The sequence below is a fragment of the Mirounga angustirostris genome, unplaced genomic scaffold, assembly GCF_029215605.1.
Source record: "Mirounga angustirostris isolate CCGP_5_RB_7025 unplaced genomic scaffold, mMirAng1.0.hap1 SCAF_13, whole genome shotgun sequence".
Classification (NCBI taxonomy): Eukaryota; Metazoa; Chordata; class Mammalia; order Carnivora; family Phocidae; genus Mirounga; species Mirounga angustirostris.
Window position 1 is genome coordinate 5,230,949 of NW_026991721.1, and position 206,350 is coordinate 5,437,298.

The 206,350-nt window shown below is 58.3% G+C and overlaps 19 protein-coding genes and 1 long non-coding RNA gene across 62 annotated transcripts in view; 10 read left to right on the top strand and 10 right to left on the bottom strand.

Moving 5' to 3' along the window:
- Nucleotides 1-624, top strand: part of CABP2 (calcium binding protein 2) — a 5,379-nt gene extending 4,755 nt beyond the window's left edge. Inside the window, exon 7 of the mRNA XM_064576551.1 lies at nucleotides 279-624. Within this exon, the coding sequence (XP_064432621.1) occupies nucleotides 279-304 (26 nt within the window). The 3' untranslated portion in view covers nucleotides 305-624. The remainder of the gene's footprint in view (nucleotides 1-278) is intronic.
- Nucleotides 625-6,558: 5,934 nt separating this feature from the next.
- CDK2AP2 (cyclin dependent kinase 2 associated protein 2) lies at nucleotides 6,559-8,321 on the top strand. 2 transcript variants are annotated; one of them, XM_045893158.3, is made up of 4 exons: nucleotides 6,559-6,813; nucleotides 7,118-7,218; nucleotides 7,299-7,431; nucleotides 7,799-8,321. In XM_045893158.3, exons 1-4 carry the CDS (start codon nucleotides 6,732-6,734, stop codon nucleotides 7,864-7,866), a joined length of 384 nt encoding a protein of 127 aa, XP_045749114.1. In that variant the 5' UTR covers nucleotides 6,559-6,731; the 3' UTR covers nucleotides 7,867-8,321. The 2 variants fall into 2 exon arrangements, with proteins under 2 accessions (XP_045749114.1, XP_045749115.1); XM_045893159.3 differs by lacking the exon at nucleotides 6,559-6,813 and adding an exon at nucleotides 6,814-6,955.
- Nucleotides 8,322-9,524: 1,203 nt separating this feature from the next.
- On the top strand, nucleotides 9,525-22,652 carry PITPNM1 (phosphatidylinositol transfer protein membrane associated 1). Its single transcript, XM_045893161.3, has 24 exons — nucleotides 9,525-9,664; nucleotides 10,627-10,745; nucleotides 12,158-12,372; nucleotides 12,460-12,581; nucleotides 12,794-13,018; nucleotides 14,495-14,821; nucleotides 14,899-14,994; nucleotides 15,077-15,184; nucleotides 15,884-15,945; nucleotides 16,048-16,298; nucleotides 16,615-16,804; nucleotides 16,891-16,998; nucleotides 17,246-17,403; nucleotides 17,490-17,695; nucleotides 18,126-18,296; nucleotides 18,971-19,135; nucleotides 19,353-19,501; nucleotides 19,613-19,723; nucleotides 20,112-20,228; nucleotides 20,380-20,528; nucleotides 20,620-20,769; nucleotides 20,845-21,028; nucleotides 21,352-21,480; nucleotides 22,126-22,652. The coding sequence occupies exons 2-24, from the start codon at nucleotides 10,668-10,670 to the stop codon at nucleotides 22,387-22,389; spliced, it is 3,735 nt and encodes a 1,244-aa protein (XP_045749117.1). The 5' UTR covers nucleotides 9,525-9,664; nucleotides 10,627-10,667; the 3' UTR covers nucleotides 22,390-22,652.
- Nucleotides 22,653-23,285: 633 nt separating this feature from the next.
- Nucleotides 23,286-28,721, bottom strand: AIP (aryl hydrocarbon receptor interacting protein). Of its 2 annotated transcripts, none has more exons than XM_045893163.3 (6): nucleotides 28,473-28,721; nucleotides 25,652-25,831; nucleotides 24,659-24,847; nucleotides 24,067-24,243; nucleotides 23,836-23,969; nucleotides 23,286-23,601 (listed from the first exon to the last, which is right to left on the bottom strand). In XM_045893163.3, the coding sequence occupies exons 1-6, from the start codon at nucleotides 28,569-28,571 to the stop codon at nucleotides 23,529-23,531; spliced, it is 852 nt and encodes a 283-aa protein (XP_045749119.1). In that variant the 5' UTR covers nucleotides 28,572-28,721; the 3' UTR covers nucleotides 23,286-23,528. The 2 variants fall into 2 exon arrangements, with proteins under 2 accessions (XP_045749119.1, XP_045749118.1); XM_045893162.2 differs by having other exon boundaries at nucleotides 23,828-23,969; nucleotides 28,473-28,719.
- An 8,362-nt stretch (nucleotides 28,722-37,083) lies between these two features.
- On the top strand, nucleotides 37,084-42,008 carry TMEM134 (transmembrane protein 134). Of its 3 annotated transcripts, XM_045893164.3 has the most exons (7): nucleotides 37,088-37,354; nucleotides 38,166-38,230; nucleotides 38,725-38,814; nucleotides 38,967-39,043; nucleotides 41,263-41,307; nucleotides 41,519-41,572; nucleotides 41,646-42,008. In XM_045893164.3, the coding sequence occupies exons 1-7, from the start codon at nucleotides 37,181-37,183 to the stop codon at nucleotides 41,726-41,728; spliced, it is 588 nt and encodes a 195-aa protein (XP_045749120.1). In that variant the 5' UTR covers nucleotides 37,088-37,180; the 3' UTR covers nucleotides 41,729-42,008. The 3 variants fall into 3 exon arrangements, with proteins under 3 accessions (XP_045749123.1, XP_045749122.1, XP_045749120.1); XM_045893167.3 differs by lacking the exon at nucleotides 38,166-38,230 and having other exon boundaries at nucleotides 37,084-37,354; XM_045893166.3 differs by lacking the exon at nucleotides 41,263-41,307 and having other exon boundaries at nucleotides 37,087-37,354.
- A 1,259-nt stretch (nucleotides 42,009-43,267) lies between these two features.
- CABP4 (calcium binding protein 4) lies at nucleotides 43,268-51,384 on the bottom strand. Its single transcript, XM_045893168.3, has 6 exons — nucleotides 50,075-51,384; nucleotides 49,659-49,689; nucleotides 49,432-49,575; nucleotides 48,276-48,385; nucleotides 47,779-47,926; nucleotides 43,268-47,668 (listed from the first exon to the last, which is right to left on the bottom strand). Exons 1-6 carry the CDS (start codon nucleotides 50,447-50,449, stop codon nucleotides 47,640-47,642), a joined length of 837 nt encoding a protein of 278 aa, XP_045749124.1. The 5' UTR covers nucleotides 50,450-51,384; the 3' UTR covers nucleotides 43,268-47,639.
- Nucleotides 51,042-54,918, top strand: GPR152 (G protein-coupled receptor 152). Its single transcript, XM_045895220.2, has 4 exons — nucleotides 51,042-51,117; nucleotides 51,268-51,379; nucleotides 52,309-52,393; nucleotides 52,500-54,918. Exons 1-4 carry the CDS (start codon nucleotides 51,042-51,044, stop codon nucleotides 53,889-53,891), a joined length of 1,665 nt encoding a protein of 554 aa, XP_045751176.2. The 3' UTR covers nucleotides 53,892-54,918.
- Nucleotides 54,919-58,334: 3,416 nt separating this feature from the next.
- Nucleotides 58,335-63,625, top strand: CORO1B (coronin 1B). Of its 2 annotated transcripts, none has more exons than XM_045893169.2 (11): nucleotides 58,335-58,491; nucleotides 59,266-59,468; nucleotides 59,707-59,829; nucleotides 59,909-60,038; nucleotides 60,213-60,394; nucleotides 60,482-60,601; nucleotides 61,232-61,336; nucleotides 61,418-61,563; nucleotides 61,821-61,878; nucleotides 62,737-63,015; nucleotides 63,163-63,625. In XM_045893169.2, exons 2-11 carry the CDS (start codon nucleotides 59,268-59,270, stop codon nucleotides 63,286-63,288), a joined length of 1,470 nt encoding a protein of 489 aa, XP_045749125.1. In that variant the 5' UTR covers nucleotides 58,335-58,491; nucleotides 59,266-59,267; the 3' UTR covers nucleotides 63,289-63,625. The 2 variants fall into 2 exon arrangements, with proteins under 2 accessions (XP_045749125.1, XP_054367787.1); XM_054511812.2 differs by lacking the exon at nucleotides 58,335-58,491 and adding an exon at nucleotides 58,848-59,051.
- A 144-nt stretch (nucleotides 63,626-63,769) lies between these two features.
- On the top strand, nucleotides 63,770-66,282 carry PTPRCAP (protein tyrosine phosphatase receptor type C associated protein). Its single transcript, XM_045893170.3, has 2 exons — nucleotides 63,770-64,128; nucleotides 65,374-66,282. The coding sequence occupies exons 1-2, from the start codon at nucleotides 64,126-64,128 to the stop codon at nucleotides 65,992-65,994; spliced, it is 624 nt and encodes a 207-aa protein (XP_045749126.1). The 5' UTR covers nucleotides 63,770-64,125; the 3' UTR covers nucleotides 65,995-66,282.
- A 37-nt stretch (nucleotides 66,283-66,319) lies between these two features.
- On the bottom strand, nucleotides 66,320-71,932 carry RPS6KB2 (ribosomal protein S6 kinase B2). 12 transcript variants are annotated; one of them, XM_054511813.2, is made up of 15 exons: nucleotides 71,778-71,931; nucleotides 71,411-71,451; nucleotides 71,193-71,313; nucleotides 70,842-70,910; nucleotides 70,199-70,346; nucleotides 69,100-69,157; nucleotides 68,896-68,996; nucleotides 68,672-68,762; nucleotides 68,497-68,587; nucleotides 68,256-68,363; nucleotides 67,613-67,675; nucleotides 67,394-67,471; nucleotides 67,197-67,301; nucleotides 66,972-67,084; nucleotides 66,320-66,743 (listed from the first exon to the last, which is right to left on the bottom strand). In XM_054511813.2, the coding sequence occupies exons 1-15, from the start codon at nucleotides 71,847-71,849 to the stop codon at nucleotides 66,554-66,556; spliced, it is 1,449 nt and encodes a 482-aa protein (XP_054367788.1). In that variant the 5' UTR covers nucleotides 71,850-71,931; the 3' UTR covers nucleotides 66,320-66,553. The 12 variants fall into 12 exon arrangements, 9 of the variants coding, with proteins under 9 accessions (XP_054367788.1, XP_045749127.1, XP_045749130.1 ...); XM_045893171.2 differs by having other exon boundaries at nucleotides 67,197-67,304; XM_045893174.3 differs by lacking the exon at nucleotides 71,411-71,451 and having other exon boundaries at nucleotides 67,197-67,304; nucleotides 71,778-71,917.
- Nucleotides 71,933-73,049: 1,117 nt separating this feature from the next.
- Nucleotides 73,050-82,665, bottom strand: CARNS1 (carnosine synthase 1). 4 transcript variants are annotated; one of them, XM_045893176.3, is made up of 10 exons: nucleotides 82,523-82,665; nucleotides 82,128-82,153; nucleotides 80,503-80,776; nucleotides 79,599-79,688; nucleotides 78,852-79,339; nucleotides 78,478-78,652; nucleotides 78,301-78,386; nucleotides 77,362-77,593; nucleotides 76,971-77,251; nucleotides 73,050-75,247 (listed from the first exon to the last, which is right to left on the bottom strand). In XM_045893176.3, exons 2-10 carry the CDS (start codon nucleotides 82,128-82,130, stop codon nucleotides 74,021-74,023), a joined length of 2,856 nt encoding a protein of 951 aa, XP_045749132.2. In that variant the 5' UTR covers nucleotides 82,131-82,153; nucleotides 82,523-82,665; the 3' UTR covers nucleotides 73,050-74,020. The 4 variants fall into 4 exon arrangements, with proteins under 4 accessions (XP_045749132.2, XP_045749135.2, XP_045749133.2 ...); XM_045893179.3 differs by lacking the exon at nucleotides 80,503-80,776; XM_045893177.3 differs by lacking the exon at nucleotides 79,599-79,688.
- Nucleotides 82,666-84,121: 1,456 nt separating this feature from the next.
- Nucleotides 84,122-94,527, bottom strand: TBC1D10C (TBC1 domain family member 10C). 3 transcript variants are annotated; one of them, XM_064576091.1, is made up of 11 exons: nucleotides 94,131-94,527; nucleotides 93,745-93,990; nucleotides 93,050-93,228; nucleotides 92,252-92,351; nucleotides 91,929-92,036; nucleotides 91,736-91,842; nucleotides 91,419-91,533; nucleotides 90,805-90,870; nucleotides 90,492-90,681; nucleotides 88,584-88,738; nucleotides 84,122-88,280 (listed from the first exon to the last, which is right to left on the bottom strand). In XM_064576091.1, exons 3-11 carry the CDS (start codon nucleotides 93,199-93,201, stop codon nucleotides 87,933-87,935), a joined length of 1,341 nt encoding a protein of 446 aa, XP_064432161.1. In that variant the 5' UTR covers nucleotides 93,202-93,228; nucleotides 93,745-93,990; nucleotides 94,131-94,527; the 3' UTR covers nucleotides 84,122-87,932. The 3 variants fall into 3 exon arrangements, with proteins under 3 accessions (XP_064432161.1, XP_045749136.2, XP_064432160.1); XM_045893180.2 differs by lacking the exons at nucleotides 93,745-93,990; nucleotides 94,131-94,527 and having other exon boundaries at nucleotides 93,050-93,487; XM_064576090.1 differs by lacking the exons at nucleotides 93,050-93,228; nucleotides 93,745-93,990; nucleotides 94,131-94,527 and having other exon boundaries at nucleotides 92,252-93,035.
- Nucleotides 94,528-94,682: 155 nt separating this feature from the next.
- Nucleotides 94,683-98,004, top strand: PPP1CA (protein phosphatase 1 catalytic subunit alpha). The gene is made up of 7 exons (XM_045893184.3): nucleotides 94,683-94,840; nucleotides 95,352-95,483; nucleotides 95,642-95,872; nucleotides 96,467-96,571; nucleotides 97,037-97,260; nucleotides 97,344-97,478; nucleotides 97,553-98,004. The coding sequence occupies exons 1-7, from the start codon at nucleotides 94,786-94,788 to the stop codon at nucleotides 97,661-97,663; spliced, it is 993 nt and encodes a 330-aa protein (XP_045749140.1). The 5' UTR covers nucleotides 94,683-94,785; the 3' UTR covers nucleotides 97,664-98,004.
- Nucleotides 97,781-103,770, bottom strand: RAD9A (RAD9 checkpoint clamp component A). Of its 7 annotated transcripts, none has more exons than XM_054511816.2 (11): nucleotides 103,591-103,767; nucleotides 103,432-103,502; nucleotides 102,849-102,977; nucleotides 102,293-102,407; nucleotides 102,105-102,204; nucleotides 100,392-100,504; nucleotides 100,184-100,318; nucleotides 100,042-100,102; nucleotides 99,809-99,946; nucleotides 98,849-99,053; nucleotides 97,781-98,762 (listed from the first exon to the last, which is right to left on the bottom strand). In XM_054511816.2, the coding sequence occupies exons 1-11, from the start codon at nucleotides 103,622-103,624 to the stop codon at nucleotides 98,667-98,669; spliced, it is 1,197 nt and encodes a 398-aa protein (XP_054367791.1). In that variant the 5' UTR covers nucleotides 103,625-103,767; the 3' UTR covers nucleotides 97,781-98,666. The 7 variants fall into 7 exon arrangements, with proteins under 7 accessions (XP_054367791.1, XP_045749138.1, XP_064432162.1 ...); XM_045893182.3 differs by having other exon boundaries at nucleotides 100,038-100,102; nucleotides 100,184-100,293; nucleotides 103,591-103,764; XM_064576092.1 differs by lacking the exon at nucleotides 102,105-102,204 and having other exon boundaries at nucleotides 102,293-102,504; nucleotides 103,591-103,770.
- Nucleotides 103,771-115,271: 11,501 nt separating this feature from the next.
- CLCF1 (cardiotrophin like cytokine factor 1) lies at nucleotides 115,272-128,495 on the top strand. The gene is made up of 3 exons (XM_045893185.3): nucleotides 115,272-115,804; nucleotides 122,085-122,251; nucleotides 124,104-128,495. The coding sequence occupies exons 1-3, from the start codon at nucleotides 115,789-115,791 to the stop codon at nucleotides 124,596-124,598; spliced, it is 678 nt and encodes a 225-aa protein (XP_045749141.1). The 5' UTR covers nucleotides 115,272-115,788; the 3' UTR covers nucleotides 124,599-128,495.
- Nucleotides 128,496-132,941: 4,446 nt separating this feature from the next.
- On the top strand, nucleotides 132,942-134,738 carry POLD4 (DNA polymerase delta 4, accessory subunit). Of its 2 annotated transcripts, none has more exons than XM_045893186.3 (4): nucleotides 132,942-133,261; nucleotides 133,514-133,603; nucleotides 133,723-133,879; nucleotides 134,237-134,738. In XM_045893186.3, exons 1-4 carry the CDS (start codon nucleotides 133,165-133,167, stop codon nucleotides 134,259-134,261), a joined length of 369 nt encoding a protein of 122 aa, XP_045749142.1. In that variant the 5' UTR covers nucleotides 132,942-133,164; the 3' UTR covers nucleotides 134,262-134,738. The 2 variants fall into 2 exon arrangements, with proteins under 2 accessions (XP_045749142.1, XP_045749144.1); XM_045893188.3 differs by having other exon boundaries at nucleotides 132,949-133,261; nucleotides 133,768-133,879.
- Nucleotides 134,739-148,152: 13,414 nt separating this feature from the next.
- LOC135362277 (uncharacterized) lies at nucleotides 148,153-153,226 on the bottom strand. The gene is made up of 2 exons (XR_010406774.1): nucleotides 152,795-153,226; nucleotides 148,153-150,201 (listed from the first exon to the last, which is right to left on the bottom strand). It is a non-coding gene; the product is annotated as an uncharacterized LOC135362277 (long non-coding RNA).
- Nucleotides 153,227-156,312: 3,086 nt separating this feature from the next.
- SSH3 (slingshot protein phosphatase 3) lies at nucleotides 156,313-164,275 on the bottom strand. Of its 5 annotated transcripts, none has more exons than XM_045893190.3 (14): nucleotides 164,031-164,275; nucleotides 163,509-163,546; nucleotides 162,698-162,929; nucleotides 161,666-161,799; nucleotides 161,512-161,583; nucleotides 161,098-161,163; nucleotides 160,810-160,998; nucleotides 160,634-160,727; nucleotides 160,096-160,224; nucleotides 159,967-160,013; nucleotides 159,130-159,276; nucleotides 158,732-158,932; nucleotides 158,362-158,635; nucleotides 156,313-157,288 (listed from the first exon to the last, which is right to left on the bottom strand). In XM_045893190.3, exons 1-14 carry the CDS (start codon nucleotides 164,094-164,096, stop codon nucleotides 157,025-157,027), a joined length of 1,953 nt encoding a protein of 650 aa, XP_045749146.1. In that variant the 5' UTR covers nucleotides 164,097-164,275; the 3' UTR covers nucleotides 156,313-157,024. The 5 variants fall into 5 exon arrangements, with proteins under 5 accessions (XP_045749146.1, XP_045749145.1, XP_045749147.1 ...); XM_045893189.3 differs by having other exon boundaries at nucleotides 163,509-163,549; nucleotides 164,031-164,242; XM_064576105.1 differs by having other exon boundaries at nucleotides 157,218-157,354; nucleotides 163,509-163,549.
- A 929-nt stretch (nucleotides 164,276-165,204) lies between these two features.
- On the bottom strand, nucleotides 165,205-174,814 carry ANKRD13D (ankyrin repeat domain 13D). Of its 10 annotated transcripts, none has more exons than XM_064576096.1 (15): nucleotides 174,533-174,814; nucleotides 173,845-173,980; nucleotides 173,624-173,748; nucleotides 172,868-172,913; nucleotides 172,638-172,781; nucleotides 172,186-172,375; nucleotides 168,447-168,522; nucleotides 167,963-168,054; nucleotides 167,677-167,755; nucleotides 167,460-167,590; nucleotides 166,553-166,710; nucleotides 166,338-166,454; nucleotides 166,095-166,258; nucleotides 165,922-166,013; nucleotides 165,205-165,559 (listed from the first exon to the last, which is right to left on the bottom strand). In XM_064576096.1, the coding sequence occupies exons 1-15, from the start codon at nucleotides 174,620-174,622 to the stop codon at nucleotides 165,361-165,363; spliced, it is 1,839 nt and encodes a 612-aa protein (XP_064432166.1). In that variant the 5' UTR covers nucleotides 174,623-174,814; the 3' UTR covers nucleotides 165,205-165,360. The 10 variants fall into 10 exon arrangements, with proteins under 10 accessions (XP_064432166.1, XP_064432170.1, XP_064432164.1 ...); XM_064576100.1 differs by having other exon boundaries at nucleotides 165,205-165,574; nucleotides 173,607-173,765; nucleotides 174,533-174,812; XM_064576094.1 differs by having other exon boundaries at nucleotides 165,205-165,574; nucleotides 174,533-174,811.
- Nucleotides 174,815-177,548: 2,734 nt separating this feature from the next.
- Nucleotides 177,549-196,624, bottom strand: GRK2 (G protein-coupled receptor kinase 2). Of its 2 annotated transcripts, none has more exons than XM_054511819.2 (21): nucleotides 196,292-196,624; nucleotides 186,329-186,405; nucleotides 184,533-184,606; nucleotides 184,319-184,420; nucleotides 184,122-184,196; nucleotides 183,934-183,995; nucleotides 183,106-183,157; nucleotides 182,710-182,801; nucleotides 182,230-182,329; nucleotides 182,057-182,135; nucleotides 181,837-181,967; nucleotides 181,481-181,575; nucleotides 181,299-181,406; nucleotides 181,033-181,099; nucleotides 180,659-180,759; nucleotides 180,042-180,108; nucleotides 179,866-179,961; nucleotides 179,501-179,663; nucleotides 179,205-179,341; nucleotides 179,002-179,112; nucleotides 177,549-178,894 (listed from the first exon to the last, which is right to left on the bottom strand). In XM_054511819.2, exons 1-21 carry the CDS (start codon nucleotides 196,402-196,404, stop codon nucleotides 178,730-178,732), a joined length of 2,067 nt encoding a protein of 688 aa, XP_054367794.1. In that variant the 5' UTR covers nucleotides 196,405-196,624; the 3' UTR covers nucleotides 177,549-178,729. The 2 variants fall into 2 exon arrangements, with proteins under 2 accessions (XP_054367794.1, XP_045749151.1); XM_045893195.3 differs by having other exon boundaries at nucleotides 179,002-179,115; nucleotides 196,292-196,623.
- Nucleotides 196,625-206,350: the final 9,726 nt, after the last annotated feature.

Sequence of the window (206,350 nt, forward strand, 5' to 3'; positions counted from 1 at the left end):
GTCATGATCCCAGGGTCCTGGGATCGAGTCCCACATCGGGCTCCCGGCTCGGCGGGGAGCCTGCTTCTCCCTCTGACCCTCTCCTCTCTCATGCTGTTTCTCTCTCGCTCGCTCTCTAATAAATAAATAAATAAAATCTTTAAAAAAAAAAAAAAAAGAAGACTCCCTTGCAGGCCCCGCCCTGGACCGCACTCCCTCCCACCTCAAGGCCAGTATATTGGTCTCACAGCGATTGGGCTCCAGAGAGCAGACCTGCAACCTTGGCTTTGTCCTGGCAGAGTTTGTGCGAATGATGTCTCGCTGAGCCTGCACAGAAGCTGGAGGCAGCAGACAGGACTTGGGACCACAGCCAGGAAGCCCCCTGCCTCCAAATGACCCTCCCCCTCTCCTTCCTACCCTGCCTGTGTGTAACACCCCGGCCTGCCCTCACCCCCACTGCTTCACCAAGCCCCCATGCCCATCCCTGTCTCTCTAACAATAAAGTATCTTGGGGCCTGGGGAGATGGCTTTTACCTCTCACTTTTGTACCCTGGAGGACCCAGTCTTTGGCCCCCAAAAGTTAGGTCCTGGGCTGTAAGACCCCTCGACTGTGAATTCCAGGTGGACAAGGGCCTTTTCTGGATCCTGGGCCCATCCCAGAGCAAGTGTCAAGAAACGCCACCTGCGGGGCACCTGGGTGGCTCAGTCGTTAAGCGTCTGCCTTCGGCTCGGGTCGTGATCCCAGGGTCCTGGGATGGAGCCCCGCATCGGGCTCCCTGCTCAGCGGGCAGCCCGCTTCTCCCTCTCCCACTCCCCCTGCTTGTGTTCCCTCTCTCGCTGTGTCTCTCTCTGTCAAATAAATAAAATCTTTAAAAAAAAAAAAAAAAAGAAACGCCACCTGCTTCTCCCAGAGCTGGGATGCACTCGGCCCCTCATCCTATAAAAAAGGCTCCTGCCAGGCCCAGGGTGACACATGCCCTGGCATGTCTGCCAGATTCTTCTTCCCCAAGTGTGACTTGCGTTGCGTCACACTCTTCCTGTTCAGGAGGGTCGTGACCCCCCCCCCCCATTGTCCCCAGGTTAATCCGGCCCCTGCTCCCGGCACCAGAAGGCTCTGGGAGGATGAGGGCTGGCATAGAGTCACACACAATTAGGACGAAGCGGAGGTGGGACTCACCCCCTGGCTCCAGTGCACGAGAGAGGGTGCCTCGGAGTCAGGGAGGCCCCGGGCCTCAGGCTCTCCTAGCTGCAGCAAACACCTGCTCTGCAGAGCGCTGCGTGACCCGCTGCTGTGCCTGCCCACCGGGAGGGAGGGGAGCCCTGACCTCCTGGTCAAGAAGGGGCGGGAGCTTTCAGCGCCCCTGCCTGGGCTTCACCATTCCCGCTGCCAAAAAGATGGCCTTGGGACGGAGAAGGCGGGCGGTTACTGGTGTCCCGGACAGCCCAGAGCCTGGACACCGAGGTGCCAGGGTTGGCTGCAGCAGCCTCAGCACCACTCACTCGCCCGGCAGATCCCAATTAATCCTAATACTCAATTACGGGATCTCTCTCTGGGAGCTGTGGTCCACCCTCGCTCCCACCACCCTCCGCCGGCCGGCCCAGATGGCACTGCTGCCTGAGATGTCTGTCCCCTCCGCAGGGGCTGGGGGTAGTATGGAAGTGTGTCGCAGGAAGACCAGAATCCCACTGCCCCATGGCTCCCAGCCTGGCAGGCTCTGCGGTTGGGGCAGGGGCGGGAGGCGACGATGGGATGGTCTTAATTGGCTGCCGTGTATCTGCTGGCACCAAACGTGCCCTTCTACCCCAAAAAGGCTGCTGGCCCGGAAGGTCCCAACAAGGTAACTGCTGGAGCTGGGAGCAGGGCCAGGAAGGAACAGTGAGTAGGCAGAGACTGTGCCAAGTTAAGAGCCCCTTCTCTGCTTAAAGGGGGCACCTGCCACCCAACCCCAGCAACTGTTGCCAGATGAAGCAGGCCGGAGCTCTGAGATCTTCTGATTTTCCAAAAGAAGCTGGAAAGTCAGATTTACGTTAAGTCCCCTTTAAATAGTTTGACTACTGATGATAGCATTCAATAAGGTGTATAAACCTTAAGTGTACAGCTCATGAGTTTTACATGTGTGTGCGCTCAGGTAACCGTCACCCACATCATGGTATCGCATCCACTTCTGTTATTTAGAACAGTTCTAGGCTTACAGAATTATCCTGAAGATAGTACAGGGAGTTCCTGTATACAGTCCACCTCGGTCAGCTTCTCCTGTGTTAGTCAAGGTTCTCCAGAGAAACAGAACCAACAGGAGATACGTGTGTGTGTGTGTGTGTGTGTAAAGATATTTATTGCAAGGAACTGGCTCAGGTGATTATGGGTGCTGAGCAGTCCCAAGATTTGCAATCAGGGGTGCCTGGGTGGCTCAGTCGTTAAGCGTCTGCCTTCGGCTCAGGTCATGATCCCAGGGTCCTGGGATCGAGCCCCGCATCGGGCTCCCTGCTCTGCGGGAAGCCTGCTTCTCCCTCTCCCACTCCCCCTGCTTGTGCTCCCTCTCTCGCTGTGTCTCTCTCTGTCAAATAAATAAATAAAATCTTTAAAAAAAAAAAAAAAAGAGATTTGCAATCAGCAAGCTGGAGACCCAGGAGAACTGGAGGTTCGGTTCCAGTCTGAGCCCGACAGCCTGAGAACCAGAAAAGTTGATGGTGTAAGTTCTAGTCTGCGGGCAGAGGACTGATGTCCTAGCTCAACAGTCGGGCAGGTGAAGTTCCCTCTTACTCAGCCTTTTTGTGCCATTCGGGTCTTCAACTGATTGGATAAGGCCCACCCACCACGGGAAGGGCCATATCTTCACTCTGCCAATTCAATAGATGATAATTGCACCCGGAGACACCCTCACAGACACACCCAAAATCATGTTTGACTAACTATCTGGACACTTGTGACCCAGGCAAGTTGACACTTAAAATTACCATCACACACTATTAATATCTCACATTAGAATGGTACATTTGTCACAGTTAATGAACTAAAACTGACACACTGTTATTAACTAAAGCCCATATTTTATGCAGATTTCATCATTTTTTCCCTGATTATCCTTTTGCTCTTCCAGAATACCATCCAGGACACCACATTACATTAGGCATCATGTCTTCTCAGACTCCTCTTGGTTGTGATAGTTTCTCAGACTTCCCTTGTTTCCTTATGATCTTGACAGTTTAAGTACGACTCCTCAGGTATTTTATAGAACATCCCTAAATTGGGATTTGTCTGATGTTTCTCTCATTAGTCTGGGGTTAATGGGTTGGCAGGAGGATGACCACAGAGGTCAAGTGCCCTTCTCAAGCCATCCAATTAAGGGTGCAGACTATCAACATGACATCACTATTGATGTGGACCTTGATCACCCAGCGTGAGGTAGTGTGTGTGTCACATTTCTACACTATAAAATTACTTTTTCTTTCTCCCATTATGTACTCCACTCTCTGGAAGAAAGTCACTATGTACAGCCCACACTGAAGGGGTAGGGGTTATAATCTACCTTATTAAGGGCAGAGTATCTACACAAACTACTTGGAATTATTCTATATAGATTTGTCTCTTCTCTCCCTTTATTTATTCAAATATATATATATATATTTGGGCTCATAGGTATTTATTTTGTACAAGTTATAATCCAACACTTTAAATTTTCAAATGGCTCCAGCTTTGGCCACTGAGAGGCCTTTCAGCTGGCTCCTGTGTCCCTTTGGCATATACCCATCATGGTGGCATTTGGGGTTTTGGGGGTTTTTGTTTTTTGTATTTTTAGCATTTTCTTACGTTTTGGTACTATAAGATGCTATAGGATTATCTTGTGTATTTCCTGCCCCAGTCTTAGAATTAGCCATTTCTCCAAGGAACTCTGGTTCATTTTATTGGAGAATGCCATTAGAAACCAAGACCTGGGTGCTAGGTTGCTTCTAGGCCCTCTCAGCAGATAGAGGAGATATGTATGTACGCTAATCTGTGTATATACAATTTTTAAATATTTCTCTATGCAACTGACTGTATCTATATTGAGCTAAACAAGGGTTCATATTGGGGCACCTGGGTGGCTCAGTTGGTTAAGCGACTGCCTTTGGCTCAGGTCATGATCCTGGAGTTCTGGGATCGAGTCCCACATCGGGCTCCCTGCTCGGCAGGGAGTCTGCTTCTCCCTCTGACCCTCCCCCCTCTCATGCTCTCTCTCTCATGCTCTCTCTCTCTCAAAAAAATAAATAAAATCTTTAAAAATAAATAAATAAACAAGGGTTCATATTGATGTCTCCAATTCCAACCCATTATCACATGGATCAGGCTAGCCTCCTCCCCTTGCTTACCCGTCACTTCTCATTCCAACAACGAGAACTCCTCCATCCTAATTGACTTAATTTTCAATTCTGGCATATGTGTGCAGTGGTTTCAGAATTGTTAACCCATAGGCCAGGGAAACCACTTCACCAACTAGAGTACATGCTTACTTGCAGTTCCTTCGCATTCATTCTTACAGACTCCACTCATTTCCAGATTAGCACCTTATTCTCCCACCCCTTCAGTGAAGCTGTCTCATTCATTTATGATACAGCTAGATTCTTTTGTCACATTCTGCGTTCCCTCCTGGGGTCCCCTGACCTCCTCAATGATTTCTTTAATTTTGCATACATTAAAGTTTACTCTTTATGACAAATGCTTAATAGCTTGTATTCACCATTACAGTATCATACAAAATAGTTCCACTGTCGTAAAAAAAAAAAAAAATCCCGTTTTACCCATTTAATTCTATCCCTCCCACCCCTGGCAACCAGTAATTTGTTTACCTTATGTATACGTCTGTCTTTTCTGGACTGTCAGGCTTTTCAGACTGGCTTCTTTCACTTAGTAAAATGCCTATCTGTGTCTTTTCATGGCTAGATGATTTCCTTCCATCGCTGAATAAATAGTCCATTTTGTGGATATATCACAGTTTACTTGTTCATTCACCAATTGAATGCCACCTCCTCTGGGAAGACTCCTGTGATGTCCCCAAGCAGGCTCCTTCCTCTAAGTTCCAATGCATCCTCTACCAGTCTCCACACTGTCTTACCGTACAGTGTGTCTTTGCTTTCCTGTCTGTCTCTCCTTGAGACTAGGAGCTCCCTGAGGACAGAAGCCATGGCCAGTTTATTTCCATATCATCAGTGTTCGGCACAAGGCCTGGGATGGAGGATGGAGTCAGAAAATGTCTGTTGGGACACCTGGGTGGCTCAGTCGGTGAAGCGTCTGCCTTTGGCTCAGGTCATGATCTCAGGGTCCTGGGATCAAGCCTCCCATCGGGCTCCCTGATGCTCAGCGGGGAGTCTGCTTCTCCCTTTCCCTCTGCTCCTCCCACCTGCTCGTGCTCTCGCTCTGTCTCTCTCAAATAAATAAAATAAAATCTTTAAAAAAAGAGAGAGAGAAAAAAAGAAAATGTCTGTTGGATGAATGAATGAATGTCCTGGAGATGAGGAAAATCTACAGACCTGGGGCATGAAGGGTACACAAGGCCAGTGAAGTTTTGAGGAGAAGTAGCCCGGCAGAAAGGGTTACCGTTTGGAGGAGAGTCTAAGATCTAGGGTTGTGAGGAATGAGATTTGAGGGGAGGGGTCTGGATGGAGAAATGGACAGTAAAGAGGACAATGAAACAAGCTCCTTATGAATATTCATTTATCCACACAACAACCCTGCAAGATAGTTATTATTAACGTCCGCATCTTAAAGATGGGGAAACCCAAGCATATTGAGGTGAGTAACTTGCCCAAGAGGAAATCGCTGATGGGGGCGGTATGAGATCCGAACCATCAGCCTAACTCCAGTCGGTGCTCTCACCCAAGATCAGTCTGGCACAGGGCCCGGGGTGCGGTGAGTATTCAACGGAGGTGAGCGTTCCTGCTGTTGTCAGTATGAGGCACAGGTTCGGAGTCTTGGGGGACAGGTTGAGGGGTCTTTGAGGTCGCCATCGGATCTAACATCAGCCTGGACCGGAGGACGAGGCAAATTGGTAGAGGCGCGGTGGTAGCGTTGGTGAGGGATCCGTTGCCATAGGAACAAACGAAGGCTTTAGGAGGGCGCATGCGCAGACCGGGGAAAGGTTGTTGAACCGGTGAAAGGTGACGTAAAAGCGCACGGGGTGAGACGCAGGGCTCCGAACGTCAAAGCCCTGCGTCCTCCGGCACTCAGAGCGGTGGAAAGGCGCGCTCGGTGGTGGCGGCGGCAGCGATAGCAGGCCCAGCTGGACCGACACCAGGCAGTGCGAAGCTGACGTGCAAAGCAGCGCGAGCGAAGCGTGAGGGCGACGCCCGCGCCGGGAAGACCCCTCCGCGCGAACCGCGGCCGAGCAGACCCGGGTCCCGGCTTCCGAGGCCCCGCCTCTCGGGCCTTGGGACTAATCGGATTGAGAGCGCGCCGGCCCGGACCGCGAACTCGCCAATTGCGTAAGGCGTCAGCTACCGCCCAATCCGGAGCAGACAGGTGCGAGGTCCGAAAGGCGGAGACCAATCAGCAGCGGTTGCGGCCTGTTGGGGTCGGTCTCGGCCAATGAGGAGGCCCGAGTGACGTCCTGGCGCACCAATCGGGAGTGAGAGAGCATTGGTGCTCGCCCGCCCTTCCGGCCTGAGCTCTATTTACCAGGGGCGTGCGGCCGGTTTACCAATCAGAGCGCGGCTGAGCGGCCAAGCAGCCAACCCCGGAGGAGCGGCCGGCCGGCGTCCGCCGCACCCAAGAGTTGGGGATGTCCTACAAACCCATCGCCCCCGCCCCTAGCAGCACCCCCGGCTCCAGCACCCCTGGGCCCGGTACCCCGGTACCTACAGGTGAGGATCCAGCTCTACCCCTGCTCGTCTGCCCGGGTGGTCGAGGTCTCGAAGAGAAGACGGCCTGAGTTCTGCAACATTGGGCCTGCCGCCTACCCTCGCTGAGCCTCAGTTTGCTGGCCTGTGAAGTGGGCGTGGTCATGTAAGGGCTAGTTGGTGGAGCGCAGGGGGAGGGATTTGCCCCTGAAGTTGAGCGCCTGGAAGCATCCCTTCGGAGGGAATCGGGCGAATCCGGTCGGGGGTTTGGAACGCTGGGAGGAGGCGTCCCGGCCCCGCGCTGACCTCTTACTCGCGCATGTTGCAGCCGGAAGTGTCCCATCGCCATCAGGCTCGGTGCCGGGAGCCGCTGCCCCTTTCAGACCCCTGTTTAACGACTTTGGACCGCCCTCCATGGGCTATGTGCAGGTGAGTGGGGATTGCCTATGGATGGGGACTGGAGGTCCCTTCGGGGCCTGAACTCATTGTCCTGTCCTTTTTTGACATAGGCAATGAAGCCACCCGGAGCCCAGGGTTCTCAGAGCACCTACACGGACCTGCTATCGGTCATAGAGGAGATGGGCAAAGAGATCCGGCCTACCTATGCTGGCAGCAAGAGCGCCATGGAGCGCCTGAAGAGAGGTAAGTGAGGCCTCCACCCTCCCTGTTCAGGAGACTAACACTGGACAGTCCTTCCTTAGGAAAGGAAGGACATCTGGAGGCCACTTGAGCCAAGCCTAGACAAGGGCCGGTGTCACTATCCAGAGAGGTGTTTTGAATTGAATTGAAATTGAGCTCGTTTTCGGGGAAGGAGCCAGGGCATTTGTCTTTCAACGGGACAAATGTGAGGATTAGCCAAGCCGCTAATCTCGTTAGGCCCCTCATTAGATTATAGTCCTGGTCCCTTTCACTGAAAGGAAAGGGGGTGCGGAGGGAGGGGTCTTCCTGTGGAGGGCAGGGGTGGGACTGTGGAGGGCCGCTGTATGTTACTTGCCCATCCCCACCTCAGGCATCATCCATGCCCGGGCCCTAGTCAGAGAATGCCTGGCAGAGACAGAGCGGAACGCCCGCACGTAACAGGACGCAACTCCGCCACCGAGTCTGGACCTTTCCTGGCCACTGCAGAGCACCTGCTTCTCCCTGGCCTTCACCCCGAGTTGCACTTCCCAACCTGGGCTTCCTGTCCTGTGTCCTTTGGTGGGTGCCCTCCAGGAACCAGGGGGGCTCTCACTTCAGTCGACAGCACTGACTGGGACTCTTTCAAGAGTTAGTAGCGAGGTCGCTGTGAGTCCCACCCATGACCTGCCAACAGTGTTGATCCAACTGGAGCTTGCTCCTTTCTGTGGCCCCCACCACTCAGCACTTACCCAGGACTTTTCACCACTTTTCCCAGACTCCTCCCCTAGCAGGGCCTCCGAAGGCCTGTCACCTCCCTGCCTTGTCTCCTGGGCCATAGCGACTCTTTTTTCAGTGTCTTTTGCTAAGTATGCCCTTTTTGTATAAATAAAAGATAATTTGGAGTTGTTCTCTCACCTCTGAGTGTGGTACTTCTGCTAAGCCAGGAAGAAATTGGGAAAGACGAGACTCAGGGAGGGGAAAGGGGCGGTGCAGTGGTGGGAGAGAGGGCCACTGAGCCTGACCTTGCCTGGCCCCTGCTGTCCATTGGCTTGGGTGGGGACCCTGCCCTTCTCCAGCCCTCAGCCCTCCCAGTTGTAAGTAGTGGAAAGGGTTGAGCTCCAGTAGCTGAGAGCCCTACCCTCCTACACGTGGTGCCACCAGGGGGCAGCGCAAGGCCTTAACAGCTTCCCCAGCGGGAGGGCACTGTGGCCCGCCTGGGCCTAGAGGGTTCTCTGGAGAGGCAGTCATGCCTGGCAGGGTGGAAATGTCAGATCATGTAAGCCAGGCCCTCACATGCCTTCATGCCCTAACATCTTAAACTCCAAGTCAGCCCTGGGAGGCTCTGAATACATACTGACTCCTCAGAAGAGAGGGGGCACTGCTTCGTTCTCCCCAGCAGATGGGAAACAGAGCCAAGGGGAGAGGAGTGGCTTCCAACAGGGGTGAGACCCAGCCCCATGCTGCCATCCACTGTCCCAGCACCTTCTAGCTGGCTGGGTGTGGTCCCATGAGCCCAGCCCTCAGGTGTCTCAGCCTTTGCCCAGGGTCTGGTTGGCCAGACTTGTGGACCCGGAAGGCATCAGTGGGGAAAGCCGTGGGGCCCCACTCAGGGGCTAGACCAAGGTTTCAGAGTGACTACAGCCCTCTGCCTGTAGCTGAATGACCCTAGAGGCCTGGGGCACTGGAACCCCGGCCCCTCAGAAGAGGCAAGCCTTAAACCACTGCTTCTCGCCAGACTTTGCGGGCTGAGGCATTTCCCCTACCCCGGGTCCCAGGTTCGAGGGCTGGGGAGAATGGGGATGGGGTCCTGCCTTATTTCCAGGGCACCCAGAAGGGCTGGGCTAGGGTGGAGATAGGAACCACGAGTGCTTAGGGGATCCCAAGGAACATAGAAGGAGTAAAAAGCGCTAGCATTTGGAGAACTGCCTCTTCCCCGGCCGGCTTGGGGAAGGAAGGCAGGGGCCGCCCTCCTCTGCCGCGGGCGGGGCTGCCGGGACCCCGCGGGAGTGGGGAGGGCCAACCGGGCCCAGGAAAGGGGCGGGGCGGCCGCAGTGACGCGGCCGGCGGCGGGGAGGGACGGCAGGGGCGCCGGCGGGCGGACCCGGAGGAAGGTCGGGGCCATGGGCCCGCGCTGCGCCTCCAGAGGGTCCGGCCACTGCTGGAACCCGAGGCTGGGGCCGGGGGCGCTCCGGGCTCCGACCAACGGCCCGTCCGCCCCCGCCCGTACCGGGTGAGGGGTGCCCGCCCTAACCTAGAGGTGAGCCGGGACGTTGGCGGGCGGGCCAAGAGCGCGGCGGGGGACGGGGACGCCGGGGAGCAAAGGGAAGTGGGGACAATGGGGCCTCTAGCCTGTTCGCTGGGTGCGAGGTGGGGAGGTGGGAGGGGTGCCTGCGGCGGAACCGGGGCGCAGGTGGGCGGAGCGGGTCTCCCAGGGTGGGGGCCCGTGGGGTACCCAGTGGAGCCACTCTTGCCTCAGCCCGAAGAGGGGTCAACCCCGGGAAGGATGATGGGGTGGCAGCATAAACGAGTGCCGGGGGTCCAGGAGGGATGCTGAGGAGGGGAAGTCGAGGACCGGGCTGCGGGCCAGAATAGGGAAGGCAGGTCTGGGGGCCGGAGGGGTTAGTTATGTGGTCCTGGAAGGTAGGTTCGGGTGCGGGGGGTGGGGAACACTGACAGACGCTCAGAGGAGGAGCGCACGGATCTGCTCTGCGGAGAGCCACCCCGGGGGACAAGGTTCTAAGCGGATGTCTGGGAGTGGGGGACACGCGACCCCACCGAGTATGGGAAACGGGGTGCAGGGGGCGGGACCCGAGGGGCTGGTTGCGGAAGGCGGGCCAGGAAGGGGGGGACCGGGGCTTCTGGGGGCGCGGCCCCGCGGGATTTTGAGGGGGCTTGGGACGTGGCCGCGGCTGGAGAGGCGAAGGTGGCCCGTTAGCCCGCCGGCCCGCGCCCGCCGCTCCGGGGGGCCCGCGTCAGCGCGCGGTTGCCATGGCGACAGGCGGGCGGGGGACAGGGGCTGCGCGGAAAAGAGGTCAGCGCTCAGCCTCGCTGCGGCTCGCGGCCCCCGGCGGCGCTGGCGGCGGCGCTGGGCTCGCCTCTGCCTCCCCGGTGGCGGGCCCAGGCATGGGGTCGGGCGGCGCGAGTCCTCCGGCCCGCGCGCAGGGCTCGGGGCCGCGCGCCGCCGCCCCGCACTGACTGCCGCGCGGTGCCCTGCGCCAGGCGGAGCGGAGGCCGCGCGCGGCCGGCAGAGCACCTTCAGGATGCTCATCAAGGAGTACCACATTCTGCTGCCCATGAGCCTGGATGAGTACCAGGTGGCCCAGCTCTACATGATCCAGGTGAGGGCGGTGGGAAGCAGGAGACCAAGCGGGCCACACTTCATGATGGGGTAATGGCAGGAGCGCGCAGGCCGCACCTGGGACAAGGGGCTGGGCCCAGCTCAACCCCCATCAGCCCAGCTCTGAGCCTAGGGGAGGACAGAGAAGTACCGCTTCCAATGCGGGGGGTCGGGGAGGGGTGGCTGTGGGAAAAGGGGCAGAAGGGCCTAGCGGTGCCTCCCCATCCCCCAAGTGACTGGCCCCTGGTTGACGCACAGCCCACTTCTGATCTCCTTTAATCCTCCTTAGAATCCTAACCCCTTGCGGGAGGGAAAGGAGTGCATGAGGAGGCAAGAGCGAGAGGCAGGGAGCCAGGAGGGGTGCTAGGTGGTAGAGAAGACTGGAAGGGGGTCCCCAGAGGGTGCATGATCCTGACAACCCCAGGTGGTCAGGGAGATGGGAATGAGGATCAGACCCCAAAACTGTGACAGACAGGGGCAGGCAGAGACCCAAGAGGGTGAGGCAGGGGTCTGGGCTTGGGAAGGTTGCAGCAAGGCAGGCTCTCAAGGCAGGAAAACTGTTCAGGGCCAGGGAGGCCTGTGTTCCCCAGAAATGAGGGTTAGGGTCTGAAGAGACAGGAGGGCCAGGATCTGGCCTCAGGGGGTTGAGTGAGCCAAGTTCAGGCTCCAGAGCTATAAAAGGGCAGGAACTTTGCTCTCAAGCTACAAGGGGTGTGGCAGGAGCTGGTATTGGGGTCCCAGAGAGGGAGGGGACTGGGGTCAGGTTCTCAGAGAGGTGTGGGCCCCTTTCACTGTCCTCAATTCTTCCAGCCCACCCTCCCAGGCCTCTTTGCTGCCCCTGGAGCACATGCGGCACACTCCTACCTCAGGAGCTTGTATTGACATCCCCTCCGCCTTGAATAGTTCCCCCCAGCCCCATGTGCACTCCACATCTACCCTCCCCCACTTCAAGTCATATTCACACTGTGGTCCTGTCATCTTCCCAGTGAGGCTTTCCCTGATCATCCTGTCATAATTGTACACTTTCTTCTTCCCATAACACTTAGCACTTCTAACATACCATGTCATTTGCTTCTCTTAAGTCCCTCCCTCCCCTGGAACCGAAGTCCCAAGGGCAGGCAGGGGTCTTTGCTTTGTTCATCAACAGGAGGTCCCAATGAATATAATCCCAATATGCCTGGAATAGAGCGGACAATAAGTACGTGAATGAGTGCTGGGTTGCGAGCCCTATGGAGGACTGGACAGCAGCTGTGATCCTGATCCCAGGGAGCTGCAGGGGACCCGGGTCGGGTTTCAGGGGGGTGGAAAGGCTGGGGCTAGGGCTTCAGCACTGTGCAGGGGCCAGGCTGAGCTGGGGACCCCAGGAGCTCAGCTGGGGCTGAGCTGCCCTTTCTGCTCTGCCCCGGGGTGCAGAAAAAGAGCCGGGAGGAGTCGAGTGGTGAGGGCAGTGGTGTGGAGATCCTGGCCAACCGGCCCTACGCGGACGGGCCCGGTGGCAGCGGGCAGTACACACACAAGGTGTACCACGTGGGCTCCCACATCCCAGGCTGGTTCCGGGCACTGCTGCCCAAGGCTGCCCTGCAGGTGGAAGAGGAATCCTGGAATGCCTATCCTTACACCCGAACACGGTGAGTGCGGGGCGGCGGGCCTGGGGCGACAAGAAGAACAGCCCTGGTGGGCACAGCAATGATCCTCACCCCTGACCTGTGCCCCAGGTACACCTGCCCCTTTGTGGAGAAATTCTCCATTGAAATAGAGACGTATTACCTGCCTGATGGGGGGCAGCAGTCGAACGTCTTCAACCTGAGTGGAGCTGAGAGGAGACAGCGCATCCTGGGTGAGGCCCAGGGCCAGTGAGGGGACCCCAGAGCCCCTCTCAGGCCACCTGCCACCTCAGTGGGCAGCCTCTGACAAGTCACGGGTTCTCTCCTGGCCTCGACTTCCTGGCCGTGGAAGGCTGCCCTCCCAATCCCAAAGCAGGGAAGGGGTGGCCAGGGGGTAGGGGACTGGTGTGGTTCAGTGCCACTGGACCCCCCCCCCCCCCCGTAGACACCATCGACATCGTGCGGGATGCAGTGGCCCCAGGAGAATACAAAGCAGAAGAGGACCCCCGGCTGTACCGCTCAGCCAAGACTGGCCGAGGACCGCTGGCTGATGACTGGGCGCGCACAGCGGCCCAAACAGGGCCCCTCATGTGTGCCTATAAGCTGTGCAAGGTCGAGTTCCGCTACTGGGGCATGCAGGCCAAGATCGAGCAGTTCATCCATGATGTCGGTGAGCACCCCGCCACAGGAGGTTCCCTTGACCCAGCATGCACCAGGCACCCTGTGTTTGAGCCAGGGATGCTCCCAGGCTACTGGGGACGCAGAATAAAGCCATCATTTCCATTCGATATGGCACTGAGGCAGAGGGGAGCAGCCCAGCCCAGCTGGGGGCCAGGGGGGCCTAGCCTTGAGGCATAGGTAAGAGTCAGGAGGGCAAGAAGCTGGGGACATGATCTCTGAGGTCCAGAGGGCTCTGACATTCAGAGATGCTGCTTTTCATCCGTTAAGCTTCCAGGATTCTCCAACGTTCTGTGGATCAAGGGAGACTTAGAAACACTCAAAAGGATCAGCAGCCCGCACCAGCAACACACTAAGAAGTCCAGCCTAAGGCTGGGACTCTGCCATCATTCTGTTGGGGTCCCTCCTGCTCCCAGCTCCCATGGCCCCATGCTCTGGCCCCGGTATCCAGGAGTCCTGTTTCTAACCCCACAGCACCTGCAGCTCAGCCCCACCCCATCCCCTAGCTCTGAGGGTGGGCCACCTGCTGGTAGAACAGTCCTCAGATGGGGGCGTGCAGAGGCCTGGGCTCCATGGGACCTCCAGTGAGCCACTTCCCATCTCTGCACCTTAGTTTTCCCTTCTGTGAATGGGCAGGAGGCTGGGCCAGGTATTAAGAACTAATACTGACTGAGCATTCACAACATGTAAGGTGCTTGGCTAATCACTTTTCCTGTAAGGTTTCCTTTAACCCCCATGACACCCCTGCAAGGTAAGAACCGCTATTCCCACTTTACAGACCAGATGAGGAAATTTAGCTTAAAGAATAATATAGGCTCCTTGTCTTACATTTGTAAAAATACCAGAAAGCACAAATAAGAAAATGAAATCACCCACATATAACTGCTGGTAAGATTCTGATATATTTCCTTCCAGAAGTTTGTAATTATAATCCAACTATTATTAGCTTATTTCCTAGATACTGAAGTTTCTAACTTTATTCCTCTGCTTCAGATGAAAATATCCCAGAATGGGTATCATCTTTCGCTACAAACTTCATTAAGTGCCAACACTTCCATTGACTATTAACACCTTCATTAACTATCAACAATTTCATTAACTGTTAATGCCTAACTGTTAACTCCTCTGAAGAAGTCAGCAAGAAGCTAGTGAGAAAGACAGCAAGAAGCCTTGGTCCCAGCTTCCCAGGGTGTCAGCGTTGGGTTTGTGCTCAGAGTTGGGGTGCCCAGAGGGATAAAAGAGGCAGGGATGGAGGGAGGGAGGTGGGGCAGGAAGACAAATGCCCCAGTTTCTATTCCCAACTCCCGGACGGCACTTGCCCTGCCCTACTTTATGGCTCCGGGTGGGTGGTGTGCCCAGGGGAGCCATCACCCAATGTAGAGGGCTGGGCCTGTGGCTGCCCAGTGGCAGTGGTAGGGAAACTCGGACTGGGGGTGGGGGCATGGTTCTGATGCCTGGGCACCTACAGGTCTGCGTCGGGTGATGCTACGGGCCCACCGCCAGGCCTGGTGCTGGCAGGATGAATGGACAGAGCTCAGCATGGCTGACATCCGGGCGCTGGAGGAAGAGACTGCCCGCATGTTGGCACAGCGCATGGCCAAGTGCAACTCGGGCAGTGAGGGGCCGGAGGCCCAGGCCCCCGGGAAGCCTAGTGTTGAGGCCCGGGCCGCGGCCAGCCATGCTGGCACCCCCGACGGGCCTGAGGCACCCTCCGGCCCCGACGCCTCGCCAGATGCCAGTTTCGGCAAGCAGTGGTCCTCCTCCTCCCGTTCCTCCTACTCATCCCAGCATGGAGGTGAGGCTGGGGCACAGGGGAGGGAGGGAGCCGCCCTCAGGCTGGACGCCCAGGCTGAGGTGGGTGTGGCCCTGCAGGGGGCGTGTCTCCCCAGAGCTTGTCTGAGTGGCGCATGCAGAACATCGCCCGAGACTCAGAGAACAGCTCCGAGGAGGAGTTCTTTGATGCCCACGGTCAGCACCACAGCCCTGCTGGGGGTGGAGGTGTCCCTGAGCAGCTCCCACTGCCCCATGATACAGCCCCTCGTCCTTTCAGAAGGCTTCTCGGACAGTGACGAGGTCTTCCCCAAGGAGATGACCAAGTGGAACTCCAATGACTTCATTGATGCCTTTGCCTCCCCTGTGGAGGCCGAGGGGACACCAGGTAAAGATTGCCAGCCACCAGCACCCTATATGCAGTCGACGCTCCGAGAAACACTCAGTCCTAAGCTTAATGGGGTCCTAAATCGAATGTCAATCCGGGGAGGGTGCTCATTAAATACACAGATGAATGGTGAGTGGATAAGGGATGGATAGATGGATGGGATTAGACTGTATTCCAAGTTCAGACATAGCCCAAAACATGAAGGAATTAATTTGGAGTCCAGGAAGGCTTCACATGGGAGGTGGTGTCTAAGCCGCATTTGGAAGGATTGGACTAGCTCTGTCCAACAGAACTTTCTGTGATGATGGAAATGTTCTAGCCACTAGCTACGTGTGGTTTCTAAGCACTCGAAATGTGGCTAGTGCGACTGAGGAGCTGAATTTTGTATTGTATTGCATTTTAATTTATTTCAGTTTAAATAGGCACACGTGGCTGGTGGCTACCGTATTGGACAGGGAGGATTAGAAGGAATTTTCCGGGCAAACAGGCATTGTAGGGAGAGGCGTCCCTGACAGCAGCAGGACCAGCATGTGCAAAGGCCCAGAAACGTGAAATGACCCAGGAGAGCCTGATGAGGGAGGACAGAGGAAGATGGGGGGTTGCTCGGGCAGACAGCAAAGCAGGGGTATCTGAAGTACCCGATGAGGGGATCCCCACAGGCCCCTCAGCCTCCTTCACTGGCTTCACCCTGCCCTACAGACCCTGGAACCGAGGCCACCAAAGACATTGGGGATGGGGCCCGAGCACCCAGGGACTCCGAGGTGAGTACGGTCAGCCAGCGCACGTCTGCAGTTCTGCCCCCCCCCGCCCCCGCCAGGCAGGCTACTGCTCTTGACACCCCTGGTACCCACTGTGCCCCACAGGGCCCAGACGGAGCCGGGGAGCTGGGGGCCGAGGCATGCGCAGTCCACGCTCTCTTCCTCATCCTGCACAGCGGCAACATCCTGGACTCAGGCCCCGGAGATGCCAACTCCAAGCAGGCGGACGTGCAGACCCTGAGCCTGGCCTTTGAGACTGTCACACGAATCCACTTCCCCGAGGCCTTGGGCCACGTGGCACTGCGTCTGGTGCCCTGCCCACCTATCTGCGCTGCTGCCTATGCCCTTGTCTCCAAGTACTGGTCAGGGGTGGATGGGTGGGGGGACATACAGGGTCTTCAAGGTGCAGATAGCACGGGGCTCCAGGGACCAGAGAGGCCCCATGAGGGAAGGGGGAGGAAGGAGGTCAGGAAGCCAGACACCTGGGCCGGTCACCCACCCAACTGGACTCCAGTTTCTAGTCAGTGGCTCCATGCCAAAGGCCCCTTGGGTGCTGATGCTCCCCACAAAGGCCCCACGGTGCTAGGACTTGCCAACAGGCCAAGGGGACTCGGAGGGGGCAGTGGAGGGGCTGGAGGCCCTCCCACCCACCCGCCACACCTCCTCCTACAGCCTGAGCCCCTACAGCCACGACGGTGATGGCCTGTCCCGCTCCCAGGACCACATTCCCCTGGCTGCCCTGCCACTGCTGGCCACCTCATCCTCCCGGTACCAGGGCGCGGTGGCCACTGTCATCGCTCGCACCAACCAGGCCTATGCTGCCTTCCTGCGCTCCCCTGAGGGTGCTGGCTTCTGCGGGCAGGTCAGGGGGTAGGGCTGTCCCGGGGAGTCCTCCAGCTGCCTGCCTCTGCCGGAGCCCCTCCTGATGGCGCCACTCTCCCGGCTCAGGTGGTGCTGATCGGGGACGGCGTCGGCGGGATCCTGGGCTTTGACGCGCTCTGCCACGGTGCTGGTGCGGGCTCGGGGAGCCGGGGCAGCAGCCGCCGAGGGAGCATGGTCAGTGTGGCCGAACCCTGCCGCCTCAGGAGGGGGGGTGTCTCTCCAGCTCTAGGGCTCTGGCCCCTGCAATAGGACTTCTCTTCGGGCAGCTCCCCAGCTGCCTTGTGTGGTCCCCTCTTGGACTCCGCCCGAGGTCTTTCCTGGAGTCCCTGCCCAGCCCCCAAGCCTCTCTCCTCACTTCCAAATAAGTAGAAATCGAATCGTCTCCAATCCTAAGGATATTTCTGTCCCCTGTTTTGTCTAGAACAATGAGCTGCTGTCCCCGGAGGTCGGCCCAGTGCGGGACCCCCTGGCAGATGGGGTGGAGGGGCTGGGCCGGGCCAGCCCAGAACCCTCAGTCCTGCCTGCCCAGCGCACCCCCAGCGACATGACCAGTCCTGAGCCCGAGGGTGCTCAGAACAGGTGACACTTCTACCCCATAACCCATGCCCTGGGCTTGTGTTGGGCTGTGGAGGAAGCAGCACTGAACACCCCTCTGCCCCCCACAGCCTGCAGGCAGCCCCCCCAACCACCTCCTCTGGGGAGCCCAGGTGGGCAAGCACAGCCTCCTGCCCACCTGCTGCCACTTCTGAGGCTCCTGATGGCCCCACCAGCGCTGCCCGCCTTGACTTCAAGGTCTCCGGCTTCTTCCTCTTTGGCTCCCCGCTGGGCCTGGTGCTGGCTTTGCGCAAAACCGTGATGCCCGCCTTGGAGGGTGAGCCCTCGGGGTGGGGGTGGGAGCCACACCTTTGCCTTCATCTGCTCCTCCCTAGCTCTTTTGTCCCCCATGAGATGCTGGCTTTATTGCCATACCCCACTGTACAAAGATGCTGGCTAGAGAAGGGGAACCTGAGGCCCAGAAAGAAGGGACTTGCCAAGGCCAAGTTTCCCTTCTCCGCTTGAGAAGGGGTCTGAAAGGCAGGGGAAATACTTCATCCTGAATCACATCAACAGATGAAGGGTCTGATCTCTTCTTAGCCGAGACACCTGTCTCACTTTCTCGGGACCCTGGTGACCTCCCGGGGACTGCAGTTTGGGAAGTGCTGGCTCAGGGTCACGCAGCCCGTCAGGTGCTGCTTCCCACACCCCCTGCCTCCCAGCATGCCCAGCTGAACCTCCTCCTTCCTTTATCTTCTGGGTTCCAGTGGCCCAGATGCGCCCAGCCTGTGAACAGATCTACAACCTCTTCCATGCGGCCGACCCCTGCGCCTCCCGCCTTGAGCCCCTGCTGGCCCCCAAGTTCCAAGCTATCGCCCCACTGGCCGTGCCCCGCTACCAGAAGTTCCCCCTGGGAGATGGCTCATCCCTGCTGTTGGGTATGCTCCCAACCAAGATAAAGGGGAGAAGGAGGAGGGCAGCAACAGGGAGGGATGGGAATGGGCTCCCCGCACCCAAGAAGATGTGAGCTGGTTCCTACATCCTTGATGACCTCTTATGTCACCAGTCCCAAGACCACGGAGCCCTATCCTAGCCCTTTGTGAGGTCTGGATCCCCAAGACCCTCTGACATTCTCTGCCAAGGAGTGGGGGCCAGTAGTGATGGCTGGGCTGGAGAAAGGAGCCAGCGGCACTGGGGTGCTGGTGTCTGGGAATAGCTACAATGTGGGGGGCTGCTGTATCTGCATGTAGGGGTGCACAGCATATCCATACGCACTTGTGTTCATGTCTCGGTGTGGGGCATGTACCCGTATGCATGCAAGTGGGTACCCATTTGGCCCCGTGAGAGGAGTGGGCCTGTGTTGGAGGGGTGGTAGCAGGCATTCTGGCAGGGACATAGTGGGCTGTCAGCGTGAGCTAGGAGGAGAGAATGCCCCCTACTCTTCCTTTGCATCCAAATTGGGGCACTTCAGCCTCAGCCAAGACCTGACCAGGGAGGGCTGGCAGGGGAGATGGTGGAGATGCAGGGACCAAGCTGTCCTGGAAGCCCTGGGTGGGAAGACAGGAGGGCAGCCTGGCTCAGACCGCTGCTCAGGTTGCCCCACCTCCCCCAGCTGACACTCTGCAGACACACTCAGGCCTCTTTCTGGAAGAGCTGGAGATGTTGGTGCCCTCAACACCCACCTCTGCCAGCGGTGCCTTCTGGAAGGGCAATGAGTTAGGCACCGATCCACCGACCCAGCCAGCTGGCCCCAGCACCACCAGTGAGGTGGTTAAGAGTAAGTCACCCAGCCACCCAGCCTGGGGAGGGGACACTTATTCTACCTCCCTTGCCCCCAGCGTTTGCTCTGGAACCAGAGGGCCCCAGCACCCAACCTCGGACTTGGCAAAGGGCAGGCTTGGCAGAAAGGAGGGAGGAAAGAGCACCCAGGGGCCAGACACGTGGGCACGGGGTGGGAGGCCACCCGTGACTCACTGCCCAACGTGGCCGTGCAGTCCTGGAGCGCTGGTGGGGGACCAAGCGGATTGACTACTCGCTCTACTGCCCCGAGGCGCTCACCGCCTTCCCCACCGTCACGCTGCCCCACCTCTTCCACGCCAGCTACTGGGAGTCGGCTGATGTGGTGGCCTTCATCTTGCGCCAGGTGGGCCAGGGGATACGGGGTGGGAGATGTGAACCGGACGAGGGATGGGGAGCCCCGGGCCAGGGGAGGCGCAGCCCCAGGCTCCCCGTTCACGTGGCCTCACGTGCACAGGTGATCGAGAAGGAGCAGCCACAGCTGACGGAATGCGAGGAGCCGTCCATCTACAGCCCGGCCTTCCCCAGAGAGAAGTGGCAGCGCAAACGCACGCAAGTCAAGATCCGGGTATGTGCCCTGCCCCTCGCGCCCTCAGGAGCAAGACCCTGCCCTCTCTCCCCAGCATCCCCGCCCAGCTCCTTCCCAGGATCTTCCCCGGTGCCGCCCCCGCCCCCTACAGTCCCTGCCCCGCCTCCTCGAGCCTCGGCCCCGCCCCTGGGAACCAGGAATCTCCTCCCCTTCCACCGCTGATTCGGACGTCGGATCCTCGCTCTCCGCACGGATCCTCATCCCCTGAATCCCGTCCTGTCACGGCTCCATCCCCTGGGAGCGGCAGTTTACACGCACCCCCGACCTCAGGTCGGGTCGGAAAAGCCCCCACCATTGGGCCTTGCCCTGTCTGGGCGCGGGTCCCACCCCCGCCGGGCTGCGCGCTCACGCCGTCTCCTCCCGCCAGAACGTCACTTCCAACCACCGGGCAAGCGACACGGTCGTGTGCGAGGGCCGCCCCCAGGTGCTGAATGGGCGCTTCATGTACGGGCCCCTGGACGTGGTCACGCTCACTGGAGAGAAGGTCAGGACACGGCGGCCTTGGCCGTCACGCCCACGGGGAACTCTCGGTCCCTCCACCCCCGACGACAGCCCGCCCAGACCCTCCTCCGCTCCGGGTCCGGGGGTGCGCGGGGCTCCGGCCCATGGGCCCTCTCGCCCGCTCTCCCCACCAGGTGGACGTCTACATCATGACGCAGCCGCTGTCGGGCAAGTGGATCCACTTCGGCACTGAGGTCACCAACAGCTCCGGCCGCCTCACTTTCCCGGTGCCCCTCGAGCGCGCGCTGGGCATCGGCGTCTACCCGGTGCGCATGGTGGTCAGGTGAGCGCCGGGCGGGCCGGGCTTCCGCGGGCCGGGGCTCTGCCGGGGGCCTCCCTCGCCCTGTGCCGCTCACGCCGTCCGTGGGCCGCAGGGGCGACCACACGTACGCCGAGTGCTGCCTGACCGTGGTGGCCCGCGGCACCGAGGCCGTGGTCTTCAGCATCGACGGCTCCTTCACCGCCAGCGTCTCCATCATGGGCAGCGACCCGAAGGTGCGCGCCGGCGCCGTGGACGTGGTCAGGTAGGAGCGGCGCCACCCCCGCTTGGTGATGGCCGCACCCCCGGTGATGGAGCTGACCGCCGTCCCACCCCGCAGGCACTGGCAGGACGCCGGCTACCTGATCGTGTACGTGACGGGCCGGCCCGATATGCAGAAGCACCGCGTGGTGGCCTGGCTGTCGCAGCACAACTTTCCTCACGGCGTCGTCTCCTTCTGCGATGGCCTCACCCACGACCCACTGCGCCAGAAGGCGATGTTTCTGCAGAGCCTGGTGCAGGAGGTGCGGCTGCGGAGGGTCCCGCTCCGCCCCCTCCCGGGGCAGTAGGACCCTCGGAGGCCCACCTGGTCCCACCCTCCCGCCCCGGGACCCTAGCTGGCTGGAGAGGCCCCTATGGCTCGGCCCCCTACTGGCCCGAGAGGCCTCTAGTCCTCCTGACCAACTCCCGCTCGCGTCGTGGCCCGGTGACGTGAGCCCTGTGGCCCCGCCTCCGCCCGACGAGCCCCGCCCTCGAAACCTTCTGACCTGGGATGCCGAGCGGACCCACCCCGGTCTCGCCCCCGCCCCCCGCCCCTAGGATGGCTGACTGGCCCCTCCCGCCACAGGTAGAACTGAACATCGTGGCTGGCTATGGGTCCCCTAAAGACGTGGCCGTCTATGCGGCGCTGGGCCTGCCCCCGAGCCAGACCTACATCGTGGGCCGTGCGGTGCGGAAGCTGCAAGCTCAGTGCCAGGTGAGGGCCGAGTGAAGGCGGGGATTGGGAGCTGGCCAGGGAGCCCGAGCCTAGGTCTGAGGCCATGAGAACCACCTGTGTAAAGAAGCACCTGAGGGGATGGCTGTAAAACGGCCAGCTGGCCTCAGGGGACTGGGTTCCTCCTAGGATAGGGTCATGAACAGCTTGGAGCTCCTGGGCAGGCCAGGATTGATAACCGAGGCGGGGGTGTGCTCAGGACCTTGAGTGCTTGGTCCACTCTGGCTTGGCCCTGGGCATGGACCTTGAGCTTTCGGAGCCCCAATTTCCTGTCTGTAGAACAGAAATGATGACCTGGCACCAACCTCCACAGCTCTCATGAACATCACACAACACGCACGGGGCTGGGAACAAAGCAAGTGCTCACTGAATGTTAGTTGCTGTTCTTTCCCGCCAAGACCTCAGGAAACTGAAGCCCAGAGAGGCGCAGAGCGAGGACTAAAGCCAGGGTGCTCTGGCTCCCAGTCTGGGGTTCCTATCTGCTGAGAGAAGGCTGCGGGTCAGGCTGTGCCAGGCCTATAGCGCTGCCAGCACTGGGCGAGCCTGGGGGCGTCGGGGGGGCAGGCGAGGGCTGCATGTGGGCCCGAGACCAGCCGTGCCCTCATCCCTGCCCACCTCTGCCCACAGTTCCTGTCAGATGGCTACGTGGCCCACCTGGGCCAACTGGAGGCAGCCTCCCACCCTCATGCCCCCTCAGGACCCTCCAGGGCCGCCCTGGCCAAGAGCAGCTACGGCGGGGCCGCCCCTGTGGACTTCCTGCGCAAGCAGAGCCAGCTGCTTCGCTCCAGGGGCCCCAGTCAGGTGGAGCGCGAGGGCCCAGGGACACCGGCCACCACCCTGGCCAGAGGCAAGGCCCGCAGCATCAGCCTCAAGCTGGACAGCGAAGAGTGAGGCCCACACTGTGGCTGGCCCTGAGTTATTTATTCATGTACGCGAGGGGCCCAAGTGGCACAGGCAGGCGGGCTGGGGGCCCAGGCCTGTGGCCCCCCAACCCCACACCCTGCATCTTTGTCTGCCCCTTGGTGTTACTTCCCTTTCATGTCAGGGGCACCTAGCCTCGGTGAGGGGAGGAGGGAGCGGCAAGGGCCCAGAGGCTTTTCCAGTGTGTGTAAATCTATGAAAATAAACCACGTGTAACCCACCTGACTGCCCACGTGCCTGGCACCACAGCGCAACCAAGCCCAGTTTCCAGTTTGATGGGGACACTGAAGGGCTGAGAGGGCCCAGGACGCACCCAGGGTCATAGCATGGGTTAGAGGCAAGGCCAGAATGGGGGCCGGGGCCTCGGAGGTCTCATGGAGGGCTCTTTCCTCCCTTCTACCCGAGGCTGCCTCCTGAATAGTCATCCCACGCCACCGCACCCTCCCCACCTGGGTCAGCCCTTCAGTTCGCAGGGGCCTAGGGCCATAAGACCACGGGACCAGAGGCTGGAGGGGAGAGCTACACTGGGGGGCCCATCTCACTCAGACCACGGGACCAGAGGCTGGAGGGGAGAGCTACACTGGGGGGCCCATCTCACAGCCCTCCTGGCTGTGCCTTTGTCTCCCCCTGAAGACTGAAGGCCCCCAGGCACCTCGGCCCTGGCCAGCAAAAAAAACACTTCCTTTGTGACAGAGATCCTCCTCCTCACCTCTGTTGGGCACACTGAGGCCCAGAGAGGTCTTGGAGCTGGTAAATGGGAAGCTGGGATTAGAACCCCAAACCTTTGCCTCCCAAAACCTCCCGAGTACCAGAAATTCGAGGTGATAACCCTGGCTCCCCCAATGGATCAGCTCGGCAGGCCCAGGGAGAGATAAATACGGCCTTTATATACAGAGAGGCGGGACGTAGCAGGGGCAGGGGTCCTGGCGGCGGCAGCAGTGGGCGAGGCAGGGCAGGCAGGGTGGGCAGGGCCCTATCAGTGGGAGAAGATGCCCCGGAAGCGAGCCTTGTCCTCTTCATCCTTCTGCCGGATCCGTGCCTCCAGGGCCTGCAGCTCACGGCTCACGATGGGCGTCAGGGCGGGGTCCAGCTCCAGCACCTTGGCAAAGTCAGCCTGGGCCTCCTGGGCATTCCACACGGCCGCGTGCGCCTTGCCCCGCTTGAAGTAGGCCTTGACATTGTCTGCAGGGGCACCAGCGGGCAGCAGGCGTGCAAAGGCATGAGGGTTGGGGTGGGGGGCAGGACAAGCCAGCTGCCCGGCCTGACTTTCTGGCACCGTGGTTCCCCTCCTGGGTCAGAGCCCTCCCAACCCGAGGATGCCAACCACACCCTGCCGAACCCCGTCACTGGCAGCGCAGAGCCCACGGCCCTGCCCGGGTGGGGGACGTGCGCTGGGGCCCGTGCTCACCGTCGTACTTGTTGAGGATGGAGGAGCAGTGGTCCAGCACCTCGTAGTACTCCTGTGCCACCAGCTTGCACTGGCAGTAATTGAGCAGCAGCGGGGTGATCTGCTGATCCAGCTGGATCCAGTCAGGGGACCCGGGTTGCTCCTGGGGGCACGGGCACAGGGCGAGGGCAGAAGGTGCTGAGAGCCGGGTCCCTTGGCTCCCACCTCACCGCCCCCACCCACAGCCCCTGGGGCCGCACCTTCATCTGCAGGTTCTTGAGGCAGGCGATGGCGTCGTAGTACTTGGCGGCGGCCTCCTTCACGTGGCCCTCACGGTACAGCTTGTTGCCCTCCTGGTGGATGACCGGCACTGCCTTGGCCTTCTCCTCGTCTGTCATGGCCCAGGGGTCCTGCTGGTACGTGCCGGGGTTCTCCACCTGCCAGAGCGCGGGCCGTGTCAGGGGGTGAGGCCCGGGGGTCGGGGGGACCACGGCTTCTCCGCGGCAGGCCTGCCTGGCCTCTGGGCCTCGGACGCCAGGAGCAGAACCACTTGTTCACTCACTGACCACTCGACAACCGTTGAAGTCGTACCTCCTACCTGCCCAGCTTCCAGGAACAGAGCCGTGAACAAGATGGTGAAAAGCCCCACCCTCACGGAGACTTCTGGAGGCAGTGGGCTCCCCCCTTCCCAGGCAGGGGGAGACCCAGGGGGACTGCCGGGGTCCCACCAGGCGTTCTTGTACCCGCCCTGTCCCGACCCCCCCAACAGTCCATCCACCGAGCCCACAGCCCCGGGCAGGGAGGCAGGGCCAGTTCCTGCCGTGAGGCCCCTGGGGCTTGGTGGCCCCTCACCTTAAGCATCTCAATGTCGAAGATGAGAGGCTGGGGGTCCTGCTGCAGGGCGTCCAGGTCGGCATGGCCCAGGGAACTGTGCTCGTGCATCTGGGCGATACCACAGCAGTGCCGCTGGCCCTCCAGAGGGTCCTTGCCCGCTGCGATGTTGCGCAAACTCTTGGCCACCAGCGGATACAGGACCACATGCTGCAGAAAGGCGGGTGGGCACCAGGGGCTCTGTCAGCATGGGCTGCCTGGTCACCAGGCCCAAGAGGCCCAGCCCCTGGCCCCATCACCATCTGAGAAAGGACACTGAAGCCCAGAGGGGGCAGCAACTGGCTCAGGCCCCAGTCCGTTAAAACGCAGGAGGGCTTCTCCCTCAGGAGTCCTCTGGCGTCCCAGCCTTCTGTTCTGGCGAAGTCCCCAGCTCCTGCCACACTCCCTGGCCACCAAACCAAGCACCCCTCCCACGCCCAACACAAACACACACTCCCACTGTCAACCCATCTCCCCTGCGCTTACAAGCTCAGTGAGACTCTTGCCTCTTCCTCCTCCCGGAGGTGTAGCCCACAAGCTGGACTTCTCACTGTACTGGGGTCCCTCCCTCCACATTCTGTTCTCAGCGTCTCTTCCTTCTCTCCTGCCCCAGCCCCACCCCATTCAGGGCCTGTCTCAGGTCTGGGCCCAAGATAGAAACTCAAAGCCCTTGGCTGAGACCTCCAGGCATAGAGGACCTAGCCTTTGACCTTTCACTAGGAACAGCTGCTGAGATGGTGGGACCCAGACTAACCCCCAACCCCGTACAACCAGCTCTGCTCACTGCCCTTACTACCTATATGGGGGCAGTCTGGCTAATGAAGAGGAGAAGGCAGAAGAGGCCAGGACCCCAGTGTCCTATTGTTGTGGCTCCCTGGAGGGAGTTGGCGGTGGCCTAGCTAGGGCACAGGCCCTGGGATGGGGAATAGGGAACGGCGGGACAGACACTACAGGCAGGTGCGGGTCGCCAGGTACCTTGACATCACAGCAGAACTGGGCGATCTCCCCCTCACGCATGGTGCACACGATGGTCTCCCACACAGGCAGCTTGAACTTCTTGCCAATGATGAGCTCCATGGGCTTGCCACGCACCCGGCTGTCGTCCAGCACGGCGCCCTCCTTGTTGCTGTGCAGAGTCCGATAGTGGAACGTGGCCTGCAGGCCACATGTGGGATAAGGCAAGGGCACAAGCCCTCACCAGGCCCCCAAGGACAAGCCCAGCTCCCAGCCTGCATATAGCACGGGGTACAGGACTCGCCCAAGGGTCACTACCTGACCTCTACCCCACCACCCAGGGGAAGAAACTAAGTCACACGGTTTGGGGGTGGACAGGCTGGGATGGGATCCCAAGCACTCTGGCACCAAATGTTCTTTCAATAAATATTTTTATTTTTTTTTAAAGATTTTTTTTTTTTATTTGTTCAGGGGCGCCTGGGTGGCTCAGTCGTTAAGCGTCTGCCTTCGGCTCAGGTCATGATCCCAGGGTCCTGGGATCGAGCCCCGCATCGGGCTCTCTGATCAGCAGGAAGCCTGCTTCTCCCTCTCCCACTCCTCCTGCTTGTGTTCCCTCTCTCACTGTTGTTTCTGTCAAATAAATAAATAAAATCTTAAAAAAAAAAAAAAAGGGCTACAGATCAGAAAACAAAATGCAGCAGAGGAAGACTGGGCGGATTTATACACGGGAGGCGGGCACTGTCTGAGAAGGCAACATTTAAGCAGAGATCTGAAGAGAGGAAGAGAGAAAGCACGCCAGACCAGATGCTGGGGTAGGACACTTGTGTGAACCTTCTAGGCCAAAAGAACAGCAGGTCGATCGTGTGGTGTGTTCAAGAAGCATCAAGGCCAGTGTGGCAGAAGCAGAGTGAATGAGGGGAGGGGTGCACTGTGGGGTCACCGGAGTCAAGGGGACAGATCCTGCAGGGCCTGGAGGATGTGGTGAGGACGTCGTGTTTTTACTCGGAGGAGGGACAGGATCTGACTTGGGTTCCACAGCTGCCAAGATGAGAGAATAGAATGCCGGGGGGTGGGGGGTGGCAGATGCAGGAAGGTGAGTTAGGCGGTGAGTGCAGTAGGTCAGGGCAGACAACAGAGGCCTGGACCAGAGTGGTAACGGGAGAAACCATGAGAAGTGGTCAGATCCTGGGTGCATTCTCAAGATGTGAGCGAACAGGAGGGGCCATGGAGACTGGGAGGGTTTTGGCCTGAGCAACCAGAAGGCCGAAGGTGCCCTTCACTGAGATGGGGAAAGCCTGGGTGCAGCAGGTTAAGTTTGAGTTGCCAACCAGCCATCCAAGTGGTGACGGTGAGTTGGGAGCTGGATATCAGGTTTAAGGAAGAGGCGTAGCCAGAAATACACCTGTGGGAGTAGTCCAGGCATGGAGGGCTTTTTAGGGATGAGCCTGGGGAGATCATCTGCGGGTGAGTGCAGAGAGAGGAGATCTGAAGACTGAAGCCTTGGCAGGATATAGGTAGAGAAGCCCACGTTCTTGCCCACCACACCAGGCTGCACCCCTGAACTCCGTTTCCAAGTCAGCACACTGGAAGCACTCATAGTATCCATCCCACGTTGTGGGAATGGAAGGAAATAAACCTGTGTGGTACTTAGCACAGGGCTCACTGTGAGCACTCAGTCTACGCTGGGGATTGTTACTGGGGATTGCCTGTCCTGTTTTGTGGTGCCACTGTTCACATATCTTCACTATCTTTACAATGTCTCTCCTTCTGGTGTCTGTTCCGTCCAGGATCTCCCTTGCCAGGGCCTTCTTCAAGGCCATCAACCCCCCCAGCGCATCGGGGTATGCAACCACACCCACACCTCCTCTCTCCACTCCGGAAGGAGCCCTCTTAATATAACTGATCACCAGGACGACGCAGCTTCCCTCGCTCTCAGGGCACTCACACTGGGCCAGCCTCGGATCTTTACCTGCCCAACCTGGGCCTAGTGCGGCTGGAGGACAATGTGCTCATTCACAGCCACTCTCACTTTCGGTGTCCCAGTCTAGGCCAGGATCTTTGGTCATTCATTCAATATGCATGTTCTGTGTGACTGCTCTGCTGGGCCCAGGGGCTGCCCCTGAGAAGCTCCTGACTCTACAGACAAGTGGCAACCGGGAAAGGCCCTCCAGGAGGAGGGAACTGCATGAGCAGAAGCAGGGAAGCCTGGAGACATAGGGGGAGGGGCCTGGAGAGGCATGGATATACAAAGGAGGAAGGCAGTAGGCTCTTTAATTTCCTAGCCCTTATCTGTCCTGAGCAACATCACCTAGCAGTCCTAAAAAACTCTGCCGAAGAGTTCCAGTCTGGCAGACCTGACCTCTGGACATATTCAATAGGTTTGTGTGCTCTGGGGCCTCATTTTTCCCATCTAAACAACGGGAGCTGGTCTAAGTGTTTTCAGAAGGCCCTCCGATCTATAAAAGAACTGGAACCTTGCAACCCGGAGGCCCAGGGCCTCCTCCTCAGTCCCGGGCACCTCCCAGGTCCCAGGTCTCCTGCTCCGGGTCTCCCAGCGCCCGGTCTGCTCAAGGACTGAAGCCAAACCCCTGCAACCTTCTTAGGATGACTGACTGGCTCCCCGACCAATGCGGCCACACGGCCAAGCCACGGGGCGAGGCAGACATATCCAAATTCACCCCCTACTTAAAACCAAACCAACCAGCGTCGAGCTCGGCATGTGAGCAGTAGGGTCACCGACCGCTGCTATCTGGGCATGCGCAACCTCTCGCCTAAGGCCTCCTCCCGCCTCGCATGCGCACCGCGCCGCAGAAGGGTTCAGGGGAGGGGGCTGCGCACGAACCTTGGTTCCATCCTGAAAGTCAGGGAGCTCTCCTCGGCCCTCCTGTATCACGCGCTTTTGGATCCCGTCCTCCCGGAGTCTTGCGACGATATCCGCCATCCTTCTTCCCCGGTGCTCTCTTTCGGTAACTTCCGGACTCCTTCGGCAGCTTCCGGACCTGCTTCGGCAACTTCTAGAGCTTCGGCAACTTCCGAGATGGCGCCATTTTGGCTGAGGGCAGACGCCAAAAAGGGACTAAACGTAGAGACGGACTGTGATTGGTTCTCTGCGCAGCGGCCGAGCGCGCGCGTCTCGCCAGGGGCGGGTCTGACCGGGGAGGGCCCGGGGCGTGTCGGAGAGGCGGGGCCGGGGCCTGCCGGGCGGGAGTGGGCGGGGCGTCCCCAGCAATCGTGTCCTTGAATGGATTTGGACGGGCCCTCCCGCGTGGTTGTGTGCCCCCCCCCAGCCCGTTTAAAGTTGTAGTACTGTGACAGCATTACAGGGCTCGGAGAGTGCGGGGGACTCCATCCGTAACGCCGCCCCCTGAAGCTACTGTTACTGTGTATCCCTTGCTGGCCTTTAATTTTCTTTTTACGTATGTAGCGCAACAGTGACTTTTGCGTCCTGGATTTTTCTCTTTAAAAAAAAGCACCCCAGGGCGCCTGGGTGGCTCAGTCGTTAAGCGTCTGCCTTCGGCTCAGGTCATGATCCCAGGGTCCTGGGATCGAGTCCCACATCGGGCTCCCTGCTCGGCAGGAAGCCCTCTTCTCCCTCTCCCACTCCCCCTGCTTGTGTTCCTGCTCTCGCTATCAATCTGTCAAATAAATAAATAAAATCTTTAAAAAAAAAAAAAAAAGCACCCCAAATAAGTGAAAAATAAAAAATAAAACCAGGAGTAAGAGGCAGGGGAAGGAGAGTTTCAGTATTCCTGCGAGTACAGTAATCTACCAAGAAGGGACCGAGAGAGCCCCTGATGGGGTCAGGAGTGGGTGAGAGTAGCCCCCTGACTCCACAGTGTCAGGCACATAGTAGGTGCATAATAAATATTAGGAAATGCATGACTGATAGAAGTGAGGTACTTTGGGGACTAAAACAAGGTTTTTCTTGGCCTCTGGAAACTAGCTGTGAACAATAGTGGTGAGAGCCTTCCCCCAATTTAAAGGATTCCTGCCCCAGGAAGGGGAATGTCTTGAGCCTGGGTGGCGTCTTCGTCCTACCCCCCTAAGTGGGAAGGGTTATTGTCCCTCCCCTCTGACCCAGGTGCTAAGTGCTTCAGACATTCACACTGGTTCATTGCCCACAAGAAGTCCCCTGAGAGAGGTGGGACCTCAGAGGTGAGAGGGAAATGTGCTTTGTTTGGTTGGTTTTTGCTTTCGCTTTATACCAACACCGGAAGTTTCACAGCCAAGCTCTGTCAAATTCTGAAGCAGTTTTGAAGCCTGTATCTTATACAGATTGTTCCAGAAAATGGAAAAAGAGGAGAGCTGACCAATATATTTTATGAGGCTAGCTTAATCTTGATTCCCGCACCAGATAAGTATACCAAAAGACAAGAAAGGTGTAGGCCCGTTTTACTGATACTCAGAGATATGAAAAATACTAAATGAACTATTAAGCTAGCTGAAACCACTAGAGTGCACAAAAATGCATCAATAATGCTAAGTGAATGTCACTCACAAAAAGACAAGTACTGGGCGCCTGGTTGGCTCAGTTGGTTAAGCAACTGCCTTCGGCTCGGGTCATGATCCTGGAGTCCCTGGATCGAGTCCCACATCGGGCTCCCTGCTCGGCAGGGAGTCTGCTTCTCCCTCTGACCCTCCCCCCTCTCATGCTCTCTCTCTTTCATTCTCTCTCTCAAATAAATAAATAAAATCTTTAAAAAAAAAAAAAAAGACAAGTACTATGTAATTCCATTTATATGAGGTACCTAGAGTAGTCAAATTCATAGAGGCAAAGTTGAATGGTGGTTGGTGGGGGAGAGGCAAATGAAGATTTGTTGTTTAATGAGTATAGCATTTCAGTTTTACAATATGAAAAAGTCCTAGAGATTGGTTGTATAACAATGTGAAGATACTTAACAACTACTGAACTGTGCACTTAAAAATGTTTAAGATAGGGGCGCCTGGGTGGCTCAGTTGGTTAAGCGACTGCCTTCGGCTCGGGTCATGATCCTGGAGTCCTAGGATCGAGTCCCGCATCGGGCTCCCTGCTCAGCAGGGGGTCTGCTTCTCCCTCTGCCCTCTTCCTTCTCGTGCTGTCTCTCATTCTCTCTCTCTCTCTCAAATAAATAAATAAAATCTTTAAAAAAAAAATGTTTAAGATAGTAAGGGGCACCTGGGTGGCTCAGTTGTTAAGCATCTGCCTTTGGCTCAAGTCATGATCCCAGGGTCCTGGGATCGAGCCCCGCATCCAGCTCCCTGGTCAGCCCAATGCTCAGCCAGGAAGCCTGCTTCTCCCTCTCCCACTCCCCCTGCTTGTGTTCCCTCTCTTGCTGTCTCTCTCTCTCTGTCAAATAAATAAATAAATAAAATCTTTAAAAAAAAAGTTTAAGATAGTAAATTTTATGTGTATTTTCTGACAAAAATTAAATTTTTTAAAGATTTATTTATTTATTTGAAAGAAAGAGAGAGAGAGAGAGCACAAGCAAGGGGGAAGAACAGAGGGAGACGAAGAAACAGACTCCCTGCTGAGCAGGGAGCTGACACAGGGCTCCATGCCAGGACCCTGAGATCACGACCTGAGCCAAAACCAAGAGTCAGACACTTAACCAACTGAACCATCCAAGTTCCCCTCTCCAATAAATACATAAATGAAATCTTTTAAAAATAATAATAAATAAAATAAAATTTTGATATTTTGTTCATCATGTATTTTTGCCTTAAATTTTATTTTTAAAAATAGTACATTAAAGTATTATTGATCTTGCTTGGTCTTTTGATGGCCCCTTAAATTTTTCACCTTCACCCTGACCCTCCAAAATCCCAGCACTAGTAAGAAGACGAATTCCAGGGCAGTTTGGCTCCAGAGTCAGTGAACTACCTTGTTGCAACACTTTTCTGTATCGTAAAACTGTCAGGCCTGGAGAATATGATGTTGGAGAATATCTTTGTGATCTTGGGGTGAGGAAACACTTCAAACAAAACTCAAAGAGCACAACCTGATGGACTTGAACCTATAAAACTGAGGATCTTTTTTTTTTTCTTTCAATGAATCTTCGTGTGTAAAGTAGAAGCAAAACAAAATGAATTTATTGACCAATTTATTTTTCAGAAACAAACTGAAATTTTCATTTTATAGCAGGGGCAAACAAAACAAAACCAAACCCAAAATACCTCTGTCACATTCCAGTGATTTGACTAATGACCCAAGTATATGGTGAGAGATGATGTGTAAAGAAACGCAGCGTCTCTGAAAGCAGTAAACAAATCTGGGGGAGTTTGTTTCAAATGTTAGTGTGTGTCTGCTGGTGGACCCAGTGGCCACAAGCTCTCCCCTTTTGCCTTCTTAGCCTGAACTAAGCAGTCTGTAAACTCTGATCCTTTCTTTTTTCTTTCTTTCTTTCTTTCTTTCTTTCTTTCTTTCTTTCTTTCTTTCTTTCTTTCTTTCTTTCTTTCTTGTAAATTCACAAAACTTTGGAAGGAAACACAATAAATTTTTGCTTTCAAATGGTTTGATCTACCTCTTTGTCTTTGAAGTGTATGTCTAATTCCTTGTGAGAGAATCCTGGGCCCTCTAGCCCCTCTTCCACAAAACAAACCAGGCAGTGTTCAGCAGCTACCTTTATTTGGACCAGACACACCACTCAGGCAATACTGCCAACAATCAGACCAACGTGACTTGTGAGCAAAACAGACAAAAAGAGGAAATCAAACAGGAACAGTTTCCATTTTCCATGTGTGTTCCCAAGTTTTTGTTTGTTTTTTGAGTTGGCCTTGAGTATGAATTTAGAGGAAGCTAAGGAATACCAAGTACTATACCACGAAGAGATCCTAGATTTACACAACAGATGTGTCATGTCCAGCTGCCCCTTGGCTTCGACAGAGAAAAAGCCCAGAAAGATGAGGAAACTATTAGGAAGGGTGAAATTCTCTCTCAGGAAGCACACTTCCAGATCAGGTTGGAGATACCAGGACTCAAGGTAAAGGGACTTATGTCAGGTGTCCTGTAAAAACATAGAAGACTGGGCACCTGGGTAGCTCAGTCAGTTGAGTCTGCCTTCGGCTCAGGTCATGATCCCAGGGTCCCGGGATGGAGCCCGGCATCGGGCTCCCTGCTCAGCGGGGAGTCTGCTTCTCCCTCTCCCTCTGCCCCTTCCCCTGCTTGTGTTCTCTCCCTTTCTCTCTTTCTCTCTCTCAAATAAATAAATAAAATCTTTAAGAAAATGAAAATAGGGCGCCTGGGTGGCTCAGTTGGTTAAGCGTCTGCCTTCGGCCCAGGTCATGATCCCAGGGTTCTGGGATCGAGTCCCACATCGGGTTCCCTGCTCGGCGGGAGGCCTCCTTCTCCCTCTCCCACTCCCCCTGCTTGTGTTCCTGCTCTCGCTGTCTCTGTCAAATAAATAAATAAAATCTTTAAAAAAAAAAAGAAAGAAAATGAAAATAAATAAAAATAAAATTTAAAGAAAAACAGAAGACTAAGGTTCGGAACGAGAATAAATAAGGAGTGTTAAAAAAAAAATCTCTTCTGGGCTGACCCGTTCAAGACAGAAACAAAACACATTGCAGTTTAACCCATTTCTGACTGAAAGTCATACCAGGGCTGACCCTTGAGGAAAAGTAAGTTTAAACCTCTTACAGGGGCGCCTGGCTGGCTCAGTTGATAGAGCATGGGACCCCTTGATCTCAGGGTGGCAAATCCGACCCTCACATTGGGTATAGAGATTACTTAAAAATAAACTCTTTAGGGATGCCTGGGTGGCTCAGTTGGTTAAGCGGCTGCCTTCGGCCCAGGTCATGATCCCAGGATCCTGGGATGGAGCCCGCATCAGGCTCCCTGCTCAGCGGGAAGGCTGCTTCTCCCTCTCCCACTCGCCCTGCTTGTGTTCCGTCTCTCTCTGTGTCTCTCTGTCAAATAAATGAATAAAATCTTAAAAAAAAAAAACTTTAAAAAAAAAGAAAGAAAACGTGATATCGTTGTGTTTGTTTTTTTTAAAGATTTTATTTATTTATTTGACAGAGAGAGGCAGTGAGAGAGGGAACACAAGCAGGGGGAGTGGGAGAGGGAGAAGCAGGCTTCCCACGGAGCAGGGAGCCCGATGCAGGGCTTGATCCCAGGACCCTGGTATCATGACTTGAGCCCAAGGCAGACGCTTAACGACTGAGCCACCCAGGCGCCCCCGTGATATCGTTTTTAATGAATGTTAAAGAGGCACAATTTTGAGTTTAAAAGTGGCCTGAAAAATCCCACTCTTCCTTTCACCGATTAGTGATATGCTGTTGAAAATCACGAGTCAAGGGTTCAGTCGCATGTATACTGCGGGTCAAATGACTCATGAACATGCCAAACAGACCACGTTCCTTGGAAGCCTGTGCAGTTTCTGGTCTGGTCCTGCTCGCGATGGAACTCGGGCACACAGTGAGGTATTGGGCACCACTCCCCAACAACCTCACCCACAGCCCTCTGTCCATCCTCCAGTGACATGTCCTTAGGAGGTGAGGGTTCCCTGTGCCTCCTGCCAGTGCCCCCCTCCCCTGGGCTGCCCCTGCTGTGTTTCAAAGCGCCCGAAGACATGGATTCCGAGCGGTTTTCCTCACACTGGGTCCAACAGGAAACCGCCCTGCGGGCATCTCCACCCTGGGCCAGCGGTTACTTCTCTTTCTCTCTTCTTTTTCTTCCTTTTCTTTCCTTCTCACACTTGTAGGAGGAGCTCTGCAACACAAAAAGCAGAAACATACGAATGAGAAAGTAGGAAGCAGAGACACACAGAAGGGTTAGATGTTCACGGAAAGTCGTAGGTCCTTGTCCTTTGAAACAACCGGCTGCAGAGAAGGCCTCAAATAGAAATGTGGAGAGAGCCGGAATTCGAGTTGTCATGGTGTGAGCTGAGTAGAAGGGGGGGCAGATCCCCTTGCAGCCTCATTTGGAGAAGCCTCATTTGGAGAAGGCATGTGTGGCAATGAGAAAGAAAGCAGAAGCTGGCAAAACAGGCAGGACTTCAAGCACGCTGGGTGGTCCCATAGCAGAAAGTCTTTGAACTCCTCAGGAATCCTCTGCAGCAGGTTTCTCAGGTGAGCCCAGGGAGAGTTCTTGGGGCACCCCCCTGCAGGTCAAAGAGGAAGAGTGCTGGGCATGGGAGAGGAGGTAGAGGCCCATCCCAGTAGCCACTCCTGGGCAGCGCTGGTACTGAGAGCCCCCATCATCCGCTGGTTGGGGCCCAGCAGAAGCCAAAGCTGCACTCACCGAGAATGCCCAGGAGTGACGTGGGCCTCAGCCTGCGCTGCACCGCAGGACTCCGAGCATTGTTAACTAAGGGAAGTTTAGCCAAAGTAAGGAGACAGAGCCAGGGAAGAGATCTGCACATCTCCAAGGCATGGGTACTTGGCCACGTAGAGACGTGCAGATCAGCAGAAAGAAGGCTAGAAGCCCAACAGAAAAAAATAGACAAAGGATATGAACAGACAGTTCGCAGAAGAGGGAACCACCATGACTGCCAAGCCCACGAAGAGCTATTCAAATTCCCCAGTTGTCAGAGGACCCAGATGGAAATTAGGAACCACTTTAGATTCATCAGATTAGTAAGCATTTGAAAGCTGGAATACCAAGTGCTAAGACAAAACCGGAACCCTCATGGTGAGTGTGACAGTTCATCCAGCCACCCGGGAGAGCATCTTGGGTGCTTTGTGAAGTCAAGGGTGCATGTACCTATAGCCTGGCAGTCCTACTTCAAGAATTCTCCCACCACCCATAAGGAGGTAGCATGAAGGTGTTCCTGGCACTGATGTGACGGGGGCATCAAGGCCCAGCTAAGTGTGCATCGCTGAAGGGTGTGGCGGGTAATAAACGTGCTTGCTGAATGCTGAACATGGTACGCTATATGCGACTGGTAGAAGCAACGAATGAGACGCATATGGAAACCATGAGTGTTGAGTGTAAAAAATGCAAAAATGTAAACAACAGAATGAGTTTTATACACGACACCATGTTTGCAGATTGCAAACATCCACATAGGAGCCAAGCCACGTGTAGTAGAGAACCGGGCAGGGTGCAAGGAAGCTGACTGCACACACTGACAGCCCCGGTTCTTCGTGGTGACGTGTCATAAACTGAAAAGTAGGACTGATTCGACTCTGTCTGTGAGGTCATACAATGAAACGTGGTGGGTACAGGATGAGCACCCCGGGAGCTAGGTGAGCTTGGGTCCCCAATTCTACCACCCGTAAGCATTTGGGATTTTGGCAAAGCATTCGTTCATTCATTTCATCCACAAATATTTAAGAAGCCTCTACTCAGTGCCAAACACTGTTCTATGCACTGTGGACACAGTGGAGAATAAAACCGTGTAAAATAAGTGAAGTTCAGGTAAGTGCTGTGTAATGTGAAACTGACTTTAGATTGCATAGTCAGGGATGGCACCCGTGAAAGGTGACATTTGAACAGGGACACAGATGATAAAGACCCAGTTGTGAAAGAGCAAGGTTAAGTGCTTTCCAGGTATAGAGAACAGCATGTGCAAAGGTCCTAAGGCGAGAATAGTTTGGCCTGTGTTGCAGAGTGGGTGAAAGAGGGGCAGAGGAAGCTTGATGAGATTGGATAAGTAGACAAGGACCAGAGCATTCACAGCTTTGTGGGCCTTAGTCAAAAAGAGCTCAGATATCATTCCAACCACAATGGAAAACCAAGGGACGGTTTTATACAGAGTGACTTAGCCTCATACTCAAAATTTTTTTAATTAAAAAAAAAATTTTTTTTTTTTTTTACTTAATAACACACAGAGAGGGGCACCTGGGTGGCTCAGTCCTTAGGTGGCCAATTCTTGGTTTCTGCTCAGGTCATGATCTCGGGGTCCTGTGATCAGGCAACCTGGGACTCCTCGCTCAGGGGCATCTGCTTGTGGATTCTCTCTCTCTCTCTCTCCCTCTGCCCCGCTCCCTGCTCTCGCCCTCACGCTCTCTCTAATAAATAAATAAATCTTTAAAAAAAAATAACACACAGAGAAAAAGATCAGATATATTTTAAAAGATCACTTTGCTGAGTAGACACTGGGTTGGAGGAGTAGAAGCCACATAAGCTTTCTGAGCCTCAGTTTCCACATCCGCGGTGGTGAGAATACCCATCCCGTGCAGATCAGCGGTGAGTCAGGGTGGGGACACAGTCTGGTCCCAGGAGTCTCCTTGGCACTCGAGGCGCGGGCTGGGACGCGGAAGGCCCCATCTCGGGCCTGGGAGGCTGGCGCCCTAGCTACCCCTCCAAGCCCCTGACACAGACCCGGGAATTGCCTAGGCAATCCCGCTGTGGCTCACGAAGGCTGCCGCTGGGAGGCGCCGCGGCTCCTGTGTAGTCCCCAAAGGCGGCCCCGCCCGCTGGTCCGCTCGGCGCTCGGCAGCTCGGGCCTGCTGCGGGCGAGCAGGGGCGGGGCCGTTACGTGAGGGCGGGGCCTCGGCCGGGGCGCCGGACAGTCGCGCTCCCAAGATACGGCCCGGGGCGGGGCCTGCGTGCGGGGGCGGGACCGCGGCGCTAGGGGCAGCGGGCACGGATGGCGGCGGCGAGGGGCACCTGAGCGGGCCGGGGCCATGAGCGCCAGCCGGCCCCAGTTCAGCATCGATGACGCCTTCGAGCTGTCCCTGGAGGACGCGGGCCCGGGGCCCGAATTCAGCGGGGTCGCCCGCTTCGGGCCGCTGCACTTCGAGCGCCGGGCCCGGTTCGAGGTGGCCGACGAGGACAAGCAGTCCCGGCTGCGCTACCAGGTGAACGGCCCGGCCCACCTCAACCCCAGCCCGAGTCCGGGCGGGCCTCCAGGCCGGACCCTGGAGAACCCCAACTCAAGGGAAAATCTGTCTAGAGGCCCCAGCCTACGTGGCCACTGATCCGGGGCCCTGCCCAGACCCTCTCAGCTCTGATTTTGGTCCCCAGCCACCACTGGAGAGCCCAGAACCGGAACCCGGGAGCAAGTCTCCTAGCCCCAGTTGGAAATCCCACCCGGCGTCCCCACCCATCCTGGGTACCGACCTAACCCCCACCCCCCACCCCATCCCCCTGGGCTGGAGAGCTCTCTGTACCTGATCCAGACCTCCCACTAAACTAGAAAGCTCCATTCTCCCTAGAGGACTTCCACCAACTCTAGGATTCTTTTTTTTTTTTGGAGACGTGTACCAGATTCCTGTGCCCCAAACCTGGAAACCATGGGCTTCTGCCCTTCCTTGGTACCCCAAATCCAGAACCTCCATACTGGGCCCCTGAAATGCCATTCCGAAAGGTCCACCCTGACTCCCAAACTTGGGAGAACTCCTGGCCCTGAGACCCATGCGAGGAGCCCTCAACCAGCCCCTGTGGTTCCTGCCACCCCCTAACCCCCGAAGCCCCCAGCACCCACCTCCTACCTGGGTTTCGGTTTCTGTGAATCATCAAACCTGTTTTGCGGGAGGGTGGAGGGCCAGGTGAGCAGCTGTCAGGCGGCCAGGCAAACAGCTGTGTGGGCTTGCTCTCCTCCTCTCCCTGAGAGGGGAGTAGGAAGGGCCTGGGCCCAATAACCCCTCTGAGCCCTGTGTTCTGGAATAGAACCTGGAGAACGATGAGGACGGAGCCCAGGCCTCTCCGGAGCCGGATGGGGGAGTCAGCAACAGGTCAGGGCCAGGTGGGGACCCATCCTGTACCTCTAGCCCTATGCTTCTGGCTCCTGTCCCCCAGGTCCCTGGCCAGTCTTCCACCTCACAACAGTCAGCTCTTTCACATCCTGTCCTACAAGGATTCCTAGCCTGATCCCCACTCCCCTCATGGGTTCCCCTGTCCTGCAGCGTCACCCTACCCCAGGGCCAGGCACACTTACCCACCCCTACCAGGCTCTTTATCCTGAAGAAACCCCCCAGCCTGGTCTGGCCCCTACCTCCCCACAGGTCACCTGTCCTGCAGGAATCCCTAGCTTGAATCCTCAGCCTTTCTCCACCCTCAGTCCTGCAGAGACCCCCCAGCCCTTGAATTCCTTGTCACCCTGTCCCCTCTCAGTGCCCTCATCCCGCAGGAACACCCAGCCCTAGTCCCTGCACCATCCCCCACCACGTCATCATGACCCCCCCTTCCTTGCTTCCTCTGCCTCTCACTGGGCCCACCTGGCCTGTAGGGATTCCAGCCGAACGTCCATCCGCAGCTCCCAGTGGTCCTTCAGCACCATCAGCAATAGCACCCAGCGCTCCTACCATGCCTGCTGCAGGTGAGACCCTGCCCTGCTTAAGCCCCCTGTGCTCTGTGCCCCAGAACAGGCGGCCTGGGCTTTCTCCCTCAGTCCTCTGGGTGGGGAAGGGTAACAGGAGGGAGTTGGGCTCCTGTCACCTCTCACACCCATCCTGCTGTCCCGCCACCCAGCTGGACTCAACACCCTTTGATCCAGAAGAACCGCCGGGTAGTGCTGGCCTCCTTCCTGCTCCTGCTGCTGGGGCTGGGTGAGTGCCCTGAGGGTCCCCTGCCTACTCCCAGGAGGGGTCTGGTGTCCCTTTGTGCCGGCTCAGCATCCCCCTTGGCACACTGAGCCTCCCTGCATCCTGAGCAGGCAGCTGGCTGCCATCACCCCACGCCCATTTTACAGGTGAAGAAACTGAGGCCTTGGGAGGAGTGGGCCCAGTCTCCTGGTCACACAGCCAGGAAATTACACGTAATTGAAAATGGAACTTGGTTCGGTGCTCCAAACTTTTCTTTCTTCTTTCTTCTTCTTTTTTTTTTTCCCCCTAAGCCCATGTAATCCATCAGGGAGCAGAAGAGTAACAGCTCCACCATTTATTCTGTGTCTACTTCGAGCCAGGTGCAGGGGAGGCTTATTTTCCTGCCTTACGGAGGTCACACAGCAAGAGGGAGGCAGGGCCATGACCCAGAACCTGTGTAGGGACAGGTGCTCAGAGATATCCCTGCCAGCCCTACCCCCAGAGCACCTGTCATTTCCCCTTCTCTGGAGTCTGAGCGCAGATGAGGACCTCTCCCCGCCCCGCGCTGTGCACATCCATTGCCCAGATGGGGAAAGTGAAGCCCAGAGCAGGCAGATCTCGCAGCCAGATGTTTTTGGACTCATTCTATGGGGCTGAGGCCTCAGGATCCCCAGAAAGGACAGGGTTGGGATCAAGAGGGACCCATAAGGACAGCCCGGCTGTGGCAGCTGCTCTCCCTGCTCCGGGATGATCAGAGACCCCTGGCCAGAAAGCTGAGCAGCAGCCCTGCCTCAGCTCTGGGTGTCTGTGTGCAGGGGTGCATGGGGGAAAGGGGCCATCGCTTGTCCAGCAGCCACTACAAGCTGGGCACTGGTCACACTGGCCACCTGCCTTACCCCCTTTCATTCTCTCAGTACCCGTGAGGCCAAGCATTATTACCATCCTGGTTCAGAAGTAAGGACAGAGCCTCGGGCAGGTAAAGGGACTTGCTCAGACCTCAGCTGGGAAGTAGCTGAGCTGGGATTTAAACCCACATCAAGGACAGTACCAGGCCTGGAGGCCGCCGTAGACCTATAAAAGGCCTTTGGAGGAAGACGCCTCCTCTGAGTGGGCAGGGCCCCCAGCCCTAATCCAAGGTGGCAGGTAGTGTATCAGCCCCAATCCGTACCCTTTTTGGGGTGCTCTGTGCAGGGCACAAATCCCATAGCAGTCCATGGTGGCCCCTCAAGCCTCTGTGCTATATGGCCCCCCTTGCTGCAGAGCCCGGGTCCCCCACCTCCCCCCCAATCCCATCTTGTAACTGGGGACCCAGGACTCTCTCTGGGTCTGAAAAGTTGATCCAGCCATGACTTCCCCAACACTCGCTGTCCTCAGCCAAAGTCCACATCCCTCACCGGGTCTCCAGGCCCTGCCAAACACCTCAAGCCTGGGCTCTTGCCTCTCCACTCTTGCCAAAAGTTGGAAGCTCCTAGAAAGCCCCAAGTTCCCTCCAGACGCTGGGCCTTTGCCATGCTGCTCCCTCTGTCTGGAGCACTCCTCTCCTTTTCTGCCCACATGATGCCCACAGCAAAGCCTCGAGTCAGATCACCTCCTCCTTCTGAATGCAGCTCTCTGTGCCTCAGTTTCATCTTCTGTGAAATGGGGATGATCATACCTGTTTCATTCAGTCACATTGATAATAAAGCAGTGCAGGTAACAAGCTCAGCCGGGTGCCTGGCAGCACCTGCTAAGTGGTAACTAAATGTTACCTGCTCTGGGTACTGCTACCCCTGCTCAGTTTCATCGCCACTGCCTCCAAGAAGCCCCTCCCTGATGCCCCAGGCTCCCATGCTGCCTGATCTGGCCTTTCCACAGCCTGATCACCGAGGTTGTAGCTTGGAGGTTCTTGTTGGTTGTGCCACTAGAGAGCAGGGACCTCATTTGCCTTTCCCTGTGGGATTCTCAGTACCAGGCACACAGCAGGTGTTCTGTAAATATTTGTTGATTGACTGAAAGGCCACATCAAGGAGCAGAGACAAATCTGGTTTCGGATTATTTCCCAGGGCCTGCCGGGTGCCCTGCTCTGAAAACACAGAGCTTGCTGAGCTTCCCAGGAAGGGTCTCTGGCTAGGGAACCTTCAGCTCAGGTGGGGGACTCTTCCTAGGGCCTAAGCCTTGCTGGGGGTTGTGGGTGGAGGTCCCCGCCCTGCCCCCAGCGCCTGCCCCCTCCTCGCCCTCACCCTCGCGGCTCCATCTGTGTGCAGTGCTGATCCTGATCGCCGTGGGACTGGAGGTGGCCCCCTCGCCAGGTGAGCGTCCCCTCCTACCTCCGCTGGCAGCGGGGGTCCCCTCAAGGGAAGAACTCGGGGGCCCGCGAGCCCCCAGCCTCCTCGGAAGTTTGCTTCCACCCTCCTAGCAGGAAACGGTCCCTTCTACCGGGGACAGTGAGACTAGCCCAGGCAGGGACCCCTGAGCCCCGCCCCGTGCCCCCCATCCTTGACTCGGCCCCTCCTCCTGCAGGTGTCTCCAGCGCCATCTTCTTCGTGCCCGGCTTCCTGTTGTTGGTTCCCGGAGGTGCGAAAGGGCTGCGGGGCGGGGCGGGGCGGGGCGGGGCGGGGCCTCGGCGCTGACCGGCCCCGCCCCGCAGTCTACCACGTGATCTTCATCTACTGCGCGGTCAAGGGCCACCGGGGCTTCCAGTTCTTTTACCTGCCCTACTTCGAGAAGTGAGCCGCGCGGGCGGCCGGGAACCAGCCTCGTCTCCAAGCGGCCCCAGGGGGTGTTCCTCGGGTCCGCCCCGCTCTGGTTCCCTCATCTCCAGGGAAGAACTCCGGGACCCGGGAGCCCCCAACCCCCTCGGAAGTTTGCTCAGGAAGTTTGCCCAATACCCAGGCCTGGAAAAGTCGCCCCTGGCCTGTTCTGTGCCTTAACTTATTCTCGGGCCCTGGGGCTGCTGGGTGGGTGGTGTTTTGTGCTAATAAAAGAATGTACTTCATTCCAGAAGAGACCACTGATCTTTCTTTCCCACCAGCCCTGCCCAGCCCACCAACCTGGCCACAGCCCCCCTCCCGCAAAAACTGAGGAAAGGGCTGCTGGAGCTGAGGGGCTCCAGGACCACCCATTTTCTCATTGTACCTGTGACAGTCCTGATGCTCCTAAGACTTGCTCCTGCGCTTTTGGGGCAGAGCTGGGCTTGGGACTCTGTCCTGCAAGCCTTTTGGAGGTCCTTCCAGCCTCCCATCTCCCTCAGCCCTTAGCAGAGTTGGCCCTGCCCATTCTCTACCTGGAGGCCCTGGCCAAGGGCACTCAGATGACGCAGGCCTGGGGCCTGGAGGCTGGTATCCTGGTTGCAGCCTGGCTCTGGGGCCCTGGACTGCCACAGCCAGCTCTGAATGTGGGCCATGACGAGGCTGCAGCCCAGCCCTCTCCGCCCACTGGCCTACTTCCCAAGTCCTGGGATTGGGAGAAGTAGGGGCAAAGACTAATGGGAAACAGGGCCCATATCACAGAACCTCAATGATCGAAGACTCTTAGAACCACAGAACATTGGAAACACACCATCTCAGACTTTGGGAAAACCCAAGCATCTCAGAATCTTGAGAGCCAGGAAATAGAATCTTCGAGAACCCTGAAATCTATAATCCTAATAGCTACCATTTATCAAGCTCTTAGAAGGCAGCAGGTCCTGTGCTAAGCACTTAACACAGGTGATTTCTGGTAATTACCACCTTTGCCCTATTTTACAGATGACGAAACCAAGGTCCAGAGAGACTGATTCACGTAAGGGCAGAGTTAGGAACATAACCCAAGGCTTCCCTGACACCTGGGTGGGGGAGGGAGAGGAGACGATACAGAGCACGGGTGTCCCCAGCTGACCACCCAAGGGGCTGGCTGAAGGACTATGGGCTGAGGTAGATCCTGTTCATATACTTAGATGTTTACAGTACACCATGAGTGCGGTTGAGAAGAGATGCGCCCTGGCCCCCACTGTGCCTGCAGCAGCCAAAACAATATCTATAGGTTTCTGTGACTTTGTTGAAAGAATTAACCCCCAGACCTGCTCTCCTGGCCCACCCAGACTTCCCACCCTCAGCCCCTCAGCCCCCAGTCAAGGCACTTTTAAGGGCACCAGTTGGATGCAGGAATTCCTAAATCCGTGGTTCTCAAACTAGCTCTGGTAAAGGGCCAGTTTTCATTTCTAATCCATCATGGACCAGTACTCTGGCAAGATAAAATAAAACCTGGGAAAGTGAAATAAAAAAAGACAGATAGAATATAAGCCCACAATCTGTATTACCAGACTAATCAGACATAAAATTACATTTCAATGAATATAATCAGAACAAACACAGGGAAAAAGGAAAATTATGGAAACCATTCATTGTGAGCAAATAGGCGATTAATACAGAGTTGCTACTATGCTCATAACTTTTTGTCGTTCCACGATCTTAACTAAACAGGAAGTTATTGCGGAGGTTGTGAGTCTCCGTATTATAAGACTACAGCAGGTGTCAGCAAGTGAGAGTCCACAGACACAATATGGTCCCCAAGCTAAAAGTGGTTTTTACATTTTAGTAATGGTTGGGGGGGAAAGTAAAAGAATAATACAATTTCATGACACATAAAAGTTGATAAAATTCAAAGTTCAGTGTCAGTGAATCAAGCTTAGTCAATTAATTACTAAATTTCCAGCCCAGCCACACCTATGGGTTTCTGTGTTGGCCATGGCTGCTTGGGGATACAGAGCTGAGCAGTCATGACAGAAACCATATGGTCCTCCAAGCCTAAAATCTACAGTCTGGCCTCTTACAGAAAAAGTTGACCAATCCCTGGTCTATGTGAACACATTGACAGAACACTGAATCACATTTAAAGTTTCAACATGACCAATGTGCTTGATTTTTTTTTTTTATAGATTTTATTTATTTATTTGAGAGAGAATGAGATAGAGAGCATGAGAGGGGGAAGGGTCAGAGGGAGAAGCAGACTCCCTGCCGAGCAGGGAGCCCGATGCGGGACTCGATCCCGGGACTCCAGGATCATGACCTGAGCTGAAGGCAGTCGCTTAACCAACTGAGCCACCCAGGCGCCCCAATGTGCTTGATTTTTGCTGGTTAATTTATGTAATCCAAACTGGATTGACACTAACACTATCCTCAGGGAATAATGAATATCTAAACTCTAAATGTAACTTCTTTCTTCATTGAAAAATACATCGAGGGGCGCCTGGATGGCTCAGTTGGTTGAGCGACTGCCTTCAGCTCAGATCATGATCCTGGAGTCCAGGGATCGAGCCCCGCATCGGGCTCCCTGCTCAGCGGGGAGTCTGCTTCTCCCTCGGACCCTCCCCCCTCTCGTGCTCTCTCTCTCACTCTCTCTCTCTCAAATAAATAATTTTTTAAAAAAAGAAAAAAGAAAAATATATCGTTAGTTGTGTCCAGACGAGGAACATTAGATTTCCTCAGTGAATTGTGATTCATTTTATCCCTAATGCTTTTTGCCTCGTAGCCCATTTCTGTCTGCTAAGCCTGTATTTATATGAGCTTCCTTTGGTTCATTTTCTCCTAGTAAATCTGTTTTCCAAGTCATCACTTTCAGCCTTTCGATTCTTGTTATGCTCTTAGATCCTGCACTCAGCTGTGGGGAAGAGCCTAGTATCTGCCCTTTGGTGTCTGCTCTCTGCCCTTACAGTAGAAGGACCTCTGGTCTTTAGCTGGGCATGTGGCCGCCCCAAATAAAGACCGCATTTCCCAGCATCCTTTGCAGCTACGTGTACCAGGTGAGGAGCCCTACCTAATGGGGTATGAGTGGTTCACATCCTTTGTCCGCCTTTGTCCTTTGTTCCTTCCTCCAAACCTGCCACCTGGAAAATGAACAAACTTGGGCATACCCCAGGAATGGCAGGGTGGCTAACAGGAGCTTGGGTCCCTGAAGACCATACAGCTGGATTTCACTTAATAAACTTCTGTCCTTTTAAAGCATTGTTATTTGGGATCTCTGTCAGTTACAGGAAAACCAGTCTCATACTGGAACTTTCCTCTGGTATGAGACACTTTAACCAAAAACTTAATCTACTCATAATTATTGGAATTCTTATTTTTTAAGGATTGTCCCTACCTTCTGTTTTTGTGTGTGTGTCTTTTTTTTAAAGTAGGCTCCATGCCCAGCGTGGAGCCCAACTCGGGGCTTGAACTCCTCATGACCCTGAGATTAAAACCTGAGCTGAGATCAAGAGTTGGATGCTCAACTGGCTGAGCTGCTGAGCACCCCTTCCTACCTTCTGTTTTAATGTTTTCATGGACTTTGTTTTTCTTTACCTTTTTTCCCTCTTCTGTAGCCTTCTACTGGTTCAATCGAGAATTCTTCAATTTTGGGGCACCTGGGTGGCTCAGTCGGTTAAGCGTCTGCCTTGGCCCAGGTCATGATCACAGGGTCCTGGGATCAATCCCCGCGTCGGGCTCCCTGCTCAGCAGGAAGCCTGCTTCTCCCTCTCCCTCTGCCTGCCACTCTGCTCTCTCTCTCTGTTAAATAAATAAATAAAATTTAAAAAAAAAAAGAATTCTTCACTTTCCCTCTATGGATTTGACTCTTGAACAAAGCATTCTATCTCTCTTTCTATACATTAATGATTACCTTTAAATGGTTAACAAATTCTAAAGCTGATCAGTGAATCTATCCTCCTCTAGGAAAGACGAGAAAAAGATTTCAGCATGTCTAAAGTATCCCCTCCCATCTTCCGTTTTATTTCGTCTATTATTTTAGTCCCTTTATTTTTAAAATCCTCCAAATTAACTTTTTTTTTTTTTTTACAGTTAATGCTTCTTTAGATCCACCAATATGTTTACTGATCGCTTTCCTGACCATAATTTAGTACATACTCTGCCTTCGTTCTGGTCTGAACTTCCTTCTTACTGAAGCCATCCCTTCAACGAGAGCATGTGGGTGGGAAACTCTTCCCAGCCTTTGTTTCCTGAAAAAAGTAGGTGTTTTTGCCTTCATTCCTGAATAATGATTCAGTGAGGTATAGGCTTCTTGGTTGACAATCATTTCTCCTCTGCATGATGAACAGTTTATTTCATTGTCTTCTGACATTTACTGTAGCCAACGAAAAGTCTTCGCAGAGCCTAATTGCTGTTCCTGGATAAGTCATCTGACTTTTGTCTCAAGTTGATTGTTTATAGGGTTTTCCTTTTGTGTTCTGCAGTTCCACCAGAATGCATCTAGATATGCATTTGTTTTTATTTCTCCTTCTCAGGCTCTAGTGGGTACCTTTGATCTGGGTGCTTGTCTTTGTGGAAGCCTTTATGGAAAAGTTTCAGCTATCATGTCTTTGAGTATTGCCTCCTGCCCACTCTGTGTAATTTCTCCTTCGGAGGCTCCTAATGACTTTTAACCACTCTGTAATATTATCCCTCGGTGCTACCTTATGGGTGATTTCTCAGATGTAGCTTCCAGTTCATTAATCTTCTCTTGAATTGTGTCTAATCTGCTGTTTAACTTATCCCTTGATTTTTTTTTTTTTCATTCCAATGGCTATATCCTTTATTTTTAGAAGTTCTATTGGGTCTTTCTTTTTAATCTTCCTGTTCTGTTTCAGACTATCCTGCTACTGCATATTGGCCTCTCTCCCTTCTTTTATCTCATTTTTGTTTGCATTTACTTTATGGTCCCTTTCAGATTGTCCTATTATATTCTGGGGTGCTGATTCTCCTGTTTGTTGCATCTGCCTAGTCCCCCCCATGGTGACTTGTTTTCTTACGTGATTTGTAATTTTTTATCATGAGTTCATCTTCAGAAGTGACAGGGTTGTTTGTTTAAGTCCATTGCGTCCTGGGTTGAAGACTGCCCTTCCAGTAGTTTCTCCCTATTTCTTCAGCCTTCCTGCCTAATGTGCAAGCCTGAGTTTCAGGTTCCTTAGGGCAGCTTTTTCCACTCAAGGCCCTGGACACCTGTACCCTTGCCATTTCCTCAGGCCAGTAGGTGGAAATATATTTTGATCCCCTTTTCAAGACCAGGGTAGCCCTTTGAGACCCTGGAAGGTACTCGGGCTCATGTTCTGTTCCTCAGCCTCTCACAGGTCTTCTGTCACTCATAAGTGTCAGAGCCCAGGCTCCCGAACCTCTCCATGGCTGAGGCCCCCATGGTGTCCCCTCTCTCCCCCCACCCAGCTCCGAGTTCTTGCTTTGTCTTTAGTACCGGGGGTTATCCCTGGCCTTCTTTCAAGTTAAGCTTTTTTTTTCTTTTTAACATTTTTACACAAGTAGTGGGAGGCACCCAGCCACCCTCCCCATTCGCCATGTTACCAGAATCCCCCCAACTCTGTCCCCCTGTCTTTGAATGCTATAGCGCCAGGGAGCTTGCTACCTCCCAAGGGTCTGGAGAGATCCAAATCTTGCTCATACTGGAGAATGTTAGGCCACTGGATGCAGGTTTCCTCCAGGCAGCTCAGGTGGGAGGAAGGTGAGGATATAGGTGGGTGGGTGACATCACAAGGCAACTCTCCAGCCAGATGTTGTCAAGGTTCTGAAGAAGCCTGGGAGCTGCTGGGTCTCTTCCATTCGGGGGCTTCGTGGGGAGGGTGTACAGCATGAACCCTGCTGTCCTGGGGCCAGAGGGGCAACACATTCTCCCTTCTGGAACCTCAGTGGGTGAGAAGCATCATCACAAACTCTGGAGGAAAGAAGGGGCTGGGCTTGGGCCAGTCCTGGTCAGGAATCGCAGGAAATGCTGGGCTCCCCCTGGGCGCTGGAGGGGTGGGGTTGTCTGGGAAGGAGACTCACCATCAAAGTCTACGGTGCCATCCCCATTGAGGTCCACGTCTCGGAGCATCTCGTCCAGCTCAGGACCCACCAGTGGCTCCCCCAGCAGAGCCGGGGCTGCCTGTCGCAGCTCTGCCACTGTGATCCGTCCATCTCTGTCCCTGTCAAACTAGGGTCCAGCAGGGCTCAGCCCCTCCCACCCAAAGCTGGCTCTGCCTGGACATGTCTTCATCTTGCCACATCCTGTGCCTAGATGCTCCCACCTCCGCCCATCCAAACCCTCCACCTCCTCCCAGGCCGAGACACAGGCTCCCCCTGCTCCAGGAAGTCTCCTTGGGTGGATCCCACAGCTGAGAGTGAGCTGGACCCCCTCCAACCCCTCCCTGGCCCTAGCCCCACCATTTGCAGGGCTGTGGGCCTCCAGAGGTTGAGGCCCCCGTCTCTCTGGCCTGGATGGGAGACCAGCAAGTCTGCTGTCCAGCCACCCACCCAGCACCCGACTCGACCACTCTCCACACCTCTCGGAAGGCGATGCGCAGCTCCCGCACCCCCAACATGTGCGCCGTCTCCTCCCTCAGCTTTGGGCTCATCAATTCCACAAACTCCTCGAAGTCCACGCGGCCACCCACTGTGGACCCAGGCAGAGCATCACAATGGAGAGGGCTGGGCCCGAGGAGGGACGTCACAAGTGTCACAAGCACCAGCCCCTCCCCAGCTCTGCATCCAAGCCCTTGGGGAGAGGGGGGAGGAGGCGGGAGCCCCGTTCTCCATGGGGATGACGGGGCAAGGTGCTTGGGTGCTCTCAGTGAAGCACCGAAGTGTGGGGGAAGGAGACCAAGGTTTGGAACCAGGCAGCCCCAGGTTCAAACTCTGTCTCTGCTGCCAAAGGGGCATGGCCTTGGGTGACTCATGAACCCTCCTTCCTCATCCTGGGGCGAGGATGAGAGGACCCACTCTTGCGTGCCATTGGGGTTGCAGTTCATGGCTCTTATGTGCTGGGACCCCATTGGCAGCAATAAATACCCTTTAAGGAACATGCCCATGTAGTTCCTTGATTCTAATTGTAAAAAGCACCAAGAGCCAAGTAGCAGGTTTGGGGGAAAGAAAAGAAGCATCGCACTTAATGTTCACATCAATTGTAAGAAACCATAGAAAAAGCAAAGGCAGGTGGCCTGGAATGAAGGGAATCTGATATTTGACAAATTAGCTAATGATAATCACAAGTGCCTGTCCATCCGACACTTAACCACAAGGAAAGGCCAGGGTTTGGTCACACTAGGCCTCACTGAACCTCCGGAGGTTCTTTTCAGGGGCCTCGGGAGTCAGAGAGACAGAGACAGAGAGCCAGCTGCCTAGTACCAGCAGGGAGCATTTTACCACATGTACCACAGGACAGAGGGGGTCCTCAGCTGAGCCCCAAGGGTCTCTTGGATCACTGGTACGTTTCACGACCCCTGCATCTGCCAAGGCTAATGTCAGACGGTCAAAATGCCCTAGAAACCGTCGCACACTCCCACCATCACCCCCGCGGACTCCCAGAGCCACCTCCCGCCACCCCCTCGTCGTCCCCCAAACCATGAGACTCAGAGAGGCCCAGGGCTGCCCAGCCTCGGCACAAAGCCAGGTGACTCGTGCCCCACCCCGCCCTGGGGTGGTGGGGGGTCAGCCACTGACTCCGCATCTTGACGTGCTGGGAAACCTCGATGAGCTCCATCTCGGTGGGCATGTAGCCCAGAGTCCGCATGCAGGCGCCCAGGTCCCGGTAGCCGATGTATCCATCACAGTCAGTGTCAAACTCCTGGAAGGCGGCCTGCAGCTCTGCAGGGGAGGGACGTCAGGCCCAGGCAGTCCGGCTCAGGGATACCTCCCACCTGCCACTGCCACCTGCAAGGGCCACTCACCATCCAGCTCCTCAGGGCCCAGCTCGCGGTCCTGCAGAGGCACAGTCCAGCATGTCCCTGGGGCCCATCCTTCCTCCTCCAGCCCTGGGCCACAGCGGCCTGGGCAGGGCCAGTCCCACCAGGGCAGGAGAAGGCAGCTGAAGTCCCATAGGCCCCCAGAGAAGAGATGACCACCCCCCCTTCCCGCTCCTGGGGCCCAGAGCTCTCACAGAATGCTGGGTTTGAAGTCTAGCCCTGCCCACTCCCCAACCCTTCCCCCAAACCGCAGAAACCCTGCCCCTACAACTCAGGCTCCTGGGTCTGGAGCAGAGGTGGCAGGAGGCCCGAGTACCAGGGACAGGGTGGGCTAAGTCCAAGGGCACAGGTGTGATCCCCACTCCACCCCCACCCCCGTCCCCTGCCCAGGCCCCCCTGACCTTCCCGAAGATGCGATTGAGTAGGGGCCCGTAGGTCTTCTGAGCAGCATCGTGCTGGGGGATGGGGCGATGCCGGTGGGACTGGCGACGGGAGGCTGGCTCAGAGGCTGCAGGACCTGTCTCCCCCTGTCCTTCTCCAGTCCCAGAGGGGTTCTTGCTGCTCCCTGGGGCCTCGGGGCCTGGGATGGAGGTCTGTTCCTGAGAACCGCCAGCACCCTTCCGTGACCCTCGGAGCCCCCTCTCCTTCTTGCTCCTCTTCCTGGTCAAGGGGAGGCCCTCAGCACCACTCCTGGAAGGCCCGACCCCCACAGGAGGCTTCTGAGGGCCAGGGGCCTGGTCTGGGCCATGCTGCCCCCTCGCCTGGTCTGTGGCCATGTGGGGAGGGACAACGGGGCTCAGAGATGCAGTTCCAGGGAGCACCCTTGGTTCTCAGGAACCATAAAGCTGCTTATGCACCCCTACGGTGAGAGCTGATGGCCTGGGATGAGACTTGAGGGGGATTAGGGTAAGTGAGGCAGGCAGCCCAGGCCCTAATCCCAGCCGTCTGCCTGGGGGCAGAGCCAGATGCGTGAAGAGAACTGTCCTCAGCCACAGCGGTGCCAGGACACGGGGTCACAAGGAGCATCGGACTCTGGCTCTGCCACTCATGAGCTGGGAGGCCCAGCAATTTCACCTCTCAGTCGCCTTATCTATAAAACGGGGACCATATTGCTGAAGAGTCGGGAACTCTTTGTTCTCGACTCCAGTCCCCAACTCCAGTTGCATGACGTGGGCGGACTTAGCTAAGAGAGGACAAGGGAAGTCATGTCAGGAGGCAGAGTGTGGGCAAAAGCTGGGAGGTGGGAAAGGATAGGACGAGTTGCCCACTGCAGCCCCTCAGGGGGGTACATCGTGGCCGGAGTGGAGGGTGTGTGAAATTGAGGAAGCGAGGCCAGATCGCAGAGGCCTTGATGCCAGAGTGAGGGACATGGGGGAGATATCAGAGGAGGTGGACCATGGGCTGGGGGGGGACCCAGAGCCTGCCCGGAGGCAGCAGGGCCAGGGTGAGAAAGTTTTAGCCATCTGGCTCTGTCAGGGATGGGGTGGCCTGGCTGGTCACTCGGCTCTGCTAAGCCGGGGTTAGGGTTTCCCAGCGAGCAGCCCCATGAATGATTGATGTCTTCTCAGCTTGGGTTTCAGGCCCGCCGCCTTAGCGCCGCTGGGCACCGTGCAGCAGGCCCCGCCGGCGTGGGGCCCCACGGATGGCGGGACCACTGTGCAGGCAGGCACGCCCTACTCTTTCCACCAGCAGCCCGCACCGCACAGGTAAGCCAGGCCTCACCTGTTGGGGCTCAGGGGAGCCCAGGGCTCTGATCCAGTAGAGGCTGGAGCTTGCAGAGCAGGGTCTGCCTGAGGAAGAGCCCTAGGGGAGAGGAGAGCCGAGGGACTGGAGTCGCGGGCCACAGCCACAGGCAGGAGCCAGCCTTTGGGGGGCATCTACTTCCTCCCCTGACTCAGCGCTGCCACCAGCTCTCTCTCCACCCTCGGAGGGAAACTCCCTCGGCCCGTGAGGGAAGGTGGGGGCGGAGAGGGAGCGGCATCAGGCCTCTGGGTCCCAGCCACCCTATCCTCATCACGCTGCTGAGCCCCCGACTCCTTCCCTGTCTGGTGGCCTCAGAGGACCGCTTTCTGCCTGAGCTGTGAGAATGTGGACAGGGCCACAGGTGGGAGTCGAGGATGATGAAGAGGCTCGAGCTGCTTCCAAGACAGGTCCTGGCCTGAGTTGCAGACCTCCCCCTGAATTCATGAACCGCACTTGCTGGGGGGACGGGCCTTCTCTGGCCCAGGCTCCTGGGACTGCTACGAGCCCATGGGGCCCTGAGCCGCCCCCCACTGGGAATCTTAAAACCCTCGAACCCCAGGATACCAGATGGGAAGGGGCCTGCAGCAATGTGACCAAGCAGTTTGCACAAACTGTCCTCCCTGGAGCCCCAGGGGTGCTCCCCCTCCTCTAATCTGAGCACTCCCTTCTAGTTCATTGGGAGCTCCACTGTAATATTTCATTTGAAGAAAACATTCATCAGCTTTTAAAATATGTTTGAAAGCCAAGTCTACTTGGGCACGCTGGGATTCCGTGTGGCAAACTGATTAGGTCTGAGGTCCAGGCCTGGTGCCTCTGTCCTGCCTCTGACCTTGGGCAAGTCACCGATCCTCTGAACCTTCCCCTCCTCACCTGTAAAACGGATTGTATGAAGACTAGGTGCCGTCATCTACTTAAAGGCTCTGGCAGAGGCTAACTACCCCAAAGGTGATGACGATGGCTCAGAGAGGGACAGTGACGTGCCTGGAGAGAACACAGCACCCTCTCTCTCATACTCAGTCCCTCATGATTTCATTGGTTCATCAGGCCCCCGCTCTGCAGCCGACAGCACACTGGGGACCTCAGAAGGACACTGCGATGGAAGCTGACCTGGGTGCCGCTGGCCTCGGGCCCCGCACAGAGCTGGACGATGAAGACTACTATCCCCAGGGCATCTGGGACACGGTCTTCCTGGTGGCCCTGCTGCTCCTGGGGCTGCCGGCCAACGGGCTCATGGCGTGGCTGGCTGGCTCGCAGGCTCGGCAGGGAGCGGGCACGCGGCTTGCCCTGCTCCTGCTCAGCCTGGCCCTCTCGGATTTTTTGTTCCTGGCGGCAGCGGCCTTCCAGATCCTGGAGATCCAGCGCGGAGGGCACTGGCCGCTGGGGACGGCGGCCTGCCGCTTGTACTACTTCCTGTGGGCCGTGTCCTACTCCTCTGGCCTCTTCCTGCTGGCGGCCCTCAGCCTGGACCGCTGCCTGCTGGCACTGTGCCCACGCTGGTACCCGGGGCACCGCCCGGCCCGCCTGCCCCTCTGGGTCTGCGCCGGGGTCTGGGTGCTGGCCACGCTCTTCAGTGTGCCCTGGCTGGTCTTCCCGGAGGCCGCCGTCTGGGGGTATGACCTGGTCATCTGCCTGGACTTCTGGGACAGCGAGGAGCTGCCGCTGCGGATGCTCGAGATCCTGGGGGGATTCCTGCCTTTCCTCCTGCTGCTCGTCTGCCACGTGCTCACCCAGGCTGCCGCCTGCAAGACCTGCTGCCGCCACCAGCCGAGGCCCACGGCCAGCCGTGGCTTTGCTCGTGTGGCCAAGACCATTTTGTCAGCCTACGTGGTCTTGCGGCTGCCTTACCACCTGGCACAGCTGCTGTACCTGGCCTTCCTGTGGGACATCTACCCGGGCTACCTGCTCTGGGAAGCCCTGGTCTACTCCGACTACCTGGTCCTGCTCAACAGCTGCCTCAGTCCCTTCCTCTGCCTCCTGGCCAGTGCCGACCTCCAGGCCCTGCTGCGCACCGTGATCTCCTCCTTCGCGGCAGCTCTCTGCGAAGAATGGCCCGCCAGCTTCACACCGGCCGAGCCACAGACCCAAGTGGATTCTGGGGGTCAGACTTTGCCAGGGCCTATGGCAGGGGCCCAACCCCAGGTGACCTCCACGGCCCAGCCACAGGCAGACCCCACAGCACAGCCACAGTTGGATTCTGTGGCGCCCCCACATTCAGATTTTGTGGTCCAGCCTCAGCTGAACTCCTCAGCTCAGCCACAGGTGAACCATGAGGCCCAGCCACAAGTGAGCCCTAAGGCCCAGACCCCCCGACCCGCTGCCGGCTCAGCCCCCAGTCCCTGTGATGAAGTCTCTTCTGCTCCATCCACAGATCCCACCCCAGAAGCCCCTGCGAACGCAGCTGTGCCTGCTGTCTCTGAGGGAGAGAACCCCAGCAGTGTCCCCCCAGAGGAGGCCCCTGGAACAGGCCCCATGTGAGGTTCCAGGAAAGTCCAGGCCCATCAGGGCAGTGGAAGAGCTTGAAGGAGACAGACTAACCAGCCAGCCGGAGAGGAGGGGAGCCGCAGAGGAAGTCATCATGGAAAACCCCACCCAGTCCCCTGGGCCCGGCAGGAGGACTTTGGGGAAGTGAAAATGAAGCACCAAAAAGTCCCCAGCAGTTTGTCATGAGCGTCTTGTCCCTACCCAGGTCCCACTCCGGTTTTCCACGCTTGCCCCCTACACCCAGTGGTCCAGCAGTCAGAGCTGACGCTCTCCTGCTGGGCTCTGCCCCTAGGCAGCCTGGACCCCACCGACCCTAGTCTACCCCTAGCCTCAGTCCTGCAGGAGAAAACCAGCAGGGGTGACTTCCCAGGGCTTGAGCTGACCTCCCTTTGATCCTTCCCTCCGCCCTCTTCTCCCTCACCCTCTAACTCAGCACGAGGATGCCAACGGAGGAAGTCCCTGCAGAGAAGGCAGGCATTCAAGAGCCAGCAGGAACCTGGGGCCCTAGGAGCCCACACAGGCTGGCCTGGCCCCCTGCCCCCAGCAGGTCGCGAGACCGCGGTGGCGGCGGGCCTCCATCAGCAAGGCAGTGGGAGCGGGAGAGGAGGCCAGAGCTACCAAGCCCGGATTCCACTCAGGCGCTGGTGACTCCGGAAAAGCCGCTTCACCCTCTGAGCGGCTGTTGCATCCGCCATAGGGAGGGTTCAGTCAGAAAGCGTGTGAGGCACTCGGCTAGAGCCTGGCACACAGTAGGGCCTCAGTAAACAGAAGTGCTTCCCTCGCTCCCATCCAGAGATGTCCCTGCAGGGGCTGGAGTCGGACGGGAGGAGGCAGCGCCTAGCCTTGGCCTCCGGGTGGGGGCCTGTGAGCTTTGGGGCAGATCAGCTGTGCCCACGACCAGTTTGGGGCCTGAGAGAGCACGGGGCTGACTCTGTGCCTTGGATGGCTCCAGAGGACTTCAGCGTCTGCTCCCTCCACTCAAGGGTTCAACTACTGTCCACCTGCCCTCCCCCCCCCCCCCCCCACCGCTTGGTCTAGAGAGTGCCCTGGTCCCGCCTCCAGCAGAGCCCCTTCTATGCACTCAGCCCCCGGGGCCGAGAGGGGATGATGTCCAAACAGAGAGCTCTGGGGACCAGTGGCTCCAGAAAGGGTACAGGCCCCCAAGAGGTCACATAGCATCTCCGGGCAGAGCCCCGCTCTTCCCTCTCAAGCTGCAGACAGTGCAAGAAAAAGTAGGAAGCGCTGAAGTTCTCATCCCTGCCCCCTTCCCTTTCACACCAGCGCTTCCTTCTGGTGCCCCCAACACCCAGCTTTCTGTCACCCCGCTGTGTTCCAAAACCATGAGCCCTTCACCCTTTTAACGCCCCCCAACCCCCCACCCCTGGCCCTTTGCCACTGCCAGTAGCCGAGCGCTGCCCTGACCAGCAGGTGTAGATGAAAAGACCTTTCTGTGCGGCCCTTCTAGGGCTGCTTCTGTCTGAAAAAGGCAGCGGGCAGGGCCTGTGGTCTGGAGAGGTGCAGGGTGCAGGTCTGGAGAGGTGCAGGGTGCAGGTCCTGGGCTCTGGTTGCTAGCTCCCTCTTCACTTCGGTGTTCTCCTCTGTGGAATGGGGTGGTAGAGTTCCCCTTGCAAAGGCTGCTGCTGTCATGAACGGGGCCCTGGGGATGGAAACACGCTGAATGGTGACAATGCGGGGGCTGGGGGGCAGAATTCTAGCATTTCCTGCTGATGGGACTGTGGATGCTGAGGCTGCCGGAGAGAGATTTCTGAATGGGCACAAATTTGTTGAATTCATTCATTTATTGAGCACTTGCTAGGTAATCTTCCGGCCAACCCTCCATTGTGGGGACACATGAGTGGGGTGAGGGGCATGGCCTCGGGTGCCCCTTGGGGGTTTTTTGAATCCCAGCTCCACCACTCACCAGCTGTGTGATCTTCAGCAAGGCTCTTGGCTTCTTTGGGACTCCGTTTCTTCATCTGTAAAATGGGGATCATATCAACGGTCCCCATTTCCTAGGAGTGTTCATATCTATGAAGTACTTGGATCCTTTGCCTGGCACAGAGTAAGTGCTGAATAATTATTAACCATTAATTTAATTATGCCAGTGGGCATCCCCAAACCTCACCCAGGCCTGGGACCAACACTCACCCAAGGGCCAGAGCCCACGTGGCAGCATCCTGCCCACTAGGCATTGTCCCCTCCACCATACTGCCTCCTGTTCTGCAAGAAATGCTTTCCCACTGTCCCACCCCTTTGGGTGCACACTCCCTGGAGGCAGGGTCTGGACTGGTGTCCCCCTTGGGGCACTCTGCAGCGCTCCTCCCTCTTCTCCCAGAGAGGGGTCCCAAAGCTTTTTCAACAGGACAGGCAGATCAGACACTAAAACCCAAGTGCCCACCACCTGCCTTCAACTCTGGTCCCCATTCCAAACCCAGCCTTTGGGAGAGTGGGCTAGCCCCACCTCCAAGGTCCCTGAAGGGAAATCTCACCCAGAACGGGGAATTGTTATCCAGGAGAAAGAGCAGTGCTATGAAGGGTTTTGTGGGATAAAGAGGAATTCTACTGGTGACCCCAGAAGAGGGTTTTGTGTTAGAGGAAGCATGCGCACCCAAGGCCAGAGAGGTTGAAGGGAGGGCTCATCCCTGACATTCCACAGTCCATCTACCTCACCCCTAACACCCCAGAGGGCGGGGGCTCCTGTTGCCTTCTAGGAGACTCACCCCTTCTCCAGCTGAGAGGTATGTTTATTCTGAGTTGTGAATATGAACATTTTCAATTCTACATTCGGGACTGCTGTTCATTCATTCATTCAGGTACGGGACTTGACCCCACGCTGTGTGCTAAGTCTCATTCTAAGTGCTGGGGATACAGTGGGAAACAGGACAAAGTGCCACCCACAGTTTGCTAACATTCTAGTGAAGTGGGGCAGACAAAATGCAAACACACAACTAATTACATAATAGAACATCAGATACGGATTAAGAAGGATACAGGAGGAACAAGTAAGGGCAAGAGAGTGATCAGTGAGGGGTTGGTCTGAGACCTGGAGAAAGTGAGGGATGGGGCCTTTTCACAAGCTGGGGGGAGAGTTTCCAGATGGAAAGAACGGGACGTACCCAGGTCCTGGGGTGGGAAAGAAGGTGGTTTGTTTCAGGGACAGGAGGATCCGTGTCACGGGGCCACATGCAGGGAGAGGACAGAGGAAGGTAACATATGGGGGGGACGGGGCACAAGGACTGTGGGGATTATTTCAAGCATGACAATGAGGAGCCGAGGGGAGGGTTTGGGGTACGGGGTCTGGTTTGGGCTTTAGACAAGCCCTGGCTGTTGCCTGGAGGGCACAATGGAGAGAGAGGCTTAGTGGCAGCATTCCCTCTTCCAAAGCACCCTCATTCCTCTCCTTTTTTGGAAGGGCCGGCCTGTCCCAGGGTGTGTGGAACAGAGGAAAAAGCAAGGACTTTGGAGCCAAACAGATGGGGGCTAAATCTTGGTGGGATGACCTGGGGCAGGCACCCTTCCCCTCTGAGCTGTTTCCTCATCAGGGAGTGGGAAGCGGGGTGAATAGGGTATAAGCCCCAGCCAGCGTGAGACACACAGTGGGGCCTCCTGCTGCCCCAGATAAGACTCCTGGCTTTGCTCTTCTCTCCTCTTCCCCCCTACCTCTCTTTTTCTGGGAAAGAGACCCTGACCATCACCTCAAGGAAGATGAGGGAGGTGGCCAGTGTCCCAGGGACACCAGCCCCAGGCAGAAGGGACAGATTCTGCCTGTCAGACCTACAGGGACACCCAAGTCCCCCCAGGGTGGGACACAGACAGGGATGGGGTAGATCTGAGGAGGCCAGTCTGGGCTCCTGTCCAGGAGCTAGCTAGGAGGGAGACATCTGCGGACAGACCACTAGGCTGGGATCTGGCAGGGGGCATGTCCCCATTTCTATTTTTAATAAAGAGGCCCAGCAGGCCCCAGGGGTGTTCATCGGAAACAATGAGTTGGCTGGGCCTTCCACGCGCCCCTTAAAACACCGCTGTTGTATTTACATTGTTCATCACGAGCGTGTACTTTTTTAACCTTTAAAAAGAGACACGTGAATATATCGACTGTCAGCCTGGATACTGTATTTTGGAGTCAGGGGTGGACTGGGGCACCCGGAAGTATGCACTGGGATGGGGGCTTGGCACCGCGGGCTCCACCCAATCCTGGTACTCTCGAGGGCACCGCCAGAGGAGCAGGACCGGGAAGGGGCCGCGGTCGGCGGGCGGGCTGCACCCCGCCACCTACAGCCCCTCCGGCCCGACCCCCACCCCTATCCCTGCCCCTTCGCCCCGGAGGGACCCGGGCGCCTGAGGGGCGGGGCTCGCCCAGGCGCCGCCCCTGCGCTCCTCTAGCCCCGGCGCTCGGGGCCTCCGGGGCTCCGCTGGCAGTCTCCCGCCCCGCCCCTCCGCGCGTGACCTCGGCCCCGCCCCCGCGAGCCCCCGCCCCGCCCCCCCCGCCCCCTGCCCCCGGCTCTTCTGTCACTTCCTGATTCCCGCTTCCTGCTTCCCAGAGGCCGGGATCCGGAGCCGCCCGAGGCCGGTGCCGCAGCCCCCGGCGTCCCCGGTGAGCGCGGCTGGCCGGAGCTGGGGGCGCGGGCGGGGGACCGGGCGGGGCTGCGGGGCGGAGCCGCGGGAGGCTGGGGTGGGGGGTCGCGAGTCCGAGGAGCCTTTACCCCCTGCGGCACTCCACCCTCAGTCCCAACTCCCTGTGGCCGCCCAGCCTCTCCGCGCCCCCCCACGGTTCACCTTGGACCCCGCTCCGAGGGCGCCCTGGGATGGTCTGCGGCCGGGAGCGGCATCCAGACCCCTGCCCCCCAGTCCTGCCAGGCCCCCTGGACTGGCCTGGGGCTCCCTGCAGCTCCCTGCACATTCCTGCAGGCGCTGCACATTCCCCGGGGCTCAGAACTGGGGCCTGGCGCGGCTCCACACTGGAGACCTTTCCCCATCACCCAACTTCCAAATCCTGGGCAGGAAGGAGTCTGCTTGGAACTGACTGGGACCCACAGAGGAGCTAAGCTTGCCCAGGCTTCGGCACCTCCCACCTCCCCCACACATACCAGAGCCAGGGAGGGGCCTGGGTAGGGTCCTGCAAAGCCCCTCGGGACTCAGCAGTGTGGGCCTTGGGTCAGTGCACTCCCCCCGCTCCACCTCAGATGCCCCCTTGGTGGGTGGCAGCCGGGGGCTGCACCTGTGACCCCGTTCTGTAACTGGGGAAGCTGAAAGCCAAGAGGGTTACCATGACCGGGTTGCAGCCTCCCCGCCTCCCTTCCTGCAGCCCTGGGAGGGTTGGGGGTTGTTGGGATGGGTGAGGGCTGATCGAAGTCTCTCCATCCTACAGACATGTCCTTCCGCAAAGTGGTTCGGCAGAGCAAATTCCGGCACGTGTTTGGACAGCCAGTCAAGAACGACCAGTGCTATGAAGATATTCGAGTGTCCCGTGTCACCTGGGACAGCACCTTCTGTGCCGTCAATCCCAAGTTCCTGGCTGTGATTGTGGAGGCCAGCGGTGGGGGTGCCTTCCTGGTGCTCCCCTTAAGCAAGGTGGGCCCCATCAGGGCTGGGGGAAGGACTGGAGACTCGGCCACATCTACCAGGTCTCTGCTCACCTCACTTTCCGTATCTTGCCCACGCCCACACTGCTGGGCAGGTGTCATAACCCAGATTTATTGTCTAAAAGAGGTGTTAGCCCAGATGGAGGTTTTTTTTATTGCCAGCGAGTCAGGGTCAGAGGCAACAGGCGCTTCCCGCTCACCCTTGACCGCCCCTCTCATGCCCGCAGACGGGCCGCATCGACAAGGCCTACCCGACGGTGTGCGGACACACGGGACCCGTCCTGGACATCGATTGGTGTCCCCACAACGACGAGGTCATCGCCAGCGGCTCGGAGGACTGTACAGTCATGGTGAGGCTTGGGGCTGCGGCCGCGCCTGGGTGGCAGGTGTGGGTCCAGGCCTCAGCTGGCATCTCCACCCCTCCTGCAGGTGTGGCAGATCCCGGAGAACGGGCTCACGTCCCCGCTGACAGAGCCGGTGGCGGTGCTGGAGGGACACACCAAGAGGGTGGGCATTGTCACTTGGCACCCGACCGCCCGCAACGTGCTGCTCAGTGCAGGTCCGCACCGCCCCCCCCCCCCAGCCCCCAGCCCCCCTGCCCCCCTCTGTGCACAGCCCCGGAACCCACACCCTCTCCCAGGCCCATCTGACAGGTGGTAAAGCCGAGGCCCACAGAGGTCAAGGGGCCAGGTGTGGCCCCCGGAGGGTGGGCTGATGGCCCCCTGCCCGGCAGGCTGTGACAACGTGGTGCTCATCTGGAACGTGGGCACGGCGGAGGAGTTGTACCGCCTGGACAGCCTGCACCCCGACCTCATCTACAACGTCAGCTGGAACCGCAACGGCAGCCTCTTCTGCTCTGCCTGCAAGGACAAGAGTGTGCGCATCATCGACCCCCGCCGGGGCACCCTGGTGGTGGTATGTGGCCCCGGGGGCCTAGGATGGTAGTGGGCAGGCCGAGGGGCTCTGTCGGGTGCCGCGCTGACCACTCTGTCCCCCGGACAGGAGAGGGAGAAGGCTCACGAAGGGGCCCGTCCCATGCGGGCCATCTTCCTGGCGGATGGCAAGGTGTTCACCACGGGCTTCAGCCGCATGAGCGAGCGGCAGCTGGCGCTATGGGACCCGGTGAGTGGCCATGGCCAGCTGATGGGACAGGCTTGATTGAGCCTTGGACCCCACCCTGGGCAGGGAGGGCGGGAGTCACCCCAGAGAGGCCTGTGGGCCGCAGGTTCTCAGCCTGGCAGCTGAGGCTCTCGGGACGTGGAACTCTTGCCCCTCGCTCTCCAGCCTCCCCTGCTGCCTCCAGCTTCCTCCAGGCCTTAGCCCACGTTGTTCTTCCAACTGAAAGGCCCTTCCCTCCTTTGCTTGCCTGTTCCAATCTGGCTGTCCTTCGGGGCCCAGTGCCGAGGCCCTCTCCCCCAGGAGGCCTCCCAGCCCTTCTCCTGAAGTGTTCTGTCCCACAGCCCTGTGGCTTCTGTATAGTGACCTCCGTGGATCCCTCTGAGACGGGGGGTAGTGCTGCCCGGCACCCTCCACTCCCACGTGGTAGGGACTAAAGGCCTGGACTAGGCCAGGGAAGAGGGATCCTGGGAGTGGAGGGGATCCAGGAGGGGGGAGAGAACCCATCTGGCGTTGGTGGGGACAGTGCCCGCCAGCATGGGAGGCTGCCTGGGGCCAGTCCTGATGAGCTGGGACGGTGAGGAGAGGGAAGGAAAGTCCTGGCCTGGCCTCACTGCCCACCACCCCATGTGCCAGGAAAACCTTGAGGAACCCATGGCCCTGCAGGAACTGGACTCGAGCAATGGGGCGCTGCTGCCCTTCTACGACCCTGACACCAGCGTGGTCTACGTCTGTGGCAAGGTGGGGCCAGGCAGGGTGGATGGGGGCAGGGAAGAAGGCTGCATGCCTGAGTGCTGACCCCTGCCGCCTCCCACTCCACAGGGTGATTCCAGCATCCGGTACTTTGAGATCACAGATGAGCCCCCCTATATCCACTTCCTGAACACATTCACCAGCAAGGAACCCCAGAGGGGCATGGGCAGCATGCCTAAGAGGGGCTTGGAGGTCAGCAAGTGCGAGATCGCCCGGTAAGAAGGGCCCCCCCGGGTGGCTGGCTGCAGAGGGATGAGTTGGCCCCAGCGGCAGAGGCCCAGCCATGGCCGGGCAGGGTGAGAGGTCAGACCTTCGGAGGCTGCTGAGGAGTGGGAACCAGCCCACCGCAGGGCCAGGGTCAAGGTCCGACCGTGGAGGGGCTGGGGTGAGGCCTGGAAGTGGAGAGTGCGGGGAGCCAGGAGAGCCTGTGAGGGGGAGGTTCCACCCACGGTCCCTCCCTCCCCTTTCCCAGGTTCTACAAACTGCATGAGCGCAAGTGTGAGCCCATCGTCATGACTGTGCCAAGAAAGGTGAGGCCACCTGGTCCCCTGCCCACCCAGTCCCTTCCTCAGCGGACAGGCCCTGTGGGGGTGACCGGGCTAAGGCCTGTGAACGGGACGTGGTTGAGTGTGGATATGGTCAATGGGCTGGACAGACACCAGCAGGGGTTTGGCCTGCTGCCATGCGTTGGACTGTGCCAGGCGGGGGATAAGACGGGGTGAGACAGGGTGAGCTGAGGCCCTGCTCTGGAAGAGCCACAGGAGACAGATGTCAGGCCACCGTGAAGGGCTCCCTGTGGCAGGCAAGGCAGGACCCAACAGCATGGCTAGGGTGGGGCCCGCCAACGGTGGGTCAAGGCCAGGCAAAGGGCACAGAGGTAAGAACAGAGAGAGGGACGGGAGTCTGGCTGTGGTGGAAACTCCCATGAAGAGGGGATCAGTCCACGTGTGGCCTGGCCTCAGATGCCCAGCCAAGAACCTTGGACGAGCTTCGTTCTTCTCCAGCCAGCATTCACCGAGTGAACCATTCGGCGTGCCAGGCACATCCCAGGGAGGAGAGCCGTGAATGAGGCTGGCGGGGTTCACAGTCCCTGGGACACAGACAGGGCTCCCAGAATCCCATGAAGCCACGTGGCTGACCTCTGCTTAGGAGTGTTAGGAAGGCTTCTGAGAAGAGTTGTTGGCCATATCCCGAAAGGAAGTGAAACGAGAGATTTGTGCTTTAGAGAGGCCATTTGGGGCCAGGCCATTGGAGGATGGGTTGACAGGGTTCAGGCCTGGAGGCCAAGAGAAATCAATGAGGAGGTGGCTACCCAGGGTCCAGACAAGAGAAGAGAACCCTGCCACTGGGCCCCCGGCTGATCCGGACTTCCCCCACCCCCTGCCCAGTCGGACCTCTTCCAGGACGATCTGTACCCTGACACAGCCGGGCCTGAAGCGGCCCTAGAGGCAGAGGAGTGGGTGAGCGGGCAGGATGCCAGCCCCATCCTCATCTCCCTGCGGGAGGCCTACGTGCCCAGCAAGCAGCGGGACCTGAAGGTCAGCAGGCGCAACGTACTATCCGATAGCCGGCCTGCCGCGGCCCCGAGCTCGGCCCGCCCCGGGGCCTCCATCTCTGCTGCGTCCATCCACACGACCGTCCCCAGCGGAAGCCTCGCGGGAGCCACGGTACGTGCCCCGCCCAGCTCCCCCCAGGCGGCACCCCAGTCTGCTGTGCGTGCGCCTGAATCCTTCCCGGGCTTAGGCCCTGGCCTGGTAGGTTGGGGGAGGGCTGCAGCTCCGCACCCCCTGACTCGTGCCCTCACGTCCCTGCAGGAGGCCGGGAAGCTGGAGGAGGTGATGCAGGAGCTGCGGGCGCTGAGGGCGCTGGTCAAGGAGCAGGGGGAGCGCATTGGTCGCCTGGAGGAGCAGCTCGGCCGCATGGAGAATGGGGACGCGTAGGACCACTGGCCCAGGGGATCCCACTCCCCCCCACTTCCTCCTCCTCGGAGCTCCCTCCTCACCCAGCCTCTGCTGGCAAGTCACACCACTAGCTGGCTGTCTCCTGCCCCCTGCCCAGGGCCTCTGGGGCAGGTTCAGGGGCAGTCCACCCCAACCCATCCTGTGGGCCCCAGGCTGGAGCCCCCGCCTGGCTGTCATTGTTACTGTGGAGGATTTTTGTATCAAGGCAAACTTATACTCTGAGGGACCATCTCCCCCCAGCTCCCTGCTCCCTCCCGGAGGAAGTGGGAGGGACAAGCTCTATATTTTCATTCCAAATAAAATTCTCTTTCTAAAAGCCAGGTTTGCCCTCTGCAAAAGGTGGGGCTGGGAAAAGAAGTCTGCAATGCTGGGGGCAGATGAGGCCGGCCCACAGGGATCACAGATGGGGGGAAGGTCTTGGGGGCCATGAGCATCCCCCCCGCCCCGCCAAGTCGTTGCTTCCCTGAATTCTGCCAGCTAGAGAAACTGAGGCCACAGAGCTGTGGATGCCCAGGACTGCGTCCTGCTTTGAGCTGGTGCCTGGGTCCTCCTTTTGGAGGCCTGGCCACAGGCTCCACAGCCCCGGCCTCACCTGGCGAGAGGTCTGTGAGGCCCCCTAGTGTAAGGGTTAGGGTGGTCCCGAGAGGCCCGCGGCCCCCAGCAGGGGCCTATGGCAGGGAGGGCCGGGTGGGGTACGTGGGCAGGAAGCGGAAGCACCCAGTAACCCCTAGCTGCGGCTGAGCGCGCCAGAGCTCACTTCCACTCAACACAGCCAGAGCTGGTGGCGGGCGCCCAAGCACCGAGGCCGGCGGACTGATGGTGAGCACGGGAGCCCGCTGGGTCCTGCGGTGGGGGCCACAGGAGGTCAGAGCCGGAATGTCTGGGCCCTGGGCACTAAGGGAGGACCCCCGCATTGGAGCCCAGGAGCAGCAGGAGCTGGCCGAGGGCAGAGAAGGGAGACCCAGGGCAAGCGTGGGGCAGAAGCTGGGCCTTTCTCTTACTTCGCCTCAGAGGTGGGCCTCCCCGAGACTCAGAGTGTACCCCCCAGCACCCGTCTCCAGGCCCGGCCCCCCTTCAGGAACCTCTGACAGACCCTCTCACCTGTTCTGCTGGTGAGCTGGGACCTGGGCACAGAACCTACCTGCGTCCCTGGAGCCTAGGCAAACAGAGCCCGGGGTGAAGGGGAGGCTTGCTTGAATCTCGGCACCCCTCCCCCCACCAACACCTCCCACCTGCCTTGTTCCAACCGCAGGCTTCCTCTGGTAGCGACGCCCGCCTCCCCCAGCCCCCGAGCCCTACAAGCCTGAGGCCCCCGGGGACGGGAGCTGAACGGAAATGCTGCAGCTGGGGCAGTCCTGTGGGTGGGAGAGGAAGAGGGGTGTCAGGGACGCCCCCTCCATCCTGAGACCTGATCAAGTGGAGGGTAAACAGTTGTCTCAGAGTTGGCCCCTCCATTCCCACGCCTTAGGAAGAGCCAACCCCAACAGCAGCCTCGCTGATTCCTTCCCTCCCTCCACATCCCATCCCCACCCCCAGCCCGTCAGTCTTGACACGTCCGACCAGTGTTTACTGGGCACCTACTGTGTGTGCCAGAAATGAGTGCTTGAGCCAGGAAGACCCCCGTCTCCTTGCTGCTTGCTCCGGTGGGGCAGATAAGGCAGGCTGCGTGAGGAGTACGAGGGAGAGCCAAGTAGAGCCCGGCCGGGCCGGCCACAGAGCTGAGAGGCAGGGCAGTACTCCAGGTCAGACTGGGCCTCCCGGAGAGCCTCTCGGGGACGGTTTGGGCCGAGGTGAGCCGGCAGCCGTGCGGCTCTCGGGGGATGGAGCATTCTGGGTGTAGCCAGCACGCAGGCCCGTGGCAGGCGCAGGCTCATGCAGGGCGCAGCCGGGGTGGCAGGGGGGGCGGGGGCGGGGTCAGAGGCTCCAGGGCCACATCTCGAAGGACCAGGGCCTTACGGACCCCGTAGGACGTGGGCTTTCCCGCTCGATTGTCCCCACTTTGCCCAAGAGGCAACCAGGGAGCCGGTCACCTGGCCTGACCGCCCCCTGCCCGTCTCCCCGCAGGACCTGCCCTGTGCCCTAGGGCTCGGGACACTGCTGGGCCTGCCAGGGGTCCTGGGCTCGGGCAGCGGCGCCAAGGACAGCGGGAGCTCCAGCGCCGTGGCCGTGGCCGTGCTGCTGCTGGTGCTGCTGCTGCTGGTCGCCGGCCTGGCGCTGGCCTGGCGCCGCCTCAGCCGGGACTCGGGGGGCTACTATCACCCGGCCCGCCTGGGCGCCGCGCTGTGGGGCCACACCCGCCGCCTCCTCTGGGCCAGCCCCCCGGGCCGCTGGCTCCGGGCCCGGGCCGAGCCGGAGTGGCGCGACGGGGCCCTGGAGCGGCGGCAGCACGAGCAGGACGCGGAGGAGGACTGCCGGGCGGCGGGCGGCCCGGCGGAGACACCGTCCCAGCAAGGGGAGCAGCGCGGCGGACAGGGGCCCGGCCCCCAGCAGCTCCCGGAGCCTGCTGAGGACGCGCGTGACAGCAACAGCGAAGGGGGCCTGGGCCTCAGCTGCCAGGGGCCGGCGGGCTCAGGGGGCAGCGCCGAGGCCCTGCTGAGCGACCTGCACGCCTTTGCTGGCAGCGCGGCCTGGGACGACAGCACCAAAGCCGCTGGGGGCCGGGGCCTCCACGTTACCGCACTGTAAGCCAGAGTGGCGTCCCGTCCCCCTCACTGCACCTGTGCGTCCCGAGCTGCCCTGGACCCAGCGTCACCCACACCTGCGCCCCCCCATGTAAGAGTCTCAGACGATCGCTCCCCCACCGGTTCTGTCCCCCAAGCTGTGCATCCCTGTCCCCACCAGGAAGGCCGCCCACCCCTGGGGCACTGGGGTCATCTGAAATAAAACCCCTCCAGCCCTGTGGCTCTGTGGTCCTGCAGCGACCCTTCCCATCTCGGAGCAGGGGCTCCTCCTGGCACAGCCCCAACCCAATCCTGCCCCCAGAGGTCCAAGGGAAGAGCCAGGTCAGGGCCATGATTCAGTATTTTAATTCTCCAAGGGCACAGCTCCACTGTGGGCCAGCTGGGCGGCGAGGCCACTCCCCTGACAGCCAGAGCCTGTGGCCCTTCGCGGGCATGGTTCAGGGCCACAGCCACCCCCGACAGAGACACGCTCTCACGCACACTCACTCCTGCACCCCTAGACACACCTCCAGGTCTCTGGGACTGGCCCAGGGCCCCACTTGCCCTCACGGCCGCCCATCCTCCTAGCGCCCTGGGCGCCCACGGCCCCTCTTAGACTTCTTGGTCCCTGAGGGGGGTCGGATGGGGAGGGGAGCAGTGCTCGAGGGTGGCGGTGGCGGCGGCGGCGGCAGGAGAGGAGGTAGAGGGGGCTCCGAGGGCTCCAGTGGGCCAGAGCCGGGCCGGAATCCCTCAAAGGGCGAGAACTTCAGCGGGCTGCAGGGGAAACCAAGGTGAGTCAGCACAGACTGGCGCCGGGGTCAGAGGGCCGATGTCCCCCCACCCCCACCCCCAGGCACAGAGGCTGTGAGGTCAAGCGCCCAGCCAGGCAGCCCCCACCACAAGGGGTCCCCAGCTGTGGATGGGAAAACAGAGACTAGCACTGAGAGGCAGCCCTGGCCGGACCCCTGCCTCAGCTACACGCTCCCCTCCGTCCTGTGGTACCTGACCGGGGTCCGGGGGCTGCTGTGGAGGCGCCTGGGGGAGCGCAGCTTGGGCTGCAAGGAGAAGCCCTCCTTGAGGCTGTCCAGGACGGAGGGAGCCACATATGTGAAGCCCTGGGGGGGGGGTGGGGGGGCGAAGGCAGGGCCGATGACACTCAGTGTCCACCACTCCTTAGCCACAATCCTGCCCGGGCCCCCATAACCCTCAGGCCCCCCAGGACCTCACCAGGAAGGCCTGGTTGGCGCTCTCGCTGAGGGCCGTATCATCGGGACTGTCCACTGGCGTCTGCCGCGTGAAGTGGGAGTCAAACTGGCTCACGTCCTCCTCTGACTGCTGTGGGTAGACCCAAGCGGGGAGGAGGGGTCGGGGGCATCCAGGACGGGTCCTCCACCTGCCCCCAGACTGATGGGTCCTCCGCTTACCAGAGAAGGCCTGAAAGGGGGGTCGATGCGGCGAGCCAGGAGGTCGTCCCAATTAATGTGCCGGAAGAAGGGGTGCCTCTGTGGGTAGAGGGCCCCCAAACATCTCATCATTTCACCCTCCTTGGCTCCCTCAGTAACTCCCTCTGCCCTAAGGCCTTGCCTGCCCCCTGGCACCTTTGGGGGCTCAGCCCTGCCCCCTCCTGGTGGTCCCAGACCCACCTGCACATCAGCAGCATCCCCAGGGCCACCCCCGATCCGTTGGCCAGGATTCCGCTTCAGAAACTGCGCGACAAGGGCAGAGGGTGAGGGTCTGTCTGGGGGAGAGGCACTGACTGTGTGTTCCTCCATGTTCCTGGAGACTGGCCTGGGCAGGGAAAGGTGAGCTGTGTGTGTGTGTCTGTGTATGTGTGTGTGGTGGTGGGGAGAAGGCCTCCAGAGTGTGGTCTCCACCTACGGACAACCTTAGGCCTTCCAAGGTTTGGTCTAACGGGCCCTTCTGCATGAAGCCTCCGCAAAGGCACCCGGTCACTGGGGGCACTAGGGCACTGCAGTGGGATCCAATCTCCAAGCCTCGCCTCCCACTTTTACCCCCAACGAATGCCTTCTCGATGGGAGAACAGCTAGCTCATCGTGAATGTTCTGCTGATTAAGACTTGGGACTAGGGGTGTGTGCAGCAGGGTCATCAGCTGGTCTGCAACAGAGTGAAGGCCCAAGCTCAGCGTCTTGGACCCCAAAACCAGTGCTCTTTCATCCCAAAGGCATACTGCACAGGCCGGGGTGTCCCACAGCTCAGAGAAACTCAGGATTCCATGCAGGGCCTAGAAGACACTGGGGGCTGGGCCAGGCACTGGAAGAGCCCACCTTTTTGACAAGGTCCCGGGCATCCGGGGTGAGGTAGGGGGGCAGCGTCAGCTTCCCTTTGATGATCTTGTCCATGGTTTTCTTCCGGTTCTCTGCAGTGAAGGGTGGCTGGAGAAAGCAGAGGGTGAGAGGAGACTTGCAGGCCTCCCCCCAGGCCCCGGCCCTGGCCCTGGCCCAGGATGAGGACCCCCCCTCCCACCCCCCTCCCCACCGCCCCTCCTCCCAAGGAGGCTGGACTTGCCGATCCAGTGAGCATGTCATACATCAGGGCCCCCAGGCTCCACCAGTCCACCGCCCGGTTGTGGCCACTGCGTACCAGAATCTCAGGGGCCCTGGGGGCCAGGGGAAACCATCAGCCAGGCCGGGCCCTTCCTGGCAGTCCTCCCAACCCCTGGTCCCAGCCAGCTGCCGCTTACATGTACTCAATGGTGCCACAGAAAGTATGGGTGACGGCGCCCTCATGGATCGACTCCTTGCAGAGTCCAAAGTCTGTCAGTTTGATGTGGCCTGAGGAAGATGTTGGAAGGGGTGGTCAGGGCCCTGGCCTACTGTGTGGTGCTCCTCAGCCCTCCCTGCAGATTCCAACCCAACATATGCAGCTACGTGGGGTTGGGCGGTGGGGGGGTGCACACATGCGCACCCTGGCTGTTGAGCATGATGTTCTCAGGTTTGAGGTCTCGGTAGATGATGCCTTGGGAGTGGAGATGGCCCAGGGCCAGTGTGATCTCTGCCAGGTAGAAACTGCAGAGACAGGACAGGGTGAAGGCAAGGGTAGGCAAGGGACTGGGCTCTGGGGGAAGGGGATCCCTGGAGCCCCTCCAGAGAGGCAGGAAGGAACACCCACCAGGCCGTGTCTTCCAGGAAGATGCCCTCTCGCTCCAGATGCGTGAAGAGCTCACCGCCTGTGATACAAACACGTCAGCAGCTGTGTGCTGGGAACAAGCATCTTTGCTCTCTGAATCTCGGTTTCTTCTTGGGGAGAGTGGGACTCATAATTCCGGCCCTACCTGCCTCACAGAGCTGCCGTGGGGATTCAATTCAATTCAGCAAACATCTACCGACGCCTACTCGGGTGTCTGGCCCTGTGCTGGGTGAAGCTGGGGACACAGAGATGAGGAGACCCAGCCATTGCCCTCAGGATGCTCAGTCTAATGGGGAGACAGACATGCACACAGGTGCTCTAATATGCCAGACTGAGGCAACAGCTCCAGGAGCTTAATGCAAAAAATATCACAGAGGAGGCAAAGGACTCCCAGCGTGAGGGGACACAGCCCATGGTAACAGTGAGAATCGAGGGGCTGCTGAGATGGACACGGGCACTGGAGCTCACAGGACTCATCCGTGCAGACAGGACCTGGTGGCGAGTGGGCCCCAACCGCTTCACGGCCAACAGGGAGCACCAGGCCAAGGAGGCCAGGCTTCACCGGGGCAGTTACAAAGAGCCGTGTGATTGTGAGTAGGAGGGTCGGGGCCAATTCCGTGGTGAGACGATGACCCTGGGCTTTCATGGAAGAGGGTGAGCTGAAGGCCTCAGGCCCAGTTAGGAACAACTGTGACCCCTGCCCTCCCTCAGGAGAGTGGAGAGTATGAAGGACACTGCTAAGAATGAACCAGCGGGATCTGAGACCCAACTGGGCACAGGGCATACAGGAGAGAGGAACAGGCCATGAAGGGGTAGTGGAAATGGACAAAACAAGCCACTGGATTTCTGCATGAACTCCCACCGTTCCCGTCCACCCCCAATACAGGTGAGGGACAAAATAGGTGCTGGACAGACGTTTGCTGAATGAATGAATGAAGGGACGGATGGACACACGAATGGATGGGCGTGGGGGCCCCCTAGCCATTCTACACACCACATCTCTCCAGGCTTCCCCCAGAGCTCCCAGTGCTTCCTGGCTGGTTCCCTGGCCCTGGTTCCCTGGCTGGGCCCCTGCTCATACCACTGAGACACTCGAGGATGAGGTAGAGTTTGCCACCAGTCTGGAAGGCATAGGCCAGTTCCACAATGAAGGGGTGCTTCACTGACTCTAGAATGTTCCGTTCAGCCCGCGTGTGTGCTGTGTCCTTGGCGTTGCGCACAATTTTGGCCTGAAGAGGCGGGATCAAACAGAAGGTGGGCACCCGGGGTGCCTTTAGTCCCTCCAGCCATTACCCTCCTGCCATCCTTTATCGCTCCATTCTATTTCTCCATAATTCCGCTACCAGTGATCATCCTTCTCAAGGACTGATTTCTCCTCTAGAGGTACCTCTCTGCTTTGCCACTAATGACATTTCAGGCAGATAATCCTTTGCTGTGGGTGCTGTCTTGTACATCGTAGGATGTTTAGCAGCAGCCCTGGCCTCCACCCACTGAATGCCAGTAGCACCCCTATTTAGTCGTGACTCAAGAATGTAGAGGCAGTATTGCCCACGGTTGGGAATTACTGCAAAACAACACAACCACAACTGACAATAAACCAGCCAATGCCCGAGACAGGGGCCATCTCCTCCATCATGTTCACTACTGTCTTCTGGAAGCCTGGAGTAGTGCATGGAGGACGGCAGCCACCGAGCAAGGATTTGTTGGCTGAACAAATGACTCACCTTCCTCAGGACTTTCATGGCATATATTTTGCCCAAGTTGGTGCCCTGCACCTTTCGCACTTGGAACACCTGTAGGGCAGGGGAGACAGGATCAACCTCCCTCTCCACATCCTGTCTTCAAAAAGCTCCACCCTGAAGCTCTGGCATTGAGACCCAGAGGCCTAGGCCCACCCAAGGGTGGGGCAGTAAAGATGTCAAGTCTGATTCTGAGAGGATCGGCCTTTCCCTGCTTTATGTTTTTACCTCAGCGTTCTATGGAGGCTCAGCTGATTTACAAGTCTAATTTGTTTTGAGACCCTTTGCTGCGGCAAGACTGAGGCAGGGAGACCAGTGAGGAAGGAAGGCCAGTACCTTGCCATAGCCCCCCTTGCCCAGCACACGCAGCAGCTCAAAGCAGTGGGGCCCGATGCGCTCAGGGCCTAGGTTCACACTGGTCTCAGTCAGCTCCACCTCCTCACAGTGTCCCACAGGCCTATTAACACAAGAAGTTAATGGGGGCAAGGCTCCAGTACTCCCCACGTCTCCCTCCCCAGCCCATACCCTCCTCCCCCAACACAACCCTCACTCACTCCAGGCCAGCCGCCCTCGACTCGGCAAGGGGACACACGTCCTGTGAGAAACCGAGGGGTAAGAGCCAAGGAAGGCACCGGGATCCCTCCCCCTCAAGCTGGACTGCTTGGCCCAGGAGAGGAGGGGGTCAGGAATGGGAGCTGGCGGGCGATGGGCCAGCAATGGGGAGGAGAGGTCCGGGGCAGAAAAGGGAGAACCAGGGTAAGGGCTGGGGCCTGGAAGACAGATCGGGGCGAGTGAGGGTGGGTCAGAGCTTAACAGGGGCCGGGCTCAGAGACGCTCTGGCTGGGGGAAGCCAGGGCGAGTCCACCGCCTGGAGGATGGGATCGGCTCCGGGATCGAGCCGCGCCCGGGAGGACCACTCACCGAGGGGCTCAACTCTGGCTCGCCCTCGCTGCCTTCCTCCGTCTCCAGGTCCAGGTCAAACACCGCCGCCATAGCGGCGCCGGCCCGGCGGGCCCCTCGGCCCGTGCTTGGCCGCGCTCAGACTGACAGCCCGGGGGGCGGGGCGGGGGGGGGTTACACGTTATCACTCCGCGACCGCGGCCCCGCGCGCCGATGACGCATGAGGCTCCTCCCTCCCTCCAGCCGGCCCCTTCGTCTGGCGGGGCGAAAAGATGGCGCCCGGCGCAAGGCCTCTCGGGAACTGTAGTCCCAGAGTGCCGGGCTGCCAAAGCCGGTCTAACACTCTTTGACGGCACCCTCAGTCTTCGCAGCACTGCTCCCCGGGGGTGGCACCGGACAAGGGAAGCCTAGACGGCGCTCATCTTGGTTCTGGGGAGAGTTTGAGTTTGGATGGGGCAGAAGCACGTGCGGGTATGTGTGTAAATTTAATCCCCAGCCCGGTTTAAGCTGTGCGCTGGCTGGGTGGCGGGGCGGCGAAAGGCAGGTCGCGTCTCTCTGTTCGCCCCTGAGAGGCGGCTGCATCACAGTCTCCCTAACGTGACACCTGCCTCAAGGACCCTGCAAATCAGAACACTTACGGGGTGACTGCCCCACGCTCAGGTCAGGCTGGGCTTTTTTGCCAGGTTCTTGCCAGAAAGGGTTTGGCTCTCACTGATAACACCCGTAAATATGGGTTTGTGCTGGAGTTTGCTTCGTTGCCAATTTAAGTACATTTAGTAATTTTGCTATCTGATACAGAATAGGCACGTAATAAAACTTCGTTAAAATAATGAATGAATGAATGAATGAATACACAAAACCTGGTCTGTGATTTAGATTTGGGCATGGATTCTCGTTGCCTGGAGCTCTGTAGGGGTGAATTTGGGCCACACTAGGTCTTGGATGAGTTCTGACTGTTGGAGGCTGTCTGGATGTGCATTCCAGTTGGATGGGAAGGCTAAATATGAACTCAGCTGGACAGAACTCAGGAGTCTCCAGGCTGGAAGAGGGTTGTTTAGTTGGATGTGGCCCTCTGGTTGCAATTCCACCCTCCAGGGACCCTCAGGTTTGGGTCCCGTTGTGAGTGACCATGGCAGGCCCCTCCAACACAGAGGCCTGGCCAGTAGGGTGTTTTATCCTTAGCTCCAGATGCTACAGGTGTCCCCTAGCCACCTCTCCCTCCTCCCATCCCCAACTCCCATCTAGCTGAGCCTGAGGGGTATTGTCCAAGTTGCAAGAACCACATGCCAGACCTTTCATTAGTTCATAAGCCTTTATTTGGAGAGGGATGCTTGTGGAGCGAGCCCCAGGTCCTGCGCTGCACAGGGGCAGAGTTATTGAAGCAGACTCCCCTGAATCAGGAAGGGAGTGTAGATCTCCTCTGCCAATGCCGGTTAGTTATGCCAGAGGCCAAAGCACCAAAGCTTGGTGGAGAAGGTGTGTGCTGCATGGGAGGGGGCGTTCACTTGTCTTAAGGTCACATATGAATGAGGGCAGGGAGGTGAGTGGGGTTTAGAAGCTGAGCGGGCACATAAGACTTAGTAAAAGTGGAAACCTGGACCCTGTATCTTGTCCCTTGACCCCCCAGCTACTGTGGTGTGACCTTGAGGCAATGGTTGTTCCTCTCTGAGCCTGTTTCCTCATCTGTAGAATGGGGCAATAGTGTCTGCCTGGAGAGGAGATGGTTCCTGCTGACCCCAGGGCACCTGATTCTACTGCTCAGGCCAAATGAGGCAAGCAGGGCACTGCCAAAAGTTGTCAGCGGGCTCTAGAAATATCCTGGAATTTGCTAAATGAGGGTTAAGAGTAAGAAGACAGGGCGTTTCATCTCAGGCTTTTGTGGGATTTGTCCAAGGCCAGGGGCCAGCCAGCTTCTCTCTTCCTGTAGGCTGCAGGAGGAGAGACAGACCTGGAGGGATGACAAAGAGGGGCTAAGTTTGGGCCCACTCCCGCCTCCCTGCAGTGTGTGCGTGCGCGCGCGTGCGTGTGCTTGTGTGTATGCACGCAGCTGTTGCTGTTTCTCCATGGCTAGACTCGTGGGGCAGGACTGGGGCCTGTGCTGGACTGACAGCAAGAGGGGCCAGTGGGCCCCCCCCCCAGATACTTTTTTTGTGGCCCTCAAGCTCAGGAGGCCTTCGTGTCAAAATGCCCTGTTATTCTGGAACAGACCTGAGGCCTTGGGGGGGCCAGGCCAGGGTTGGGGCAGGTGTCCAGGAAGAGAGGCACTATTTGAAGTGGGACAGGAAGTGGGCAACAGGGTAGTGGGGCCCATCGATGCCCAGACCCTGGCAGAGGCCCAGCAGGCGGAGGCGAGCCTCAGCCGGGCTGGACCCAGCACACGCCACACTGCAGTAGGGCTCCTCATATTCGCCCGGCACCAGGACCTCCTCCAGCCAATTGAGGCGCAGCAGGCCCTGGTCATGAAGAGCCTGCAGGGTCTCACGGCTGGCGGTGGAACTCAGCACCTGCAAGTGCTGGGACACCAGGCACATGACCCCCACCAGGTGGCCACGGGCACGTGGGTGGGTGGGCAAGGCAGGCTGCAGGCCGCAGGCCACCATAGCTGCTGCCAGCAGCAGGTCCACACCATAGAGCTCCAGGATCCAGTCTCTCAGGTAGAAGCCGCCCATGCGAGGGTTGATCTCGATGAGCTTCGGCCCAGCCCCAGTCAGCTTGAGCTCCACGTTGAACACCCCATCCAGCAGCCCACAGCCCAGGCAACAGCGGAAGGCTGCCTGCACCAGCTGGGCCTCCTGCTCGGGTGCCAGCCCGGTGGGCATGCAGGCTGCCGTCTCCGTGAAGCCGGGCAGCCTCGTGGGGCCGTTGTCGGACACGAAGGCGGCCAGCAGTCGCCCACCAAACAACACCAGGTCCACATCGTGCTCGGTGCCCTCAATGAACTCCATCAGCAGCATGGCGTTGCCCCAGCCCAGCCCAATGCCGGGGTGGTCGGCCTCCCCCTGCAGGTCGCGGGCGATCTGGGAAAAGTGTTCGTGGCACTGTGGTGCGTCCTCCACCAGCCGCACACCCACTGCGCCTGCCCCGAACTCCAGTTTCATGACACCTGGCAGGGGCACCTGGTGGACGGCCTTCTCCACATCGGCCTCACTCTCCAGCGGGCAGCAGGGCACGGCGTGGAGGGAGGGCGCAGGCCAGGGTGGGCCATGGCAGCGCAACAGGTGCAGCTGGGTGCAGCTCTTCTGCTTGGCCAAGCGCATGGCAGCTGGGGGGCTGCAGGGCAGCCCCAGCTCCTGGCAGAGCAAGGCCGTGAGCACTAGGCAGTCATCCCAGTAGGAGAAGCAGCCATCCAGCTGCAGGCCACGGGCCCGCACCAGTTCCGCCAGCAACCGTGCATTCTCTTCATCCCGCCGGTGCTCCGTCACATCAAAGTGGATGAAAGTCTGCACCAGTTGGGATGCAAAGTGGTTGGGGTCCGACTCCACCAGGTGCAGCTGCAGAAAGCACCAGAGCACAACACACCCAGGTCAGCCTGTGCTGGACACTGGGGAGATTGGATGGGGCCTAGAACATGGTTTTGGCCCTCAGCGGAGACCGACTCACCAGTTCTAGGGGCTCAAAAAATATTTGTTGATGATTGACTAAATGGAAGGTGCAGAACTGGCACATCTAACCCAGCCTGGAGGGGAGGGAAGGCAGCCGAAAGGAGGCAATGCTTAGGCTGGGAGCTGAGTAAAACTCAGCCAGAGGAAAGATGGCGGCACAAGGGAAAAGGTGTGATCTGGGCAGGAGGGGCTGGAGCAAAGAGAGAGGGCTGGTGGGCTCATTCTCACTCTGATCACAGTTTGTAGGGGAACCACCAGGTTGGGGGTAGGGACAGGTGGCCTGGTGTCTTTGGGCATCATGCTCTTGGTCGTCATTCACCCAAAGAGTTCTGACCCCAGGGGTGCCCACGGAGGAATCCAGTGGGGCCCTGTGCCCCAAATCTCACTGCCCACTGGGGGAACACAGACACAAAGCAGCTGGTTCCCCGGGCAGAGGCTGCTCCTGAAGAGACAGGGGAGCGTGGCTGTGAGCACTGTAACACTTGGAGGCATGAGGAGTAGAAAGACGTTCCAAGTGGAGAGCACAATGTGCAAGGCAGGGAGTGAAGAGGCATAGGAATGGCTGGAGGGGTGGATTCCCAAGGGGGTGTGGTACTGTGGAAGAGGGGAGAGGAGACCATTGTGGTAGATTAGAGCCAGGAAGAACCTGGCCTCTGTTTTCTTATCTGTTCAATGGGGGATAAGAATGCCTACTCTGGGGGAGGCTGGGTGGCTCAGTCGTTAAGCGTCTGCCTCCGGCTCAGGTCATGATCCCAGGGTCCTGGGATCGAGCTTCTCTCTCTCCCACTCCCCCTACTTGTGTTCCCTCTCGCCTGTCTCTGTCAAATAAATAAATAAAATCTTAAAAAAAAAAGAAAAGAAAAGAATGCCTACTCTGCCTGCATGGATGGCTCCAGATTCTTTAATGTGAGGCCACTGCTGTGACCTTGATTCGGGACCTGTAAGCTGCTCTCCAGCACCCTACTCGTGCCCTCAGGAATTCAACCTCGAAGGGCCTGCCCTTCCTGCAGGATAGGCCAGGCTCCTTAGCCTGGCATTCAAGGTCCTGGTTCTGGTACTAACCCTGAATGACGCCCCCGCCCCTCCAGCCCATCTGCGCTGGGCTCTTTTTGCCCTGGAGGGGGCTCTGTGCCCTTCCCGAGGTCCTCTTTCACCTCGCTGAAACAGAATTCGGCCAGAGGCCAAAAAGAGTTTAGACTTCTGGGGTGCCTGGGTGGCTCAGTCAGTTAAGCCTCTGCCTTCTGCTCAGGTCATGGTCTCGGGGTCCTGGAATCCAGCCCCGCACTGGGCTCCTTGCTCAGCAGGGACCCTGCTTCTCCCTTTCCCTCTGCTGCCGCCTCCCCACCCCCGCTTGTGCTCTCTCACTCTCGCTCTCTCTCAAATAAGTAAATACAAAAAGTTTAAATTTCTAACCCCGGTGGGGCAGCGGGCCCCACCCCTACTCCTGGGCTCTAGAGCCCCCAGCGGGCACGCCCAGCGCAGGCTCCGCCCCCAGCGGTGCTGGCCCGGCCCCGAAGCTCTCCGCGCCCGGGCGCCCAGGTTGCCGCCTCCACCACAGGGGCCGGGACTTCGGACCGGCCCCTCCCCGCGCCCCGCCCCGCGCCCCGCCCACCTTGAGCCCGTAGTCGCGCGCCGCCTCCCACACGAACTTCTTGCTGACGCCGCCGGCGCCGATCAGCAGCAGCTGCTTGCCCTCCACGAGGCAGTGCGCGGACCGCCGCAGCATGGTCTCCACGAGCGGCGCGGCCGCCGCGTCCTCGGCCGCCGACCGCGGGCGCTGCGCGGCCCACAGCCCCTCGAGCGCGCCGCACGCCTCCAGACACAGGCCGCTGTTCAGCTCCAGGGCCACGGGGGTCAGCACGCGGCCTTCCACCGTCAGCGCGAAGTCCACGCCTGGGCCGGGCGGGGGGCGGGGGGCGCGGGCTCAGCGCGGGCTGCCCTCGGCCTCGCCCCCGGCCCCCGGGCCCCGGCCCCCGACCCCCGCCCGGGCCGTGCGCACTCACCGAGGAAGTCCGTGCGGGCCCGGCGCCCCCCGCGCTGCTCAGCGCTCAGGCCGGCCTCCAGGGCCAGCACGGCGGCCAGCGCGGCCTCGGCCGCCGCCTTGACGCGCCGTCGCACGACCGCCACCTGTCCCGCCTCACCCAGGCCGCACCGGGCCAGTGCCGCCTCCAGCGTCTGTGGCAAGGAGCTCTGGTGCCGCAGAGGCCGGTCCTCACGGCCCACGCTGCACACCACCTGGGCAGGGTGTGGCTGAGGGTGTTGGCCCAGGAGGAGCCGTCCCAGGACTAATACCACCCCCCACACCCTTCCCCTGAACACCTACCCTGGTGCCGAGGTCCAGGCCAGACCTCTTACTAGCCATTCAAGTAGCCCAGTCCTCCTCTGTGACTTCCGCTGCACAAACCACTTTCCCCCGCCACTGCCCCTCTGGTCCTTTAGACCCTAAGGGGATTCTACCCAGGCTTCCAGGCCCAGCCGGGGTCTCTGCTCCTTGAAGGCTCCAAGCACGCTTGCTCCTAGCTCCTGCAGGCCCTGGGGCCTCTGCCACCCTAGACCTCCACGAGGGCAGGGTTGACAGACTGTCCCTCAGGTTGGCTCAGAGCTGTGTTCCCAGGAGGGTCCTCAAGCTGCCTTGAGTTCCCCGCTTGGAGGCCCCTCCTAAAGGACTCCAGACACTGGCAGTTCAGAGACCCTGGGTCAGCCTCTTCTGTGGGTAAGAGGATTCAGCCCTGGGCCCTGGTACCCCGTACCAGGCAGAGCTCCTGAGGCAGGAAGGGTGGAAAGGGAGGGGAAAAAGCGTCAGACCCAGGAGTCCTCCTAGAGGCCACCAGGATTCCCCCCCAAAGATTATGCCTTCTCTCTGCCCGGGGCCCTCAGCAGTTCATTAGGGCTGGGCTGGGGTGTGGCGACAGGGCCAGGACCTAAACCTGGGCCACGCTCACCTTGCTCAGCAGGGGCCTGTCACCCTGTGTCCGACATACCACAGCACAGATGCGCACAGCCAGCTCAGGGCCAGGTGGGGGGCTGCCTGGGGAAGGACGGGGAGGCCTGAGCCCGGCACAGAGCAGCCAGGAGGGCGAGCCAAGCTCCCACTCCCGGCTGGCCCAGGTGGCTCTCACCTGGGAAGGGTAGCCGGGCAGGCGGGCACACAGCCTCCACCAGGACACTCTCCTCCTCCTCCAGTTTCTCCAGCAACGCCAGCACCGTGTCCACCACTGTGCTCAGCTCCACTCGAGGGTACACACGCAGTGCCTGCCGCCCCCGCCAGCGCCAGCCACTGAGCTTCACGGCCACCTGCAGCAGGGAGGGGAAGGGGGTCTCCTTACCACGCCATGGACCTGTGGGGTACCGTAGGATCCGATGTGTAAACGGAGGTAAGAAGGGAGGGGATTGCCCCAGAGAGAGACGCCAGCAGGAGGGCTCCAAGTTGGGGACAACTGCCCAGCAGGACTGGGTAACCGTGCATGGGTCCTCGGAGGCAGGAGCCTGTTACCTGCAGGGCATCAGCCAGGGCCCCGGAGTGCAGAAAGGCCCCTACTTCCTCCTTCACCAGTGTCTGCTGGTCCTCTTTGCCACTCAGCTCCACCAGCCGTAGGCCCGGGCTGGCCTCCCCGCCCCGCAGCAGTGCCGGGGGCTTATAGGTGAAAGCAAGGGTAGCTGGTACAGCCACACCTCCGTGCTGAGCCAGCAGTCGCCTTGTCAGCAGCCTGTCCTCCAGCAGCCGGGCCAGCTCAGCCGAGGCTCCGGTGGGACAGGTCAGGTCACGGGCAAGTTCAGCTGCCTCTCGACCCCGGCCAGGTCCCAGCCCCAGGCCCGCCAGGAAGTAGGTGGCTCGGCGTGGGGGAACAAAGTCATCCAGGAATGTCAGGCCCCCTGGGTGGAAGCTCACAGCCTTGGACACCAGCAGGACCGCCTCGCCCGGCTGCCCAAGTGCCGGCACCTTCGTCAGCCAAGTAGGGGACAGGCAGAGGAGCATGTTTCCTGTGGGCAGAGGGAGGAGGGTTGCTGGCCAGGGAAGGCCGGGGAAGGCTTAATGCCCCCATGTCCTTCGCCTCCAGCCCGGGGCCCTGGGTAGTGGGGGGCAGCTGCTCCCAGAACCCACCCCCACTCAGAGCATGGCAGCCGGCCCAGCAGAATGCAGGCACTTGCCAGAGTCAGTGGGTATTTCGGGATGTGGCCGGGCCAGGGCAGGGCTGCCCTTTCTGTAGGAGCGGGCGGGGGAACTTGGGCACATACTCACCCGGGCTCTGGACCCCACCCTCCAGCAGCACAGACAGAAAGGTGCTGGGGGATCCCAGAACGCATAAGGTCACCTCCGCACCAGGGCAGCCTGGGGGTGGGGTGGGGGTGGGGAGAACATTGCCAAGCTCAATAGGGACTCCCCCTGCTATCTTTCTGCCTACCCTTCCCTGCCCATAGCCCCGCCCCCCCCCCCCAGGGGCCCCCAGGTCCTTGCCAGTGTGGGATGAGAAGGGTAGAGAGGACAAGAAGACGCTGGAAAGGGAAAGGGAAACTGCCTGCCCATCCCGCCCGGTGAGGCTGCTCCCTCCTCTCTGCAGCTAGCCTGGGAGGTACTGGAGGCTGAGTGACTAGAGAGCTGGGTTCTAGCCTGGGCTTTGACACTGACTTTCTCTGTGACCCGTAGCCCCCATGCAGTGCGGTGGGGGGGGGAGTCCCTGTGCCTCAGTTTCCCAGTCTGTGATTTTCATGTATTCTGGCTGTGAACCTTCTGTCCACACAAAACCTTTGTGGCCACCTAATCTTTAAAACAGATGTAAAAATTAATAAATAAAAATAAAACAGATAAAATAGGGAAGGAGTTTTGGGTCCCAACTGTTAGCTGCTTCCACAGCAGCTCCCAAGACACGTCTATAGAAGCTCTGGCTCCACAGAACATGGATGACAAATCCCACGGCTCGGTCTTCTGGGGACAGGAGGGAAGCCTTGATCTCTGACTTTACTGGTGCCAGATGCCCTTTGAAACAATGCTCGTCTGCCGGAGGTTGACTGGCCTTGCCTCCCTGGCTCCAGATCCAGCCAGAGCCTGGGGGAAGGGGCTGACCTTGACAGGGATGGGAAGCAGGCTGGGCTGGGGGTGCCCCCCTCCCCCCCAGGGCTCCCCCCTCCCTGGAGCCCTTGGGCACCTGTGCGGGGGACCTGGCTGCGGTCCTGGGTCTCCGGAAGGCCGGCTTGCTGCAGACAGCTCTGCAGGAGGCTATAGTAGTAGACAGTCCAGGCCCGGGCCTCCGCCCCCTCGAGGGAGCCCTTGCAGTCCAGGCCCACGTCCTGGTGCCAGGAGCCAGGGAAGCAGCCTGGGGGCGGCAGGCCAGAGCCTCCTCCCCATGGGCCCTCCTCTTCCTCCAGGTCCTTGGAGCCCAGGGGGCAGTCCCACTTGGGACCCAGCGGATCCAGGGAGAGCTGAGAGGGGCAGAAGTGGTGGGTCTTGGGCAGAGTGGGCAAAGGGCACATTAAGTCACCCAAGGGTATAAGCCCTCCACACCCCTAACCTTGGGTTATGTTCAGGGCAGACACTGTCCTAGGAACCAGGAGGGGATGGAGTTGGGCTAGGGGATGAAGGCCTGTCACCAGGGACATGTAGGTAGAGGTGGTTTGTAAAACATAAGTGCAGTGTTCCGGGGGGCTGGGCGTAGAAAGCAATGTGCTGCTGGCTGGACCACTGCCTCCCCCCCCCCCCCCACCATCCCACACCAAGGTCTGCCCTAGCTTCGTTCTCAGGACCAGAGGTTTTGGTCTGTTTTGTTCATCGAAGCAGTTCTAGCACACCATAGCTGCTCAATAAACGTTGATTGAGGATAAATGAACGAACGAACCAAGCAATCACTTGAGCTGCTCATTTCTCTCTGGCCTTGGTAACCTATCTACCACCATCATGGAGCTCTGCTGAGACCTAAATGTGTAGGTGAATCTTTCCACTGCCACCTAAGTAGGCCTTGAGGACCTACTGTGTGCCCAGCCCTGTGCTAGGCATTGGTAGGGGAAAAAGCCCGTGCCCTTTTTTCAGATGTTCTGAGTCATGGAAATGCTTTCTTTGGATGAAATTTTACACCCCTGCCCCTCTCTGAGGCTGGCTGACTCCCACATGAGGCAGCTCAGAGGCTCTTTGTGACCACAGGTGGGGACAGAGGTGGGCCTGTCCTCCGGGGGACAGCCTGGGTGGGCTACCTTAGGTAAGTTACAAGGTTTCTTTGGGCCTTGTGGGGGCCTGGCACCTGCCCTGTCCCACCCCAGGAGGCCGGTGAGGTTTCAGTCATGGGAAGCCAGTGTGCTGTGGCCGGGAGGGCAGGCCTGCGCTTGAGATCTGGGCTGGACTCCAGGCTGACCAGTTCCAAATTCTGAGCCTCGTGCCTTCTCTTAGAAGGTGTGTATGTTCCAAAAAGAAGAAGAAGGTGTGTGTTCCCTGAGAGCCCAGACTGTTCATGCATTGCTATGTCCCCAAACCGGGAATGGTGTCAGATGCATAGTAGGGGCTCAGTGAATGTTGCAGAATGAATGAATGCCAAAGGGGACCAACAGTGCCCATCCCCGGAGCTGGTGGGGGAGAGAGGAAGTGCCTGGCACACAGCAGCTGCTTGTCCCATGTCACCCGGAGCGGAGAGTCAACCACAGTGCGGGCCGCTGGTCATAGGTCTGAGCTGTCTGCACAGGGGAGCCCCCAGGGTGAGGCTTTTGGGTGCCAAACCCTGCCCTCTGGGCCCTCCCTCTGGCCAGGGGCTTGGGCCTTTTGGGGGAAGGAGCAGAGGAGACTCACCATCTTACAGGTGCAGCGGTGAGAGACTGATGGCAGAGACGGAGGGAAAGAGACAAAGGAGGGAGTCAGGGCAGCCGGGTCTGTACCCCACTGCCCAGCCCCTCAGACTCAGGGGTGGAGAGGTGGCCCCCAAGGCGCCTGTGTCCTGTCCCTGACAGGTGTCCACGGCTGCCCCACCCCCACCCAAGGAGGCGGTGGGATTTCTGCCGCCGGGACCCCAGGGGTCCTGACACCCCTCCCCCGCCCCCCAGCTCACGCCTCGCGGGTTGCGCCAGGCAGCGCTGGGGTCCTAGCACCCCGCCCTTCCAGCGGGGGGCGCGCTGGGTCCCCGCGACCCCTGGCCCCGCAGCCCCCCTCCCTGGCTCTCCCCGGGGCGCGGGCAGGAGCCGGGGTACCTGGAGGGCCGCAGCGGCTCGGCGGGGCAGGCGGGCGGCGCGGAGCGGCGGGGGCTCGGCGGCGGCGGCGGCGGCGGCACAGCGGGAGCGGGCGGCTCCGCTTTATATAGAAGCGACCGGGACATGCCCATTGCGGGGCGGGGGCGGCGCGGGGCCCCAGCCGGCACCCCCCCCCCGCCGCCCCGCCGCCCGCGTCCGGACACCCGCCCCCCAGCCCGACACCTGGGCTCCAGGGTGGGGCCAGGGAGAGAGACCGACCAAGTGGAACAGAGGGTCACAGCCACAGGGCTGCGGTGAGGGAAAGACGGAGCCCGGACGGGGACAGGAAGAGACAGGGAGGCAGAGGGAGAGACAGTGCCGAATGGAAGGGGGATGGAAGAAAGAGAGAGGGAGAGAGGAGGAGCAGAGGGAGAGAGCTGGAGAGGGCAGAGACCGCGGCAGCGCTGCCCTTGGCCTTTTGGGGAGGGGTGGCCAGGAGAGCAGTCGGGGCCCACAGTCTGGAGTCCTGCCCTTGGATGGAGTCCTGAGCTCCCTAGCACACCCAGCCCCCAGCAGTCTGCCTCAGCCATGAACACTCTGCCCTGTGGCAGACTCTCCCAGAAAGGTCGGGTTGGGCAGGGGTCCCGTACATCTGTGGGGTTCCTGCCTCACCTCTCCTGGCCCCCACCAGAGTAGGGACCAATCAGTAAGAGGACCCCACAAGGGCAGTCCCAGTTTCCTGGGAGACCCTCTGCCCTGCAGGGGGCCAAGAGGGAAGGGGGTGCCCAAGCTGTGGGGTTCCAGTGGATGTGAGCCCAGGAAAGGGGGTGTGTACGGGATCTGTCTTGCCCATGGACACCCACGTCTGCTGGACACCGGCAATTACACCCAGTCTCCCCAAGACACACAACCTTACACCCAGGTGCATTCACCCAAGCACCCACAGAAAACACCTCAAGAGACCTGGCTCACGGCCACAAATTTGGAGACTCACACCCTCTCCTTGAGTGTCACAGTAGGCAGGTGTCAATCCTAGCTCCAGCCATAGGACCTGGGCACGTCCCCTTTCTGGTCTGAACCTCACTTTCCTCCTGCCTAAAATGGGGCTAGTTCCCATCTCACAGGGCTGTGGGGAGGATTAGTACATGGTCCTGCGTGCACCCACCACATGCAGGCTATTATGACAATTCCTCCACCTTACAGCCTCGAACCCACACCTTCTCCCTGCCTGTCTCAGAGCTGGAGACTGACTCCCTGGCTGTTCCCTGGGCTCGGGGGAGAGAACCGAGGGGCCTGTGGCATCTGTAGGGGCAGAGGGGACAGCTTTGGGTATACAGAGGACCCACCCCTGTCTACCACTGAAGGGACTCCGAGGGGAGAAATGATTCATCCAGAGTCCGTCCAGCCCAGCCCACATTCCCCACACAGCTTTCGGGGCTGGCTGCTCGGCGCCCTCCCTGGAATTAGGTGTGGCCACTCGAGAAGTCCATTCTCTTGCTGCAGGGGTAGCCTGAGCACCACGGTGGGAACAGAGGTAGGGCGCAGATGTCATCAAGGAGCATGAGCTTTTGGCACTTAACAAGAGTTAAAAAACTGAAATTCAACTGAATAATTTTAAAGATTTGATTGGCTTTATTCAACGATTCATAGGAGCTGTGCAGAATGAAAGACTTATAGGCAGAAGGGAGCAAAGACAAGGAAGTTGTACTGGGCAAAACAGCGGATTGGGTTCTGCAAGGTCGCTTTCCTTTAGGGGATGGCAGAGGTCTATCAGACGACCTAACTAGTGCTGATAATTGAGTCCTGATCCTGGTTTAAGATTCCATTTCTGGGGGCACCTGGGTGGCTCAGTGGGTTAAGAGTCCGACTCTTTTTTTTTTTTTAAGATTTTATTTGGGGGCACCTGGGTGGCTCAGTTGTTAGGCATCTGCCTTCAGCTCAGGCCATGAACCCAGGGGTCCTAGGATCGAGCCCTGCATCGGGCTCCCTGCTCAGCGTCCTCTCTCTGTTTGTGTTCCCTCTCTCGCTGTGTCTCTCTCTCTCAAATAAATATATATATTTTTAATTTATTTGAGAGAGAGAGAGAGTACACAAGCGCGGGGAGGGAGAGAGAGAATCTCAAGCAGACTCTGTGCTGAGCAGGAGCCAGATGCAGGCCTCGATCCCATGCCCCTGAGATCAGGACCTGAGCTAAAATCAAGGGTCAGACATTCAACCGACTGAGCCAGCCAGGCGCCCCATGTGTCCGGCTCTTGATCTCGGCTCAGGTCTTGAGCACACTGCTGGTGAGAGGCAGAGCTGGGGTCTTCCATCTGCCAGAGCGTGTGCACACATGTACGGAGAGCAGTGTGGTTCTGTGCCCACTCCCAGAGGGCCTTGGCCGGGCACCAGCTCTTGTGGCGTTTGCCTTGTGCTTGCAAGGAGGAAAGGTAAGGTCTGGGACTTGGGGCAAGCGGTCTGGCAGAGCGCTTCTGCTCTGTCTCTAGCCAGCTAGTGGTGGGGTGAGGAGAGGCAGCGTGTCAGCTGTGGCCCGGATCAACTGAACAATCATCCTCATAATACTGTGACTGATAGAGCGATCTTGGGGCTGGGGTGGGAACTTTTATCTCGTTATCTGTAGGAGAAAATCAAGCTCAGAGTGCAAGAGGACAATTCCTATGCAGGGACTTTGCAGGGAGTCTGAGTCTGGCTTCTGGACAGCGTGGGGATGGGGAACCTCAGGGGTGGGTGGCAGTGCAAGATGGAGACCATGGGCCCTCCCCACGACCAAGGTGGGGATCCATCTGCCCTTCTGCTTTTTAAAAACGTGTATTTATTTATTTTTAAGTAATCTCTACACCCAACATGGGACTCAAACTCAACGACCCCAAGATCAAGAGTTGCATGCTCTTCCAATTGAGCCAGCCAGGGGCCCCTGTCCTTCCACTTTTTTGCTTGGCCCCCACTCCTGTCCCTGGGGCTGACCCAGGCCAACAGACATCTCTGGGTGCCATCCCAGCTTCAGTGCCTGCAGGCTGAGTGCCATCAGATACATGGTTTGCCTTCCCTGAGCCGCCTTCCAAGCAGGTTTGTTGGGAGCGGGGGCTGCCAGGTTTACTGACTATGGTTGTTCAGATTGCTCACTGCACAAAGGTACCCAGCTGAGTGGTCACTTCCCCTTTGCCACACAGGGCTGCATGTGCCTGGAGGAGAGGTGTCTTTTCCCAACTAGCACACGGGTGCTGTAGGAGCTAGCATGGTCTTGTGAAGATAATGTGTGCAGAAGTGTTCACATGAGGAGGGTGCTAGTTCTCTCCTGGTCTGACACCCCCACACCCTACCCAGCTCAGGCTCCCCATGTAGATGTTTGATAATGGCACCTGCCCAGAAAATGCTTCCCTGAGCTGAAAAGGCATTGATTCAGCCCTAGCTGGAGGAGTCCTGCCGGAGACCATTTGCCCCTAAGGTCTATAACCAGTGGGACCCACTGTCACCATGGCCCCCCTCCCAGCCTCACGACAGATTCCGGGGCCCAGGGCCGAGGCTGCTGCTTTCCTGCTTCCCCACCCTCCGAGCAGAAGAACTGAGCCCTTGGAGGGCAGGGAGTCTAGGAGCAGACCCCAAGGGTAGGTCCCCCCACCGTACCTGCTACAGAGCCTGAGACTGCATTCGATGCCCTAAGGCTAAGGTGTTATCCAGAAGGCACAGAGCCCTGAACTCTAGGGGCTCTGCCCTTAATGGTGATCTTGGGCTGGGCACTCCATTTCCCCTTTCTCTAGTGAGGCGATCTGTGCTGCCTGCAGAGGGGGAGGGGATCTGAGAAAGAGTTCTGGGAAGTGCAGGTGAGTGGGTTATCGTTAAGCTACAGGTACCTTAGTGGGGCAGGGAGGAGGGAGGGAGGGCCCTGGAAGCTCTCTTTAAGGCCAGGGGGCCCAGCTGCTGCCCCACACTCCGAGGGGCTGGGACTCAGGCTGGGGCAGGGCCGGGGGAGTGGGTGGGAGCAGGAGAGAGAGCACCCTCAGGAGGACAGACCTGAGTGGGCGCCCAGTTGTAGGGGGCAGCTTCATGGCTGCTGATGTGGAGGCAGGGGTAAACCTGGGGTCTGCCATGGGCAGCGAGATCTTGGCTAAATCCCCTCCCCTCCTGAGCCTCAATTTCCCCCAGGAAACTCCGCAGACTTGGGTCTAGACCTCCGTGTTCCCTCCTCCAGGTGGTAGGCTCCTTGGGTACGGGATGGTCTGCCCCAGAGCCGGGCCCTGGCCAGGCACATACTAAGCACCAGATGAACATATGTTAAGAGTGAGTGTACCCCCACAACCTGTGGTGCTTTCACCAGAACATTCCAAATCAGGGGTCTGACCAATGGCCAGGCCAGTGTTCCAGCACAGCCACTGGGACGAGCAAGGTTGAAAAATCCACGGTGGAAGTGGGAGTCCAGATGCTTTCTCCCAGTACTCCAGAGTCCTACCATGCCCTGCCACCCTCCCGCCTGCAGGGCAGGGCCCCCAGGGAGGCAAGGCACCCGGGAAGGGGCACTGTAGGGACACAAGCCGGCATCGGAGCCAGCCCCGTTGTCCTGGTGATGGCTCATGTCTCAGGCACCCCAGGCACCCACAGGGGCAATTATCAAGTGTGGGAGGGAGTTTCCATGGTGGCAGTCCCGAGGGGGTACGACCAAGGCTTTGGGAGTGGGCAAGGGCCTGTGGGACCTTTCTCCTTTGTCCCGGCACAGTAGGCTTTTGTTCTCGCCTGGCTGTCTCTGAGGACGGGAGCAGCACCATGGGTGGGGGGCAGACTTGGGTTAGAGTGCCCCCGCCCTTGGGAGGCCTGAACCAACCTGGGAGGAGGGGAAGAACAGGGGCTAGAGCCCCACTTCTGGGCCCAGCATCCACTTGGGGAGCCTTCCTCCCACAAGCGCCAGAGCCTTACCTGCCCCCAAGAGGCTGCGCGAGGCGGCTCGCCATTGGCTCCTGCTGCGGGTAAACAGCTTTCAGCAGCCAATGGGCAGCCGCGGTGCATCCCGTGGGAACCCGGGCCGGCCGGACCCGCAGGGCTGGGAGGGGGTGAGGTCTAGAGTTGGGGGTGGAGAGCGTTCAGTCCAAATCCATCAGGCTTCTGCTCAGTCCGACTTTATTCGAGGCCTCCCCAGGAGCGCTCCGGGGTCCGCTGGCCCAGCCAGGTGCCCTTGACCCCACACCTCTTCAGCACCAGCTTCCACGCTTGCAAGGGCCCGGGCACCAGGACGGCTCCGTGGGAGGATGGCAGGCCGGGGCCCCTGAAACCGCACTCGGTGATCTTCCTTCATCCTCGGGTCCGACAGTCCCTGGGCAGGGAGCTGAGCCGCCAGATCCCAGCCGTAAAGTGCAGTGCCCATTTATGAGGCGGCCATCAGTCGATCGGGCAGTTGGGGTTAGGGGACACTGAGTCCATGATGCCCTCAGAAGTCGAACCTTCAGAACCGGGTATCCAGGAAGGAGGCGGAGCCTCGATGAGACCTGGGGGGGCCCTCGAGAGGGGGGCCCCTGGACCGAGTCAGGAGCCCGTGGAAAGTCTTGCCTCGGGTCTGGGGCTTGCGTCGCGGCGGCCTGGGCTCCTCTGGGGGCTGCACCACTATCTGGGGCACCTCGGGCCTGGTGCCTCCCTGCACCCCTGCCAGCTGCTGGGCCTCAAAGATGGCTTGGGCCCCAGGCAGGCGGGCCTGAGGCCTGGGGGGTGGCCCGGACGTCGACTCAGGCAGCCCGGCCAGCTGGACCTTGATCTCCCGCTGCAGGTCCTGCTCAGACAGCGCCACGCTGTGCACCTGCGGGGAGTGGTTGGTACTGAGTGTGCCCAGACTGGGGGAGGGCAGGAAACCATGAGGTCCCCACAGGGCGGGCAGGACACAGCCCCAGGAAGTGGCTGAGGGCTGAGGGACTGAAAGCCAGACTCACTAAGGGAACCATAGAAATCTACTTGAAGCCTGGGGTTTTCACATTCTCTGCTGCTCAGAGGACAGGAACTGGGCCCCGGGTCTCACACTGACTTCCAGCTGTGAGACTCGGTCTCCCCACCTGAGCAGCAGGGGCTGGGCCATTGTGGAAGGCAAGGCAGGGGGGGCACCCACCTGGGACATGAAGACCTCCTCCTGCAGCTGGGTGGGGGGGATGGCTCGTAGGGCACCAAGGGTCTCCAGGAGCCCGGGGCAGGCCAGGCGCTGCTCAGTGGTGCCTAGTGCCAGGCGCACCAGCGTCAGCCCCACGCGGAACAGCACCTTCACACCTGCCGGCCGTGGGGCTCACTCAGTGCAGGGCCAGCCCTGCCCCTCCTCGGTTCTGTACCTGAACCTGCCCTCCGCCAGGCGCCTTCCACCCCCCTGCAGCTCCGCAGCCGACTCAGACCAGGAGCAGTGAGTGACAGTGGGACTGCGATGTGGGGGTATTGATGAGTGGGTAACTGCGGCCGCAGGCGCTTCCGGGCAGAGCAGCCTCCCAGCAGTCAGGGGCTACGCCTCCTCACGCCCGCTCTCTGCGCCTCGGCAGCTCATCCTTGCAAGGAAGGCCTTTCTAGCTCAGATCTGTGACCTTCTTGTTCTAGAGGGATTCTCGCCAGCCTCTTCACGGCTAAGCCAAGAGCATAGTGCACGCGTGCAAACACCCATGCACGCTCGCTCACGGGCACGCGCGGGTGTGACCTCGGGCTGTTCCCGCAGCCTCAGAATCTCTTCCGGGCAGCCTCGAGTCTGGGGACCAGTGAGGTCTGGTGACAACCATGCCTTGTAAAGACATGATCACAACCATTCGTGTCATCATCATGACAAAACGGAGCTCGTGACATTGCTTGTCCAGAGGGCTCCGCCTGCCCTGCCCGGTCCCCAAGGTGTGAGGCTGGACGGGGTGGTGACACGGAGATGGCAGCTTAGACACCTGTGACCAGAGCTCTAAGGGGGCCTGGAACCAACTGGGCACACAGCAGGTGCTCAATAAATGTACTGATTGATTTCTACCATTTTTCAGTTGTAACTGCCAGACAACCCATAGAGAACAGAATGCAGGTGGGTTATCTATGGGGGTACCGAGGCCGAGCCCCCAAGTCCTAAAACGTCCAGCTCAGCTCTGCCCCGACTGCCCCCACTCTTGGCCTGACCTCTCCGGCTTCATCTCTGTCCACGCCCACACCCCCAAGTCGTCAGTGGCCTGGCCCTGTGGACAGTGTCTCTCCCAGCCTCCTGGCCTCCACATGGGCCCCGCAAGTCTGCCGCCCCCACGGAGAGGCCAAAAGCATCTTGAAAACAGCACTCTCCTCCCACTGTTCCCCTAACACTCTGGCACATCCCTTGTTGTATTTTCTTCATGGCACTTATGACAATCTAGAAATACCTTTTTTTTTAAGCTCTATGCCCAACGTGGGGCTTGAACTCGTTGACCCGGAGATCAAGAGTCACACACTCCACCCCTGAGCCAGCCGGGCGCCCCTATAAATATCTTGTTATTTGGTTACTGTTGGCTCCCGTCCCCACCCCCACCAGAATGTAGGTCTCGTTCACACAGGGGTCCCAGCATCTACAGCCATGCGGGGCACCAGCGAGGGCTCCCCGAGTGCCTGTGGGCTCCAGGGATGAGCGCTCCCCCACTCCCCCCACCCCGTCCCTGCCACTGGCCGTGCCCACTGAGCCCAGTCCCCGAACAGCTGCACCGCTGGGATCTCCCCAGCTCTGCCCCGCCTCCCTGGGGGGGGGGGCCTCCCTGGCCCCAGCCCGCCCTCAGCAGAGCCTGCCCTCCCTCGGGGGCGGCGGTGTCTCTCGTCACAGGGGCAGGAGCGCCAGCCATCACACCAGGGACGTGCAGGCAGGGGCTGGGCTGCTCCCCAGAGCCAACCCGACACCATCGCCCTTGGCACCCATTGGCACCCACACCAGGGGCCAGGATTGGCAGTGGCAGGTGGGGCAGAGCAGAGCTGGTGTGCTCGTCCCTGTGTGCACCCCAAGGCTCCCAGGCCAGGCCGCGTCTCCCCCGCCCCCCAGCTGCCCACTCACCCTCGCTGAAGAAGGCGTCCCAGACGCGCAGCACGGTGGGGAAGGGCAGGGAGCGGGCAAAGAGGCACAGGAACCACTCGGGCAGGTAGAGCAGAGGCCCGACGCCCACCTGCTGCAGGTGCTTGTGCACGCGCGGGAGCAGCCGTCGAAGCAGGGCCATGAATACCTCGGCGTCCAGCTGCACGGCCTCCTGCAGCCACGTCCGTCAGGGCATCCGCTCCCGAAGCCCAGGCTCTGCCCCTCTCCGTCCCCAGGCCCCTGCCCGCCTGCCCAGTCCTTCCCGGTGCCCTCCGGCCCCCTCCCAGCCTCTCACCATGTGGGGCCCGTAGTAGCCGGGGAGGTAGACCTCGCAGATCTGTACCAGGCACCAGAAGGCCTCCTGGGTGGGGGCACAGAAGGAACCGCGGGGTAGGGGAAAGGAGCACAGGGGAGGGCCTATGTACCCTCTGGGGTGACTCTGGAGCCCGGAGCCTAAACAGCCTAAACTTGGGCTCTTACCAAAAGTCTCCCCACTACCCAGAGGCCTACTGATGGGTTTAGGCGGTTGGAAGTCATAGGGTTCATGATGTCGAATTTCAGAGTCACAGAGCTGGGGTTTGCTGGTCAAGGGCTGGGAGGGTCCCAAAGTTCAAGTCCTGAGCTCTTGGGGTCATTGAGATCACGGTCACAGGGCTCAGAATCAGGAGTCGTGAGGTCAAGGGGACAACGTCCAGATTCTTAGGTCACTGGGGCAGGGGGCAGGGGCGAAGGGTCCCAGGTTCCTGGAGTCAAGGTTGTTGGGCTTGAAAGTCACTGAGGTTGGTGGTCATGAGGCCCTAGGTCACTAGGACAGGATCTGGGAGTCAAGGAGCCCAGTGCCTGAGTCCAGAGTCCCTGGGGCTGGGGGTCAGGGTCTCGAGCCCCTGCAGCGGGGCCGGGGGCACTCACCTCCGGGGGCAGATGCATGAGTAACACGGCTGCCACAGGGCCTTGGGCCTGACAGTAGCCCTGCTCGGGCCGATGCAGCGTGTAGGCCTTGAGTACCTGCAGGAGCCCCTGCTGCCTGTGCCGGGAGACCCCATCAGGGGCTGGTCCTCCAGGTACCCCTTCCCCACCCTCCAGGGGCCTCTTCCCAGGCCTCAGCCCCACCCCGGGCCTTGCTGGGTCCCCCCAAGAGGTAAGGCTATAATGCTGAGGCAGGGGTCTAGGCTGAAGGCCTTGGAGGTTGTGGGGCTGGAGGTCCCTGGGTGTAACTGGCCACCTACCCGTGACCCTGAGGTGACACAAACATCTCGTGTAGAGGGAACTGACGGTGCAGGTCCCTGCTGATGGTCTCCATCCACTGTGGGTCTCCAGGGGCCTTGGCCAGTTGCTGCGGGGGGACAGGAAGGTGGTGGGCAGGGCTCAGAGTGGCGAGGGGCTCTGGAAAGGGGAGGCGGGGACCCCGCCAACTCTTACCTCATAGGTACAAGGGTTCTTGTTCTGACACACGTGGGCCCCGCACAACAGGGGCCAGCACCGGGGCCTCAGGGCCGAGGGGATGCCTTTCCGACACTGCATCTTTACCTGCGGGTGACGCCAAGGGGCCCCGTTAGATCAGCCAGGCCAGCTTCCCCTGCTCCTGTTGGCAGGTCCCAGGCCCCAGTCTGTCATGGGGCAAGGGTCCCTTTGGGTCGCAGGGGGAAAAGACAGGAGGTGCTGGGACACAGGAGGGGTACAATTTGCCAGGGTGTGGGCAGAGGCAAAGGGGGATGAGCCAGGGAGCCCCATCCTGCCCTCACCTTCTTGTACCGCCGAGACATGGTTTTCTCCCAGTGCGAAGTCATCTCTACCCACTTCATCTCCCGCTGGCGGATAAGGTCTGCAGGAGGGTAACCTGGCCTACGGGCACAAGGCACAGGCATGGAGGTGTTGGTTAGCTGTTTCCCAGGGCCCACACCTGCCACCCTCCATGCTGCCCCAGGGAAGCTCAGCTCCTGGCCGTGGAGATCTCTGGGGGGTAACCTGTAACCCAGGAGTTGCCAATGGTTGTCACAGGGACGGGAAAGGATGTGACTCTGATGTGGGCAGAAGCGGGAGAGACTGAAGGGGGTGTGTAGGTACGTGGGGGGGGAGGGGCCGGTTGGCTGTCCCCCAGGATGGGAACACAGACAACTCATAAGAGAAGAGAGGTGGACAGAGCCGTGGACTAGAAGCCAGTCCCGAGTTCTCTGTCTGATCTGCTGTGTGACCTTGAGCCAGTTCCTATCTGGACTTGTTTTCCTATCTATATATTGGGAAAGGGGAGGGGTAGAGGTATGGGTTCTTTGGTATGGTTCTGGGATTACTGGGGCAGATCAAAAGGTGATGGGTATTTGGCCCCAAGGATAGGTGCAAAGCCTGGGAGGTTGGGGGAGGAGGGACACCCCTGCCTCAGCTCTGCCAGCTTTAGGATTCCACCTGGAGCACGAAGAGGGGTGACACTGGCTGAGTCCCCACACCCCCCAGGACCCTCGAAGTTCAGCCTCACTCTAGAATTCAGCCCTCAGCCCCCAACCTCAATCCCAGCACCCTGCCGCCCCCATCCCTTCCCTACTTACCCTGGCTCTGCTGAGCTGCCCCCAATGAAGCCATAGCGGTCAGCCTGGCGATATGGGCCGGGCCCACTCAGCTCTGAGTCGGACCCCAGAGAGCTGGAGTCGTCCTGCTGCTCTAACGTTTGCACCAGGTCCTCCCCCAGGGCCTGGGCCATGGTGCCCCAGACCCAAGCTACCACGGGCTGTAAGGTGTGGAAGAGCCGGTGTGAGAGGCAGCTTCTGGCCAGCCTGGAGCCTGGGCTCCCATCCAGCCAGTCCCCAGCCCAGGGACCCGGCTGCAGTGTTCAGAGGGGAGAGGCTTCAAGGTATCTCACCAAGCCCCTTCTGTCCCCTCTTTTATTGGAGGGGGGGATGGTGGGCCCTGAAGTAGCAGAAAAGCCAAGCCTCTGTATAGAGGCCCAGCCCCAGACTCAGCCCCTGCCCGCCCCCCCCCAGACCAGCTTACCTCCCTGCTGCACCTCACCTCCTCCTCTCACTTCCTCCTCTGGCAGCTTCAGCAACCCGCTGGGGGCCCCTCCCACACTCCCACAAGTGTGGGGGGAGTCACCCCTTCCTCTCTGAGGCTCTTCCGGTCTGCCCCAGTGCCCCCAGGGCCGTGGGCTCCTCCCCTCCCCTCTCCTCTCCTCCCCTCCCCTCCCTTGGGCTGGACGGCTGCAGGCTTGGGTTCCTGCGTTGGGTGTGAAGGGGCCAGGACCCACCCGAGGTACAGAGGCCAGGCCCCCTCCAGTTTTGAGGTTATCGGCTTGTAAAACAATTCAGGATTCCAGGGACGCCTGGGTGGTTCAGTCAGTTAAGTGTCTGCCTTTGGCTCAGGTCATGATCTCAGGGTCCTGGGATCAAGTCCTACATAGGGCTCCTTGCTCAGCGGGGAGCCTGCTTCTCTCTCCGCCTGCAGCTTTCCCTGCTTGTGCTCTCTCGGGCTCTCTCTGACAAATAAGTAACATCTTAAAAAAATAAATAAAAATAAAAAAATCAAGATTCCAGTGAGAATTATGATTTAATATTTGCTCTTTACAAAGTAATGCTTTGAATATGCACATAAAGCAGCATTATTATGCACTCAGCAGGTAATAATGGATCTTACCAAAAAATATTAATTTAGCGTGCCCCACAGTGTGAACCAAGTTGGGTTCAGAGTGCAGCAGCAGGTATCTGGGTCTGGCCAGCTGCCTGGGGGCCACAGAGGCTCAGGAGGTGGACGCCGGGGTCTTGGACCAGCCCCTTGTTATCCCTGAGCCTCAGTTTCCTCTTCTGCACTTCGAGGACTTAATCCGCAGTGTTTGGGGAATCGGTTATTAATGTGCTTACACCACACTCCCGCCTAAGGTGGGAAGGGCTGGTTAGCCTTCGATAGAGAAAAACAACTTCTACAGTACTTCCGGCCCCATATTCTCGGGACGGGACTCGCATCACTCCTCAGGGGTGGGACCAGACTCAACCCCGCCCCACCAAGCTCCACCCACCGACCAGGCTTCGTTTTAGATAGACCAAACTCAGCCCAAGCCCCGCCCCGCCCCTATGCCCCGCCCCCGGACCGCCGCGGCCGCTGCGCCCGGCGCCCAGCGGGGGCGCTAGAGCGCGGGGGCAGCGCGCGGGGCGGGGCGGCAGGCCCAGGAGGCGGGGCGGCAGGCCGGGGCGGGCTGGGGCGGGCGGAAGGAGCGCCAGGCCGGAAGGAGGCAGCGGGAGGGCGGGCGGCAGGAGCGGGCCCGGAGCTGCTGGGCCGGAGCGGCGGAGCCGCCATGTCCGACAGCGAGAAGCTCAACTTGGACTCTATCATCGGGCGCCTGCTGGAAGGTTGGCCGGGGCGGGGGAGGTCGGTGCCCGCCGCGCCCTGGCCCTCTGCCTGGCCCGGAAGTGGTGCGCGGGCGGGCCTGCCCCTCCCAGGGCCAGCTTAGACTGGGCGGGGACGGGCCTCGAGGTCCCGCGGCCATAGCCGCCCCCCCAGGCGCGGGGCGCCTGGGCGGTTCTGGGGACGCTCTGGCAAGGGGAGCAGCCCCTTCTCCTGGGCCGGGGGCGCACAGGTTGGCCTGTGCTCTTGGGGGTGAGGGAGAAACCTAAGAAGCCTAGCTCCACCCCTCCCAGGGGTCCTGCGCTATGGGGTGGGGTGACAGGCCCCCCCCCCCCGCGCACAGCAGACCCCCCTGGAGGGGTCCCATCCTGGGAGGCTCAGCAGCAACAGCTGCCCCTGGGCAAGGAGGGGCCCAGGAGGCCCAGGCGCCCTCAGATGTGCCCACAGGGCCACTTGTGTCGCCCACCTTCCTCCTGCCTGAGGGACCAGAGGCTTGACGCCCCATTCCGCCCCCAGTGCAGGGCTCGCGGCCTGGAAAGAATGTACAGCTAACAGAGAACGAGATCCGTGGTCTGTGCCTCAAATCACGGGAGATCTTCCTGAGCCAGCCCATTCTTCTGGAGCTGGAGGCACCCCTCAAGATCTGCGGTGAGCCCTCTGCCCAGGCCCCTTTTGCTTTCTGAAAGCGGCATTCCCCCCGCCCCGCCTCCCAAGTCCTTGCAGTGCTCCTCCTCGGAGCCCAGACTTGGCCCTGGGTTCAAGTGTAGCCCCTGCACGTCGCGCTGAACCCGTTCCCTGGGTCACAGGTGACATCCATGGCCAGTACTACGACCTTCTGCGGCTATTTGAGTACGGCGGCTTCCCTCCAGAGAGCAACTACCTCTTCCTGGGGGACTATGTGGACCGGGGCAAGCAGTCTTTGGAGACCATCTGCCTGCTGCTGGCCTATAAGATCAAGTACCCCGAGAACTTTTTCCTTCTGCGTGGGAACCACGAGTGCGCCAGCATCAACCGCATCTACGGCTTCTACGATGAGTGTGAGTAGACAGAGTATCTGGGGCTGCCCAGTCCTTAAGGGACCCCGCTGTCCAGTGAGACCCTCACGCTGGGTTGGCGATAAAGATAGCAGCGTCCGACGGATACCTGCAGACTGGGCTCTGTGAAGCGCACGCCAGCCCGTGTCTCCCTGCCCTGCCCTCCTGGCACGGGGCCTGGCGCTCGGAAGGGGTCTGGCGAATGGCTGCTGACTGAACACTGCCCAGTGTTCTCCTGCGGGGCCCTGCCTGATGACACTCCCCTCCGGTACATCCGGGAGCACTTAGGATGCCTATCTGGACTGGCTTCTGCCGGCCAGAAGTTGAGATAAACCAGACCTGGTCTTGGCCTGGCCCTGCTCACTGGGTGGGGGTGGGTTGTTCCAGATTGGAACTCAGGTTCCTGTGGGCTCAGCTGCCTTAGAATTCTTCTAGGAAGGCTGGTAGGCAGTGGAGTGGGGGGAGGGGCTTCTCTGGCCTGCCACTCTCTTCTCCCAGCTGTGTCTGAGGGGCCCACGGGGTGCCCTGGAGGGCCCAGAGAGCCAGGCTGGGTGTGAGGCAGACGGGCCTAACGAGGCCTCTCCTTGCCCCCGGCAGGCAAGAGACGCTACAACATTAAACTGTGGAAGACCTTTACTGACTGTTTCAACTGCCTGCCCATTGCTGCCATTGTGGACGAGAAGATCTTCTGCTGCCATGGAGGTGAGAGTGGCTCTGGGGCACATGTCGAAAGGAATGTCCAGGAAGGAAGAGCCCCGGGCCACATCCCTGGGGGCCTTGGGACGAGGCTGGTAGCTGGGGGGGGATATAGTCCCAGTCACCTGGAACAGCTCTCCCAGTGCTCTTGCTTTGCACATCACTTCTTCCAGGAAGCCCCCCCGCCCCCCCCACCCCAGTACTCGGTTCCGCTCACCCCCGTTTTGGCCTTGGCATTGTGCATGGACTTTGTCTCCTTTGTTCAGAGAGCTCTGTGGTCCTTGAGGCAGAAGGGGATGACTTCTGCCTGCCTGGACTCCTGGGACTTTGGGAGGGAGCCAGGTGGTGGCAGGTAGAGGGGAGGCTGACCTGCAGAGGCTTTGTGGAGCGGGGGGTGGGTGGGTGGGAGGTGTCTTTGTTTTGAGGCTTGAGGAAGTGACCTGCCCCCCCCCCCCCGCCTTGCTCCCCCAGGCTTGTCCCCAGACTTGCAGTCCATGGAGCAGATTCGGCGTATCATGCGGCCCACAGACGTGCCTGACCAGGGCCTGCTATGTGACCTGCTGTGGTCTGACCCTGACAAGGACGTGCAGGGCTGGGGCGAGAATGACCGTGGTGTCTCCTTTACCTTTGGGGCTGAGGTAGTGGCCAAGTTCCTGCACAAGCACGACTTGGACCTCATCTGCCGGGCGCACCAGGTGGGCTGGCAGCTCTGGGGTGGGTGGGAGCGGGGGCTGGGTAGCCAGCACCTGCTGAGCTAACTGCCCCTATCCTCATCCAGGTGGTGGAAGATGGCTATGAGTTCTTTGCCAAGCGGCAGCTGGTGACACTCTTCTCAGCTCCTAACTACTGTGGCGAGTTTGACAACGCAGGTGCCATGATGAGTGTGGATGAGACGCTCATGTGCTCCTTCCAGGTGGGGATGGGGAAGGAAGGGGCCTGTGACCCCGTGGCTTAGCCTGTGAGCCTGACCAGCTCTGTCTCTTTTAGATCCTCAAGCCCGCTGACAAGAACAAGGGGAAATACGGGCAGTTCAGTGGCTTGAACCCTGGAGGCCGGCCCATCACCCCGCCCCGCAACTCCGCCAAAGCCAAGAAATAGCCTCTGTGTGCCCGCACTCTGCCCCAGATGGTGGATTGTACAGAAATTATGTGGCCTTTGGGGGGTTCACGCTGGCCCCCCAGGCCCACCTGTCACGGGGAACACGGAGCCTTGGTGTGTTTTTCTTTTTTTTTTAATGAATCAATAGCAGCGTCCAGTCCCCCAGGGCTCCTTCCGCCTGCACCTGCAGTGGTTGCGAGCAGGATCCTGGGGCCGAGGCTGCAGCTCAGGGCAAAGCAGGGCCAGATGTGGGTTTCCAGCCTTGCTTGGCCTCAGGGCTGGCAGACAGATCCTGGGGCGACCCATCTGGTCTCTTGAATAAAGGTCAAAGCTGGATTCTCGCCATGGCCTCCGTTTCCCTTGTCCCAAATACTGGGCCTGGCAGCCCTTCTGTCCAGGGCCACTTGGGAGGATAGGCTTGCTGGGCATGGGGCCCCAGCCAGGGTAATCCCAGCCACAGGCTCAGGTACACAGGGGCTTAGAATCCCAAGCCAGGGCCAGACAGCATAGAGAAAGCAAGAAAAAGTTTGCGGGCCACAAGGGATCCCAGAGGTGTGCCCAGGATTTGGGGGAGGGACAGGTCATGATTGGCAAAGAAGGTAGACCAGCAGGGGCCAACAGCCCCTCTGTGATTTCTGTCTTAGGGAGGTACGCTTGGGGAAGGCAGGTGTCCAGCCCTAGCCACCTGGTTGGAGTCTGGCCTAAAGGCCTACTGGGAGGGGAATAATAGGTGAGGGACCTCCCATCAGGTGGTGGCTCATTGCCAAGCCTGGGGACAGACATGATTGGTTGGGAGTTGATGAGAGAACATAGGACCCAGACTAGTCACAGATAGCCACGAGGGACCTGGGGTGGCAGCAGGACCAGCGCTCAGCTCCAGCACAGCCCACCTTGACCACCCAGCAGGGTGGAGATCAGCCCTATCCCTGGGCTGCCCCTGGGGGAAGGGGGAGGCTGTGGCTTCATCTAGTCCAGAGCCTCTGGACACAGGCTTGTTCTCAGTTCAGCCTTCACCCTCACTATCTTCAGCCAGCACAGGGCTGGGGCCCGGAGGGGAGTGTGCAGGGGCGAGGATGGAGCCAAAGAACAGCGAGCGGAACTGGAAGGTGAACAGAGGAAGCAGAGTGAGTTCTGGAGGCTGCTCCGTCCTTGCCTCCCACCCCTGCCTCCATCTCCAGCCCCTACCTTCTTGGGTGGGGGAGTCCCAGGCTGTGTACCGGCCTCAGCTTCATTGTCCTCTGAGTAGGGGCCAGGGCTACAGGGGGGCCGGAGGCCGGGAAAAAGGGAGACGGAGGGTACCGCCCGGGAGCCCTCGCTGTCCGCAGTGGTCTCCATGGCAATCATGTAAGAGTCGATGTCATCGTTGGCAAAGTCATCCAGGTGGGGTGTGCTGCAGGCAGGGACAGGGTGTCAGCGAGCCACAGGGAGAGAAGAGGGTACAGAGGCAGGACCCCACTTTAGAGGACTCAGAGGGAGCGGTGAAAGCCTTGCGGCCACTGGTGACCCCTTGGCTTTATTACTTTCTCATTTGGTTGGAGGGGAAAGATGCTGTGGTTACGTGGCGGCTTCCTACAGGGTGTGGACCTGGAATCCGTTTGATCAGAGTTCAGGTAGGGGCCTGAGGGAAGCATCCTGGGAGCCAGTATAGCTCAGCTGGGGTAGAGAAGCATCGAGTCCTCCGAGCTAGGCCACCTGGGGCCAAAGCCTCCGCCCTCCCAGGAGACAGAGCTGGAGAGCACTGGGGCCCAGGGACGTGCTGGGCAGGGGGCCAGACCAAACTTCCTCTGCTTCGGCTACACTGGGCCCATCCGCCCCGGCCCACCTGCCCTTCCAGCCACCTGCCTCCCGGCAGCCTGTTCCCTCCTTGGCCTGAGAAGAGGCTCGGAGGGGAGGCCTCAGCCAGAGAAGGAAGCCAACCCGACCTTGGGGACACTTCTTCCCTGGGTGGGAGGGCTCTCTCTGAGCACAGCTGACCAGGAAGGCTGAGCCTGCAGGGCTGGAAGGGGCTGTGAGCACCGGAGGGGCTGGGGCCTGACAGGAAGTGTATGTGCTGGGGGAGGTGCACGAGCTGCAGCCAGGAGGCTCAGGCCGGGGTCCAGAGAGATGGGAGTGGGGAGGGGCGGGCAGGCATGTGGGCAGCCTCACCTGTGAGCCTGGAGTGGAGGCGCCAGCCTGCGGAGCTCTGGGGAGCACAGGGCTGGGGAGTGCGGGTCCGACTCCGACAGCGTGGCCAGGACAAAGTGTCCATCCAGCAGAGAGTCACTGACGGCAAAGATGGCTGGCCTAGGCAGACGACAGGTCCCGGGCAAGGTCAGGGCCCTTCAGTTCCCAGCATCCCAGAGCCTCCCCTCCTGGACCTGAGGCTGGGAATTACCTGCCTGGTGCATCGAAGTAAACGCTGAGAGACAAGTTTGCGGATTCCGCAAAGCTCAGGAGTCCCTGGGAAGGGAGAAGCAGAGCAGTGAGGCCCCGGGCAGGGCAGGGAGGACGGGGTGGGGAGTGTACTGGGGGAAACCTCACCCGGAATTCCTTGAGGCAGAAAGTGATGGCCACCCCTTCCTGGGCCTGCAACTGCTGGAAATCCTCCTGCCCGATGCTCATCTCGGTCACCATGGCTTTGACAGTGCTGTCTGTGGAGGCAGGAACAGGAGGGACCTAGGCTTCTGGGCCCTACCCCCTCCCACCCCAGCTCTAACCCCCTGTCTAAGGCCATGTCCGGCTCTCTCACCTGCCTCCTCCTCCTCCTGGTAGCTGCGCAGGATGACCCTGCGGCCACAGCCAATGCCCAGTGTCACTTCTGCCAGCGCCGGGGGGAAGGGCAGAACAGCCTCCCCCAGGACCCTGTGAGGGGGGTACAGCATCACAGCCAAGGCTCAGGCCTGCCCCATGGCTTCGCGTTTGCGGAGACCAGTGTCCAAAAGGACCCACCATGTGCTGGCCCTAGCATGCCCTGGGAAGAAGGACAGGGTGAGCAGGACATGGCTCCTACCCCATCCAAAGCTTTCAGGCTGCTGGGGGAGAAAAAGTCCACTGCAAGGGACAGGGCAGACAAGAGTAGAGCCCAGAGGAGGCAACAGAAAGGATGGGCTGTTCGCACTGGGCCAAACCAGGCCGGCAGCACCTGCCCCTCCCGGGGGGAAAGCACACCAGGCCATCCCTATAAACTCAGCCTTCAAAAAAGACCTTTAATCTTTGTCTTTTAGAAACACATGTTGACAGGGGCGCCTGGGTGGCTCAGATGGTTAAGCGTCTGCCTTCGGCTCAGGTCATGATCCCGGGGTCCTGGGATCGAGCCCCGCATCAGGCTCCCTGCTCGGCAGGAAGCCTGCTTCTCCCTCTCCCACTCCCCCTGCTTGTGTTCCCTCTCTCGCTGTGTCTCTCTCTGTCAAATAAATAAATAAAATCTTAAAAAAAAAGAAACACATGTTGACAAATATATACATATGAAATAACATCTGAACTGTGTCTCACGGCAACTGGAACAGGAGCAGGGATTCGCTTTTATACATACTTGAAATTGTCCATGAGAAAAAGAAAAACAATTGCTCATTTTAAAAAAACCACCACCAAAATCCAGACCAGAGGTGATAGATACCCTTCCCTCTTTCTCTACCCAAAGGAGTCCTGAGCAGCATCACCTCAACAGAACTCAGAAAAACAGATCATCAGGACCCAAAGGGAACTTCAAATTACCACACCCTATGGCTACGAAAAGAAATGAACATGACCTTGGGCTACTCAAATGCCAGGAGCATACAGCGAAAGGTGGGAGGGGAGCCACCCCTCTCTACACTGATCTGCTGCAGGGACCCTTGCCTCCACTGGAATCCCCATCTCCTGGGCCCGGCACAGCCCCCCGGGTACTCTGATTTTCCCAGAACAGCCCCATCCCCACAGATGCTCATTCAGGCGGCCCTCCTGGACCATGACCACCCTGTCCAGCCTCCTTCCTCGGCCTGCGGACTCCTCAAAGCTACAGCCAAAGCAGACAGGAAAAGAGGCTGCCCTTGAGTGGAGAACAGTCCCAGAAAGATGACCACACCAGAGAAGGATTTTGAGCCCCTGAGTCACAAAGCTAGAGATGGATGTTCAAGGCTGCTCAAGCCAGAGAAAGAGGACTTAAGAGCAACCCAAAGACGTGCTTTCTAAAAGAGGAGTCGGAAGGGGTCTAAGTGGCCAGAAAGCCAAGCTGGATCTTTGGGGTGGAGAATACGGGTTCCTGAAGACAGTGAGGAGCATGGAGCGATGCCCTCCTCCATTCCAGCCTCAGCCCCTCAAGAGCCAGCCCAGGACCTGAGAGCAGACCGGTCTAGATAAACTCTTTGAGGTTGATAGAAACTCTGCAGAGAAAATGAAGGAGGTGTCTTCTTAAATTGACCCTGGAAGCTCCAAAGAAACAAATGAGACCCACGCTCAGTTGGTAGCTGGAGGTCACACTCACCGTGCTGGGGCACGGAGCACATTCGAGCACAAGGCTGGGTCAAAGACGGCCTGCAGGGACTCGCAGTCCTGGAAGGACAGGTTGTGAGTCTTCCTCACCCCTGGATGGGCAGACAGGGTCTCAGTGGGTCTTGCTAACCTCCACGCCTCCATGCCAGGGACCCCTTCGCCGGCCAGCAGCCCACTCACCGTATTTGCAGTGCAGCTGGACCACCAGGCGGCTGCTCCTGCCACCCAGTGAGATGCAGCATTTCTCCACGCTCCTCTCCACCGTCGCCAGTGAGCGGAAGACGGCCAGGAACGACTGAGTGGGGGCAACACATCAGCCCAGTGCTGTGCCTCCACCAACCAGCTCTCACCCCCACGTAGGATCCGGCCATCCCGGGCTCAGCACTGTCCCACTAGGAAGGGAGTTCCCACAACATGCAGCACATTTACGCCTTTCCAGGCCTCTGTTCATGCTGTTGCACACCTGTCTGGGATGCCTTGAAAGATCTGCTTACTTTTTGAGGACCAAGGTGAATGTCACCACTCTCTCCAGGTCCCTGGCAGAAATCAGTCTCCCTCCCACCGTATCTCCCATTACCCTCCGTGGTCTTTCCTATGCCCCTCACTGCATTTTACACCTGCTTGCTCCTGCATACATCCCTCTCCCCAGTTAGCATCTTCTGAATGCCCCAGGGCAGACACATTCCTGGGGGGGCAGAGGGGACACAAAGCACCGCCGATGAGGGAAGGGCCTCACCTTCATCAAGATCTTACAGCGCAGGGCTTCCTGACCAGGGGCGGCCGCCTGGTACTGCTGGAAGAAGAGGGGGGCAAAGAGGAAGCAGGCATAGGCAGAGCGAGAGGAGTTCACCGTCCGGAGAGAGAGCTGGGCCAGGAAAAGCAGGGAGAGGGATGCGGTCAGGGCGCAGAGACAGGCCCTGCCCTCTGGCCGGCTTTTGCTCACACACTTGTCCTGACGTCCTCCTCCTCCTCCTCCTCCACCATCACCTGTTGAAATCCTCCCTCTCCTTCCGGTCAGCGGGTGCCTTCATGAAGCCTGCCTTCCCTGAATCCCCGGCAGTGACTGCTCCCACAGCAAGGGCCCTACACAACCGTCAGCACACTCCACCTTTCCCCCCAGTTGCCCCCACCCGCCACAGGCACTTCAGGGGGGGCAGTGGCTCTCGATTCACATCCGGCCTGGGAAGATGACAGGGCCCAAACTGACGCCCCGACAACGGGAGGCGGGGGACAAACTCGGCAGACAACTCTGCCCAAGGGCATCTGGCCCGACGCGAGGAGAAACTGGCTCCCGGCTGTAATCCCACCCACCCCCTCACCCCGTCTTCCAGGGGCTCCAGGTAGAGCTCGTCCCCGATGCGGGACAGGGAATGGACGGCCTTGCCGAGCACTGCGGGGAGGAGAAAAGGGACGGGGCTTAGGCTGGCGTCTCCGGCGGTCCCACGTGCCCCCGCGCCCCCCCGGTCGCCCCAACTCACCCTTCACGTTGCCGCCCGTGACCAGACACTTCATGCTGCCCTCGGCGCCGAGGCCGAGTCTGGCCTCCGACCGAGCTGAGACTGGCGGCCGGCCCGCCGCTGGGCTCCGGGTCTCACCCGCCGCCGCGGGGGCCGGGAGTTCCCTTCCCGCGCACCGCCCCCCGGAAGCCCCGCCCCCGCCTTCTCATTGGTCCCCACCCCGGCGCCTCCGTCACGTGAGAAAAACGCTCGCCCGCTCCGCCGTCACGTGACGGAGTCCACGGAGACCTGGGGCGGGGCGGGTCGCGGTCACGGGAGCGGGGAGCGCCCGGCCCCGGTCTTTTCGCGGCCTTGGGGAAACGGCCGGCTCGGTGGGGCCTCGGCGGCTGTGCAGCCGAACGCGAGGAGTACGGAGGACGCGGCCGCAGGGCGCGAGGCACCCGGTACGAGGCCGCGAGCACCGGGCTCGGAGCCCTGAAATGTGCGGGCGAGCCCTCCTGGGTCGCTTAGTACAGATCTTCTGGGCGCCTGGATACGGGGTTGAAGCTGGACCATCCGCACGGACACAAGCAGCAACCACCAGCTCTAAAGAGATTAAAGCAATTTGCTGCAGGATCCCAGGGTGGGAGAGTGGCTGTTCACTCTGGCTTCGAGGAACCCCATCATTGATCCTTGAAGACCAGAAGATTCTCGGGGCTGAAGGGGGTAGAAGGGTGTACCTAGCAGGGGGAAGCGAGAGGAAAGAGTCATTGGTACGTGGGCCTTGCCCCTTGTGGAGGGAAGTGGTCTGTGAGCCTTGCAGAGGGATGGAGGCTGCCAAACGATGAGGGACGCCAGTGGGAAGCACTGGAAACGTTTTACGAGGGTGGAATCGCGTTTATGTGGCCATCTAAAACAAAACCCAGGGGGTGCCTGAGTGGCTCAGTCAGTTAAGCGTCTGCCTTCAGCTCAGGTCATGATCCCAGGGCCCTGGGATCGAGCCCCGCATTGGGCTCCCTGCTCAGCGGAGAGCCTGCTTCTCCCTCTGTCTGCCACTCTGCCTATCTGTGCTCTCTCAAATAAATAAATAAAATCTTAAAAAATAAATAAATAAAAATAAAACAAAACCCAGGACTGTGCAGAAGGAGGGGATTCATCAGTCAGGGAAGTTTTCCCCTCGCCTTCGGCCCTGGGCTGCAGGTCTGCAAAGTGGAAGGGAAGTCCCAAAGGGACTTTCCGACCTCCAGCTCCCATAGCACCAAGCTTCTGTAGTGCTTTGAAGGGCCCTGGGCATCCCTGCATTCCTTAGGGCTGGCTTGGCCTTACTAACCCTCTGGTACTGTCTGCAGTGAGGAGTCGTGTTTGCCTACCAGCCTTTTGCCCTCCAGCTCCTGGCCTGAAATTCTGGACCCTGCTTCTTTGTTTCTCCCTCTCCTTGCCCTCAGTGTCCATGCATCACCAGACTTCTCTAGAGCATTGCGGGAGGCTATTCTTGCCTTGCTGGGGGAGCGGGGAGGCAGTGTAAATGGTACTGCGTCTACCCAGGCATTTAAGTCGGGTCCGCTGGGAGTCATCCTTGACCCTGTCCCTCATCCCACATATTACAGTCCTTCAGCAAGCCCTGACTGCTCCATCTTCCAAACAGATGGCACCCTCTTCCATCTCCACAGCCACCCTCCTGGCTCGGGCCACCATCCTCTCTCACCTGGACGACTATAGGAGCTGAGTGATTTCTTGCCTGGCTTCTGCAGTCCACTCTCCATACAGCACCAAAGTGACCTTCCTAAAACGTCCCCCTTCTCACATGCTGGCTCCTTCTCTTCCTAGGGCTCAGCTTTAGTTGCTTGTCCTCAGAGAGGCCTTCTGTGCACCGGCCCCCACCACTCATCACAGTGCAACAGTATTTCATTTGTTTCTACCTAAGGTGCTGTCGTGAAGCTTCCAGTGCCTTCCCACAGCCCCATCCTTCCCTGGACAGTAGCTGCTTCCCCTCCACACTCTGTCCAGAAAACACAACCCACAAAAAATAAATAAAACCCACAAAAGAACCTCGTGTAAGCTATTCTCTTCCTTTCCTCTCCTCTCTCAGTCTCTCTCTCTTTACCCCAGTGTGACTGTGCGTGGCCTTCACAGCTTTGCCCCACAACTGTTACATGCACAGCCCGACTGGTACAGGAGGCAGCCGCCAAGGCTCCCTGGAAGGCAAGGTGGGGGACAGTTACACGGTCGCACCTCTGCCCCTGACATCTATGGGACTGTAGGGTCCTGTGGCCTTGAGGTCCTGGAGGCAGGGCCCTGGGGAGGGAGAGGGAAACATAAACTCTTCAGGTGGTGGTGGTGGTGGTGGTGGTTGTTTATTTATTTAAGAGAAGACGTGGGGCGGGGGGAGGGTAGAGGAAGAGTTTTAAGCAGACTCCACCCCGAGCGCAGATCCCGACTCAGGGCTCCATCTCAGACCTGAAACCAAGAGTCGGATGCTTTTTTTTTTTTTTTTTAAGATTTTATTTATTTATTTGATAGAGAGAGACACAGCGAGAGAGGGAACACAAGCAGGGGGAGCAGGAGAGGGAGAAGCAGGCTTTCTGTGGAGCAGGGAGCCTGATGTGGGGCTCCATCCCAGGACCCTGGGATCATGACCTGAGCCGAAGGCATACGCTTAACGACTGAGCCACCCAGGTGCCCCCCAAGAGTCGGATGCTTAACTGACTGTGCCACCCAGGCACCCCAGACTTCAGGATATTTAATGAGTCTTCAGACATACACACACACACTCTTTAGGATTTTTTTTTTTTTTTTAAGTAATCTCTGTGCCCAATGTGGGGCTTGAACTCACAACCTCAAGATCAAGAGTTGCATGCTTTACTGACTGAGCCAGCCAGGCGCCCCTCTTTAGTATTTGTAATGAGTCTTTGGACAAACACACACACACACACACACACACACACCCTACCAGAGGTCTGTTCTCACCTGACCCTTTTGAAGGGTTCAGACACCAGAAAGGAGCTGTAATTGGCTGTCCTGCTTCCCCCAGACTGCGGGACTGGAAGGAAGATCTCTGAAGGCAAGCAGCCTCTCCAGGCTCGCACTTGGCACAGGCAGTGATGCCTTTCAGGTCCAGAGGGAGGACGCACAGTGGAGGATGAGGGCCTCATCCCCCGCCAGGAGCACTTTGTGTTGGCAGAGGAACCCAATTTGGGGTCTGGGCCAGAAGTCGAGAGACCTGTATAGCTCCAGCCCTACTCACAAGAGTCTCAAGCAAGTCAAGGCCCTTCTTTGGGCCTCAGTTTCTTCCTTGGTAAAATGAGGGGGTTGCACGAGCTGCTCTCTCCGGATCCTTTCAAATCCCAAATTCTTAGCCTCACCCCGTATTCAAGGTGGCCTCCCACAGGTACATAAGTATGTAAGTATGTGGGAATATGTGTGTGGTGAAGCAGATATGGAATGGAGGAAGGTGGTTACCATTTCAAACTTTTAAAATAATTGCCCGCTGGGAAATGTCCTCCGTTCAACCACCACCTCTTACCCAACTGGTTAGGTTTAAAAATGCAGGAATTCAGGGGAACCAGCTCGGCCCATGGAGCATGTGACTCCTGATCTCGAGGTTGTAAGCTTGAGCCCCATGTGGGGCGTAGAGATTACTTACAAATAAAACCTTTAAAGAAAAATGCAGGAATTCCCAGAGCACCGTAATTTATCTATTCAACCTGTATTAGACACACTTCTCTACAGGAGAGAGTACAGGACAAAACCCCGTCCTCGTGGGCTTCCACTCTGGTGGCAGGAAGCTCTGCAGGAAGTCGGCTGGGCTGTGCACACACAGGAAATGGTGTATGTGTGGTCACTCGGGGGGACCCAAGCAGGCGAGGGAGCTCCAGCAACCAGAACAAGCTTGGCACGTAGCGGCAGCTTAAGAAGCATACGCTGGGGCGCCTGGGTGGCTCAGTTGGTTGGGCGACTGCCTTCGGCTCAGGTCATGATCCTGGAGTCCCTGGATCGAGTCCCGCATCGGGCTCCCTGCTCGGCAGGAAGTCTGCTTCTCCCTCTGACCCTAACCCCTCTCATGTGCTCTGTCTCATTCTCTGTCTTAAATAAATAAATAAAATCTTAAAAAAAAAAAAAGCATACGCTGAATGACAGGAGTATAGCGTTCAGCCAGTTGGCAAGACTCGAAGCCAGGTTGCCCGCTGAGGTGGACTAAGGGCATTCGAGGCACCGGCCTGCCTCCATCTGGCTCCACCACTTTCAGGGTGTGTGCAGATGGGACACGTTGCTCGTTTCCTCTGAGCCTCGCCTGTACGTTGGCGGAGGGGTGAGACCCAGGCCTTCCCTCAAGGGGCAGCTGTGAGGGTTCGCTCCGTCAGTGTTCATGAAGCTTCTAGGACGCCTCCCCATACTTTAGGATCAGGACCAGAAACAAAACAAGCCCGCGTGGACAGAGCCCTGGTGCATCCCACCAGGAACCTGGGAGGAAAGTCCCCCCAGAGAAACATTCCAGAGAAAGGCCTGGAGGCCACCAGGGACTGGGGGATACTAGGAGGACTCTAGTGGGGGTGGAAGTCGGCCCTGAGAAGAGACGAGAGAGCAGGTCTCTTCAGGCTGCAGGGTAGAGGTGGAAGGAGGGGGACGGGCTGGAAGTTTTTAAGCCCACAGCAGGGATGTGAACAGGGAAGCTCCAGCTTGTTCACCACAACCTGGCATGCTGGAGTTACAGGGCCCCCTTGGAGTGCAAGTGAGGTAAGTTTAGGACAAATCAAAGGCAGCATGCTTCACCCAGCAGGGGAGGACACCGATGGAACTCATTACTCCAAGATGTGGTCGCTGCTGGAAATATAAATAGCTTCACAAAAGGTTCAGATAAATCCATGGATGACAGCTCCATTCATGGGTTGGAAGGCGAAGGAGGCTGTTTGGGGCCTGCTGGCCTATGGGGAAGGCAGACCCGGAGGCCACCCCTCAGGGCCCCTGTCAGAGGCCCGCTGCAGGCCTCCCAGGCCCAGGAGGCAGTGTCGGGTTCCTGCGGGCTGCAGCCGGGCCTGAGTCCCCCCTGGGCCCTTTGCTCCACCCTCCAGTGCTCACTGTCCCCCCCGCTGGGGTAGACGTTGGACACCACCAGCTCTGTGGAAAGCATCCTGGCCGGGCTGTCCCTTAAGGGACCAGCAGAGGGAGACAGACACCGTGTACAGTCCCAGCTTCCAGACCAGAGACCCGGCTGCCCGGGCCTGAGTGGGGCAAGCAAGTGCCTCTGGGTACCAGCTCGGTCCCCAACGCGGTGCTACGCACCCAGGGAGAAAGGGGACCAGGAAGCCAACATCCCTGGCTGAGATGGGCTCACTGCAGTGGAGGGGGAGGGCGGAGAGACTTCGGGCCACTGGGGTAGGGCAGGGAGGAGGCCCTAATCAAGAGCAGGGCGGCTCTGGAACCATCCTGCCCGCTGTCCCAGCAGTGCCGGAGCCCCTGGTGGGCACGGTGTGGGTCTCTAGAGGTCCACACTGTTCCTCAGGGTACATAGAGGAGGTGCTCCTGAACACTGTGGCGGGGGCTGCCCCCCATGGGCCTGAGCGTCAGCTCCGCCCCAGCCCCAGCCCCGGGCACGGGTCCCAGGCCAGGTGTGGCCTTCCCCTCGTCGCCACTCAGCCCCTCCTCAGCCCCTTCCCAAGCCCTCCCGGCCCTCTCCTTCCTCTGCACAGATGCCCTTTGTACACCTTCTCGAATTCTTGAGCCTTGTATCATTTAACGCGTTTTGCAGCGGGCAGCAGCGGAAACTCAGGGTGCTCTGGGGAGAAGTGCAATGGGACCTCTGAGAGGTGCCTGTGGGGGCCGGGGAGGGGTGAACTCCTCACAGCCCCAAACCACTCATGTCTTGCAGATGGACCCACGGCTGGGGAGCCCAGGACCGAGTGACTGTTCTCATCCCCTCAGAGCTTCCTGTGCCCTGAGTGTCCGCCCCCCGCTTCCCCCTCCAGCCCTCCGTCAGTTCATGGAACCCCAGTGAGGAGACTGTCTGGGATGCAAAGGCAAATGTTCAGGAATGGGTTATCGTGGGAGGAGAGTTGAACAAGGAATGGCCCAACTCTAGAACTCTCGATCCAGCCTGATGTCTGTGCCTTGTGGGGAGGGGTCGGCGCGGAGGTTGTGGGGACTGGCTTCAGGAGGAAAGCAACATCTAAAGAACAGGAAAGGTGCAGACGTGGGCATGGGGGCTTGAAAGAGGAAGGGGGCATCATTAGCCGAGACAGGAGGATAGGGCATGAGGGGCAGATAACAATAATATTCAGCACGATCAAGTGCTGAATGCCAGATTTGACTTGTATATATTTTTTAAAGATTTTATTTATTTATTTGACAGAGAGAGACACAGCGAGAGAGGGAACACAGCAAGGGGAGTGGGAGAGGGAGCAGCAGGCTTCCTGATGAGCAGGAAGCCCGATGCGGGGCTCGATCCCAGGACCCTGGGACCATGACCTGAGCCAAAGGCAGACGCTTAACGACTGAGCCACCCAGGCGCCCCCAGATTTGACTTGTATTAACGCAGTTGTCCTCAGTTGTCTGAGGAAGGTATCATTATCATCCTTTCTGTTCTATGCAGGAGACAAGTGAGATGAGAGGGGCCAAGTGACTTGCCCAAGGTCACACAGCCAGTAAAGGTGGAGGGCACCCTCGCTCATTGTCACTGTCCCCACAGTGCTGGGATGGCAGCCACTTGGGGTGGGACTGCGAGTCGTCCCAGGGAGGTGCTGCTGTCCTCTGACCCCTGGAGACCCTGAGGAACCCAGACACTCTGGAGAAAGCCTGAGAAGTCTGAAGGAGGGAGGCCAGTGGGGAGGGAGGGGACCAAGCGGGAGGAGCCGGCAGTGACTCAGCAGGGCAGGATAAGGATCTTCCAGCCCAGGAAGAGGTAACCCCACTCCTCTGCCAGGGGAGACGGAGTCACGGAGCCCGAGGCATGGGTTGGCCAGGGCAATGGAACATCCTGGGAGAATGGCAGGGAAAGCTCCTGGCAGGCAAGGGAGGAGTCGAGCACCTTGGGGTACCCCTTTTGCCCCTGCCTTCCTCACTCACTCATCACCCAGACATCCTTGGGATGGGGAGACAAAGCCTAGATAGGGCAGGGGAGAGGCAGGCAGCAGGACTGGGCTCCTCTCAGCCTCATAAGCAGGGGGCAGGTGGGCGCGGTGTCCCCCAGGAGGCTGAGCCCGTCCAGGTGTGGGTGGGGGATGCAGGGCACGGTAGGGCCAGGGCTGAGGTAGGAGGAGGTCCTCAGCACCCCTGGGGTTTCCACTGACATCACTGCCAGCTCAGGGTGAGGCAGGCCCTCTGGGCTTCTGCCCACTAGAGGGAAAGGGAAAGTGGACAGCCCTGCTGCCTTTCCTCCTGCTCCTGCCCTCGGTGGCCCCCAGGCCTGCACTCCGGGCAGCGAGCACGTGGTGATGGAGAGGAGGCTGCCTCAGGGATGCGGATCCCAGGGAGCCTCCTCTGGCCCCAGCAGCCCAGGCAGGGCTTCTGAGCCTACCTAGCCCTGACTCTGCAGGGGGAAGAGTCAGGGCCCTTGGAAGCCTGGGGAAGCCCTCCCCTTGGCTGTGGGCTGGGGGCTACCTAAAAGCCAGTTCAGTCCTCAGTCCGTGATTCAAACCCACTTGGCTGCTCGTGGAGTCTAATTCTATCTGAGGGCAATGGAGCGCTTTCAGGGTGCTCTCACCGACCCAGGAGGGCCCAGGTCGGGTGCCTGGCCCAGCAGCGCACTGTCCGTTCGTGTCAGCAGTGGGCGGTGGGTGGAGGGCATGAGAGCCCAGGTCTCTGGCTCTCTTTCTGTCCGAGGATCCCGTCTGTCCTGTAAAGACAGGCTGGCCCAGCTTAGCTACCTCATAGCCAGGGGGCGCTGACAAGTCTTGTTGCCTCAGGAGCCTCTCGGCACCCAGCCCCTTCCCTTTTGGGGGCGGGGGGGGGCATGTTAGCAGCTGAGCGGTGTAGTTAAAAGGGCAGACAGTGCTGGGTTCCAGTCCTTTTGTGACCTTAGGCAAGTGACTTCAGTGTCCTCACATATAAAATGGGTAAATCCCAGTTCCCATCTTACAGGGTTACTGTAAGAATGAAATGATACTGTCCCCCCAAAACCTGAGCCCAGGACCCAACATGTGGTGAGAGCTCAGAATGTTTAAACTATGGTCAGTATTTAAGTCTCAGAGCCCTAAGCGGAGTAAAGGTGTCACCAAGAAATGCCGGGCATGGCAGCAGGCACCAGCAGGCCCCTGCCTCTGTGGCCTACACACGGGTCAGCCTCCATCCCTCATCCCCATGGCCCCATGGGGCTCCTCTCTGTGTACCCAGGGAATGTTTGGTGAACACATGCATGAATCAGTGAGGGTGTCCTTACTTACCTCTGTGAGCTTCTCCCACACCACACTCCTGCTCACCCATCAGGAGGACTGGACCAGAGGCCTCCCTCATTCAGGAATCCATGACATCCTCTGGGCCAGGACCCCTTCAATGCCAATCCTGCAGCTGTGTGGGACATGGTGTTTTGGGGGTGTCTGGAAGGCCTTCCCTGGGGATCCCAGTTATGGCTGTAGCGAGGGAAGGGAAAGGGAAGGGACAGGGTCTAGCCTGTCCCTGAGCCAACACTGACTCACCCCCACCCCCTGTGAAGGCAGCTCGGGCATCACCCGGTGCCAGCCCTGCCCCCCTCCCAGCCACATCCCTTGGGGCCTGGCCTGCCACCCCCTGTGGATGATAAGGCCTGGACTCTGAAAGGCCAGGGAAGGCAGCAAAGCAGCGTCCTTCTCATGAGCTCACTGATCTCCCATCATCCTGTGGTGGGGGGAGGGCATAGGTGGTCATAGCCCATTCCATGGAGAGATGATGGGCTTATCCCAAGACCACGCTGGCCAACTGGAAGCCCCTCATCCTGACTCCCAGCCTGGCCCTCTGCCAAACACAGGGAACCGCTTGGGCTAGCGTAGGATGTCACTGCCCCTCCTGCCATCCAGCCACATTTCCGCCCTGAGGCTGCACCTCCTCCCAGGGCTCTCCTGCCCTCTCGGTCCTCTGATCAGGGTGGGTTTTCCTTGTCCCCTCAGTCCTGGGCAGCGCCTAGCACCCAGCAGGGGTTCAGGAAGTGCCTGCACCACGTACCAAGACAGATGGCTCTGGGGCTCAGGGGGCGGGAGTCTCCCATAACCTCTGCCCTGCCCTCAGCAGCAATCCCACAACGAGAGTCACTTTCCGAGAGCCACAGGGGAGTGGGAACTTGCCTGAGATTCCCTAGCTGGGAATCAGAGGGCAGTCACCTGTGCCCCCACCCCACAGAAACACTGGAGGGGTTATTCCTGCTCAGCCTCTCCTTTCTTCCTTCTCCCGCCGCAACCGAGTTCCGACAGCCCACCCTATCTGGGATTTGGCAGCAGAAAGGCACGGTCTGTATTCCAGCCCCCACCCCAACCCAACTGGCAGCTCCTAGCCTGCTGTCTTTGCCCGGACATGGCAGAGGGGTACTAGCAGCTTGGAGATGGAGCTGATTTTCCCTTTGGCAGTGGGGAAGATGGGGGGGGGGGGCTTGGCCACCCCCTGGGTGGGGGGAGAGGGCAGGGATGCGAGTCTAGACAAGAGGCAGAGGGAGAAGGTGACTTCCCCAGCACGTGGGGTCACTGTATCAAGCTGGGAGGCAGGGGGCTGTGTGTAAAACCAATTGTCCCTGCACTCACTTGGCTTGGGTCCCCATTTCAGAGCCCTGGCCCTCAGTTCCTGCAAACCAATAGTTTCTGGACTCCTGGGGTGAACATTTGCTGTGTGTGTGTGGAGGGGGGCGGTGCAGCATGGTGAGCTTCTCTCCCCTTCCACTGCTGAGTCTGTGCCTCTTCCTCCTTGGGCTCCTGCCTCCTCCCCTCCTTCCCACTCCTACCCATTTATTTGCCTCCTTGCCTCTCCTCTTTCCTGCCCTTCCCTTCTCTCTTTTCCCTCCTCTTCTCTCAGCCCCCACCTTCCTCCTTCAGCTCCCCTCTCCCTCTTTTCCCTTTCTCTCCCGGCCCCCTCCTCCTCTCCCGTGTGGGGGCTGCTTTCTCCCTGACTCAGCAAGGTGCTTTATAAGGTGCTGAGGGGGCTCAGCCAAATCCAAACCACATTGTGCAGCACTCTCCATAAGGAGCAGGCTGCAAACCAGGGGAGGACGGACTGCACACCCGCCCTCCCCCCCACCCCCAGCCCTTCATGGCTCCCTCCCTCTGAAACGGAAGCTGCTTGAGGACCTCATGGCTGGCCTCAGTGCCAGTCACCCACTGGGCATCTGCCTTCTTGACCTTGGCATGGGCATCAAAAGATCGCGGGGCTCACCGGCCAAGAATGTCATTGAAACTCCAGAGTTCTGGCTGGGGTGGAGGGGTGAGGGGGAAGAGGTCCCCCCCCCAGCACTTTTCAGAAGGAGCCGCGCCCCCCCCCAGCAGGTTTCATCGGAGCTGCTACTGATGCCCTGGAAAGCCCCCTGCCCCCAACCCCAGGCCAGCTCCCCTTTCCCAGCTCTTTTTCTCCTTGTTTAGAAAAGAAAGAAAGAAAGAAGGAAAAAAAAAAAAAAAACCAACAACAAAGTCTGTCCCACTCCAGTGAGGTAATTGAAAACAAACTTCTTCCCCACCCCCCCACCCCCCCACCTCAGTCTGCACAGAGCAGAAAAGGGAAGAGCTGCCTAGGAACCCAGCACTGGTCCTGACCACGCCGCCTGGCTCTGACCTGCAGCCTGGAGGGGCTGTGGCAGGGCTGGCAGGGCACCCCCCTCCTTTCTCTGGGGGCACCGGGGCAGGAGTGTGGAGTGGAGAATCTGATGCTAGTCCAGAGAGAGGAATCACCTTCCAGGGCTGGCCCACCACTGCCTCTCGCACTTTGTAAAAAAACAAACAGCAGAAGCAACTTATTACCAAATGATTTAATTGGTGGTCTGGATCTAGAGCACTCAAGCCTCGGAGACCAAAGGACTGTCCCCCAAGAAGTCACCAAGAGGAGATGTCTGCAAGCCCCAGTCTCGAGCCTTTTCCTCTGCACTCCCCTGGCAGCTCTCTGGAGGGGGAGAAAGGGGGCGGGAAGGAGACCCTCTACAGAGGGTCTAGGCTTATGGGTCCCCCAGGTATCCTGCCTAGCAAGTCCCCACCCAGGCCTGAGGGAAGGAAGGAGGGAGAGACTCCGCAGCCATCCCCCACCCCGTACCCCACCACTGGAAAACACCAACAACCCCACACCCCAAAGGCGAGAGAAGACCAAAAGTCTTTAGGGGGAAGCATTTCACAAATGGGGACTCTTGGTCTGTCCATCGCCTTGAATGGGAGCATTCCCGCTGAGTCACCCACGCAGCCTCTGGTGTTGAAACTGGTCCGGTGCCTCGTGCTGATTAATGAAGTACAATTCCCCCACCCATGTGCAGTCTCCCGGCCACTGGGAAGAATGAAGAACCTTGTGAACCTGAGGGGAAAACCCTCAGCCAAGTGCCCTCTACTTTCCTTAGAGCTGGGCAGTGGGCCTGTGGTGCCCTCTGTCTCCCCCACCCCAGGGGGCATTGTGAGCCAGTTAGTCACCTGCCCCAGCGCCTCACTTAGCCCCAGCTTTTGGAAATGGCACAGGCGGCGGGACAATAGGCAAGGGGGGCGGTCAGCCCAGACAAAGGGCAGCAGGAAAAACACCATCACTTGCTACGAAGCCAGCTCGCTGGCATTTGGGAGAATGTGTCATTGCATTTACTCAGGGGGAGGGGGAGGGGAGGGAAGGTTAGAGATGAGGAGTCAGAGGTAGGGCGAGCGCAGGGACCCCGCACCCCAGGTCGACGCCGTCGGAGAAGAAAAGGAGCGGGCGGCTCCCTCCCCTCGCTCGGGGAGTCTGCAGACGGACTGATGCCCTCCCCGCCCCCTCCCCCAGGAGGCCCAGGGTGGTACCGCCGCAGCCTCGCCTCACCTCACCCCCCCTCGGTGTTGTGGGAGGGATAGGAGCCCCAGAAGCCCTCCCTTCCCTCCTCCCCCCTCCTCCCCCCACCCCGGGGAGGGCCGCTACAATTTGTGGTTACAGCTTTACACGTCAGAAAAAAAAAAAAAAAAGTTTGCAGAATGTCCCACACCGAAAAAAAAAAAAAATCCGAAACCGAGCGAAAAAAACCTGCGAGTGGGCCTGGCGGATGGGATTATTAAAGCTTCGCCGGAGCCGCGGCTCGCCCTCCCACTCCGCCAGCCTCCGGGAGAGGAGCCGCGCCCGGCCGGCCCGGCCCCCAGCCCCATGGACCTCCGAGCAGGTAGGAGCTTGGCGTCCGAGGCCCCGGCCCCCGCCCCCGCCCGGGAGCCGCGAGATCCGGTTCCCGTGCCTCCCCCGGGAGCCCCGAGCCGGGGCCGGGCTGGGGAGCCGGGAGCCACCCCGCCAGCAGGGCTCGGGCCGGGGGAGGCACGGCTGGGCGCCCTCGAGAGGGGCCGGGCGGGGACGCGGCATTCCTGAAGTCCGCCCGGCGGGCCAGGAGGTGGCTGGGAGCGCGGCGGGGAGCCCGCGCGACCCGCTGGCCAGGGCAGCCGGCAACCTGGAGCCCCTGCGAGACGGGGTCCCGGGGATCCCGGCGGAAAGCGCCCCGCGCGAAAGTCAGGGAGAGCGAGTCCCAGGCGGGGAGCGGGGATGCGGGAGGGAGACACGGCGCGCGGGAAGGAGGGGGCCGGGGAGGAAGAGGGGAGAAGGGCGGGGAGCCCGAGGCCGGGCCGGCGGGAGGCGAGGGGAGGCCGACACCTCGGGCCCGCCGCGCTCCCTCCCCGGCCCGCCGGGAGGGGAGGGCGGGAAGGAGGGCGGCGAGAGGAGAGGAGGGCGGAGGGCGGAGGGCGGAGGGCAGAGCCGAGCCTGGCTGGGCCGGGCCGGGCCGGGCTGCGGGACTCGCGGCTTCCTCGCTGCGCGCTGCGCGGCTGGAGCCCACCATGCTGCCCGCGGCCGGGGAGCCGGCGGCAGGTAGGGGCCGGGCGGCGGGGCGGCGGCGGCGGCGGCGAGTCCCCGGTCCGGCCCGCCGTGGCCTGGGAGTGATTCGTGCGGGGGACGGGCGCAGCCCGGCCGGACCGGGCAGGAGAAAGTCCGTCACCGGCCGGGGAGCGGCGGCAGCGGCCGCTCGACTCCGGCGGCCCGCGGGAGGGCGGGCGGGCAGGGCAGGGAGTTGACGCGCGGGAAAGGGCAGCGGCCGGGCCGAGCCCGGCGCCCCGGACCCCGCCCCCGCCCCCGCCGCCGGGAAGGGAGCGACCGGGCGGGAGCGGGCCGGGGGCGGGGCCGGGGGCGCCGAGGCCACACAAGGGGAAGGCGCCGCCGCTGCGGGGAGGGGGCCGAGAGCGAGAGGTCGCCGCCGAGGGGGAGGGCCCGCGAGCGGCCGCCGCCGCCAAGTTCTCGGGCCGAGCCCCTCGGGGGAAACCCCAGGTCCCCCGGGCCTCTCCAGAGTCCCCTCATCTCTGCCTTTCCCACCTTCCTTCCCAGTGGCTCCACACTGCGCTCCAGAAGCCCCCACCCCCACAGACCCCCCAGTCCCAGAGGACCCCGTCCCAGGTTCCCCCAGCGCCCGGCCTGGCCCTCCTGGCGGGGGTAGGAGGGAGCTGCCAGGAGGGGAAGGGAGGGGAAGCTGGAAGTCCCCAGCCTTGGAGACAGAGGCTGGGGGTGAGGGCACTGGACACACACCTCTGTCAGACACTCTCTGACCCTGACCCTGACCCTGAGGGGCTGACACCTCCCAGCTTTCACAACCCCCACAGACCCCGTTTCCGGCTCTAAGCACACACTGCCCCTCCCTAGGGACACCGGGACACATTCCTAGGAGAGACCAGACAGCAACCCACCCCTCCCCCCACAGTTTGGCTCTGCCACCCTCACTGCCCTGAGCCACACACTCAACCAGGGGAGAAAACAGGCACCAGGGAGATGGCAGCAAGTAGTCACCTTGCAGCCCTCCCGTCCCCAGTCTCTCCTCCAGACTGGTGTAATGGCTCCCTCTCCCCTCCACAGAGCCCCGCACTCCTCCCCGTTCACACTTGTGCACACCACCTGGCCACACCAGCTACTCTATTAGTGACACTTCACATTCCTCCCCACAATCCAATCCCACCTGCCTATTCACACCGGGGCTCCTGCCCGCTCCCTCCCAGCCCCTCCCACACCTCTGAATAACAACACCCTTTCAAACTCACCCCTACACTTGCCCAGACTATTTCCTTCTCTTGGTCCCCATGCCTGGCTCTTAGCTGGCTGCTTAGCTCCCCCAGCTTCATCCTGCACCCCTTGGGAACACCTGGGATCCTCTTGCAACACAATCCAGAACCCTCTCACTCTGACAGCTCAACTCCTGTATCCATATTGACTTCACAAGGCAGGGTGGCCCGCCCACCTGTCCGCTTCTTTCCCTGGGCCTCAGTTTCTTCTGTCATTTAGGCTGGAAGAGAAGGGCAGGGAGGGGGCTGCTGAAGATGACAGCAGAGATGGGGCCGACGCGGTTCTGCTGAGAGGGACTTCAGTGTGCATAGCGCGACCCTCGCGCAAGCCCCGTCACCTGATGGGTTGGTGGCAAAGCTCGCGCTCCTGACTTCTGGGCCTATGTGTACTCACTCACTAAGCACTTCTCAGTGACCTGGGGCAGAGGGAACCAAGGAGAGGAGGGAAGGGAGAAGAGACAGAGGGGAGGGCAGCCAGCCCAGAGGACAAGGAAAGATGGGCTGCTTCTGTGGGCCTTTCCCTGAGGAGGCAGGTCAGGAGGAGCCCCCGAGGGCCATTTCCTACAGTTCAGTGCCTGGATCTCCCACTGCAGTGGACACACCAGCCCTAAACCACTTCCTTCTCCCAACTCCCCTCACCAGATCGCTCCAAGGTCACCGGGGAAGCTGGTCCGGGGCTGGCCTGAGGGCGGAGCCTTTCCGGCTGGCTCCCACATTTTTCAGCACCTCTGGAGCTCTGTGATGCCTCCCTGGCTCCTACATTTTTGGCTGATAGCCCTTATGCACCCGTCCCAGGTGCCGAGTCTCCTGGCTGATTTGTCCTGCCCACCCTGGCCACCCTGGCCCATCTGCCCCACTGAGCCCCCACCCTCACTGAATGAGGTCAGCCTGGAGGATACAGGTCAGGGATCAAGGGGCGGCTGGCTAAAGACATGCGAACACGGCTATGCCTGCCTGTGCTGCCCTGTCAGGGTGGCCATGCGCTTGCGTGGGCTGAGTGTGTGTGTGTGTGTGTGTGTTCACGAGGGGGGCCTAGGTTCCCAGGGCCCAGGGATCTGGATGGAATTAGGGGCCACCCGGGCGGGGGCCAGGATGGGGGGTGGGGGGCTCCAGCAGGAAACGTGAGCTGCACTCATTAGCTCCTCACGTGCTCAGCCGGATTTATAAACACAAGGGAAGACGGGATGTAAACAATCAGTGGGCAGCAGCCAGAGGCAGAGCTGGGGTGGGGGCTGGGCTAGGGGCCAGGACTGGGGGAGGGGGCCCAGGACACAGCCCCCAGTGGCCCCGTCCACCTGCACACCGTGAGCCTGGCCAGAAGGATGGAAGAGGGCTCCAGGATGCCCACCTAGTTCTCCCTCCCAGGGATGCAGGCAGGCTGCAAGCTGCACTGAGTTCCACTGCTTACAACTAAACCACAGGTGTTCTTTGCCCCAGATGGCTATCAGTTTGCTGCCTGAGATGTGGGGACATCTTGCCCAGAGTGGAAGCTGTTGTAATCGATAGTAGAGCCCTGGGCGCCTGGGTGGCTCAGATGGTTAAGCGTCTGCCTTCGACTCAGGTCATGATCCCGGGGTCCTGGGATCGAGTCCCCCATTGGGCTCCCTGCTAGGCGGGGAGCCTGCTTCTCCCTCTGCCTCTGCCTCTCTCTCTCTCTCTGACTCTCATGAATAAATAAATAAAACATTAAAAAAAAAAAAAAAAGAGAGAGTAGAGCCCTGTCCCCTTTCTCCTCTCCTAGCCTCTTCTCCCTCTAGATACCTGAGACTCCTTCCTTCTTTCTGGCTCTCTCTATGGGTCGGTCAGTACGATCCTTCTGCTCTTTCCCCTGCCCCCACCCCCCAGCCTGCAGTGACACAGTTACCTCAGAACTGAAATATTCCTGGAAACACCGGCCCCGTCTGGTTAATTTCATGAGCCGTTTTTCTGCCCAGATGACTTAGCTCTTGTTTATCCAAAGGCTTCTCCCCCTCTTGTCCCTGTGTAGGGAGCCGGTTCTCCCCAGGGATGTCCCACAGGGCCCAGAAGGGGAGGGGAAAACAAGGCCCAGAGTTGGGGTCCTGACCCCATGCCCCTCCCCCATCTCCCTCCATGCCATTGGCCCAGTCTCAGAACTCTGGCCAGAAGGGCTGCCCAAAGCAGGGTGGGGGAAAGAGGTGAGCCCAGCTCCCAGGGTTTCAGCTGGGACCCTCAGCATTGCTGCTAATTCAAGGCTGGAAGGGCCACTGCCCACCTCAGCATGTCTCCAACCTCCAAAACTAACCCCATATTGTACCCTTTGGATCTTGGAGGTGACTCTGCCAGATATCGAGGCTGAGGGTAGCCCCAGGCTTCATGCAGAGGAGAAGGGCCTGGAATTCTCTTGGGATGTGAGGAACAGTGAATAGAAAGGAACACAGAGTCAGCAGGAGCTAGGCATGGAAAGGCAGAATAAGGAAAGGAGCACCAGGAGGGAAGCCACGGGCTGCAGATGGGGACAAGGACAACGGGGTCAGTCACCTGCCTGATGCTGCTCTCTGTCTACACACGCACACACCCACCCACCCATGCTCTCAAACCAAGAGCCCCTCATCCCCAGGGGCAGGGTCTCTGAGACTGGTGCTCTCCCCCACCCTGCCCACTCCCATGCTCCATCAATAAAGTTGCCAACCAAGCATCTCAAAGAGTCAAGACTGATGGACTGGGCCACTGCAGAAGTCCCTACCTGACCCCTACACCCTTGTAAGAGACATTCTCTACAGTTTGAGTCTTAAACCCTCTCTAAAACCCTGACTCAGCATTACGACTAACTCCAAACTTCCCCTAACTCTAAGTAGTCAAATTGTCAAACGCATATCCAACTCATTTCCATCACATATGTCATTATGAAACTTTGAAAGTGGAAAAGAGAAAGTAGAAGAAACGACTCATGATCTCACACCTACCCAAGCTTAAAACCCAAACCAGCCCTCTCTTTGTGATGTGCCATGTGTTACCCCAGCTGACATCTAAATCAACACATTCACAGACCTTGGCCCCAGCGAACCCTGTGCCTGTCCAAACCTAACCACATCCCCCAGCTGGACTCAAACCTCAACCACACTCAATCAGCCAAATCCTAATAAACTAACCTGAAACTTTAAAAGTAACCCAGTCCTTAAACCTAACCTAGCCCAATGCCAATTATAGCCTTACCCCAACCCAACCTTAATTGCCTTTACCCAGTCCCAATGCCCACTGAATCCTGGCCTCGTTCTCTTCACCGTGGACCTCACCTAAAAGCTGGGAAAATCACGTCTCCCAACTGCCTACGTCTGTCCTCACAGAACTGAACCCTGGGCTCTGGTATCTCAAGATGTCCAAACTCTCCAGCACCGTTGGCTGACAAACCAAACGCTTCAAATACATCATATTCCCTCTCCTCCTCCCTTTCACTTCCCCCACCCTCCCTCTTCACTGCAGGCTGATCAAAGGACCTCATTCAAGGGGCACCTGGTGGCTCAGTTGGTTAAGCCTCTGACCCTTGATTTCGGCTCAGGTCATGATCTCTTGGGGTCCTGGGATGGAGCCCCCAGTCAGGCTCCACGCTCAGCAGGGGAGTCTGCTTCCCCTCTCCCTCTGCCCCTCCCCTGCTCACGCGCACGTGCACGCTCTCTCTCTCTCTGAAATAAATAAATACATCTTAAACAACAAACTCATTCAGGTCAAACTTTTCCCCATCCAACCTCCTAGATAGGAATGGGGCAAACCTCCACCCTGCGTCAGTCCACACCCAGGAATCCTATGCTAGAATGTACCCACCACTGACGACAGGAGCCAGCCCTGTGTCCTTCAGCCTGACGCTGGGGATCTAACCCTACCCCTTGCCTCCTATGGCTCAGCTTGGACTTGTCTCGGGGCAGCCTCTCTCGGGCCCTTCCCAGGGCTGACTGCTCTCAGCCGGCAGCGGGGACATGTGCTGTTTCCCACCCCTTGGCTCCAGTGGGACTGGGAGGCTGGGAGAGGAGGCTGAACCCAGGAATACTGATTCACAGACCCTAGGCCTGGCCCCGTCCCTCCACGTATGCACACATTTTATGTGTCGGCATACGAATGGTGACTCTCAGCTGACACACTAATATACTCTCCAATATGTGCTCATAGATACACACACAGAGGCCAAGTCCTGGTCCTCAAACACATACATACCTCCATCCACACACACCCCGGCCAGGAACACTCCCTTCCTCCACCCCCCTGCCTCCCATCTGGCAGCTCCCACTCACCCGCCTCCTCCCCCACCCCAGCCCAAGGTGGAGACAGACACCTGAGGGGCTGCCAGCTGAGTCCTCCACTGGGCCCGCCCGCCCTCATGCTTCTTGCCCCTCCTGTCCACAGGGGACTCGTGGGGGATGCTAGCTTGCCTGTGTACTGTCCTCTGGCACCTCCCTGCAGTGCCAGCCCTGAATCGCACAGGGGACCCGGGGCCTGGCCCCTCCATCCAGAAAACCTACGACCTCACCCGCTACCTGGAGCACCAACTCCGCAGCTTGGCTGGGACCTACGTGAGTACCCAGGGCGGCTGAAAGGTCTGGGAGTTGGGCAACGAATGAGCAATTGGTGGAAGAGAGACAGAATGGTGGAGGCGTCCCAGTGAGCACCGGTGACCAGGGGGGCCCTTTGGTTCCAAATGGTCCCCATGTCTGGCCCATTTCCTGCCCTTCCCTCTTAGGTGCCCCCCTCCTCCCCATCCGTGGCCCCAGGACCAGGCATGTGGGCAGGCCTCGCACCCGCACCCACCTTGGCCCATTGCCCCACTGGCTGCCGGCCCAGCCGCCCGCCTCCCCCTGGGGGCTGGGGAAGTCTCTTCTGTTTACACCGTGTCCTGGTGTCTCTTGCATGGGCGGGGCTGGGTGGGGATGGAGGGGCCCCACCTCCCATGCCTGTGTTCCAGCTCGCCTCTGCCCCAGACCTGGGGCCCTGCTGCTCTGGACCCATGGGCCTCCCCTCTGTCTGCCTCTCCCATCCTAGCTGGGCCTCCTAGGGGGGACTTGGGGGAAGGGGGCTGCAGGGAAGCCAGGCCAGTAGTGGCAGGAGGTTCAGGGTGTGGATGGAAGTTGTGCCATAAGGATTTGGGGGCAGTCCAGAGGTGTTCTGAGAGCCCAGGAGGGAAGGAGAGAGGGTCAGAGTTGCCGAGGACCATGGGGAACCGGCCCCCTCTTCCCGTGTTCCTCTTCCACATCCCAGACCCTACTCTGGAGCCAGGGAAAGAAAGGGGAGGAGGGTGGCGGGGGAGCTGGCTCCAGCCCCAGGATACACCGAGGAAATTAGTTTGTCTCTGTGCTTGTCAGCGTGTGAACCTCCCCCTGGGCCCTTGCCTATCCCAGGCCTCGCCCCTCTCTGCTCCCTTTCTCTCTGGCTGCAACGTCCCCCTCAGCCCTTTCCCTGGGCCCCAGGCCCCTCCCTTGAGGGTTGGCCAAGCTCTGTCCTCTTCCCTAGACTGCCTCCTATACCCTTCCTCCAGCCCAACTCTTGAGACTGCCTCAGTTTCTTCCTTCTGCAGCCCTGCTCCTATGAGCCCTTCCTTGGGGCACTTAGTGCTTCGGGAGCACTGTCTGTCCCCTGCCCTTCCGCCCGTGGGACCAGGCATGGAGGCATCGGGAGGCAAATGGAGCTCTGATTCCCACGGGCCCCTCTGCCTTTCCACCCGCCTTTCCCTCCCTGGCCAAAAACCTTTGCTTGACTCTGCTACCCCCTCCAGCTCCCGACCCTTTTTCTCTCCTGGCTTTCCCTGCCAGATTTCTCGAAGGAGAGGTCTACACCCTCTGCCTCCGCTTCCTCTCCACCCGCTCACTCCTTAACCCCCTGCAGTCTGGCCTCCGGGCCACTGAAGCGGTCCTCTCCAAGGTCCTCAGGCAGCTCCTTCTTGCCAAACCCAGCGGAATTTCCTAAGGCTCACTCTCCTCGATCTGTTTTGCAGCCATGCTCCAGTACTGCTGCCTTCCGAACTCCTCTCCTTGGCTCTGCACTCTTCTGGTCCACCTTCCACCTCTGCAGCCTGGCCTCCTGGCTCCTCCTGGCTCCTCTTCCTCTCTGCCCTGCCCCGCGGCGGGCCCACTCCCAAGGCTTGCACACACAGCCAATCAGCACGTCCTCTCTGAGTATCTCCTGCGAGTTTTTCTCTTTCCACACCTCTCCATAGGGGAGTTCGTCACCCCCACTGCCTCAGCTGTCACCTCCATGCAGATGACACCCCCAGAGAAACTTGGGGGAGGCCCTGGAACAGAGAGGGGCCTAGTGTGGAGACGGGGCCAGTGTCAGGGGACACAGGACATAGCAGCTCTGGGGGCAGGTATCTCCTGGTGACCGCTGGCTACTCGGCCCTCCTCCTTCCCCATCGCCCTCTCCTTTTCACAGCTGAACTACCTGGGCCCCCCTTTCAACGAGCCTGACTTCAACCCACCTCGGCTGGGGGCAGAGACCCTGCCCAGGGCCACCGTCAACCTGGACGTGTGGCGAAGCCTCAACGACAAACTGCGCCTGACCCAGAACTATGAGGCCTACAGCCACCTGCTGTGCTACCTGCGAGGCCTCAACCGCCAGGCGGCCACGGCTGAGCTGCGCCGCAGCCTGGCCCACTTCTGCACCAGCCTCCAGGGCCTGCTGGGCAGCATCGCAGGGGTCATGGCGGCTCTGGGCTACCCTCTGCCCCAGCCTCTGCCCGGCACTGAGCCCACCTGGGCCCCTGGCCCTGCCCACAGCGACTTCCTCCAGAAGATGGACGACTTCTGGCTGCTGAAGGAGCTGCAGACCTGGCTGTGGCGCTCAGCCAAGGACTTCAACCGGCTCAAGAAGAAGATGCAGCCTCCCGCGGCTGCAGTCACCCTGCACCTGGAGGCCCGCGGCTTCTGACCTCTGACCTTCGCCACCTCCCCACTCCCCTGCTCCTTCAAACCCTGCGCCCGCTCGGGGAGGGAGAAACCTGTATGCCAACACTCGTTGAGCCAGGAGACAGAAGCCATGAGCCTCTGGCCCTCTCCGGACTTGAAAGAGGGTGTGATGCAATAAGGCCTGTCCCCTCCCTGCTTCCCAAAGTCGTGCAGGTCTGGGGAAGAGGTGCAATAGGCCCTGTCCCATCGCCACAGGAAGGAATGCTCACGGGAGCCCCAAGGGGCTCAAGTTGGTGCAAAGGCTCTCCCAGCTTCCTGCGTCCTGCCCAGCACTGGCCAGCACCCCACTGCCCCTCCAGTGGCACTCCCGGGAAGCGTGCCTGTAGGGCAGGGAGGGTGGCCACCACAGCATGTGCCTTTCTGGGGTGAAGCCCTTCGGCTGCCCCACTCTTCTTCGATGGGTGTTGTTCCCCTGTCCCCAAATAACTCAGTACATCCGATTCAGGAAACGTACACAGTGGCAAGTCCAAACAGGAAAAAATGGGATTTAAAAGTGGAAGAGGAAGGGTCTGCATTGGAGGTGGTACTGAAAGCATAGGGCCAGGCACAGACCGGACCCAGGGGTCACCAAGGCAGTCGGTGGTACAGGATGGCAGCCAAAAGGACCTTGCCTTGCATCTTGTCGCCGGCATCACGGTGCCTCCTCCCCACCCCGTTTCCAGGCTGGCTGTGGGTTGCCCAGGCTGGGGAGGGCAACAGTAGCCACAGCCACGGGGTTCCCTGAAAGTTTACATTGCAGTAGCATTGCGGGGGGCAGCCCCCCCAGGCCCTGCCCCCCAGCCTCACCCACTCATGACTCTAAGTTTGTTGTATTAATATTTATTTATTTGGAGATGTTATTTATTAGATGATATTTATTGCAGAATTTCTATTCTTGTATTAACAAATAAAATGCTTGCCCCAGGACTTCATCTCTTTGCTGGGCCTTGCTCCTCCTCCTGGCCCTTCTCCTCCTGGGCTCCCGCGCCCCCACGGGCTCGGAGCCTGCCAGTCCAAGGGGTAGCTCGGAGAGGCAAAGAACTTGGGGAAGAGGCTCTGCCCTGTCCACAGGGAGGGTGTGCACGCAGCACACTCTGTTCCTCCACCCATGGCGTGTTCCTTTAGTCCTTCCACCATCTTGCCTGCCCCCTCCCAGCCTTTGCTCAGCCCGCCTCACCTCTCAAGATTATTTTAAGGGTCTCGTAGGTCTGTCTCCCTAAGCCATCCACCTGTCCCTCCGGTCAGCCATGCACAGTCAGCCCTCAGCTTCGCCAGTCCTCCCACCCCCGTGGCAGCCCACTGGGGCCCCCAGCTGTGACCTTCACCTCAATACCCTTCCTCTCCTGGGGAGCGTGACTGACTGCGGCCAAGTCGCAAGTCTCAGCTGTGGCTCTACTCCTTTCTTTCCAGGGTAAGTCAGCAGGTTAGGGGGAAAGAGAAAAACTCAGATTGGTCTGCAAGCGAATGGGGTAGATGCTATTCAAGGGATGATCTCAGCTCCAAGCCCAGCCTCGAAGCCTCCTAGAGTGACTTTGGGCAAGTTACTTAAACTCTCTATTCTCCGTTTTCCCCATCTGTAAAATGGGGATGATGAAACAGCCGTCTAAGATTGTTTGAAGGATGAGAGAAACAATAAAGGTGAGGTGCCTGGCCACAGCAGCAGGGATTAGTAATCAGGTGACATGGGACGTGGGACAGATCGGCCTGCCGGGACACTTTAGCGAAGACCGCGGAGTAAGTTGGGCTGACTGCTCCCAGCTAACACAGGTATTTTACCAGGAGATGGTGCCCTAAGCAAAGGAAGTAACAAATGATGGTCCTGTCAAGCAATCTACAAATACTTTAAAGACCTGCCCATCATTACGCTAACTGGAGTAGGAAATCCAAGAGAAGTCTGAGACCTAACTTGGCTCCTGCCCTGACGGAGCCTGTGATCCATCTGGGGAGAGAAGACCGTCGGTAGAAACTACCGTCGGTAGAAACTACCGCCGGGTGCGTGAGTGTAGGTGCAAGAGCTACTGGACTTGCTTATGGTCGAGCCGGGTTCTGCTGACTGTCCCACAGTCACCTGGCCCAAGTTGGAGGGGACATGCCCCATAGAGGGGTCCAGGCTCTTTGGGCAGGGACATCTGCCCTGGCTCTGGCTAGATATCCTGTAGGCCTGCTTCCTGTCTAACAAGATAGGAAGGAGAGGGCATCTGGGCTGTCTCCACGCTGGGGCAAAATGAGTAGCAGCCTGTCAGGTGTAAGGCACCAAGCAAGGGGCTATACAGAATACCGGGAGAAGGAAGGCATGTCCCACACTCCTGTACTGCGAGCTTCTTGGGGGCCGACTTTGAGTTTTCCCCATCTCTCTATCCCAGGTCAGGCGCAAGCCCAAAGAAGGTGTTCAATTAGCGTGTTGAACCAAACCACGTAGAAAAGGGATCCCTTGCCCCAAATGCTAAACTCCAAGGCAGAATTTGATTAGCTGCGGAAAGACCCGGATGAAATCCCCGGGAGACAGGGAAGGCAGGCTGGCATCCCTCCGCTGGGGGTGCTGATCTGTAAGCCTCACGGGAAGGCAATGGTGTCTGCCACCACCGCCGTCCTTCCAGTGCCCAACACACAGCAGGTGCCGCTGCATGGCCTCTCCAGGTAGGGTTTGGGCGAGGGCAGGACAAGGGTCAGTTCAGTGCGTCTGTCTCCCTTTTAAGCGGATAGCATCTCGAGGGCACGTTCCATAATTTATTCGTCTTTGCATCCCTACAGCATTTTAGCACAATGCCTGCACCGAAGTAAAGTACTTGCGAATTTAACGTAAGCTGATTTAAAGAGTGTCAAGCAATAGTGTGTGAGAAGTTAAGAGAAGTGAGTTTTTGGGAGGCCACCGATCAACAGTGTCAGAGGCCCCAGAAGCCCTGGGGGAAGAATTCGGGGGGAAACCCACTGAGAAATCAGGAAGTCACAGGTGACCTTTGCAAGAGCAGTTGGGAGGCAGACGCCAAATTGTGAGATTAAAGGAGGTGGTGAGAAAGAAGAAGGGGTAAGTGTATTCTCCCGGGCTTTGGTGGCAAAAGGAATACCTAGATGGGTAGCAGGAGCACTGATGTATGGGTTGGCTGGTTTGCTGTTGTTTCAAACAGAGAGATCTAAAGACGAAATTGCTGTGGGAGGGGTGGCAGCTGGAGAAGAATGTAGAGAGCCTTAGGGAATGGAATCAGGGACAAGCAGAGGAAGGGAATCAAAATCGTTGCTGGGCAGCCTCGTGGAGCCAGGTGACATCAGCACACGCATCTCTGTCATGGGCTGTGACATTCTCCATCAAGCCACAGATGGCCAGAGGCGAGGACAGAGAGAAGACAGGGTGCTTCCCATGGCCCAAGGACTGATAAAGCAGGAATGGCAGAGAATTGAGGGTTGGTTGAGACTCCAGAGGGTTAGGAATGGTGCTTTTGAACACCATTTGAACACAGGGCAGGTAGCAGAGGGAAAGGGAGGAGAGTGACCGGGAAGGGTGGGCAAGTGCTGGAGGTGGCTCCCGTGGAAGATGCAGAGGGGGCACCCCCAGCAGCAAGGTGGGAGAGGTAGACACAGAGGAGAACCGAGCCAGAAAGGGCATTTCAGAGTTCTTGAACTCTCCCCCAAATAGCTCCCTACTGATGGTGTCGGGGTGTGAGTCCCCCCTTTGGGTTTTGGAGCTGTGGACCAAGAGGTAGGTAGCTCTTGGTAAAGGACAAGTCATCAGGCTTTTCTCTGAATTTGTTTGTTATTGGTTCTCCACCCACGGCAGCTCCAGGAGGGGTGATGAGTTAGTGGTGGTTATCCCAGGTCCCACCTTTTAAGTATGGCCTGAGAGTCAGGGGCCCAGGGATGCAGAGGTCAGCTTAAGAACCTGGAATGCCTGGGGCCCTGCAGTGCCACAGAGGAGAGGACATCTCTAGAAGTCCTTCTGTTCCAGGGAGGCTGGGGAGAGTAGGAGTGGGGAGCGGGGAGGGGGTAGTGAGAGTAGGCTCTCTTCCTCCATCATCCCCATCCAGATGGCATGGAGTGGATTAGAAATCTCAGCATCATCTTGAGTATCCAGAAACGCACCTGCGTGTGAAAGGATGTGCAGAGGATGGAGAGCTGTCACTTGGGAGAGGCAACGTCACTGGCAGGGGTAGGAGCGGGTACAGGAGAGGGGGAGGGTGGCTAAAGGGTAGTGATACCTGGCCAGCTGCCTGCTTTTGCAGAGACTGGCCCAGCACCCGAGGACTTGGGGCCCTCTCAGTGTGTGAAAAGACTCATTCAAGCACTCATCTTACAGACACGTGCACACATTCACCCACTTGCCACGGCCACCCCAAATGGGGAAGGGCCAAAAGGAAAGCCCTTGTTCCCCTTAACCTGCAGGGTGAGGGCCAGTGATCTAGGCCATTGGCTGAGTGCTCTGATGGATTGCTGCCTCTCAGCTCCCCCTTCTTCTCTGGAGCCACAACTGTCTCTGCCTTTGTCCCTGTAGTTCTTGAGCTCCCTGACTCAGCCTGGCTCCCCGATTCCCAGCAGTAGACAAAGCCCTTGTCAGTGAGGTGGGGGTGGGGACAACGAGGGAGTAGCTGTGAACTGTAGGACCAGAGTTCCAGCCCTTTCTTTCTCCCAACCTTCAGGGTCTTTTGGCCTCCCGAGTTCAGAGGTCACCTCCAGGCCCCTCCCCAACTTGCCCCCATCTCTAAGGCCTGGCGGATGAGGTGGAAACTAACTAGGACCTTCCTCCCAGCTAGACAAAGTCTGACACCTGGTGGCCAAGGTGAGAAATGGCCAGAAGGATCCCTTTTCAAATGTCCCCAGAATTTCTCCAGGGCCAGGCTGGCCAAGGTGAAAGGGAAGGTGATGGGAGCTTTGGACGGGGTGGTTGGGACAAAGCAGAAGAGACAGCCAGTGGCAGAAAAACCCAGACGCAGGAGAACTTTTGCCTTCTGTCAGCCTCCTGCCCCTTAAGCCCACTAGGCCGGAGACCCTGGAGCAGGGAGAGGTGGGGTGTCTGGGAGGATCATGATGGACTAGGAGGGGCCGCCTGAAAGAATTTTGGCCCACAGGGTGGAGAATGGGGCCCAGGACGTGTGAATATGTGGGGGCTGGGGATATGAATCTGGCTGCCCAGAATCTCCAGCTCAGGGTGGGTGGCAGGGCCTGAGGGCCTGAGGAAGGGGGTTGCTGAGGAGAAGGAAGGAGAGCAGGAAGGAGAGCAGGCTACGCCCCACAGCCTGCTGGGCCCCAGGCAGCTGCTTCCTTCCCTCTACCTGCCCCCACCTTCCTAGCTCTAGCTGGCTCTCTCCAGAAGCCCCATTGTGAGCAGGGGGAGGGGGAAGGGGCTCCCAGGGCGCCTGCGCAGTGCTGAGGCCCCCCACCCTGCCACATTGTCTGAGCTAAGCCAGGCCTAATCCCCCTTTCCTTTGGAGGAGTAGGCAGTGGGCCTCAGCCCTCAGGAAGGTGCTGGGCTCCTGTTCCAGTTCTTTGCTCTCTTTTCTCTCGGGTTCTCCCAAGACTTTGGCCTTGGCCTAGAGCAAGGCCCTTGGGTGTTCCCAAGCCGAGGTCACTCCTGCAAAGTGCAAAGGTCACTCCTGCAAAGTGCAAAGGTCACTCCTGCTAGTCCCATCACCAGCCTCTGGGGGTCAGAGCTGACATAGAAACAGGCTCCTGGGTCTCAGGAAATTCCCTGAAGGAGGGAGAACTTAGCTCCCAACTCAGACCTCTGACCTGGCCCTCCAGCCTGACGCCTGACTTGTGATAGGCCCCACCATAGCAGTTTTGGGGATAGGACAGGAGGCTGTCTGAGTCGGGACAGGGGTTCCAGGAAGAAAGGTGAGAGGGGCAGACAGGGTTAGAGGAGTGAAGAAGGAAAAGACCTGAGGATGGCAGGCCAAGGTTCTAGTGGCCAGCACACCTCAGGGATCCAGACACCAAGTTGGGGAAGGATACCAATTAGACAGGGATGGTTCCAAAGCTCCTGGGTGCCAACTCCTTTGAGTCAGGGAGCTCAGTCCCACTACTGTCTGACTAGGACAGAAGGGCAATGCTGCCTGTGGACAGTTCTCTCGACTCTAGGCCAGAAAACCGGTCCTAGGCCACTTGCCCTTGAGCTGACCGCCCGGATTCTTTCTTGGGGCTGGGGGGACGCTGAAGGCCAAGGGAGACATCTTCCAGGCTAGGTGGGAGAGGCTAGCAGGGCCTGGGCCAGGCAGAGCTGGGGGCAGCCGGCAGGGATGGCCCAGACAGTGCCCACAGAGCAGGTCCGGGTGCCAGAAGAGAGAGGGAATGCGCCCGGGCGGCGGTAGGAGCCACTGTGGCCGCCCAGAGGCACACCCCATTTCACGCTCCCTGGGCGGTGGCAGGGCCCCACGGCTATCAGCTTTCAGGGGTGGGAAGGACCAGGAATGAGGAGGGGTCTGCCCCACCCATGGCTTCCTACTCCCTCAAGGCTCTGTGGGCTCAGGAGTGAGGTGCCACACACCTCTGGGATCGCCCTCTGGGGAGAGAGTGGTCAGTCCCACAGAGCCTGGGCACCATCCCTCTGTAGAGTGCAGAGGGCCTGACTGGACCCCACACCTCAGCCCTTCTCAGGCATGTGGAGAGGGCCTCCCTGTTTTCCTTCCCAATGCAGCAGGGCCCCCGTCTCCCTCAGTGTGGGCCCCACTTAGTCCACGAGGCAGATGGGGGATTAGGCCAGGCCCAGCCCAGAAAATAAAGCAGGGAAGGGCCCTCCAGCTCTGTGCAGTGCATTCAAGAGCTCTGACTCCCACTCAGCCCTCCTCAAGGAAGTGCATGGGGAGAGCCAGGCAGGAGGAGGCCCCTGAAGACACAGCTGCTCTCATTCCTCCCCTTTGGTGGTCTCCTGTCCAGAGCATTTCCTCTCTTATGCCCACCTTACTCCTAACACAGAGCACTGAGGCCCCGGAGCAGTGGGAGAAGGGGAGGCAGAAGTGTCTGGGCAGGCCCCTGCTCTCCTGGAAGAGCTGGATGGGATCTCTAAAGGGCACTTAGAGCTGGGCTGGCCCCTGTGCTGATTCCCAGACTCCCACTGACCAGCACTTTTGCCTGCTGCCAGGAAGTTGGTGAGGGGGAGGCGGGTGAAGGGGTGACTCAGCGATGACAGGAGCCCAAGGGACAAAGGTCATGGGTGGAGAATTGAGAGACACTGTTTACAGCAGCCCGCCTCCTCCAGGAGGTCTTCCAGTGCTGAGCCAACCCTGTGGTCCAACTCCTCTCTGACCCACCCTTCTCCCCTTTCCTGTTTGTTAGGAATTTTATCCTTGCACTGACAACTTGTGTATCCTATCTTCCTACCCCACTAGCCTCTGAGCTCCTGGGTGGGGAGGGCACAGAGGGACTGTGGTTTAACTGGGGCCCCACAATGCCTGTGACAATCAGCACTTCCTACTTTGAAAAACCATTTTATGGGGCGCCTGGCTGGCTCAGTCCGTGGGGCGTGTGACTCTTGATCTTGGGGTCATGAGCTCAAGCCCCACGTTGGGGGTAGAGATTACTTAAAAAAAAAAAAAGGCAGCATTTTACATCTAGTTTAGTTGAGTGAATATGTAGGAAAGCGCTGAGAACAGTACTTGGCACACCGTGCCATGTAAGAGTTTAGTTTATCATTGGTATTTTCTGCTCATACTGTCACATTAGTGAGACAGGGCAGATTTTACTGCTAAAGACCTGGGGATACAAACACTCTGGTCTCCTGCTCACTGTGGAATCTTCCTGACTAGTAGGGTAGGCATGTGCAGGCTACGGGACCCCCGGAGAGTCGACAAGGCCAACGCTTGCCTGGACGAAGAGCGGGCAGGGTCTTTGGGCACAGACTGTGAGAAAGGAGCTTTGGAACCCATGGGCTTCTCCAGCCAGGTCTCCTGGGGCCGGTGGGGGTGGGGTGGGAGCAGGGAAGGGGATTGGATTAGCCCAAACGCTCTTCAGACCTCCAGACCTGCCCCCACAAGGCTCTGCGGGACAAGGGGTGGGAGTGGAGGCTCCAGCTGGACTCTGGGGAGTTACCAACCCGCCACGGGGATTACTGAGGCTGAAAAGAACATTTGCCTAGGAAGGGAAAACGGGAAGTGAGAGCCTGAGGATAACGCTCTATAAGTCCCCTGAGACCCACGGCAGACCAATGGGGAGGAGCGGGGCAGGAGGAGGTGGTGCAGTCTGGGGCATCTTGACAGGTCCCCCACCCCAGCCTCACCCCTTCTCCCCCAGAACACAGCTGCAGCAGCTGTCCCGCCCCCTCTGCCGTCGCCGCCTGCCATTGGCTGGAGCCGGGCCCCGCCCTGCAGAGGCGGCCAACCATTGGTCTAGGTCTTTGATGTTTGTGCGCTTGTGGGGGTGGGGGACAGGCGTCATTCCCTGGAACCAGCGGACTTCCTCTCCGCTTGTCTGGGTCACCCTGTCTGCCCGTCGCTAGCCCCAGGCTCGCTCTCTGGCCCCAGCCCTCTTCTCTCTCTCTCCCTCAGCAGCTGTCTCTCTCGTGCCCGCTGGCCTGTCTCTCTCCTTCCCCGCAGTCGCCTCCTTCTCTGCCTGCCTGGGTGGCCGCCATGGGCCGGAAGCGGCTCATCACTGACTCCTACCCTGTAGTGAAGAGGAGGGAGGGCCCCGCTGGGCACAGCAAGGGGGAGCTGGCACCAGAGCTAGGTCTCTTACGTGGGGGGGGGGCGGGAGTAGTGGACACCGCTGAGGGGCATGAGAGGACGTGGGCGGACGTGGGCAATGGAAGGGGAAGTGAAGTATGTCCTTTACTTCCTACTCCAGGCCTGGCAGTGGCCGGCAGAGGCAAAGGGGTGGCGAGGGCCGGGGAGCAGTGGGGCAGCTGTGAGGCGATGGGCAGGGGACTGGCCTTGCAGGGCACAGGCCTGGGCAGGCCTGAGGAGCAGCATGTCATTGCAGGGGAAGAGCCCCAGCCGCTGAGCGTGGATGAAGCAGAGCTGGAGCTGCTGAGGCAGTTTGATCTCGCCTGGCAGTATGGGCCCTGCACAGGTGAGAACCCTCTCAGGCCCCTGAAGCAACCCAAGGCCCTGCCTGACCCTCTTGGGCACGGTCTCCCGAGACTAGGGGGCGTGGAGGTCCTGACACACCCCTCCACGCGCATTCTCTAGCCCGCGCCCCCCACGAGGTGCCCGCGTCTCCTTCCCACCCCGCAGGGATCACACGGCTGCAGCGCTGGTATCGGGCGGAACAGATGGGCTTGGAGCCTCCCCCAGAAGTGCGTCAGGTGCTACAGACCCACCCTGGCGATCCCCGCTTCCAGCGCAGGTCAGAGACAGGCCAGGGAGGGTTCTCAGGGGAGCCAGGCACCGCCAGCCTGCTGGCCCCCGGGGTGGGGGCTGCCCTGACCCGAAGAGGACACGGATACGGGCTTGGGGCCTTGCTGAACAGGCAAGAGGATTCTCTGAGGTGCCTGGCTCGGGAAGGCAGAAGATGGCTTTAATAATCCTTATCGCTGAGCTAATGGTGGGGGAAGGGTGCACCCAGGGCCCAGGGGACTATCTACTTAGTACAGAGGGGTTGGCCAAGGACTATAGACCATGGCCAAGAATTGGGGCTGGTGAACTCAGATCAAGGACTTAACTGATTCGGGTTTCTCCCTCCCTGTCCCCTCCCCTCGCACAGCCTCTGGCATCTCTATCCCCTTTGAGGCGCACCTAAGACCTCCTGCCCGCTATCCCAGAACCTCAAGACACAAGTGAGAGCTGGTTGCTGCCCCCTTGGCTCAGTTCTGCTGTGAAGAACTTTTGGCAGGAAAAGAGCCTCATAGAGAAAAGAGGCTGAATCTGGAGGTCTCTGAGGCTCAGCCCTCCATCTAACCAGCAGGCTTCTGGAGCCCCCTCTGAGAGCCAACACAGCTGAAGCTTGCACTTCCTACGTGGAGAATGGTCTCTGAGGACAAGGACCTGGCCATGACCTTTCAGATGCCTGCTACACGCCTCCCTGACCACAAACACTGTGGTCCTGGGAATAGTGTGGCAAATAGGCACAGCCTTGACATGGTCAGACTCAGGCAGATATCCATCTACGAGGCAAAGATGCACTCCCCACTTAAGGCTGGGAATCTGAGGGCAAAACTGGCAAGAGGTTCACTAATGCTTATCAATAAAGAACAATGAGTCTGGAAGCCTGACCTCCAGTCCTTTAATGTGGCCCTGCGTGGGCTGGCAGCCACCAGCAAGTTGATAGGTGGGAGAGAACCAGCACTACGCCTTCCCTCTGCCGCCCAACCCTAGACCTGGGACTAGACACGTCTATAGACTGTGGGACAAGTCCTCATTAGAGCTGATCAGCCTCTGGCGCCCCCTGGTGGTGTAAAGGGAAACTACTCTTTTTTTTTTTTAAGATTTTGTTTATTTGACAGAGATGCACAGAGAGAGAGAGAGAGAGAGAGAACACAAGCAGGGGGAGTGGGAGAAGGAGAAGCAGGCTTCCTGCAGAGCAGGGAGCCCGATGCGGGGCTTGATCCCAGGACCCTGGGATCATGACCTGAGCTGAAGGCAGATGCTTAACGACGGAGCCACCCAGGCGCCACGGGAAACTACTCTTTAGCCACCTTCAGAGACCAGCCAGAGAAAAACTTACCTGACCTGCCACCTAGCCTGGCATCAGCCTTCTCTCACCCACCCAAGCTTACAAAATGGGTCTTTGTCGGAGGAGGATCCATAGGGCCCACGCCCCATAAAGTCCAGACCTACGGATTCCTGGCAAGCACCTCTGCTTCCCACATTGAGGCCACCTGGATCCAAAGCAGGGTTGAGGAGGCTTTCAACCTGCAGGTCCTGCTCAGGGATGGCCATCATCTGATGCGCTTTGGTGGGGAACTGGGTGGAGCAGAAACAATGCTTAGGGGACCCCGGGATGGTATGACATGGAGAATGGGGTCAGTGTTCCTTGCACTGTGTTTACCTTCACTGGCTGTACCAGCCCTCCATCCTGGGCAGACAGAGACAGCACTACTAACTCCTTGAGGACAGGCCTACAGAGCAGCCAAGTAGCCTCTTCAACCCCCACTGTCCTGGGCCCTGCCCGTGCCTCAACACTTCAAATGAATCATCTCTAAAATTGCTAAAGGGCTGTCAAGGTAGATTTTATAGTGAGGGGGCCTGAAGCCCAGAAGAGCTGTGTGGCACTGCTCAGCAGCACCAGCAGGTATGTGGTGATGAGAGGCCATGTGCACAGGCTCTTCCTGTCTACACCCAGGCACCTGCTCATCTGCTGAGCACCTGCTGTACGCCGGGCTCTAGAGTGTTGTTAGTTGGGTGTTGTTAGTGGTGAGGAGATCAAAGAAGACATACAGGTAAATATAATGCCACGCGGTGGTCTGTGGTAGGCAAAGTTAGGGTTAGAGGTCAAAGAATGCCAGGAGTGCTGAGGTTGACCATGGAGGCTCTCTGACAGGGTGGCATCTCAGCGGAGACCTGAACGAAGTATAGGAATGGGCCTTGCACCTACGGGGGTGCTCTGGATAGAAGGAACAGCAAGCACACTTCCCAAGACAGGAGTGTGTGCACCCTGGTCCAGGAACAGCATGGAGGCCAGCGCAGCCAGGGCAGAGGGCGCGAGAGGAGTATGGTGGGAAATGAGGCCAGAGAGGTAGCAGGTCGCTCCCACAGGGCCTTTCAGGCTGAGATAAGGAATCTGGATTTTAATCTGAGCGAGACAGGAAGACACTGGTGGGTTTTAAGCCAATAAATGACATAATCAAGCTTATGTGTTGAAAACCCCACTCTGGCTGTTGGTGGAGAATAGACTGTGGAGTTGGTGGAAGAAGAGGCAGCAACACCGTGCTCAGGAGGCTTTCTGGGGTCAGCCTTGAGAGAGGTAATGGTGATTTGGACCAGGGTGGGGAGATCAGCTGGCTGTGGGTCAGAGAGAGAGGAGCCAAGAAGAACTCCAAAGGCTCTGGCCCGAACAGCTGGAAAGCCAGAGTTCCCACGACTAAGACGGGAAACACTTGAGAGGGGTGGGGAGGGCCGGGGAATCAGGAGTTCGCGCTTGACACCCAAGCAGAGCTGGGGAGTAGGTGGTGGATACGCAAGTCTGGAGTTCTGGGAAGCTCTGAATTTGAGCTGTAAATGTGGGCGTTTTTTAGATGGCATTTAAAGCCCTGAATGTGGGGGCGCCTGGGTGGCTCAGTCGTTAAGCGTCTGCCTTCGGCTCAGGTCGTGATCCCAGGGTCCTGGGATCGAGCCCCGCGTCGGGCTCCCTGCTCCGCGGGAAGCCTGCTTCTCCCTCTCCCACTCCCCCTGCTTGTGTTCCCTCTCTCGCTGCCTCTCTCTCTGTCAAATAAATAAATAAATAAATAAATAAATAAATAAATAAATAAATAATCTTTAAAGCCCTGAATGTGGATGAGGTTACCTGTGCGAGTACAGATGGAGACAGAAGTGGTCCAAGGACAGGCCTGCACCTTCTATGCTTAGAGGCGAGGAAGGAGACTGGGGGTGGCAGGCTGGAGGAAAATCTGGAGGCGTGGGCCTGGGAGGCCCGGACGGAAGGCATTTCAGAGTCCCAGATGCTTTGGAGAGGCTCGTAAAGTGAAGCCCCAGGGCAGCATGCTGGACTTGGCAATGCAGAGGTCACTGGGGACAAGAAGTTTCCATGAGTGCCAGGGTAAGAGTGTGCCTGGAGTGGGCTCAGAGTGAATGGCAGTGGAAGTGGAGACCAGGAGCATGCCAACTCTTTCAGGGACTTTTACTGTAAAGGGAGCAGAGGAATGGTGGTGACCAGAGGGACGTGGGATCAAAGGAGGGTTTGGGGTTTTTTTTTTAGGATTTATTTATTTGAGAGAGAGAGCATGAGTGCCAGTGGGGGAGGGGCAGAGGGCGAGAATCTTCAAGTAGACTCCTCGCTGAGCTCAGAACCCTGTTGCGGGGCTTGATCTCAAGACCCATGAGATCATGAAGATCAAGACCTGAAGTGAAATCAAGAGTTGGTCCCTTAACTGAGCCACCAAGGCACCCCTCAAGGGAGGGGTTCTGATGTGTCGTTTTGTCTTTTGTTTTAAATGTACTTTTTAAAAAGATTTTATTTATTTACTTGAGAGAGAGAGAGCACAAGTGGGGTGAGCGGCAGAGCAAGAAGCAGACTCCCCGCTGAGCAGGGAGCTGGACTCGGGGCTTGATCCCAGGACTCCAAGATCATGACCTGAGCCAAAGGCATATGCTTCACCGACTGAGCCACCCAGGCACCCCTTGTCTTTTGTTTTAGATAGAGTGACACTAGAGCATGTATAGTATGAAAGTGAGCCAAGAGGGGACAGAGGTGGTGGTCTTATGAGTGAGGCTTTTGTGAAAGTGACAAGGGCCAGGACCCAGGGAGAGGGTGGCCTCAGGCAGGAGCATCCAGCTCGACAGGAAGGGAGGCCAAGGATGTGGGAGTAGATGCAGGTGGGAAGGTATGGTATCGGTGGGAACATTCGAGAATCTGATGTTTGCTGAGAGCCTCATGCAGCAGGGAGGAGTCTGACGTTTACCAAGTGCCCTCCGTGCCATCTGCTGGGCTGAATGCTGCACATTCCTTATGTGGTTGACTGGAGTGACTCAGAACACTGTCATTAGGTAAGTATTAGCCACGGCTCACAGATAAGGCACCTGAGGCTGAGACTTGCTCAATCAGGAAACACCAGGCTGGACTCACACGCAGGGCTACCTTCCTCATTGCATCACCCCGCTCCTGCACCTGCGCTCCAGCTTGGGGTGCTGCTGAACAGAGAAGATCTACCCGTGTGGAAAGTTAAAAAAAAGCAATGTGATACAGAGGCCACGTCGTCGGGGCAACTAGGAGTGGTAGCGACACTGAGTCCTCGGGAAGGAGAGAGCATGTGTGTTAAAGAGACCCTCACTGTGGGGACCCTGAGCCCAGGACAGCCCCCTCCTACTGCAGTGGTTCCCTCTGTCTGACTTCAGTGCCTCACCACACCCCTGCTCCTCAGACCCTTCTGCTGCAGAATGAATGCAGAGCCCCCCAGTGCAGCAGGAGGTGGGCCCAAGACACCTCCACTCTGAATATTCTTACTACTTGTATCTTTTATCCGCAAAATCTCCAGCCAGTTTTGTATTCTATTCCATGATATGCTCGAGTAGTTGCCGTTACATTAAAAATGGATGAACTTGGGCGCCTGGGTGGTTCAGTTGGTTAAGCAACTGCCTTCGGCTCAGGTCATGATCCTGGAGTCCCTGGATCGAGTCCCGCATCGGGCTCCCTGCTCAGCAGGGAGTCTGCTTCTCCCTCTGACCCTCCTCCCTCTCATGCTGTCTCTCATTCTCTCTGTCTCAAATAAATAAATAAAATCTTAAAAAAAAAAAAAAGGATGAACTTAGGGGCACCTGGGTAGCTCAGTCGTTAAGCGTCTGCCTTCGGCTCAGGTCATGATCCCAGGGTCCTGGGATCGAGCCCCGCATCGGGCTCCTGGCTCAGCAAGGAGCCTGCTTCTCCCTCTCCCTCTGCCTCTCTCCCTGCTCATGCTTTCTCTCTCTCTCTCTCTGTATCTCTGTGTCTCAAATGAATAAATAAAATCTTAAAAAAAAAAATGGATGAACTTACTTACCAAGTAAAATGGACCCTCTGGGAAGAACGTGCCATGTGTGGCCTCTGGCTGGCTTGATCTACCCCAACGTGCCCACCGCCACCCAGCCAGGCTGAGTGCACGGCAGGAAGTGGCAAACAAGGGTTCATTGGAAGCAAAATGGGAGGTCAGTGGCCCATGAAGGGTGGGGAAGAGTAGGTGGGCAGAGAAGAGCATTCTAGAATGAGGAACTGGGCTGAGCAAAGGTAACAAGGAGAGGATGTGTGCGCCCAGGGGAGAGGTGTGCAGACGACAGCACTTGCTTATGAAAACCAGGGCAATAAAAAGCTAGCATTTCAGTGCTTACTACATATGCAGCACTGTTCTAAGTGCCTTCTTTCCCCTAAAAATGATGATACACTTTTTATAAAGAGCTTTTAAAGAGGAGATTTAGGCACAACAAGGTTAAGTACTTGCCCAGGGTCACACAACTCGTTAAGTGTTGGGAATAGAATCTGATGCCTGCAGGCATGTCATGTGGGCTAAAGCCAGCAAGAGGGGCTGGGACCAAACATAGGGCCTGGAGTCTGGATTTATCCATGGTGATGACAGTGCTAGAAGGCTGCTGAGCAGGAGAGAGATAGGATAAAAATAATCATTCTGGAAAATCTGTCTGGCCAGGTAGAAAGAAAGACTAGAGGGGAAGGAACTGCAGGCAGGGAGACCACAGGGGGAGCTATTAAATATTCAGGACATGGGAGTTTGGGTGGCTCAGTCTGTTAAGCGTCTGACTTCAGTTCAGGTCATGATCTCCAGGTCCTGGGATTGAGCACCGTATTGGCGGGAGTCTGCTTGTCCCTCTTGCTCTGTCTCTCTCGCAAATGAGTAAATAAAATCTTAAAAAAAATATTCAGGACATGGGTACGGAGACCCTGGATTAGCAGACAGAATGCAAAGGACAGAGAGTTCCAAGAGATGTTGCAAAGGCAGGTGGCAGGGCTTGCATTTGGGAAGGGACAAGTGGGGAGGGAGGTGTCAAAGATGACTCAGGATGTAAGCTTGGGTGGGTGAGAGAAGGCTGATGCCATGGACAGAAAAATGGAAACTGGGAGGGAAGGCAAGCTCGATCTCACGCATGTGCAGTTTAAGATGATGACAGGACTCCCAAAAGGCAACATGCAGGAAGCAGTGGCAGCCTAGAGGGCAAGTCCAGCAGCGAGGTCAGGGAGAGGTGGCATCCAGGGCACAGGGGGAATCACCTGCATAGAACCGACAGTCAAACCCATGGGCATGGGTGGTTTCTCAGGGGGTGAAGAGGGACAGGGAGAGGGCGTGAAGACAGGACCAAAGATGGCACTCAGGAAATCCTCTCTAGAAGGTGGAAGACCAGCCAAGGAGATGGGAGAGTGGCCGAGTGGCAGGAGAGCCAAGGCCGAGCTGACACCAGGCGGTTCTGAGAACTTCGTGCGTGGCTGGTGGCATGCAGCCAGAAGATCTCACGAGGAGGAGGTGGAAAGGAGGAGGATGGCCCGCCCTGAGTGTCCTCACACTTCCTGCACCCCTCTGTGTGCGTGTTGTAGTTCTCTCTGCACCCCCCCACACGGTGACTACCAGGGCCACACCCGCCAGTGAGGGTCACGCAATTCCATCTCTGTTGACTTAGGTGTGGCAGCGTTTATCTGCCCTCAAACTCAGACAAATGCACTAATAACACAAAGGCTTCAGGAGCTAATTTGCCAAGAAACTCAAGGAAACAGGGGAAATGCACACGTTTCCGGACTGGTCTAGAAGTAGACGGAGGCCACAGCAGTGGCGGCTTGAGGTGGATTTGGGTTCACACGACCTCTAGGACTTAGGCAATCCTCAACACGGCTGCTGGGTCTCCAGGCCACTCACCCAAGCCCTAAACTAGAAATTGACAACTTCATGCCAGTTCCGGCAGGTGCAATGGTCAGAACTGCAGTGCAGAAGCTCCGAGGGACTCTGGGGCAGGCGCGTGGGAAAGAGAGGAGGACCTGCAAGCGAATTTCAAACCCGCCACGAGACGGGTGTGGACATGACACTGTGGGAACTCGGACTCCCTGAAGACGGCCCTGTGGCTAAGGATTTTAGAACGAGTAGAGTGGACACACGGTGGACAAGGTCCCTCATCTTTCCTGAGCCCTACTTTGGCTCTTAGTCTCTTGAAGGAAAAGGCATTTCCCAGAAGCCTCCCCTGGGGCAGATGCCTCCTTCCCCTCAACCAGAGTTTGCATGGCTCCCAGTCCAGCGTGTCCTACCCTTGACTACATGCTGTTTCTCTCTGCGCAGCCTTCCCTGAGAAGACTTAAGGGTTTCTCCTCTGCTCTCCATGGTAATGTTTCTATTTTATGAGAGCATGTCGCGTGGCTACATTTCATCGCCTCCTCTGCTAGAGTGTTTCATCAGGCCCTCAAAGCTGACAGAACCTTCCCACTTCATTCATACCTCCTGTTTGGTCTGTTGGTCCTGTCCAGCCTGTGAGAATCGTGTAGGCATCAGCTGAGTGAAATGTGGTCTCTCTCTAAGTCACTTCTGGGGGTTGTGCGGCCTTGAAGGCAGGAGCCATCTTATCCTAGAGCCTTCTCAGCAAGGGACTCATCACAGCAGTCAACTTCAGAAGCGGGCTCCTTTTCACAACCTGTTTTGAAGCCTACGGCTGCACTCAGCTCCTCTGAGGCGCTCTCGGGTGCAGAGTAGAGAGGACCATCACATCCAGAGCACACAGGACCCTGCAGCCCACCGCTCCCCAGGCTCTCGGGAGGATGGCTGCCCAGGATGCCCCCACACAGTCAGTCCTGCAGTGCTGGGTGTAGACTGGTACAACTCCGAGGATGCCGATTTGGCATTATTTGTCAAAATGACAAATGCACACATCCCTTTCAGTCCATATCTAGAAGTTTATCCTCCAGATATACTTGTATGTGTAAAATAATATATAGAAGGTTATTTATTATCTTATCATTTGTAATAGCAAAGACTAAAAACAGCCTAAATGTCTACCAATAAGGCACCAGTAAAGTAAGTTCTAGTCCATGATGGATACCACACTGTGAAAAAGTTCAAGCAAGCTCTGTATGGATTGGTATAGAATAGAATGAGCTCTAAAATATATGTGAAAAAATTGAGGTGGGGAAAAAGAGATTTATGGAACAGTGTATATAATATGCTACTATTTGGGTAAAAAATGTATGCATTCACCTATATTAAGTATAAATATCTCTGAAAGGACACTCAAGAAATTGATACCATTGGTTGCCTTTGAGAGGGAGGTAACTTGGTGGGTTGGAAATAGGGAATGAAGGGAAATTTTTTATTAACAGAGCTTTTGCATTTTGAACTACGTGACTATATTACCTATTTAATCAATCAGTAAGAAAAACAGTCTTACCATGTTCATATTAACAGTACTAGAGACAATTCTACTAAGGTAAAAGGGGCTTTATACCACGTATTGCAATGGCTTCGTGGACTCCTAATGCTGCACTCTTTTTACTACATTCCACTGGGAGAGAAGGCTCTTCTGCCTGTCCTTGGTAGTGCTAATAAAACGACAGAACATTTACCCTCTGATCCAGCAGTGCTATTTCTAGGAACTGATCCCGAAGATTCACTTCCACAGACATATAGCAACATAGGCATAAGCTTAATCACTGTGGCATTAATTGTAATAGAATATTGGAAACCACCTAAGTTCCCATCCATGGAAGCTAACTAAATAAACCCACCAATGTAGCTATAAAAAAAAAAGAGAGAGAGTGAGAGAAAGAGATTTCTGTTAGCTGATACAAAGTGATTTCCAGGATAAATTGCTAAGTATGTAGTGTGCTACCTTTGTGTAAGAAAAAAGGGAAAATAAGATATAAATCTGAAAGAAGAAACGTAGGAAAACTAGAAATGAGTAAAATGGATCCTTTTGGGGATAGGTAAGAATGGGGTGGAAGAGAGAATGGAAGTGAGATTTGTCTAAGTATTTTTTTATATAGTCTCAGCTCCTGAATCATATGAATATTTTACAAATCCAAAAATATATCAGGAGACTTTTTTCAAATCTCAAAATTGACTACAAATAGTAATAACTGAACCTAATTGTATATCAGATTGATAATATAATCATACAGAAAAAATAATATAAGAATACAAATAAATTTTCAATATAGTTCATGGGCTTCCTAAAGACTACAAAAAAAAAAATCTTGAACTTTACTTAATAGGTTTGTTGTTGATAATGGTATTGGTGTAGGAATTCTAAAACTGTTTTGCTGTTTTTGTATGAAGGATACAAAAAAAATGAATAAATATATAGATGTTGGAAGTCAGAGATTGCACTGTGGAAAAAGGGAGATATAATATGGAAGGAAGGTGAGGAAAAATCCTCAAATGTCAGATTTGAATTGGAGATAACAGTATGTAGATTTTTGTTGTTGTTGTTAAGTAAGCTCTATGCCCAAGGTGGGGCTTGAACTCACGACCGGAGGATCAAGAGTTGTGTGCTCTACGAACTGAGCCAGCCAGGAGCCCTAGAATTTTTTAATTTTTTCATTTTATTGAAATATAATTCATCTACAGATGAATTTATAGATTTTAAGCATATAGTTTTGGTAAATGTATGCACTGATGTAATCATCAACCCAATTAAAATCTAGAACATTTGATCTCCCCAAAAGTTTCCTTACTCTCCTTTGCCCCTTTTCACTCTTTTGTTCCCAATACTTGGTAATTTGCATTTTCCCCCTTTTTTTTCTTAATCAGTCTTGCTAGGGGTTTGTCAATTTTATTGATTTTTTTCAAAGAATGAACTTTTGGTTTTGCTTTCTCTGTTCTTTGCATATTTCTGTTTCACTGATTTCTGCTCTCATTATTTCATTTCTTGGGGTTTAACTTGTTCTTTTTTTTAAGCTTGTCTTATTTTACTCTTTGAAATATAACATAATACATAAAATTCATCATTTAAAAGGGTACAAATCAGTGTTTTTAGTATACTCACTATGTTGTACAACCACTGCCATTAATTCCAGAACATTTCCATCACTCCAGAAAGAAGCCTGTTAGCAGTCAGTTCCAATCCCCCCTGCCAATCACTAATCTACTTTCTGTCTCTATGGATTTGCCTATTCTGAACATTTCATACAAATGGAATCAAACAACATGTAGCCTTTTGTATCCAGCTTCTTTGACTGAGCATAAGGTTTTCAAGGTTCATCCATGTTATAACATGTAACTACATTCTTTTATGGCCGAATAGTATCCCATTGTGTGGATAGTATCCCATTGTGTGGGATTGAGATTGAGAGTTGCATGTCTTCATCTCTGCTAATTTCCCTTGTCTGGACATTTACTGGGTCTGATATTAATGTAGCTGTACCAGCTTTCTTGTGCTGTGTGCCCAGTATATCTTTTTCATCCTTTCACTTTCTGTGTCTGTAGAAAAATTGTATCTCTCTTACATATTATCTAGTGGGGTCTTGACGAGCTCTGTGTTTTAACTGGAATGTTTACATTTAATGGAATTATTCATACGGTTGGGTTTAAGTCTGTGATAGTTTGCTAGAGCCCCATAACAAAGTATCACAGACTGCATGGCTTAAACAACAGAAACTTATTTTCTCACAGCTTTTGGAAGCTAGAAGTTTGAGACCAATGTGTTGACAGAATTGCTTCTTTCTGAGGGCTGTGAGAAAGGGATCTATTCCAGGCCTCTCTCCTTGGCTTGTAGACAGCCAAGTTCTTCTCCCTGTGTCTTCACGTTGTTTTCCTTCTGCACATGTCTGTATCCATTTCTCTTTTTTTTTCTTTAAGATTTTATTTACTTATTTGAGAGAGCGAGAGCGAGCGCATGAGTTGGGGGGGAGGGGCAGAGGGAGAGGAAGAAGCAGACTCCCGCTCAGCAGGGAGCCTGATGCAGGGCTCAACCCCAGGACCCCGAGATCATGACCTTAGTCGAAGGCAGACACTTAACCGACTGAGCCACCCAGGCGCCCCCAAATCTCCCCTTCTTGTAAGAGGATTAGGGTCCAGCCTAATGACCTCACTTTAACTTAGTACCTATGTAAGGGCTCTATCTCCGTACAGTCATATTCTGAGGTGCTGGGGGGTGAGGATTTCAATATATCATGTCAATAGTAGAAAAGTCTATCATCTTGCTACATTTTTTAAATTTGTCTCATATGTTCTTTTGTTCCTCAGTTCTCCTTTTTCTGCCTTCTTCTGAGGAACTGAATATAATTAATATTATATTTACATATTATAATTCAATAGTCAGTATATTAAATGTCATTAATGTTATATTTTACTTCCTTTCTTTGCTTTGTAGCTATACCTCTTTTTATTATTTTTTAATGGTTGCCTTAGAAATTATAGTATGTGAGGTGCCTGGGTGGCTCAGTGGGTTAAGTGTTTGACTCTTGGTTTTGGCTCAAGTCATGATCTCAGGGTTGTGAGATTGAGCCTGGCGTCCACTCAGTGGGGAGTCTGCTTGAGATTCTTTCCCTCCCTCTCTGCCCCTTTCCCTACTTGAGTGTATGCTCGCTTTCTCACTCTCTCTAAAATAAAATCTTTAAAAAAAAAGAAATTGCAGTATGCATCACTAATTGATCACAGTCTAATTGAACTTCTTCACATTTTGCAAATATAAGGATGTTACAACAATATAACTTTATTTGCTCTCCCACTCTTGGTGCTGTTGTATTTTATTCCTACATATATCATAAACTGTACCTTATGATAATATTACTTTTGCTGTAAATAGACATTCGTCTTTTATGGAAATTAAGAAAAGAAAAAAGCAATGCTTTTAAATTTACCCAGATATTACCATTTCTGTGGTGCTTCATTCCTTCCTATGGATCCAAGTTGCCAAATTTCCTTTCAGCATGAAGAACGCCCTTTAGCATTTCTCATAGTGCAGGCCTGCCAGCAGGAAATTCTCTCCTCTGTCATTTTTCTTAAAATGTCATTACTTCTCCCTCCTAGTGCAAGGTATTTTCATTGGCTACAGAATTCTAGATTGAAACTCTTCTTTGTCGGCACTTTAGAGGTGCGATCCCACTGTCTTCTGTCCTCTGCTCTTCCACATCACCATTCCCTGATATGTAACCTACCTGCTTTCAAAATGTTTTCTTTACGTCTGGTCTTCAGCAGTTTGACTATGATGTGCCCACTCCAGGTGTGATTTTCTTTGTGTTTATCCTGTTGGTGTCTTGCCAAGCTTCTTGAATCTGTAAGTGAATGTTTCTTACCAAATTTCAGATTTTTGTTTTTGATCATTATTTCTTCAAATATTTTTTTCTGTCCCATTCTCTCTCTCCTCTCCTTCTGGAACTCCAGACACATATGTCAGGCTGCTTGATATTTTCCCACAGATCACTGGGCACTGTTAATTTCTATTCAATACTTTTGTCTCTGATTTTCAGATGAGATCATTTCCCCGGACCTGTTCTTAAACTCATGGCCTTTTCTTCTTCCAAGCCTTCTTCAATCTTCTGTTAAGCCCCTCCAATGGATTTTTCAGTCTACTTGGTTCTTTGTTATAGTTTTAATTACTCTGCTAAGACTCCCCATTAAGACCACCCTATTTTCCAGGGGTCCTGGGTAGCTCAGTTGGTTAAGCATCTGCCTTCAGCTCGGGTCATGATCTCGGGGTCCTGAGATTGAGCTCCATGTCAGGCTCCCTGCTTAGCAGGGAGTCTGCTTCTCCCTCTCTCTCTGCCCTCCCTCTTCTCCCTCCATCCCCCTCCCCCTATCCCTCCCCCTTCCCCCTCCCTATCCCCCTGCTCATGAGCTCTCTCTCTCAGATAAATAAAATCTTAAAAAAAAAAAGACCACCATATTTTCCTTTAAGTCTTTAGTCATATTTATAGTAACTGGTTTACAGTTTTTGTACATTAATTTCAACATCATTGTCATCTCATGGTATATTTCCATTGATTTTTTTTCTTGATTATGGATAACGTTTCCCTCCTTCTTTGAATAACTAATAATTTTTTATTATATGCTGGACATTGTCTGGATAACACTGTCTTCCTTTAAGAAATGCTGAGTTTGGGGCGCCTGGGTGGCTCAGTGGCTTAAGCATCCAACTCTTGATTTCAGCTCAAGTCATGATCTCAGGGTTGTGAGATCGAGCCTTGCAATGGGCTCCGTGCTGGGTGTGGAGCCTCATCCCCCCTCACCTGGCATGAACACACGTGCCCTCTCTCTCTCAAAAAAAAAAAAAAAAAAGAGGAGACAAGAGAAAATTCTCTTTTACTGAAAAATAATAGCTTATTATGTTAAACACATAATAGATGTACAAGGTATGATATAATTAAAAGAAACAAAATGAAATAAATAATTTAGGCCAAAATCATTACTTGATACTAAAACCAATGACTGACAAGATTGCTGGGGACAGGATATTCACACAGCCTCAACTTACCACACAGTTCATGACCGTGAAGGGAAAAGGACAATGGAAAGATCTAGCTGACGGCATCTTAACCAGCACTCGAATTCAGCGTCAGCAATAATGAGATAAAGCAGCATTAAATGGCTGAAGTAATGAAGCAGAAAGAACATATTGCTCATATTGTTCATTTGCAAGTATTCTTGCAAATAGGTTTCACCTGAATCTAATTGTGAGGAAACATTCAAACAAATCCAAATTGGGGAATATCCTATAAGACAACCAGGGTGGATTCTTCAAAAATGCCAGTGTCATGAAAAAGAAACAGGCAGAAGGACTATTCTAGATTAAAGAAGAATCAAGAGGGGTGCCTGGGCAGCTCAATCAGTTAAGTGTCTGCCTTCGGCTCAGGTCATGATCCTGGGGTCCTGGGATCAAGCCCTGTGTCCAGCTCCCTGCTCAGCAGGGAGTCTGCTTCTTGCTCTGCCCCCCCCCCTGCTTGTGCTCTCTCTCTCTCAAATAAATAAATATAATATTAAAAAAAAAAAAACGAATCAAGAGACATGACAACTAAAAGCAGTCTGTGATCCCTGACTGGGTCTTGAATCTTTTTTTTTTTTTAAAAAGCTGTAATGGAAAATTTAGGGATATTTGGAGAAATGTAATTATGGTAGGCAATCTAGATAATAATATTGCATCATTGTGAAGTTTCTTGGTCGCTATGAAAACAGTTTGGCAGTTCCTCAGAAAGTTAAACATAGACTTACCATATGATCCCCAGGCCTGCTTCTAGGCACATGCCCTAAAGAACTGAAGCAGGGACCCAAACGGATACTTGTACACCCATGTTCATGGCATCATTCGCAGTCACCAAAAGATGGAAACAACCCACATGTCCATCAATAGATGAATGGCTAAACATAATGTGGTCTATCCATGTAGTAGAATGTTATTCAGCCTTCAAAAGGAATGAAATTCTGGCACTTGCTAGAAGCATGGACGAATCTTGAAGATATTATGCTAAGTGATATAAGCCAGACACAAAATGACAAATACTGAATGATTCTACTTACATGAGGTACCTAGGATAAGCAAATTTATGGAGATAGAAAGTAGAATAGAGGGGCGCCTGGGTGGCTCAGTCGGTTGAGCGTCAGACTCTTGACTTTGGTTCCAAGCCCCACGTCCTTGGCTGCATGCTCAGCAGGGAACCTGTTTCTCTCTCCCTCTCTCCCTTCCTTCTGCCCCTCCCCCCACGCACTGGCACTCCCTCCCTCTCTCGCTCTCTAAAATAATAAGTAAATCTTTAAAAAAAAAAAAAAAGAAAGAAAGAAAGAAAGAAAGTAAACTAGAGGTTACCAGGGGGGATGGGATGTTTGATGAAAAAGTTCTGGAAATGGACAGTGGTTATGGTGCACAACATTATCAATATAGTTGATGCCACAAGCTATGAAGGTCTCCTGAGGCCTTGGGCCGTTGGGAGTCGGTCCATCAAACCAAGAAATGCGTGCTGCTGGGGTAGACAGTCGGCTGCTGCCCCAAGCACGCTCGCCCAGTTCCAAGCCTTCCCAGGCCACGTACATTCTGTGGGGTACATACAAGCAGCTCTGTCTCTCTGGCCTTGAGAAGCATCCTCCTTCACCCAACCTGTCGCCCACCCCCACAATTATGTCTGACTTGAGCTAGGCCAGCATACGGGGCCTTGCTTGCATCTGGGCTTGTTCTGTGCGCCCCTTTCTGACGCCTCCCTCTCCATCTTTACCTCTGAGGTTCACTGGCTGGCTGCCAGGTGTGCCAATGGGCTGGAGTGCGGCATTTCTACCCAGGCCAGGGAATCTCCCTGGGCAAACTTTGCTGACTTGCCTCCCCACCAATGGGAGAACAGTTTTGTATTCTTACTCTTCCAGCCCAGACATAGAATCCCCTACAGTGTCCCAGTGATCCTGGGAGCAGGCAGATCTGGCAGAGTAGGGGGTGGAGCACCAGCTCTCTGCTGCGACATGCTGCCATGGGAACAAGTCAGTGTCTAGTGAGGGCATGGCAGTGACAGCCTCTGGCCAAATATGTCTCATACCAGAGAGCAGCTGGCCCAGGCTGGAAAACTGAGGAAAATGGGTAGGAAACTCTGGCTGCAATGGGAAGGAAGGGGAGTACAGGCCTACTTTCAGGTTAGCCTACGACCACAGCCTTACCTGGAGGCAGATGGCACCCTTTCAGTGACAGCCAAGGCAATGGAAAGACCACTGGTCTCGATGCCACCATTTAGTTTTTTGGTCTATAACCTAAAAACTCAGATCGCTCAGGTGGAAAAGGGAAAGTCATAATGTTAAGACTTGCTGGCCATTGTAAATTGTAAAGGACCAGCATGGCCCTGACGTAGGCTGACGTAGGCCTCCGTGGCAGGCACTGAGCTGTGGTAACCTCCTCTCGAGCATCAGGTTCTAGAGTTATTAAAGCTTTACGTGGCACTTAGCCACTCAGGAATCCTGGCACACCCAGCAGGCACTTACCTGCGGCCTGTGGAGTGGGAGCAAACTGGAGGGGCAGGATGGAGAGGAAGAACAGGACTCCACGGCGAGAGCACAGGCTGCCAGGGAGATGAGGTAACAGCTCACTTTGGGTCCCATGTTCAGGAGGAGGAGCATCTGTGGCCTCCAGAAGTCCTGCACCATCCCACATCTAGGGACAAAATCGGCAGTCACTGGTGCCCCATCCCTTCTTTGTTGAACCCACTTAAACTTTCCCCAGCTTCCTCATTCTGAGGATGACTTCACCCTTTGTGAGCAATAGAGGATCTCAGAAGGGAGTCTAAATAGGCAGGGGGAGAGTTTGCCCTGTCCTCGAGCCATTCTCCTCTCAATAGTCTCTGCTTTGCCCTCCACAAGGGACTCCTCCATCCCAGGTCCTAAGGTAGTTCTCCGCTCCCCGGGGTCACTGGACAGCTGTTCGGATTGGTCAGCTTCAGTGCCAGCTCCTGGCACAGGGTCAAGCCCTGGGCAGGACTAGAAGGATGGGGCCCAGAAGTCAGCCTGAAGATGGCGCTGCTGAAGCCAACCTCATTCCTTTGCAGCTACTATAGGCCTTGGCACGGTGGACATGGTTTCCAGAGATGGGAGAGAAATTTCTCTGAGGAGGAGTGGGCCACAGACAAAGAAGAGCCAAAAACAGACACAAATGCTACAAGACAGACCCAAAGGAATATCCCTCACTGGGCCTCAAGACCATTTCATAATCCTGTGCTGCAGTGTCCTCCCCTTGTGGTTGTCAGCTCCCTTCCAGGGAGGGAGGCTCACAAACCCTCCTACCCATTCACGAGACCCTATTCACTCGGCTCCCAGTTACTGTACTAAACAGTACGTACCAACAACAGAGCCCTTGCCCCATAGTCCTGCCTATTCACATTCCTCCCCTAGAAGGGTGTCTGTAAGACAGCACGGAAGCTTAATAAAAGAGTCTCAGGATAACACAATGACCACATCTTGGCTCCTCTCTGCAGAAAACTCATAGCCCTTGTTCCTTCACTAATAACTCCTACGTGCCATCCACATGCCATGCTGAGAGCCAAACACTGACCAAAACCCAGTCCCTGCCTTCTAAGAGCTCATATCCAGTTAGGGCCCCAGACATTTCCCCCCATGTCTCAAGGCTGCCAGGAGGGTGCTCACAATAACTTTGCCCTACTTCTTGGCACATCCACCTTGTCCACATCCTCCAGGGCCCGGCTGAAATGCTGTCTGCTCCTTACTGCTCTCATGACACAGCCACTTACCGGTGGGGTCTCCTGCCTCTCCATGAGCACAGCAGACACCGTGATGTATCTCATGACACATCACTTCCCTCCTGCATTATGTGTTTTGTATGCATAACTGATCTTCTCTATAGACTTTTTTTTTTTTTAAGTAGGCTCCATGCCCAGCGTGGAGCCCAACGAGGGACTCAAACGCACCACCCTGAGATCAAGAGTCAGACACTTAACCACTAAGCCACCCAGGCACGCCTACAGACTTTTCTTGAGGGCGAAGATCATTTTATACATCTTTGTACCCTTCAGACTACCCCACACAGTACCAGGTACATACAGGTGGTCAAAAACAACTCACAGAATACAGCTTACACATAAAGATGCCTGTTGGATGAGTGAAGGCTTGTTTGTGAAGCCACTGGGAATTCCCAGACTTAATAAATAATACATTTTCTCACTAATTTAAAATTCCTTGTAAGGGTTTTCCCAATTAATACAAAGTTTGAACTCAATGCAAGTAGCACAGGATTCTCATGTATTCCTTATAACTGTGTGTGTATCCAGTCCTATGTAAATGTTATATAAATAGAATTCAATATTCAGCTGTTTCTTCACCATAGCATGTAAGTGCTCACATCCTCTATGAATCTTAAGAAAGGGAAAGGATCTTCTGCACTGCATGGTGTTGGGCTTTGCACCCTCCCTAGATGCTGTGTGGTAATGATATAACCCAAACTACAGCTGAAGGGAGGAGATACACAGCTTGAGCATCCAGGCGTGGCTAAGAAGACTCGGGCTTCCCCAGCGGAATCAGCCTATAAAACCATCCTGCATAAGAGAATGGATTTGCCCATCAATAGAGGAAGTGACTCCAAAATTTAGGAAAAGGTCTCAGGTAGCTAAGGAATGTTTTTTAGAGTATCGGAAAGGCTGGCTGGGACTCGGGACAACACTCACTAGACGCAGGCCTGGGGTTAAAAACTTACACGAATTATCTCATTTAATCTTCAAACACCTGAGGCAGCACTATCCTTACCCCCAGTTTTGCAACTGAAAAAACTGAGGCTCAAGAGATGTAATAACTTTGCCCAAAGTCACAAACCCAAGTTTCTCTGACTCCAGATTCTGAGCTGAGACTGTAGCTCGAACCATCCAGTTCCCCTTCTTCTTGCACGCGGTCTGCAACGAGGGGGCAATGATCCCGTATCTTCTAGAAGAGACCATAAAGATCATCTGCTCCAGCCTCTTTACAGAGGAGGAAATGGGCTCGGAGGGATAAAGGGACTTGTTCCCCAGGCAGCACAGAGCCAGAGGCCGCTCTGCAACGCTATCACAAGGTGCCCTAGGATTCCAGCCCGAGCCGCACTGACAGAGGGGGGATGGAAGCCCCGAGCTGGGAGCCCCGGGTCCCGGATCCGTGACACGCAGAGCCCGATCCAGCCCCAGGCGCGCTCGCTGACCCGCCCGGCTCGCGCTCCCGTCCACGTCCACCTGCCGCGCCAACCATTCCGGCCCGCGCCCCGGGAGTACCTGTCGGCGGCGCGCAGGCTCTCGGCCGGGGACCGGGCGCTGGCGCGAAGCGAGCGGGGCTGCGCGGGCCAGAGGCGGACACCGGCCTCGCCAACCCGGGCCTCCCCGGGCCACCGCGCCTCAGAACGCCGAGGCTCCGGGAGCGCGCGGACGGCCGGAGGCCGAGAATTTGGGAGCGGTGGTCCCGGGAGGCAGAGCCGCCTGGCTTCCGCCCCTCAAGCCCCCTACTCTGCCCCTCAACTGTCTGCAGACCCCGTCCTAGCTCGACGGCACCTGAAGGGGAGCAACGGCCACGCGGTCCGCAGAGCCAAGCGGCTGGGACCCTCGGGGGCGAGGTTCCCATGGAAACGAGAGAGGCCCTTCGCGCCTGCGCGGACGCGCTAAGCACGGTGGGAAATGTAGTTTCCGGGCTGCTACCCGGCGGCCGAAAGAACAGACGCAAGATGGCGCCCGAGCGTTGTGGTGGGTTCCGAGCTTCTGGATCCTTTCCCCCTGGCACCCCCAAATCCCCGCCCGGGCGCTGCCGGCGTAGGAGAGGCCGCGGAGGCCTGAAAGGTAGTTTCTCTTGGCAGCCGCGGCCCTGAGGCGTCTGGGGTGCAGGGTGAAGCGGCGGGGCACGCTCTCTTCGGCGCGTACAGTTTGGCCGTTTGAAATCTAGTCCTGAGGAGGGGCCGCCCTGGCTCGGGGCGGGTCCAAGCCCGGCCGACCCGGGCCCGGCGGAGGGAGGACCCGGTGAAGGTGGGCGCTGACCTAGGAGGCACCTGCTGTGCGAGGGACGCGAGCTCCTCGTGGCACGAGGGTTCACGTCCGGGCTGGGCGGGCGGCCCGGCGCCGGAGAGACTCCTGCCCCGGCTGGGGGCCGACTTGGGATTCCGGGCGCGGGGGTCGTCCCGCCCCTCCCTCCGGCCGGCCTGGGGCAGAACTGGTGGATCCGGGCGAGCCAGCCTGGGAGCCGCCCTGTCCGTCGAGGTAGGCCTCCGGGCTGAGATCTAGAAGCTTGGGACCTATTTGAGGCCTCATCAGAGGCTCCGTGACTTCTCTGAGCCTCAGTTTCCCGTTTCCAAAAAGGCAATGATAATGCCTGCTCTTTCTCCTGGGAGTGTTACAGGGTTCGATGGAAAGGACATTGCGTGCCGGACATAAACAGGCATTCCCCTTTGCTGTACGTTGGTGCAACTTCTTGGAAGGAAATGAAGCAATGCCTTTCAAAATTAAATGCAAATAGGCTTTGCTTCAGCCGTTCTACAGGTTTCGTGGCCATGTGTGCACAAGAAAGTATGTATGAGCACTTAAGCATTACTTGGAATGAGAAAAAATTTCATAAACAACCTAAATGTTCATCAGTAGATGACTGCTTAAATAAAATAGTGGAGTCCATAGAAGAGAACATGTATTGGGGCGCCTGGGTGCTCAGCAGGTTAAGTGTCTGCCTTCAGCTCAGGTCACGATCTCAGGGTCCTGGGCTAGAGCCCCACGTCAAGCTCTCTGCTCAGCAGGGAGTCTGCTCTTCCCTCTCACTCTCTGTGCTCTCCCCCCCCGCCGCTCAAATAAATAAAATCTTAAAGAAAAAGAATATGTATGATTATTGTAGAAATTAGGCAGAGCTTCCTGAATTGATAAGCAACTCTTTGTGCTATGAAAAAATTTTTCAAAGTGCAGAATGTTAATAGAGTATAATTTATGTTTTTATTTATTTTATTTATTTTATTTTTTAAAGATTTTATTCATTTATTTGAGACAGAGAGAATGAGAGACAGATAGCATGAGAGGGAGGAGGGTCAGAGGGAGAAGCAGACTCCCGGCCGAGCAGGGAGCCCGATGCGGGACTCGATCCCGGGACTCCGGGATCATGACCCGAGCCGAAGGCAGTCGCTTAACCAACTGAGCCACCCAGGCGCCCCTAATTTATGTTTTTAAAAGAATAAATATATTTGATGACAGAAGCATGGAATGTCTTTGGAGGGACTCGGAAGAAGCAGTAACAGTGGTTGCCTATGAAGGATTGGAAAATAAGATCAAAGGGACACATACTTTTTCTTCTCCCCCTTTAGCAATTTGCGTGAGCTGTGTGTGTGTTTCTTAATCATTAGTCTGCATTTTTTCCAAGTAATCTCTACACCCAATGTGGGGCTTGAACTTACCACCCTGAGATCGAGAGTCAGATACTCTACTGACTGAGCCAGCCAGGTGCCCCTGTCTGCATTTTTGATGCAGTTTCCCCTCCAGTTTTTGTTTTCCCAGGTGCTGAATTCTTACTTCTCAAGAGTCCTCCACAGATTCTGGTTAGCCCCAGAGCTCAGAGTTCATGATAGGAACCCCCTTCCCAGCTGCAGAGGCTGCAGGAGGGCAGGGCCTGGCTTTGGCTTCCCTCCTATCACCCTACCTGCCCCTAGCATGGCTTAGGACCACTGAAAGGGCAGTCTGGGTGGGACTCAGGGCTGGCTGTAGGATGGCAGGCAGCCCCCCTGTTTGCTCAGAAGGGTGGACCAGCCAAGTGGACCAAGAATCAGACTGGCTTCTCTGGACCCTGCCTGTGACCCTAGGCATGTCACCCACAGATAGATATAAATGCTTCCTCTTCTAGAGAACACGTTGAGGGTGAATTCTATCAGTGTATGGAGGACATATATTGTTGAACTATCAAAGCAGGAAGGGGGGCACTTAGAGATTTCCTGGTCTAATCCTTTTGTTTTATAGAAGGAAACAGAGACTGGAGGTGGAGTAATTTCTAAGTGGCAAAGCCAGGGCTAGAACCCAGGCTCCCTGCCCCCTTGGTACCCCAGGGCTAGAGCAGTGCTGGGGTCCCACCAGGGTCTGGATGAAAAATGCCCTTAAAATGGGTACGAGTTCTCCATCAATGAGAATATTTGGTGCCAACTCCTACCTCTGAGTTGGCTTTGAAGGAAGGAGGGGACAGAAGTGACAAAGATGGGCCCACTTACTCTTCTTGAACACTAAACCTGACCAAAAGGAACCTGTACCTAGAGGGGGAGGGCCCATTGAGGGGCCTGCTTCCTTGGCGGTGATGGGCTGGCTTGGAAAATCAGGCTCTGTTGCATTGTGGCAGGAGGAAGATTCTTGGGACCCAAAATGTGCTCGAGAACTGTCATCAAGTGTCCAAAATGAGCCTTAGCTTCTGGAACAGGCTTGGTCCTGTCAGATAGGCGTTGGCAGCTCCCACTTCCTCCTGGGTAACTCCCTTCAGCTGTCCCAACAGAGCCAAGCACCTGCTGCCCAGTGTAGGCTTGCCCGCCCCCTGCCAACCTGCCTGAGGGGCACGTGGGCAGCTAACATTTACCCAGGCCCTGCCCTAGGAGATGAGGGAGATAGCACTGGTCTCCCCTCTTCTCTTCCCCATTCTTCCACTCCACCCCAAACCCACCACTCCCCCAAACAGGCCTGTCACAAGACACCTGGGAGCTGTGAGGAGACCAGACAGGCTAGGAGAGACCAGACTCCTCGGGTAACCAGAGAAGGATCAGACTCACAGGCAGACGGCTTTATCATAAAAGTGAAAATAATATGAAAATGTTTTTTATTTCTAAGTACAAAGCCAGACACTATTAAGACTGTGAAAAACTGGCCAGAGGCTGTAAAGGACAAAAAGGAGACTCTCTTTGGCCTGGTGTCTTGTGACCCAACGCAGTGCTGTGGGGGAGGGGTGGGGGGCGGGGGGCGGGGCAGCAGCAAAAGATGGGCAGGTTGTGGCGTGGGGGAGGGAGGCCGACCCGCCAGCCCCGCCTGTGGGCCAGCTCCCTGCTCCTCAGAGCCTCCGGGTCTGGGGACCGAGGTTACTCTCGGCCCTTAAGGGCCACCGGGTCCCTGGCCGAGCAGACCCCGGGAACGAAGGGCGCAGGGGTGAGGCAGATGGGAGGGGGTGAGGGAGGGAGCAGAAGCCTTTCTGCACTGGGAAACTTTTATTCTGTGGATGCAAGTGAATGTTCCCGGCAGCAACTGAGAACGAAGCAAGGTGTTCTTGCCCCCAAAGGTATCTTCAGTCTCCCGGTCACATCCCCATTATAGACAGAGAAGGTCTTGAGCCCTTGGAAAGGAGGACATGTCCGAGACTTAAGGCTGCAGCAGCCGAGGCTGTAGTGATGGAGTCTTGGGGCCACCTGGGGAGGAGCTAAAAGGAATGTGCACAGGTTGGCAGGAGTGAAGGGTGCTCGTCCCAGGAGCTGTGTGCCGCCCCTCCATTTGTATCTGGGGGCCAGGGGCACGTGTGGGGGCTCAGGCCTCGCCCTCCTCCTCACTGCCATCCACGCTGGCCTGCCTCACCACCTTCCCCCGGAGCCTGGGTGTGGAGGCGCAGCCAGCCCCGCCCTGCTCCTGGAAGGCCTGGGTCCGGCTGGCCACCAGGGCAGCGCTGTTGAGGGCGACCACAGACTGGCGGGACTTCAGGGCAGGCCAAGGCCCCTTGTGGCCCCGCCGGCCTCCCTTGGCCTTTGAGAGCTGAGGGAGGGTCTCTGGAGGGTCTTCCTCTGAAGAAAACACCTGGCGGGGTCAGAGTAGAAGGATCACTGAGAAGTCTTTCCAGGGCAGGGGCACTGAGCACAGAGTCTGGAAAGGGGCAGGTGTGGGCTGGTAAGTGAATGCAGAGACACTGGGCTGCTCGAGGGTCACATTTCCACAGGAGAGCAGACAACACCCCGGCCCCACTGTCCCTGCTCCTCGGCATTCACTTGTCTACAACCTCCTAGCCCCACAAGCCCTCCTGAGCCTCCCCGCACCTGCCACATCCTTGGGGCCCCCTCCTCCTCCTCTTGCCCCCTCTGCCTCTGTACAGTCAGTCCTGAGAGCCTTCCAGGAGCTGGGCTCTGAGCCGGGAGCCACATGAAGACACTCTGCCTTTAGAAACATCCACACTCACCCACCAACCATCCATACCCAGTGCCACCTCCTCCAGGAAGCCTCTCCCAAGCGTTCCGGCCCTCCCAGACGAGCTCTGGCCTCAAGTCTCCTGTGTGCGTGTGTGTGTGTGCGCGCGCGCGTGTGTGTTTAGAGCGGGGTGGCGTCTGGCTTCCTAAGGCAAAGGCCAGCCTCTCTTCTGCTCATGCCCTGCAGCACTTAGCACGGAGATGATGCTCAACTGCTCAGGCCAGTACTTGGTTGTGTGGGTGCCATGACCCCTCTGCACCCCATCCTCTGGTGGGTCACTTGCCCCCCAGACTTGGGAGGGGCTGCAGAGGTCATCTCGTCCACCTCATCTAGGGTCAGCAGTTGGTCGTCCAGCTCCTGGCCTGCGGAGGATGGCTGGGCAGCCCTGCCCCTTAGGAAGCAAGTGCTTTCATCAGGCTGAGCATGCCCGCAGCCTCCAGCCCAGGGCTGGCTCGGCCCAGAAGCCCCCGCGGATGCCCCTGGCCCATGACTGCTCTCCAGCTCCCATGAAGGACAGCGCTCACTGGCCCCCACTGGGTCTCCTTGGCCGCTTTGAGGGGACGAAACGGAGCCGCCCAGGAAGTGGTCCCCATGGGAAGCCGAGCACCCGTCCTGATCTCTCTCCTTCCTCCCATCTGCCGCTCCTACTTTTGTCCCCCGCTGTGCCTCTTCCCTGGCCCCAGCCTCACCTCTGGCAGGTCACTGGCCCCTGAGGCGCCTTCCAGCTCCGAGGAAGGCTCCAGGAGGCTGATGGACCTCATGACCCCTCGGAGGTTGATGCGGGGCCGTGGTCCAGGCTCTTCTGTCGGGGCTGCCTGGCTCTCCTCCAAACCCATAGCCTCCATCTCCGCCCTGCCCCCTGGCTCTGGCGGAAGCGGTGGGGAAGGTGTAGAGACATCGGGGGCGAGGGGCTCCTCTGGGGAGGCCCCACCCGCTTTCTGCTCCCAGAGATGGCTCTGCCGGCTGTAAGGAGGTAGCCCTGGGTCAGCTTTGAGGGACCCAGCAGCCACCCCAGCCTCGGCACCCACCTACTCGCTTCCCCTCGTCTCCCCCTCGAACCTGGCGGTCAGGATGCCCTGGTAGGTCTGCAGCTGGCGCAGAAAGCCAGGGTTGGGGCGGGCGATGGGCCGGAGCTCCTGAACGTGGCGCAGGGCCTGCTCCAGGCCCCAGCCGTACTGCTTCATGGCGTAAGCGACCACCGTGGCAGCTGAGCGGCTGACGCCCATCTTGCAGTGCACCAGCGCCCGGGTGCCCTGGGCTCTGTGGAGGCCGCACGGTCAGCTCCCCCGCCCGCCCCCTCCCTGCCCCCGTCAGTGTGGGGGAAGGGCGGGTAGTGCTCCACCCAGAGCAGAGGAGCGGGGCAAGGCCAGGAGGAGTCCTAGAGCTGAGGGCAAAGCCGGCAGGATGAAGCTGGGGTGGGGTGAGCCGGGGGGTGGGGGGGCCGGGGGCGCCCCAACCTTGCGGCCTCCACGAAGCGGTGTGTCTCCTTCCAGTGGGGTAGCAGCTGGGCTGACTCCTCGTCCCAGAGGCGCACGTTGTGGTAGATGAAGCGCTCCGGGTAGAAGTTGTCAATCTCGCGGGCCATGTTCAAGATGTGGCTGACCCTGCAGCAGAGGGCGGGAGGCCTGGCTGACGTGGCCGGTGGGGGGACGGGAGGCCCATTGGCCAGCAGACCCGGCAGAGCCTGGCTGGTTCGGAGAGTCAGGCGGGGTGGGGGGGGGGGGAGATGGCGTGACCCTGAGTGAATCCTGTCGCCCTGCCGCACTGGAGTTGTCCCCTCTGGTCCAGCCAGCGGCTCGGCTGACTGCAGTGCTGAGCCTTCTAGTATAAGTCAGAGAACAGCTTTGAGCGAAGCTGAGACCACGTGGATCTGCGGCGGAGCTGGGGTGACGGGGGCCACAGCGGGTTTCCTGGAAGCCCACGGTGGACAAATGGCAGGAACCTAGGAGAGCAGGTGGCCAGGTCCCCCGGGAGAGGGGCACACGCTTCTCCCTTGCGACGCGGTCAGTGGAGAGGAGCTTTCCTGCTTGGGACAGGCCAGCGGGACGCCCGCGGCCACCCCTCTTCTCCGTGAGACTGAGGCCCTGGGTCCAGGCCTTGCTTTACAGCGTGGGGAGGGCGAGTGGGCCCGGGGAGGCCTTGCAGGGGGAGCAGCCCCAGAGGCGGGATGGGAAGCGGAGCTAGCAGCCCTTCAGGGGGGCCTGGGGGCTTCTGGCCAGGTTGCCCCTTGCGGGGGAGGCCAAGTGAAGCGGGGAGACAGAGGGTGGGCAGCCCTGAGGGGCTCAGAGCCCTACCTGTTTCTCTGTAGCTCCTCCAGGTTCGCCGCATTCCACTCTGAGCCCTGCGGAGGGAGGGGAGCATCATCCTCCGTCCCCCCAGCTGCAGCGTCGCCCCGCCCCCCCACCCCTCCAGCTGCTGCTCACCAGGTAGAGGTGGGGGAAGATGCGGGAGGCGCGATCTTGCTGGGCCATGAGCAACAGCATCTGGTTGTCGATGAAGTCGCGGTACTGTTCCAGCGGCCGGCCCAGGCGCAACTCCAGGGCCTGGCGGATCTGCAGGCAGAGCCACAGGGGCGCCGAGGCTCAGGGGGTCCCTTGCGAGTGTCCTGATGCCCGACCCTTCCCTCTGGGGCCTCAGAGGGCGCACCCGTCCCATCTGGACAGAGGAGCTGAGCCAGGCGTGGGGGCCTGGCTCAGGGCAGGAGGCAAGCAAGGTGGGAAGAAAGAGAGGAAAGCTCTGCCCCAGGTGGAGGACCGCCCCCCCACCCCCCACCCGGGGCCCAGCTCCCTCCTCACCCCTGCTCCTCCCCAGCACCAGCCCACCTCTTTGGGTTTTCTGTGTTTTTGGTTGTTTTTTTTTTTAAAGTAAGCCCCACGCCCAAGGTGGGGCTTGAACTCATGACCCCGAGACCAAGGGTCACCTGCTCTACTGACCGAGCCAGCCGGGCGCCCCCCAGCCCACCTCTTTGGAAGTGACGCTCTCCAGGTCACTGGTGTCCAGCACATCCCACAGCTCAGCCCGGATCGCCTGCTCCATCTGCTCCTGTTCTGAGGGCCTGGGAGCCGAGCCCGTCAGTCCAGGGACGCCTTCCCCACTCTGCTGCGACACCCTCCCTCTCCTCCCCTCCCTGCACTGACCGGCCAGGCTTGGCGCTGGGAGGCCGCAGAGACTCCAGGTCGGCCATGGCCATCCACTCGTTGAGGCAGCTCTGGTCGGAGCTCAGTCTGTCCTGATAGTGTCCAGCCCAGGTCAGGGCACTGCCCCCCGGCACAAGGCCACTGCCGAGGGCCGCCTCACATGCCTGGTGTAGCACCTGGAGTGTGGCCCTAGGACAGGGGAGAGGCTGGATCACACTGGCCTCCCTGCCACCCCTCCCCAGCCCCTCAGCCATCCCTGAGAAGAGGACGGGCCACCCTGACCCTTACCACATGGTCTGGATGGAGATGGGCTTGAAGATCCGGCTCTGCCCACCAGACGTCACGCTGAAGCCCCTGAGGGAGATCGGGCGGGGGTAGAACCCAACTCCAGGCTCTGGCACAGAGCCCCTGAGAGGCCAAGCCACTAGCTACCTCGTGAGGCTGCTCCACAGAATGTACGCACATCCCTGGGCTTCAAGACAAGCCCCATTTGCCAGATGTGGGGTAGCTGAGGCCCAGAGAAGCTGGGTGACTTGCCTAGGTTCACACAGCAAACCAGAGATAGAGCTGAGCAGGCCCAGGCGCCAGATGCCCAGCCCAGAGTTCTCCCACGGCTCCCCAGTGCCCAGCTGCCCCATCATACACATCGCCCCGCTGGCCCCACCCCTCCCCTCTCTCCTCCCCCTAGCTGCCACCTCTTACCCATCTCCATCTAGGTACACCTGGGTGTCACTCCAGAGAGGCAAGACCAGGCCCAGGGTGCAGCTGGGGGAACTGGCAGGGGACAGAAGAAAAGCCACTGTCCCCCAGCATCTCACTTCCTCGCCCCCACCCCCCTTCCTCTCCCTGCTCCCACCTGCTATCGGGGAAGTCCACCCCCAGGAGGACAGTCTCATCCCGGCTCAGGTGTTCTCGGCTCAGGTGTTCTCGTGTGGAAACTACCAGCAGGTAGCGGAGCCGGGGGGGCCGGGCTGCTTCCAGCTGGGCTGCCTGGGGGAGATAAGGAGGGAGAAGCCCAGGGTCACAGTGGCCCCAGAAGACCCTGCACCCCCCACCCCCGCCTGACACAGTCCTGGGCCTAGAACAGACGTGCTGCCCGCCCTCCTCTTCTCAGACACCAGATTGGTGGTTATAATCTGATGGTTCCCCACTTGTGGATTTCACGGTCCCACAAAATGTTTAAGAAGATTTTTCTTAAAGGGGGTATGTGTGGAAAAAAGGGGAGAATGGGCCTGACACAGATTGCCCGTTTTCAATTTCTGCCTAGGAAGGAGGCTTAGAAAAAAACCTTTCCACTTGCCATCACCATCACTGGATTCAAGAAAGGTTTCTCACCCGAGAAATACTAAGGACTCGATCCCACAATGAAGGATGGTATTTCAGTGGAATAAATCCAGCTTTAGAGAGACCACCTGCTTTTGTTTTTCCCATCTTGCGGCAGACAAGGAGGTGCCCCACAGGCATCTGGGAGCTGGTCCTCAAGCTCTCACCTGTGCCCCATGGCGCCTGGGCCCCCTCCGGCTCAGCAGGCCCTCCTGAGCGCCAGGCCAGGCCTTCAGTAGGCAGACAGCTCGCGGGGTCAGGAAGGGCTTGCGCGGGTTGCACAGAACCCCGTCTCTGTGTAACGGCCAGCTCTCGGCCCTAATCTGGCCCTATGGGCTCAAGCAGGACAGACCTCCTGCCACCGTTTCCCACACCGCCAGAGCCCTGAAGACTTGACTGTGCCCTGTCAAAACGACTAGCTGAGCCGGCAGGCTCACCAGGGCTTGGGGGTTCATATTACTGCTCCCCACTCAGACACACGGGCTAGCTCTCTTCCATCCTGCCCCCCCACCCACCCAAGGGCGGGCTCTCCCCGCTTCTCAGGGGGCTCTGGGCCGCCCCTCACCAGGCGGATGTCGTCCTGCGGCCTCAGCAACTCCACCATGAGATGCAGGTGCTGGCTCTGCTCCTGCTTCCTGGGGCTCTGGGGCCCATGCCCATCATCCGTCTGGTCCCCGTGGGGCCGTTCTTCACCTGGGGGTCTCTCCACCACCTCGGGGCCAGCCTCAGCTGCTTCTCCCTCGTCCTCTCCATCCTGCAGTCTCAGGACAGCCCCGCGAAGGACTGCGAAGCTCTGCCTGGCAGGGCAGCAGGGAAGCCATCAGGGTCCCTCATACCCCTAGGACAGGTGCATCCAAATCACCTACCAGGCTTGTTAAAACGGGGTTTGGGCGCCATCCCTGGAGAGTCAGTAGGTCTGGAGTGGAGGCCTGAGAATGTGCATTTCTAGCCGGTTCCCAAGTGCTGAGGCCAGCCCATTTGGGGAACTACAGTCTTGGAGGCTCTCAAGCCCTCAACCCACTTGTCTAAGGGTTGGGGGCGGGCAAGGGTTGCTCCCTTTCCTTCGTACCTGCCTAACTCAGGAGATGCTGTAAACTTGGTGGTGACCCCAGGAGTCCTCGGGCCCTATTGTCTCAACCTGCCCTTTGGTTTGTGACTACGGGCCTGAGCCAGGGTCCACGATGGTGGTGACCAGGGGGAAGATGGAAGCAAAGGCAGCCAAGTCAGTGCTGCAAGCCAACTGCGCCCACCAGCCGTGCCCACTGGCAACACCGCCCACAGATTCAGGAGTTGGCTGTGGCTGCGAGTCCTCCAGGGTGGCAGTGGCCAGGCCTGGCAGCTGGATGTGGGTGTCTGTGTTGGGGAGAGGCGCTCACCTTCGCTGGAGCCGGCTTCCCCGCTTGGATGCCTGGTCCTGCTGAGAAAGCAGCCCCCAGGGCAGGGTGAGGCGGGCAGTGGCAAGGACTCTCCTCTCTGCTCTCAGGGTGCCATCGCCCCCCCTCCCAACTGGGGACTGGAACCAGGAAAGGTGTCAGGTCCCTTCCCACCCCAGTCCACTCCGCACCCGGAGGCACTGGGGGAGCCTGGGCCCAGGTCCAGGTGGGGCAGCGTGGGGTGAGAGTGGGTGGGGGTGCTGGAGGTGTCCAAGGGGTTGGCCCAGATCTGGGCCTGGAAGTGGGTAGGGCCTCTGCAGTCTGGGCTGGCGCTTCGGGGTTCCAGATCTTTGGTCTGAGTTCCTGGGAGCCTCAAGACCCCCTCCCAATCCCCTCCAGCGTGATACTTGGGGTCCCCCTCCCCGCACCCCCAGGCTGGGGAGACTGGCCGTGGGCAGGACGCGCTCCCCCAGGCGCAGCTGGCAGCCAACTGCGTGGGCCGGACCACGGCAAAGCCAGACTTACCGTGGGCCCCACAGGCGTGGAGTGGCCGCTGGTCGGGGGGGAGCGGCTCACGGTGACCAGGGCCATGGGGCCTGGCCGGGGACACCTGGGCCGGTGCGGGCACTTTGCCCTCCCACAGCTCTACGGACAGTCCCTGCCCCGCAGGACCAGGAAGGAGAGACCGGAGCCACCAGGGCCTGGCACCTCCTCGGGGGCGGCCCTTAAAGGGCCAGACACTCGTCCAGCCGGGCCTGCGGAGCCAGCGCGAAGCGGCTGCCGCCCCTCCCTTCGCGTCTCCTCCGGTTCGGCCGCCTCGCCCCCGCCCCCGGACACGTTGGGGGCGGACCCGGGGCGGGGCGCAGGTGCGGAGCGCGGCCGGGAGGGAAGTGTCCGGAGGTCCTGCAACTTGCAGCCTTCGTTCCCGGGTTGGGTCCCTCCTCCGGGGAGGCGCCCCTGCCCCTGCCCTCCCGGCTCCGCCCACTTAGGTCACCTGAGTTCTGCTTTGGGCCTCAACCGTGCTACTACTACCTAGAAGAGTTGAGACCTAGGGAAGCAGGACTGGGGACACAGGTCTTGGAAAGGATCAGACACAGTCTTAAGTTGGGGGGGACCCCAAAATTATTTCTCCTTGCTGATTGGCCCTTCTGCACGAATCCTTGGGAGACATGCAGAGCTTCAGGGGAAATCAGGCGGGATTTAGAACTGACCCCTGTAGCTCACAGGGGACCCTCAGGGCCACCTTGGAGGTGCGCAGGGCAGAGCTGCAGCAGAGGGAAGTGACTTGTCCAAATCACTGGGATAGAACATGCTGGAGTCAGTGCAGGAATCCAGGCCTGGTGTGCAGGGGGCTCCTCCCAGATGGCTGGCAGTAGTCTGGAGGCCCAGCCTTTCCCCCTCTCAGACAGGAGCACAGGTGGGTTCTGGTAAAGACCCAGTGAGTCACAGGAGGACTCCAGGGAATTGATGTTAATGGAGCACCTACTCTGTAAGGGACTTGACATATGTGGGTTCATTTCACCCTCCCAACAGCCCTGGGGAGTGGGAGGCGGTCTCATTTTACAGCTGAGGAAACTGAGGCTCGGAGAAACTGAAAGGGCTACAGCCAGGATTCAAACCCAGGTCTGCAGCCATTGCCCACAGCGTCCACCCTCAATGTCCCCTCCCCACCTTGTCTCCCCATTGAGCAGAATAAGCCTGCTGCTCAAAGTCTCTTTATTTCCACCTAGGTCTCCAACGCAAGTCCACCTCCAGGGCTCCAGGCCCCAAGCTTAGCAGCAGAGAGTTTATAAATAAATAAGTTACAAAAGCAGGTGGGGCAGCAGCCCAGACAGCCCTCCCAGGGGCCGGGTGCTCAGTGCTCTGTGAGCGAGAGCTGCAGGATCCTCTGTAAGTCCTCCTCCTCCTGCTGCCCCCGTCGTTCCTGCTCCTCGTGCTCCCTCGAAGACAACTCCAGGGCCAGGCGAAGCTGCTCCTCAAAGCTTGAGGGGGCTGGGGCCGGGGGGGTCCTGTGAGGGGATTCTGGGCCGTTGGGCTCTGTGGACATCCGCAGGCTTTCTTGGAGGGCCCTTCCAGACAAGGCGTGAGAGGAAGGGCAGACCAGTGAGCGCTCAGGCTGGGGAAGAAGGCTAAGGGCAGGATCATGGCTATGGAGGACAAGGGCAAGGACAGGGTGGCTGGGACCCAGAAGACCAGAGAAAAGAGACAAGGCGAGGGGCCCCGTCTCCCCCATCCTCACGCTGCCTTCAGTGGTAGGCAGCGCTGCTTATGGAAGGTGGCCTTGGAGAGGGCATGGGATCCCGGGCCTAGTGCCTCCCCACTACCCGCCGCCACCAGCCAAGGACCCCCTGGCTGGCAGGGTCCTCGGGGCAGGGCAGGCTGAGACACTGTCCTAGTAGGTCCTAGAGGGCCTCACCGCTCCAGCTGAAGCTGCTCCTCATAAGTGGTGGCCTGGGGAAGAGGGTGGGCACCAGGCCGGGTGTTGGTCAGGGCCTCCCAGACTGTCACCTGCAGCAGACGAAGCCCGGAGCTGTCACGCCTGCCACCCTTGCCAGCACCCAGGCGGGCCGGCCCCTGCCCGCGTCCCACCTGCTCGGCCTCCGCGCCTGCCTCCAGCAGGCTCTGCCGGATGGCAAACTGGAGCAGGTCGTCATCCTCGTCGCGAAGGGGCTCGCTGCGCTCTGTGCCCAGCACGCTGTACCCCTCGGGCACCTCAAACACAGCGGGATCCACTTCACACGGGAAAGGGCTCCCTGCGCAGGAGAAGGGCCACGCTCAGCCCCGGGGCTCGGGGACCAGGGAGCGGCGCAGCCCGCCTCCCTGCCGCGGTACCTGAGGCTGGGCCGCCAGGGCCAGGGGCCGGCACCCACACTGAGCTCAGGGGCTCGTCACAGCCACACAGGTTGCTGAAGGTGATGCGGGCATTGAGCACGTGGAAAAGGGGAATCTCTGCGAGGAGACAGCGGGCCTGAGCCACCGGGGCCAGCAGCCGGCCCCCGTCCCCAGGAGCTGCCCAAGGGCCCCCAGTGCCCCAGGCCACCCCTCACCAATCTTGACTGGGAAGCCAGGGGGAAGGCGCAGGGTGATGAAGTCACGCAGCTTGGCAAAGTGAGCGTTGCTGATAGCCATCAGGTCAATGATGGGCGTCACCTGGTCACCCAGGGAGAGCGGGTGCTCCTCACTCAGCCAAAGCGTGGCCTTGAACCTGCACAGGACGTGAGTCAAGGAACCTCTGGCGGCCCCTCTGTTAAGACCCACCCAGCCTGGACACCTGCCTTTACTCACACTCTCTGCCAAGACTGCGTTGCCCTCTTGTCTGCTCAGCTGTCCCGCCTGCCTTCCCCAGGAGCGTGTGTCCTTCTGGCCCTACTGCCCGAGCTGCCCCCCAGACCCTGGGCCCAGGCTGGGGCCTATGGTAGCCTCAATTCGTCTGGATGCGGAGTCTACCTGTGGTCCCTGGACAGTGCTGGGCCCACCGTGAGCTCTATGTCATGGCTCATCAGATCCTCCCAGTGCCCTTGTGAGCAGGGGGACAAGTGTGACTGTTATTTTACTGAGGAGAACAGACTCTCAGAGGGGAAGACATTTCCTGGGGCCACAGAGTCAGGAGATGGCAGCGCTGTGAGCCCTTCCCCTTTGCCATAAGCTGGCCTCCAGCAGGTGCTCATTCAATTGAACAGAAAGCCATAAATGGGCGGTGCTGCCCATTCATTCATTCACCAGACAAGAGTAACCAGTCCTCTGGGCCAAGCCCCCGAGCTGGTGCCAATAACCACGGATAAGACAGACCTGGCTCCTGGACCCAAGGAGGAGCATCTAGCAGGAAGCCAGCTGGGTGAGTGGGTCCCCCACTCTGGCGGGCCCCAAGTGTGACAGGAGTCTGCAAGGGCTCAGGGGGACCAGGCAGGGTCCCCGTCCCTGAGGGAAGTCCCAAAGCCAGCTCCAAGACCTCACCTCTGTACTTTGCTGGACATCTCAATGGGGCGGCCAATGTTCCTCGACTCCAGGCTGAAGTTGGGATCGAAGTATTCACTGGGGGAAATGGCTGTGGGGTTGGTGGGGCTGGCGGCCTGCTGCACAGGAGCCTGGGAGGGCCCCATGAACAGACTTAGTGCTCAGGAGGGTGCCTGCCTGGCCCTGCCCACCGGCCCCCTGCCCGTGACCCCCCCACCTGGGGGCCTGGCTCACCCCGCTGTGGGAGGAGTGCTGCTGGGCCATCCCGAGGAAGGACTGGAATGGAGTCTTCCCTCCTAAGGAGAAAGGGTGGGAGCCCATGAGGAGACTTTGGGCCACTGCCCCCAGACTGCCCCCCTGTCCACTCTGGGAGCCTCCTGTCGGGTGGGAGACAGAGCACATGGGAATGGGGAGGCCTCCCAGCTTGTCCCAGACATTGTGGCCCTAACCCCAGACCAGGGTAACCCCAGCATATGGTGTGACTGGGCAGCAGGCAGGCGCACCTCGGTTTACCTTTGCTCCTCGACTTGTCCTGATCAGAGAGGTGCTCCGTGCGAGTGCGTGTCACCAGCTCCACATTGGTGGCACTGTATACCTGGGGAGCAGGAGGGACACGGGGGGAGCTGAGGGCTCAGAGCCTGTTTCCCACACTCAGCCTCACCAGTACAGGACCCACGTCCTCCTCTCTGCAGGGACAGACAGGATCTCGCCCCCCACTTTGGAGGAGGTGGCAGGGTCTGAACCATGGGGGCTCAGTCATGAGGGGAAAGCGCTCCTCGTGTCATCTCGGTAACCCGAGTCGGGGCCCGTGCTGGGGTGATCCCTATGTGCTCGGCGGGGCCTGGGCACTCGGGCCCCCCTGAGTTCCCATGGCCACACGGGGCTTCCAGAGCCCACGGGCTACTCTGTCTCTCCTCCACATGGGTGGGTGTGGAGAAGCAGTGGAGTTCCTGGGCCTTGTCTCCTACCCCAGCCCCCACCACTAGCCTCTCCTGCCTTGGCCTCGTAGCCGCTAACGGTTTCCATCTTCTCAGACCGCCAGCCCCAGATACCACATTTGTTCCTGAAACAGACCAAACAGGAGCTCGTGAGGATCCGGACCCCTCGGCCCTAGCCAGAGCCTTCCCTTCCAGAGACCCCTTCCAATTCGCCTTCCCACTATGAAACGCAAGGGCCTTGAGAGGACGCCTGGACAGCTGGGGACAATCAAACAGGGACTGGGGACTAAAAAGTACTGAGGAATTATCATTAATTTGTTAGGTGTGATAATGGTGTTGGGGCTGGTCTTATAAACATCCTTATCTGTTAGAGTCATGTGCAGAAGCATTTACTGTTAAAGTGATATGGCATCTGGGATGTGCTTTAAATAGTCCAGGAAGGGGCGCCTGGATGGCTCAGTTGGTTAAGTGTCTGACTTCAGCTCCGGTCATGATCCCAGGGTCCTAGGATCAAGCCCTGCTCAGTGGGGGTCCGCTCATCCCTCTCCCTCTGCCCCTCCCCCCACTTCGCTCTCTCATTCTCTCTCTCAAATAAATAAAATCTTAAAAAAAAAAAAAAGTTTGGGGGCTCCTGGGTGGCTCAGTCATTAAGTGGCTGCCTTCGGCTCAGATCATGGTCCCAGGGTCCTGGGATCGAGCCCCGCATCGGGCTCCCGGCTCAGCGGGAAGCCTGCTTCTCCCTCTCCCACTCCCCCTGCTTGTGTTCCCTCTCTCACTGTGTCTCTCTCTGTCAAATAAATAAATAAAACTAAAAAAAAAAAAAAAAAGTTCAGGGAAGAGGCACCTGGGGGGCTCAGTCAGTTGAGGGTAACGATGCTTGATTTTGGCTCAGGTCATGATCTCAGGGTCGTGAGATCGAGCCCCGCAGTGGGCTCCACGGTGGGCATGAAGTCTGCTTAAGATTCTCTCTCACCTTCTGCCCCTCCCCCCACCTCTCTCTCCCTCCCTAAAAATAAAATAAAATAGTCCAGAGAAAAAAGGAAAAAAGCAAGGAAGGATAGACTCAACAAGATTGATAGAATGTCGGTTAAGTGTTGAAGTTGGGCGAAGAGGACATTCTAACTATTCTCTCTTCTTTCATACATGTTTGAAATTTTCCAGAATAAAAAGTGAAAAATAAAAGTGTGTCTGATTCAACAATAATAGTTACAAGACATCAATATCCCACTTTTGATAATGGCTAGGACAAGGAGACAAAAGATCAACAAGGAAACAGAAGACTTGAACAACCCTATAAAAGAGACTTAATAGACTTTCTTAGAACACTCCACCCAACAACAACAGAATGCACATTCTCCTCAGGTGGCACATGAAACATTCTTCAGGATGGACCATATGCTAGGCCATAAAAGAAGCCTCAATAAAACTGAAAGGAGAAAAGTCATACAAAGCATGTTCTCCAACCACAAGGGAATGAAATAAGAAATCAATAACAGAATAAAGATTTGGGAAACTCACAAAGGTGTGGAAAGTAAACACACTCCTAAAAAACCCAAAGGGTCAATGAATAAATCAAAAGAGAAATCAGAAAATGCTTTGAGATAAGTGGAAATAAAGATACAATACTCAAACTTGTGGGATGCAGCTAAAACAGTGGTTAGAAGGAAACTTAGAGCTATAAATGACAATATTAAGAAAAAAAATTAAAGACCTAAGTAAGTGGGAAATGGTCACATGGTCACGGAAGAGGACACTCAACATTGTCAAGATGACAGTGCACCCCAAGCCGAGTTACAGTTTCAACGCAAACCCTATCAGAATCCCACCCAACGATATCTTTGTAGAAATTGACCAACTGAATCTGGAATTCCTATGAAATTGCAAGGGACCCAGAATACCCAAAATAATCCTGAGCAAGAAGAACAAAGTCAAAAGATTCACACTTTCCAATTTCAAAACTTACCACAAGGCAACACTTATAAGACAGTGTGGTCCTGGCACAAGGACTGGCATATAGGTCAACGGAATAGAGCTGAGAGTCCAGAAATAAACCCATACATCTGTGGTCAACTGATTTTCCACAAGGGTGCTAAGACCATTCAGTGAAAAAGAGCAGTCTTATGCACAAATGGTGCTGGGACAAGTGGGTCATCACCTGCAAAACAATGAAGTCAGACCCTTTCCTCACACCATACACAAATAGTAATTCAAAATGGATCAAAGACCGAAATGTAAGAGCTAAACCTATAAAACTTTGAGAAGAAAACACAGGGGAAAATCTTTGTCACTTTGGATTTGACAAAATATTGTTAGACATGACACTGGAGGAACAGGTGACAAGAGGAAAAAATTCAAAAATACATAAATTGTATATTTCATGAAAATTAAAAATGTGTCGTCAAAGGACACGGTCAAGAGAGTGAGAACTCAGCCCACAGAACGGGAGAAAATATTTGCAAATCACATACCTGAGAAGGGACTTAGATCTAGAATATATAAAGAACTCTTGCAACTCAATAATAAAAAGACAACCCAATTTTTTAAATGCGCAAAGGATGTGAATAGACCCGTCTCCAAAAAAAGAGCTATAAATGGCCAATGAGCACATGAAAAGGTGCTCCACACATCATTCACCATGAAGGAAATGCAAATCACAACCACAGTGAAATACCCCTTCTCACACCCGCTAGGGTGGTTGTAATCCAAAAATAAATGAATGAACAGCAATGTTGGTGAGGACATGAAGGAACTGGAACCGTCAAACACTGCTGGGGGGGCAGGGGATGGAAAATGCTGCAGCCCCCTTGGTGAACAGTCTGGCAGTTCTTCAAACAATTAAACATCTGGTTACCAGATGAGCTAGCAATTCTACTCCCAGGTATACACCTGAGAGAAATGAAAACTATGTCCACATAAAACCTTGTATACTAATGTTTACAGAAACCTTCATAAAGGCGAAAGGTGGAAACCATCCTAATGTCCGTCAGTAGATGAGTGAATAAACAAAATGTGAGCTAGGCATACAATGGACGGGGTGAAGCAGTTACACACTAAACTGGATGAAGTGTGAAAACGTTCTCAGTGAAAGAAGTCACACAAGACCACGTATCGCATGATTCCATTCATGGGAGAGTCCTGAATAAGGAAATCTACAGAGAAAGTAAATGAGTGGCTGCCTAGGGCTGGGGAAGGGGGTGAGGGCACGGGAGTTGGCAGCTACAGGATTTCTTTTTGGGGTGATGACAATGTTCTAAAATTGACTGGGGTGATAGCGGCATTTCCGCAAACACGCTAAAAACCAGTGAATCGTACACTCTAAACAGGTGAACTGTTCGGTATACAAAATTATATTCCAATAAAGCTGTTTGTTTGTTTGGTTTTCAAAAAGGTTATTTCTGAAGTCTGTTCCAGGAACTGGGACATATGTTGTCAGAGAGAGAACAGCCTGGCCGGTAGGAATCTGACCCTACCCACAAAGGACTCTGGCCCAGAAACAGCCATACTACTGAGAAACCCACACTGGGGTGAAGAGCTGCCCTGAACCACAGCCTAAATCCTTGTTGTGATGGGAAAACACGTGAGGGCCCCCTGACCTAGCCTCCTTCCCAGGAAGACCGCTGCCCTCGGACAGACATGCAGGGGCCTGAAGGTTGCCACAGGACCTGCAGGTGGTCTGGGTGGGACACTGGGCCTGCAGGGACCCCTGCCCCCACCTGAGCAGCCTCTGAGCGGCTCACCCTCCCAGAGGCCTGAACCGGGACCCGCGGTGTGGCCGGGCCCCAACTGACCTCTCGAAGGCCACATTGCGCGTGTCCAGGTGGGTGGAGACGATAGGAGAGGTGAGCCGACTGGCCACATGCTCTTCACTGGGCCGCATGGCGGCCAGCAGCGCTTCCGGCTCCTGCAGGGTGAGCCCCAGCGTCTCGGTGTGCACCACCTGCCGGTCGTGGTCCACTTCCATCACCAAGGCTCCTGCCTCTGCCAGCCGGCCCGGGTGCGTGAGGGGCACAAGTCAGTGCCAGGCCCCAGACAGCGGGGGAAAGGGCCACCACGGTGCCCTCAGCCACCTGCTGCTAAGTGGGTGAGGCCCCAGCCCGTGGGTCCCCTCCACCCTCAACCTCTGTTTCCAGAAAGTAGAGAAAAAGAACAGCACCGTTCTCACAAGCCACAGAGAATCCAGCGGGTGGTGGAGGGGGATCCTGGCCTGCCTCATGCCCACAGTGAGTCCCCCAGAGCTCACCCTGGCCCTTGAAGATAAAGCTCCTCCTGCCACGCTGCCAGGTCATGTGCTCGAAGCCCAGAAGACTGGTGTCCACCCGCAGGCTCTCCCCCCGCTTCCACACTCGGTACACGTCACTCGGGCACATCTTGGACACAAGGGGCACTGCAGGGAGTGCGGGGGTCACCATGGTTCTTTCCCATAGGATCCCCCCGCCCCGCCCCAGGCGGAGCCAAGAGGTCCTCACTCACCCCAGCTGGTGAACTCCCACTTCATCTCCACGTAGAAATCGGGGGCCTGAGATAGACCAGAGCACCTGTCAGGGCCTGGTGCTGAGGATCGGCGGGCCTAGGGAGCTCCTTGTCTGTAGCCCCTCTCTGGGAGTCCAGCCCCTCAGCAAGTCTTCAAGTGCTATGTCCTAGCTACGCCCCCACTACAACCACACCCCTCCCCCAGGAAAGGGTGGGCTAAGTGGGGCCCTAATAAGGTCTTGGGATAAACAGACTCTAAGTATCTGGAGCCCGGAGGTCAGTGTCCACCTGGCCACTAGACTGCGGAGGGGCCCTGGGGGAATTTCTTGCTCCCCCTAGGTCTCAGAGTCCTCATCTGTAAAGAGGGCACAATGACCCCCTCTGGGCCTGCCCCCCATGCTTGAGGAGGGCCAACAGGTACTCAGGGGCACCAGGCCACACCTGCAGAGTCAGATGAAACTCTCCCCCCAGGGAACAGGCCCACATCTAAAGCTCTGTGGAGATTTCTGGTACGAGGGACCCCTGACATCAGCAACAGCTTTCCTCCTAAAGGGCCCCGTCTCGCCCATGTGGGCCTGGACTCCTCTTCCCTACATGACCCTGGAATGGGGTCACTGTCGTCGACAGCGATGGGAAAGCATGCTGCGCAGACGGAGTGGGTGGCAGGTGGCCAGTGACCCCCCACGCAGTGTGTCACGGCCCCTTGACGCGGCTCCCTACCCCTCCTGACGGACCGTACCTCTGTCCCCGCCGTACCTGGCGGAGTTTGTTGAGCAATTCCGGAATGCCAGCCAGTCTCTGTGTGGCCCTCTGGTAGTCCCGATACTGGAGCACCAGCTGTACCATCTCGGGGTCCCCAGTGCTGACTGCCTCCTGCAGGACTAGGGGCACCAGGCCGCTGAGGGGAGCTCTGTCGATGGCCCCAGGCACCAACCCCACCGCCAGCCTCAGGGGAGCCCCTGTGCCCTCTGCAGTACCTGCCCAGCCCTGGCAGCTCTCTTTGCCCACATTGGCATTGTGTCGAAGGAGGACTCTGACGGACTCCAGGTTCCCCAGGGACACAGCCAGCTCCAGGGGAGTGCGCCCCCGGGGGTCCTCCTGTTCAATGTCGTGCTGGGGAAGATGGGACACTCAGCACAGGGCCTTTGCTCTTCAAGCAAAGAGAAGCAAGAAGGCCACTAGGCTGAACACGGCTGGGGGGCATGGAGGGAAATAAAGACAGCAGACAGGCCATGGGAATGGCTGAGGGTGGCCTGCGTGTCCTCGTAGGAGGAGGGGGGGAGCAGGTGGGAAGGGCCTGCCCACCTCTCCTGCCTTCGGCCAGGAAGAGAGCTGGGGATCCGGCGGTGGGGCCTGGTCAGGCAGCCTGGTCAGGCAGAGGTGCAGCTGCAGATGCCAAGAGTTTGGAGGGGCCTGGGGGCCAGAACCAGGCTGCCTGTCCTCAGCCTGCTGGCTCAGGGGTGGTGTGGCGCGAATTCGGGGGCCGGATGCAGTGCGAAGCGGGCAGACGGGCGGGCGAGGCCCAGCGCTGGAAGCCGAGGCCAGAGGCTCAAGCGAGAGGGGCAGGTGACCCGGGCTTCGGCTCAGGCCGGGCGGCCTCCAGGACGGAGACCACGGTTTGAGTGGGCTGCGCGGAGGACAGCCCGGGCGCCCGGTGGGTCTCACCTGGCGGCTGTGCAGCGCGGCCTCCAGTTCGCGGTGCCGGTTCGCCCAGACGAGCCGGTGCAGCGGGAAGGTGGGGCCCGGGCCGGCCATGCTGGGCCTCAGCGCCGCATCGCGGGAGGGAGGGCGGGCGCGGCGGGGGCGACCCGGCCCCGCCTCGGCTTCGGGCCTGCCGCGGCCCTCTCGCCCACGGTCCGCGCAGCCTGGAGCGGCGCCCCACGCAGCCCCCGCGCCGGGCGGCAGTGGCGGCGGCGGCGGCGCAGGCCGTGAGGAGGGCGGGCCGGGCGGGCCGGGCGGGCGGGACTCGCCGGGGCGGGGCGGGGCGTCGGGCCGCGCGCCCCCTTGCCTCCGGCAGCCATGGCAACCGCAGCCGGGGCCGCGCCCGCCGGGGGCTGGAGGGGGGCGCTGCTCAGTCGCCTTGGCAACCACGCGCGCCGGGGAGGGAGCCAGGGCCCGCGTCTCGGGGACCCCGGCCTCAGCCGGGCCTGGGTCTGCGGGGGGCGGTCTGGCGGGCGGGGCCTGCCTACGGCTCCGCCCGCGGCCTGCAGGGGGCGCCCCAGGCCCAGCGCAGCCCCCGGCTTGTGGGTCCGGAAAAGGAAGGAGGGAGTCCGGGGGCGGGGCGGTTCGGCCAGGGGCGGGGCCTGGGCCCCTGGGACGTGCGCGCGCGAGTGCGCGTGCGTGCTCAGCAGGCCGCGGTCCTGCGGCCTTTGGGCTCTCCGCGTTTCCCCAGCCGGCACTCACGCGTGCCCTGGGCTTCCTGCCCCGGGCGTCCCATCCCAGGCCTCGCGGGTACCGACTGTGCCTGTGAGGGCGGCTGAGGCGGGACACCCTGGCTCCCCTTCCCATCACCTCCGAGATGTCCCTGAATGCACCTTCCCCAGGGACCTGGGCCGGGGTCTAGTGGTCGCCTCATGACGGTCCGGGCCCAGGCTTGCGGGGAGGCGGCCCCGCCAGGTCACTGGAGTCAGGGATGGGAGCACTGGGGAGTGGGGGCAGTGGGCCTGGCTGGAGTCAGGCCTCTCCCGGTGGACTGTCCACCGTAAACGGCTGCCTTCACCCACCGCACAGATCCCTTTTGCGGAGGCTGCGCTTTGCTGCCGGCCTCCGGAAAGGAAGGAGAGTTTCGAAATCAGGGCCGGCCCCTCCACCCACACCGGAACTGGAGTGCAGGCCTCAGCCGCCCGAGCTCTGTCGTTACCCCAGCCTCAGCCTGGGGTCGGGTGTTGGTGGGTGGTGAGGCAGCCGCCAGGCTTGGCCAAGGCTGACCCTCTGGTCTCAGTCTCCCTATTGGTAAAATAACCAACTACATATTTTTTCTAGAAGTTTGAGCTGAGTCTCCGGGCTGGGAGGGCTTGGTTGCCATTTTCACCCTGCCTTCTCAGTGTGGGTAGGCGGCTCCTGTGCTATCTGGGATCTTTGCCACTCTGCCCTGTGGTGTCATCAGGTCACTGTGAAGTCCTTGGCTCTAGAGCGCCTCGAAGGCCTCTGAATGTCCAGAACTGGACATCCGGCCACACTGCCCCGCGGCAGCCCTCTCTAGCCTCCACCTTCCTTGGAAAGGGCTCTCCCCTCCCCCAGCTTCTTCAACCCAAATCTAAGGGTTCTCCTGCCGGGCCCCTCCTGATTTCTGCAGTCTTGCACACAACTCTCCACTGGTATGAATCCTAATTCCACTGTCTCCTCAACCCTCTTCCAGGGCCCCTTCTCCCTGTCCAACCCCCAAGTGGGGCGTCCCCCCTGCTGAAAGCCTGTTTCTACTGTCACCCCGACACCGTCCCCAGGACTGCATTTCAGCTTCCTCTGGGACATCTCTGTGCCCGGTGTCCTATGCTATCCCATTAGCATTACCTAAAACCAGATCTGGTCACATTCACCCTCTTTCCCCCAGGCTGTACTCCTTGGCGGTCCTCTGAATGTGCCATAGACCTCCCTGTGGGCCCTCTTGGACTCCTACCTCTCTGTCGTCCCCAAGTGGGGCCCATTCCTGGTGGGCCATGTTCTTCCTCTCCTTGCATTTCTTCCCTGGACAAGCAGTGGCCCCTAGCCTCCCCCCCTGCTTCCTATCCTTTGCCTCCCTCCCTGCATCATGGGCATCGATCAGTCCGCCCTCATCACCCAGCCTGTCCAGAGCCTTCAGGGATTCCCAGAGTCTATCCAAGTTCAGACCCCACGTCCATTCACATCTTTATCACTAAGTGCGCCCCGGGCTCTGGGCCAGGTTTAGCCTGGTTTTCAGGGCCTCCCAGGCTGGCTCCTTCCCACAGTGCTCCTAACCTAAGCCACTCCTGACTGCCTGGCCATTCCCTGCATCCGGAACATCCTCCTCAACTCCCTGCCCCAGTGCTGCAGGCCCAGCTCACAGGCCTTTCCCTCCTAAGACTCAGCCTCTACTTCCAGGGCCCCCACCCCCAGCAGCCTTCGTGCACGGAGGCCCCCCAGCCCTGCCCAGCAGAGCCCCGCATGGAGTGGACAGCAACAGACATCCCCTAGAGGGGCCTGAAGGGCGAGGACGTGGGGGGAACGAAGTTGAGCAGAGCCTCCGGGTAAAGGCCCAATGCTGAGGCATCCCTCAGGCCTCAGGGACCCTTACAGGGCAGCAAGCCAAGAGAGGAGGCTAAAGCCAGGCAGGTCCAAGGGCCCAGAGGCTGCCGTGTGACCCCCAAGAACAGAGGTGCTTGTCGGACTGCCCAGAGGGTGTCAGCACAGTGCCTGGCGAGCTGGTGTGCTCAGCCAGCCAGTCCACATGGGACACCAAGCACGAACTGCAGGCACCTCTTCCTGCTTCCCTGGAGAGCGGGCAGAAGACCCCTTCTGCTCCCCTGGGGTGGGAGGACGAGCTGGGGGTGGGGGGGTGGGAGAGCAGTGGAACCCCCTGCCCCCGCCCCAAAGAGGGGCGGGGCCAGTGCAGCCTGGCCCTGGATGCCTGCCGTGGCAGTGGAGGGGACCCGGTGCCACGGAGACCCGGCCCAGTGGTAGCTGGAAACGGTCATTGGGCACAAAAGAATCAGACACAGCCAAGTCAGGCACCATTTTTTATAAAAACGCATAGTCTCATTTTCCACTCTTTAAAATCACATTCAAAAATCGGCAAAGGAACACCCCGGGGAGAGTAGATGGGAGGGGAGGGTGCGCCAACCCAGCCCCGGGGGGGAGGGGGGTTGGGGAGAGGGAGTGACACCACACAGGGCAGTGCGACTGGCACAAGGGGACATGCGGCGGGCGGGGCGGGGGGCAGCGCCCCATGGGCAGTGGCACTGACAGGACGTGGGGCTCTGGGGCTGGACAGCCCGGGGGCCACACTGACCGGCCGGGAGTGGCGAGGGCTGGCCCCACCTGGCCCCTCTCGCTGTGCTGCCCGGCCCGTCCAGGCTGGTCCCCCCTGGTCCTGGGCAGATGAGGCCTGGCCCAGCCCGGGGAAGGGGGGGTGGGGGGTGGCAGGGGACCTCGGGGCCAGGCGAGGCCAGTGTAACACAGCCCACAGCTGCCTTTCTGTGGTCCCTGAGCCCGGGCGCTTGGTGTGGGAGGAAGGGGGCAGGCACTGCAAGGAGGGGAGCGGGACCTGCTGCCAATGCCACCCTCCTGGCCGAGCCCCTCGGGCTCCGCGGACTGTGGGGATGGAGGCAGCCAGCCAGTGACACAGGGGTTCTTCCCGAGCAAGGGCACACGAGCTCAAGTCGCTGTGGCGAGGCCCTGGGGTCAGGGAGATCATGGGCCCCTCCTCCACCAACCGGCCGGAGGACAGGACAGTGCAGGACTGTGCCCCTGGCACAGGAGGGGCTGCGGTGGGAAAATTCAAGTAGTGTCCCTGTGCTGTGGCCTCCCCCGGGGTGGGGGACGCTGGGCCACCCTCAGAGCACAGCCCAGAGCCTGAGGGGGCACAACCTGGTGTGGCGTCATCCCCAGGGAAGGGCCAGGAGGGCTGCCGGGGCTGCCGCTCCCCCCCCCAGCCCCGCCGCCCCTCCGCGGGAAGACCCTGGGAGGGGAGGCCCCTGGAGGGTCAGGGCTGAGGGCAGCTGAACAGTGGCTGGGTTGGTGGCAGCAGGAGCCAAGGCAAGCGGGGCCCCCCCCGGGGGCTGGGCCAGGCTGGGGCCACAGGAAATCACAATAATTACAAAATAAAACCTTTTCCGCTTGGCGGGAAAACAAATAATAAAAATTCGACAAAATAAATTAGAGGTTTATAAAAGGCGGGCGGGCGGGTCAGAGGCCGTTGGCGCTCCCGCGCTGGACCAGTGGCACCTTGCTCAGCTCCACGACGGGCGAGCGCGGCTTGTTCTTCATCTTGGGCACGCGCTGCACCAGCTGCTGGGCCTCGCGGTAGGCGTCGCGCAGCTCCTTCTTCCACTGCACCAGCTCAGGGTCGCTCTGCGGGCACCGGGGGTGGGGGGGTGGGGAGCGTCAGGCGGGGGGCCGCCCCCCCCCCAGGCTCGGTCCCCAGCCCACGCCGCCCCCTGGCCCCTGGCCCCACTCACGTCACACTGCAGCACAAACTGTTTGCCACCGCGGATCTTGAGAAGGAGGCACTTCCGCTCCTTGATCTGTGTCTCCTCCACGGACTGGATCTCCTCCATGGTCAGCAGGCTCTGCTGCAGGGCGGTGGGGGGGGGGGCAGGGGCGGTGAGGACGCAGGACCAGGCCCCACCCCACCCCACCCCACCCCCGGCCCGCTTCTCACCGGGGCCTCGCCCTCGCCCCGCCACTCCAGCCGGTTGGGGAACAGGTAGAAATACCGCCGCTGCCACTGGGTCAGGAAGGGATTGCCCATCTTGGACATGTAGCCGTGCATGATGCAGTCCTTGCCCAGGGCATAGTCTGACGAGGAGAGGGAGAGGCGGACTCAGCCCGGCCCGCGCGGGGTCTGAGTCCTTGTTCGGCCGCGCTGGCTGTCACCTCGGGTGGCTTCCCGAAACCCGAGCCTACTTCTCGTCTCTAAATGAGCAGTGGGTGTCCCCGGCAGCCGCGAAGCCTCACCTTCCTCGTGGCCCAACTGCTTGTTTTTGGTTTTCTTGCGGGCCTCCATCCGGTCCGTCTCGGCATTGATGGTGTCGAAGACCGTCTCAGCCACCTCCTGCTGCCACCGCTCGGAGATGGTGAGGGGAAAGTTGCGGTACAGCTCCTGGTCACTGTCCAGCAACTTCGATGAGGGGACAGGGCAGGGACACCCATCAGCCACAGGGCTCCCAGGCGGCGGGGGGGGTGTGTGTGTCTGGTCCAACAGCCCCCCCACCCCCATACCGGGCATATCTGGGGAGGAGGAGCCCGAGGCCCAGCCGCTGATGGAGCCCGGCAGGCCAGAATCAGGGCTCAGGTGGGAGAGGCCGGGGCAGGCCTGGTACCTTGATTCCTTTTGTGTCCTCCTCGTCAAAGGAGCCAATGTCAAAGGCGTCAGCAGCGTTCACCTCCCCTCGAGGGGGGATCAGCGGGGGAGGGTACTGTGGCAGAACACAGGCTGGGCGTCAGCACCGGGCAGGGGCCTCTGGGGCACCCGCCTGGCCCCAGCCCTGGCTGGTACCTTCTGCAAGAAGACCATCTGCCAGTCCAGGGAGCGGAAGAAAGGGCTCTCCTTCACCTCCTGGGCCCTGTGGGGAGATGCGGGCCATCAGGTCGTGGCGGGGGGGGGGGCCACGTCTGGGCGCTGGAGCAGGTGACCCAGGCTAACTCCTGGGCCAGCCATTCTTTGGCTCCGTCACCTTGGGCAAGTTCCTTAAACTTCAGCCTGTTTCCTCATCTCTAAAACGGGGAGAGCAACAGTTCCCACACCCTAGGGCTGTTGTGAGTTTTCACATTTGTAAATCTTGCAACATCATGCCCAGCACTCAGTAAATGTTTAATAAACACCAAAAGCTCTTGTCATCATCATTATCGTCACCATCTCTGTTACAGGGGCCCCTTCTGGAAGCCGGTCCCCCGCCAGCTCTGGCAGCTGCAACCCCAGGCAGCCCTGCCCCGAGAACACTGCACGGGGCTGGTCACACCCTAGCCCGTGAGCTCCTCAAAGGAGGCTGGCACCAGGAGGGGGATCCGGTGATGGGACACAGGCCTCATCCTCAGGCCGGCCTAGCGGCATGCCCACACGGCCCTGGCAGGGAGGGAGGGACTGAGACAGTGGCCCTGGCCTCAGGCACTCACCCTCGGCCCAGGCAGCCCAGTCTCCGGTTGACATCTCTCTGCAGCAGCCCCTCCAACAGGGAACGGAGCTCGGGGGAGAAGGAGTCGGGCAGCTCCACAGCCTGCAGGGAGGAGCGGACGTTGGCAGGGGCCGAAGAAGAGTCCTGGCCCCCGGCAGAGAGACAGCGCCCAGCTTCCTCACTCACCCCAGCAGGCATGTTTGTTCTGACAACACAGGGATGGGGAGCCTCTGGGGCAGGAGGCCAGAGTAAGGATGAGTGGCCCGAGTTTGTTGTTCGTTGGTGAGAACCAAGAGTCCAGGACCCAGACACGCACGGGAGACCCCAGCCCCACCCTGGCCCCCCGTGGACTCCACCCAGCCACCCTACACTCACCATTGTCAATGTCATGCGGTCAATCTCATGCTTATCTTTGGTCTTGTGCTGCCGGAAGGGACTGTGCCTGGACAGGAGGCACAAGGTCAGAGGACAGGAATGGGGAAACTGAGGCAGGCAGCAGCAACGATCCTCATCGAAAGCCAGGGACGGTGCCACCCTAACACCCAGGCAGCTGTGGGCCCCCCTCCCCTAGGCCGCTACCTGGACTCGGGAAGAGGTCCTCTCTGTTCCCTCCCACCGCCCGCCTGGGACAGAACACTTACCCCCGCAGCAACTTGAAAAGCATGCAGCCCAGGGAGAACCAGTCAGCACTGCTATCGTAGGCCACGCCCTTCTGCAGGACCTCGGGGGCCATGTACCCGTGGGTGCCCCTGTGGAAGCAAGGAGGCCGTGAGTGGGTCGGGCGGAGGGTGCAGGAAGGGAGAGTGGGGGGCCGGGCACTCACACGCTGGCGTGGGGCTTCTTCTTGGAGAAGTCGCAGGCCAGGCCCAGGTCTGAGATGCGCACGTGGCCGTGCTCGTCCAGGAGGATGTTGGCTGGCTGTGGAGGAAGCCTAGTGAGCTGCCTCCGGGGCGGCTCAGGACACGGTCTGGCCAGGCAAGATGCCAGCTAGGGTCCGGTCATTCTAGGGGGTCATGGGTGTCCAGGGACGAGGCCCTGGGCAGGGTCTTCTCCTTTCCCGCATGACAACCAGAACTGTGACAACGGCTCGGCGGCCGGCAGGGTGAGGAAGGGAGTGGCCGGCCGGCCCCCAGAGGCCCTGTGCCCATCACACGGGGGGGGGGGGGTGCGGAGTGTCACCTTCAGGTCCCGGTAGACGACAAAGCAGCTGTGCATGTGCTCCAGGCCCAGGATGATCTCGGCGGCGTAGAAGCGCATATCGGCCTCGGAGAAAACCCCATGCTGGGACAGGTGGTAGTGCAGGTCCCCGCCTGGGGGAGGCAGCCCCACAGGGGTGGCGCTCAGCTCCCCGGCCAGCCCCCGGGCCCGGGGTCCACCTGGGGCCAGGCCACACACTCACCGTTCATGAGATCGAGGATGAAGCTGAGCTTGTCCGGCGTGTGGAACGCGTACGACATGCAGACAATGAACGGGCAGTCCTAGGAGGGCACGGGAGGGGAGGTCAGCAGGGGCTGCACCCGCCTCCGGGACCAAAGCCTGCTGCGGGAACCAACCCGGGCCCTCCCGGCTCACCCCAGTGCTGACGAGGGACAGCATGATGCGCTCGTTCAGGGCCAGGGTCTCCCCCTGCTTCATCTTGATGCGCTTCTTATCCAGACACTTCATGGCGTACCTGGTGGGGGAGGGGGGGGGGATGCCGGTCGGTCAGTCAGGCCACCCGCACCTTCAGTGCAGAGCTCAGGGCTGCACCTGGGGGTCAGCAGGGGCGGGAAGCAGTGCTCAGGGCTCTTGCAGCGAAGACTAGACACTGCAGCAAGCGCAAGACGCGTCAGAGTCAAGACAGAAAGACGGCAGGAGGAAGTGCTGGTGAGTCAGGGGCTCTGGGGGCCTGTGGGGTGGGGAGAAGCACACGCCCAGGACGGAGGGACACAGGGGCCCTCTGCAGAGATCTGCTCTCTTGGTACCTGGGGGCCCCAGTCCCCACAGACACCCCCAGGGGGCCCTCCCTCCCTCAGGCACCCCACTCGACCCTGGATCCGAGCCGGTGCTCACATCTTGCCCGTGTCGGCCTTCCGGCACCCATAGACCTCGCCAAAGCCCCCTCGCCCGATGATGCGGTGCACGCTGAAGTCGTTCATGGTCAGCTGCGGGGCGGGGGGGGCAACAACAGGGGTCACTGCGGCCTGCCCGGGCCCTGCCTCGGGGCAAAGACACCCAGGCAGCAGGGGGCCAGTCCCATGCCGGAGGGGGGGCATACACAGGGCCCCCCTCACCACGCACTTACCTGCCCTGAACCACCCCCACTGGGATCCTGGCACAGACCCCCCCAGACACCGCCCTGGGGGCTGAAGGGCAGACTCCCCTGCCCCCCGCCAGCCCCGACCAAGCCTGGGGACGGCAAGCAGGGAGGGAGGGAGCACGGTCCTCCACGGCCTCCAGTCCACTCACATGGATGTTGAGCTCCACGTTCTTCCACTGGCAAAACCGTGTGAATTTATCACTGTAAGAGAAGAACCCGGGGCTCTGATGAGCTTCAGAAAGCAGGCAAAATGATGCCGGGGGCAAGCCTACCCCATATCATGGCCACCGCCTGCGGTCCCGAGCCTCAGTGTCCCCTCCTGGACTGCCTAGGCATAGTGCTGGCCCACGTGGGGCCTGGCCACCTGCTGTCAGGTTTCAGATAAGCTTGGACAAGAGGTCCTCTGGTCTGATCCAGACCTCCTGCTACCACAGCTCTGACAATGCTCATCTCATCCCTGCTTGCACACCTCCAGCAACACGGCACTCACCTCCCCCCCGCCCCACGCTGAGGCTCCCACTCCACGGCTGCGCAGCTGGGGCCCTTGAAAGCTGTTCTTTACATCAAACTGAAGTCGGCCTACAGCTCCCACCCATGAGGGCCACAGCGGAGGACACGGTGTCCTGTTGTGCCCACCCCTACCATGGCCCCGATGCTTCTTGGGCCCAGGAGGTGCTAAACAGTCCATGAGAAGGAAAGACACTTAGGTGGTCTCTTGCTCCCTGGAGAATCACCTGGGACTTAGCCCCAGGCTCGAAGATGCCTGGGGCTAAGAAGGGCAGGGCGGGAGTGTGCAGGAAGTGATGGCTGGGAGCCGGTCCGACCTCTGAGGAGTGTCTGTACGGGGCCGCTAGTGGGGCCCAGACACCGGCATGCCCCGGGCCCGAAGCAGGCTGGCTTTTCTCCTGCACACCATCCACACCCTCTCAGAACAGTCTCTTCCTCACCTTCCCCTCCCGCACGTGCCCAGCTCTCACCTCTCGATGAATTTCTGGAACACATCCCCTCGGAGGTTCTGACAAATCTCTTCAATGTATGGCTAAGGGAGGAAGCTGGAGGTTGGTGACTGAGCCAGACTAGGAGCTGACCACGCTCCGTGACCTCAGCTGCCCAAGGGTGACCCTGGCTGGGCCGAGAGGCAGCAGGGAATAGGCCCAGTACACACCTGGAAGAGATCCGGAGGCACCTGTTTCTTCACCAGGTGACCCTGGACGTGCTCAGTGGCACTTTTCGAGAAGGGCTGGGGAAGACAGAGGTGGCTGTGAATTCTCCGCAGGGTCCTTTCGTTCCATCCCAGCGCCCAGGCCGCTGTGGGCCGGCCCTTGGGTCTAGGCCTGAGGACAAGCTGGCCGGGGCACTCACATGCGAGCAGGCCAGCAGCTCCTTCATGATGTAGGTGTCGAAGACCTCCCGGCTGCGAGCCAAGCGCTCTTCCTCTGTCTCCAGCTTCTCATATTTCTTGATCTAGACGACGAGATCCCCACAGGTGACATGGAGGCGCCAATGCCAGGTATCTTGCAGATTCAATGAACGCAGCCCAACCCCCTCCCCTCTCTCCAGGCAGCAGGGGCCTCACCTCCTCGTAGAACTCCACCAAGGGCTTGGCCTCCTCTAGGTGTTTCAGGCAGAAGTCTCGGAAGAGCAGGTACCCTGAAAGCAAGGGGGTCGGGTCGGGTCACATGGAGCCACACCCCTCAGAGGCCTTCCCTTTGTGGTGGGTGGCGTGGGCAGAATGCAGAGGTGGTCTCTGCCCTAGGCAGGGACTGGGCGAGGTGACCTCCAAAGCTGGCACAAACTGAAGATTCTCAGTCCCACCCCTCCCAGAATCTGCTTCCTCGGGGGGTGGCTGGGATGTGATGGGCTCTCTGGGGAGGCGGAGGCTCGGGGCTGGCTCTGGCTGCCCACCCTCTGGCTGCAGTCCAGGGCCTGCACCTGTTGCTCAAGGGCAACACGCCCACTGGGCAGGCTGTGTGGGTGCTGATCCCCCTGGGTCAGGCCAGAGCACAGCAGGGGGGAGGGCAGCCTTCCAGGGGACCTCTCCCTGGACTCCCCCCCCATATCATGCCCTCTCCATATCTGGCTGATTTTCACAGCAGCCCTGAGAAACAGTTACAGAAACAGACTTCCGGGAGGCCTGTCAGGTGGGCATGAGTAGAACTCGGGGCTCTTCTACCAGATGGGAGGTCCTGGGAAACACAGGCCAGGGGTGACTGGGGAAGGTAAGAGGTGGGACAAGCTACGGGAAGGGCTCCCAGGAGGCCTCCCCCTTCCCTGGGCAGGCCAGGCCTCACCCTTCCCAGGGGAATGGGGGCTGGAGGCCTGGCCCCAGAGCAGCCCTGAGGGTTCAAAGCAGAAGTAAGGGCAGTGCCCACTTCCCCCAGCCTCACACGGGGGACCAGGCTTGTGCTGGATGGCTTCCATGCCTCTTTGGGGGCACTGCCTGAGCCCCTCAGTAAGGGTGGCCTGGACTTCGAGTAACCTGTGGCCTGGGTTTCCCAGTGGGCTAGGGGCTTTCACTGAGGACGCCGCATCTGGCCCTCCAACAGTCCCGGGCAACAGGGCTTCTCAGTCCTAATTCCCAGGTGAGGACACCAACAAGCACAGAGATGTGAAGCGATGTACCCGAGGTCACACAGCACAGACCACGGACCCAATCTGTGCTTCCTGATATACTGACTCCCCAAGACTGCCCTCCAGGGCCTGATCTGCCAGGCCACGCCAGGCCAGGCCCACTCCCATTGCAGAGCTGAGATCCTGCTCTCAGGAAGGCCAGACCCGAGCCCAGAGGGCCTGGAGCCCTGCTTCCCGGAGACCCACCCCAACCCAGCCCTGCCCTGCGGGCCAGGTCTGCAGCAGCGGCTGGTAAAACAAGGGCACTGGAGGAGGAGGAGGAGGATCTTAGGGGCCCGGCCAAAGCAGGTTGCTCACAAAGAGGGCCCATGGGGGCGGGGGCGACGACCACAGCTCGGCAGGCGCCACAGGAAGGGCCCCGCCCCTTCCTGTCAGTTCTACCAACGGCCCCAGCAGCTGTGCCTGCGCCGAGGGGAAGCTGCAACTCTCACAAACAAAAACCCCAAGGAGGAACTTCCCCGGCAGCCCTGGAAGACTGCTGGGCCCCCACCCCCTTCACAGGGCTCCCGGGGCCGACGGCCAGGGGCTGGGAGGCACGCTGGGTCGCGGCCACCCTGGGAGACGGGGTGCTCGCTGCTGCCCTGCCAAACCTCCAGGGAGCGGGGGGAACAGAGGCTGGCCAGCTGGGGGGGGCGGGCAGGAAAGCGGCCTCCGGGTCCTCCTGCCCCCACACCCCAGGGCCTGGGCAGCTGGACAGTGGTGGGAGGCCCTCGGGGCCAGCAGAGCTCCGCACGGACTCACCCAGCTTCTGGGAGAAGATCTTCTCAAAGGTCACCTCGCCCCGGTCCTCCAGGTACTTCTGCATGACACTGCGGATGCTGAGAGACAGGAGGGCCTCGGTGAGCCCCGGGGCTCTCGGAATGCAGAGTGCCACCGCTGCCTCCAGGAAGGCAGCCACCAGCCTGGGCCTGCCCACCCGTGCTCTGTCCCTCAAAGTTAGGGTGGCCAGCAGGTGGCTGCTCAGAAGTCGGGTCCCAGTACGGCCTCATGCCAGCTTCGGGAAGCCGGCCAAGCCTCAGAAGCCAGGCCTCACCATCAGCAGATGATGGGTAACCAAGATGGGGCCTGACCTGACCGTACAATCCTGCTCGGCCATAAAGTGGGCCGAAGCACTGACGTACAGAAATGCTACCACATGGGTGAACCTCAGCGTGCTAAGTGAAAAGAGAGAGTCACAAAAGGCCACGAGTTCTATGATTCCACTTATCTCGCGTGTCCAGAACAGGCAAATCTACGGAGACGGAAAGCAGATTAGTGGGTGCCAGGGGCTGGGGGAACAGAAGAGTAACTGCTAACAGGTATGGGAATTCTTTTTGGGGTGATAGAAATGTTCCGGAATGAGGTAGGGCAAGGGTTGCACAATGCAGAGAATGTACAGGATTGTACGACTTAAAATGATGAATTTTATGTTATGTGAATGATATCTCAAAGTTTTTACATAGTAAAAACAAAACAAAAGCCAAGCCTCAGTTCCTTGTCCATAATGTCTGAATTAAGCATGTGCCCCCTCCCCCCGGGCTGCCTGGGAGGGCAGCAGGGGAGAGGCCACCTGGGAGGGCTGCAGGGGCAGCGGAGAGGCCGCCTGGGAGTGCTGCAGGGGAGAGGCCGCCTGGGAGGGCTGCAGGGGAGGCAGGGGAGGGCCGCCCGGGAGCGCTGCAGGGGAGAGGCTACGTGGGAGGGCGGCAGGGGAGAGGCTGGCCATCACGGCCACAGAAGCCCAGCCAGCACTCCCCATCCGAGAGCTCACCCTTAACACCAAGGACTGTCTGAGCAGGCGACATGGGGCTATCCTTCATGCCCCAGTGGTACCCTGTTGTCCCCTCCTCCACTCCCCTGGGCCACCTGCAGTCCGGCCCGGCCAGCCTGCCTGTCATGCTGGCCAGCTGTAATCAGTCTGGCCTTCCAGAGCCCGGGCTCCTGAGGAACACTCCAGCCCTGTACTGAGGACCAAGCTGGGCAGGCACACCTGAGCCCACGCAATGCTCACAGCTCTCAGGATAGGAGAGGCCACTGGCAGGCCACTGATAAGACACTGCAGCTGGTGAGGACCAGGGATGAGAGAGTCGGGGTTCTGTGCCCCCGCCTCACTGCATCCCTCCTAGAGCCCAGCGCGGGTCACCAGGGCCTGCTGCACATCCTCTACTGGAAGGGTCCATGCACCCCTGCCCTCTAGGCAGGCCCTCCCAGGGCGCAAGTTCTGCATCTGTGGCTCTAAGACACTAGACGGTGTGTGACAAAGCCTGATGGGAGCCACGTGGGAAAGGGAGAGTGCTCTGGGCTGTCAGGAGAGGCTGCGTGGAGGAGGAACTCCGCTGGGTTCCTCCGGGCAAACAGGAAGTGAATAGGTGGCACAGCCCAGGGCAGGTGGGGGGATGTGGGGACAAGCAGGGGAAGACCCAGCCAAGGGTGAGCAAGAGGCTAGCAGGCAGGAGGGGGCTCGGTCCAGAGCAGACGGGAGGAAGCCCAGGTGGGGACGACGCAAGAGGGATGACCAGCAAGGAAGGGAAGAAACAGGGGTGGGAGCAGGCTCAGGCCATCAGGCGGGCGGGAGAACTGACCGGGCCGGCGGGGATAGCAGGCCAGGCCTGCCAGGGTTTCGGCCACGAAGAGGTGCCTGAAGTGAAAGTGCTCCAGGCAGGGCCGGTGCGGCCCAGGGATGCTGCCCAGCCTCTGGGCCTGGGTAAGAAGGCGGGGGAACCCCTGCCCCTTTCCCCTCAGCACTCTCCTTCTCCTTCCACCCAGCCCCCCCCCCCCCAGGCCTCTGCTCAAGTTTGAGCCATGCAAGGAAAGGCCGCGCGGAGCTGTGGGAAGCACAATCCTTCGGCAGTGACTCCCTCCCCCGGCTTCCCGGCCCTCGGAGGCTGAAAGATGCTGTGACATCCTCCAAAAGCTGTCTCCAACAGGAAGAAGGGTGCTCATGACCAGGACAGCCGTCCTGTGTCCCCATCCTCTGACTCCAACCAACAAGGGGAGAGCTCCCAGCCAAGGGCCAGTGGCTCGGTGGCCCCATGCTGCCTCAGAGCTGGTTCCCCTGGGGAAAGCAAGGATGCCCTCTGCCACGTGCAGGGGCTCCGAGGCCAGGATGTGGCCCCCACCCATGCTGGCACAGCTTTCCCTCCTGAGTGCCCCACACCAGCTCACATCCACCAGCCACCGACAAGAACACATCTCCTCAGCTCCACAGGACTCACAGGGACGCCAGGCACTCAGGAGGCCCACTCTGCTTCACACACGGCAGGAGCTCAAAAAACCTTCCCTGGGGCCTGCAGATCAGAGACTGGAGCCCTGTGGTTCCTCTCCCTGTGAGGGAGAGTGCAGGACCTCCTTCTTGGAGGACAGTGGGACCGACCAGGGGTGTGTGGGGTGCAGAACAGCAGCTAGGGCCCAGGGCAAGGCAGAGAAGGCCTGGCAGGGTCTTGAGACCAGGCGGCCAGGAGTTAGGGTCTGAGCCCAGAGCCCTGGGAACCCCACAAGGCCAAGTGCCTGAATTCTACCTGTGAAGTGGACCAGGAAGGCTGGATCCTCACCACCCCTTGGCTCAGCTCTTGGCACTCCACGTCTGCACCCAATTCTGTGTTTGGGGACATTTTGGTCTATGGGAGGGGATGGACAGAGTAATAAAGTGGGAAAAAAAATATCACAAAACGTCAATCCTCCATGGAGGTGAATGGTCAGATGGTGGTCAGGTGCAGTCAGGCGGGAGGCCCAGACAGGTGGATGCAGATGACAGGCAAAGTGACTCCAGCCCGCAAAGGGTGACGCCACCAGCCCGCTGGGCACGGCCCCTGCGATAGGCACTGGGAAGGCCGCCTGAGCCCCAGACTGGTTTCCAGGGAGCCAGTGAGACTGGCACCAGCTTAGTGAAGACACTACAACGGGAATGCCCACCACGGGACTCGGCGGCCCCCGCAACAGCCGGGAACGGGACTCGCCAGGGAAATGCTCTCTTGACAAGGGCCTGCAGATGAGGGAGCCAGGATGGTCGCTTCTCAGGGAGCCGGCCTCCAGCACAGCCTTCTCCCTTCCCAGGAGCTCTGTGAGCTCAGCCCAGGAAAGAGCAGAAAGTGGGCCCCGGGGGGTCAGACCCCGCCTCCCCGCCGAAGCTGCATGGGACGGCCACAACTCTCTTCCCAGCCCACAGCACTTCACTTTCTTCCTTAAAAAGAAAAAAATGTTTTCTAAATAAAATAAACAACCTCCCCCCACCCAAACATGAGATCAGACTGAGCAGAGCCCTTGAATGGAAGGCCCCCAGAGCGACGACATCAGGGCTTCCTGTCGGTTCTCATGGGGCTGGCAGGTTAGAAAAACGTGTTACGGGACACACTCCCGCCAGGGAGGCAAGTACAGGTTGGCACGGGAGGTGGTGGCGGCCTCCTGGGCTGGGTCACCTCCGTCTCCAACACCCGCTCCCTGATACTGGTGGAGTCTAGAGTGGCGACGAGCCCAGGGCAGCGTTCCCACCCCCACCCAGGCCAACAACTCTGATATCCAGGAGCACGTGGCTTCCAGATCAACTCTGCGCTGTCAGGAGAGCCAAATGCCTGCCTCTTCCCCGCCAGAAGGACCCTGAGGCTCCCCGTCTCTCTGGGGAAGGGCCTGAGCTCCAAATGGCTCGCCCCAACCCCCCTCCCCGGAGGCCAGGCCTAGTCACAGACTTTAAACGCCCAGTTTCCCCATCTGTGAAATGAGGATGTCAACAAACTGCTGAATTTGCCCCCACCGTGCTGGCCATTTAAAAAGCCTGAGAGGACACAAGAGAAGAACTGTCTCAAGATGCCAGCCTTGCTGTGAGAGCCGTCAGCTCATGTCCCCTCCTCCTGGGATCCCACGGCCCGTGCCTCTTCTAGAACGTGATCCCGAGCTACTCGGTCTCCTTTGGGTCTCTGTTCCACACCTCCCACGTCCTGTGGCCAGGGGGCCTCCCGACCGCACTGGCCACGGCTGGGGCCAGGAGCACTCCCTGAGTCGGGTGAGGGGCTGCAAGGCCCCTCTGCTCACAGACCAGCCTCACACACTCCTGCTGATCTCCCTCGGGGCCGGGGGGGGGCGGGGGGGGGGCAGGCAGAGCCTGGTACGTGCCCCAACAAAGTAGCAAGGGCCCCTTGGCGGGAGGGCCGGCCCTGCCATGACTGGGGGCCGCCTATGGCCAGGGCCGTTGGCTCGGGCCGCAGCTGCTCTGAGGAGCAGGCCAAGCCTGACGCTGAGGGAGAGAGCACGTCCTCCCTCCCAGCCCGGAGTGCGGGCAGAGGTGACAGGACGGCAGGCAGGAAGGTGGTAAGGGCTGTGGGGGAGAACTTCCGGTAGCTTCTGGAACCACGTGGTTCAGAAGAAAAGCAAGGTCCCTTGCTCTGTGGCACCGAGGTCTGCTGAGCTGACCTGGGCCCTCACAGGTGACTCCCACACGGGGTCACAGACAGTAGTAGCTTGTGCGCGGGCTGGGAGGGACAGCAGGGGTCAGAAGCAAACACACTTGTTGTGCTGGTGAAGAAATCTAGGCTGGAAGCCGAGCGGCTTGCCCCGCATCCCACACGGAGTTAGCGGCAGAAAACGAGACAACGTCCAAGTCTCCCTGAGAAAAGGTGTCCCACCGGGCAGGGGCCTCCCCTCAACCTCTGCAGGAGAGCTGGGGACAGGGTCCCCGAGGGCCCCAGACTCGTGCCCAGGCTGCCTTTCCCTCCATCCCCTGCCAATGCTGTGGGCAGCGGGCAGCATCGCTCCCGGGAGGCCGGCACCTGGCGGGCCGGGGCCAAGGTGCCCAAGCTCCTGGGTGACAGGGACGCCGGGGTCGCGAAACCCCAGGACGGTGCAAGCTGGCACGGGCGCCACAGGCCTGGCGGGTCTGGGAAAGGCCGGAGAACAAGCCACGGAGCAGAGGCCGTGGCCTGAGCTGCAGCCCCTCTGTGGCATTTCCGGGAAACCTGGTACTGAGGTGGCAGCAGGAGGAAGTCCCCTGGGGCTTCTTAATAGTATTTCTCAGTGACTCTCCCTGGGGCTCCCAGTGTCCTCGGAGCTTGAGAACAGGGCCACACACCCGATGGGAAAGTCCGAGCCCTGGGCCCAGGGGGAGACAATAGCCACCAGGCAGCGCACACAGGAGTCCCCCCTCCCCCCGCAGATGTCCGAAGGACCGTCCCCGGCTCCCACCAGTGCCGGGGCCACAGAGTGGCGCCCCGCGGGGTGTGCGGAAGGGGGCAAGCTGGCAGCCTGGCCACACGTCACGGCTTCTGTACGAACGCGGCATGAGCACCACACCCTGCAATTTGCTATTACGTGAAAAACGCACCAAGAGCAAAGTTCCAGGCCCCCTTGGCCCGGGGTTCCCAGGAAGGGGCTGTCCCCGACCCCGACCCCGACGGCCTCCAGGGCCCGAGAACGCCCCACTCAGACACAGCGCTGCCGACACTCCAACACCAGAAAACTCGCTCCTGAAACCCTGCTCCTCTGCCCACACAGAGGCTACCCCTGGAGGGAGCAGCGATGCAGAGAAGGAAGGTTACCGTTTTGGAAAAAAGCTGCAGCCCAACAGCTCATTTTTAGGGTCTCTTGCTGGAGACAGAGTAGCAGTAACCAGCACGGAGGACAGTGGCCCCCGGGGGCCACAGGAAGAAGGGGGCAGGTGTGAAGGAGGCCGTGCGGTCCTGAAAGGCTCTCACGTGCTCCTGGCTCCTGCGGTTTGTTCCGTTTGTTCCGAGGCAGGAGCATAATATCCTGGAAGCACCAGGCGCGCACACGCAGCCCCTGGGTGCCCGGGGCGGGGAGGAAACGCGGCTGCAGAGTGCCTACACCTGACGTCACGGGGAATTTACTACTAGGAATTGATCGTGCATTAATAGGACACATTATTCCTGGTTTGACAGAGCCCAGATTCCCCTGCAGATTCCAACCTGTGATGCTCACGCTCCCTTCAAATCCACTTACTGAGGGAATGGCGGGCGGGCGGGCGGGTGAGTAACGTAATGGCAAAAATGTGAAGCCCCACGCTCTGGAAAGGAGAACAGATGGGCACAGAGCTCCCAGAGACCCATTCCTGAGGAAAGCAGCAAAGCTGAGCTGACAAGATCACCTTGTTTGGGGAGTGGGGAGTTGAGCTACTACTGGGGTGGAAAGTTCTGGGTGAGGGATAAGGCTGGAAACACCAGGGTTTTGCTGGTGATGGAGAAGTGGAGGGGGAAGGGAGGAAACCTTCCCCTGCACCCCTTCCCTGCCTCCTCCCGCCCAAATCAAGAGCAGGAAGTCCTGGAGGCAAAGAGTTAACAGGAACGAAGAAGCAGAGGAAGAGTGGCCCGGTCTGGGAGACAGGGAAGCCAGAAAAGGGCAGGAAGGAGGAAATCCATGGTGGGGGAGGGACCAGGAAAGAGCCAAGAAAATGGGAGGCTGCAAGGGGCACGCGGCTCCGACAATCCGCCGCTGGGGCTGCCACTGTCACCAGGGAGAGCAGGGGCATCTCCTGGGACTGCCCAAGCGAGGCTCCTCAGCCAGGAGCCCAGAGAGTAATTACACACGGCCTCCGTGGTCATATTAAGCAAATGACAGTAATTACAGGACCGCTGCTGGTGGAGGGAGACTGCAGCTCCTTCGGGGAGAAGCACAGACCACAGGCCGGAGAGCGGAGGGAGCACGGCGAGGGCATCAGGGCAGGGCCGGCCCCTGGCCTCCCCGCGCTGGGAACGGAGGCAGGCGCAGGCAGGAAAAGGGACAGGCTGGTACTGCAGTGGGATCAGAGCCGGGTCTCCCGTCTTCCAGCTACACAACACTGCCTCCTTCCACGAGAAGGCCGAGCAATGGGTCTGCTTCCTCGGATCCTACAGGGTGACAGAAGGGGAGGACCCTGTGCCAACTCCCAGTGGCGCGGGGCCTGCCCGGCAGCTCCAGCTCCTAGCCCCGAGAAGTCAGAGCTGATGCCGGCCCCAGCTCCGGGCCAAGCACAACCTGGGCACCAGCTGCAGGGAGACCGCCAAGATGGACCACCCCAAGGTGGGAACAGCTCCAAACGGCACCCTGGCAGGAACAAACCACGGCCTTTGACCCGGACCCTGGCCTTGTGGGTGAGGGGAAGCCGTGACCCCAGGCACAAGAGCAGCCTCGTCTACGCTCTAGCAAGAGCGGCTCCGCTCGGTCCCAGACGACGGGGTCGGGGCCGAGCCTCGCGAACCAGGGCCGCTGACAGCCCCGGGGGCTGCGATCACGGAGCCCAGATCACGGCTCCCTGGGCAAGGGGTGCCGGAGGGGAGGGCGGACGTGTACAGGGGTGTGTGGAGGAAATGAAGCATCGCAGGGGGTCCAGAGCCCTGGGTTCAAATTCAGCTCACCTCCGGGACTAAGCCTCCTCCCCTCCCTGAGCCTCAGTTGCTTCAAGTATTAAATGGGAGAACATCACCTGCCGTGCCTGCTTCCCACAGTTGTGAGAAGAATAAAATGGGAGTAAAAACCGCTTTGCCAACTGGAAAGTGCTAGGCAAACGTGAGATACGGTCATCATGACCTTCCAGGGCAGGAGGCATTTGACCCACTGGGTGGGCAAAGCACAAAGTAAAAGGTGGCGCGTCCTCTGATGTAGGAGAGGCCTGGCCTTAGCTCAGTGACAGGGACTGCCAGAGCCTCTTCCCATCTCACAGACGTGGGCAATCTATCCAACGCTGTGCTGCTGGATGGTGACCCCATACAAGAGCCCATGGCACCTGGCTCTCGGTCTCCTGCTGTTCCCCTAAACCTCACAGCCTGGTTCCAAGCATCACCTAGTCCTGATGTTTCTTGAGCAACTACTACATGCGAGGCACGGCCTTGCCAACTTCACAAGTTGGTTTTTGGATCAACTGAGATGACAGATGTCATAATAAATAATAAATTATTATAATTTCCACCACCCTTCCTATCAGCACCATCACTACCACAGATGGTAAAGGGGACAGGAAAAGAGGAACAGCTCGTTTCTCAGGGTTCTAACACCTGCAGAGCCAACCCGAGGCGGGGCCCCATCAGGAGCAATGCATTCTGGGGAGAGATTACCCAAACACAGAGAGTTCCAGAAAAGGCTCTGCCTGACACTTTGCAGAACTCCAACCTGCAGGAGGGTCTCAAGGCCCCAGCCACCAAGGAGAGCCGTTGTGAGCCCCAGAGGTTGACTTCCCCCGCTTCCTCCCTCGTGGCTTTGTCATTTCTGAACTCATTTTTGTTCTAACTGTCACTGCTCCCTGGACAGCCCCCAGCTGACAGTCAGCCTGGTTCCTGTTTTGAGAAATCTGATTGCAAATGTCTTAGAAAAAAAGGGCCCTAACGGCCTTTTCAAAATGCAGACCAATTTTCCTCTCCCGGGGCTGGTGTTCAGTCAATCCGAAACCCAGTGAACAGGGCACAGAGAAGGGCGCCGGAGAGGTAGGCACGGCACTCCCCGCAGCTTCGGGCTTGGCTTCAAACACTCAGGGCGCTATAGGGTCCCAACCCCCATTTCACGCTATCCACATTTCACAGATGAGAAAACCGAGGCCCAGAAACAGGAAGGGACTTGCCCAAAGTCACATGATGAGACCACAACAGCCAGGACGGGCCCAGGCGCCCAGGCGCCCAGGCTCCCAGGCCAGCTGGCCTTCCAGCGTGCCAACTCCCAGGCATGAGCAATCACGGGGGCACACAGCTCCCACAGAGGCTGAACGGCCGGGCTCCCGCGCAGGCCTGCGTGGAAGTAGAAGCCAGAAGCCCTGATCTGGTGACCAGGCACCACCGTGGATTACCTGCGACACCGGGCAAGCCACTCGTGTCTGGGGCTTCAGCTTCCCCACCTGTTCCATGGAGACAAAACCACACCTGTCCTACCTGCTCATGGGCTGCCCTGAGGCTCAAACAATAGGAAACTAGTCGGGAAGCCATGAAATGCTGGTCAAGCCTCAGCCATGGTCCATACACTGAACAGAAGGTGCCTGCCTCCTGAACAGTCTAAACTTCCAATCCAGGGCCGGTGACATCAGTTGTCTCCCGGAGAGGCGGCCACCGCGGTCCAGCTGCTGCAGAGGTGCAGCGATGTCCTCTGGCCCGCGGCAGCCACAGGGCACCACATGCAGGGCCCGCCGGAGGAGGGATTGGAGGACACAGGGGCAGTGGGTGTCTCCCCCGACCCCCACCGGGCCGGGACACACACCACACCCTGCTCCCCCCCACCACCCTGACCCTCAAAGCACTCTCAACCCTACCCCCAGCCGGTGACCCGCCAGAAGTGTGGGGAAGACCGGGAAGACTGGCTGTCTCCCCCAGAGCTCACACGAGGGTCGACCAGAGGGGGCTAGGAGTGGGGGTAGTGGAACCCGGGGCGGGGTGCAGGGAGTCGGGAAAGCAAAGGGATGGGTGACGGCAGTCAGGCCAGGTAGACGGTGGCAGGCAGAGGAGGGGGCCGCACGGGGACAGCGGGCGACCGGGAGGGGCACGGAGGGCAGCAGGGGGCCCCCGTAGGAGAGAGCAGGGGCGCGGGGCTGAGGAGGCGAGGGCAGGCGGCGTGTGCGAAGGGAAGGGAGGAAGCGGAGCAGGCGGCACCGCGCGGCGCGGGGAGCCCGGGGGCCGGGCGCTGCGGCTTCAGGTGCACTGGGCCTGGGGCCGAGGGGTCCGCCGGGGTCGGCGGGGCCCCGAGCGGAGGCTGGGCACGGGGGGGGGGGGTCAGGGGCCGCGGGCTCGGGGAGCGGGGAGCGGGGAGCGGGCCCGGCCGGGGCCGCCTCACCTGGGCTCGGGCAGCAGGATCTTCTTGCTGGCGCGCGCGGCCGGCGTGGCCTTGCTCTTCTCCATGGCCATCAGGTAGCTCACGTCGGCCAGCACCGCCTCCAGGTCCGCCATCTTGGCGGCGGCGGCGGCCTCTCCCGCCGCTCGGCTCCGCTCCGCTCCGCTCGGCGCGCTCGGCCCGGCCCGGCCGCTCCGTCGGCCTCGGGCGCCGCCGCCCGCCTGGCCCCGCTCGGCGCCCGCGGCTCCGCTCGCCGCGGCTCACAGGCGGCGCCGCCCCATGGCGCCGGCTCGGGCCCGGCCCCGGCTCGCTCCGCTCCCGCCGGGACTGCAGTCGGGCCGCCGCCGCCGCCGCCGCCGCCGCCGCCGCCCGCGCCCCGGAGCCGCCGCCGCCTCCGGCCCCGCCTGCCGCGCACAGCGCCAGCGAGCCCGCGAGGGGCCGGGCGGGCGGGCGGGCGGGCGGGCGGCGGCGCCCCCTGGAGGCCGCGCGGGCTGGCCCGAGCCTGACCCCCGGCGGCCGGCGCAGACCCTTTCTCAGACCCGACCCCGACCTGGGCCATGACCCTGACTCCAGATCTGGAACTCCCCGGGAACCCGGGACCGAAGGCGACCCTGGACCCAGACCTTGACCACAACTCGGATCCCATCTCGGATCCGAGACTCCACAATAGACCCCGGCCCTCACCCCAGACTTGACACTTCAGAACATGATCTCCAGGACTTGGACCTCAGACCCTGGACATAGCCCCTGACTTCTGGACCTTGGTCGCAGTCTACGACCTGACATTAGGCCTGGATAACATTCCTGACCCCAGCCTCCAAACAGGACCCCAAGCCCAGACCTTGGACCACAGTCTTAGACTCTGTGACCTGAGATCACAACACTTTGTCCTGCCCTGGCTCCACACCCAGACCTTGACACTGACCTCAGACCCTCAACAGGACCCCAGATCTAGTTTTTTGGACCATGACCTCAAACACTGATCCCATCCTGGTTACTAACCCCAGCTTTGATTCCAACCCCAGACCCAGATCATGGTCATGACCCTAAACTCTGGACTTGGAGATAAGGACCAGACCTGAACTTGGACCATCAACCCCAGACCAGAGTTCCAGACCAATATCAAGAACTCTGAACACAGACCCAGGACCAGGATATCCAACCAGGGACCCAGTCTGGACCTAGAACACTTAACAAGTCCCCATGAATTTGGGACTTGACAACTGCAGTCAGGCTCCAGGCCTACCCCAGCCCCAACCCTCACCCCTCCTGCTTTAGACCCAGCTCTTGCCCCGGGATTACCACGGAGGACGAAGGACCCTGCGCCAGCCCCCCCTCCTTGTAGACCCAGGCCCTGGCCTGCACCCCCACCCATCCATGAAGTCTTGATGGAATCATCATGATTCCACAAGATGGAATCGAACCTCTCTCAGCCTGGGAGGACAAAGGAGTGTCAGTGCTGCCTGGTAAGGGAAACTCACTGTACTGAGAGGACTCGGGGTGGGGGGGTGGGCGGGAATCCATGTGTCTCAAAGAAGCACCCTCTATCTCATCTCAACATGCTCCTCTCTAGAGTCTTTCTCTGCTTTCCAAGATGACAAGATCCCTTCCCAGTCCTGGGCACATGGGGCTCAAGCTTCATGCCAGTTTGTGGACCAGTAACCAGGACCCTTTTGCAAAGCAGAGCGCCCCTTTCTCTGCATTTCTCAGGCTACCTTCTGAGATCAGCACCAGAGCACATCAGAAATAATCAGGTCCCTTCTCAGTGGGCAACACTACCATCCCCCCAGATACCCAGGTCAGAACTCCAGGCATCATCCTCAACAATTGACAATTCCTTTGCCCCCTGGCCTAATCTCTCACCACACCCTCTCGTCTGGCCTGAGAATCTTCTTAAACCTGTCCACTTCTCAGGATCCCCGTAGTTGCTGCCCTGATGCAGGCCCTGACCAGAGACACCTCTCCCAAATCTAGACCTGATGGAGTTACTAAGGACTTTGGGAGCTGCTGAGAGTGGGGCGTGTGCAGGGGGGCTCTGGGTCCCCACCCACTCTGCTCAAAGCAGATCAGGTGAGCAAGTTCCTTAAGTCAAGGAACTTGAATGACTGGACCCTGCTCCCCTCTCCTGCTTGTGCCGCCGCCATTCTTTTTTTTTTTTTTTTAAAGATTTTATTTATTTATTTGACAGAGAGAGACACAGTGAGAGAGGGAACACAAGCAGGAAGAGTGGGAGAGGAAGAAGCAAGCTTCCTGCCGAGCAGGGAGCCCGATGCGGGGCTCGATCCCAGCACCCCGGGACCATGACCTGAGCCGAAGGCAGACGCTTAACGACTGAGCCACCCAGGCGCCCTGTGCCGCCGCCATTCTCTGCACCCGGGATCCCCCACCAGACCATCCATCCTTCTCACCTCTGTCCCTTTGTTCTTTCCTGTGCCAACAAGCACTCTGTGTGCTGTCTTCCCTGGCTAACTCATGCTCATCCTTTAAGACCCACCTCTTCCAGGGAGCCGCCCCCAACTCCCTGACCCCAAACTGGGTACATCTCCAGTTCTGCACTTAGCACCTACTTCCTTGATTTGAAAACAACATCAATTGCAAAATGTATCATTTCAAGTTTTTGACTGGGGGTCGGGGGAGGGGTGGTTGAAGTTTTGTTAAATGTTTGTATCAATTGGAAAATGCATCCTGATGTTGGGAATGCTGACGTAAAAAAGAAAACAAAAAGGTATATACAGTCTCCAACTGTAACTGAGGCTCTCAGTTCCCCTCTTGCCCCAGTGCCCCCACAGTACCTGACAGAAAGGCACAGTTTGATGAATGAATGAGTGACTGAGTGAATGAGCTCCTCAGCCCAAGCACAGAATTTGGAGCAGAACAGAGCCAAGGCATACAGGATGCCACAACAGGAGGCCTCCGCCCTCCCCTCCTCCCGCCCCACCCCAACTCTTCAACTCTTAGGGACTGACTACGGCCTCACGCTGCTGGCCGGGGGTTTCTGGAGCAGCCCTTATTTTTAAAATTCTTCCCAAGAGCATCCGGCTGGCCCAGCCAGTAGAGCATGCGACTCTTGATCTCAGGGTTGTAAATTCAAGCCCCACGTTGAGTGTAGAGATTACTTAAAAAATAATAATAAGGGGAGCCTGGGTGGCTCAGTCAGTTAAGTGTCTGACTCTTGGTTTCAGCTCAGGTTGTGATCTTGGGGTAATGAGATTGGGTCCCCACATCACCTCGGGCTCCATGCTCAGCGGGGAGTCGGCTTAAGAGTAATCTCTCCCTCAGGGCACCTGGGTGGCTCAGTCGTTACGCGTCTGCCTTCGGCTCAGGTCGTGATCCCAGGGTCCTGGGATCGAGCCCCGCATCGGGCTCCCTGCTCCGCGGGAAGCCTGCTTCTCCCTCTCCCACTCCCCCTGCCTGTGTTCCCTCTCTCGCTGTGTCTCTCTGTCAAATACATAAATAAATAAAGAGTATCTCTCCCTCTTCCTTTGTCCCTCCCCCCACTGTGAGCTTGTGCGCACACATGCTCTCTCTCTCAAATAAATAAATCTTTAAAAAAATATACGTAAATGGGGCGCCTGGGTGGCTCAGTTGGTTAAGCGACTGCCTTCGGCTCAGGTCATGATCCTGGAGTCCCGGGATCGAGTCCCGGGATCGAGTCCCGTATTGGGCTCCCTGCTCGGCAGGGAGTCTGTTTCTCCCTCTGACCCTCCTCCCTCTCATGCTCTCTGTCTCTCATTCTCTCTCTCTCTCAAATAAATAAATAAAATCTTAAAAAAAAAAAAAAGAAAGAGATGTAAATAATATCTAATTTTTACTTCTCTCCTTGGAAAAAAAAAAGCTAAAAAAAAATATACGTAAAAAATGAATGAATGAACGAATAAACAAACAAACAAACAAATAAATAAAATTCTTCTTCATCAACTTGTCCCTTTGGGTTCGAAAGGGCAGCCATCCTGGTCCAGGAAGTGGTTCTACCTTCCCCTCACCACCTGGAAACCCCACCCCACCCCTGCCCGGGGTCCCAGCAGGCCTGAAGCCTGGGTCCTTTGAGAGAGAGACAGTCTTCTCCAGGGCAGCCCTCGCTGATTCCCTGCACCCCAGAGAGCGGCTGCTGGAGCCCTGGGTGGAAAGAGGTTGAGGGGAGTTCCTGGCCCGGAGGCTGTTTTGGGGGGTGATGCTGCCCCCTGGTGGTTGAGGGAAGGCTGATTGTAAACTCGACTTTGAGGGTAGCTTCAGACATTCCTTCTCTCTCTTTTTTTTAAAAGATTTTATTTATTTATTTGACAGAGAGTGAGAGAGGGAACACAAGCAGGGGGAGTGGGAGGGGAAGTAGCAGGCTTCCCGCTGAGCTGGGAGCCCGATGCGGGGCTCGATCCCAGGACTCTGGGATCATGACCTGAGCCGGAGGCAGACGCTTAATGACTGAGCCACCCAGGCACCTCCAGACATTCCTTCTGTTAACAAACCTTTGTCAGGTGCCCAGACGGTGTTGGCCTCTGGCTGGGATGCTGGGAGTGAAGAAGTGGAAGCCCATCTTTGTCCGGCAGGCAGACCCGCAGACACACCACTACCTGGCATCTCTCTCAGATGACTAATAGGTGTTGCAAACTTAACGCATCCCACACAGAGCTCCTGCTCCCACCACCCAGCCTGTCCAACCTGCTCCTCTCTCCCACCTACCCATGCCAGTCGTGGTTCCTCCTTCTTCTAAAAACCTAGGAGTCACCCTTGAATGCTCTCTTCCCGCACCTGCCGCTGCCCCCACGCATTCTCCTGCATTCTCATGCATGTTGACTACCTGGTGTGTCTGCCTCCAAAGTAGACCCTGAACCCTTCCACTGTGCCCTGCTAAGCCCGATCCAAGTCCCACCACCTCCAGCCTGGTGCTGATCCTGCACCAGCCTCCTTGCTAGGCTCCCTGCCTCTCCTCTAGCCAGGTTTTACAGGCCTAAAGCAAACCCCACCTCCAATGATTGCCTCTGCCCTAAGGAAAGACATCCCCCACCTTCCGTGGCCTATAAGACCTACACCGTCTGGCCCCTGCCTGCCTCTCTAACTCAACTCCATCTTCCTTTCCCCTAACCCCTTAGTTTCTGGTCAATCTGGTCTTCCCTCTGTCACTACAACAAGTTCATTTCCACCTCTGGGGTTTTGACTTTATAATTGCCCTTGCCTGGAATGTCGTTCCCCTCCTTTCTGGCCAGGAGGGCTCCTGTTCACTCTGTGTCTCTTTGGCTGAGGGGTTCCTGCTCAGGGGGCTCTCCCTTGGTGCCTCTGTTTGCTGCGGTCACTGCATCATTCCTCACACCCAGCATGGTGCCTGGCACAAAGTTAGGCTCCCAAAGAGAAACAGGATTTAGTGGTGGCCCAGTCCTGTAAAGAAGACCTCTAAAAGTATACCTCCAATTAAGCTGGCAAGAGCTATACTGTAAGGAGGTGGGTGCTCAGAAGAAGAGGGTCAGGGGAAGGGTTGGAGAAGGGTCAGGGAGGGCAGGGGACAGATGGGGAAAGTCTTGAACTTGACATTGTGTGTGGGTAAACATGAGTGAGGCTGGGGGTGAGGACTGACATGTGCCCAGACCCAGGAGTGCCAGTTCCCTCCTGCTGGGGCCTCCGAGGCTGTGACGATCCAGGAGGATAAGCTTGGGGGCTTCCCTGGCCTCACCAGGGTTGTCCAGATTGACGGGGAGAAACTTCTGCCTAACACGGACAGCTACCCCTCTGATGTCTGGGGCTTAGACAATGCCAGGCTCTGGCTGGAATGCCAGAAGTTGACTTCATTCACTCCCTCACTCATCCAACAATATTTGTTGAGCTCCTACTACATGCTAGGCACTGGTGCTTGGCCTTGGGGATCCAACACAGGGAGAGACAAACAGTGAACTTACAGGCAAAATACACATAATAATAACCACTGACATTTATTGTGTTCTCAGTATGTGCAGGGCACTGTTGCTAGAACCCAGATGATCTGATTTAATGTTCAAAACATCCTTATGAGGCCGGTGACAAGTTATTATAAGAGCCAGGAGGGGCGCCTGGTGGCTCAGTCGGTTATGCAGGGAACGGGGTGGGGGATGGGGGACACTCTTGGTTCCCGCTGAGGTCGTGGGACCCAGGCCCAGGACCGGCTCGTGGTCTGCTTGTCCCTCTCCCTCCTCCTCTGCCCCCCCCACCCCCCGCTTATGCACACACTCTCTCTAAAATAAATAAATAAAATCTTAAAAAAAAAAAAAAAAAAAAAGAGCCAGGAGCCTTCTCAGGTGAAGTCAGGGAAATCTCCAAGGAAGGGCGTTTTTGCCAGAGCCAGAAGGATGGGAGAGAAACAGCTTTTGTTCAGGGCATGGAAAAGAGTTCTTCGGGCATGTGGAACAGGAAGTTAAATGCGAAGGCCCTGAGGGAGGAAAGGGCTCTAGTATCCGGGAGGCTCCACTCTCCAGGACGCCGGTCCTACGCTCCCACCCGCACCGTCCAAGGCCCTTCGTGGCCCTTGGCTCCCAGGCACCCGCCCACAATCCCGGGCCGGGCTTCCAGACAGCTGGCTCTGCCCGATCCACTTTCCGGAGCAGCGCCTCTCCTTGGAACCCTCCGGAAGGTCACGCATTCCCCGCACTGCCCCGGGGCCCCTGTCTCCCTTTCCGCCTCAGAGAGAGCCTTAGCCGGGCCTGGGCCCCCGCTTGTGGCCCCACGCGACCGTGGCCCCGGCCCCGCCCCATTGCCCCGGCCCCGCCCCGGCCCCGCCCCGGCCCCGCCCCGGCCCCGCCCCGGCCCCGCCCCCCGTGGCGTCCGGCAGCCGTCCTCTTTAGCGCGCGTGCGCCCCGGTGGCCCCGGCTGCGCCTGGCGCTGGAACCGTCTGTGTTCGCACAGAGAGCGTTTGTTTCTTGGCGCCTCAGGCCCGCCTGTGAGTGTCCGAAGCGTGGTCTCGTAGCCCGCCCGGGCCTCATGCTGTGGCCAGTGGTACTTGCTGTGTCGGGGAGAGGGAGGACCTGGGGAAAAGGCCTGGGGTCAAATGCTAGTGCCACTTCCTACTGCCCAGGCTGGGTGCCCCAGCCGAATTACTTAACCTTTTTGAGCCTTGCCTTTCTTTTCCTTGCCCTCCAGCCTGACCTCACGGGATTGCTTTGAGAATTAAGGGAGATACTGTGTGTGCAGTGGTGGCCTGGGAGAAATGGCTTTCTAAGTGGCTGTCACACGTGAAGTATGTGGGCCTCCCTTGCATCTCCCTCTAGGCGTCCTCTGTGGCCTCTTTTCTCTCCTCTCTCCCCTCTCCCTTTCCTTTTCTGGATCTTTTGGGGTGTTTTCTCTCTGTGTCTGTCTCTTTCTGCTTCTGTCCTTCTGTCTTGCCCTCCTAGCACTCTCAGGAAACACCCTGGGGGGACGGCAGCTGGACCTTCCTGCCCCCTGTAACTCTCTGGAATCGGCAGGTGGCGGAGGCAGAAGCTGGGTGACAGCGCCAGGCCGAGAGCAAACCCAGGTGCTCCTGACCTGGAGTGCCTGCTGTCACTGTTTCTGCCCACTTGGGCGTCAATGCTGAGCTTTCCTTCTGGGCCTGGGCACCTGGAAAGGTGGACGTAGGATGGGTCTCCCCAGCCAGTAAGTGGCAGGCCTGCTCTGCTGCTGGCCTTCCAAATGGCACTTAGCACAGAGCTGGCTGGGAGGGAAGGGGAGAGCTAGGATTGTTCCTCCCCACCAAGACTAGCTACACGTACATATACTGCAAACGAAATGTGGGGAAGAATTTCACAATAAAAAAAAGAAGAACATTTCAAGATGGCAATAGCAGAGCATTAAGCTGAGTGTGGGGTCCTTCTGAGAGCAGGGCCCTGTAATGCTATGGGTCACTTACCTATGATTTAGGTCCTGCCTCCCCCTCCCATAACACCCACCTTTCATTATGCTCAGTAAATGTCTTTATCCCACCATTCCTGGAACAGATGAAGCGGGAGGTTGAGCTAGCTAAGGCTAGCCCCACCTTCAAGGAGTTGGAGGAGCCATGGGAGACGGGTGGATGCTCAGCAGGGCATGGGAGAGCTGGGGTAAAGGCTGTAGGCCCTGGCCTAGTGTTCACATACATCCCAGCTGGGCCGCTGACCCTAGAGCCCTTGCTTCACCTCTCTGAGCCTTGGCTTCGTCATCTGTAGAATGAAGGCACCTGCCCCCTGGGCTGGCATGTGAATGAAATGTCATCACGTGTACAGAGAGCGCCTAGGGAGCCAGGTGGATAGGACTGACTCTGGGGCCAGCCTTAAGGTTGGTTTTATTAGCCAAGGCACTTCAGCTAAGTTCAATATCCATGAGTCAGTTCCTCACCTTATTTTTTTTTAAGATTTTATTTATTTGAGAGAGAGAGATAACATGGGGGGAGGGGCAGAGGGACAAGCAGACTCCCTGCTCAGTGGGGAGCCCGCTTTGGGGCTCGATCCCAGGATCCTGAGATCATGACCTGAGCTGAAGGGAGACGCTAACCGACTGAGCCACCACAGCGCCTCAGGTGCCTGCTGCTTTTACTACACTGTTGTTGCCTACAAAAGGCACAGAATGTACAGGTTATTCCATTTTGGGTGGAAGGGAAATGGAAGGGCTTTTGGAGGAAGAGGTTTGAAGGAAAATGTTCATAGTTGTAGTAAGGGTAGCACATCCTAAACACAGCAAGCCTGGGGTGCCTGGGTGGCTCTGTCGGTTGAGTGTCTGCCTTTGGCTCAGGTCATGATCCCGGCGTCCTGGGATCGAGCCCCGCATTCGGCTCCCCGTTCAGCGGGGAGTCCGCTTCTCCCTCTGCCCCTCACCCCACTCGTGCTCTCTCTCAAATAAATAAATACTTAAAAACAAGCAAACCCAAAGAAAACCACAGCAAGCCTGGGGACCACAAACGTGTCATTCAAGTCCTCTTAGAAGCACCTACCATGTACCATTTTACAAATGCCAGTGGGAGGATGAGTTTACTGAGTTTAGGTATGACCCTGGAGGATTACTTAAGATTTTTGTGTGCACCTTAGGAAGATTAATTCATAGCTGAATGCAGGTTAGATTGGATAGAGCCCCCACCCCACCCCCAAAGAGGCTGGTAGCATGAGCACAAGAAAGAAACGTAAAGTTGTATGAGGTAATGGAAAAAGTGAGTTTTGAGAAGGTGGCAACAGACTGACTGCACTGGGGAAGGATGGGCCTCTGGGGATCCGAGCTACTGGGAACATCACCTATTAGGTGCTAAGCTCTGCACCTGCTGCTGGGGATGATGTGGGGAGCAACACAGACTGATCTCTGTCCTCGTGGAGCTTCCCACTAGCTGGGGAGAGGACCTTAGCGTCCTAAAAGGCAGTAGGGTACCATGGGAGCATAGGACTAGTCTTGGACAGGGTGGGAGATGGTTTCCCGGAGGAAAGCAACAAGTAAACTGAGGCAGGGGTACTTAGCAGAGGAAATGGCAAAGGCCCAGAGAGGGTGGGACTCAAAGTTAGGTATGCGTGGAGAGGAGTAGGAGGGGCAAATGGTGAGTGAGGAAGCTTGAGGCCTTTGTCCTGAGAAACACACTAATGGGTTTTAAGCAAAGTAGTCAAATCTGTCTTTTTTTTTTTTAAGATTTTATTTATTTATTTGACAGAGAGATAGAGAGCACAGATAGAGTGGCAGGCAGAGGGAGGAGAAGCAGGCTCTCCGCTGAACAGTGAGCCCGATGCGGGGCTCGATCCCAAGGCCCTGGGATCATGACCTGAGTTGAAGGCAGACGCTTAACCGAGCCACTCAGGCACCCCTCAAATCTGTCTTTTAAAGAAAAATGTTCTGGCTGCCATCATGGAGGACAGGGGTTGGACTGGAGGCTGGGAGGCACTCAGGGCTCTTGCTGTGGTCAAGGTTCCAGACAATGGTGGCTTTGAGTAGGGTGGCAGAGATGAGGTAACCGAGAGGCAGATGGGTTTCTGAGATAGTTAGGATGCAAAACTGACACTCTTCCTTCCTTCCCTGGCAACATCCAACCACCACCACATCCATATCCATCCTCAAGAAACCAACATGAAATCAGCTAACTCCTGTCTGAGACCCTGTCCGTTTCTAGAATGTGCAGAG

Excerpts from the sequence above, each read along its gene's own strand:
- CDK2AP2 (XM_045893158.3), top strand. The coding sequence starts at position 6,732 with ATGTCCTACAAACCCATCGCCCCCGCCCCTAGCAGCACCCCCGGCTCC. Across the intron at positions 7,219-7,298 it reads CCTCCATGGGCTATGTGCAG|GCAATGAAGCCACCCGGAGC; the intron begins GTGAGTGGGGAT and ends TTTTTGACATAG. Across the intron at positions 7,432-7,798 it reads CATGGAGCGCCTGAAGAGAG|GCATCATCCATGCCCGGGCC; the intron begins GTAAGTGAGGCC and ends TCCCCACCTCAG.
- PITPNM1 (XM_045893161.3), top strand. The coding sequence starts at position 10,668 with ATGCTCATCAAGGAGTACCACATTCTGCTGCCCATGAGCCTGGATGAG. Across the intron at positions 13,019-14,494 it reads GCAGTTCATCCATGATGTCG|GTCTGCGTCGGGTGATGCTA; the intron begins GTGAGCACCCCG and ends GGGCACCTACAG. Across the intron at positions 16,299-16,614 it reads GCCTATGCCCTTGTCTCCAA|CCTGAGCCCCTACAGCCACG; the intron begins GTACTGGTCAGG and ends CTCCTCCTACAG.
- AIP (XM_045893162.2), bottom strand. The coding sequence starts at position 28,571 with ATGGCGGATATCGTCGCAAGACTCCGGGAGGACGGGATCCAAAAGCGC. Across the intron at positions 24,848-25,651 it reads AGTTCTGCTGTGATGTCAAG|CATGTGGTCCTGTATCCGCT; the intron begins GTACCTGGCGAC and ends GCCTTTCTGCAG. Across the intron at positions 23,602-23,827 it reads CATCCTCAACAAGTACGACG|ACAATGTCAAGGCCTACTTC; the intron begins GTGAGCACGGGC and ends GTGCCCCTGCAG.
- TMEM134 (XM_045893164.3), top strand. The coding sequence starts at position 37,181 with ATGAGCGCCAGCCGGCCCCAGTTCAGCATCGATGACGCCTTCGAGCTG. Across the intron at positions 39,044-41,262 it reads GCTCCTGCTGCTGGGGCTGG|TGCTGATCCTGATCGCCGTG; the intron begins GTGAGTGCCCTG and ends ATCTGTGTGCAG. Across the intron at positions 41,308-41,518 it reads GGAGGTGGCCCCCTCGCCAG|GTGTCTCCAGCGCCATCTTC; the intron begins GTGAGCGTCCCC and ends CTCCTCCTGCAG.
- CABP4 (XM_045893168.3), bottom strand. The coding sequence starts at position 50,449 with ATGGCCACAGACCAGGCGAGGGGGCAGCATGGCCCAGACCAGGCCCCT. Across the intron at positions 49,690-50,074 it reads TCAATCGCATCTTCGGGAAG|GACCGCGAGCTGGGCCCTGA; the intron begins GTCAGGGGGGCC and ends GTGCCTCTGCAG. Across the intron at positions 47,927-48,275 it reads TGCGCATCGCCTTCCGAGAG|TTTGACAGGGACAGAGATGG; the intron begins GTGTGGAGAGTG and ends GCTGGACCCTAG.
- GPR152 (XM_045895220.2), top strand. The coding sequence starts at position 51,042 with ATGGGGGAGATATCAGAGGAGGTGGACCATGGGCTGGGGGGGGACCCA. Across the intron at positions 51,118-51,267 it reads CCGGAGGCAGCAGGGCCAGG|CGCCGCTGGGCACCGTGCAG; the intron begins GTGAGAAAGTTT and ends CCGCCGCCTTAG. Across the intron at positions 51,380-52,308 it reads CAGCAGCCCGCACCGCACAG|ACTAGGTGCCGTCATCTACT; the intron begins GTAAGCCAGGCC and ends GATTGTATGAAG.
- CORO1B (XM_045893169.2), top strand. The coding sequence starts at position 59,268 with ATGTCCTTCCGCAAAGTGGTTCGGCAGAGCAAATTCCGGCACGTGTTT. Across the intron at positions 60,602-61,231 it reads AGCTGGCGCTATGGGACCCG|GAAAACCTTGAGGAACCCAT; the intron begins GTGAGTGGCCAT and ends CCCATGTGCCAG. Across the intron at positions 61,564-61,820 it reads AGCAAGTGCGAGATCGCCCG|GTTCTACAAACTGCATGAGC; the intron begins GTAAGAAGGGCC and ends CCCCTTTCCCAG.
- RPS6KB2 (XM_045893171.2), bottom strand. The coding sequence starts at position 71,849 with ATGGCGGCGGTGTTTGACCTGGACCTGGAGACGGAGGAAGGCAGCGAG. Across the intron at positions 70,911-71,192 it reads GCAAGGGGGGCTATGGCAAG|GTGTTCCAAGTGCGAAAGGT; the intron begins GTACTGGCCTTC and ends CCTGCCCTACAG. Across the intron at positions 68,997-69,099 it reads TTCCTGGAAGACACGGCCTG|TTTCTACCTGGCAGAGATCA; the intron begins GTGGGTGTTCCT and ends CTGTCTCTGCAG.
- CARNS1 (XM_045893176.3), bottom strand. Across the intron at positions 79,340-79,598 it reads GGGTGGGGTCCAGAGCCCGG|GAAACATGCTCCTCTGCCTG; the intron begins GTGAGTATGTGC and ends CTCTGCCCACAG. Across the intron at positions 75,248-76,970 it reads CGCGCGACTACGGGCTCAAG|CTGCACCTGGTGGAGTCGGA; the intron begins GTGGGCGGGGCG and ends TGCTTTCTGCAG.
- TBC1D10C (XM_064576090.1), bottom strand. The coding sequence starts at position 92,629 with ATGAGTTGTCTGTGTTCCCATCCTGGGGGACAGCCAACCGGCCCCTCC. Across the intron at positions 92,037-92,251 it reads TGTCTCGGCGGTACAAGAAG|GTAAAGATGCAGTGTCGGAA; the intron begins GTGAGGGCAGGA and ends CGTCACCCGCAG. Across the intron at positions 88,281-88,583 it reads AGGAGGTCTTCATGTCCCAG|GTGCACAGCGTGGCGCTGTC; the intron begins GTGGGTGCCCCC and ends CACTCCCCGCAG.
- PPP1CA (XM_045893184.3), top strand. The coding sequence starts at position 94,786 with ATGTCCGACAGCGAGAAGCTCAACTTGGACTCTATCATCGGGCGCCTG. Across the intron at positions 94,841-95,351 it reads CATCGGGCGCCTGCTGGAAG|TGCAGGGCTCGCGGCCTGGA; the intron begins GTTGGCCGGGGC and ends TTCCGCCCCCAG. Across the intron at positions 96,572-97,036 it reads GATCTTCTGCTGCCATGGAG|GCTTGTCCCCAGACTTGCAG; the intron begins GTGAGAGTGGCT and ends TTGCTCCCCCAG.
- RAD9A (XM_045893181.3), bottom strand. The coding sequence starts at position 103,624 with ATGAAGTGTCTGGTCACGGGCGGCAACGTGAAGG. Across the intron at positions 100,294-100,391 it reads CCAGGAGGAGGAGGAGGCAG|ACAGCACTGTCAAAGCCATG; the intron begins GTGAGAGAGCCG and ends CTGCCTCCACAG. Across the intron at positions 98,763-98,848 it reads GGACTCCCCCACCCAAGAAG|TTCCGCTCGCTGTTCTTTGG; the intron begins GTAGGGGCTGGA and ends TTCACCTTCCAG.
- CLCF1 (XM_045893185.3), top strand. Across the intron at positions 122,252-124,103 it reads GCAGCTTGGCTGGGACCTAC|CTGAACTACCTGGGCCCCCC; the intron begins GTGAGTACCCAG and ends TCCTTTTCACAG.
- POLD4 (XM_045893186.3), top strand. The coding sequence starts at position 133,165 with ATGGGCCGGAAGCGGCTCATCACTGACTCCTACCCTGTAGTGAAGAGG. Across the intron at positions 133,604-133,722 it reads GCAGTATGGGCCCTGCACAG|CCCGCGCCCCCCACGAGGTG; the intron begins GTGAGAACCCTC and ends CGCATTCTCTAG. Across the intron at positions 133,880-134,236 it reads GATCCCCGCTTCCAGCGCAG|CCTCTGGCATCTCTATCCCC; the intron begins GTCAGAGACAGG and ends CCCCTCGCACAG.
- SSH3 (XM_045893189.3), bottom strand. The coding sequence starts at position 164,096 with ATGGCCCTGGTCACCGTGAGCCGCTCCCCCCCGACCAGCGGCCACTCC. Across the intron at positions 161,584-161,665 it reads GTGGACTTCCCCGATAGCAG|TTCCCCCAGCTGCACCCTGG; the intron begins GTGGGAGCAGGG and ends GTCCCCTGCCAG. Across the intron at positions 157,289-158,361 it reads GGGCCAGTGACCTGCCAGAG|GTGTTTTCTTCAGAGGAAGA; the intron begins GTGAGGCTGGGG and ends TGACCCCGCCAG.
- ANKRD13D (XM_064576094.1), bottom strand. The coding sequence starts at position 174,622 with ATGGCCGGCCCGGGCCCCACCTTCCCGCTGCACCGGCTCGTCTGGGCG. Across the intron at positions 168,523-172,185 it reads CGCAATGTGGCCTTCGAGAG|GAACAAATGTGGTATCTGGG; the intron begins GTCAGTTGGGGC and ends GGTCTGTTTCAG. Across the intron at positions 166,014-166,094 it reads CAGGCGCGGAGGCCGAGCAG|GTGACAGTCTGGGAGGCCCT; the intron begins GTGGGACGCGGG and ends CGTCTGCTGCAG.
- GRK2 (XM_045893195.3), bottom strand. The coding sequence starts at position 196,404 with ATGGCGGACCTGGAGGCGGTGCTGGCCGACGTGAGCTACCTGATGGCC. Across the intron at positions 184,421-184,532 it reads TGGTGGAGTTCTACGAGGAG|ATCAAGAAATATGAGAAGCT; the intron begins GTGAGGCCCCTG and ends CTCGTCGTCTAG. Across the intron at positions 182,136-182,229 it reads TGTCCCTCGTCAGCACTGGG|GACTGCCCGTTCATTGTCTG; the intron begins GTGAGCCGGGAG and ends GTGCCCTCCTAG.